General features: G+C 38.6%; 16 protein-coding genes, 1 long non-coding RNA gene and 1 other non-coding gene across 22 annotated transcripts; 11 read left to right on the top strand and 7 right to left on the bottom strand.

Annotated features, from left to right (window-relative positions):
• Positions 1–11,554: 11,554 nt before the first annotated feature.
• On the top strand, positions 11,555–13,884 carry LOC140943177 (uncharacterized). The gene is made up of 4 exons (XR_012166597.1): positions 11,555–11,644; positions 11,988–12,073; positions 12,733–12,833; positions 13,812–13,884. It is a non-coding gene; the product is annotated as an uncharacterized lncRNA (long non-coding RNA).
• Positions 13,885–35,095: 21,211 nt separating this feature from the next.
• LOC140944538 (uncharacterized) lies at positions 35,096–36,686 on the top strand. The gene is made up of 2 exons (XM_073393664.1): positions 35,096–35,127; positions 35,947–36,686. Exons 1-2 carry the CDS (start codon positions 35,096–35,098, stop codon positions 36,593–36,595), a joined length of 681 nt encoding a protein of 226 aa, XP_073249765.1. The 3' UTR covers positions 36,596–36,686.
• Positions 36,687–48,658: 11,972 nt separating this feature from the next.
• On the top strand, positions 48,659–50,560 carry LOC140944537 (uncharacterized). The gene is made up of 3 exons (XM_073393663.1): positions 48,659–48,922; positions 48,975–49,033; positions 49,853–50,560. Exons 1-3 carry the CDS (start codon positions 48,659–48,661, stop codon positions 50,499–50,501), a joined length of 972 nt encoding a protein of 323 aa, XP_073249764.1. The 3' UTR covers positions 50,502–50,560.
• A 14,576-nt stretch (positions 50,561–65,136) lies between these two features.
• Positions 65,137–66,390, top strand: LOC140944536 (uncharacterized). The gene is made up of 2 exons (XM_073393662.1): positions 65,137–65,184; positions 65,630–66,390. The coding sequence occupies exons 1-2, from the start codon at positions 65,137–65,139 to the stop codon at positions 66,284–66,286; spliced, it is 705 nt and encodes a 234-aa protein (XP_073249763.1). The 3' UTR covers positions 66,287–66,390.
• A 14,507-nt stretch (positions 66,391–80,897) lies between these two features.
• LOC140944535 (uncharacterized) lies at positions 80,898–82,990 on the top strand. Its single transcript, XM_073393661.1, has 2 exons — positions 80,898–80,948; positions 81,473–82,990. The coding sequence occupies exons 1-2, from the start codon at positions 80,898–80,900 to the stop codon at positions 82,127–82,129; spliced, it is 708 nt and encodes a 235-aa protein (XP_073249762.1). The 3' UTR covers positions 82,130–82,990.
• Positions 82,991–86,199: 3,209 nt separating this feature from the next.
• On the bottom strand, positions 86,200–131,387 carry LOC140944534 (uncharacterized). The gene is made up of 29 exons (XM_073393659.1): positions 131,303–131,387; positions 127,855–127,893; positions 126,345–126,545; positions 125,663–125,698; positions 123,499–125,577; positions 122,476–123,393; positions 121,663–121,719; positions 120,157–120,264; positions 116,999–117,112; positions 115,523–115,651; positions 114,874–115,028; positions 114,371–114,760; positions 113,328–113,428; positions 111,932–112,033; positions 110,012–110,538; positions 107,717–107,938; positions 106,242–106,574; positions 103,157–103,411; positions 101,976–102,169; positions 100,663–100,999; positions 100,211–100,336; positions 99,711–99,833; positions 98,620–98,739; positions 97,567–97,689; positions 95,962–96,090; positions 94,836–94,951; positions 91,232–91,338; positions 89,781–90,194; positions 86,200–87,658 (listed from the first exon to the last, which is right to left on the bottom strand). The coding sequence occupies exons 1-29, from the start codon at positions 131,385–131,387 to the stop codon at positions 87,505–87,507; spliced, it is 7,794 nt and encodes a 2,597-aa protein (XP_073249760.1). The 3' UTR covers positions 86,200–87,504.
• On the bottom strand, positions 127,541–127,613 carry Trnat-agu (transfer RNA threonine (anticodon AGU)). The gene has a single exon. It is a non-coding gene; the product is annotated as a tRNA-Thr (tRNA).
• A 7,527-nt stretch (positions 131,388–138,914) lies between the features above and the next one.
• LOC140942927 (uncharacterized) lies at positions 138,915–146,848 on the top strand. Its single transcript, XM_073391947.1, has 5 exons — positions 138,915–139,149; positions 140,469–140,622; positions 142,045–142,271; positions 144,692–144,760; positions 146,626–146,848. Exons 1-5 carry the CDS (start codon positions 138,972–138,974, stop codon positions 146,799–146,801), a joined length of 804 nt encoding a protein of 267 aa, XP_073248048.1. The 5' UTR covers positions 138,915–138,971; the 3' UTR covers positions 146,802–146,848.
• A 4,980-nt stretch (positions 146,849–151,828) lies between these two features.
• On the top strand, positions 151,829–161,703 carry LOC140943046 (uncharacterized). Its single transcript, XM_073392080.1, has 7 exons — positions 151,829–152,111; positions 155,229–155,642; positions 156,278–156,316; positions 156,946–157,219; positions 158,297–158,436; positions 159,291–159,854; positions 161,533–161,703. Exons 1-7 carry the CDS (start codon positions 152,024–152,026, stop codon positions 161,571–161,573), a joined length of 1,560 nt encoding a protein of 519 aa, XP_073248181.1. The 5' UTR covers positions 151,829–152,023; the 3' UTR covers positions 161,574–161,703.
• Positions 161,704–165,987: 4,284 nt separating this feature from the next.
• On the top strand, positions 165,988–169,921 carry LOC140943872 (doublesex- and mab-3-related transcription factor A2-like). Its single transcript, XM_073392988.1, has 2 exons — positions 165,988–166,648; positions 168,500–169,921. Exons 1-2 carry the CDS (start codon positions 166,282–166,284, stop codon positions 169,309–169,311), a joined length of 1,179 nt encoding a protein of 392 aa, XP_073249089.1. The 5' UTR covers positions 165,988–166,281; the 3' UTR covers positions 169,312–169,921.
• A 154-nt stretch (positions 169,922–170,075) lies between these two features.
• On the bottom strand, positions 170,076–180,326 carry LOC140944013 (protein AAR2 homolog). The gene is made up of 6 exons (XM_073393121.1): positions 179,868–180,326; positions 175,459–175,803; positions 174,034–174,093; positions 173,183–173,281; positions 172,228–172,316; positions 170,076–171,637 (listed from the first exon to the last, which is right to left on the bottom strand). Exons 1-6 carry the CDS (start codon positions 180,184–180,186, stop codon positions 171,488–171,490), a joined length of 1,062 nt encoding a protein of 353 aa, XP_073249222.1. The 5' UTR covers positions 180,187–180,326; the 3' UTR covers positions 170,076–171,487.
• A 213-nt stretch (positions 180,327–180,539) lies between these two features.
• On the bottom strand, positions 180,540–184,249 carry LOC140942998 (F-box/LRR-repeat protein 12-like). Its single transcript, XM_073392023.1, has one exon. It carries the CDS (start codon positions 183,802–183,804, stop codon positions 182,407–182,409), a length of 1,398 nt encoding a protein of 465 aa, XP_073248124.1. The 5' UTR covers positions 183,805–184,249; the 3' UTR covers positions 180,540–182,406.
• Positions 184,250–187,560: 3,311 nt separating this feature from the next.
• Positions 187,561–199,641, top strand: LOC140943017 (tetratricopeptide repeat protein 8-like). Of its 2 annotated transcripts, XM_073392046.1 has the most exons (15): positions 187,561–187,710; positions 187,903–188,023; positions 189,617–189,683; positions 190,713–190,829; positions 191,945–191,987; positions 192,703–192,792; positions 193,035–193,079; positions 193,641–193,726; positions 194,086–194,224; positions 194,615–194,674; positions 194,892–195,031; positions 196,332–196,503; positions 196,941–197,063; positions 198,303–198,386; positions 199,434–199,641. In XM_073392046.1, the coding sequence occupies exons 1-15, from the start codon at positions 187,585–187,587 to the stop codon at positions 199,548–199,550; spliced, it is 1,530 nt and encodes a 509-aa protein (XP_073248147.1). In that variant the 5' UTR covers positions 187,561–187,584; the 3' UTR covers positions 199,551–199,641. The 2 variants fall into 2 exon arrangements, with proteins under 2 accessions (XP_073248147.1, XP_073248148.1); XM_073392047.1 differs by lacking the exon at positions 194,615–194,674.
• A 3,278-nt stretch (positions 199,642–202,919) lies between these two features.
• Positions 202,920–213,627, bottom strand: LOC140944256 (uncharacterized). 2 transcript variants are annotated; one of them, XM_073393389.1, is made up of 11 exons: positions 213,345–213,627; positions 212,351–212,378; positions 210,838–210,957; positions 210,132–210,346; positions 209,200–209,304; positions 208,965–209,030; positions 208,595–208,687; positions 208,135–208,260; positions 207,425–207,838; positions 204,304–206,267; positions 202,921–203,262 (listed from the first exon to the last, which is right to left on the bottom strand). In XM_073393389.1, the coding sequence occupies exons 1-11, from the start codon at positions 213,396–213,398 to the stop codon at positions 203,178–203,180; spliced, it is 3,270 nt and encodes a 1,089-aa protein (XP_073249490.1). In that variant the 5' UTR covers positions 213,399–213,627; the 3' UTR covers positions 202,921–203,177. The 2 variants fall into 2 exon arrangements, with proteins under 2 accessions (XP_073249491.1, XP_073249490.1); XM_073393390.1 differs by lacking the exon at positions 208,135–208,260 and having other exon boundaries at positions 202,920–203,262.
• Positions 213,628–213,740: 113 nt separating this feature from the next.
• On the top strand, positions 213,741–240,020 carry LOC140944255 (ATP-binding cassette sub-family C member 10-like). The gene is made up of 29 exons (XM_073393388.1): positions 213,741–215,123; positions 216,495–216,584; positions 216,915–217,019; positions 217,488–217,604; positions 218,959–219,084; positions 220,327–220,412; positions 220,933–221,074; positions 222,357–222,537; positions 223,140–223,273; positions 227,309–227,401; positions 227,515–227,559; positions 227,976–228,080; positions 228,912–229,019; positions 229,693–230,140; positions 230,952–231,172; positions 231,826–231,948; positions 232,458–232,493; positions 232,585–232,757; positions 233,304–233,464; positions 233,657–233,770; positions 234,552–234,709; positions 235,182–235,243; positions 235,815–235,872; positions 236,004–236,137; positions 236,648–236,726; positions 237,043–237,109; positions 237,479–237,576; positions 238,187–238,299; positions 239,323–240,020. Exons 1-29 carry the CDS (start codon positions 213,858–213,860, stop codon positions 239,465–239,467), a joined length of 4,788 nt encoding a protein of 1,595 aa, XP_073249489.1. The 5' UTR covers positions 213,741–213,857; the 3' UTR covers positions 239,468–240,020.
• A 3,577-nt stretch (positions 240,021–243,597) lies between these two features.
• Positions 243,598–245,449, bottom strand: LOC140942839 (uncharacterized). The gene has a single exon (XM_073391854.1). The coding sequence runs from the start codon at positions 245,435–245,437 to the stop codon at positions 243,926–243,928; it is 1,512 nt and encodes a 503-aa protein (XP_073247955.1). The 5' UTR covers positions 245,438–245,449; the 3' UTR covers positions 243,598–243,925.
• Positions 245,450–248,887: 3,438 nt separating this feature from the next.
• Positions 248,888–264,265, top strand: LOC140943594 (uncharacterized). 3 transcript variants are annotated; one of them, XM_073392705.1, is made up of 7 exons: positions 248,888–249,527; positions 249,687–249,734; positions 251,620–251,994; positions 252,721–252,915; positions 260,147–261,013; positions 261,468–261,515; positions 263,079–263,180. In XM_073392705.1, exons 3-6 carry the CDS (start codon positions 251,769–251,771, stop codon positions 261,476–261,478), a joined length of 1,299 nt encoding a protein of 432 aa, XP_073248806.1. In that variant the 5' UTR covers positions 248,888–249,527; positions 249,687–249,734; positions 251,620–251,768; the 3' UTR covers positions 261,479–261,515; positions 263,079–263,180. The 3 variants fall into 3 exon arrangements, with proteins under 3 accessions (XP_073248806.1, XP_073248805.1, XP_073248804.1); XM_073392704.1 differs by lacking the exon at positions 261,468–261,515 and having other exon boundaries at positions 252,724–252,915; positions 263,079–264,265; XM_073392703.1 differs by lacking the exon at positions 261,468–261,515 and having other exon boundaries at positions 263,079–264,265.
• A 2,585-nt stretch (positions 264,266–266,850) lies between these two features.
• Positions 266,851–269,838, bottom strand: LOC140944533 (uncharacterized). The gene has a single exon (XM_073393658.1). It carries the CDS (start codon positions 269,836–269,838, stop codon positions 266,851–266,853), a length of 2,988 nt encoding a protein of 995 aa, XP_073249759.1.
• Positions 269,839–288,358: the final 18,520 nt, after the last annotated feature.

The raw sequence follows: 288,358 nt of genomic DNA, 5'->3' as shown, positions 1-288,358 counted from the left end.
AAGTAGAAGTCACTTGCCATTTCTATTAGGTTTTCATTGATAAAATATTCAGTCTGTATTAACAGTGTACAGAAAAGAACTACTTGTAAAGCTGGGTTGATGATGGATAATAAAAATATGTTAGTACCGTGAAACCTCTATTAAGCGGACACCCTTGGGACGCGGGTGTCCGCTTAATAGAGGTTTCACTGTTATATACAGGTACATTAAGAGACTTTGGTTCATGGGACACGGAAAAGTATCTGCTGCCAATGTTAATTTACTGGTGTCTGTATTAGACAGGTTATTTTTGGAGAAAATATGTATGACCTTTTGGTGGGGCAAGTCAAACTGGCTGTTATATTCAGCTGTCCATTGAGTATGGGTTCTACTGTACTGCGATTAACCTTATTAAATTATTACTCCTTTTATACTAAATACTACGTGAGAAATTTCTGCAATTTGATTGGCTTATATAACAGTGGTATTTCAGCTTAATTTGAAATTATTTCCTATACATGTGAAAATTTGTACCCTGATATTTGGCATAAAATACCACTCATGATATTTCAAAATTGTCTGAAATTTCACTTGCCTAACGGCTCTTGAAACTACATTTAACAATTCTGAAATATAACTTGTGGTATTTATACCGAAAATCACTACAAATCATGTTATTACCTATACTAATTTTGCACAAAATATCTACATATATGACTTATTATAGACAAGAACTAAGTTAGAACCACATTACCATGGACAGGTGGGTTTTAATTTTTTTTCCTGCCCTGGATAAGCAACTTACTTAAACTATACTGTATTGTTATTAGTGACAAATCAGTCATCTATAGTAATTCTCTAAAAGGGTTAAGTTTGATCGTTCAGGTGAACGTAGTCCTGAATAGGACTGTTGTTGTTGACAGTGACTGACGTTTCAACAACCTGTGTCGCGATGTTATTGGTCGTCTGTCAGTTAAGCTGTGAAGTTATTGGCTATGAAGACTCGTAATCAGTGATTGGTGCATTTCGATCCGTCTATTGTCACAGTTAAACGGTCGTCTATTGTTAGTCAAATTCACAGTTTTCTAGTTGTTCTCTAGATAAACAGAAAAATGCAATGCAGAAACCTGAGTTGCCTTAAAAAAATGTTTTTATTTAGTACTCTTAGTCATTGTAACCTAACACAGATAACCACAGTGTAAGTAGAAGTTATAGTCTGATAGTAATAAAACACATTTTTTAATTTTCCAGAAAAATACCTGTGCATGGCAAATTGAACATGAAGCACTCATTGTAATCCTCAGAGAACACCTGGGGGCATGAAACTTGAACCAAAAGCTTGCCTTAATCAATTGAAGAGGTAGGTAACATTGTAAGACACCCCCCCAAGGCTGCTACTAGATAATGCTATCTTGAAAACAAATTTGCTGTTGATGCCTTGATACATGTAGCAAGCAGAATGCATGATGCAAAAGTTAAACCATTCACTGTATGATAAAAACATTTATACCAGTTTATGTATATGTTGTACGTAATATTTTATCTCAGGTAATTTTTTTGGGGGGAGGAATTTAAATGTATTGCTAATGAAGTTAAAACTAAAGAAAAAATACAACTTACCTGAGATAAAAAATGAACTACAACATATAAATCCATAGGAACCTTGTGAGAGGCCATCAACCAAGGCACCACACTGGCCGCAGAGATGTCAACCCCTGGAAATCTAAGATCTGGAGACTCTCTCTTTTGCATCACTCCCCCCCCCCCTCCCCCCAATCCCCCGATAAGCTTAGGACATATGAATTCTTACATGAGGTACAGACTATGATCGCGAAGGTGAAATAATCTTTGTCAGTGATGAAATACGTGCAAAGAGGCCCCAGAAACCGAATGATGAATCAAAGAAAATTGGAATTTTGAGAAAAATGGGAAAAACCAAAACGCTGATAAGTCTATTTTATCCGGGAAAGTTGGCATGTATGCACTGAAGGAGTCACTAAAATACTGAACACATCTATTATTGTGTAGTTCCAGAAAATATCCATAAACCCCACAGAGGGAACTTTTAAGTTAGACCCCCCACCCCCCACCCTTGGAATTTCCAGTTTACACTGTAGGAGATACATGTCATAGCCCCACCCCCTGGAATTTGGTTGAGTACCCTCTGGAAAGTATATTATTATGCAATAATGTCTGTCTATCTATATTTGGCATTGAGTTGCTTGGACGAAAATTGTCTCTGCCCGTTCACTACATTACTGTCTCCAACCAAATGAATAGAGTCATCGTTCTTGTTTGCAATTGTGCGTAACCCATTGTGTACTTCAACAACATAAACCGAGTCATCGTGCTCGTTTTCTTTGTGCATAACCCATTGTGGTGGCAACCTGAATGAAAAGAGTCAGTGTGCTCGTCTGCCATTGTGCATGACTAATAATTGTGGTCTTCAACAAATTAAAACGAGTGATGGTACCCGTATTCCATCGAGCATGAGCTCTCTGAATGTACTCAATAGGCGCACTCGTCGATTATTTTGGCCAAATTTCTATAATTTTGTAACCGTGAAATTTTTCATTGTTCAGCAACCGTTCAGCCATGTGATTTGTGCATTTTAAACTGACATCCAAAAAGGCGTCCTTGGCGACACAAGCCTTTTTGAGGCCCTTATAAATAGATGCAGCAGAGAGGTTTCAAATGAAGATTATTATTCTGCACAAGAGATTATGCACCATTTGCTGCCTCTGAAGCTGACAAGCTGCTCATTCAATGTAGTGCCCATAAACTTGAATGGCCCTCGTAGGGTAAACGTTAACAGAGCAGATGCAGATATTACAACTCATGACTCTATTCTTGGCACTTATTCCAAACGCCAACAATATGTTAAAGAAGTCTCTGACATTATGGAAATGAATTTCATCAATTTTGCAGAAAAATTACAAAGTAGCAAATGACAAGCTAATAAATTAGACTAAGAAAATGATACCTAGAGTATTTCCATTTTTCTGGTCAAATGTGAATGGACCAAACTGTCCCCTTTGTAAATACCAGTTGCCGAAGAATAAACCATGGCGCACAAATCAGAACAATGCTTGAGGTGGTCAAGAAGGTAGTGGAAAAGTATTTGTAAGCAAATGTAAAGAGTTTCTTGAAAGCCCAGCTGCAAAGTTGCTGCAAAGCAACATGCAACCTCGTCCCCAGGGTTCTCTCCTACCCGCCCAACGGTAGGGCGGGTAGGAGAGAGCCCTGGGAACGAGGTTGAGCAACATGTACCTGACACCATTGTACCAGACTTAATTTTTAAATTAAATTTTAAATTTTTAAAAAATTACAAATGTACAAAGTAGCGAAGAACAGGATCCTCAGAAAGAGCAGTCAATGCAACCTATCGCCTGTCGCACTGACAACTCTCCTGGATACCACACAAATCTCCCGTTCTCCCGTACGGGTCACCAAATCTCCCAGAAAGAAACGAGTTGTGAGCTGTTCTGTGCTTTAATTTGAAATTTATTCCATTTCCACCCAAAATTCGAATTTTCCTTGATTCATAGTTCGTTCTCTTGGGCATATTTGCACATATTATATATTATATCACTGACAAAGATTATTTTGTCATTACGATCATTAAGGCAAATTGTGACGGTCTGCACGTAATGTAAGACTTCTGAACCGAATACTGAACACTATAAATTATTAATAAATTATTAATATTATAGTGTTCAGTATTCGACGGAAAGAAAGTCGACTAAACGGCGTTTAAACCGACCGTAGGACACAGAGTGGCTATGAACTAAAGGTAAGGGAGCTTTTTGAATCAATATTTCGCATGATCATGATTTTTTTTTCTTAACGTTGTAGATTCGAATACATGTGATAAAATTCGAACAATAAGGACCCGAATCACATGTAATAATGCAAGAAATATCGATTTTCGTTATCTTAAAGGCTACTAGTACAGATAGACAAACAAGAAGACTTCATCTCTTTAAGACTTTTTGCATTTATTTGACATCAGATAATACACTAATAATTCTAGTATATTCCGACCAAAAGACCTCTGAAGCCCGAACCCACAAATAGTGCGCTTGGGCTGCCTGTGCTTTAAAGTGACGCCATCATATTGACCTCTCTAATACGGACACTTCGCTCTGTCCCTTCGGTGCCCGTATTAAAGAGATTCGACTGTATTGTATTAAAGAAAACTATTGAAAAAGCATTTAGCCGACCCTAGAAGAAAGATAATCAGTGCAAACTATAATGCTTGCTTTACAACACCGGTGACAGTAAAATAACTGATGTAAGCTTTCTCAATAGAGAAGCTGTTATTTATTAATAAGTTATTTATTAATAACTCACCAATCTTACTCAGACCCCATAAAAAAAAGACCTCTGTAAGCAACCCCCGACTCCCTCGGGAATTCCCTCCTTTTCGACATCCCTGCCTTTCCTCGGAATTTTCGTTGCCCTTCGTGGGGGGTTACGGATATTTTCTTCAACTACACATTACACTTACCAAAGGGAGGCCGTAGAGTGAAAAAAGTTTTATAATTCTACAAGCAAAGCAACCTTGTTATAAAAAAGACAAACTCAAATCTCATATGGTGCTTCACTTCAGAGTTCTCATTGGCTACTGATTCTGTAAACAGTACTACTGATTTTTGTAACCATTATTTCTCCAGGATAACGTTCATGTTATACTGTCTTTTTTTGTAGGAGTAAAGTGCTGCGAAAGGGAAGTGATACATGTCCAGTTGAAAGTTATATCAGATTTCAACCGAGATGTCCATATGAGAAAGCTTGACAGGGATGGAAGGAACTAATAACTTTCCAACTTCTGGTAGGTTCAACCCATAAACCCCAATAAGCGTTACGCAAAGTAAATGGAATTTGGGGACCACATGAGGCAAAGTGTGGCAGATCGCGTAGAGGGTAGAATGTGTAATTAAGTGAACCTACGTACCTAATACTGATCTCAGTATTATCTGCCATGTACATTGTTAGTACTGTGTAGCAAATCATGCAACACTCAATTATCTCTGGAGTGAAAAATCATCGACTGCTACAAAAAATCCTTTAAACACCGATTAGCGTTTATTTTAATAAATAAACACTACTACATGTGCAGTGTGTATTTCAACTTTTCGTTATTATTTCAGAGTTCCTGTCGCTACCTAACTGCGGGAATTGATATAAAAGCTTCTATTCCTATGAGTTCTTAGCGGGAATTTACTCTCGGCATCAACAAGTGAGTGCTTTCAGTTTGCAAGTCTTCAGCTTCCTAGATTTCTGCCCTATTTAGCTCTAATCTCTTTCTATTATAGAGAAGATCAAGGTTACCGCAATCTAAATTACCGATATTACACAATTATTCAGGGAACAGAGAAACGTAACGATACTAAACTAAAATTATCAACGCGGACAATGGGAATCCTGGTTTGTTTGGGAACTGATTTTTTGTGGAAATTCGACGGGGTGTATAGGCGTTGAAACGTATTTTGCGTAAACCGCTGACACTCGAACCGATATTACACAATAAATCAGGGAACAGAGAAACGTAGGGATACCAATCTAAAATTATCAACGCGGACAATGGGAATCCTGGTTTGTTTGGGAACTGATTTTGTTGTGGAAATTCGACTGGGTGTATAGGCGTTGAAACGTATTTTTCGTAAACCGCTGACACTTAAACCGATATTTCACAATAAATCAAGGAACAAATCTAAAATTAATAATTTTAGATACCAATCTAAAATTATTAACATGGACAATGGGAATCCTTGTTTCTTTGGGAACTGATTTTTTTGTGGAAATTCGACGGGGTGTATAGGCGTTGAAACGTATTTTGCGTAAACCGCTGACACTCAAACCGATATTACACAATAAATCATGGAACAGAGAAACGTAGGGATACCACTCCAATTTGGGTACTTTTCAAATTGGAAACTCATACTGGAGATACAATAACCATAAGATACCTTTCTCTTTGAGATTCTTTCCAACGCAAAAACTTATTCTAACTTTCTAGTTTATTTTTATTTCTACAGGTAATGGTTGAGCACATTTTATCCCGAGGTTTCTAACCTTTTTATTTGGGCGTGGCCCAAATAGAGTAATGGCAACGGCTTGTTTTGACGCAAATGTGCAATAGGCACGCAATACGTGCTAACGTAAACAAGGCAAGTAAACAAGCGAAGCGAGGCGAATGTCTACCACGCGAACGTCTTGTACAAGGTAAGAGGCATGTGGGAAAGAAAGCTCTGCTTGCACACGGCACTTAATCGCACTTTTACGATCTCAAAAGTTAATCTGAATCTTCAGTATTTTTGCCTCATCGAAATTTGGAAGTCTGAAGTCCAGGGATGAAATGTATCAAAAAAAAATTGGAATATTAACGTCGGGTTTTGATCACAAGAAGATCACAAGCAACGAACCTTGAAACACAGAAACTCAAAAAAACGGATCGAAATCCACCAATCACAAATCATAAACAATGACCTTTTGAACCCGTTGAAGAAAACTTTCGTTTCCTAAGAGGTCCGCTAAGATGATTGACGTCTGACAGTTTTTTGACGAGAGGATCGAAATGCACCAATCATAGAAAGACAGTTTTAATTGCGTGTTTCCTAAGAGGTCATCTGAATTTGCCGTTTTCTTTATTTTATGTCCATTTTTTGTGATTGGTCGATTTTGTTAGCTCGAGTGGATAATCCAATGAGGGACGATTTAGATATCGTTTGATCCGAAATTTTTCGAAGCAGCAGTGAGAAGCAGGTTGGATAACATTTGGCCGCGGCTTTTCGAGGGACGTGTTAATATATTGTTATCCCGGGTTAAACTTACAAATGTACACACTGTTCGCGGTAGGCCCACACTAAAAGATAACACTGAGTGTTTTCGGAATGGGCTGGTCCGCGAACTCAAAAAAAGACAAAGGAAATTATCAAGACATTCAATGACATCAAAGACTCATGGACCCCATAGACGTAATAACAAATCGGAATATCAGGAGTGTACGTGTAAAATGGATAAGAATTTGAATAGAGGAATGTTGAACAAGTTTGAGAGTCGCAAGATTTGTGTAGCTGGTTATTAGTGTGACAATAGTGATTTTGATTTTTGCATTGCGGAACACAGCGAGTTGCCTGTGATATAAATCTGTTCCGATGAAGGAAGAGACGATTGTCAACAATTGAAACCAAAAGGGACTGAGGCTTCTTTTGGAACTACTGTGATAACTGCAACAATTATTTTTATTATTTCAATTTTGTTTAGCAGGGTGACGGTTAATGTACTTGTTTTTGTATTGCGTGTTGTGTTTTTTCATACGATGCTGTGCGTCGGGATTTTGCATTATCAGCAAGTTTTGTGTGGTAGGGAGGTGACGACAAGAGAAGGTAATGAGCTAGTTGTACAGAAGGAAAATTGTGTTGTGGAGGAAATAAAAGAAGTTGAATTGAGATCTCGTCGTGGGAAATTTATAACAGAACTTACAATTTCATCGGTTTAAATCATGTTAGTCCATTATATTTTTGGCATGACAAATTACCATAAAATCGAGATTGTAATTCGAAACTCGCGTTGTTTTCAAAATTTGCATAAATCGGGCGCTGCAAAGAAATATTTAGGTTACAAGCGCTTCGAAATACTGTACGTTCAGAACGGCATAGCTTTTACTTGTTGTGCTATATCTTTCAAAACTATCGATCGATTCTAGCTCAAAAACTCTCAAAGCAGCGGTTTAAATCTTAAAGCCCGTGACTGGTTGAAATCGTCTGTTGTTTTTTTCCACGGCAGCACTAAAACATGGAATCCGGAATCCGGAAACGGAAACGGAATCACGGAAACGGAAACGGAAACGGAATACGGAATCTGTGAAAGAAGGTTCCAAGCGATCGATTTGAAAAAAATAATATTAGCAATGACAATGAAATAAATAAACAGATAAAAAAAAGGCACAAATGAATAAATTAGCTGAGTACAGGAGAGGAGACTGCTGTGTCACTAGAGGAGTCGATTCCGGTGAAAAGACGCTTGATACCACTGTCGGCAACGAATGCAAATTCTCATGGGACAGCAAAGCGAGGAGAAAAACGTGACTGACAAAAACTAGTGCCTTAACAAAAAGGTAAGTTATATGGAGACAGACTTCGTTTGAATCGTCTGAGGCGTCGTTTACATAACTGAAAGGCGTCGCCGTCAAGTTTTTCTCAGTGTCTTTTCTGGGTTGTCTTCAACAGTGTTCAGTTTTATTTATCAAGACAACTTACTCAAGAGAACCATGGCATTGTGGAGTCCACAGAGAAGGGAGAATTGTGCATGCATTTGCTTGATTCCGCAACCGATTACATCAAAATAATGCGCCATGTTTAATAAGCCTCTTCAACAAAAATACGGACGTCCACGTAAACTTAATTACCGGTACACCAGTATTCCATCAGTATTCAGCTTGGCGAAAAAGTTGAACTTATTGCTAAAACACCGGAACTGTGGTCACGTCACCGGTCGGTCATGTGTGGAGTATTCAGTTTGGGGACAATCACGTGGTGTGGTCTGAGGCTAACTTCGACTATTCTTGACAATTAGCTACAAAAGTAATATTTAACTGTATTATTCAACCCATGAACTCGTGAATAAAAATTACGCGTAAAATTACTTTCATCGGCCTTGCAGTGCAGTAACCCACACTACGGCAAACCTTATCAAGACACAATAACAAGAATATATTTAAGGGAACTGCCAAGAAAACTAAGACAAATTCTCTTTGGATTGTACTAAATTGTGTATTGTGAAATTCTTTAATTTTCTATCATCGATATTTGATTCCGTATTCTGTTTCCGTTTCCGTTTCCGTTTCCGGATTCCGGATTCCGTGTTTTAGTGCTGCCCTTTTTTCCAAACGATTTAGGATAGATCGAATCGACTTTGGAACGATTATTATCTTATCAGCTTTTGGTATGAACGAAACGTTTTTCTTCTCGATGAAGTTCACTCAACAAATTTTGAAAGATTTACTTGACTTTTCATATGTGGAACGAACTGACTTTTTTGTGGAACGAACTGACTATTTTATGGAACGATCTGACTATTGATTGGAACAATCTGACTTGGAACGTTGTCAACGATCTGACCGGTTACCGTCATGCCCCTAGCAGACTACCAATGAACAAATTAAAATCTTTGTTTCAGAAAACACGGAAAGTGACACTTTTTGTAGGGAAGAGTATTCGGAAAAATACACCATTGTCGTCTGAAAGTCATTGTTACGTTAAAAGTAGAAAAGGTTTACACTTAAACAGGTACAGAAGTAACTGTAACAGTGTGAGGTTTTTACTTAAGCGGCAACTCCAAAACTAGTTCCTAAACGAGGGAAGGTGTATCTGTCGTCCAAGCATCAGAGCACAGGCGATTTAGGTGGAATGAGATATCCAAATAGACTTCTAAGTAAGAACTTACTCCTCTGCACATGTAAATATCCATTTTATAGTGCTTAAAATAGTTTGAATCACCGGGTTAATTTAAGCCAGTTTTAAGCTTTGTACTGATATAGGGAAGAATCCAGGACCTTCAGCTTATGTAGATGCTACAAAAACAATTAATGCTCCATACTGTCAAGGAAATGTTACAGAATTTGGGGAAAATGGTGGACAACGATGTGTCGCAATGAGTCTGTGCGCTTTAATTTACAGTAAGATAACAAAGATTACTTCAGTTGATGATATGACTCAAATAATGATTGTTGGTATTCAATTATATTCTTGTCTGTCACTGCTTGCAAGACAATCTATGTCAATGTTAACAGAATTACCAGGAATGGTTACAGTGAGCAATTTTTCCACCTTGAGTACAGTGACAGTTATACTTGTAACATCCATCACTACTGTGTATGCCACTCACAGGTTACAGCATTTGAAACACTCTTGGCACTGAAATCTACAGCACTGAGGCTGGGGGATATAATGTATTTGATTCTCATGCTAGAGATATGTATCATAATAGTCATAGTGAAGGGACATGTGTATTGTTGGAAATACCATCCATGCATAAATTAGTACAATATTTTCAGACTCTACATAGGAATGAGGATATATATGAACTTAAAGGTGTACATATTGCCACCTTTAAACCTCATCTTTTCTCAAGCAATGTTGAAAATTGTAGTATATCAAATGTTAATGGTTAACAATGTTCCTGTAAATAGTGCTGCCCTATAGCAGTTTATGCAATGTGTTACTCTCTTATTAACCCTTGTGGATGCTGGACTTAAGGAACTTTATTTGCCCTTGTTAGTAACCGGAATACACTGTACAAAGTGATGGGTGTAAAAACACATCTGTCAGTATCAGTGGAGCTGAGGTAAACCTTATCCTCCGGGCTGTAACCAATTATGTCCTATGTTGTAATTTGGCTCCAATCATGTCTGCATTGAAGATGTGCATATTTTCAAACATTGTCGTGAAATGACACTATTTTTGTTGTGGTTTGGGACATACTGTATAAGCTGTGTGGTTCAGCAAACAAGTGGAGTAAAGGATTTGTCTTCTCTGGTAAAATATGATGACAGTTCTTTAGCTACAATAAGGCATGTTCAAAGTATCATACATTTAGAACGACCACGCCCAAATATACGCTCACACAGCGTCTTGTTCCTTTATGGTCTCTAGTGGTATTGTTTTAGATCGGCCACAAAACTGGGCTTTGTAAGGTGACTTTTATTCAGTCTTTCCAGGTCAAAGCGAAGATGTGCATAATTGGAGCTAAAATTATTAGGTGGAAATTTGGAATCCTGAATCTTGACTGGCCACAGACGGCTGCTTTTGGTTGAACTGTTGTATCTTCGAGGTTTACAGTTTGCCTGGTATGAGTATATTACGTAATGAATTTCTTTTTTAGAAAGGTCTTTTATAATATATCCTATCACGATTTCCCTTAGCAACGGCTGGCCTTTTATAAGAGGCCATATCCATTAAGATGTTTTTTGGAATTCAAGCAAAGCAAAGCCATCGTTCTTTCGTGATCGTTGACTTTCAACAGATTCTTATCCATCATTTTATCTGAATAACTAGGCTCGAAATATTCTTTCATTACTCTTAAGTTGAAGCTTATGTCATTTCCGGTTCATGATGTATTGTGGTATCAATGTACCTTTAATCGAACTGTTATAAGCATTGAACATTTGACTTTATTAACGGTGCAGTTTTTTAAGTTTGCTTGCTAGTTTTTTTTGTTTAGAGAAAGGGTTAATTATATCAGATAAGTTGAAAACAATTGTATTTTATTAATAGATTTTCGACTCAAAAATAAACAAATCCTGTTGAAAATCTCAGTCTCAGATTTCAGCTACTCTTTTTTTAAAAAAAATATATTCTGGTAAAAAAGAAAGAGTGTAGTCGTAGCGCTTAAACCTTAATAAATTATTTTTAACTTTTAAAGAAATTGTAAAGAAATGTTTGATTTGGAAAATTTCCTTCGGTTCAGTGTTTTTTCGATGTGTACGCACATCAGGATTGTTTCTATTTTTATTATTTCTCCTTTGTTTATACAATTATTCAGAATAATTAGTTCTGTCCCTGTTTTCTAACAGGTACGAGTGTTGCCATTTTGAATTTATTGTTTGCCCTGCACATGAGGTCTACCCGATTATGCGGTACTACTAGACATGGATGAACTGGTAAGTTTTTGCTACCTTCAACTTGCTTTATCTGCAAGAAAAATCAACTTATTTGACTTAATTTTAATGTGTAATTTTAGGCCGTTTGAATGTTCTTGTTTGCTGGGCTGTAGTCGTGTTTATGCTTTATTAATAAGCCCTGAGTTTTTTTTGTAAACTTGTTTATAAGCGAATGAACGGCCTTGTGGATATGTGATATACGTCAGCAAACCCTATTTACACAGAAGCCAAGCTTAGGGTTATAAAGTTAAGTTAAATTAATCTGTTTTCAATTTAAACAGAGATGATTAATCAAACGGATTAATTTTTTTTCTCTCAATTTATTTTAAAACACTTTTTACAGCGGAAACAAGGCGAGAGCTCCAAACCAACAGACCCCAGTAAAAAGTGCCTCAAGGATCAGGTACTGCATTCTGCAGCTATGAGAAAGTATGTTTACACTTGTTTTCTTGGCCTTGTGTACAATGAATGTCAAGTTACTTTGCTTATCGTACAAATTTACCCTTCTATGAGTGTACCATAACAGCTACTGCAAAAGGCTGCTACCCTGAAAGTGTAAAATGTATCAAATAACATTGAAAAACTGTCATTAATTCTTACCTCAGAATTCTCCTTTTTTCAACTTAGCTCACTCATGATTCAGATGATTATATTACTGACAATACAGCTAATCAAATGAATGGTGTTGGTTAACGTTCAGTTGCTATCTTAGATATGAGAGTAAGCAGCCTACCGAGTTATAAGAGTCAACGTCAGTAAAATGGGCGATAATCCCAAAATCGCGGATACAGCTCAAAATTCGTTTTCGCTGATACTTTTTATCTTGATAGAGTTTTGTATCGTAGTTAACAAAAAAGGGTTAATTTGGTCTAATTTTTGATTTATAAGGAATGCACTCTCTCTTTTTTCTAAGAATTTTGTTTTTTGGCCCAGGGTGAATATTTTTATTTTTCTCCCAATTTTAGGCTCAAAATATTCTTGTATTGCTCTTAAATTGAAGCTTGTGTCATTTCCCGTTTAGGTATGTGACTAAGGGGCAGTCTGCTGAGTTTTAAAAGCTAATTTATAATTCTTCCTTGTTTTATGAGGGTCTGCCAAAGCAAAAGCACAAGAGTAAGAAAGTGGAAGAGGAAGATAGTAACACTGGACAAGAACATCATGGATAAAACATCGGCAACACTGAAGCGAAGTAAGTTTACGAGTCTTTTTGCTAAGAAAATCGAGCGGGAAAAGCTTAGTCAATAAAATGTACGTCAAAAGGAGAGGTCTTTTTACCCGCCACTGTTGAAGGAGAAAGACCATAGAGAAGAGAGGTTATTTGAGAGGAGTGCTTCATAAATTGAACAGATGGGGGTAAAAACATTACTAACACCAAAGTATCAATTTAGCGGCCCTGCAGACCAAAATTAATTCTGATGGAGCCATTTGAACTCAAAACAGCGAATGGTCGACTGTGAAATTTACTACTGTATGGTCTCGAAATATATAGTACTAACTTAGGTGCAAATGAGCAGGGAATGCGGACTCATTTAAGCCTTTTCAGTTGTAGTTACATGTGCTGATATTTATAAAGAGTGTAATTACGCTCGGCTCGCGATCACAACGCTGTGCCGGTTTGTGACAACGATCGAAGGTATGTATTGAATTTTATATGTATTGTTGTCTTGTCACAACCGGCACGCACAGCGCTGATCGTGGCCGAGCTTAGTTACACTCGTTGTAAATATCACCACACGTAATTACAACTAAAAAGCTAAAATGAGCCCCTACATTTACACCTAAATTTGCACTATACATTTCGAGACCTTTTCTTCGTGTAGATCACTGTGTAAATTCAGTAACAATAAATTTCACACTCACGCAAGGAGTGTTTATCGCTAGAATTTATCGCATTAATCATACAGAAACTTCAACGCACCAACATTAGTCACCAACGCTTCTCATAAAATCACGGCAAAATGCGGCATTCTATGCCCAAAGACACTTCTCTTTAACGGAGAAACAACTCCACGCCATACATTTCTTTGTAGCGACTCGCAATGTTTGCCCCCCTCTGACGATTCCATAATCCTGTGCGCAAAACATGCGTCTCCGATTACTGAAAAATCATTCATTTACATCTGATAAATTAATGGAGAATTTTAAATTTCTTTCTCATAATTAACAGCTTAACAGAGGAAGAGAACCTAGAGCCCCAATAAAGTGTCGTGCCTTACAGAGAAGCGGAAATCTTAATTGTTTTGTGAACACTGAATGTGGAACAGATTGAAATGCTGCTGGCATTTATCTCCTCTTTAAAACCATATCAGCAGATGTACGATCAAGATTAAGTCACTTTACAGAAAACATTTCGTGAAATAGAGGATCATAAAAGGTGAAGCGCTTATCATGGCTTGTTCCACTAGCCTTCAAAACCAACCTTCGTTTCAAGTGGTCCTTTCTCGTTTGCCATGTGAACGTCCCGTTGGAAGGACTTTGGAGCTTGAGCCCTGGTTTCTACCCAGATTTCCTGCCTACTTTTTCCCCCTCGCGGTTTTATGGGCAGTTTTTTTCTTGCCTCCGTCTGACCGCTTTTATTTAAGTTGTAAGCGGTACCTCAGCTCTGCCAGATTTCCCAGAGTCTTGCCTCATTTTTAAGCTAACCCAAGATTAGCTTTAGAATTGCAATGTTGTACACCTCCAGTCCGGGTTATGCCCTTTAATACTTGTAACCATTATTTGACGGTTAGAACTTTGCACATTACTTTAAGAAAATTGAAATAAAAGTGTTTTCCTTCTTGGGTGTTCATGTTTTGGTTCAATTTTATCCTTGGTTTAAATTCTATTTTCCTTTGTTGTTGGTCATGTATGATAATGAGTAAAACCAAGGATAACTTTGAACCACAACATACATTTGTTGTGTACTACACATACACACGTTCTCGAGCGAGAGTAATCTTCAGTGACATTCCGATCGGTCTCAAAGGTCAGGTTTAAGTTCAATGGATCTTACCAACAGTCAATTATGCATGTCAGACCTGTAATCTTACGAAACAACAAACCTTTCAACTCTGAACTTTGCAGAGAGTGCGTGAGAGAATCATGCTAAACATCACATGGCGAGATCATAAAACAGCCCAATACATCCGAGCCAAACAAACAAAGTACGAGATATCATGGAAATGATAATCAAACTCAAATGGTATTTGGCTGGTTATTTGGCGAGAATAACAGACAACCGTTGGACAACCTGCATTATGTTCGGGACGCCCCCACGGAACCTAGGAATTAAGACCAATAATGAGATGGAGGGACGACCTAGAAAATTTCTTTAAACACTGGCAATGTGTCGCGAAAAACGTGGTCGGCAGTGGAGAAGACCTAAAATACGACGAGGAATAGTGTTAAATGATGTTCTAAATATATATATAAAATTTAAGACTACGAAATCAACAATTTTTCAAAGTATAAAAGTTATATTTTTCCAAAGGGATTAACCCATGATTTTGATCCAAGAATTTAAATTTTTCTTTATTTGTTTTTGATGAAAATACGACGACGAATAGTGCTTGATGATGCTGTAGATAAAAAATGGCTTTTTAGACTATAAACAAGATAATTTTTTTAAGTCTAAAAAATCCCATTTTTCCAAAAGTGTAGACCCATAGTTCTTTTAAGAGAATTTGAATGTTTCTTTATTTTTTCCTCCTGCAAATACCACAACAAATAGTGTTTGATGATGATCTTCGTTGCAAAAAAACGTTTTTGATAATAGTTTGAATAAAAAAAGTAACCCTTTTGCGATAAAAGAATCAATATTTTAAAGTCCCCAAATTAGCATTTTCAAAAGGCGTTTACCCTTGCTTTGGTCAAAAAAGACAATTTTTTGGTCTATTTGTTCTCGGTCAAAATAAAACAAGAAATAATGTTCTAGATAGAACAGTAACCTTTTTTTTTTGCGAAAAAAATTCCATCGTTCAAAGTCGCAAAAGAAAAGAAATAATGATTAATAATGTTCTAGATAGAAAAGAAACCTTTTTTAGCGAAAACTAATTTCATCTTTCAAAGTCCCAAAAAGCTAAAAAATGAAATTTTTTTCTTTCTTTGCTTTCGCTCAAAATAAGACTAGAAATAATGTTTAATTATATTCTAGATAGAAAAGAAATCTTTTTCGGCCATAAAAATTTCATATCTTTAAAGTCCTAAAAATCACATTTTTTGCAAAGGGGTTAACCCATGGTTTTGTCCAAAAATGCTATTTTTTTTCTTTATTTGTTCTTGGTCAAAATAAGAGGCAGAATGAGTTTCCTGAAAGAAAAAGAAGGAAAATTTTCAATTCTTTTACCCAAACCATGGACTAACCCCTTTGGAAAAGTGCCAATTTTTCGACTTTTTTAAACTCCTTGATTTTATAGTCTAGAACAACTTTAATTTTTCTATCTTAAATATCGCGGAACACGTTTTTTCTTGTCAATTTTGCTTAAAATAAACAGATGGAAAATTGTCAATCTTATGACACAAGCTATAACTAACCCCTTCACAAAAATGTCAATTTTTCGCCATTTTAAACTCTTTGTTTTTATAGTCCAGCAAAGCATTTTTTCTAACTAGAAAATCACAAAACAATTTATTCTTGCCATTTTTTCCCTAAAATAAAAAGGTGGAAAATTTTCAGTTCTTTTACCAAAACCATGGACTAACCCCTTTGGAAAAATGCCAATTTTTCGACTTTTTTAAACTTCTTGAAAGGCCTTAAAGGGCCTTTTTTACTCTCAAGAATATCGAAAAATACTTTTTTCTTGCCAATTTTGATTAAAATAAGAAAATGCAAAATTTTCAATTTTTTTACCAAGACCATGGAGTAACCCCTTTAGAAAATATCAATTTTTTGACGTTTTTGAACTCCTTCTTTTTATAGTCCCGAAAGGCTTTTTTCTTTCTAGAATATCGTAAAATACTTTTATCTTGTCAATTTTGCCTAAAATAAAAGGATGGAAAATTTTCAATTTCTTGACTGAAACCATGGACTAACCAATTTGCACAAAATGCCAATTTTTCGACTCTTTTGAACTCGTTGTTTTTGTAGTGAGGAAAGGCCTCCTTTTTCTATCTTGAATATCGCAAAACACTTTTTCTTGCAAATTTTGCCTAAAATAAACCGATGAAATATTCTTAATTTTTTATTAAAACCATGGACCAACCCCTTTAAAAAATGCCAATTTTTCGACCTTTAACTCGTTGTTTTAAAGTCCAGAAAGGCTTTTTATTCTATCTTAAATATCGAAAAACACATTTCTTGTTGCCAACTTTAACTGAAATAAAAAGATTGAAAATTTTCTACTTTTTGACCAAAACCATGGACTAACACCTTAGAAAAATGCCAATTTTTCAACTTTCTTGAACTCCTTGATTTTATAGCTACAAAGGCTTTTTCCGATCTAGAGTATCGCAAAACAGATTTTCCTGGCCTATATTGCCTAAAATAAAAAGTTTGGAAAAATGGCCAATTTTTGACGAAAACCATAGACAAACCCCTTTGAACAAATCTCAATTATTTTACCTTTTTAGCCTTGAAAGGCTTTTTTTGTTCTAGAATACCGTAAATCGCATTTTCCTGGCCCATATGGCCTAAAATAAAAAAAATGTAATCTGGTTAACTTTTGACCAAAACCATAATTATAAACCAACCCCTTTGGAAAATTCTCACATTTATGGACTCTTTAAACTTCATCCTTTTATAGACTAGAAAGGTGTTTTTTCTATCAAGAATATCGTAAAACTCATTTTCCTGGCCTATATGACCTAAAATAAAAAGATGGAAAAAAAGCCAATTTTTGACCGAAACCTTAAGTTTTCGACTTATAAAACTGCTTTTTTTTTATAGCCTAGAAAAGCGTTTCTTTGTTCTAGAATATCGTAAAACAAATTTCCTTGGCCTTTATGGCCTATAATAAAAATATGCAAAAAAAAAAACAGTTTTTCACTAAACTCACAAAACCCAAAACCCTTTCAATTTTTTGGATGTTTTGAACGTCTTGTCTCTATAGCCTAGAAAGGCGTTTTTTCGTTCACAAATATCGTAAAACAAATTGCCTTGACCTATATGGCCAAATAAAAAAAAAAGGAAAAATGACCAATTTTAGACCAAAACCATGGACTAACCCCTTTGGAAAAATCTCAAATTTTCAAGTGTTTGAACTTTTTGTTTTTATAGCCTAGAAAGGTGTTTTTTGGTTCTAGAATATCGTAAACCACATTTTCCTGGCCTATACGGCATAAAATAAAAAAATGAAAAAAATGGCAAATTTTTGACCAGAACCAAGGACTAAACTATTTGGAAAAATCACAATTTTTCGACTCTTTAAACGCTTGGTTTTCATAGCATAGAAAGGCGTTTTCTGGTCCAGAAAAGAAAAATAGAAAAAATCTTAATTTTTTGACTTTTTGAACTTTTTGCTTTTATAGCCTTAGAAAGTTTTTTTTCGTTCTAAAATACCGTAAAGGAAATTTCCTGGCGTACAACTCCTAAAATAATAAAGTGGAAAAAAAGCCAATAATTAACCAAAACCATGGACTAACCCTTTGGGAAAATCTCCATTTTTCGACTTTTTGAACTTTTTTTTTTATAGCCTAGAAAAGCTTTTTATGGTTCTAGAATATTGTAAACACATTTTCCTGGCCTATAAAAGACATTTTCCTGGCCTGCAGGATCTAAAATAAAACAATAGAAAAAAGGCAAATTTCTGACAAAAACCATGGTCAAACCTTTTTGGAAAAATCTCAGTTTTTTGACTTTTCGACTTTTTGTTTTCTATAGCCTAAAAAAGGGTTTTTTTCGTTGTACAATATCGTAAAAGAAATTTTCCTGGCCTACAAGTCCTAAAATAATAAAATGGAAAAATGGCCAATTTTTGACCAAAACCATGGACTAACCCCTTTAAAAAAATCTCAATTTTTCGACTTTTTGAAGTGTTTGATTTCATAGCTTAGAAAAGCTTTTTGTGGTTCTAGAATATCGTAAACACATTTTCCTGGGCTATAAAGGACATTTTCCTGGACAACAAGTCCTGAAATAATATAATGGAAAAATGGCCAATTTTTAACCAAAACCATGGACTAACCCCTTTGGAAAAATCTCAATTTTTCGACTTTTTGACCTTTTTGTTTTCATAGCTTAGAAAAGCAGTTTTTTGGTTCTATAATATCGTAAACACATTTTCCCGGGGTATAAAAGCGATTTTCCTGGCCTACAAGACCTAAAATAAGAAAAAAGGAAAAATGGCCAATTTCTAGCAATAACCATGATCTAACCGTTAAGGAAAAATTTCAATTTTTCGAGTTTTTGAACTTTTTGTTTTTATAGGCTACAAAGGGGTTTTTTGGTTCTAGAATATCGTAAAAGACATTTTCCTCGCCTACAAGTAATTAAAATAATAAAATGGAAAAATGGCCAATTTTTGACCAAAACCATGGACTAACCCCTGTGGAAGAACCTCAATTTTTGGACTTTTTGAACTTTTTATTTTAAAGCCTAGAAAAAGTTTTTTTCTTTCTAGAATATCGTAAACACATTTTCCTGGGCTATAGAAGACATTTTCTAGGCCTACAAGTCCTAAAATAAAAAAAAGAAAAAATGGCCAATTTCTGACGAAAACCATGGTCTAACCCCTTAGAAAAAATCTCAACTTTTCCGAGTTTAAAACTTTTCGTTTTTAAAGCCAAAAAAGGTTTTTTTTCGTTTTAGAATATCGCAAAAGACATTTTCCTGGCCAACAAGTCCTGGAACAATGAAATGGAAAAATGGCCAATTTTTGGCCAAAACCTTGAACTAACCCCTTTGGAAAAATCTCAATTTTTCGACTTTTTGACTTTTTTGTTTTCATAGCTTAGAAAAGCCTTTTTTGGTTCTAGAATATCGTAAACACATTATCCAGGGGTATAAAAGCGAATTTCCTGGCCTACAAGTCCTAAAAAAAAAAAAAAGGAAAAATGGCCAATTTCTAGCAATAACCATGTTCTGACCTTTCAGGAAAAATTTCAATTTTTCGAGTTTTTGTACTTTTTGTTTTTATAGGCTACAAAGGGGTTTTTTGGTTCTAGAATATCGTAAAAGACATTTTCCTCGCCTAAAAGTAATTAAAATAATAAAGTAGAAAAATGGAAAATTTTTCACCAAACCCATGGACTAACCCCTGTGGAAGAACCTCAATTTCTAGACTTTTGGGACTTTTTGTTTTTAAAGCCTAGAAAAAGCTTTTTTCTTTCTAAAATATCGTAAACACATTTTCCTGGGCTATAAAAGACATTTTCCTGGCCTACAAGTGCTAAAACAAAAAATTGAAAAGTGGCCAATTTCTGACAAAAACCATGGTCTAACCCCTTAGGAAAAATCTCAATTTTTCCGACTTCTTAAACTTTTTGTTTTTATAGCCTGAAAATGATTTTTTTTTCGTTCTAGAATATGGTAAAAGACATTTTCCTGGCCTACAAGTCCTAAAATAATAAGATGAAAAAATGGATAATTTTTGACAAAAACCTTGATCTAACACCTTAGGAAAAATCTCAATTTTTCCGACTTTTTGAGCTGTTTGTTTTTATAGCCCCAAAAGGGATGTTTTCGTTCAAAAATATCGTAAAAGACATTTTCCTGGCCAACAAACCCTAAAATAATAAAATGGAAAAATTGCCAATTTTTGACCAAAACCGTGGACTAACCCCTTTGGAAAAATCTCAATTTTTCGACTTTTTGAAATGTTTGTCTTTATAGCTTTGAAAAGGTTTTTGTGGTTCTACAATATCGTAAACACATTTTCGTGGGCTATAAAAGACATTTTCCTGGCCTACAAGTCCTAAAATAAAAAAAAGAAAAAATGGCCAATTTCTGACGAAAACCATGGTCTAACCCCTTTGGAAAAATCTCAACTTTTCCCAGTTTAAAACTTTTCGTTTTTAAAGCCTAAAAAGGTTTTTTTTCGTTTTAGAATATCGTAAAAGACATTTTCCTGGCCAACAAGTCCTAGAATAATAAAATGGAAAAATAGCCAATTGTTGACCAAAACCTTACACTAACCCCTTTGGAAAAATCTCAATTTTTCGACTTTTTGAAATGTTTGTCTTTATAGCTTTGAAAAGCTTTTTGTGGTTCTAGAATATCGTAAACACATTTTCGTGGGCTATAAAAGACATTTTCCTGGCCTACAAGTCCTAAAATAAAAAAATGAAAAAATGGCCAATTCCGGACGTAAACCATGGTCTAACCCCTTAGGAAAAATCTCAACTTTCCCCAGTTTAAAACTGTTCGTTTTTAAAGCCTAAAAAGGTTTTTCTTCGTTTTAGAATATCGTAAAAGACATTTTCCTGGCCAACAAGTCCTAGAATAATAAAATGGAATAATAGCCAATTGTTGACCAAAACCGTGGACTAACCCCTTTGGAAAAATCTCAACTTTTCGACTTTTTAAAATGTTTGTCTTTATAGCTTTGAAAAGCTTTTTGTGGTTCTAGAATATCGTAAACACATTTTCGTGGGCTATAAAAGACATTTTTCTGACCTACAAAGTCCTAAAATAAAAAAATGAAAAAATGGCCAATTTCTGACGAAAACCATGGTCTAACCCCTTAGGAAAAATCTCAACTTTTCCCAGTTTAAAACGTTTCGTTTTTAAAGCCTAAAACGGTTTTTTTTTTGTTTTAGAATATCGTTAAAGGCATTTTCCTCGCTAAAAAGTCCTAGAATAATAAAATGGAAAAATGGCCAATTTTTTACCAAAACCGTGGACTCACCCCTTTGGAAAAATCTCAATTTTTCGACTTTTTAAAATGTTTGTCTTTATAGCTTTGAAAAGCTTTTTGTGGTTCTAGAATATCGTAAACACATTTTCGTGGGCTATAAAAGACATTTTCTTGGCCTAAAAGTCCTAAAATAAAAAATTCAAAAATGGCCAATTTTTGACAAAACCATGGTCTAACCCCTTAGGAAAAATCTCAACTTTTCCCAGTTTAAAACTTTTCGTTTTTAAAGCCTAAAAAGGTTTTTTTTCGTCTTAGAATATCGTAAAAGGCATTTTCCTGGCCAACAAGTCCTAGAATAATGAAATGGAAAAATAGCCAATTGTTAACCAAAACCTTACAGTAACCCCTTTGGAAAAATCTCAATTTTTTGATTTTTTGAAATGTTTGTCTTTATAGCTTTGAAAAGCTTTTTGTGGTTCTAGAATATCGTAAACACATTTTCGTGGGCTATAAAAGACATTTTCCTGGCCTACAAGTGCTAAAATAAAAAATTGAAAAATGGCCAATTTCTGACAAAAACCATGGTCTAACCCCTTAGGAAAATTCTCAATTTTCCGACTTCTTAAACTTTTTGTTTTTATAGCCTAAAAATGTTTTTTTCCGTTCTAGAATATGGTAAAAGACATTTTCCTGGCCTACAAGTCCTAAAATAATAAAGGAAAAAAATGGATAATTTTTGACAAAAACCTTGATCTAACACCTTAGAAAAAATGTCAATTTTTCCGAGTTTAAAACTTTTCGTTTTTAAGCCTAAAAAGGTTTTTCTTCATTTTAAAATATCGTAAAAGACATTTTCCTGGCCTACAAGCCCTAAAATAATAAAATGGAAAAATGACCAATTGTTGACCAAAACCGTGGACTAACCCCTTTGGAAAAATCTCAATTTTTCGACTTTTTGAAATGTTTGTCTTTATAGCTTTGAAAAGCTTTTTGTGGTTTCAGAATATCGTAAACACATTTTCGTGGGCTATAAAAGACATTTTCCCGGCCTACAAGTCCTAAAATAAAATAATGGAAAAAATGGCCAATTTCTGACGAAAACCATGGTCTAACCCCTTAGGAAAAAAAATCAATTTTTCCCAGTTTAAAACTTTTCGTTTTTAAAGCCTAAAAAGGTTTTTCTTCGTTTTAGAATATCGTAAAAGACATTTTCCTGGCCAACAAGTCCTAGAATAATAAAATGCAAAAAAAAGGGCCAATTTTCGACCAAAACCTTGGACTAACCCCTTTGTAAAAATGTCAATTTTACGACTTTTTGAACTTTTGTTTTTAAAGCCTAGAAAAGCTTTTTTTGTTTCTAGAATATCGTAAAGACATTTTCCTAGGGTATAAAAGACATTTTCCTGGCCTACAAGTCCTAAAATAAAAAAAATGGAAAAATGGCCTATTTCTGACGAAAACCATGGTCTAACCCCTTAGGAAAAATCTCAACTCTTCCGGGTTTAAAACGTTTCGTTTTTAAAGTCTAAAAAGGTTTTTTTTGTTTTAGAATATCGTAAAAGACATTTTCCTGGCCAACAACTCCTAGAATAATAAAATGGAAAAATGGCCAATTTTCGACCAAAACCATGGACTAACTTCTTTGGAAAAATCTTAATATTTGCACTTTTTGAACTTTCGTTTTTATAGCCTAGAAAAGCTTTTCTTGTTTCTAGAATATCGTAAACACATCTTCCTAGGGTATAAAAGAGATTTTCCTGGCCTACAAGTCCTAAAAAAAAAAAAAAAAGGAAAAATGGCCTATTTGTGACGAAAACCATGGTCTAACCCCTTAGGAAAAATCTCAACTTTTCCCAGCTTAAAACGTTTCGTTTTTAAAGCCTAAAAAGGTTTTTTTTCGTTTTAGAATATCGTAAAAGACATTTTCCTGGCCAACAACTCCTAGAATAATAAAAAGGAAAAATAGCCAATTGTTAACCAAAACCTTACAGTAACCCCTTTGGAAAAATCTCAATTTTTCGACTTTTTGAACTGTTTGTCTTTATAGGTTTGAAAAGCTTTTTGTGGTTCTAGAATATCGTAAACACATTTTCGTGGGCTATAAAAGACATTTTCTTGGCCTACAAGTCCTAAAATAAAAAAATGGAAAAATGGCCAATTTCAGACGAAAACCATGGTCTAACCCCTTTGGAAAAATCTCAACTTTTCCCAGTTTAAAACTTTTCGTTTTTAAAGCCTAAAAAGGCTTTTTTTCGTTTAAGGATATCGTAAAAGACATTTTCCTGGCCAACAAGTCCTAGAATAATAAAATGGAATAATAGCCAATTGTTGACCAAAACGGTGGACTAACCCCTTTGGAAAAATCTCACTTTTTCGACGTTCTGAAATGTTTGTCTTTGTAGCTTTGAAAAACTTTTTGTGGTTCTAGAATATCGTAAACACATTTTCGTGGGCTATAAAAGACATTTTCTTGGCCTACAAGTCCTAAAATAAAAAAATGGAAAAATGGCCAATTTCTCACGAAAACCATGGTCTAACCCCTTTGGAAAAATCTCAACTTTTCCCAGTTTAAAACTTTTCGTTTTTAAAGGCTAAAAAGGTTTTTTTTCGTTTAAGGATATCGTAAAAGACATTTTAATGGCCAACAAGTCCTAGAATAATAAATAACAATTATTCACCGAAGTGGAGGTGGCTAGTCCTGGATATTTACCGAACTGCGAAGCAGTGAGGTAAATATCCACGACTAGCCACCGACACAGAGGTGAATAATTGTTTTAGTATATACTAAAACAGTGAGATAATTGAGCACAAAAATGACGATTTTTAACTCAAATACTGTTGCCAACGATTACAATTTTGGCGCGTAATGACCGGGCGGCCGCGGCCGTCGCTTTTTCTTGCCGACAATTAAAACTTTTGAAGGCATTTGTTTAGCTCTTGCGGGAAAATTTCTTCAAAAGGAGTTGTGAATTCTTTTTGTATTTAAAATCATTCTATAAAAAAAGATTATTAAATTTAGTTTTAAGCTTATTTATGAACAACTCAACTAAATAAATTAACGCAAGACTTAAAGTTAATTTGCATTTGTAAACAAAAAACTTTTTCACCGGTTTTATCGATAAATTCGTGTCAAAAAGTCAAAGTTTTACCTATTAAAACTTCCAATCCGAACTTCGTCACCTTCTTCGTGTATTTCGGAAACAGCTTGCTTGATTAGTTGTGAAATTTCTTTGTTTGCTTACGGCAGCAAACCGGGAAGGCATTTTGCTCGCAACTTACGCGAGTTTGGCGTCGCTCGCTCGGAGGAACTGGAGGTGAATCAGTGAATAGTGCAGGATATTCACTGATTGAGTAGCCAATCAGAGCGCGCGAAAAACGCTATCCACTGTTTTAGTATATACTAAAATGGAATAATAGCCAATTGTTGACCAAAACCGTCGACTAACCCCTTTGGAAAAATCTCACTTTTTCGACGTTCTGAAATGTTTGTCTTTATAGCTTTGAAAAACTTTTTGTGGTTCTAGAATATCATAAACACATTTTCGTGGGCTATAAAAGACATTTCCTGGCCTACAAGTGCTAAAATAAAAAATTGAAAAATGGCCAATTTCTGACAAAAACCATGGTCTAACTCCTTAGGAAAATTCTCAATTTTCCGACTTCTTGAACTTTTTGTTTTTATAGCCTAAAAATGTTTTTTTTTTCCGTTCTAGAATATGGTAAAAGACATTTTCCTTGCCTACAAGTCCTAAAATAATAAAGTAAAAAAATGGATAATTTTTGACAAAAACCTTGATCTAACACCTTAGAAAAAATCTCAAATTTTCCGACTTTTTGAGCTTTTTGTTTTTATAGCCTAAAAAGGAATGTTTTCGTTCAAATATATCGTAAAAGACATTTTCCTGGCATACAAGCCCTAAAATAATAAAATAGAAAAATTGCCAATTTTTCACCAAAACCGTGGACTAACCCCTTTGAAAAAATCTCAATTTTTCGACTGTTTGAAATGTTTGTTTTTATAGCTTAAAAGAGCTATTTGTGGTTCTAGAATATCGTAAACACATTTTCGTGGGCTATAAAAGACATTTTCCTGGCCTACAAGTCCTAAAATAAAATAATGGAAAAAAGGCCAATTTCTGACGAAAACCATGGAAAAGCTTTTCTTGTTTCTAGAATATCATAAACACATTTTCCTAGGGTATAAAAGAGATTTTCCTGGCCTACAAGTCCTAAATAAAAAAAAATGGAAAAATGGCTAATTTCTGACGAAAACCATGGTCTAACCCCTTAGGAAAAATCTCAACTTTTTCGAGTTTAAAACTTTTCGTTTTTAAAGCCTATAAAGGTTTTTTTTGTTTTAGAATATCGTTCAAGACATTTTCCTGGCCAACAAGTCCTAAAATAATAAAATGGAAAGATGGCCAATTTTTGACCAAAACCATGGACTTACCCCTTTGGAAAAATCTCAATTTTTCGACTTTTTGACCTTTTTGTTTTTATAGCTTAAAAAAGCCTAGAAGTTCTAGAATATCGTAAACACATTTTCCCGGGGTATAAAAGCGATTTTCCTGGCCTACAAGTCCTAAAATAAAAAAAAGGAAAAATGGCCAATTTCTAGCAATAACCATGTTCTGACCTTTTACGGAAAATTTCAATTTTTCGAGTTTTTTAACTTTTTGTTTTTATAGGCTACAAAGGGGTTTTTTGGTTCTAGAATATCGTAAAATACATTTTCCTCGCACATTTTCCCGGGTTATAAAAGAGATTATCCTGGTCTACAAGTCCTAAAATAAAAAAAATGGAAAAATGGCCAATTTCTGACAAAAACCATGGTCTATAACCTTTTAGGAAAAATCTCAATTTCTTCGACTTTTTGAACTTTTTGTTTTTATAACCTGAAACGGGGTGTTTTCGTTTTAGAATATCCTAATAGACATTTTCCTGCCTTACAAGTATTAAAATATTAAAATGGAAAAATGGCCAATTTCTGACCAAAACCATGGTCTAACCCCTTAGGAAAAAACTCAATTTTTCGACTTTTTGAATTTTTTTTTAGCCTAAAAAGGGGTGTTTTTGTTCTAGAATATCGTAAAAGACATTTTTCTGGCCTACAAGTCCTAAAATAAAAAAATGGAAAAATTGCCATTTTTGACCAAAACCATGGTCTAACCCTTTAGGGAAAATCTCAACTTTTTTAACTTTTTGAACTTTTTTTTTATAGCCTGTAAAGGTGTTTTTTCGTTTTAGAATATCGTAAAAGACATTTTCCTGGCCTACAAGTCCTAAAATGGTAAAATAGAAAAATGGCCAATTTATGACAAAAACCAAGGACTGACCCCTTACTTCTACTCTTTAAACTGTTTGTTTTTATAGCTTAGAATGGCTTTTTTTGGTTTTAGAATATCGTAAACTTATTTTTCTGGGCTATAAAAAACATTTTATTGGCGTGCAGGTCCTAAAATAAAACAATGAAAAAATAACATTTCAAAAAAAAAAAAAACCGTGGTTTATCCCCTTAATAAAAATCTCAATTTTTGCGACTTTTTGAACTTTTTGTTTTTATAGCCTAAAAAGGAGTTTTTTTGTTCTAGAATATCGTAAAAGACATTTTCCTGGCCTACAAGTCCTAAAATAAAAAAAAGGAAAAATGGCCAATTTCTGACAAAAACCATACTCTTTCCCTCAGGAAAAACCATAGTTTTTCCCCCAGGAAAAATCTCAATTTTTCCGACTTTTTGAACGTTTTGTTTTTATAGCCTTTTTCCGTTCTAGAATATAGTAAAAGCATGTTCATGGCCTACAAGTCCTAAAATAATAAAATGGAAAAATCGCCAATTTTTGACCAAAACCGTGGACTAACCCCTTTGGAAAAATCTCAATTTTTTTACTCTTTGAACTGTTCTTTCTTATAGCTTAGAAAAGCTTTTTGTCGTTCTAGAATATTGTAAACACATTTTCCTGGGCTATAAAAAAACATTTTCCTGGCCTACAAGTCCCAAAATAAAAAAAATGGAAAAATGGCCATTTTGTGGGAAAAACCATGGTCTAACCCCTTAGAAAAAAACTCAATTTTTCCGACTTTTTGACCTTATTTTTTTTATAGCCTAAAAAGGGATGTTTTCGTTTTAAAATATCGTAACCTACAAGCCCTCATATAATAAAATGGAAAAATGGCCAATTGTTGACCAAAACCATGGACTAACCCCTTTGGAAAAAAGGTCAATTTTTCGACTTTTTAAACTTTTTGTTTTTATAGCCTAGAAAAGCTTTTTCTGTTTCTAGAATATCGTAAACACATTTTCGTGGGCTATAAAAGACATTTGCCTGGCCTTCAAGTCCTAAAATAAAACAATAGGAAAAAGGCCAATTTCTGACAGAAACCATGATCCAACCTTTTTGGAAAAATCTCAGTTATTTGACTTTTTGAACTTTTTTGTTTTTTACGACTGGTAGGCCGGGAAAAATTTCTTTTATAGGCTAGGAAAATGTGTTTATGATATCCTACAACCAAAAAAACCTTTTCTAGGCTATAAAAACAAAAAGTTCAAAAAGTCTAAAACTTGAGATTTCTCCAAAGGGGTTAGTGCATGGTTTTGGTCAAAATTTGACTAACTCCTTTGGAGAAATCTCAATTTTTCGACTGTTTGAAATGTTTGTTTTTATAGCTTAGAAAAGCTTTTTGTGGTTCTAGAATATCGTAAACACATTTTCCTGGGGTATAAAAGACATTTTCCTTGCCTGCAAGTCCTAAAAAAAAAATGGAAAAATGGCCAATTTCTGACGAAAACCATGGTCTAACCCCTTCGGAAAAATTTCAATTTTCCCCAATTTTTTTTTTTTTAATAGTCTAAAAAGGTTTTTTCTCGTTTTAGAATTCCGTAAAAGACATTTTTCCTGGCCAACAAGTCCTGAAAAAATGAAATGAAAAAATGACCAATTTTTTACCCAAAACCATGGACTAACCCCTTTGGAGAAATCTCAAGTTTTAGACTTTTTGAACTTTTTGTTTTTATAGCCTAGAAAAGGTTTTTTTGGTTGTAGAATATCATAAACACATTTTCCTAGGCTATAAAAGACATTTTCCCGGCCTACCAGTCGTAAAATAAAAAAAAATGGAAAAATAGCCATTTTCTGACAAAAACCATGGACTAACCCCTTTGGAAAAATCTCAATATTTTGACTTTTTGAACTATTTGTTTTTATAGTTTAGAATAGTTTTTTGTGGTTTTAGAATATCGTAAACTCATTTTCCTGGGCTATAAAAGACATTTTCTTGACGTGGAAGTCCAAAAATAAAACAATAAAAAAATGGCGAATTTCCGAAAAAAAAAAACCGTGGTCTATGCCCTTAGGAAAAAATCTCAATTTTTTCCGACGTTTAAACTTTTTGTTTTTATAGCCTAAAAGGAGTTTTTTCGTTTAAGAATATCGTAAAAGACATTTTCCTGGCCTACATGTCCTAAAATAATTAAATGGAAAAATGGCCAATTTTTGACCAAAACCATAGACTAACCCTCTTTGGAAAAATCTTAATTTTTCGATTTTTGAACGTTTTGTTTTTATAGCCTAGAAAGGCGTTTCTTCGTTCTAGTATATCGTAAAACGCATGGCCTTAGCCAATATGGCTGAAAAAAATAAATAGAAAAATGGCCAACTTTTAACCAAAACCATTTTTTTTGGTCTATAATATCGAAAAACGGATATTCCTGTCCTATGAGGCCTAAATGGAAATTTTTAAACTTTTTGCACTTCTTTTTTTTTTATAGCCTAGAAAGGCGTTTTTTTTCTAGAATATTGTAAAACAAATTTTCCTGGCCTATAAGGTCTAAAATATAAAAAATGGAAAAATGGCCAATTTTTGACCAAAACGATGGACCGACCCCTTTGGAAAAACCTCAATTTTTTGGACTTCTTAAGCTTCTTGTTTTTATAACCTAGAATGGCGTTTTTTGTTCTAGAATATCGCAAAAGACATTTTCCCGGCCTAGAAGGACTAAAATAAGAAAATGGGAAAATGGCCAATTTTTGACCAAAACCATGGACTAACCCCTTCGGAAAAATCTCAGTTTTTCGACATCTGGAACCTTTTCGTTTTTATAGCCTATAAAGGCGTTTTTTTATTCTAGAATATCGTAAAACACATTTTCTGGCCTATAAGTCCTAAAATAAAAAATGTTAAAATGGCCAATGTATGACCAAAACCATGGCCTAACCCCTTCAGAAAAATCGGAATTTTTCGGTTTTTTGAACTTTTTTTTTGTAGTCTAGAAAGACTTTTTTTTCCTTCATAAATATTGTAAAACACATTGCCTTGGCCTATATGGCCAAAAAGAGAATGAAAGGAAAACTGGCCAATTTTTGACCAAAACAATGGACTCAGAATTTTTGTAAAAATCTCAATTTTTTGACTGTTTGGACTTCTTGTTGTTATCGCCCAGAGAGGCCTTTTTTGAATCTAGGAAATCGTAAAACCCATTTTTCTAGCCTATATGGCCAATTTTTTACCAAAACCCTGGACTAATTCCTTTAAAGAAATCTCAATATTTCGACTTTTTGATCTTCTTGTCTTTATAGCCTAGAATAGCGTTTTTTTGAATCTAGGAAATCTTAAAACCCATTTTTGTTAGCCTATATGGGGTAAAATGAGAAAATGGAAAAATTTTTGACCAAAAGCACTGAGTAACTTATTCGGAAAAATCTCAATTGTTCGGCCTTTTGAACTTCTTGTTTTTCGTTCTCGAATATCTTAAAACTCTTTTTCTGGTCATATTGCCTGAAATAAAAAGATGGAAAAATGGCCAATTTTTGACGAAAACCATGGACTAACCCCTTTGGAAAAATCTCAATTTTTTGACTTTTTGAACTTCTTGTTTTTATATCCTAGAGAGGCGTATTTTTGTTCTAAAATAAAAAATGACAAGTTACTAGCATAGAACCCCAGACCTCGGACTCTTCAAGCATTGTTTGCGGTGCCCCACAGGGTTCTGTGCTAGGCCCGCTACTCTTTCTCTTGTACATTAATGGTCTTTGTTCCTGCTCTTCGAGACTCGGCTTCTATCTTCAAGTTTTTGCAGATGACACGAATTTAGCCTATTCACATAAAAACCTTAACTCTGGAAAAAATAGTAAGTGATGAGTTGGCAAATGTTTTCATTTGGCTTACCTCAAATAAACTTAGTTTTAACGTTAAAAAATCTTACCTTGTCTTCTTTCGCCCATACCAAAAGAAACTCCCCTTTACAACTTAATTGTATGTATACGATCCTAGTGCTAATAAACATAAACACTTAGAGTTTAGTGAGTTTGTTAAATATTTAAGGGTTCTGATAGACTACAAACGTTCTTGGAATAACCACATTGACACAATTCTTTTAAAAATCAGTGGAACTGTTGGGCTATTATCGAAACTGCGACATTTTGTTCCCTTTAGCACACTTATTTCCATTTATCACTCTCTGATTGCACCCTATCTTCCATACGGTCTAATTGCATGGGGTCAAGCAAGCCAAATTAAAACTTGTTTCCACTGGTCATTGATTCAGTTCTGGTAAAACTCTTTCCTAGTTTGAAACCGTCATATTATAACACAAAATAATCAATTTTAAGTGAAGTAAACAATTATACAATTATAGCTGTGAGCAGATATTGTACTTTAACTCTACAAAGCAGCACATTCAGTTTCAATACAACTGTACTGCCCCCAAAAAATCAATTCAGGTTGGCCCTGCATGCAGTATGCTTCTTGCCTTGCCAAAGTTTGACCAAACTATATGATTTTCCCTATCCTTTTTCAGGTCTGATCCAAAATTCTATCCCCAATTTCAAACCAGGCCTTGCACTCCATTTTCAAAACATGACGCCGGGAAGAGCAGCTACCCAAGAAAATGCTTTTGTGTTGTGTAATACTCAAAGTGTACTTCTTAAGGGGGTCTTCTAATGCATACAGTCTATGTAAAGTATATATCACTCTACATTTCACTGTTCCAGATAAGAAAGTACAGCTATATAGCTTATGATAACCTGTTCCAGGGCATACAGATAGTGACAAGTAAACAAAGAAAACAAGAAAAAATGCCCCTCCTGGTTATAAGCCCTCGCCTAAACTTCTACTATTACATTTTGAAGCTTAGTTAAAAACCAGTAAATGCAAAAAGTATTTTGTTTCGAATCGCTTTTTCTATTCCAGTTATATAGCCACTTAGATATAAGCCCCTCCTTTTTCGGAAAAAAAACCTTATAACCCCTTACCCTTTTGAGGTTTGCCCATGTGTCCTGAACTTTATGGTGATTGGTCAATACACAATCAACATTCCTGAAAATTCTCAGGCGTCCACGATTTTCTCAGTTTGACAGCAAAATTATTGACAACTCCGTCTCTCAGGTACCGATGATGGTATTTAGCTAGATGATAACTGAAATCTTTAGGAGGATAAACCTCTTATAGGTAAACGTCCCCTTTCGCAAAACACTGAATGGCCACCACAAACACCAAATGACCCTCAAGTGTTATGATTAGGGTTAGGAAACTGAGTGAAAAAAGTTTAAGTTAGGGTTGTTATGCAGAAAGAACTGAACTGGAATTTGATTTACTCAGTTTTCTAGTCCATGGAAGTGTAAGAGACTTTTTCAGATAACTATCATCTCCCTCCAGTAAGCTGTCACTTCTCCTGGAAAAAGTTTGTACCGTGTGTTTTACCCCGTTTGGGAAAGCAAAAATGATTAATATTGATTTGTTTTGACCTAAACCTTCGGTTGTGTTGACTCAAGTTGCACACAAAAGCTCATGGGCAAAATAAAAACCTACCATTCGACACCTCAAAAGGAAATAAACATAGCAAAAAACACAACTAAGCGGAGTGAAACGAATATATATATATATATATGTTTTATTTTCCTTTCCACTTTAATAACACAACTTATGAATTGTTTCGTTTCAAAAGACGTTTTCAAATTTTAAGTTTTATGTCCTGCATTTGCAGGACATAAAACAAGAAACCTTCGATCTCCGCGATCTTGCTTTCCCAGTGTTTGTTTTCGCCAAACGTGAACTCACATATTAAACTCAGACGATAATCTGCCGATTAATTGTCTCAGTTCTGCAACCCAACAGTGTGTTCAGCTGGTTTTTGTTAATTTCTTCTTCTTTTCAAAACAGCCCAAAGAAGCCACTCTCTGGTGGGACCTCAGGAAGTAAACTTTTTTCTCCCCAGTAGAGCGGTGAGGGACAAAACTCCGTTATGAGCATGAGCAGTGATATTTGTAACTTCTGCACATGCGTGACCGGATGTCCGAAATTTTCGGACATCCGGGCTGATTCCAGAGCCCCTCGTTTCAAGACCACGTGATGAAGAAACGATGGCCGATGGCCTCTGCCATCTCCACCCCCCTAACCTGTGGGATGGGGGGAGGGGGAAGAGAGTCGGGGGAGAGTCTCTCTGCTCCGCACCGTCCCCGCGTTAGCGGGGTGGAGATAGCTGTCACTTTATACGAACGCGCAAATATTGACGTTTATGCATTATTACTAAATAGTAAAAAACGCACTTTATTCGAATGTCAATGTGTTTAGCGCGAGAGTGCAACTTGAGGACATTATTTCTAATTCTGCTATTAAAGACGGGACCACCATTTTACTTGGTCATTCGAGTCCCCCGAAGGTGTAGCCGTTTGTAGGGCAAAGGCGATAGTGCACCTTTGTTTCTCAGTTGTTTTAAGACCATGAGATTGGTACGGCCCAAGGAAACGAAGCCACGACATCCCCCATTGCAGTCAAGCGCTCTATCGACTGATCTAATCCTGCCGCGGTTTTTAACAGCGCAGACTTGTTATTACAAGTTACCAAGACAAATTTCAACTTCCTTTGTGTAAATTAGGAGTCACTTTTACGCACGTGCAATTTTAATTGGGTGAGGCATACTAATGAAAAAAATAATATTTGAATAACCATCTGCCATCTCCGTTCCATAAGATACAGAAACCGTGACGAACATTTCTTTAGCTTTTGTCGGTGACAGAACTGTACTCTTTACCTTTTTCTCTATTCTTTTCTTTTCTTTATAGTTAGTTATGCAGAATATTTTTGATAACAGGTCATAACAGTCACGTTGTCATTTTTGTTTATTACGTTTTCGAGCAGGTGCTTTGAAACAGATTATACATGGGTGTTTCTTCACTATTCCTCTTCAAGAGTAAAAAGAATTGATGGCGCAAAGACATTTTCTGTCGAAAGTGACCTTTAAATTGCTAAAATTGGCTAGAAGGGACTATATATCGAGGCATGTTTTCGGTTAAAATGTGTTCAACTTATAAGGCCTGTTCAAACACAATTATGAGCTAATACCCAGAAGCAAGAATAATAGAAAGAGACAACTCTGCGGTATGCCGAAATAGGTTTACTGGCCACCCAGGTTGTGGCGTGTTTGATAATTGAGTGTCTAATAATTCAGTGCTGTTATTGGCTAGAAAAGACTTTGACTCACTGTCATCGTATCTGAAACAGGAAAATATTAAGTGGCTGGTGATTTTATGCTATGTTAATATTCCGGCTATAAGCGTGTTCAAGAAAACTTACTCTTCTGGACCAAATGACTTCTCAACACTGAAATGTTTTCTCCATTTTTTCGTCGGTTTCTTTTCTTTGTGTTGTCTTCAAAGATACTTGAAGCACTATATGCAAAAGGTTAGTTTGGAATTTCATCCTTACTCTTCTTTTCTGCCTTCTTCTTCCTCTTCTTCTTCTTCTTCTTCTTCTTCTTCGTCTTCTTCTTTCTTCTATTCTCACAAACTACGCCGTTTAAACCTAGCTCTTAGACCCTAAGTTAAAAACGGGGAAACACAACACTATTTTTCGAGAATTACAAGGCACAAAGAAAGACCTTTAATTGAAAAAAAGATTCGAATATTTTACCTAGGAGTATATTCAAGAATAAGTTGAATTGAATTAATTGATGAGTTATTCGTAAAAATTAAAAAAGGATTTGTTTCCCGATGTGCCATCTTTCAGAGCTACCTCATCCTCAATACTTCATATATTGACACCCCAATTGACCCTGAAGTTTGCCCAAAAGAACGAGTTTGAAGCTTATTTGCGCTTAGTATCTAGAAATTAAAAAAAAGAGTATCCGATACCATTTATCCGGCCACGTGTGGAAAACTACGCGGCTGGTTCAAGCTTTTAGCTCTCTGGATTATAGCAAGCGTGGATAAGTTAGTTGTCTAGGATTTACACAAAATCTTGAGGAGGTACAAATTTCAAATAAAAGGTACAAAGTTCAAACAAAAATATATTTGAAATATATTTTTATTTGAACTTTTCACTTGAATTTATCCGATTTTTGGAGTAATTTATGGTCTGTTTCATGGCATAACATTTTATTTTTTATTATAATAGAATCGCATTCAACGCACCACTCAACTCATCTTCAAGATGTTTTTGTAAAAGACAAATACCGCTTTTTAAACGTCCCTGGAATTGGAACGTTTACAGTGTACGACACCTTTGACTGCACCTTTGAATGCCTCAGCAATCCGTCATGTTTGTCTCTGAACCTGGCCGCCTCCAAAGGAGCCGATGGAAAACTTTGGTGCGAATTGTTGACTTCGAATAAAGACATCAACCCAGACGAGTTCAAAGAAAACATGACTTCACACCACTTTTCTTTGAAGGTGCAAAAATAGTTTGAATTAAATAAGCCCTAAATTATTAATTATCCTGTAGTGTCAAGACGAAGAACCTAAGCGGATCATGGATCTCAGAATTTTAAGAGACAACAGGAAGCCTCATTTAGTAATTAGTAAAAAAGTGAAAGGTAAATTTACAGTTAATTTCAGTGGAATAAAGTAAACAGTGACTTATTTTATTTTTCGCCAGGGGCAGATGATAGTAGACTATTTCCAGAAAGATAATCTCCGCAGCTTAAGGTGGCTGAACACAGTTTTGCGGGCAGTAAGTGGTAACTCACGTGACGGCGCGTGTTTTAAATTAGACAAACAAACATGGCGGCAAAAGAGCAGTGGTACACAGAGAACGACCTCAAAATCTTCTCATTAAAATTTGTGATTTTCGGCAGAATTTTTCCTTTTATCGTATCTTAAATAAAGAGAACTTTAAAATGGAAGTTGAACAGACGAATTTTGTGACACATTTGTGAATTATGTTATTGATTATGTAAAAAACCCGTCTGTCAAATAAGTTTTAAATGGTAATGATTAATTGTAGTAAGCTGTATGCAAGTTAATGAGCAAATTTGTTGTAAAGTGAGCAACAGTGAAATTTGAAGGTTGTATTCAATCGTTCATGTTGCCATGGAAACTACGAAAGCGTCAAATTTTACCTGTCAATCAAAATCTTTCATAAGTATATTTTTCATTTGACAAGTTTCATCTTGTTAGCTGCAACCTTTCTCTTGCCATGATTTAGCAAATAACATATACTCACAAACTGCCAAAACCGTGTTCAGCCACCTTAAGCGTTGCGCGACGAGACAAAAACGGCCGTGAACTGGTAGGACAAATAGAGCTGAGATTGAAGTTCCCACTAGTGGGAATTGGTGCAAACAAAATGCATACTTGCCTGTTTTGTCCCTTCCAGGGTAGATTCCGTCCGACATCCTGCGTCGAATATGGACAGCAAGGTGTCTCCAAAGATGGCATTTATAAGATCTATGATGACGAGGGAAACAGTTTCCCAGCCTACTGTGATCTAAAATCCGAGCCCGGTATTGCATGGACGTTGGTCATGTCGTGGAGTAAAAAGAATCGTTTTATTTCCGCTTTTCGCAGCACCCCACTTCAGTCCAATGCCTCGGAAAACGAGAACTCCCCGAACTGGGATCGTTACCGGTTAAGTCTGGAGCGAATGAGATCACTGCAGGTCCACTCCACCCACTGGCGAGCAACATGCAGCTACCCAACCCACGGCATCGATTTCAGAGATTACCTCCGTGGAAACTTCAAAGACTTCAACATCGTCGATTTCCTTGGTAGTGATCACTGTAAGAGGGTAGAATATGTGGATATCCGAGGGCACAATGGCACGAACCTTACAGCACCGTTTTGGGCGACCTTCTGGGTGGGTTTGCATACTGACAGCTCTATCGATTTCTGCGAGCTAAATGCGACTGTTGGAGCGGTATGGAGTGAAGACAACTTTGGCTCCTATAATTACATTAATCCCAAGTTCCGCTGCACACAGAAAGACAGCTCTACTACTCAGTGGTGGTTTGGAGCTCAATTTAAAAAATAGTTTCCGGAAAATGAAATTACACAGCTCCCATGTCAGAACGAAGGGGGCCTGCAAGTTGTACCACCTTTATAAACAGATGAAATGCATTCAGTATTAGTTAGTAGATTTAAATTGTTGAAGATGTACAGCCTTAAGATTATAAATTCTTCTTTTTCGTTGATAAGCAGTGATTTAATAGATAAGTGCAGCATTTTTCGTTGCTTGATTGACCTGTCCGTGTATAATTGTTAGAGAGTTCTTTTTAGTGTATATCACTTGAATCATCATGGAATATTAACGGTTAAAATGGGGTCAAAAAGGGATAAAGGGAATGAAGAACAACGGTTATATTACCGGCGGTCGTTTTGATACAAGTTAATACCTTTAAGGTGTAAATGGTTTCCCGTAATTGGCTTATAGATGGAAGAATATTCGCCCAAAACGTTTTTCTTTGAATTTTTTGAATTGCAAACTTTACTTGAAGTAATCGAAAGTTTTTTTGCAATTTCACTGCTTGAGTTCGTATCGAAACGACCGGTTTCCAGAACAACAGGTTTGTCTAATGGTTGAAAAACTCCTGAGATGGCTCTGAAAATGTTCGCCTAGTATGTGTGTTAAATAGGAATGGGTAATAAAACGGAAAATGGTCACCTTTTAAAACAGCTTATTGAGAAATATGACAGTTGACGGTGCTAGGCTACATTTTGGTCATGAAACAGGGACAACGGAGCGCAATTTCAACTGGGATGCGGGGACTAGGAAACTCGCGCCGGAGACGCGAGTTTGTTGTTGGGCGGCGGGGGGAGGTTCTGGGGGCATCCTCTCCCAGAAACGTTTAAAATCTAGAGGCTCGGAAATGGTATTTGCAACATTCTCAATGAGATACTTCTCAAAGAAAAACTTAACCTGGATAAGGTGTTACACAAAACCATTTTCCCTCTAAAAAAGTCGTGGGTAGTATTACCTGCTACCCTTCAGCCAAACCGTGCCAGGTTCGCTTTGTCCCGTTAATCGTTCATTTGCCAAACCTTAAAGCAACTGAGCATTAATATGTTAAATAGATTTCAATTACCTCGACTAATTACAAAATAAAGTTTAGACGATTACTATTTAAAAGATAAAAACCAACTGTAGGAGTAAAAACTGATAATTGTAGCCATTATGAAATTATGGAGATTAAGAGAACTGCGAGAAGAAAGGCAGATTACATGCAGAACTATTGGCCTGCATCACCGTGGCACAAGTGATTCCCACAAGTTTATTAGCTTTTAGCTATTTAGTGTTTTACTAAATAAGGTGTTTACTTGCTCACTTCACATACCTAGTTTAGCAATTTGAATCCCTTTTACCTACTGTTTGTGCACTATGTTTTAAATACTGTTCAAAAAACGAGCAGAGTGTATTATCCGGTTTAAATACTTCAAAAATTTTGGTCTAAAAATTGGACGTAAAGTTTAGCCTTGTCTTTATCGATATAAAAACATTCATTAAACATTAATTTCTGTTTTTTTTCTTTATGAACTGTTACTGAGTTTTAAAAATAATGAAGACAACCAAACCGCGAAATTTTCTCGACTTTTTCACAGCCGTAAAACCGTTTGTCGGCCTTTTTAGACCTTGTTTTTGCAGACCGAAATGACAGAAAGGACTCTGGAAAGAGTATCTGCCACCCCCATCTGCTTGCATGTTCTGCTTGAGGATTGAACCGAATAAGGCGCACTAGAAGCCTCTGGCATTTTAGTGGTGTTTTATCCAGATCTCTCTGGTTGATCAGTGGTACCAGGAGTTTGTGATCTGTCAAGAGCTGGAAACTTGGAAGCCCTACTAGATAACGTGATAGTCTTTCGCATGTCCACACTGCTGCCAGGCACTCTTTCTTAATTTGAGCTTATCTGACCTCAGTCTCTGTGAGTGTTCTACGGCGAAAACTCACTGGGCGCAGCTGGTCACTCGGACCTTGCATCAGAACCCCACCAATCCCGTAACTGCAAGCATCTGCACACACAACAGTGGGCTTCTTAGGATCATAGAATGCTAACATTAATACTGTATTACTTGAAATCATTTCTTTGACCTTGGTAAATGCAGTTTGCTGCGGAAGTCCCCAAGTCCAAGCTGCATCTGACTTTAATAGTTCGCTCGTTGGACGCATTCCTGAAGCATGGTTGGGAATGAACATTCCCAGGTAGTTAATAATGCCATCAGTCTGCGTAGTTCTGGCACATTGGTTGGCGCTTGAAGCCCTTTTCTGGGTCTGCGCTTACCCCAACGGCACTGAGAACATGTCCAAAGTATGTTAGCTTGTTTTTCTTGATGTAGCACTTATCCTTGTTTGGTTTCAGTCCTGGCTCCTTAACGACTTGAAACGTGTTCTGTAAGTTTTCATCATGTTTTTCGGTGGACTTTCATACACAATAATGTCGTCCATAATTGCTTCACAACCTTCCCTGTTCTTCAACAAATCACTAATTAGATACTGGAAAATTTCTGGGTCAGACGTGATTCCGAATGCAAGTCGTTTAAAACAGAACCTACCAACCGGAGTCATAAACGTGGCCAACTTGGCACTATCTGGGTGTAGGGGGATCTGCCAAAGTCCACTGGACGTATCAAGTTTGGACAAGTACCGGGCACCAGCAATTTTGGGCGCGATATCTTCCAAGGTGGGCAGTACGAGTCTTGAGTGCTTCACTGCACTGTTCAGCCTTCTTAGATCGACGCAGATCCTTAGCTTAGTATTACTTTTCTGTACTGACACCATGGGCGCACACCATTCCGTCGGCTCTGTGACTCTTTCGATTATACCAGTTTCTTCCATCCGCTTGAGCTCCTTTTCTATTTTTGGCATTAAAGGAAAAGCTGTTCTTCTAACTGTGTTGATGCAATATGGTTGGGCCTTTTCCTGCAGTTGGATCCTCACTGGCTCACACTTGAACAAGCCTATATCTCCAAACAACCCAGCATCCGGAAGTACGGAAATTGATCATGGCCTTACCTTCTAGCAAGGCGGCAGGTTATGACAAGGTGCCCGTCTCAATAACAAAAGATTATCTTGAGCACACTCTGCCGACAATAACTGGCTTATCAACCACTCATTTACCTATTCGATTTTTCGCGTGCCTGGAAAAAAGGTGAAGTGGTCCCTCATCTTAAATATGGGGATCATGAAGTATCAAACAATCTCTCTTCTGCCTCTACTTTGTAAAGTAGCCGAGAGAATCGCCCTAGGTCAATTCAGCAACTACTCAACCCAAACAAACCGTCTCACCTGTCACCGAAGTGGAAACTGAGAGCATCACTCGATAGAAACTTTGAGCTTGCTAGTAGGCGATCATACCTTCAGTGCCATGGATAAAAAACGAATTACGGCAATGGTGCTTATTGATTTAAGCAAAGCCTTCGACAGCCTATGCCATTCAACCCTACTTTGTAAATTACAAAATCTGGGTATCTCCAACAATGAAAGCTCTTCTTTGGATTGAAAGTTATCTTACAAACAGACAACAGTCCAAGAGTACATGGTAAAAAGACCAAATGCGCATCTCCCTAGTGTTACTTAACAACCACGAAATATTACAAGCAATATCAACACATTTTTTTTTATTTTTCATTGCCTTTTCCTCGTCAAATAATTTGTCCAGTAGAACGAAAACATACTTCTGATGGGGCCAACGTTTTAAATGAAAATAAATATACTCTTTCAGTCATTTAGATTATTCACACAAACCAAGCGTGTAAGTAGACACGTCCGATGTGTTGCGTACAAAAAAAAGACCAGAATCAAATAAACTATCAGCGGAAAGCTTTAAAAAAATACGTGACCTCAGTGGCTAGGAAAATTATAGTCAGCGGATGCTCTAGTTTGACAGCTGTCAATTGACTTTCATAAGGATGGCGAATATTCAAATAAAAGGACTAAGAATACGACAGCTAAGCGCAAGTAGGAAATTTCTCTTCGTCTTATAGTGGGGAACTGGGGCCGAAATGCCGGGGAAATGACAGGTCGTGTATCTGACATGAGCCCACGTTATTAGTTTTGTGATACTGGTCTGCAGATGTCCCATCTTGTCAGCTGTCAATTGACCTTGATTTGGTTTGCGCATGTAACTTTAAACTACTGACAACTGATTGACAGCCTTGCCTGAGTGAAATCGTAGTTTCATTTTTATATTGGTAAGCTTGTCATATTTCATCGGCCTACGTGTAAGGGAGAAAAGACCGGTCTTTCATCTGAGCTCGCAAATGTGTCATGTGATATTTGTCAGCGGATGCCTGACTTTGACAGTTGCCGATAACAACTCATCCTCATACGGATGGCTTATAAATCTGACAGGCCAGTGTCAATTTATGCAAGATCAAATGTGACAATTGACATCGGCTTACATGTGGTGGGTGTACGGGCGGGGGTGCGTGTACGGGCGGGGGTGCTCTACTTCATCACCAAATTTTCTTGCATCCATAGGTTTCCAATTTTTCGAAGCGCGCGCGGAGGCTCCACTAACAATAATGATGATGACAGTGATAACGGTAACAATGAAAATAATGAGAGAGACTTTTGTTCTTGAGCCGTCGTGGTTTGATCAGAAATAAAACACAAACAGCGGTGATAAACATTGTGAGCTTTCGCATTTTTATAAACGTGACGTTTCGTATTTGTTATTCAACATACATTTTCAAAAGTGATCTCAAGTGACCGTTGAGGATAATGACAAGACTGTAAATAGATATATGAACAAAAACTTAAAAGGGGTCGGTAAATGAGATTAAGGATTCAAAAGTCTGAACACTAATGAACACAAAAGGCAACAGCTTTTAAAGCATCAGCTTTTCACTGCTGATGTTGACATTATAAGCTGGCTTTAGGTCTTGTATAAACAATGTTTCATTTATCTTACAATGATAATCTGTTTTGCCAGATGCTAAGATTTCAAAGTGATTCAATTTAATGTTATGTTCGGTGGCAGTGACATGGTCAGCAATAGCTGAGGAGTGATCACTTTTTTGTTAGCGACATGCTTTTCCTTCAATTACCTTTTAGTGTCCATTTTGACTACCTGGCATAAAAATAAGAGTAGTTTCACGAAAGGCTCAACTTCAACGATGAGAATTGTTTTGCACAGGTTTAAACGTGCAAAGAAACATCAGAAGATGTCTTTGGCACCCACCCTAGATCAGTAAAGGGATCAAAACGGAAGTCTCTGTCTAAGAATAGGGAAGGCAGAAAATCTCCCGAACTTAGAGGTTGCATTGTGAAAAAGGGAAATTAGTGATTCGAAGTGGGGATGCTGAGGTAGCTCTGCTCCTAGTTAAAAGAAAAGGGAAAAAGTAGGGGGTGGGCAGCAGCCCCTTAGGCATCCCAGTTCCCTGAATAACTAATAAAAATTCTGAAATATCGCTGAGATCAATCTTCGTTTCAGGAACCAAAATGTAGTTACTGTTCAAGTCAGGAATGACATCATGTTTAGCTAGTACTAAAGAGTCGCAGGCCATTTTCCACGACTAACGTGTTATCTTTTTTACGGCAGGTCCATATAAAACGAAGACTGAGCACAAAAAAGTACCCAGGACGTTTTTTTTTCTGTGAGGAATTTCCACACTCTTCTATCATAATTACGTACATAGTACAATCATATTAATCATGCAAACCAAAAACAAAAAATATGAATCTATCTAAATATCAATCTATGGGATTGTAGGAAACCTTTACCCCCTTCCTTTCTTTTATTTATTTAATATTTATGTTTTGTTTTGGTGATCGCACCTGATTGAGGTAAAAAATAACAGATCAAAATTTCGAGTCCTCTTCTACAGTAGCTTGTGTACAGCCGCCCCCTCCTCTCCTCAAACAAAATCTTTAGAGATTTAAGGAAATTTGAGATTGTTTGCGGAGGGGAAAGGGGGCGCTGTACACAGGTTATAGAAGCTTAAAGATACAGCTATTTTCATACAGTTCGCACTGGACCAAGTGAGAATAATATTTCAATTGTTTCAATAGATCAGACAACATTCTTGAAGATAACGTGCAAAGAAAGTTCAGCTGAGGATATGTACGCCACTAATTTTATTTTTATTTTATTTTTTCATATATTGATGTATGTCTTAGGAAGGCAGTTATAAATTGACTAGTTTGCTGTACCTCAAGTTCACGGTGAGATCAACCATCGCACAATAATTGTGCATGCAGATCTAAATGGCCGCCTGAAATGACGTTTATGTATAATATTGCTTACCACTACAGTAAATTATCTTCGATGTTGGATGCTACACGTGTCAACCACTGAGCGTCTTCATTTAGACTGTCAGTTGTCAACTGTTTTCCGTGTTTATGGCCCCAAACCACTCCGTTTAACGTCAAAGGGAGTTTAAGGAGGCTCGCACCCATTTTCAAGGTCTTACCCCTTCCAGTTTGATGCTTCATAACTCTGCCTGTTGAGCATGCATGAAAAAGCCATCGGAATTTTGGGTCAAGTGCTCTTTTCTCCGGCCTTCATAACTGAATTATGCTCGTTCTGGAGTGGTTTGAATGGACTCTCCCCTCTGCGCAAGTTAGGTGACACAAAATTGTCCTTCGCCGTGAAAACTTATGACGGCACAAGCGATACAAGGGACATAGACTCACCCGGGCAGTTGAGGGTTGGTCAGAGGTGAATGGGTATAATAATAAACACTCAATGACTGGTCTCGCAGCAAACAGTTTCATTGTTAGATGTCATATGACCTCCTCGAAGTAACCAATGAGAGAGTGCGCTGTTGGGAAAAAATTCCAGCTATATAGCAATGGGTAACTATCTAATATTGTACTTAGTTTTAGAGTATTTTGTCGACGTCGCAGCTTTCATAGCAACAGAATAACGATGAAATGAAATTTACAAATTGGGAATTTCTCGAGATCTAGCAATACTCTTTTAAAATCCTTCCGGGTGAGTTTAGACGGTTGTCTTTACCTTGGAAAAATTTTTTTAAAATATAAGAGAGCGTTTTTTAAATATAATGTTCTAAAAATTTTCAATCCTTCCAAATATATCCTTTTCTTCTTTTGTTTTGTAATAATTAAAAATGATGATTTGCAGTACCGGTACAATCCAAATTTATATACTTGGCTTAAGGTGCGTAACAGCTTCTTTTCTCTTTGAATCTCTGAAACTTTCGTTTTAAGCCCAAAATCAGTTGAAACGTGACCTTCATTAACCCTTTCATTGCCAAATTTAGCCAAAAGCAAATTTCGACCAAATTTCCGAATTTCATTTTGTGAAATTTTGAAAAATAAATTGCACCATGTGTAAGTACAGGCAGAGAGCTTTCATTTGAGTGGTCACATCATAGGATTTCGTCCACAGACTCAAAAGTTAGAATCACCTTACAAAACTCCATCAAACACTCTGGCAGTGAAAGGGTTAAAGGAATTATGCGAAACTATTTTTCTATCTTTTTAAAAATTTTAATTGTGTTTTCGCATCAATTGAATCGCAGACATCATGAATTGTCTCCCCAGCGCTGGGCGCGTTTGTGTTGTAGTTTCTCCATTTTAAGGCATCAAAGCTATAATTTCCTGTCGTCTGTTGCTACGGATGGGAATGGACCTGACGAAAATCGCCAAAAACTAATTATGGTTAGTGATCTCTGATGAAATTTGTTTGGTGTCTTCTTCGTAACTCTACGGGCGCATTTTCTGAATGTGTAAAGGCACTAAGTAACGACTTCAGCATAAAATTGACCTAAAACAGCAATATCCTCGTGAGACGCTCCAAAAGGGAGGCTATGAACATGATACATATTCGAATCCCTCTTTACTTAATCCTTCCTAATACGGAGAGCTCTTGTAGTCTGATCCTAGCTGTCAAATTTCATACATTCCTTACATCTGTCACTTTTTCACCTCCATAATGGACACAGGAAATTGCCTCAGTGTTCTGCATGTAAGGGGGTGTTTACAAGACACCAGGGACGACTTTCGCGCCGGCGCAAGTTCACTCTGGTTCCCTCTCATGGCTCTATATTTGTTTACATGATACCACCACAAAATGTCATGCCGGCGTGAGTCACCCCGGCGTAAGTTCACCCTGGTTATTGTACCGGAGCTAGAAATTCACTCCGGTAAAAAATTTCGCAACAGTATCATGTAAACACGAAACGACCACCTGTTTCGGTGTGAAATCGGTTGGCAGGTGAACTGGATCAGCCGGTACCACATACGTAATGTTTGCGATTTTGAATCGCACGTGTACTTTATCGACATGAAGTGTACCTTCAAACAAATAACCGTGATATGAAATAACCCATCATCATGTAAACGCGATACGAAATAAAAAAGTCTCCCATAAAGGGAAGGGGGCACTCAAATAAGTTTTGTTGTTTTATTATCATTTTGCCATACAAACAAAACATACTTAATTATAAAATTCAAAAATAGTCGAGGCAAGGGAGCCCAAGGGAGCCAATAAGGCTTGTGAATAGGACCACCTTTAGAATTAAGTTATCTATTATTAATAAATATAACACTGACGTCGGCAAGACAATTTAACTCTAAGCACGTACAATTTCTTTAGAACATAGAAAATAATCATTAAGTAGGATAAAAATAGATATGGCTGAACGTGTAAGTGCAAAATTAAAACAAAAAAAAAAAGATGAGGTAAAATAATGCAAGAATAAACGAGAAAAAAAATAGCGAAAGAAGCGAAAAACTACACACGATCATTAAGAGAAATAAAATGTGCTTATACAAAGAAAAATGACTCAGTTTTGAATTGAACGAAGCAATAATAGAGGCATTCTCAATTTCAAAGCTAAGGGAATTAAATATTTTGGGCCCTTGAAAACGAAGTGAAAATTTCGTTACATTTGTCCCGCAGTAAGGTAAACGGAAGGAGTTCTACTTCTAGTTTTATGAATGTAAGTCACAGTTGAGCAAAAACATATCATTAAAACTATTAGGAAGAAGGAGGTCACCGTGTAAAGATACATAACTTTACCCATTTGGAGTTTGATAATATCTTCAAATTTTAGAATTCGGCATCTCACAAAAATGGGATTGGCATGCGCATGTGCATCAAAAGAACTAAATTTATAAACGACCTTTAATAGAAAAGGTACCCCTTTCGTATACCTTTCATAGACAAATAGTACTCCTTTCGCATACCTTGTTTAAAAAGCTGCATCCCAATCAACTGTTGTAAGTTAGCATTAATAAATCATTAAACCAGAAATTTTACTTCCACAGCTATTTAAATCATCTGTTAGCCGTTTTAAGTCCCTTTACAGACCTAAATGATAGATTCCCCTACTCTTTCATATACTTTAACTCAGAACTTCCCCGTTTACGCCATCATAGGGAGTACCCAGTGACTCAACCCCCCCCCCCCCCCACCATCACACGTCATTAGTCTGTGTATGTTGCACGGTTCAAGCTCCTTCTACTTGTCTCGAGTAATTTCCGTTTCTAAGGTCATTCAACGCGAAAAATGAAACCAAGCGCTATACAAGAGAAGGATTGAAGTTATTAGACGTCCAGTCAACATTTAACGTTACTTTGAATTGTAGGCAAATTTGTATTAAAGGAGAAGGAAAAACTTCATCTTTATAGAGGAAACCTTTCACTAGGCAACGCGATCCACTCGACTAAAAACAAATATTCCTAAACTTTTCTGTATATGAAGATTTACAAGTATAATTATATGTCTCTCGTCTAAATAATAAATGTTGTCTTCTGTGCAGTAAAAAATCATAGCTTGAATCAATTTTGTCATGCAGCTTTTTATTTTTGTTATTTTTTTAGCAGATTTTTCTCGCTAACCTTCCTCTAGTTTTCGGTTATAGTTTTGGTCTTTGGAGGCATTTTGACGCTATTTTCGACGGTGATACCTAAAACCGACCGTTCACAATTTTGTTTTCTTGCTGCTATCAATTATTGGATTAAATTTCCCTTTAATTCAAACTTATTTATTTCTCCTGTTTATTAATTAATGATGATGTTGTTTTACCATCAAGATACAAACCGACTCATGATCAATTCGCACATGAAAAACTTTCCTAGACCAAACGGGAAGAAACCCCAAGAAGAATTTTCGAGAAATGACGAAATTGGTTTTTGATTTTTTATCCGTTTAACGAACGGGAAAATAGTCTGAAATGTCAACCTTCTCCACTCCCGCCCCTAACCGCTGGGGGGCGCGGAGGAGAGAGTCTCTCTCCCGCGCCGCCCTCGGGCTAGGGGGTGGAGAGAGCTCACATTTTAAACCAACGCGCAAAAAACATCCTTAGCATTGACGTTTATACATTTTTATTAAAGTGGTAAAAAAAACAGTCTATTTGAGTGTCATTGTGTTTAGCACAAAAGTGCTACTCGAAGATACTATTTTTAATTGTGCTACTGGAGACGGGTCCGCCATTTTACGCGGTGATCCGAGCCACGCGAAGGTCTAGCCGTTTGCAGGGCAAAGGCAGTACTGCACCTTTGTTTCTCAGTTATTTTAAGACCACGATTTTGGTCCGACCCCAAAAAACGAACCCAAGACATCCCTCATTGCAGTAAAGGGCTCTACAGACTGATCTAATGCTGCCGCGGTTTTATTTTCTTCATGTATATGCCCCACCCAATTAAAACTGTAAGTGCATAAAAGTGACTCCTAACTTACATAAAGGAACTTCAAATTTGTCTTGGTAACTGTGTAATAACCAAAACAGCAAAGACTGGTTATTACACATCACTATCACTATCGGCCACCTGCGTTCCATAAGATATTTATTGATACGATTTACAGAAGCCCTGAAGAACATTTCTTTAGCTTTTGTCGGTGACAGAGAATTGTACTCTTTACGTTTTTCTCTATTCTTTTCTTTAATTTTATAGTTAGTTACTGACAATATTTGGATTTTTGAGAACAGATCAACACAGTCACGTTGTCATTTTTGTTTATTACTTTTTCGAGCAGGTGCTTTGAAACAGATTATACATAGGTGTTCCTTCACTGTCCCTTTTCAACAGTAAAAAAATAACAATTGCGCGAAGACATTTTCTGTCAAAATTGACCATTAGATTGTTAAAATTGGCTAGAATAGACTTTATATTGAGGCATGTTTTCTCTTAAAATGTGATCAATTTATAACGGCGAGCTTTGTTGAACCACAATTATGAACTAAATTACCTGAAGCAATAATTATAACAAACAACTTTGCGGTTGGCCGTAATAGGTTTACTGGCCACCAACATTAATATTGTGGCTAGTTTTAATTGAGTGTCTAATTCAGTGCTGTCATTGGCTAGAAAAGACTTTGACTCACTGTCATCTGAAACAGGAAAATGTTAAGTGTCTGGTGGTTTTATGATGTTACTATCACTTTACAAGTGTATAAATATTCAGGCTTACGAGCCCGTTCAAGAAAACTCACTCTTCTGGACTAAATGATCTCTCGACATTGAAATGTTTTCTCCATTTTTTCGTCGGTTTCTTTTCTTCATGTTGTCTTCAAAGATACTTGAAGCACTGTATGCACAAGGTTAGTTTGGAATTTCATTCTTGTTCTTGTTCTTGTCCTTTCTTATATTCTCACAAACAAAGCCGTTTAAACCTATATGTAGCTCTTAGACCGTAAGTAAAAAAAGGGAAACATAACACTATTTTTAGAGAATTACAAAGCACAGAGGAAGATCTTTAATTGAAAAAGGATTCGAATATTTTAGCTAGGAGTATATTCAAGAATAAGTTGAATTAAGTTAATTGATGAATTATTAACAAAAAAAGCGTTTGCTTCCTCATCCTCCATACTTCATGTCTTGACCCTGAAGTTTGCTAAAAAACGAGTTTGAAGCCTATTTGTGCTTACTATCTAGAAACTAAAAAAAGAGTATCCGATACCATTTATCTGGACACGTGTGGAAAACTAAGCGGCAGCGGCGGGTTCAAGATTTTAGTTTTCTGGTTTTTGGCAAGAGTAGATAAGTTAGTTTTCAAGTTTTTACACATATTTTTACAAATCAGTTAAATATATTGAATTTATCACTTGAAGTTACCCGATTTTTTTCGGGAATTTTTGGCCTGTTTCGTGGAATAACATTTTTTCACTATCATAACAGAATCGCATGCAATGCGTCACCCAAATCATCTCCAAGATGTTTTTGTAAAAGAAGAGTACCACTTTTTAAACGTCCCTGGAATTGGAACGATTGCAGTGTACGACACGTTTGACTGCACCTTTGAATGCCTCAGCAATCCGTCATGTTTGTCCCTTAACCTGGTCGCCTCCAAAGGAGCCGATGGAAAACTTTGGTGCGAATTGTTGACTTCGAATAAAGACATTAACCCAGACGAGTTCAAAGAAAACAAGACTTCACATCACTTTGCTTTGAAGGTGCGAACATAGTTTGAATTAAATAAGCCCTAAATTATTAATTATCCTGTAGTGTCAAGACGAAGAACCTAAGCGGATCATGGATCTCAGAATTTTAAGAGACAACAGGAAGCCTCATTTAGTAATTAGTTGAAAAGTGAAAGGTAAATTTACAGTTAATTTCAGTGGAATAAAGTAAACAGTGACTTATTTTATTTTTCGCCAGGGGCAGATGATAGTAGACTATTTCCAGAAAGATAATCTCCGCAGCTTAAGGTGGCTGAACACAGTTTTGCGGGCAGTAAGCGGTAACTCACGTGACGGCGCGTGTTTTAAATTAGACAAACAAACATGGCGGCAAAAAAGCAGTGGTACACAGAGAACGACCTCAAAATCTTCTCATTAAAATTTGTGATTTTCGGCAGAATTTTTCCTTTTATCGTATCTTAAATAAAGAGAACTTTAAAATGGAAGTTATACAGACGAATTTTGTGACACATTTGTGAATTATGTTATTGATTATGTAAAAAACCCGTCTGTCAAATAAGTTTTAAATGGTAATGATTAATTGTAGTAAGCTGTATGCAAGTTAATGAGCAAATTTGTTGTAAAGTGAGCAACAGTGAAATTTGAAGGTTGTATTCAATCGTTCATGTTGCCATGGAAACTACGAAAGCGTCAAATTTTACCTGTCAATCAAAATCTTTCATAAGTATATTTTTCATTTGACAAGTTTCATCTTGTTAGCTGCAACCTTTCTCTTGCCATGATTTAGCAAATAACATATACTCACAAACTGCCAAAACCGTGTTCAGCCACCTTAAGCGTTGCGCGACGAGACAAAAACGGCCGTGAACTGGTAGGACAAATAGAGCTGAGATTGAAGTTCCCACTAGTGGGAATTGGTGCAAACAAAATGCATACTTGCCTGTTTTGTCCCTTCCAGGGTAGATTCCGTCCGACATCCTGCGTCGAATATGGACAGCAAGGTGTCTCCAAAGATGGCATTTATAAGATCTATGATGACGAGGGAAACAGTTTCCCAGCCTACTGTGATCTAAAATCCGAGCCCGGTATTGCATGGACACTGGTCATGTCGTGGAGTAAAAAGAATCGTTTTATTTCCGCTTTTCGCAGCACCCCACTTCAGTCCAATGCCTCGGAAAACGAGAACTCCCCGAACTGGGATCGTTACCGGTTAAGTCTGGAGCGAATGAGATCACTGCAGGTCCACTCCACCCACTGGCGAGCAACATGCAGCTACCCAACCCACGGCATCGATTTCAGAGATTACCTCCGTGGAAACTTCAAAGACTTCAACATCGTCGATTTCCTTGGTAGTAATCACTGTAAGAGGGTAGAATATGTGGATATCCGAGGGCACAATGGCACGAACCTTACAGCACCGTTTTGGGCGACCCACTTGGTGGGTTTGCATACTGACAGCTCTATCGATTTCTGCGAGCTAAATGCGACTGTTGGAGCGGTATGGAGTGAAGACAACTTTGGCACCTATAAGGACATTAATCCCAAGTTCCGCTGCACACAGAAAGACAGCTCTACTACTCAGTGGTGGTTTGGAGCTCAATTTAAAAAATAGTTTCCGGAAAATGAAATTACACAGCTCCCATGTCAGAACGAAGGGGGCCTGCAAGTTGTACCACCTTTATAAACAGATGAAATGCATTCAGTATTAGTTAGTAGATTTAAATTGTTGAAGATGTACAGCCTTAAGATTATAAATTCTTCTTTTTCGTTGATAAGCAGTGATTTAATAGATAAGTGCAGCATTTTTCGTTGCTTGATTGACCTGTCCGTGTATAATTGTTAGTGAGTTCTTTTTAGTGTATATCACTTGAGTCATCATGGAATATTAACGGTTAAAATGGGTTCAAAAAGGGATAAAGGGAATGAAGAACAACGGTTATATTTACCGGCGGTCGTTTTGATACAAGTTAATACCTTTAAGGTGTAAATGGTTTCCCGTAATTGGCTTATAGATGGAAGAATATTCGCCCAAAACGTTTTTCTTTGAATTTTTTGAATTGCAAACTTTACTTGAAGTAATCGAAAGTTTTTTTGCAATTTCACTGCTTGAGTTCGTATCGAAACGACCGGTTTCCAGAACAACAGGTTTGTCTAATGGTTGAAAAACTCCTGAGATGGCTCTGAAAATGTTCACCTAGTATGTGTGTTAAATAGGAATGGGTAATAAAACGGAAAATGGTCACCTTTTAAAACAGCTTATTGAGAAATATGACAGTTGACGGTGCTAGGCTACATTTTGGTCATGAAACAGGGACAACGGAGCGCAATTTCAACTGGGATGCGGGGACTAGGAAACTCGCGCCGGAGACGCGAGTTTGTTGTTGGGCGGCGGGGGGAGGTTCTGGGGGCATCCTCTCCCAGAAACGTTTAAAATCTAGAGGCTCGGAAATGGTATTTGCAACATTCTCAATGAGATACTTCTCAAAGAAAAACTTAACCTGGATAAGGTGTTACACAAAACCATTTTCCCTCTAAAAAAGTCGTGGGTAGTATTACCTGCTACCCTTCAGCCAAACCGTGCCAGGTTCGCTTTGTCCCGTTAATCGTTCATTTGCCAAACCTTAAAACAACTGAGCATTAATATGTTAAATAGATTTCAATTACCTCGACTAATTACAAAATAAAGTTTAGACGATTACTATTTAAAAGATAAAAACCAACTGTAGGAGTAAAAACTGATAATTGTAGCCATTATGAAATTATGGAGATTAAGAGAACTGCGAGAAGAAAGGCAGATTACATGCAGAACTATTGGCCTGCATCACCGTGGCACAAGTGATTCCCACAAGTTTATTAGCTTTTAGCTATTTAGTGTTTTACTAAATAAGGTGTTTACTTGCTCACTTCACATACCTAGTTTAGCAATTTGAATCCCTTTTACCTACTGTTTGTGCACTATGTTTTAAATACTGTTCAAAAAACGAGCAGAGTGTATTATCCGGTTTAAATACTTCAAAAATTTTGGTCTAAAAATTGGACGTAAAGTTTAGCCTTGTCTTTATCGATATAAAAACATTCATTAAACATTAATTTCTGTTTTTTTTCTTTATGAACTGTTACTGAGTTTTAAAAATAATGAAGACAACCAAACCGCGAAATTTTCTCGACTTTTTCACAGCCGTAAAACCTTTTGTCGGCCTTTTTAGACCTTGTTTTTACAGACCGAAATGACAGAAAGGGCTCTGGAAAGAGTATCTGCCACCCCCATCTGCTTGCATGTTCTGCTTGAGGATTGAACCGAATAAGGCGCACTAGAAGCCTCTGGCATTTTAGTGGTGTTTTATCCAGATCTCTCTGGTTGATCAGTGGTACCAGGAGTTTGTGATCTGTCAAGAGCTGGAAACTTGGAAGCCCTACTAGATAACGTGATAGTCTTTCGCATGTCCACACTGCTGCCAGGCACTCTTTCTTAATTTGAGCTTATCTGACCTCAGTCTCTGTGAGTGTTCTACGGCGAAAACTCACTGGGCGCAGCTGGTCACTCGGACCTTGCATCAGAACCCCACCAATCCCGTAACTGCAAGCATCTGCACACACAACAGTGGGCTTCTTAGGATCATAGAATGCTAACATTAATACTGTATTACTTGAAATCATTTCTTTGACCTTGTTAAATGCAGTTTGCTGCGGAAGTCCCCAAGTCCAAGCTGCATCTGACTTTAATAGTTCGCTCGTTGGACGCATTCCTGAAGCATGGTTGGGAATGAACATTCCCAGGTAGTTAATAATGCCAATCAGTCTGCGTAGTTCTGGCACATTGGTTGGCGCTTGAAGCCCTTTTCTGGGTCTGCGCTTACCCCAACGGCACTGAGAACATGTCCAAAGTATGTTAGCTTGTTTTTCTTGATGTAGCACTTATCCTTGTTTGGTTTCAGTCCTGGCTCCTTAACGACTTGAAACGTGTTCTGTAAGTTTTCATCATGTTTTTCGGTGGACTTTCATACACAATAATGTCGTCCATAATTGCTTCACAACCTTCCCTGTTCTTCAACAAATCACTAATTAGATACTGGAAAATTTCTGGGTCAGACGTGATTCCGAATGCAAGTCGTTTAAAACAGAACCTACCAACCGGAGTCATAAACGTGGTCAACTTGGCACTATCTGGGTGTAGGGGGATCTGCCAAAGTCCACTGGACGTATCAAGTTTGGACAAGTACCGGGCACCAGCAATTTTGGGCGCGATATCTTCCAAGGTGGGCAGTACGAGTCTTGAGTGCTTCACTGCACTGTTCAGCCTTCTTAGATCGACGCAGATCCTTAGCTTAGTATTACTTTTCTGTACTGACACCATGGGCGCACACCATTCCGTCGGCTCTGTGACTCTTTCGATTATACCAGTTTCTTCCATCCGCTTGAGCTCCTTTTCTATTTTTGGCATTAAAGGAAAAGCTGTTCTTCTAACTGTGTTGATGCAATATGGTTGGGCCTTTTCCTGCAGTTGGATCCTCACTGGCTCACACTTGAACAAGCCTATATCTCCAAACAACCCAGCATCCGGAAGTACGGAAATTGATCATGGCCTTACCTTCTAGCAAGGCGGCAGGTTATGACAAGGTGCCCGTCTCAATAACAAAAGATTATCTTGAGCACACTCTGCCGACAATAACTGGCTTATCAACCACTCATTTACCTATTCGATTTTTCGCGTGCCTGGAAAAAAGGTGAAGTGGTCCCTCATCTTAAATATGGGGATCATGAAGTATCAAACAATCTCTCTTCTGCCTCTACTTTGTAAAGTAGCCGAGAGAATCGCCCTAGGTCAATTCAACAACTACTCAACCCAAACAAACCGTCTCACCTGTCACCGAAGTGGAAACTGAGAGCATCACTCGATAGAAACTTTGAGCTTGCTAGTAGGCGATCATACCTTCAGTGCCATGGATAAAAAACGAATTACGGCAATGGTGCTTATTGATTTAAGCAAAGCCTTCGACAGCCTATGCCATTCAACCCTACTTTGTAAATTACAAAATCTGGGTATCTCCAACAATGAAAGCTCTTCTTTGGATTGAAAGTTATCTTACAAACAGACAACAGTCCAAGAGTACATGGTAAAAAGACCAAATGCGCATCTCCCTAGTGTTACTTAACAACCACGAAATATTACAAGCAATATCAACACATTTTTTTTTATTTTTCATTGCCTTTTCCTCGTCAAATAATTTGTCCAGTAGAACGAAAACATACTTCTGATGGGGCCAACGTTTTAAATGAAAATAAATATACTCTTTCAGTCATTTAGATTATTCACACAAACCAAGCGTGTAAGTAGACACGTCCGATGTGTTGCGTACAAAAAAAAGACCAGAATCAAATAAACTATCAGCGGAAAGCTTTAAAAAAATACGTGACCTCAGTGGCTAGGAAAATTATAGTCAGCGGATGCTCTAGTTTGACAGCTGTCAATTGACTTTCATAAGGATGGCGAATATTCAAATAAAAGGACTAAGAATACGACAGCTAAGCGCAAGTAGGAAATTTCTCTTCGTCTTATAGTGGGGAACTGGGGCCGAAATGCCGGGGAAATGACAGGTCGTGTATCTGACATGAGCCCACATTATTAGTTTTGTGATACTGGTCTGCAGATGTCCCATCTTGTCAGCTGTCAATTGACCTTGATTTGGTTTGCGCATGTAACTTTAAACTACTGACAACTGATTGACAACCTTGCCTGAGTGAAATCGTAGTTTCATTTTTATATTGGTAAGCTTGTCATATTTCATCGGCCTACGTGTAAGGGAGAAAAGACCGGTCTTTCATCTGAGCTCGCAAATGTGTCATGTGATATTTGTCAGCGGATGCCTGACTTTGACAGTTGCCGATAACAACTCATCCTCATACGGATGGCTTATAAATCTGACAGGCCAGTGTCAATTTATGCAAGATCAAATGTGACAATTGACATCGGCTTACATGTGGTGGGTGTACGGGCGGGGGTGCGTGTACAGGCGGGGGTGCTCTACGTCATCACCAAATTTTCTTGCATCCATAGGTTTCCAATTTTTCGAAGCGCGCCCGGAGGCTCCACTAACAATAATGATGATGACAGTGATAACGGTAACAATGATAATAATGAGAGAGACGTTTGTTCTTGAGCCGTCGTGGTTTGATCAGAAATAAAACACAAACAGCGGTGATAAACATTGTGAGCTTTCGCATTTTTATAAACGTGACGTTTCGTATTTGTTATTCAACATACATTTTCAAAAGTGATCTCAAGTGACCGTTGAGGATAATGACAAGACTAGGCTGTAAATAGATATATGAACAAAAACTTAAAAGGGGTCGGTAAATGAGATTAAGGATTCAAAAGTCTGAACACTAATGAACACAAAAGGCAACAGCTTTTAAAGCATCAGCTTTTCACTGCTGATGTTGACATTATAAGCTGGCTTTAGGTCTTGTATAAACAATGTTTCATTTATCTTACAATGATAATCTGTTTTGCCAGATGCTAAGATTTCAAAGTGATTCAATTTAATGTTATGTTCGGTGGCAGTGACATGGTCAGCAATAGCTGAGGAGTGATCACTTTTTTGTTAGCGACATGCTTTTCCTTCAATTGCCTTTTAGTGTCCATTTTGACTACCTGGCATAAAAATAAGAGTAGTTTCACGAAAGGCTCAACTTCAACGATGAGAATTGTTTTGCACAGGTTTAAACGTGCAAAGAAACATCAGAAGATGTCTTTGGCACCCACCCTAGATCAGTAAAGGGATCAAAACGGAAGTCTCTGTCTAAGAATAGGGAAGGCAGAAAATCTCCCGAACTTAGAGGTTGCATTGTGAAAAAGGGAAATTAGTGATTCGAAGTGGGGATGCTGAGGTAGCTCTGCTCCTAGTTAAAAGAAAAGGGAAAAAGTAGGGGGTGGGCAGCAGCCCCTTAGGCATCCCAGTTCCCTGAATAACTAATAAAAATTCTGAAATATCGCTGAGATCAATCTTCGTTTCAGGAACCAAAATGTAGTTACTGTTCAAGTCAGGAATGACATCATGTTTAGCTAGTACTAAAGAGTCGCAGGCCATTTTCCACGACTAACGTGTTATCTTTTTTTACGGCAGGTCCATATAAAACGAAGACTGAGAAAGTACCCAGGACGAGAGAAAGTACCCAGGACGTTTTTTTTTCTGTGAGGAATTTCCACACTCTTCTATCATAATTACGTACATAGTACAATCATATTAATCATGCAAACCAAAAACAAAAAATATGAATCTATCTAAATATCAATCTATGGGATTGTAAGAAACCTTTACCCCCTTCCTTTCTTTTATTTATTTAATATTTATGTTTTGTTTTGGTGATCGCACCTGATTGAGGTAAAAAATAACAGATCAAAATTTCGAGTCCTCTTCTACAGTAGCTTGTGTACAGCCGCCCCCTCCTCTCCTCAAACAAAATCTTTAGAGATTTAAGGAGATTTGAGATTGTTTGCGGAGGGGAAAGGGGGCGCTGTACACAGGTTATAGAAGCTTAAAGATACAGCTATTTTCATACAGTTCGCACTGGACCAAGTGAGAATAATATTTCAATTGTTTCAATAGATCAGACAACATTCTTGAAGATAACGTGCAAAGAAAGTTCAGCTGAGGATATGTACGCCACTAATTTTATTTCTATTTTATTTTTTCATATATTGATGTATGTCTTAGGAAGGCAGTTATAAATTGACTAGTTTGCTGTACCTCAAGTTCACGGTGAGATCAACCATCGCACAATAATTGTGCATGCAGATCTAAATGGCCGCCTGAAATGACGTTTATGTATAATATTGCTTACCACTAGAGTAAATTATCTTCGATGTTGGATGCTACACGTGTCAACCACTGAGCGTCTTCATTTAGACTGTCAGTTGTCAACTGTTTTCCGTGTTTATGGCCCCAAACCACTCCGTTTAACGTCAAAGGGAGTTTAAGGAGGCTCGCACCCATTTTCAAGGTCTTACCCCTTCCTGTTTGATGCTTCATAACTCTGCCTGTAGAGCATGCATGAAAAAGCCATCGGAATTTTGGGTCAAGTGCTCTTTTCTCCGGCCTTCATAACTGAATTATGCTCGTTCTGGAGTGGTTTGAATGGACTCTCCCCTCTGCGCAAGTTAGGTGACACAAAATTGTCCTTCGCCGTGAAAACTGATGACGGCACAAGCGATACAAGGGACATAGACTCACCCGGGCAGTTGAGGGTTGGTCAGAGGTGAATGGGTATAATAATAAACACTCAATGACTGGTCTCTCAGCAAACAGTTTCATTGTTAGATGTCATATGACCTCCTCGAAGTAACCGATGAGAGAGTGCGCTGTTGGGAAAAAATTCCAGCTATATAACAATGGGTAACTATCTAATATTGAACTTACTTTTAGAGTATTTTGTCGACGTCGCAGCTTTCATAGCAACAGAATAACGATGAAATGAAATTTACAAATTGGGAATTTCTCGAGATCTAGCAATACTCTTTTAAAATCCTTCCGGGTGAGTTTAGACGGTTGTCCATGTGTAAGTACAGGCAGAGAGCTTTCATTTGAGTGGTCACATCATAGGATTTCGTCCACAGACTTCAAAAGTTAGAATCACCTTACAAAACTCCATCAAACACTCTGGCAGTGAAAGGGTTAAAGGAATTATGCGAAACTATTTTTCTATCTTTTTAAAAATTTCAATTGTGTTTTCGCATCAGTTGAATCGCAGACATCATGAATTGTCTCCCCAGCGCTGGGCGCGTTTGTGTTGTAGTTTCTCCATTTTAAGGCATCAAAGCTATAATTTCCTGTCGTCTGTTGCTACGGATGGCAATGGACCTGACGAAAATCGCCAAAAACTAATTATGGTTAGTGATCTCTGATGAAATTTGTTTGGTGTCTTCTTCGTAACTCTACAGGCGCATTTTCTGAATGTGTAAAGGCACTAAGTAACGACTTCAGCATAAAATTGACCTAAAACAGCAATATCCTCGTGAGACGCTCCAAAATGGAGGCTATGAACATGATACATATTCGAATCCCTCTTTACTTAATCCTTCCTAATACGGAGAGCTCTTGTAGTCTGATCCTAGCTGTCAAATTTCATACATTCCTTACATCTGTCATTTTTTCACCTCCATAATGGACACAGGAAATTGCCTTAGTGTTCTGCATGTAAGGGGGTGTTTACAAGACACCAGGGACGACTTTCGCGCCGGCGCAAGTTCACTCTGGTTCCCTCTCATGGCTCTATATTTGTTTACATGATACCACCACAAAATGTCATGCCGGCGCGAGTCACCCCGGCGTAAGTTCACCCTGGTTATTGTACCGGAGCTAGAAATTCACTCCGGCACAAAATTTCGCAACAGTATCATGTAAACACGAAACGACCACCTATTTCGGTGTGAAATCGGTTTGCAGGTGAACTGGATCGGTCGGTAGCGCATACGTAATGTTTGCGATTTTGAATCGCACTTGTACTTTATCGACATGAAGTGTACGTTCAAACAAATAACCGTGATATGAAATAACCCATCATCATGTAAACGCGACACGAAATAAAAAAGTCATCCCGGTATGAAACTCGCGTCTGTGCGTGTTTTCTGTGTAAGTCTCCCATAAAGGGAAGGGAGGCGCTTAACTTAATTTTGTTGTTTATTATCATTTTTTCCATACAAACAAAACATACTTAATTATTAAATTTAAAAATAGTCGAGGCAAAGGTGCCCACCTTTAGAATTAAGTTATCTATTATTAATAAATATAATACTGACATCGGCAAGACAATTTAACTCTAAGCACGCACAATTTCTTTAGAACATAGAAAATAATCATTAAGTAGGATAAAAATAGATATGGCTGAACGTGTAAGTGCAAAATTAAAACGAAAAAAAATAGCGAAAGAAGCGAAAAACTACACACGATCATTAAGAGAAGTAAAGTGTGCTTATACCAAGAAAAATGACTCAAGTTTAGAATTGAACGAAGCAATAGTAGAGGTATTCTGAATTTCAAAGCTAAGGGAATTAAATATTTTGGGCCCTTGAAAACGAAGTGAAAATTTCCTTACATTTGTCCCGCAGTAGGGTAAACGGGAGGAGTTCTTACTTCTAGTTTTTGAATGTAAGTCACAGTTGAGCAAAAACATGTCATTAAAACTATTCGGAAGAAGGCCGTCACCGTGTAAAGATACATAACTTTACCCATTTGGAGTTTGATAATATCTTCAAATTTTAGAATTCGGCATCTCAGAAAAATGGGATTGGCATGCGCATGTGCATCAAAAGAACTAAATTTACAAACGACCTTTAATAGAAAAGGTACCCCTTTCGTATACCTTTCATAGACAAATAGTACTCCTTTCGCATACCTTGTTTAAAAAGCTGCATCCCAATTAACTATTGTAAGTTAGCATTAACAAATCATTAAACCAGACATTTCACTTTCACAGCTATTTAAAGCATCTGTTAGCCCTTTTAAGTCCCATTACAGACCTAAATGATAGATTCCCCTACTCTTTCATATACTTCAACTCAGAACTTCCCCGTTTACGCCATCATAGGGAGTACCCAGTGCCCCAAGCCCCCTCCCACCCCCACCACAAGTCATTAGTCTGTATATGTTGCATGGTTCAAGCTCCTTCTACTTGTCTCGAGTAATTTCCGTTTCTAAGGTCATTCAACGCGAAAAATGAAACCAAGCGCTATACAAGAGAAGGATTAAATTTATGGTTTCGAAACACCACAAACGAGATGTCCAGTCAACATTTAACATTCCTTTGAATTGTAGAGCAAATTTGGATTAAAGGAGAAGGAAAAACTTCATCTTTGTAGAGGAAACCTTTCACTAGGCAACGCGATCCACTCGACTAAAAACAAATATTCCTAAACTTTTCTGTATATGGAGATTTACAAGTATAATTATATGTCTCTCGTCTAAACAAGAAATGTTGTCTTCTGTGCATTAAAAACTCATAGCTTGAATCAATTTTGTCATGCAGCTTTTTATTTTTATTATTTTTTAGCAGAATTTTCTCGCCAACCTTCCTCTAGTTTTTGGTTATAGTTTTGGTCTTTGAAGGCATTTTGATGCTATTTTCGCCGATACCTAAAACCGACCGTTCCTAATTTTGTTTTCTTGCTGCTATCAATTATTGGATTATATTTCCCTTTAATTCAAACTTATTTATTTCTCCTGTTTATCAATTAACAATGATGTTGTTTTACCATCAAGATACAAACCGACTCATGATCAATTCGCACATGAAAAACTTTCCTAGACCAAACGGGAAGAAATCCGAAGAAGAATTTCGAGAAATGACGAAATTGGTTTTTGATTTTTTGTCCGTTTAACGAACGGGAAAATAGTCTGAAATGTCAACCTTCTCCACTCCCGCCCCTAACCTCTGGGGGGCGCGGGAGAGAGAGCCTCTCCCCCGCGCCGCCCTCGCGCTAGGGGGTGGAGAGAGCTCACGTTTTAAACCAACGCGCAAAAAACATCCTTAGCATTGACGTTTATGCATTTTTATTAAACTGGTAAAAAAAAAAAACAGTTTATTTGAGTGTCATTGTGTTTAGCACGAAAGTGCTACTCGAAGACACTATTTTTAATTGTGCTACTGGAGACGGGTCCGCCATTTTACGTGGTCATCCGAGCCACGCGAAGGTCTAGCCGTTTGCAGGGCAAAGACAGTACTCACCTTTGTTTCTCAGTTATTTTAAGACCACGATTTTGGTCCGGCCCCAAAAAACGAACCCAAGACATCCCTCATTGCAGTAAAGGGCTCTACAGACTGATCTAATCCTGCCGCGGTTTTATTTTCTTCATGTATATGCCCCACCCAATTAAAACTGCAAGTGCATAAAAGTGACTCCTAACTTACATAAAGGAACTTCAAATTTGTCTTGGTAACTGTGTAATAACCAAAACAGCAAAGACTGGTTATTACACATCACTATCACTATCGGCCACCTGCGTTCCATATGATATTGATACGATTTACAGAAGCCCTGAAGAACATTTCTTTAGCTTTTGTCGGTGACAGAGAATTGTACTCTTTACGTTTGTCTCTATTCTTTTCTTTAATTTTATAGTTAGTTACTGACAATATTTGGATTTTTGAGAACAGATCAACACAGGCACGTTATCATTTTTGTTTATTACTTTTTCGAGCAGGTGCTTTGAAACAGATTATACATAGGTGTTCCTTCAATGTCCCTTTTCAACAGTAAAAAAATAACAATTGCGCGAAGACATTTTCTGTCAAAATTGACCATTAGATTGTTAAAATTGGCTAGAATAGACTTTATATTGAGGCATGTTTTCTCTTAAAATGTGATCAATTTATAACGGCGAGCTTTGTTGAACCACAATTATGAACTAAATTACCTGAAGCAATAATTATAACAAACAACTTTGCGGTTGGCCGTAATAGGTTTACTGGCCACCAACATTAATATTGTGGCTAGTTTTAATTGAGTGTCTAATTCAGTGCTGTCATTGGCTAGAAGAGACTTTGACTCACTGTCATCTGAAACAGGAAAATGTTAAGTGTCTGGTGGTTTTATGATGTTACTATCACTTTACAAGTGTATAAATATTCAGGCTTACGAGCCCGTTCAAGAAAACTCACTCTTCTGGACTAAATGATCTCTCGACATTGAAATGTTTTCTCCATTTTTTCGTCGGTTTCTTTTCTTCATGTTGTCTTCAAAGATACTTGAAGCACTGTATGCACAAGGTTAGTTTGGAATTTCATTCTTGTTCTTGTTCTTGTCCTTTCTTATATTCTCACAAACAAAGCCGTTTAAACCTATATGTAGCTCTTAGACCGTAAGTAAAAAAAGGGAAACATAACACTATTTTTAGAGAATTACAAAGCACAGAGGAAGATCTTTAATTGAAAAAGGATTCGAATATTTTAGCTAGGAGTATATTCAAGAATAAGTTGAATTAAGTTAATTGATGAATTATTAACAAAAAAAGCGTTTGCTTCCTCATCCTCCATACTTCATGTCTTGACCCTGAAGTTTGCTAAAAAACGAGTTTGAAGCCTATTTGTGCTTACTATCTAGAAACTAAAAAAAGAGTATGCGATACCATTTATCTGGACACGTGTGGAAAACTAAGCGGCAGCGGCGGGTTCAAGATTTTAGTTTTCTGGTTTTTGGCAAGAGTAGATAAGTTAGTTTTCAAGTTCTTACACATATTTTTACAAATCAGTTAAATATATTGAATGTATCACTTGAAGTTACCCGATTTTTTTCGGGAATTTTTGGCCTGTTTCGTGGAATAACATTTTTTCACTATCATAACAGAATCGCATGCAATGCGTCACCCAATTATCTTCAAGATGTTTTTGTAAAGGAAGAGTACCACTTTTTAAACGTCCCTGGAATTGGAACGATTACAGTGTACGACACGTTTGACTGCACCTTTGAATGCCTCAGCAATCCGTCATGTTTGTCCCTTAACCTGGTCGCCTCCAAAGGAGCCGATGGAAAACTTTGGTGCGAATTGTTGACTTCGAATAAAGACATTAACCCAGACGGGTTCAAAGAAAACAAGACTTCACACCACTTTTCCTTGAAGGTGCGAACATAGTTTTAATTAAACAAGCTCTAAATTATTAATTATCCTGCAGTGTCAAGACTGAAAAACCTAAGCTGATTATGGATCTCAGAATTTTAAGAGACAACTCTAAGCTTCATTTAGTAAAAAAGTGAAAATTTACAGGTAATTTCAGTGCAATTAGTATGTGTAATCAAATGGTGATGAGTGAAATTAGGGAATAATTTCAGGCGCGTTTTGTCCAAATCCTTATAATTTCCCGAGCCTTTAGGCGAGGAAAATTATTAGGATTTGGATAAAACGCAAGTGAAATTATTCCCTAATTTCACGAGTATACCATTTGATTACCTATTAATATCATGGGTGACGAATTACCTTAGCAATCGAGGGTTTTTGACTTGTGTATCCTGGATCGTATCGCTCGATCGTGAACTCCACTCTCTCAAACGTTTAGAGCTGAAATTTGGCTTAAGTTTTCGGAATTTTTCGACAACATACCTTTAAGAATCCTTCTTGATGTGCTCTTTCGTGTGTTCTGCAGGTTTTCTAAAGCGTCTTTTTATGCCCTGACATCTTCATTCATGACATTTTAAAACTTTGTCGCCATCTTGAAACGGAGACGTACGGCAGCTTGCCATGGCAATTTAGTAATTTCACACGTGAAATTACAAATTAACGCTAAAATTTCGCGCCAAAATTAAGGAGTAATTCGTCACCTATGATATTATAAATTGAAGTAAACAGTGACTTATTTTGCTACAAGGGCAGACGATAGTAGACTATTTTCAGAAAGGCAAACATCAATAAATCTCTCATCTCTTAAATGAGATGAGTCTTAATAAATATAAGGTGCTTTAAAAGTCAGAACTGGCCGGCCAGACCATGGATGGAACAGTCATTTTGACCATGAAATAGGCATTTCCCAAGAATTTTAACTGAAAAACCATCTCCTTCGGGCATGGTATTTAGGATTTGACTGATCTGGCCACAGGCGGCCCAAGATCGGTTCAAAAATTACCGCGAGTTTCGATACTGTTTTGCATATTACGAACGATTTAAAAACTATGAGAAATTCAATATTGTTGTTAAACTGTAGAAATATGGAAATAAATATAGAAACTAGTAATAGGTGACACTACAGCTGCCCCCGCTCTGTATAGACTATTCTTGCTCCTTGTGTAGCTCTTTGAAATATACCGATTCATAATGAAGATGTTCACACATATTCCATAAAATAGGTGAGATAAATACAGGAAATAAACGCAAGGTTCCATGCACAGTTTCGGTTCGATTTACACAGCTTTGATGAAAACATTCTCAGTTTCGAGAATAGTTTATTCTAAACCATAAGAAAAGATTTAATTAGAAGTTTAATTTTTCGCTATTTCTATTTCACTTTTTACATTTAGTTCATTTCATTTGCCGGAAAGTAAGCCTTAGAAATTAAAAGGACGTTTGATCAATTCTAGTCTTATTTTAAACTTTATAGCGGAAGGACATCTGTGAGCAGGGAATAAGTCAGCACAGAATTTGATGATCGACGAATTTATTTCTGTAATCGTCCATCGTTCTGCTAGTGATAAACTAGCCGTTGAATTATTCACTCATCTTGCTTGTTTTGGGCCAAGTCTTATTTCGGTCAAACAGAGAGAAAGAGTGTCTGGCAAGGTTCAGCTGAAGGTTTCCAATCAAGATTTGCGAACTCGTGTCTGGCAAACTCACTTAGTGTTAAAATATACACTGTTCTACGCACCTTATAACTTCATCTGCGCTTAACGAGTGTCTTTTGGTCCATAACTTTCATAACAACTGCTCGACAGAATGTCACAGATAACACGTAACGCAAAAGAGTATCGAAGTATGACTGCGCAATTAATGTCACAAAATCTGCCTATTGTAAGCTGTTCCTTCGGGATTTTTTGTGTTTTACGTCATCCTAACCATTTCGTACTCACGGGCGCAAACAATAGAAACGTCATCATTACCTACCGATTCCTCGCGGCCCCTGTTCAAGCATCTTCGGAGACCCAGGGGCGGTCAGTCGGGCCGGGAGAAAAGGTGCGAAAAAAGTTTTCAAGCACAGCTTGAAAACTTTCGTCGCGCCTTTTAACCCGGCCGACTGACTGCATGCCCCTGGGTCTCCGAGGACGCTGTTCAAACAAATCGAGATTTTTTCTATATTGACTGTATGACTGTATATTTCAGCTGTAAGTACTTTCCTTAATATACGCGCGAGTTAATAGGGTGCCTCCTCGGGATTTCGCCTTCTGGGGGAAATCCCTGCGGGGGCAATAAATTGTACTTACGTAAATTTGGGTCTGTTGTTGCTTTTTCTGTGTAACGTGGGCTCAATTCATGGCCATTTTATACGGTTTTGCTGCTCGTTGTTTTTTCGGTGTTGTTTTCTTACGTAAGGGGAAGCAAGGTAGGTGACTCTGTGCAGTCTCAACTCACAAATCTCTCCCGCATCATAGAACCGCGCACCGATTCACCATGAAAGCGCCAAATTCTTAAGGCCGGGTCAGTCTCTTATCTCTTCCCCTTGTCATATTGCGATGTGTTTTTGTGGGAAATTTTTTGGATAGTGTTTGGTTCTGGCAATCTGACATGCGTTCAGGAACCTCGATGACTACGTGTTGCGTGGTGAAGGCGAACATGGACTCAGGGGATCCAAATACAAAACATGGATCTTCCTACCCTGAGGTAGCTACTTATGGGCTCCTGGAATTATCCAATTGGATGAGCGTATATAAAATGTTCGCGTTCACGTAAGAACTATAGGTCCATTTATACGAGGAAAAATAAGACGCGTCTTACATAATATCGTAATATGCAAAACAGTATCGAAACTCGCGGTAATTTATGCACCGATCTTGGGCCGCCTGTGACCTGGCTGGATAGTTCTAATTAAAAGTGAAATTCTCGTTACGGCGGGAATGATCTGGCCAGTCAGTTCTGACAAATGGAAAGCGCCCTTAGATAAGTCTAGTCTTCTCCGCAGCTTAAGCGTTGCGTGACGAGACAAAACGGCTGTCATGGAGACTATAGATTGGTGAACTGGTAGTACAGAAAGGAGCTGAGATTGAAGTTCTCACTAGTGGAAATTGGTGCAAACAAAATGCATAGTCGCCTATTTTGTCTCTTTCAGGGTAGATTCCCTCCGACATCCTGCGTCGAATATGGACAGCAAGGTTTCTACAAAGATAGCATTTATAAGATCTATGATAACGACGGAAACAGTTTCCCAGCTTATTGTGATCTAAAATCAGAGCCTGGTATTGCATGGACCCTAGTCATGTCTTGGAGTAGAGAAAATCGCCTTATTTCTGCTTTTCAAAACGCCCCTGTTCAGGTCAATGCCCCAGAAAACGAGAACTCCCCCAGCTGGGATCGTTACCGGTTAAGTCTGGAGAGAATGAGATCTTTGCAGGTCCACTCCACCCACTGGCGAGCAACATGCAGCTATCCAACTTACGGCATCGATTTTAGAGACTACCTCCGTGGTAACTTCAAAGACTTCAACATCGTCGATTTCCTTGGTACTGGCGAGTGTAAGAGGGTAGAATATGTGGATATCCGAGGGCACAATGGCACAAACCTCAAGGTACCGTTTTGGCAGAAAAAGAACACTTGGATAGTCCATACTGTCAGCAGTTCACATCACTGCGAGTTCAAAGCATCAGTTGGAGCGGTAAACAAGGAGCACAACTTTGCCTCGTATCGTAATATTAATCAAAAGTTCCGCTGCACACAGGCAGACAACTCTACTACTCAGTGGTGGTTTGGAGCTCATCTTAAAAAATAGTTTCGGGGAAACGAGTTTACACAGCTCCTATGTCAGAACTAAGGGGGCCAGCAAATTGTACCGCTCTTATAAACAGACGAAATGCATTCAGTATTAGTTTAGAAGATTTAAATTGTTGAAGATGTACACTCTTAAGATTAGAAACTCTTCTTTTTCATTGATAAGCAGTGATTTTATAATGGGCAGCATTTTTTACAACTATGATCTAAATTATGACTTTTCCTGTAATTAATTATACAACAGAGCATTAATATGTTATTAACAATAAATTTCTATTGCCTGACTGATTAAAAAATAAAAGTGTAAACGATGACTCGTTATAAGGTAAAAACCAACTGTAAGAGTAAAAACTGATAATTGTAACCATTGTGAAATTATGGAGATTAAGAACTGACTGTGAGGAGAAAGGCAAATTACAAGATTACATGGACACTGCATGGAGAACTACAGCCCGCATCACCGTGGCACAAGTGAGGCCCACAAGTTTATTAGCTTTTAGCTATTTAGTGTTTTACTAAATAAAGTGTTTACTTGCTCACTTCACATATCACCTAGTTTAGCAATTTGAATCCCTTTTACCTACTGTTTGTGCACTATGTTTTAAATACTGTTCCAAAAACGAGCAGGAGTGTATTATCAGGTTTAAATGCTTTAATAATTTTGGTCTGAAACTGAGACCTAAAGTTTAGCCTTGTCTTTATCGATATAAAAACACTCATTAAACATTAATTTCGTTTGTTTTTTCTTTATGAACTATTTATGAGTTTTTTGAGATAATGAAGAAAAGAAAACCGGGAAACTTTCTCGACTTTCTCAGAGCCATTAATCCTCTTGTCAGCCTTTTTAGATCATTTTACGGACCGAAATGACAGATTTTCCTACCCTTTTATGTACGCAGTCAGCTAGTGAAATCCCTACCCTTTCATATACCTTTCATATAACCATCTCGGGCGGAGCCTCCCCGTATAGGCCATTATAGGGAGTACTACACTGGGTTTAGTGCCCTTTCTTGGGTCCTTTATACTTAACGGGCTTGGGAAACTTTAAAAAAGGCACACAACAGATCAGTAAGCAAGGTGACTCAAAGTTACGGATCCAAGCTATTATTGTTCTGAAATGACATTTCTAGAGTAAATTAAGTATACACTGAACTGTCTCCTTGCCTTACCTCTTTAATCCCTTGTGTTGTTCACATACAAATTCTCCATATATTTCGTGAACGTATTAGTATGAGAATTTGATAAAACAGTGCTTTCCCTTTTGTTATCATTTTATTCGTGAGAAAATCGGTTTGGTCAGTCTTGGGAAATTTTAAAAAAGGTTTTTTAAAAACAGCCTTACCAATAACTGTTTTAATCGTCTCACTCATACATCACATTGCGGCGGGATTATTTGTCACTCTAACTTTTAAATCTGTGGTTTAAATTCTTTTCTGCTTTCGTTTCCATGAACGAAAGTTCTTTGGCAGAACTTTTGAGTGGAACTATCATGATAGTTTTAACTATTTCACAAGACGAAATTGTATTTCTTTTGTGTGATTTCTATTTCTTTCATCTTTGAAAGGACTGAAAGGGGTAATATCCATTCACTTTAGCCAACGAGCAGGCTGTCGCTGAATTCGTTCCGTGTTACTCACGCGAGATTTTACAACCCTGCAGGGGTGGGTTGGGAGGATACACTCTAAGAACCCCCACGACCCAAACAAGCAATGAGTATTAGCAGGAAAGGATAAAGGAAGACCCTCGATTGTAAAGAGGATTTTACATTTTGAATTTGATTACTGCATGAATGGAGCTTAAAATGTTTATTCATCCCGAAACAGTCGACGATAGTAGGTGTTTGAGAAAACGGGAACTAAAATCGGAGCTAAAAACTCACTCATCTTGCATTAAATTTTAGGATGCCCACTAAACACTAACTTCTTTTGACATTATTTCTTTATGAATTATTTGAGACTTTTTTGAAACATCTTTTAAAGCTATAGGCATTTGCAAGAATAGACCAAAACATTTCGATATTTTAAATTAAAAATTTGTTAAAATTCATTCTTGGCTTCCAGCCTCGGATAACAAAAGAAATCACCTTGCAAAAACAGGAATGAATAATACATTCCTTTTGTTATCATTTCCCCGATATTCGAAGCCAGGAATGAATTTTAACATATCTAAATTGGTGTATTAGGTTTTGAACATTAAGATACAAACCTTAATTCTAGTTGAAGACCTTATACCAGCCAAATTAGCCGGCGATCGCTGAAAGAAACTTTATCTTTGCCTTTTATTAGTAACCATGAACTACCTTGAAAAAAAAATTAAAAATTTAACACTATGTCCAACATCGAGCGCAAGTAAGAAGTAGTTTCGTCCTATTTTTCCTCGCCAAGTCGCTTGGCCTAATTATTCCGCGCGGTCTATGCGTTTTGGGTCACACGATCTGAGCGAGTTTGCACCGTTAACCAAGAAGAACTGGGGACGAGGTTGAGTTGCTTTGGTGGTGAAAACAAAATATGACGGACATTTCACTGGTTTCAACAGTAAGAACTAGGCGAAATTATAGCTAAAAACATGGCAAGAACAGCCAGAACACAACTCGAAGGGCAACATCTGCTATTTGCAGAATATTTGCGGAGCTGAACAACCCTAAACGTGCACTATCGAAGGTGAACTTAACATCGATGGAGGTAAGCATGTTTTAGCTTTGTTTTTAAACTAGGAATTATTTTGAATGAATAATAAAACAGTTATTGAATTCGGCTTTCGTATCATATGAAGAATTGTTCAAATGAAGGCCGGAACAGTTGATTTTAGAAGTCGTTTTTCATTTGTGCACTTTGTTTACATTAAGTTTGCGTGGTTGCACACGCTTATCAGTGCCGTCTCAAGGCTTACTATGCTTCAGCTTCTTTTTTCCCCAGATTGAGAGAGTTGTACTCAATACAGGCGAAAATAAATTCACAGATTTTCGCAAAGCATATGAACCGGTCAAATGAAACTTTATTTAAATATTTCCGCAAAAAAAAGCCGGCAAAAAGCACATGACAAAATTCTAAACCCTCCGAAAACTGCCATGCAACAATCACTAAGCAATCATAGTTGTTCTAGAGACGTACATTTTAAAGGCTTATGCAGGTATCAATGTTTAGACGGAGAGAGAGAGAGAGAGAGAGAGAGAGAGAGAGAGAGAGAGAGAGAGAGAGAGAGAGAGAGAGAGAGAGAGAGAGAGAGAGATTGATTGATTGATTCACTTTTATTTGAATACGGTAATTTCATAAGTTACATAACTTCTTTACATGAAAGCCGTATAGAAACAGAAGTAAATACTGTACAACTACACTAAAAATATGTACAAATAATAAAATATAGTAAAATGTAGTCAACAGTTTGCCTGCCTACTAGCCAGTTTTCTTTTAAAGATAGCTTTAGATTCAGACGCTTTTATGTCATTTGGTAATGAATTCCACAGCATTCCTCCTCTGTATGAGAAAGACCCCTTATAATATTCTGTTTTTGGAACGTGGTCCAGTACAACATTATATTCCGCATTTCTTAGCATAGACTTATAAGGGTTGTTCTCACAGACATTCGAGAAAAGATCGCTTAAGTAACTAGGTACATTTCCATTCACTGTATCATACATTAATAGACTTAAGTGCCTTTGACGCCTTGAGGCAAGCTCTTCCCAGTTTAGTTGTTTTCGTATTTGTGCTGAACGAACGTCATAACCTTGAAAGGTTATTATGCGTGCAGCACGATTTTGTAATTTCTGGATCCTAGTGGCAAGTCCCTGGTCTAAATTGTCCCAAACAACGTCGCAGTAGTCGAACACAGGCTGGATAAGAGATTTGTAAATAGTATTTAGAACATCTAATGGTACATAATCACGAGCCTGTTTTAGACCACTGATGGATCGACTGACTTTTGAACAAAGTTTGTCAACATGCTCGTTCCATTTAAGATTTTCATCTAAGTGAATTCCTAAATATTTTGTTGTTTGGACTCGTTTAACATGATTGTTGCCAATCTTAATTGGAAAGTCTCTTCCTAAGTTAGATAATTTGAAGGTAGTTGTTAAGAACATATACTCCGTTTTAGTGACATTTAAGCTTAACTTATTTGCAAGAAGCCAGTCCCTAACGCGAGTTAGGTCATTATTTACCTTGGCATATAGTTCAGCAGTGGATACAGAGGACGCATATATCGTGGTATCATCGGCATACATGTGTGCTTTGGTATGGAGAAGACATCCAGGGAGATCATTGATATAAATTAAAAACAACAAAGGGCCTAAAATTGAACCCTGTGGAACTCCAGAACTTATCAACTGGGGCTTAGATACACAGCCCTCTACTACACACTGCTGTTGCCTATCTGATAGGTACGATGAAAACCAGTCGAGCGTTACACCCTTCAGACCATAGAGCTCAAGCTTTTTTAATAAAATATTATGTGAAACGGTATCAAAGGCTTTGGCAAGATCGAGAAGCACAATCAAATTGGTCATGCCTTTGTCAATGTTAAGATACCAATTATTTGTTAAATGTAACAGCGCTGTCACTGTAGAGTGAAGGGAACGAAATCCAGACTGGTTTTTTGTTAACAGGCCATTTGAATTTAAGTACCCGTATAGTTGATCGTAGACTACCCTTTCACAAATCTTAGAAATGGTTGGCAAGACAGATATTGGTCTATAGTTTTGTGTATCTGTGCGATCATCCTTTTTATACAAAGGAAATACTTTAGCCATTTTCCACTGTGAAGGAAAGAGGCCAGTATCTATGGTTTTGTTTATGATACAGGTTAAAGAAGTGGCAATAATTGGGCCAGCTTCTTTTAGAAGCCGACATGAGATGTTATCAAGGCCAGTGGCCTTGTTCGGAGATAATTTACCTAATAACTTTAAAACTTCAGTGGCAGAGGTATGTTGTAAATTAAAAGTCGTGGAAACAGGCTTTATGTAAGAGTCAAAACTTGTATTTCCACTAGGCAGTGTGGAGGCTAGGTTTGGACCGACAGATGTAAAATGGTCATTTAAAATCTCACACATTTCTGCGGGTTTTGTGAAGGAATTATCACCACTTTTTAGTTCACTTATTGAAGAGTTACTAGTGCACTTACGATATGTTAATTCATTGATTGTCCTCCATATTTCCTTCGGGTTACCCACATTTTGTTCCACTTCTGATTTATAATAATTCGCTTTTGCCATTTTAATCTCATTATTTATTCTATTTCTTTCTTTTCTATATTTATCCCAGATAGATGGCTGTTTTGTTAATATAGCCTGCCTTTTCAGTCTGTTTCGACCTGTTATCAGCTCCCTCAGATCAGTAGTAATCCAAGGGGATTTTTTATTTCTTACTCGCCGCGTTCTTATGGGCGCATGAGCGTCAGCTATTTTTAAAAACATATTTTCCCAGATTTCAACCATTTCATCGGGAGTAGTGCAATTTCTTAGGCTATCCCAGGGCGCTGACTTTAGGTCTTCTCTGAAAGCACTTGCATTAAAGTTTTTAAAAGAACGAGTGGTCACATGCTTATGAGTGTTTTTAGATGAAATGGCAAACTTACGTACTGCATAGACCATACTATGGTCACTTAATCCCATATGCACCACTCCGGATTTTAAAATCCTCGAGGGTTCATTTGATAATATTATATCAATAAGTGTACTAGAATTTGGCGTGATTCTAGTAGGTTCATTGATTAGTTGTTGAAACTGATAGGTCGAACTTAATTGCTTAAACTGAGACAGGTGCATAGAGAGAGAGATTGATTGATTGATTCACTTTTATTTGAATACGGTAATTTCATAAGTTACATAACTTCTTTACATGAAAGCCGTATAGAAACAGAAGTAAATACTGTACAACTACACTAAAAATATGTACAAATAATAAAATATAGTAAAATGTAGTCAACAGTTTGCCTGCCTACTAGCCAGTTTTCTTTTAAAGATAGCTTTAGATTCGGACGCTTTTATGTCATTTGGTAAAGAATTCCACAGCATTCCTCCTCTGTATGAGAAAGACCCCTTATAATATTCTGTTTTTGGAACGTGGTCCAGTACAACATTATATTCCGCATTTCTTAGCATAGACTTATAAGGGTTGTTCTCACAGAAATTCGAGAAAAGATCGCTTAAGTAACTAGGTATATTTCCATTCCCTGTATCATACATTAATAGACTTAAGTGCCTTTGACGCCTCGAGGCAAGCTCTTCCCAGTTTAGTTGTTTTCGTATTTGTGCTGAACGAACGTCATAACCTTGAAAGGTTATTATGCGTGCAGCACGATTTTGTAATTTCTGGAGAGAGAGAGAGAGATGGGGTTATACGGACATAGGTGGGTCATTTGAACATTCCTTTGGTCCTGCTCTTTGAGCCAAACTGCGATTTTCATGTTAAGTCCAGAGAGGGATATTTGATTACCTTTGCACTATTTTCACATCCCCAAGGGTCGGAAATTTGACAAAAAAATTTGCAAAAAAAAAATCAAATGCCGCATACTCGTACCCTCCTCTCCGTCCAAACATCGATACCTGCACTAGTTGTAGATTTAAGTTTCTCGGTAGCTTACCGGCAAACGAAAAACGCTACTTTTAACCCCAAAATTAAACTAAAGATAAATTTCCTACAGTATTTACTGAAAAGTGTAAGCTTATAAAAGCAAAACAAGCGTGTAAGTAAACACGTCAGGTGTGTCGCCTACAGCATCAAGCCTGTGATCAAATAAACTATCAGCGGAAATTGAAAAACTACGTGACTTCAATAGGTAGGAAAATGAGCCCGCTATACAGTTATTTGATAATGGTCAGTGGATACTTTAGTTTGACAGCTGCCAATTGACTTTCATAAGGATGGCGAATATTCGAACAAACGGACTACTAATACAATACGACAGCTTAGCGTGAGTGAAACATCTCCCTCCGTCTTGTAGTGGGGAACGGGGGGTGAAATGCCGGTAAAATGAGGGGTCGTTTATCTGAGCCAAGAGAAAATGTATACATGAGTGAATCATGAAAGACATATCACTGTTCTTTAACGAATTTAGAGTTGCTCCTTTGTGATTCATGTGCAATTACATATTTGATATAAAAGGTTATTAGCGGAGCTCTCGCGCGAAGCGCGCCACCGGAGCACCGTGGGTAAGAAAATGAAGTACTCTACCCATCCGAGAAAATTTGGTAATCACGTGACCGTACACCAACCGAGCGACCGTCCGTACGCACCACAGGCATACCAATGTAAAATAACTCGATCAACAGACGAAAACGGAAAGCGGAAATTGTTTCTGTATCCGTGTTGTCTAAAGTATTTAGCTTAGATTGATTTGTCATGTCCACAAATTTGGAATATAGTAGCAGGAGAAAGACAGAGAAAAGGAGAAAGTAGGCGCCAGGCTAGCGAAGCTCAACTAGAAAAAGGGCGACAGAGGTCTAGAGCGAGAGATAAAAAACAAAGGAGATATTTTGTTTGTTGAAAGAACAACATGAAATTTTGTAGCAGCGGTGAAAAAATGAGAAATACTCGCGACCACCAATGCAAAGTGAAAATGAGCGGCAGTGAAAAAAAGTGAAGGAGAACACGTACGACATTTCCTCCATAAAACGTGTAACTAAGAAGTTTCTGGAAGTTTCACGTTGTAGTCGTGCAAAACAACGGCAAAGAAATGTACAAAAAAAGTGTGATGCACGTGCAAAATTGCTTTTTTTGCTAATCAGACCTATTGTTGTTTTTCACCGTTCTCCGGCGTTGCCTTCGCCGCTTAGCATTACACGATTTTATATTTTGTTTAAACAAACTATAAATATTATCGAGAGCTTCGCTTTTAGCCCTGGCTAAATCTGTATATTAGGATAAATAGGATAGACATTTTATTTAACCACGGTAGTTTTATCAGCTACAGGACTTGGTGCTGTTTTACATAAAATCTTCTTCCTCTTCGCGGATTTGATCACGTATCTATATAAGGACCTTTCTACCCGATAAAACTCAGAAAAGTGAAAAGTCAGGGGAAGGCTTTGACAAAATTTTTCTCTATAAAAGGTTAAAAAACTATCATCCCTAACCGCAACAAACAGTTGACCGGTCAGAACTTTCTAAAACGAAATACGACGTTTTCTAACCAAGAAAGCACTTAACTGTTGTCCATGTTTTACTACTTCAGGAGGGAATGGGCCAAACGAGTCACAAGCAACAGAAATGAACTCTTACCAATTTGCAATTCCGTGAAAATAGTCAATGTCCATTACGTTGCGTTGCAGTTAGATATTGAGCAGTTTTCCCTCTTGTGCGGCCGTTTCACTGTGAAATTTCTTTCATTTGGATAGCCGTATTGCGAAGGCAAGCAGACGCTTAAACTGTGTACTTTAGTTGCATAATGCATTCATTAGCACAAATATTTCTACCCAACACCAATTGGTTTTGCTGCTTTTGTTAAACTTTAATTAATCAACACATTTTAAAAGAAAAATGCATTATTTAGCAATCCTGTTCAAATAAAATACTCCGGGGACGTTGTGACAAATCACTGCTATTCGTGTTTTAAACATTAAATAAAATCCTCAGAATTACTAGCGTCAGTTTCTTTACGTGAAATTTGTAAATAGAATTATGAGTGTAAATTTGGGAATAAAAAAAAAACGTTTAATTGAAAATTATAGTAAAGAACTAAAGAAGCCTGAAAGGAAGTGGTCCAATCAAGATGTAAACTAGAGGTAATCATTTACTACGGATCCGCGTTCGTCACTTACGAAAACGAAATCGAGTAGAAGGAAGTCCAGTTTCCCGGCCGAGATGCCCCTGATAAAATTAATAGGGGCGTCTAATTTGCAGTCGTCTGTGATGACTCGAACATTTCTGCCTTTGTACCACAGGAACACCAGATTAGGATGCGTTCCGACGAACACGATAAACTCATCGACTGATTAACCAAATTCTCGAGTAATTGCATGATTCCAAATAGATGCGCCCCTATAGCCAAGAGGTTTTTTGCCGTAAGTGATTTTGTGGAAAGGAAAATGGAACCTTAAAGAGGAACCTCCTGATATCGAAGGTGGTCCTCAATTTCAAACATTTTTGTCATAGATATTCAAGTGCCATATTGTTTTACACTTTGATCATTTCTATTACAAGGAGCTTAGTCTAATAGACCTCTTCCATAATGGCTGCCTGTTGATATATTATTTTATACGTATGTTAATTATCCTTTCTGACCTCGTTAACATATGCAAAATACAAAATAACACTTACTTTCAAACAACTGAGTTCAGAAAGGCAAAATACCATACAAAAAAGATTATATATTTATATGGGCCGCTATTATGGATGTCTATTGGATGCTTTGAAAGCCTGTCCCACCCTAGCTTTTGCAAAGGCGGGGCGGTGATAGAGTTATAACCTAAAAATATATGATTATAGCTGCGCGGTTTTTCAAGCTTTAGAGCCAGTTCTGACCCTGGCATCCGCCCCCCCCGCCACCCAAACAACGCTGCAATAATCAAAATAGAGCTGGGTCAAAGAGTTGTACTATGCTATTTTCAGCTGTTTTCAACCATCGACAATCGATCGCGAAAAAGGAGCAACAAAGTTGCGGTTTGACCGCCTCAGCCACTGATATGACATTTTTAAAGGTTCCTGTTTTCGTCACGTTTACGGCCAACGGCAAACGTCAATTTCTACTCCGTCTCCAAGCTTTTCCTTTAATTGCCGTTTAGTGTCCATTTTAGTGTCCATTTCTGACATAAAAATAAGAGTAGTTTCACGAAAGGTTCAACTTCAACGATGAGAATTGTTTTGCACAGGTTTAAACGTGCAAAGAAACATCAGAAGATGTCTTTGGTAACCACCCTAGATCAGTAAAGGAGTCAAAACGGAAGTCTCGATCTAAGAAGAGGGCTCAGGCGTCCCAGTTCCCTGAATAACTGATAAAAAGTCTAAAAAATCGTAGAGGTCCATCTTTGTTTGAGGAACCAAAATGTAGGTACCGTTCAAGTCAAGAATGACATCATGTTTAGCCACTACAAAAGAGCCGCAGGCGATTTCCGGCCTACGACTAACGCCACGTCGTTTTTACGGAAAGGTCCTTCTAAAACTGAGACTGAGCATAAAAAGTACCCAAGCGCGTTTTGTCTCTGTGAAGAATTTCCGCACCCTTTCATCATAATTACGTACATACAGCCATGTACATGTACGTAGTATAATCATATTAATCCTCGAAAATAAAATGCCAGCTTCAAATGACGTTTATGTATAATCTTGCTTACCATTTTAATAAATGTTCTTCAAAGTTGGATGCGCAGGTGTCAACCACTGAGCGTCTTCATTTGGACTGTTTTGTTAGCCGTTTTCCCTGTTTATGGCGCCCAAACCACTCCGTTTGACGTTAACAGGGAGTTTAAGGAGGCTCGCACCCATTTTTCAACGTTTCACCCCTTTGTGTTTGATGCTTCTAATCATAACTTTGGCTGTAGTGCATGTACGGAATAGCCATCGGAATTTGTCTCATTAGTCTCCTTGACTGAATTATTCTCATTCTGGTGTGGTTTGAAACGTATCTTCCACCTGCACTCGTTAGATGACTGGTCTTGAAATTGATCACGTCACAAGCGATACAAGGGACATGGATCCACTCGGGCGGTTACGGGTGGTTCAGGGCTGAATGGGTATAATAATGGGTGTGAAATTAATAAACACTCGATGACTGGTCCCTGAGGAAACAGCTAATTTTGTTTCCCGAGATCAGAGGGACTAGTCTTTAAGTGATTTGTTATATAGCCCACAAAGAAAAACTTTTTCGTGTACAAATTTATGAAAATAAATCTCGCGAGCGGTCAACATCCGCGGGTAACAGTACACTGTTACCCTCTGACGTCATACATTTTCCAATGGTGCTCTCTCAGAGATTTTGGCGGGAAACATTTTCATTGTTAGATGTCATATGACCTCGAAGTAACCAATGAGAGCGCGCGCTGTTGGAAAAAATTCAAGAATAAACAAGAAAAAAATGCGAAAGAAGCGAAAAACTACACAAGCATTAAGAGAAATAAAGTGTGCTTATAACGAGAAGAATGACTTAAGTTTAGAATTGATCAAAGCAATATTAGAGGCATTATGAATTTCAGAGCTAAGGGAATTAAACATTTTAGGCCCTTGAAAACGAAGTGAAAAGTTCCTTACATTTGTCTGCAGTAGGGTAAACGTAATGTACGTCGCAGTTGAGCAAAAACATGTCATTGAAACTATTAGGAATTAGGCCGTCACCGTGTAAAGATACATAACTTTACCTACTTGGAGTTTGATAATAGCATCAAATTTTAGAATTCGTAAGCTCAAAAAATAGGATTGGCATGTGCATCAAAAGAACTACATTTATATACCACCTCTGATAGAAAAGGTACCCCTTTCGTATAGCTTTCACAGATAAAAAGGACTCCTTTCGCACACCTTGTTTAAAAAGCTGCATCCCAATTAACTGTTGTAAGTTAGCATGAATAAATCATTAAACCAGAAATTTCACTTTCACAGCCACTGAAAGCATCTGTTAGCCCTTTTAAGTCCTTTGACAGACCGAAGTGATAGATTTGCCTACCCTTTCATATACTTCAACTCGTGAAATTTTTACCTTTAGTTAATTTTATATACCTGAAACCTGAAAAGGGTACCTTTCGGGGGGAGTCTCCCCGTTTACGCCGTCATAGGGAGTACCCAGTGCCCCCCCCCCCCCCCCCCAACCACGTAAGTAGTTTGTACATGTTGCACGGTTGAAGCTCCTTCTACTTGTCTCGAGCAATTTCCGTTTCTAAGGTCATCCAACGCGAAAAATGAAACCAAGCGCTATAAAAGAGAAGGATTGAATTGATGGTTTCCAAAACCCACAAAGGAGACGTCCAGTCAACATTTAACATTCCTTTGAATTGTAGGCAAATTTGTGTTAAAGGAGAAGGAAAAACTTCATCTTTGTAGAGGAAACCTTTCACTAGGCAACGCAATCCACTCCACTAAAAACAACTAATCCTAAACTTTTCTGGATATGGAGATTTACAGGTATAATTATATATCTCTCGTCTAAACAAGAAATTTTGTCTTTTGGGAAGTGAATAATCATAGCTTGAATCAATTTTGTCATGCAGCTTTTTATTTCCATTTCTTTTTTTAGCAGATTTTCCTCGCCAACCTTCCTGTAGTTTTTGGTTATAGTTTTGGTCTTTGGAGGCATTTTGATGCTATTTTCGCCGATACCTAAAACCGACCGTTCACAATTTTGTTTTCTTGCTGTTATCAATTATTGGATTATGTTTCCCTTTCAAACTTATTTATTTCTCTTGTTTATTAATTAATAATGATGTTGTTTGCCATCAAGGTACAAACCGACTCATGATCAACTCGCACATGAAAAACTTTCCTAGACCAAAAGGGAAGAAACCCAAAAAGAATTTCGAGAAATGACGAAATTTGTTTGGTTTTTTTTGTTTGTTTCTTTTTTTTTGTCCGCTTAACGAACGGGAAAATAGTCTGAAATGTCAACCTTCTCCAACCCCGTCCCTAACCTCTGGGGGCGCGGGGGATAGAGTTTCTCTCCCCCGCACCGCTATCGGGTTAGGGGGCGGAGACAGCTCACATTTCAAACCAACGCGCAAAAAACATCCTTAGCATTGACGTTTATGCATTATTATTGAATTGGTAAAAAAAACACTTTATTTGAGTGTCAATGTGTTTAGCAGGAAAGTGCTACTAGAAGACACTATTTTTAATTGTGCTACTGGAGACGGGTGGTACGTGGTCATCCGAGCCATCCGAAGGTCTAACCGTTTGCAGGGCAAAGGCAGTACTACACCTTTGTTTCTCAGTTATTTTAAGACCACGATTTTGGTCTGGCCCCAAGAAACGAACCCAAGACATCCCCCATTGCAGTAAAGGGCTCTACCGACTGATCTAATCTTAGCGCGGTTTTATTTTCTTCATGAATATGCCCCACCCAATTAAAACTGCGAGTGGATAAAAGTGACTCCTAACTTACACAAAGGAAGTTCAAATTTGTCTTGGTAACTGTGTAATAACCAAAACAGCACAGACTGGTTATTACACAGTTACCAAGTTGTGTAAGTAAGGAGTCACTTTTATGCACTTGCGGTTTTAATTGTATGGGGCATATTCCTGAAGAAAATATTATTGAATCACTATCGGCCACCTGCGTTCCATAAGATATTGATACGATTTACAGAACAAGCCCTGATGAACATTTCTTTAGCTTTTGTAGGTGACAGAGAATTGTACTCTTTACCTTTTTTCTCTTCTTTTCTTTAATTTTATAGTTAGTTACTGACAATATTTGGATTTTTGAGAACAGATCAAAACAGGCACATCATTTTTGTTTTTTACATTTTCGAGCAGGTGCTTTAAAACAGATTATACATGGGTGTTCCTTCACTGTTCCTTTATATCAATGGCGCGAAGACATGTTCTGTTAAAATTAACCATAAGATTGTTAAAATTGGCTAGAATAGACTTTATATCGAGGCATGTTTTCAGTTAAAATGTGATCAAATTATAATAGGGCGAGCTTTGTTGAAACACAATTATGAGCTAAATGCCCTGAAGCAATAATAACAAAAAACTTTGCGGTTGGCCGGAATAGGTTTACTGGCCACCAACATTGTGGCTAGTTTTAATTGAATGTCTAATGCAGTGCTGTCATTGGCTAGAAAAGACTTTGACACACTGTCATCTGAAATAGGAAAATGTTAAGTGTCTGGTGGTTTTATATGTTACTATCACTTTACAAGTGTATAAATATTCCGGCTTACGAGCCCGTTCAAGAAAACTCACTCTTCTGGACCAAATGACGTCTGAACATTAGAATGTTTTCTCCATTTTTTCGTCGGTTCCTTTTCTTTGTGTTGTCTTCAAAGATACTTGAAGCACTGTATGCAGAAGGTTAGTTTTGGAATTTCATTCTTGTTGTTGTTCTTTCTTATATTCTCACAAGCAAAGCCGTTTAAACCTAGACCGTAAGTAAAAAAAAAGGGAAACATAACACTATTTTTAGAGAATTACAAAGCACAAAGAAAGATCTTTAATTGAAAAAAGATTCGAATATTTTAGCTAAGAGTGTATTCAAGAATAGTAGTAAGAAAAAGCGTTTGCTTGCTCATCCTCCATACTTCATGTCTTGACACCCTAATCCACCCCTCAAGTTTGCTAAAAAAAAACGAGTTTGAAGCCTATTTGTGCTTACTAGTATCCAAAACCATTTATCTAGTCGCGTGTGGAAAATTAAGCGGAAGGTTCAAAATTTTAGTTTTCTGGTTTTTGGCAAGCGTAGATAAGTTAGTTTTCAAGGATTTACACATATTTTTACAAGTCAGTTAAATATTTTTGTAACTGAATTTATCACTTGAAGTTACCATATTTTTCGCGGGAATTTTTGGCCTGTTTCGTGGAATAACATTTTTTTACTATAATTATAACAGAATCGCATGCAATGCACCACCCAAATCATCTTCAAGATGTTTTTGTAAAAGAAGAGTACCACTTTTTAAACGTCCCTGGAATTGGAACGTTTACAGTGTACGACACCTTTGACTGCACCTTTGAATGCCTCAGTAATCCGTCATGTTTGTCTTTGAACCTGGCCGCCTCCAAAGGATCCGATGGAAAACTTTGGTGCGAATTGTTGACTTCGAATGAAGACATCAACCCAGACGAGTTCAAAGAAAACAAGACTTCACACCACTTTTCCTTGAAGGTGCGAACATAGTTTTAATTAAACAGGCTCTAAATTATTAATTATCCTGCAGTGTCAAGACTGAAAAACCTAAGCTGAGTATAGATCTCAGAATTTTAAGAAACACCCCTATAAAGCCTTATTTAGTAAAAAAGTGAAAATTTACAGGCAATTTCAGTGGAATAAATTAGAGTAAACAGTGACTTATTTGTTTCTACAGGGGCAGACAATAGTAGACTATTTCCAGAAAGGCAAACATCAATAAAGCGCTCATCTCCTAAAAGAGATGAGTCTTAGATTAGACTACTCTTCTCCGCATGCTTAAGCGTTGCGTGACGAGACAAAAACGGCTGTGAGGGAGACTATAGATTGTTGAACTTCTCAGACTTGAGCTGAGATTGAAGTTCCCACTGGTGGGAATGGTGCAAAGGCAATACATAGTCGCCTGTTTTGTCTCTTCTAGGGTAGATTTCGGCCGACATCCTGCGTAGAATATGGACAGCAAGGTGCCTCCAAAGATGGCATTTATAAGATCTATGACGACGGCGGAAACAGCTTCCCAGCCTACTGTGATCTAAAATCAGAGCCCGGTATTGCATGGACTCTGGTCATGTCTTGGAGTACAGAAAATCGCCTTCTTTCTGCTTTTGGAAACGCCGTTCTTCAGGTCAATGCCCAAGAAAACGACAACTCCCCGAATTGGGATCGTTACCGCTTAAGTCTGGAGCGAATGCGATCCTTGCAGGTTCACTCCACTCACTGGCGAGCAACATGCAGCTATCCGACCTATGGCATTGATTACAGAGACTATCTCCGTGGAAACTTCAAAGACTTCAACATCGTCGATTTCCTTGGTAATGGCGAGTGTAAGAGGGTAGAATATGTGGATATTCGAGGGCACAATGGCACGAACCTCACGGTACCGTTTTGGCAGCAAAAGAACTCTTGGATAATGCATACTATCAGCAGTTTACATCACTGCGAGTTCAGCGCATCCGTTGGAGCGGTAGACAATGAGGACAACTTTGGCTTTTATGGTGAAATTAATCAAAAGTTCCGCTGCACACAGGCAGACAACTCTACTACTCAGTGGTGGTTTGGAGCTCATCTTAAAAAATAGTTTCTGGAAAATGAGATTACACAGCTCCCATGTCAGAACTAAGGGGGCCTGCAAATTGGACCACCATTATAAACAGACGAAATGCATTCAGTATTAGTTTAGAAGATTTAAATTGTTGAAGATGTACACTCTTAAGATTAGAAACTCTTCTTTTTCGCTGATAAGCAGTGATTTTACAGTTAAATGCAGTATTTTTCATTGCTTGATTGACCTCTCTGTGTATAATTGTTAGAGAATTGTTTTTGGTTTTCATCACTTGACTCATCATCGAATATTAACGGTTAAACATTTCTCACTAAAATGGGGTCAAAATGACAGGTTTTTCTAATAATTTTTGAAAAACTCCTGGGGTGGCTCTGAAAAGGTTCGCCTTGTATGCGCGTGAAATAGGAATGGGTAATTAAGAGGAAAATGGTCACCTTTTAAAGCAGCTTATTGAGCTTTTTCTATGCCGGAGACGTAAACAAAAACATTTTTCCTCTACAAAAGTCGAGGGTCGTATTACCTGCCACCCTTTGGCCTAGCTGTGCCAGCTTCGCTTTGCCCCTACTTTGCCGTTAATCATTCATTTCCCAAACCTTAATGAAAAAGAGCATTAGAAAAAATAAAAGTGTAAACGATGACTAGTTATAAGGTAAAAACCAACTGTAAGAGTAAAAACTGATAATTGTAACCGTTGTGAAACTGTATGGAGATTAAGAACTGTGAAGAGAAAGGCAAATTACAAGATTACATGCAGAGCTACAGCCCGCATCACCGTGGCACAAGTGAGACCCACAAGTTTATTTGCTTTTAGCTATTTAGTGTTTTACTAAATAAAGTGTTTGCTTGCTCATTTCACATACCTAGTTTAGCAATTTGAATCCCTTTTACTGAACTACTGTTTGTGCACTATGTTTTAAATACTGTTCAAAAAACGAGCAGGAGTGTATTATCAGGTTTACTAAAAATAAATACTTTTATAACTTTGGTCTAAAACTTAGACGTAAAGTTTAGCCTTGTCTTTATCGATATAAAAACACTCATTAAATATTACTTTCGTTTGTTTCTTCTTTATGAACTATTAATGAGTTTTTTGAGATAATGAAGAAAAGAAAACCGGGAAATTTTCTCGACTTTTTCAGAGCCATTAAACCTCTTGTCAGCCTTTTTAGATCCTTCTACGGACCGAAATGACAGATTTTCCTACCCTTTTATGTACGCAGTCAGCTAGTGAAATCCCTACCCTTTCATATACCTTTCATATAACCATCTCGGGCGGAGCCTCCCCGTATAGGCCATTATAGGGAGTACTCCACTGGGTTTAGTGCCCTTTCTTGGGTCCTTTATACTTAACAGGAATGGGAAACTTTAAAAAAGGCACACAACAGAGCAGTAAGCAAGGTGGCTCAAAGTTACGGATCCAAGCTATTATTAATCTGGAATAACATTTCTAGGGTAAATTAAGTAGACACTTAACTGTCTCCTTGCCTTACCTCCATATATTTCGAACGTGAAAGCATTAGTAGAAAAAATTTGATAAAACATCAAAGCGCTTTCCCTGTTGTGATCATTTTATGAATTCTCATAAACTTTTCTCTTGATGGTGTATGAATGATTTCGGGAAAAAATCGATTTGGTCAGCCTTGGCATATACCAATAACTGTTTTAACCGTCTCACTCATACGTCACATTATGGCGGGATTATTAACGTTTTAATCAGTCCGGAATATCCCTAAATTTAAGGACAGGGCCAACTGGTCACGCGACACTTTTCAACCAATGAGAAGGCGCGCTTGTGTTTATCAACAAACAAATCAAAACATCGCCCCAGTGATCAAAATTTTTCAAAAAAACGGACGGAGTCAGACAGAATTAAAGATGAGCTTACAGTACTCGTCTAGGTTTCACATTTAATATTTCAAAGAAAACATTTCATGTAATAGAATAAGAGCATTAATCATTGCAAGGAATCATTGGGGCGTTCGAATTGATTCCGGATCGATCGCAGAGGTCGTGGTTTCACTGGCATGGCTTGCAAGATTTTTGATGGAAGCAAACTGGTCCCGTGTAAAAATAGCCTTAAAGAGAGTGTGAAAATTTGTTGAAATCGTACAAAACAGGATTGTACTACCCATTAACTTCTACAGGACAAGAATCAAAGAACCAGTCATCATAACAAGAATAGAAAGTACTTCAAATTTATTAACTTTTCTTGTTTGTTTTTTTTGTGTTGTTTCGCTTTTACTTCACGCATCTGGTGCTCCCTCTGGTGCTTTCTTTGCTTGCTGTAGTACCTGCAATGTTTTAATTTTATCCCAGATAATCAGTGCATGTTCAATGAGTTGCGAAATACATCATTTATAATTGAGATTTGCATTGTTTCTTTGATTGTTTTTTAACGGTGGATGAACATTTTTTGGAGAATCCAACAACATTAAATCTTCCCAGATTAGTGAATTTCAGAAACAAAGCGGTTAGTATCTACCCTTGCGCTTATGATCTTCAATTTCATCTCCGCAAATTCGGCAAAGTGAGGCGAGATGTTGGACGTGAATATCCATCAGATCCATAAGACTAATAAAGTTGTTTTGGCCTTGAAAAGAAAAAAGGCAAAGGCTCGTACTAATGCGAAAAAAAGTAATAACACGGCTCTGTGAGAAACCCGGGAGTGGAAAACGTACGTTTTTTGGACCTCGGAATTCAAAAATTGTCTTCCAAAATTCTAGGTTGTCTACCATCTCCACTTCAACATGACAAAAGTTAATCGACATGACAATCGAGAAAAAATATCTAGAACTTCGTAAAAATCTGTGAATCGAAAGAATAGTAGATACTTGTTCACCTACCTTGAAAACCGACTAAAATCTCGCCTATACATCGCGTTGTTTAAAAGATCAAAGAAGAAATAAGCCACAAAATGTGCTGAATATTTCACGAGACACTTCCAATACGGCTTCCGATACGCTGTCCACTTAAAAAATTGTGTATGCCTCATGAAAGTCATTAAAATATGCCTGAGAGCCCCGAAACGATGACTGATTCTGTCCGACTCCGTCCGTTGTTTTGAAAGTTTTTGATCACTGGGGCGATGTTTGATTTGTTTGTTGATAAACACAAGCGCGCCTTCTCATTGGTTGAAAAGTGTCGCATGACCAGTTGGCCCTGTCCTTAAATTTAGGGATATTCCGGACTGTTAATCTGTTGTTAAAATTCTTTTGTACTTTCATTTCAATGAATGAAAGTTCTTTGGCAGAACGTTTGAGAGGGATTATTTATTTTTAACTATTTTACAAGACGAAATTGTATTTCTTTGGTGTGATTTCTTTTACTTTCACCTGTAAAAAGAACTGAAAAAGGGGTAATATCTATTCAATTTAGCCAAGAAGCAGGCTGTCGAGTTGGGTTTTCGCGCTGCATTCGTTCCGTGTTACTCACGCGAGATTTTACAACCCTGCAGGGGTGGGTTGGAAAGGTACACTCTAAGAACCCCCACGACCTAAACAAGCGATGAGTATTGGCAGGAGAGGATAAAGGGAGACGCTCAATTGTAAAGAGGATCATGTTGAATTTGATTACTGACTGAAGCTTGTGTTTATTCATTCCGAAACAGTCGACGACAGTAAGTGTTTGAGAAAACCGAAACTAAGATCGGAGCTAAAAACTCACTCATCTTGCATTAATTTTTAGGAACCGCATTGAACACTTATTTCTTTTCACATTATTTTCTTTATGAATTATTTGAGACATTTTTGAAACATATTTTAGGGCTATAGGTATTCGCAAAAATAGACCAAAACATTTCGATAAATTAAAAATTTGTTAAAATTCATTCTTGGCTCCGAGCCTTGGATAACAAAAGAAATCACCTTATATAATCACCTTATATAATACATTTCTTTCGTTTTATTTCTCCAATCCTCGAAGCCAAGAATGAATTCTAACATATATATCTAAATTGGTGTATTAGGTTTTGAAGATTAAAAAGTACAAACCTTAATTCTAGTTGAAGACCTTAAAACCAGCTAAATTAGCCGGCGATCGCTCAAAGAAATTTTATCGTTGCCTTTTATTAGTAATTATGAACTACCTTGAAAAAAAAATATTTGTTTAATAATTTATACATTATGTGCAACATCAACCGCAAGTAAGAAGTAATTTAGTCCTATTTTTCCTTGCCAAGTCGCTAGGCCCAATTATTCCGCGCAGTCTTTGCGTTTCGGGTCACGTGATTTGAGCGAGTTTCACCTTGGATACGTCACCGAAATGCATTGACCGAGAAGGTCTGGGAAAATGCCGCATTGGGACTAGGCACTACTTTCCCTTCAGCACGGTAGCGAATGGAGAGACCGCGGGCTCATCACTTGAGGTGACGCCCAGCATATAACATTCTCCACTAAAGTACAAAAAGAACATTTTTATAACACACAGCGACACATTTAACCCGAGACAACCCTAAACACTTGTTTTCCATATCCGGGAGAAAATGCGTCAAAAAGTAAACTACACACAGTATTTATGTAACTGTTTTTTCGAAGTTCCAGATGCTCACCACACCCTTGTTATTTTCCTTTCTTTATATTCTGCATCTGCATTAATCCTTTGATCCGTCAGTAAGAAATACTGTCATGATGTAAGCTAGATGGAGGACTAATTTCGTTAACTTCGTTTATTTCTAAATACTAAGATCTTCAAGATCTCCTCTTGTATTGTTTGTGCCGGCATCTTTATACACTGTCTTTGTGCTCCCCTGTATAGCTACACTGCTCGATGAGGCCAGTTCAACGTTTTTTCTTTTATACTCTAAAATACGAGTATCCATTTCTTGCGTTCGGTACTGAATTGGACTTTGACGCTTGAAAGTAAAGCTTAACCTTGTTGTTTATATTCTTCTCAGTGGGTACAGACTCTGTCATTGGTCAAAGTAGCTCGTGTTTTTTTTTTGCATGTTTAAGCCACCCACTTGATACATAGGCGTCCTGCGCGTCAGGATAATTCGCCGCCACTGCTCAGAATAAAAAGGTATTTTCTTTACCATTTCGCTATGCGTGACGCGTTTCGAAGATAGGTACGTGGTGGACGGAATAATGTTGTTGGCGGCCTCTGTCCTGTCATCCTTCTAGACATCAGGTTCGTAGCTAAATCACACTTTTACCTCATACTCTTTTTGTACTGTCCGGCTTACATCCAATATTTTTTGTCTTTATTTACATCAAGAGGTCTATAAATTAACCATTGCAAACAAGTTCTGTAACCGGAATATCATGGTGTGCTTTTCGTAACTTGTGTACGGAAATCAACATTTGAGTGTCTAAAGTGTGGCATACAAGAAACTAACTGTTTTTCAAAATTTCTAGGGTGCTGTTTCATTTTTTGAATATGACGGAAAGATTTTTTCACGCCCAAGCCTCGCCGGGTAGCTGCCCATGATAGATCGTCATGTCATGTCTTTCGGGTCCTCGGTTTGCGTTTTCATCTCGAGGGCTGTTTTCATCATCACGACCAGTACCACTTACTGTAGCTACTTTACTCTGGTTCTTTTTCTTTACACTGAAACAGAAAAATCAAAACTCAACTTAAAGGGTGAGCATTAGGTAACTTAAGTCAGATTGTTTCTTTCAGTAAAATTACATGAAGTCCAACTTTACTGTGTAATATAAAAGTGAAATAGAAAAACTCCACTGTGATGCCTTGAACCTGGGTCACTTGCTTTATAGCCTACATCCATATCCACTACACCATCGAGGACTAGCTGCCAAATCCAGTACTTTTCAAAATATACATGTTCTTGTATATGCCGTACCCCATTACAATATTTGAAAGCTAACCTTTTTCAGTTCATTGCTTAACCCTAATCATTGCAGATCAGTGCTTAACTCTTTACTGTGTTCTTTCCATAACTGGCGCTCTGTAGTTTTGGTTTCTTCAGCTATTCTAACCTCATTCCACATTCCAGTCTCGTTCCATTATGAAAATAATGCATTGTATAAAATTCATAAGGTGTCCAATCTTGTTTCACTCGACGTTATCTAATGCTAACCAACTTAAAGAGGCTTTGCAGTCTTTTTTATATACGAATGTTGTTTCTTCCGGTCCAGGCTAAATATTCTTATTTTTCTGTCGATTTTAGGGTGAAAATATTCTTGAATTATTCTTAATCATGAATTATAGCTTATAGCATTTCCGCTTTATAATGTATTGGGGTTTTCTTACCAGTGTTCTTGCCGTTGAGTGAAAGGAATAATTTTCTATGATGGTTTAGTTATTAAAAGCATAAATTGTACTGTATTTACAGATTTTCAAACACAAAATTGAGTATTTTTCAAATTCTCAGCCTCGGGTTTATTCTTAAAATATTTTTAAAATTTGACTTGAAATTTTTGCTGTTTCTTTCATGAATTTCCATCATCTAACATTTTGGGAGACTTTTTACGTTTTCTGTTCTTTTTCCCTGTCTTAGAGTTTTAAACTCAGTACGAATGTTGCCGGCGTTTGACTCAAATACTTCATTTGACATACATTTTGTCTAATCTGTATCATGAATTTAAATAAAATAAACATTATGTTATGAATATTAATTAATAAAATTTTTAAAAAGTTGTCATCTTAGACAATAGGAAGCCAGTTCAAAGCCATTCGTCATGATGTCTGCGCGCGCATGCCGCATTTATTGTGCTACCCAATGTTTTGTCTATGGCATGGTATAAAACAGTTATGCAACGCTTTCACGTGGTATACTGTGGAATATCCCACTTGTCGCTTGTATACCACTCGAAAGCGACGCATGACTAGTATATAGAAAAACAAAGAGTGTATTAAAATTCTCATAAGCCCCTTCCTAGACTTCAAGGCCTACATTTTTTTATCATGGTTTTACAGATACTAAACAATTATTGGATGAGGTTTTTGTGAGATCCGGAAAAATCAAGGTCGAGGTAAGTGTTATCAGCCGAGCCGAAGGCCGAGGCTATGAGCACTTTCCGAGACTTTCAATATTTAGGATATCACAAGAACCGAATCTAATAATTGTTTTATTGTACATTGTTTTGAAGAAAATAACGACAAAAACACTGTCAGAAGTAATCTGAATTGATACGGTTATTGGAAATCATGCTATGCGCGCGCAACCTAGAGATTAGTCAGTTTTCTGATGGCAGATAACTAACTAATCTGTAGGTTGCACTGATTTCCAAATTAGCCGTAGCCTCTTAGCCAATGAGAAGACAGATTATGAGTCTAATAATGTACAATGTATAATAATGCGAATTCTAACAGCAAAGGGTGAAATATCAAACTCAAAATTCACCAAAACAGTGGATAACAATTTCCGCGCGTTTTGACTGTCTACCGTCACTTGGAATATCCTTTAATTTCCAGAATACTCCCCAGGACGGAATTCTTTTAGATAGCGCGCTTGTCTCCAGCAGGTGCTGCCAAGCGCCCGAGTGAGACTTCCTTAATTAGCAAACAGAATTATTGTCACTGCATTCCCCATTCCTTAAGTTTTCAACAATCAATTTAAATTTCTTGACTTGACTGATTGATTTTATCTCAAAATACACCCTCTCTTGTTTAAGCTGTACATATCAAGCCTATTTTTTGGCGAGAAAACGGCTTTCCTTTCAGACAAGAAACCTCCAAAGCAACTAACTTACAGTTCGGGTACACTTACACAAAGTAGATGACGATGGCAATGATAACGATGAAAAGCGCTCCAAGGATAACACCAATCACAATCCACTTCCAATCGTCATTGGATGCATCGGTTAGGGGTATTTTAGTTGTCTGCAGTTCCTGAGTGGTCAAGGGCGTGGTCAATGGCGTGGTCATATTTGTGGCATTGGGGGCGGGACTTGTAGCCACATAGTTTAGCTTTAATTCACTAATAGCGGAACCAAACACAGCCTCCAGCGCCGACTTGGAGGTATTTACTACCTGGAGAAGGATTGCGGCAGGAATGACGGCTCCCCCCTGGATGTTAGACGGTAGTAACACGTAGAATGCAATCCTCAGAGAACTGCTATCTTGGACTGGAAAGTCTGGTAACAAGTGGACGTTGTCTGCTGTGAAAATTCCCAAAGCTCGCCTGCGAGGAGAAAAACTCACGTTGTACTCCTCTCTGAGTAAATGAGAGCAGGCCTCAGTTGTTCAAGAGATGGATGAAACTTTCCACCGGATAAATCTCTATCCAGTTGATAACGCAAATACTTTCTTTAATACCTATATACTGGATAGAGATTTATCCATTGGAAAGCACTATCCAGTGTTTGAACAATCGGCACCAGCATGGTGCGTATGTTGGATATAGCTAGGAAAAAAAACGTTAAAACAAAAGACAAAATACACGATCTACGGTATGCTTCGCCGGGTTTATTCAAGGTTTTTTTTGACGTTTTTTCGATGATCTAGTCCTCCTTTTTTCTGCCCTTCCTTTAGCCAAGACACCTATGATCAGCTTTCAGTCATGTTCTCCAAGGCAGGACAGAAATTTTCGGACGGCTGCGCAAGGTATTATTAGTAAAACTGTCTACTTCTCCTGGGAGGAGGTGGAGAAGTCAAGGGATATTAATCCCGCAACCCATGAAATTCTTGTTGTTACAAGTAGAATTGTATCACTACCATATTTAAGAAGTAAATCTTGGGAAAAGCTACATACGCCTGTCGTTTTTAACCCGCTTTCAGTAGCACGAAGCACCCACGAGTCTTGTTATTTGCTTCTAAAATAAAAGCTACTCTGTTAGTGTACCACCTGACTAAGAAACGGCTGGCAGTTTTCTACTCGCCCACCTGGATCAGGCATGCCGACACATTTTTTGTTTCATACTGTGAAGTGACTATACGTGTAACGACTTCTGCGTGGATGAATTGCGGCTTCATCATTGTTAACTGATATATATATTCTGAAGTGACCAAGGCTACATTCTTCTCTTCTGGTCAGCAGAATTAACCCCAGCAGCATTTGCTGCAACTTGTTTATACTACAGGGAGAGGCAGGCCGAGGTCCATGGCGCTGACTACTTCTCAAACGCCCCTCGTCACTCGTGACATCCACATAATTATTACGGTCTTGATTCATTTATCTATTTAGAAACGGTACTATTAGTGAACCGTCGCCTCACATACCTCCTTCTTTTGCTGGCCAGACCACACGCAACTTTGTTCTCCGAACAACGTTCGTCCATTGTCTGAGATATTTGTCCTCGGAACTGCTGGTCTACTGTTGCGTTGTACTGCAAAATGAATCGATGACAGTTCATAACTACAGCAACGACAGCATCGATGTTCACCGGATATTTATCGCACTGTTCAGCAAGTAAAATTAGCATAAACACAAAAGATAAGGTGTACTTTTGGAGTTAAGAACCTGTGAAGTTTTTCTTTGTTTTCAACCTTGTCGGGCCCATTTTGTCGACCTCCCCTTCTTTGTTAAATAAGCAATATTTTATATTTATTTTTATTTATGCCATTTTAATTAATTAACGAATTAATTTTAACTAATTAACGAATCAAGAACTAGTTATAAATAGAACTGTCATAGTTATGCAAATAACGCTTGTTGTTGTTGTTGTTTTACGTTACTCGTAAAGGTTTTCTCGGAGCTGTCGTGCACGCGAAGCGGGCGCAGCAAAGCATCATGGGGAATAAAATTTAGTTATCTATGCATCCATGAAATATTTGTTGTGATAATCGTCCGTCCATTCGTCCACGCCTTCATGTTAGCGGAAGTCAAATACCACACTTACAAGCTTGGGGTCCAAGGCGCTGTGTTGCTGACTAGTTTTACAAGGCTTTATCGCGGGCTTTATAGGTATACAACTCAATGAAGTTACATGTTTTTTAAAGTTTCCCGCTCAGCAGTTGCTGCTTTTTAATTGACCGCAAGCCCAAGTCCATTTTTTTCGGGAAGAATTAAGTTTGCTTTTTGTTCAAAGCAATAATTAAATTCCAGTATAGAGATATTTCTTAAAAGATTCCACGAGAACTAGGCTTTTGGTGTTGGCTAAATCTATATATTAGGTTTTTACCTCGAGGATGAGCCAGAGGGTGAATGGTTTGCACTGCCTTCATAAGGTTGGCTCTCTCTTGGATACTATTCATCACTAGCTTATTTCATTAATTATAGCTATCGCTAAGTGCCAAAAAGCAAAGACTTTACCTACACGCACGCGTTCAGAAATGTCATGAATTACCGTAATTTACTAAAAATAGTTTTAACTTAATTCCATTGCATAAGCGAAAACTGTTCTACTGCATAAAGAATTTGAAATCCCAACTTTACATAGCATATTTTTCGAGATATTGTACAGATTTATATTTGGTCTTTTTAAAGCTTAGGAGTCTACTTTTCAGAAAGAAAAAGATTTATGGTGCGCCGATCAAGCCCTCCGAATTATTTTGCTTCAAAAACAACATAAATTTTGCGAGGTTATTGTTTTTCCTTAGCGGCAGCCAATGATATATAATGATATGATGCAAATGATGCACGGGACTCACATTTAACACGCAAACGGCTCATGGGATTCTCTGCCAGTTCTTTATTACGTGCTCGCTCGAAAACAAAGCATTCTCTGTTCCGCATTACGTCATAAAAGTTACCTTACACTACTATATGTTACATCGATTCGAGATTCACTCTGCCTTGGAACCTCGCGCATGGCTTTATTAGGCTGCACCTCGCAGCCTCGCGAGACTGCTCGTTGGCAATAAGTAGGTTAAGAATAGTCATCTGGGTGAACGTAGTCCTGAATAAGACTATTGTTGACAGTGACTAACGTTTCGACAAACTGTGCGATAGTCATCTTGAGAGTTCAAAGGGAGTTGTATTACGCCAGTTGATGACATTAAACTCTGGTTATTGACCTGATCGGTCAATAAAGTCGCGATGTTACTGGTTGTCTGTCAGGTAAACCGTGATTTAATTAGCTATGACGACTCAAAATGTCATTGGTGCGTTTCGATCCGTCTTTTTAACAGTCGTTTATTGTTAGTCAAATTGTCAGTTGTCAAGTCATACTCTCGTAGTTAGTTTTGCTTGAGATCGTCCACAGCACCGTTGCCGGATTTCATACAGTGCGTACCGGGGACCGATACGTGTCCGTATATTAAGAGGTTATCAGCTCAAGACCTTTAGTTTTAATTGGGACAGTAGTAAACAAGATAGAGCCAGTAAAAACTTAAAAGATTACTTAGAAATGTATGGAAACTTGTCCGGACGTCTATACAATTCTTAGTAAATCACTTGGAGTTTTTGGGTGACTTCAACTCATTCATTATTATTTAATTAGCACAAAAAACACAAGACTTAGGGGTTTTGTAAAGCTCTGTGTTGTTCCTGACTGTGTGGGTCTTGTATTAATAATCGCAAAATGCACCCTCTCACTCCCCCTCCTCTCCTCCCCCCCCCAAAAAAAAACTGAAGTGGATAAGAAAAGAATTGCTTAATATTTCTTTACTGCCCTATTTTCTTCGTCCACTGACCCATTCGCAGACTTCCCCGTAGACCGAGTTTTCTCAGTCAATTTTTCAAATTAAACTTTCAATAAACATTTCATCTTCACGTTTTGTTATTATGAACTGTTTTGTTGGAAAATTAACTTACTACTCGCGGAAAATAATGAAAATTCAATATGTGCCCAGCCTCGAACATTGGCGCCAACCTCGAATAAGCGCCCACTCGCAAGACCCAAAAATTTAATAGGCGCCCAAGGAGTCTAAACGAATAAATACGGTATACCATTACCTCAATTTATCAACATCGCCCCGCAACGCATCATTTTCCATAAGATCATTATAACATTGATTTTAAACTGAAACTGTTGGGCGTTACCTTTGAGCAAGTGCCAGTTAACTGGGACCTCATATTCATTATTAATTAAATAGTAAGGCTAGCAGTAGGTTGTATATTATAAAAATAATTATGTAAATACTATGGGTACACGTACTCTATTGAGAATCTGGACTTACTATTTTAAAGTTTGATCCTTTCAGTTTTCGCATTTACTAATTGAGGTCTGGGGGTGCGCTTTGTATAGTAAATATTTAAGTAGAATTGATAAGTTCTTTAGGTGACTGCTTAAAGCAGGACAGTATCCTGGATATTCGTCGTAATAGTGATATGAAGTTATGGCGAAGGATCACTTCAACAAACACTGCGTTGAGCGACGTTTTACCCCCAGAGAACACGGCAGATGAGGACTAGGTCGTATAATTTTATTCTACCTAACATTCAGCAAGTCGTTTTAAATCAGTTTTTATAAATAGACATATTTTTAATAGTAACTAATATTAATTTAGTCGTTTTCCTTATGTATTTTTTCTCTTTCCTTTATTCATTTTCTTGCCATGTAAATTGTTGCACGTTTGTTTGCGCAATGAATGATTAATAAAGACCTTTATTATTATCATCATCATCATCATCATCATCATCATCATCATCATCATCATCATCATCATCATCATCATTATTATCATCATCGTCATCATCATCATTATTATTATTATCATCATCATCATCATCATTATGATCACCTTTGAACACATCTTAAGGTATCTTGGGCAGATCTGGGCAAAAGAGTCGACCGGGACGATTATATGAAAACCGAGCGTTACTTGCCCATTCTGTTTCGAATCATAGTGAAACAGTGCTTCCGAATTTGACCTCTCGTTATGGATATGGTTGTTTATACCAGGCAGCCCATACAACACAGCATATACAACCTTTATTTACCTGTTCTTTCAACATGTTTACTACGCGCATTTCCACTGAGTTTTGAATTTCTTGCGGTGATGCTGACTTGGGGGATGCAACAGTTGGATCAGGTAGTTTCTCGCCAACTTTGAGCACTAAATAAGAGAATTAGAGACATGAATAAGCTCGGATTAGATATTTGTCATTGTTAAATAAGACGATTATTTTCTCCAAATCTAGGAAATGTGGTTCACGTTCCAGTAATGTTAAGTAATATTTTCTAGGTCGATTTGTCAATTTTAGAGGCCAGCACTGAAAGCGAGAGAGAAAAGAAAGTTGAGCACAGCATATTTATAACCCAGGGGTACTCAACAAAATTTTATACGGGAAGGCTTTATATATCGAGATTTAAAAAATAGGAACTGCCAAAAAATTTGAGTGAATCATAAAAATTACTGCTCAAAATCTCAGAAAAGGTGTTAATGATACAGCAAAACAATAAAGAAGGCACGGATGGACAAACTTGAAAACGATGCCAATATTGCAATTGCGGTTTTGAAAACTTTTGGCAGAAGTAACGGTTAGAATAATGCTTTGGAGACATATTTGTTTGACAAGGAATTGTGAATTTGTTCAGTTCCTTGGTAAATAGGGACGCGTTCCCGGCTTGGAGGGGAGGGGGGGGGGGGGGGTCTTATCCGGATTTCAAGTGACTGGGATGAACGAATGGGGGCAAAAATGAAAACCCAACAAAATCCCTTGGGCTTCCACCAAAACCCAAAAAACTCCCTGGACCAAAATTTAACCCCAAAAAAATCCCATGCCGAATTTCCGAGTCATAAAAATTTCCAGAGGAACTACGCGGCGGAGATACGCGGGAACTATCACGAATCTTCAGATTGTTTTGAATACCCCAAAAAATCCCCACTTACATCAAGCCACCCAAAAAATAACCTACCAAAATTTTTCTACCCAAAAAATTCCCGAAATCGAAACTTTCAAACCCAAAAAATCCTTCGATCATCCCTGTCACTTCAAATCCGGAGTACCCTTCCTCTGGGGACGCGTTCTTGGCTTAACTAGCACGATGAACTAAATAGCAGTGTCACAGTCCCTTTCAGCGTTGACCCTGAGTTTTGTCATGTATTTGGAATAGCGAACTCACCTTGGCAAGTGTTGTTAATATATAACAGACCCTGTTGACATTCACACATGTAGCTACCCGGTGTGTTTTTACAAACACGGAAGCGACCCGGGCAACTAAACAGCGTTGAATTCAGGCATTCATTAATATCTGAAAAAAAGAGGCAATAGAATAAATTTGTACGCGTAGGTGTGGATACATGCGCGCGCGCCACGATTTTTTATAGTGTATGTAAAGTACTCAGGGGTTTCAATAAAAATTGAAGTAGCCAGCGGTTTGGATAGAGTAACCGACTGTATCAACAAGGGGACTTTTCTAGTGGGGGGCGGCGGGGTCTAAGCGCGTTCCGCCCTAAAAAATTTTGAAATTTCAAAGCCCTAGAAATGCGATTTTCAGTGTTCTGTTCTGGGGACTAAATTTGAGGACAAAAGAGCGTGTTTTTCATTCAAGAAAATGTCGATTTCCATTTGTCAGTCACACAATCAATTCCTACGAGCAATGAACAACCATCATGAAAACTAAATTACGTACTTTTGCAAGTAAACAAATTCGGCGTAAACCTATAAGAAACTTTTGAAAAAATGACTGAAATATAGCGTTCACACGACTAAAGCATAACTTAAAACCAGTAGGCCTTTCGGAAATCATAATTACGTTTTCATTCAGATTACATGATATATTTTTTGTTTATAACGTTATTCAAACTAATTGCTTCTTCTTTCTGTAAAAAAGTAGCCGACGTGTTTCATCGGCCGTCGGTGCTTATTGAAACCCCTGAGTACTATTTAAAAATTGAAAAGAAAAGAAGAGAAAGCAAACAAACGAACGGACTAACGAAAGAACAAACCGCAAACTTGACGAAAAGCGCGTGGTGGGTGCTTTGAATAGCTTCCCTGCGAAAAAATTAGCCCTGCAAGCTGAGCCTTCTTTTGTCTTTTTGAGTGAAGAGAAGAAAAGGAGGCTTTGCTTGAATCGCGTTTGAAGTCGCTAACGCTCGAACTTCTGGACTACACATTAAGACGGAATCCATTAGGAAATTGAACAATTTCAATTTTCAGTGGACAAAAACCTTGTACCAGAATAATTTAAACTATTGCATTCTTTTTTACATTTTTCAAGGGCTATAGATATAATTAGTTATCTGTAATAACACCAAAGAATATTTCTCATGGGAGCCCGAGAAAATAAATGTCAAATTTCACAAGAATTGTGAAAACACAGGTAAAATTCTGAAAATGTCATGTGTAAGATGCCATTTTGTGAGATTTGACATTAACTTTCTCGACGCAGCCAAAGTAATATTAGTATCATCAGCATACATTCTAGAGGCAGCCTTTTCTAGAAAATTTGGGAGATCGTTAATAAATTATGTATATATATCAGAAAAAGTAATGGTCCTAAGATGGAACCTTGAGGAATTCCACAGGTGATTTGTTTTGCTTGTGATAAATGACTTTTCACCTTGCACTTTTGGCTTCGATTGCTTAAATACGTCTCAAACCACTTTAAAGAGTTCCCGATTCTAGATCCCTTTTCCTTAAACCCCGAAGCCTTCAACTAAAATCTCACATCCCTAAAAACCCATTGGCGTACCCTTTAAATCAATTTTCACGCTACTTCAATTACCTGTGCAAGTAAAGCCATTAGCTTCCAGCTTATATCCAGAGAAACACTTGCATTCGTAACTACCGTCCAAATTTTTACATTCTTGTGTGCATCTTACGCCAGAAATTTTGCATTCGTCAATATCTATGAAAAGCATCCGTATATACGTATTAATATTTACACACTGTAAATTGGTAATGGCACAAGTGAAGTTTGGTGGACGCGTATCAAATGTGAACTATCTTCATGGCCTCGCTCTCTATGAGTTCGTAGCTCAATGGATGGATAACCGACTCGGGAGGTCATAGGTTCGAATCCTGTCGAGGACTCGAGATTTTGTTTTCTTTTATGACTATACAGCATAAGAAATAAATTTCAATAACTTATACATTTGGTTTAATAGTATATTTAACAATTATTCCTCAAGACAATAGCCCATGAGGCGAGAGGAATAATTGCTTTAGTAAAATCTAAACTAGTTGGTCAAAAATATCGAGAATAAAATTTTTTTAGCTAGTTAAAGCTAGACTTTAATCCTTTTTTGCCGCCAAAAAGCCCACGCTTTTCGCTACTAGTGGGCTATAACATATAGCCTAGTAGTGGCTCAACCAATCAGAACGCAGCATTGATAATAGACCACTAGTTGGATTTTACTAATGTATAATAGTTTGTCTAATACTTATAAACGAATATGTAAAAGGAAAAGCATTAATGAAGCACGTTTTTAATTATGGTGGCTCTCAAATCCTTGATCGAGTTGGAATTAGGGGTTAAGTGTTTTGTAGAGTTAGGAACAACCACATAAAGTCCCTCGGAACGGTACGAAGAGACTCAACTCGAATGGTGCCTTTGTCATAGGGGTGGATGAAGTCTTCCATGTGGCTAGGAAGAAAGTTCGAGATATTCGGGACTTAACGAACTCGGTAAGTGGTGCCTTATTGTTATGCTTAACAAAGTATGCAATCAGAAAATCGTTTTACTTTTGAATGCATGTAAGTGTGACAACACAAACGCAAGCTTAATCCAAGACGGGGACCCCATCTGCTTTACGAGTGCTTCCCAAGGAGGACTGACCTTCACAAGTTTTTCCGTCACTGTTAAGTTGATACCCAGCGAAACAGTCGCAAGATTGAGTGTCGCCTTGCCCTCTGTAACAGACCTGATTACAGTCATTGTCTGAACAAGGATTGGACGCTGGAAGAAGAAAATACCGGGAAAAGTTAAAATAAGTTGCCATGTCGGTGAAGCGCATTCTCTTAAGGCAGAAGGTAGGCGTCGGGGACTGAAGCTAACAGGGACCTTAAGAAACTACGACGATGACGACAACGACAACGCAAAACAAAAAAAACAACAATTGATTTTATGAGCAAAACAACAGCTCTGCAGGTCCACTGACGTCCACTGCACGACTACGATGTGAAACGTCCCAAAGCGACGTTTTATGGAGGACGTGGACATACGACAACAAATTTTCCTTTCTCTATTTGAACATGGATAAAGCCCTAAAGAATTCACCTCCAAAACAAGTCGCCTACATTGGACGAATTGAGCGGTTCCAAAAAGACATGCTAACGTTTGAAAAAGACGCAAATTAATTTTTTTAGTGATATTTTCACTGCCGTGGTCGTCGTAGTTGCTTAAGGTCCCTATTACTATTAGTGGTTTCAAGAGATTGGAGAGGATTGGATTCCGTAACTGAGGCCCTATTTATGTGAAGAAAAGTTACCGCGAGAAAGAGGGTCACTCTACCAGCCGAGTCACCTTGGCAGGAGTTTATATGAGAATAACGTGACCCTTACCTAAGCCAACAGCGGTCACACATGCTCCGATTGTGACGCCTTGATCGAGTTAACTCGGCTAGGCGGGCAAAAGTGTTTAAATGGAGAAAAGTTGGCCCGGCAAAGAGAGTGACCTGCCTAAGCGGGTCACTCGAGCCAGTCGAGCCAATTTTTTGTTTCTCGGTTTATGAACGGTTTGCTAAGTTTTATGAGGTAATGTAGAAAACGTTAGCTCGCCCAGAGTTGCTTGGTTATGCGAGTGGCCCTTCTAACCGGGACAAGTTATCTCCATAGCAACGGGGCCTGAGTTGTGTTTTCCAACAAGTTATCTATATTTTCATGCATGTATAATGGCTCACATACAGAGAAAAATGAAAGATAACTTACGGACGCAGCTTTTGCTGTCGGATTGATTAACCTCAAAGAAATCATTACAGTAACAGGTGTAGTTTCCAATTGTGTTGTTACATTTGTGCATACAGTCATTGGTAGGTTCACATTCGTTGATGTCTGTGAGGATGGTAAAGATTCATAAGTTTAGTACATAGAAGGAGTGTCCCGCATTTATGCGTCCCACTTTAGGTTTATGTTTTAAATAATTTATGGAAATTTGCATGTAATGTTGTCTCTATATAGTTGTACTTTTATTTTTCTTTTCCATTTTTTGGTAGTATTTCGAAGGTGTCTACGAATTGTAATTTGTAATTTCAGTAGTGTAAACTGAGTAGTGTGCAATGACATTTGTTTGAATGTTTTGTGTTTTGTAGCTTCGTAGTGCATTATGGTCTTTGTGAACATGGTGAATGGACGTGTTTCCCTATCAGTGTATGTAGAGCTAAGGAGTTTCTTTATTTACACTGTAGTACAGATAACAAAGCTTTTCTCACCATCACAACTGTATTTATTGCTGTTTAACGTGAATCCGGCATTACAGCTACAAACGAATGAGCCAGGAGTGTTGGTGCACTGCTGCGCACAGTTGTGTATTGAGCCGTTTGCACATTCATTTATATCTGAAAGAAAAAGTAACCGAAAACTTAACCTCACGGTTCATTGTTAATTTAACAGTATGGATAAAATGCCGACCTCCTTCTTTATTCCAGCAATTTCAGGTTAACCCAGGTTAGGGCTGTAGTTGATGTACCGCCATGATTATAAAACAACAGCACTTGCCCAGATGTTCGCTTCTCAATTCACTTCCATATAAAAATATTCAGAGTTAAAGAACTTGTCGTGAAATTGGTCCAGACGATTTTGGAACATTCCCCAAAGAGGTTTTTAGACTTATTTACTTGATGATACGATGTCATCGTTTATACAGGACACATATGGGACTTACCAACACACTTAATACCATTGCCTGAATACCCGGATGGACATGGGCCACATTGAAAACCCGTAATATTGGCAGGAGCTTTCAAGTCTGTACAAGTGGACCCCTTGAAACAAGGCTGTCCGTTCAATTTGCATGCGTCAATGTCGCTCTCGCAGAACCGTCCTGTGTACCCAGCGGAGCATGCGCATCCCTGGTAAATAAACTTGCTGTCGTTGTTATATTTGTCGCCCACTTTTGGCGACACACACTGGCCACCATTTGTGCAGGCGCACATTTTGATACATGGTGTGGAACTCGAGGCAGCGCCGAATTCGTCGGTTACCACAAACGAGAACTTAACCTAACAATAAAAAGTAATTCCTGGTTTAGATATCAGATATTGACACATTAAGAAACTGGGTGGATAATTCGCATGTAATCTCGTAATGACGACGCAACACATTAGTGAAATCCGGTTGTCCTTATGGAAGGCTCATGGATGTGAGGCTAGCTTCTAGCAAAGTAAAAATTAACATTAATACAGTTTTTTATATAAACACCAATGAAATACCAGGTGAGCTTTCGCGCAAAAAAATGATATCTTCACACGTGAAAATAAATTTTCACATCTGAAAAGATTACCGTTGCTATGGCTACATAATAAATCGCGCCTTTCGCAGGAAAAAAAAACTGTTTAAGAGAAATGGTTTGGTAATTCATTATAATAAATAAAACATTACGAGCGAACGAGTGAAATATTTTCAACGCGAGAAGAGAAATTTCGTATCTCCAAGCGGCCATGTAATATCCTTTATATATTCTTTTTTTGGAAAACTAGAGAAGAAGCATTAAGGAATGATTATCCATTGAAAGTATCCTTCCATTTGACCCACTTGCTGAAACCTAAACTTTGGGTAAGTTGTATGCATAGGACGTTCATCCCCGTTTCAGGTCCCTTCCTCCGCCATGTTTTTTATTATCTCATTGTCACTCTCTCCTCCGCAGAGGCTCCCGCTGGGTATCCCTATAAAAATTCCAGTAATCGAAAAAAAAAAATAGGAAGCGCGCGGGGGACCATGGGAAAAGGGAAATGGCGGGAGCCTCTCTTCTCTCTTTCTCCTTCCCATTGTGCCCCGCTCTCTCTCTTTTTTTTCTCCCCAGCTTCCCCACATCACACAGAGTCGAGGCGTCTGCGGAGGAGAGAATCATTGTCAGATATTCTTGATGAAAAATCATTAGAGTAAAATTTGTCCCCTTCCATGCCCTCAGTCCCCATACACATACACATCCTTACTCAATTACACATTTATTTGGTTGATGAACTTTGAATAGCAAACCTTTTCAGCGGAAGTGACATTCCATGTAAAGTTCATAAAATTTCCGGAGGAGGAAATGTTGGCCCCGTTTGGTATGTTAAGAACACTGAAGGTGAAAGAGTCATTGTCTGAAGCTGTGACGTTCACGAACGCAACTTCTCCAAGGGTTACTTCGATACATTTGGGGACATATGTGAACTTTGGAGGAAAGTTATCTGCAAATAAATGGATTAAAACGATTTGACCTTCACCCCAAACTGGACAAAAGAAGTGGGAAGGTACGGGAAACCGGAACTAAAGGACAAAAGGTCTTGTTGCTTGGACACTAACCACTTTTAAAGTGCTTACAAAGTAAAGAAACGTGAATCTTGTTTGAAAGGCCCGTTAGCATAAAGAACAACGGTGTTGTTGGAATATCTTCACTCAATCCCGAGATTTCTAAGTTTTAATATTATGCATCTGAGGCACATCTAGGAGTTCAAAAGATAACGTTTTGGTCCCTATCCTTTATTCACAGAGATTCAAAGAATTGTGCACTGGATTGGTCGTGTCTTACTAATGGAGCTCCATTATAAGTAGAACTAAACTTAAATGGTAAATTTTGTCTTTACGGCTGCCATTGTGGAGAATTGGCTGAAAATGACAAATGTCAAGGGACAATTATTTCTCTTGGATATACAGTGGAACATCTCCTTTGGACACCTTTGTTCAAGGGAAGCCTCCATTCAGGGGACACAAAATTTGGTCCGGGAAACATCTGCAATTTGCATTTGTTACCTCTACTGAAGGGACACCTCTATTCAGGGTAAGGGACACTTTTCCTCAGGGTCCATAAGTTTAAGTGTTCAGTGGTCAAAATGGCGACCGCTTTCAAAACATGAATTAACTCACTTAAATTAATGTAGTGCATTTGTGGGAATTCAACACACAACATCGCAGAGATAAGTTTAAATATTTTTTATACATTATCAAGCGGCTTGAAATAATCACTGCAACAGATTCCGTAGCCTGCGAGAGCAGACGTCTTTTTCGGTTCTAATAAAAAATATATATATTTTTTGGTAAATTAGTTACAAATCCCAGCCCATCCTCCATTCAGGGGACACTTCTATTCAAGGGACACTTGCTTTGGTCCCGAGGGTGTCCCCTGAATAGAGGTTCCACTATAATTTTTTTAATTTTAAAAGTTCACAGTAACTTACTGAGTTGTTTATTCTCCTCCACAACTTTAACCTTCACTGCCTGGCTGTTCAGTCCGATAGAGACGTCATTAGTGGACGCGGCGTCGAACAAACATACAATATCACCACCACAGATTGCCTCTGCTTGTGCCTGAGTGTTGTTGTCAGCCCAAACAATGTCCTCCACAAACATGGGGACAAAGCTTTCATTTTGGAAGGTTGATACGTTCTCGCCTGGTCCATAAGTGAACAACGACTCTTCCGCGGTTATTTGCCCTGAAAGGATAAGCAGTAATTCTTTTCTAACCAAGTTTTTAATTATTTCATAATTCACATTGATAACTTTCAAAATGTTGGTGACTTAAATCATGGTTTACGAAAGAACTTTTAATTAAAAGCTGGGATGGAAACGCACAATTTGATTGGAACTTGAAATGATACGTTTGAGGAAATACGTTTAAGGGCATTTAAATGTAGTACACCTAATTGCACCTTCTCTTAGAAAAATGGTAAAGGCACAACTAAAAAAAAGAAAAAGCTAAATAGGAATTAACAAGGCCTGCTAATAAACCAAGAGAGAGGGTATAAAGTGTACCTGAATTTGCTGCATAGACGATTCGAGGGCGTAAAAGAAGAAATGCAAACGCAACGACTGTATGCGTATGAAAATATATTCACCTATGGTGGTTTATTGGTAAGTCCAGTTGATTCCTGTTTGCATTTTTACATTTTTCAGTTTAAATTCAAAGTAGACAGACTGCAAATTATAGTAGTTGCTAAAAAATATATCTATGTGTCCCAACTGTTCATCAGTAGGATGCCTAAAATGCGTGCAATTCCACAATTGGTTTCGGCTCCATTAAATCCTATACCAATTGCAGAACATTTTAGGAGGAGCCACCCACCGTGTGAGCACAGTCGCGGACAACACATATAAGTGAGGAAAATAACGCAAAGCAAAACTAAGACGTTATTAAACGAACTAAATGTACACGCAACTTAAATAAATAAATAATGCACGCGCCCAAAATTAAATTGCGCTCGCGCACGCTTACCTACATACAATTGAAATAAAAATCCAAGTAATAAATATTTAAGCCTGGATTGCTAATCTCATCTCCCAAAGGGCTGCACCATACTTCTCGACGATAAAACCATGGCGATTGACGAATTTAGTTTATTTTTAGCATATTTGCTCCTGTAGAGCTATGAAGAAGATTTCAAAGAAATTTCATCACTGAGCACTTTCAAAAACATTTTTTGGTTTTCACATGACGTCACCAAAATTAAAACTAAGAAACTATTGCTTCTTCTGAGTTTCTACTTTCATGTGATATTAGAACACCTTAAAACATTTACACAAACAAATTTTCGGTTCAAGAGGGTTCTTTGTTTTGCGATACAGGACGCTTGAATTTGGAGGGCTTTTGCGTGACGCGGCATTTAGCTGGCCGCCGGGAAAGCTCTTATGTGGGTTAAAAACATTACGGATTTTTGGAGATTTTTGCTATCTAAACATTCCTTGTCTTAGAATAAATATTACCTTAATCTTTATGAGTTCCTCAAGCGAAGAATTCACGCATAAGTAGGAAAACTCAAAACCAGATGTTTCTGTTGGTTTCCGGCGGCCATATTTGTGCCCCTGAAAGGGACACAAACATGGCGTCTCCATACAAAGCTTTATAAATTTGGGTAAAACGTTTTTCCGAATATCTCGCGAATGAACTATTGCATAGACCTGATTCTTGGCAAGGCTTTTGTATATTTATCTTCTTTCATTTCCTAGATTCTAGGAAAAAGGTTTCCATTTTTACTTCTGCTTTCCCACGTGAGTGAAAACCGAGAATAGCAATAAAACTTAAAAAGGCTGGCCGATAAGTAGTAGGTGGTCAGGCCATTTTTTGTGAAAATCCATTTTGTTAACTTGTTTCAACAACAAAACTAAAGCTTGTTGATAAAAACAATAACAATAAACAACAAACTATAGCAAGGAAAGACTGTTTGACTGTGACAATAGACGGATCGAAACGCACCAATGACATCACGAGTCTTCATAGCCAATAACATCACGGCTTAACTGCCAGACGACCAATAACATCGCGACTTAGTTGACCAGTCAGGTCAATAACCAGAGTTTAATACCATCAACTGACGTTATTCAACTCACTTTGACTCTGAAAATGACTACCGCACAGTCACTGTCAACAACTGAACAACAACATTCCTGTTCAGGACTACGTTCACCCGACGATCATACTCAACTTACTTATGAAATGACTACTGGGTTCAAACCTTTCACAAAATGAAGTAAAGTACTTAAAACAAAAAGCATAACAAAACAGACCATAGTTATTTGAATTCACTTGATGCGATTACACAGCTCTGGAGAAATCAGTACAATTTGAACTTTACATGTACATACTGTCGACTATCTTGACCTCTCGGTCAAAGTAAGACACAGGGAGGGTGGGTGGAGTTAAGCCTGAACTTGGTTTTAGTTTGATTAGCGTTTGCAATAGGCCACTTCCGAGTTCCAAAAACCCTCACTTTCAAAATGAGGCTAGGTGCACAACCTTTCTTGTGAAAATTAGTTTTATTTGCATGAGAATAAAAAATGATTTCCATATCAAAGGCTGAGCACCTACCCTCGTTTTGAAACAGAGGCCCGGGGAACTCGGAAATGGCCTATTGTACAAATACTGTAGCGCATGCGATCTTGTTTAAGCCTGGCCAGATTATCGTCGACGCGCTCGTAGGGAAAAACAATAGGCACGATTGCAATTGTCACCAATGATTTCTCTTGGACCACACAGCAGGGACGGATCCAGAAAATTCAGAAAGGGGTGGCCGGAACACTTAACAGCTCTATTCTATATACTTTTTTTCTGAGACGGAATTCTATAAAAATAATACAAAATTTCAGAGGAAGAGGGGTGGCTACGTAAGCCCACACCTAAATCCGCCCATGTCACAGGGCAATAATTTTTGGTGAATTTATCGCAATTATATTGCTTCGTACAAACGAACTAAACTGGAGTCAAGGTCCAACATAATTCCTCTGCCCACTGTGGGAAGGAAGTAAATCCGTGGAAAACCTCTAACTTACATTTTAACCCAAAATCGTAGTGAATTTGCTTGGCTGTTATGCTTGGTGAAAGAACAGTTCCGTTTGGCAATGTGAAGTCGTCATCTTTGTTCTCGTTAAATGTTCCTAGAAGACCTTTGGTTTTGTTATAGTACTGGGTATCCAATGCGACTACAAATGACATCATTCCTTTAGATACACAAAAGTCCACTCCACTGCCTGATGGAAAAATGACTTGTGTGCAGTTGTCCTCATTTTTCTTCGCCTGCAGGTTTCCCCCAACGTTTCTGCTAATGTTTGTAAGATTGTTAATTCCAGGGTAGAGTGTTCCGTTAATTAACATCTCCAAGCCACCTACAAAAGTGAAAGTTCATTTAGATAAAATCCCAGTTCATTGGAGCCTTTCTGCAAAATTCATCGTCGTGCTGTATGTAATTCAGGTTTTTATTTGTATTCGTTGACTATGAGATCTTCACTGTAAGTTAATGGTGCAGTTATTTTCTTTTTCACGGCTGCATGGCATTTTATAAATAAAACTTAAAGAAAACACGTTAAACCTTAGAAAAACCTTTCGCTAAAGAAAAGTTATCAAGCAATCAATGTTTCATTCTTTTCTCGGGTTGGGACAAGTTGACAATAATGCTTAAGGTGGATTGTTAAAAGCTCCTCCAATACCCATCAGAAAGAAAGACTTGACTTCTCTTATTGAGGGCACATGCATCAATTGTAACTTATGTGTTACTTAACCACGTTTGCAATGGAATTTTATCCCTTTTTTAACTAAATAATTATAAATTCGTGAATATACTAGATACCAGTTTTTCTTGGAACAAAGCGATATTAAATTTGTGAATAGTGCAAATTTTAGATTTTTATTATCAACCTTCCCTGTTTACAAAATTATTGGAATTTTTTAAATAGATTTTTAACACACGTGGCGTTTCTATTTTATCAATTCCTCATTTTGCAATTTTGTATTTAGAATGTTCTTTTAGTGTCCATAGATAAATACTTTGACACTTAAATGAAGTTAATAGACCTATTCGGCTAACTCATTGTTGTACCCAATTCAAACCCCATGGGAATAAAACGTTTTGTTTCAGGAATTTTCATATCATTTAAATGTGAATGCCACATTATAATGCAAATACAATACACAAAGAATCTTATCCCCGGGAGATTTGAATTGGGTACAACATTGAGTTAGCCGAATGGGTCTATTCATTCATTCATTCATTCATTCATTCATTCATTCATTCATTCATTCATTCATTCATTCATCCATTCATTCGTTGATTCATTCATTCGTTCGTTCGTTCGTTCGTTCGTTCGTTCGTTCGTTCGTTCGTTCGTTCGTTCGTTCGTTCGTTCGTTCGTTCGTTCGTTCGTTCGTTCGTTCGTTCGTTCGTTCGTTCGTTCGTTCGTTCGTTCGTTCGTTCGTTCGTTCGTTCGTTCGTTCGTTCGTTCGTTCGTTCGTTCGTTCGTTCGTTCGTTACCTCCATCCTTTAACCTGACTTCAACCTTGCTGGTGTTTGCTTCCTTAGCAGCACCGGCTGAGAAGATAGTAGCTGTGTTTAGTCCTCCCTGAGCTACTTTTGTCCTTGCTTGAAGTACTAATCCATCGTTCATGGTTCTGGTCATGGTATATTCTCCGAGACCATTGAAGGTATAGTTTTTGCCATCCAAGGTGTTTATGTGCGGGTCGCCAAAAAAGAAAACTGTCGCAAAAAGACAGTGCATCATCAGTGTGAACAGTAAAAACGTCCAAGTGGAGTTAAATCAAGGGGCGAATTTGACTTATAATACAGGTTTTGACGATTCGTCTTTCGTCGTTATAATATCTGTCACTTATTTGTTAGTGTTTTTTTTCAGCCAGTCTATCGCTGTTTTTTTCTTCAATAAGTCAGTTGTTTTGGGTCGGCGACTGCTCGCTGTTATTAATCCGTAGAATATGGATTACGTATTCAGCAGAGTCCTAGTCTATGCGCTAATGACTTAAAGATAACGATAACGACATCTATGGCGATAACATACAACTATAAAGATAGCAATAACCAAATTCATATAATGACAATGATAAGCACGGAAAGAAAATGATTTTTACATAACAATGATAACCAATCGATCTCAGTAGAGTGGTAATCGAAACCACACGGTCATATCAATTCTGAATCGAACTGACTACACATTAGACGGGATAGTACGCGCTTCCGCACGAGCGCGTCGAGAAAGTTGGGACGAGGGCAAAAAAGAGGAGAGAAGAACAAAGGACACTTTTGTCTGATTGGCTGTTTGATTTTGTAGTGTTCAGTCTCCTCACCGCGCGCAATGAGTAAACAAAGAAGGCTGCCAAAGCGAAAGTCTTCCTTCGATCGTTCGGTCAAGATGGCGTGTTAAGGTTTACGAAGTGTGATGTCTTTCTCTTAGCCCATAGAACTTATGGGGGCGTTGACAAGATTTTTAATATGCGTTTATTGCTGAGTGCGTTGCAAAAAGAGCTCATCTAAAGCGAAGAACATCGGTTGGGATGGGAAATTTTTAATTTACCAAATTCTACAATAAAGAGTGTTTTTGGAGGAGGAAACGTATTTTTCCACTTCACTGAAACGTCCTGCTGACCCGGAGAAAACGGAGAAAGGTAAGCTTATTGTTTATGTGGTATGTGTTATCACTCAAACTGTGTACAACGTCTTGACCTTTAATTATTTAGATGTTGTTGAGTTTTATATAATCTTAGGCTTAGTTTTTCTATTTCTTGCCAGGTTGTGAATTTCTGACTTTACTGTCTCTGAATAGGCTTAGCTACGTAATTCCCGAAATATGGCCTAAAATTCTTAAAAATGTCTAAAATTCTCCAAAACTCTCTAAAATTCTCCAAAACTTTCGTTTTTTGATGGCGACATAACAAAAAGGAATGAGTCGTAATCGTAAAACATCGTTTGTTACCAATGTTTAAAGGTTCCAAGAAACATCACTTAACATTTTTTTACATATGTAGTTTTCTTCCTTAACAAACGAATGTCCCATAGTGCTCTAGAAACTGCTGTAGCATGTGAGCGGACTGACCCCTCTCCTGGTCGGTAGGAATACAAAAAACGTTTTTTAAACATTTTTGCTCGTGAGATGTTGTCAAAATGTCGGGTGAATGTTCAAATTGCTCTAAAATTCTCCAGTTTGTCAATTTTTTTCTAAAATTCCCGATATTTTTTAAAATTCTTTTTTTATGTCTAAAATTCTCCCCAAAATTCCGGAATTATGTAGCTAAGCCTACCTCTGAATGACGGAGTGATGCATGTAGCGGCTCACAAACTTCCTTATTTTTTCATTTTTTGGCAAAACATTCCTCACCACGACCACTTCTATTAAAATAAGTTACCTGTTTACTACAAAACTAGAGAATAATTGGAGTCTGTAAACGTCTGGGTGCTTTCCTAACGGATGTGGTTCACTGTAATTAATGCTAAAGGCGGAACCCACCATATACATGCACTTGACTCAATCACTTTTTTGGTGGTTATTTAATACAAGTAAATGCAGTCCATAGTATTGCTGACACTATCTGCCGCTCAAAATTGCTTGTTCTGTGAAAAGTATGAAAACGCTCGAAAACCCGAGAAACCTGGGAATAATTCGCACCTGCGCAGACAAAAGTCACCTTTGCTGGAGAGAAAAGAGAGGGATTTCCTGTCTACCCTTCCCCTTCGTCCAGTTTTTTGCTTTCGCTCCAACTTTCGCGCAATAACTCGATCGGGAAAGCTTGCTACACAGGCTATTCGTACAGGAAAACTTACGCCTTAGAATTGGAAAGTAATCATCACAGAAATCCAGGGGACGCACTTCGTAGTACAGGTCACAGTTGTTAGATTCATCACAGCACAAACGTTCCGCAGTTTCGTCATCCAGTAACTCGTCAGGTCGATCAACAAAAGATAAGGTCAGGAAGCTGTTAAACACGTTTAGGAACGGGAAAGAGTAACAGCATTTTTGTCTGGCAAAAGCAAATACGGGGTCTCCACCAATGTCAGTGTTAATAAAAATTGTTGTCACCGACGTAAAACACCAGTCGCCCTTTGAAATTCCAAAAAATAAAAATCTGGTATCAAAAAAGGCCTGCCAAAACGAACACGGGCAACTGGTGAGAGATCCCACTGCGTTTTGGAGCTGACTTTGCATGTTACTTGTTTGGTAGTCATGCCAGATAAAGCACTGTGCGGTTGCATCATCCCCTTGTCTGTCTTCGATTCTGAAGAAATATTCCCCTCTCCTATCGGTGTTACCAAGGTGATCATCGAGTTCTTTCACTTCAGGTGTCCCTGAGCTACAGTAAAGAAAACTCGCTGTAAGGTAAGGTAAAGGAGGCAACAAAAACCGGCACTTTTTTTTAAGGTGATGATACACCGGACGATTCGCAACGACGATTTTTAGCGCAACATAGCGTTGCAATGTTGGAACAATGTTGTAACTATTCGAAACAAAGTCGCAACAATGTTGCAACGCTGTGTTGCGCTAAAAATCGTCGTTGCGAATTGTCTCGTGTAACATCACTTTTACAACATTGCGAGCTGAAATGTAATGTTGCGCGTTTAAGCACCCACGGATCAACAGTGTCTTGCAACAAATGATCGCCATAAATTGTTGCAGAAAGTAGTACTTTTCGCCCAGAATAAGTGTATAACAAAAAGCCTTTAAAGTTGATAACAATTAAACTATGAACACCTTTGCTCCGTGAAAAGTAACTCAATTTTTCATTTCTACGTTTCAGAATTAGTTATTGCAAGCTAAACGTAGTTGCAAATACTCTAGGTTAACTAGAAAGGATCATGTTGGTAGTCCCCGATTTCCTTTTAACAGGTTTTGGTTCTCCCGTGTTTTTGTTACCGTGGATTTGTACTACTACAAATCGTGTCATCTTGGGTCCAATAAGACCCAAACACTAATTATGCTTACCTGCTATATAGATTAGAGGCATGGCAAAGAAACGCATAGAGGTCTTTAAAAAACTAATTTATGAATTGTTACTCGCAATAGAGCATTTTCACATGCTGTTACAACCATGATGGTGTACCAAGACAATCCTGTCGGGGTTGAGGTCTGTTCTTTTGAAAACGTTTTTTTTTTCCGTTCCAGTGTTCGCGACGCAAGTGAAACGCTCTATATCTCTGACCACGTGTATCAGGGAGATATCGGAGCGTGTTTGATTCGTTTACGCCAGTTCACATGAAAACACTAAAACGAGAGAAATACGATAGCATCCCTTACAGCGCATGTGTAATACTAGTAGTATATGATGCATGACATGAAAAACCGCCTGTTTCGTCCGTCCACACGTAAACGAGAAGCCGGTGTTTTTAAATCTCCTTCCTGGGGGCCCGTTTTGAGAAACCTACGTTTCTGGTGCCCGACAACGCCGTTTACGTGTAAATGGAAGGCTAAAAGGGAGGAAGAAAAATCTGTTTCCAAAATTATCCAGATTTAAAGATATCCATACGTGTGCACGGGGCAATACGGATTTGTTAATAAGCCATTTCCGGGTTCCCCCGGGCCTTTGTTTCAAAACGAGGTTAAGTGCTCAGCCTTTGATATGGAAATGATTTTTCATTCTCATGCAAATAAAACTCATTTTCACAAGAAAGGTTATGCACTTGGCCTCATTTTGAAAGTGAGGGTTTTGGAACTCGGAAGTGGCCTATTGTTACGTGATAAGACCTCACCTGTCGAGACTGGGATACTTTATATCTGGCTCGGCGAAGTCGAAATCTCCAGCGTTGAAGCCTGCTACAGGATAGCCGTCATACAAGTCTGGGAAGAATTCACTATATTTGAATACAAAGGTTAAAAAGTTTATATAACAATTTTCCTATGCTTTCATGGGTCCTTATAAATTAATTCAACGATGACCACGATAATTTATCGTGATAGTTTACCGCTGCGTGGATACCTTAACTGATTATCTGCCTTTCTATATGGGTTTATCAATTTCATCTGCCCTTAAAAGGGTACCAAAAAGAGCTCGGCAAAGAAAAACACACGGAAGTTTTTAAGACATGTCAGGAGAGCTGGGTATGTAACAAAAAACATTTCACGCCAAACTTGTGTAGGATAAACGTCCTTTTTAGAATGATGAAAGGAGCTTTCCCATGATACACACAGAAGACCTCTTAGAATCCATACAAAGGAAAGCCTTGAGGATAACTTTTGGCACGACAGAGTACGCTGATGCTATGGCCATAGCCAGCCTAGACACAGTTAAAGGCAGGCGAGTTGCTGACTTTTAGAGGTTCATCATAAATGCGCGGCAACATCCTCATCCCCTCATGAAAGTTATCCCCTCCCCCACGTACCACGAGTGAGAATATCCTCTTCGTCACCGCAATCCGAGACCCGTACATGGTCGGACTAATGAACTAAATGATTTTGGTACTGTCAAATGTCTATATGTAATTGGGTATGCTTTTTTGCTGGCCTACCCAGCAATTCAGTCAATGCTACATATAGAGGATATTACATGGCCGTGTGGGGATACGAATTTTATCTTCGAGTGCTGAAAGTTTTATCTTCGAGATACTTTCAGCTCGAGAAGATAAAGTCGTATCCCCAAGCGGCCATGTAATGTTCTGTTTATTTCATAGATACTGATGAAATTCCTACATAAAACACAACTTTTTTTTTCGGCAAATCTTCCTGAACGTTCTTCAAGCTCGGAAAAAGTATCGATGTGAAAATTTAGCAGCTCATCGAGAAAGTCACCAGTAACTGTACCGTCTTCACACCTCGAAGCCATTTTGTGAACGAAATTTCAAATTGTAATTGGCTAATCATGTTAGTAACCATGGCGACACCAATATCCTCACACGTGAAAGATAAAAATAGTATCTTCACTGCGCGCGATGAAGATATGATTTTTTAGCAAAAGGAAAAATCCTGGTATTTCATCATTATCTATATAATAATAGGGTAAAATAAACAAGCATCTTTCTATCTAGAAGTATACACATTGTCTTTCTCAAGAGGTGAAAAATTTTGCTGTGACGCATAAGTATGGCGCCTTGCATTTAAACGTAGCGCAATTCGCAGTGGCGTGGCTAACGCTACATTGCTTCCCCTTACAAAATCGGCGGCGCAGACCAAGTGATAGCCCCGCAAGGGTAGTGGTACTTGACGAACGAATACGTTCCATTAGTGATGATGACAGCCTGGAATGTGTTTGTCTGAAAGAAATAAAAGTGTAAAAACATTGCAGAGTGCAAAATAATTTACTCGACTATAATATAATCGGATTATTTTGACGTTTCTGTGTAACTGCCCACCTATCCCTCCCCAAAGCCAACATTTTGCCCTATGTAAGAACTAAGTGTTAAAGTTGGTTAGGGGAGGAGTAGGTGAACAGTTTCCCAGAAACGTATATTGATCCATACAATCAACTACTGAAAATTGGTTCCGTGGTCAATACAGTAGAAATCAAACAAACAAACAGACAAAGACATGCTGATCGGGAAAGTTTTCAAGAACAGGCGAGAGAGAGAGAACGGCGTGTTACCCAGGGGTGGTCAGTCGGATCGCAAAAAAGAAGAAACGGTGGCGAAAGTTTTCACGAACAGGCGAGACGTAGAGAATGGGGTGTTACCCAGGGGTGGCCAGTCGGATCGGCAAAAATAGGAACGGTGGCTAAAGTTTTCAAGAACTGTGGAAGGAGAGAGAATGGGGCGTCATCCAGGGGCGGTTAGTCGGATCGAAAAAAAAAGGAACAGTGGCGACGGTTTTATACTTATCCATTATTTTTATCAAGCGGGACCTCTTGACTCATTGACTGATCCCTACGTTGACAGAGTGTACTACACTACGTATATTTTGCGAAAAACATGTAGTGAGAACACGAAACTACACATACCTCATACTTTAGAAATAGAACGCAATTAATTCTGTTCCAAAAAAGCAGATGAGTAGAGACCAATTCTCGCGATATACACCCCTGTGGACACATTCTCGTAAATGATCACCTCCCTAAAGCGACCACTAACCCTTTACATTTTTGTTGGACGTTTACGGTAGGTTCGGCTGTACTTATATTTCTCGTTCATTCTACAGCAGGACATGCCTTTCTTTGCCAGTAAACCACCCAAATCATTCTATGACCCTTAAATATCACTTACAAGTTCCTGTTCAATTCCATCTCCAAAGAAGTCCTCTGGTCGAAGACGAAGCCACGTGACCACAAGCACCCACGAGGCCGAGAAACCTTGAAATGCCTCCGACGGGCGCGTGTGATTTCTGACTTCTTCACTAGCATTACCGAGGATATAGGCCGCCATCTGAGTTTGAGAATCCTTAGTGTAGGTTTGGTAGTACACTACGGAACGATTGACATAATGTATGCTGCTGCAGTCTTCTGAACCGGCACAAAAAGATTCAAAATAATCGATTCTTGACCAATATGGGGTCAACATGGGAACATCGAAGGGAAAGTTGACTACATCGTAAGTTGGAATAGGGCGTTCCATTTCAAATTCTGCGTCGAAACGTATCATTCCATTAGCACAAATCTAGAAGGCAAGACAAAGTTATCCGGTTAGGGAGTTAGGTTTCAATTGAGACGAAAGTTCTCCAACCACCCCTACCAAACAACGAAAAAGCACAACTTGATCTGAGTACTTACAAAGAGCTCAAAATGCTGAATTCCGAAGAAGTAAAAGCCTAAAACAGGGTTAATAGGCACTGGTATACAGTATCCTGCTTGCACGTCTGTCACTAACATTTCACGATCTCCTTGCTCTTCTCCATAAGGGTACATTATATCCCAAAAGCATTGAACTGCACAAAACAGAAAAAAAAAACACAACTGAACAACGGAGAATTTTGTCATTTTAAAAAAGACATACAAAAATAAATAAAAAGAGACCGCTGCGAGGTTTTTTTAGGGAGGGATCCCACACTACTGAAAAATATACGTTCATGAAAAGGCTATTTCTTGACTGCAGAACTTTGGGATGGAATTAGGCTCTGGAAGGTAGAGGTAGGCGGAAAGCTAGGGAGCATAATGTCAATATATGGCACGTTTTGTTATATGGGTGAATTCCCGGGGGGTAAACCTTAACACGAGTCAGTACGCCCTTTTAAAAATAGTAATAATAATAATAAGAATTATGTTGTTGTTGTTGATGATGATGATGACAAGCCTAACCTAACAAGCCAGATTTGCCCGCAAGTCGACTGAAAATCGCGACTGATGACCCAATGAAAATGAACTAATTGAAAGTCTATAAACAAGGCAACTTTACCGTCACAGTTGGTGTGGCCCATTTTACCTGGTTCTCCACAGTCCTGTCCTTCGTAATTTTTCGGAATCGGACATACACAGAAGAATGTGTAGTTATTTGCAGCGTCGACGTAGCATGTTCCATTGTTCTTACATGGGTTATGCAGACAAGGATCGTCTAATTATGGACAGAAATAAACGAAAAAACAAATATTAGTCCGCTTTCCTTTGTATAAAGAGCGCCGTAAAAAAGTGAAAATAATTTCTGCATGGTATAATTTCTGTATGTATAATTTTTGTGTGCCCAACGCACTACAGATAGAGTAGTACAACGGTCAATGGAAAACAGAGTCCGGCTGAACACTGTTAAGTGTATAGAAATGCGAATGTTCTTTACAAAATCCCATTAAGAATTTGATCCCTTTCTCATTAACGGCGATGCTTTAGAAGTTGTAAACAGTGTAAAGTTATTGGGTCTCAATATTTCCAGTGAAATAAGAAGGCCTCTGAGAGATTATATTTTTTGGTACAATTTAAGAGAGCTAAGGTTACTCGCACTGATTTAAGGCTCTTCTATTCTAGTTGTATTAGATCAATTATGGACTATGCAGTACCGGCTTTTCACTTCAGTTTGCCTAAATATTTAATGCAAGCATTGGAACGTATACAGAAGAGAGCAATGTCCATCATCTGCCCCGGTGTTAGCTATTATGAGGCTCTTGTTATTATGAACTTTAAGGAATTAGCAACCCATCATGACGAAATAAGTGAGTCACTTTTTCACACAATTGTAAATGACAACAACCACCGCCTCTCCAAGTTAATAACCTGCACCGCACGAATCTACTTATTCATTAAGCTGCGCACTACCTTTTAACATGCCACGTTTTAAAACCGACCGTTATAAGAATAGCTTTATTATCCTTTGATGTCTTAAAGCAACTAACTTATAGGTTAGAGTTTTTGAATTTCGCAGCTTGTATTTCCAATCGATAACTTTTCTTAGCATCTCATCTCTTTTTAGCTTTTTTATTCCTTTTAATTAAGATAGATTAGTTAATTTTTAGACCTATAATTTAATTTTTGTAAAGTAAATAGGCAATTCAGTTTTCGAACTGCTATGTATTTACGAATTAATAAACTTCAAATAACAACTTCAAACAACAGCATCAGAGCACCTATCGACATTTAGCGCCTATAAAAGGAGGGAACTTTGACGCCAAACTCACACACAACTGTGGCTTTTGATTGAACGGATCATTTTCCTCACACGTGAAAAAAACATCGTTTGCAATTCTAATTGGACGTATCATTTTTCTTTTCACGTGTGAGAAACCTCGTTCGCTCCTCTAATTGGCTAAAACTCATTTGCGTAGGAAAATTTACGAAATGGCTTTTCAGTGAGTATACCTCAGTATGAATATAATAAATATGGCGGTTCCCGACTCCGCATAGTCTGAAATGTCAGACTAGCCCCTGCATCCTTTGGGGTAATAGAAGAAAGGAGAAATAGTTGAAATTTTACCGTAACTACAGAGATCGCCGACAAATCCAACTGGGCATCTGCAAGTAAAGCTATCTACTCCATCAAGACACGTCGCCCCGTTATGACAAGGACCACTTGCACAGTCATCTATATCTGTAATACAAAACAATTGATAGATCATTTTTGTTTCCCATACTGAGTAAAGTAACAATAAGTGGTTGGCAATAACTCGTTCTTCAAATCAGATGTCTTGAATCTGGTGTCTTGTTTTCTGGCGCTACATATCATTTTTTATCACTAACAACGTGCCTTTTTTGTTTAAGGGACTGTGTCACGGCTGGCCACTTCATTTTGTTAAGTAATGCAAATTACACGCCCTTATCCGCTATGAAGATTGAGAAATTACTTGTGAATTACTTGTGAATGACAATATATCTTCCGGGAATTACTTCAAACGTTATCCAGATTAAAAACATTTCTTTTTAGTTGATTAACCGTTTGTAAATATAACTTGTTTTTTGCTACTGTTTTTCTGTTTTGTACGTTTTCTTTTGCTCGCTTTTTACCCTAATTATATTTCAGTATCATTTTGCCGCTTATTTATTCATTATATTTAGTCTTAGGTTAGGGAGGAAGCTCATATAATAAGCTCCAAGGTTTCTATTTGAGCCTCCTAGCCAGAAAAATACTTTTAATTCTTTCACTTACAATTTACGTCTCTTTAATCTTTAAATAACATTTTTGTTATATATTGAATGTCTGTATGCATATGTATTTTTTTTTTCTGGCAAAAAAATAAACCGAAACTGAAACTGTTACAAACAACAAAAATAACTGACTTTGGAAAACTGTTGGTAAACAAGTTTTCAACAACAAATGCAATCCGTTTCAATTTTCTTCAAGTTTGTCCGTCCGCGATTCCTTTTGTATTTGTTATGTTATTTATACCTTCTTGAAACGTTCTGAGCGGTTATTTTTTATGTCTCACTTGAGCTGTGTCACGAATTTCAGCCAAAGTAGGAAATTACAAAATGCCCGTTAAATTAAGAGAAACGTGAAAATAACCGCCTAAAACATTAAAGGAAGGTTAAAATAACACAACAGATACAACAGATGCCACGGATGGGCAAAACTGAAGAAGATTGAAAAGGATTGAAATTAGGGTTTTTGAAAACTGTTCAGCCTAACAGTTTTTCAAAGTTGATCTCTGCTATTTGCAACTTCAAAAATAATGCTCAGGAGACATATTTGTTTGTCTCGATTCTCTGCTTGTGTCATTTACAAGTAATTTCTTTGCTTACTTTAAGTTCCATAGCGATTGAGGGCGAGTAACTTGCAAAATTAAACAAAATAAACTGGACTGGCGTGACACAGCCCCTTTAATTTTGTAGTAGTAGTTCACATCGTTTGCATTTTGGTAAATGCCATGACACGGCTTCTTTAACAACCATCATCCAAGCAACTTATTTTGCATACAAATCCTACCAACTGGGGTCAAAACAGACCCCATAACAAAAGTAGCTTTAAAGCTATACAGTAGTCTATAACCTTTAGAAAATAAATGTTCATTAAACTTCTATTTGTGAATGCAAATATGAACATAGCTCCTTGAAATCAAAGGAAAACGTTTACGTGCAAAGTAGACAAACAAGCTTAGGTTACTGTCAATGTCGTTGCTATTGTTTTTGTTGCTGGGGTCGATTTGGGCCCCAACAGGAAAATGAGCCCCACGTTTGTATATCCACATGTAATATAAAAGTAATATTTGCATTCAAGGTGGCTTATACATGACGACAAATTCCTTAAATTTCGAACACGTTGTCCAAGCATGTGAGCTACGGCAAATGTTGATTACCAGCAGGGGTATCATTAGACCCGCTTAGTAGGACGAGGGTTAAATCCTACCTCTCTTGAGTGGTAGTGGTGTAGCGATTAATCGAATTCTCGACTAATCGCGATTATGACTGTTCGGTTTGATTCACGATACAAACATACATACATACTTTATTTAAGGTATCATAAGAAGTAAACGACACAAATAATACCCTAAAAAGGAAGTTTAAGAGGTTAACCCTATGTAAATAAACTTCCAAAAATAAAAATTAAAAATATATGCTTATGAATAAAATCTAAGATGGATAAAAACCTAAGAAATACGCATGTACGATTTAACAGCTATTTTAAAACGTCTTATTTTCCTATCTCAACAACATTGGCGGGCCCGTCATTCCATTCACGAATAATTTTAACAAAGAAAGAGTATTTATAACAATCGCAGTTCGCCGATTTGGCTTACAGTTTGTAGTTGTGATTGGACCTGGTACGTTTTGAAGCGAACTCAAACAAATCGCAAAAACAAAGGCTATTCAATCCGAATACAAGTTTATAGCATTCAATCAAAGAAAAATAATAGCCTTCTATCAGTCAACTGCGACCAACGTAACATTTCGCAGCGATCTTCGTATGACATCTCTCCCCTTCGCTGACCTAAGGCCAATCGAGAAGCTCTTCTCTGAACTTTCTCTAAGAGAACAATATTCTTAACTAGGTAAGGGCACCATACAGGGGAAGCGTACTCGAGGATTGGTCTCACAAGAGCCTTGTACAATGTGGAAAAGATTTCCTTGTTTACAGAACCGATTGTTCGCTTGATTAGACAAAGAACTTTATTGGCCTTATTGACAACCTCAACAACGTGTTAAGTCCGCGAGAGGTCATGCGAGATTGTGATACAAAGTTTCGATTTTGGTTCGATTTTTACACACCTTTTCCAGGGTGCCCTCAGTGGGTTATTATATTGTAAAATCAGAATCCAGAACTGAGCTCTTTAAAATGTGCGTTTTTGATTGACGAGCAAAGAAGATAGCAGTTCGTGGGCCATTTTGTGTTGCCTGGTAAAAATTCTGTCCCACAACCACCCCTTGAGAATTACCAAACAAGGCAAACCATGTGCTACACGCTCTTTGTCAGGTTCTCAAACATGGCTACGAACCAAGCGACTGTGAATCTTCATGTCCCTGTTGCTCAAATTGAGGGTTTAGGGTTACATGTTGTTAACATTACGCGTTATGTTATGAGAATTAAGAAACATTTACATAACAGAATCGAAATAATCGAAATTGAATCGAATCGCAAGGAATATAAATCGTTACACCACTGTTGAGTGGACGTGCACGCAAAAGTAGTATGTCATCTACCTTGTTCGCAAACTGATCCATTGTATCCGGGTAAACAGGTACATGCTGCTGTTCCATTTTCGACAAAACATGTTCCACCATTTTGACAAAAAGGAATACCGCAGGGATCTACAATAAGAAATATTACACATTCATTAGTAAGACTCCAAGTTGCTTACCATTTCTCCAGGAACTCCATTACTGAAACAAAAATATTAATGCCTCAAATTTTATTAGTTTTTTAGGGAAATGTTCAATGATATTTTCAGTATACGGGAGAATTGAAGTTTCTATGCCCTCTTACTTTCCAGCAAGTAACGTTTTTTAAATTAACTTTTGAGTTAAATCGAATTTCGTTATATTATGTGGTTGTGTGCTAGAGGTTGCATTCCTTTTAGCCAATCTTTTTTCGGATTTAGACAATCCAAATTGTTTGGATTTTCGCGCTTGCTGGAAAAAAAATCTGATTAAAGATTGATCCATACAGTAGCTGCCGGTTGCTCTGATCTTCCTCTCAATTTAAACACATCGTTTGTTATTTCTTTCCGCTAAATCAAGCGTCTTCTCTTGGAGAAAGGGAAAGAAAAGTAGCTCTTTAACTAGTGGTGGTTCATACTGGGACTCGTCAACTTAAAATAATCTGGAATTTGATTCAAGAAAATTCAGAAGACAATTACGAATTCTCAAGTGCTGAGAAGTGCGTTCTAAACACACATGCGTTGGACATTATAGTTTTACGATGACAAAATGCAAGCGTTTTCTCTTCCTTATGAATTTAGATTTACTGGGGAACTTGAGTTTAATATACTACAATCCTTCACAGCATACAACAAAGGAGGAGTGTAAATAACTTTTGCCCAAACTAACCTTGAAACGCTGTGTTTATAGATGAACGAGCACGATCTTGCAATCGAAAAGCTTAATTCGTTAAATGGAATAAAAATCTAAAACCAGATTGAGATACCAATCTGAACGATCCAAGTGCGAAGATGGATCGTTCAGATTGCAATCTTAGATTGGTTTAGTCCTTAATGGAACGAAAAATCAAATTTTGGATCGCAAAACCCGGATTTCCATTGGTCAAAAGGAATGCAACCAAAGTTTGCTTGCAAGTTTCAAAAAAAATCATATTTAACTAAGTTGTGATGGTTAATGGCTCAGTTCAAAGCAACTACAGAATAGAGCTTTTTCACTCACGTCGCCACCAGCTATACGAATTCATTGCGACAACAGAAGACTTCAACTCCCACAGGATTGGTTTGGGACACAGACATGGCCGCCGTTTTATTGTTTTGGGACACTAATATGGCGGACATGACGTCATGTGAACTACTCGCCACTTTAGAAACGAGGAGAAAACTGGGCCGAGTAAGCTTTGGCAAGGACTTCTGGCTTCGTTACTAAGAACGCGCCGGTCAGCTATTGGCCAATTTTTCCATGGACCCAGCAAAAGTCCTAGAAGGTCTTTCTTTGCGAAAATTAACTTAGCCCAGTGCTAAAATTAGCGCAATTAACACAATTCCATACCTTGTGTAACCGATGATGGCACATACTCGGAACTCGAGCTGGTGGGCTGAATTGATTCTATTAATGCAATAAAGAGATAAACAACTAAAAAAAAACAAATGCCAATAAAATATCATGATCCTTTTCTTCTCGTTTATTACACTTCTGATCTGCATCGCTGGAAAATTAAAGTAAAGACGTTTTACTGCCTGTCTAAATTTACATGGATTCACGTTCAAAGGCTACTGATTTCAATGAAATCTAATCATTTTTGAGTAAATTGAAGGGGCTATGCCATACGCGATATTTCGCGACGCCACCATTAGTTTCCCCGCGAAATGACGCTTGAGGAACGAGTGCAGAAATCCATACTAGTGACATGTCAATGCACAGATCTGGGTAGTGCTTCTAATTGGTTGAAGGAAATTTTCCTTGCAGCACGACTAATCAGAAGTACTTCCCAGATTTGGGCAGTGACACGTCATCAGTCTGGAATTTCTGCGCTCGTTCTTCAGAGGTCACCTCGCGGGGAAACCAGTGGTGAAATGTCGGCTGTATTCTCAGGCTGAAGCTGATTTCAGCTTAGCTTCTACCAATAACTGTGGAACTTTGCATCACATAGCATCTTAAAATCGCAATCTACTGAACAGTTTTTTTTTTTTGACGCTGCTGTTTGTTTCGTAAAATATACTAAGGACAGAAAATATTAAAAGGAATGCTCCCTTTTATCAAAATGTCTAATGTTTAATAGATTGTGTGGTGTAAGATTTCGTGATGCAGCCTATAGAATTCGTAAAAGTATTAAACCTTATGTAAACAAAATATTCCATGTACCTGAAGTTTCCGAAACACTCAAAGACGAGGAGGAGAGTGTGCTCAATGTTGCTGTACCAATGGGCGAAGTTAAAGAAGCTGACAAAGTGCTGAACGACAATGACGATGAAGATATGCTTGCGGCTGAGAATGACATACTTGCCGACGATAGGATGCTGAGCGAGGTTGAAGATGACGTTGCACTCACAGATGACGTACTCAATGATGACATACTCATAGATAAAGCTGAAGTTGAAGTCGAATACATGCTTACAGAAGAACTAGAAATTGCTCCAGCCTCAGAGGAAGTTGAAAGTGAGGACGCGCTTGTCGACAACGAGTCACTTGAAGAAACTGAAGCTGACGATGAAGATGTGCTCCCAGATGAGGAACTGGACTCTGGAAATGAGTAAGTTGTAGACTCAGCGGATGAAGAACTTGGCAAAACTGAAAGTGAGGACAAGCTCGTGGACAATAAAATTTTTGATGAAACTGAAGCTGAGGACGAAGATGTGCTCACAGATGAGTAACTGGACTGTGAAGAAGAGAATGTTGTAGACCTAGGTGATGAGGAGCTTGGTGAAATTGAAAGTGAGGACGTGCTTGTCGACGATGAGTCACTTGAGAAAACTGAAGATGACGACAAATATGTGCTCACAGATGAGGAACTGGACTGTGACGATGAGAATGCTGTAGACACAGAGGCTAAATAACTTGGCGAAGTTGAAAGTGAGGACACGCTTGTAGACAATAACGTACTCGATGAAAGCGATAACGACGTTGATGATTTGCTGACTGGAGTCGAAAAGGAATACGAGGACGAAGATGCTGAAGCTGATGATTCTGACGATGATGCAGTCGGTGAATGTGAAAAGGAATCCGACGTTGACAATGAAGAAGAAGTGCTTTCAGACGAAGAAGAGGAACTTGTGGAAACTGCTAGGAAGAAAAATTATATATTAGCATCATAAATTACTACCATGCAATCGGTTTTTGGTTGGGTAAGAACCCTTAAAAGGTATATTTAAGTAATGTACGCATTACCTGAAGATATGCTTGAAGAGTAAGTTGAGGATAAAGATGTGCTCATCAATGATGGACTAACAGACGAAGAAATGGAATAACTATCAGAAGAAGATGTGCTGGTAGATTCAGTAAAACTCGCAGAAGAAGAAATACTTGAGCTCAAGCTTAGTGAGCTTGCTGACAAAGAAGCTGTACTAGACGTTTGGGAGGTAGATGGCCTAACAGACGAAGAAATGGAATAACTGACTGAGGGAGATGTGCTGATAGATTCCGTAAAACTCACAGGGGAAGAAAAACTTGCGCTCAAGTTAAGCGTGCTTGCTGACAAAGAAGCTGTACGAAACGCTTGTGAAGTAGATGGGCTAACAGACGAAGTAATGGAATAACTGACAGACGGAGACGTGCTGATAGATTCAGTAAAACTCACAGAAGAAGATATACTTGAGCTTAAGCTTACTGTACTTTCTGACGAAGAAGCTCTACTAAGAGTTAGTGATGTAGATGGGCTAACAGACCAAGAAATGGAATAACCGACAGAGGGAGAAATGCTGGTAGATTCAGTAAAGCTCGCAGGAAAAGAAATACTTGGGCTCAAGCTTAGTGTACTTGCTGACAAAGAAGCTGTACTGGACGCTTGTGAGGTAGATAAGCTAACAGACGAAGAAATGGAATAACTGATAAAGGACGACGTGCTGGTAGATTCAGTAAAACTCACAGAAGACAAACTTGAGCTCAAGCTTGGTGTACTTACTGACAAAAAAGCTGCACTAGACGTTTGTGAGGTAGATGGGCTAAAAGACCAAGAAATGGAATAACTGGCAGAGGACGATGTGCTGGTAGATTCAGTAAAACTCGCAGAAGAAGAAATACTTGAGCTCAAGCTTAGCGTGCTTGCTGACAAAGAAGCTGTACTAGACGCTTGTGTGGTAGATGGGCTAACAGACGAAGAAACAGAATCACTGACAGACTGAGATGTCCTGATAGATTTAGAAAAACTCACAGAAGAAGATATACGTGAGCTTAAGCTTACTGTACTTTCTGACGAAGAAGCTCTACTAAGAGTTAGTGATGTAGATGGGCTAACAGACCAAGAAATGGAATAACTGACAGAAGGAGATATGCTGGTAGATTCAGTAAAACTCGCAGAAGAAGAAATACTTGAGCTCAAGCTTAGTGTGCTCGTAAACAAAGAAGCTGTACTAGACGCTTGTGAGGTAGAAGGGCTAACAGACGAAGAAATAGAGTAACTAACAGACGGAGACGGGCTGACAGATTTAGTAAAACTCGCAGAAGATATACTTGAGCTTAAGCTTAGTGTACTTACTGACAAAGACGCTGCACTAGACGTTTGTGAGGTAGATGGGCTAAAAGACCAAGAAATGGAATAACTGACAGAGGACGATGTGCTGGTAGATTCAGTAAAACTCGCAGAAGAAGAAATACTTGAGCTCAAGCTTAGTGTGCTTGCTGACAAAGAAGCTGTACTAGACGCTTGAGAGGTAGGTGGGCTAACAGACGAAGAAATACAATCACTGACAGACGGAGATGTGCTGATAGATTTAGTAAAACTCGTAGAAGAAGATATACTTGAGCTTAAGCTTACTGTACTTTCTGACAAAGAAGCTCTACTAAGAGTTAGTGAGGTAGATGGGCTAACAGACCAAGAAATGGAATAACTGACAGAAGGAGATATGCTGGTAGATTCAGTAAAACTCGCAGAAGAAGAAATACTTGAGCTCAAGCTTAGTGTACTTGCTGACAAAGAAGCTGTGCTAGACGCCTGTGAGGTAGATGGGCTAACAGACGAAGAAATGGAATAACTGACTGAGGACGACGTGCTGGTAGATTCAGTAAAACTCACAGAAGACAAACTTAAGCCCAAGCTTACTGCGCTTGCTGACGAAGAAGCTGAGCTAGACGCCTTGGAGGTAGATGGGCTAACAGACGAAGAAATGGAATAACTGACAGAGGAAGATCTGCTGACAGATTCCACGGAACTCTTTATTTCTGCAGATGAGGATGTTGTGAAAGAATATGAACCAGAGCTTGTGCTTGATAGAGAAAATGTGCTCGCAGACGATGAAGATGTTGATGAGCCTAATTGGAGCAAATAACGATAAACTTTGAATAAGTAATAAAAGATATGTCAACAACGAAAGTCACTACCCTATGAACAGTTTACCTGATGTTGGATAGTAGCAAAAACAGGATGACAAACCTAAAAAAAAATTAAACGAAGGATTAGAAAATAATATATTACAGTGGAACCTCATCTTTGGTACACCTCTCTTTAAGGGACAACTCCACTGCGGGGACACAAAATTTGTCCCGGAAAAATGCCTGCAAAACGCTGTTACCTCTATTGAACGGACAGCTCTATTCAAGGGAAAGGGACACTTTTTATCGATCCAGAAACTTCCATTAGCACGTAAAAAGTGACTGACCACAAAAAGCGGTGATAATAACAGGTGTATTGACTAGTCACAATGACGACAACTTCCACAACATGAACTATCTCACTTTTTTTTTTTGGGGGGGGGGGGTTTACTTTGTTTCGATTTTTGTTTTTAACCTATTGCTAGGTTTTTTTTATATCTCACTGTCTTTTAAATAGCTGTACAACACTAGAGGGAATTCAACACACAATATCGCAGAGATAAGTTAATCATGATTTTTTTTTACATGATCTGTTTGAAATAATAACTGCAGATTCCGAGATAGAATATAAATAGAAAAATGTTGTATTTGTTGGTTAAGTATTACCAAACCCCAGCCCGACCTCCATTCAGGGGACACCTCTATTCCGGGGACACTTGCGTCGGTCCCGAGGGCGTACCCGGAAAAGAGGATCCACTGTGACTTACTTTGAGAAGAGGTGCTGGAAATAGACTGGGAAAAGGAAGACGACATTGATTGGGAAACACTTGAAGACGAATCTGTCAGGGATACACTGGGCGACGATGAGACTGTTAACGAAAGACTTTCTGAAGATGAGCTTGTTGAAGAAATACTAGTCGAAGGCGAGGTTGACTGGGAAGCACTTGAGGATGACCAAGTGCTGGAACCTAAAAATATAAAAAAAGAAGCGATTGAACAGGGTAGTGAGTAGTTATGGTTGAGGAAAACAGAACGTGTCCGGTTTACATTAAAGATGAACAGCAAGTTGGACGTCAGCACATAATGGCGCCACTTGCTGCCTCTAACGGTCCATTTATGAGCTGTGATAAGCGAAGTGATAACAAAGGTACATTGTAGAGGTAGACCACAACACTAAGGAAACTTCCCCTACTTTCCCTACTCTTTTCGTACAGTATTGTGGGTTCCCTTACGTCCCCTTCCAGTTTATATTAGGGAGTTTAAGCACCGACGACGGCGACGGCAACGAAAACGGCAAAAAGGGAATAGATAAGATTAGCAAAACAACAACTTTGCACTTGCATCTAAGCCATCGCTGCACGGCTACAATGTGAAAGTGCCTACTTTCACGTTTTGTCGAGGACGGGAACACAAGACAACTTTCTCTCTATTCCGAAACTTTGATACAGTCCTTCAAAATTCAACTCCAAAAAAATTTGCCCACGTTTGACGAATTAAACGAGATGGAATAAGCGCGATAAAGTTTCAGGCAGCGCGAATTCACTTTTTAAGTGACGTTTTCGTAGCCGTCGCCGTCGTCGCTCCCTATTGATAAAGAAAAAATGAAAGAGAGAAGGCCAACAACTTCGCCTCACCGTCCACTGACGCGATCATCTGAACTGATACATGATATTTTTAAATAATACCCTGAATAGTATTCAGGCTAGGGTTTGAACCCGGGCCTCTCGTTCAACAGATTCAACCGATCGGTGCTATCCCAATTGTGCTAACCGGCAGAATTTTACGCCAACGAACTTTATACTTGCTCTGACTCACGGTTGCAAGGAAATTTGTAAATCGTAATCGTAATTTTCTGGGGGCGTTTCCATACAATCGACAATGGATGCTTATGAAAATGAAGAAATGATCGTCGCAGTGAACGCAATTTATGCAATTGCGTAAAGAAGCCTGAAAAAAATATTCAGGACTTCAACGGGGTTTGAACCCGTGACCTCGCGATTACTGGTGCGATGCTCTACCAACTGAGCTATGAAGCCAGTCACGTTGGGAGCAGGTCAATTGTGGGTTCATGTGTTCCCGTGAAAGAAATGAGTGTTAATGATATATCATTTATAATAATATATGATTTATTTCATATATCATTAACAATGGATGCTTAGTTAATCAGAAGTTCAGAGGCATTTATCATTTACCAATTACTTCTCCAAAGTGACATGTAACATGTCCAGATATGATACTGCATGCATGTGTACAATTGTACGTAATATAGTCACTTACTTGATGACCATGGCGTCGAACAAACACAAATCAGCTCACCTGTTTGGAAGGATCAGAGAACATTAACCTTAATTTATTTTCTAGAAAAAGCTCAGAACGCAGTTTAAAGTAACTTGATTCTTACAAAACTCAAGACAGTAAAATTGGCCGCTAATCTAAACACAACTGTGAAACAAGCAAGATCTATTCCATGGAAACGTTTAAGTCATGTTAAAAAACGCACTTAATTAGGCGTCAATGTATTTAGCACGAAAGGACTACTTTAGGTCTCTTACTAGAGACGGCGACCCCATTTTACTTGGTCATCCTACCTATGAAAAGATCCAGCCATACTTTTATTTATCAATTATTTAAGGCCTGAGTATTGGTCCGGCCCTGGGAATTGAACGCGCCACCTTCCACTCTACAATCAAGCGCTCTAAATACTGCGCTTGTCTTGCCGCGGTTTGCAAATAAAATGAAACAAAAGGACCTCCAAGATTGCCAAAGCACGGGAAGCAGCAGATAAACCACTGAGGAGTTGCCTGAAGAAAAGGAACATAATTTCGCTGGAGCGTGCCAGAAAGATCACCACCCAGTAGATAGATTCTCAAGCCTAATACAATGTACCTATTCCACAATAATTTTCATTCACGACAAACAAGAACTTATAATTTGAGAAGAACTGGTGGAAATTGATTGGGACATACTAGAAGACGAACTGGACCGTGAAACACTGGATAAAAACCAGGTCTGGGACACACTTGACGTCTCAGAAGTGGAGCTTGAATGTCATTCAAAGAACCATTATCACGATTAAAAGCCTCAAATTTGCTCTTGATAGAAAAACTGGTAAACCTTGTAAACGTTGAAGCTGCGCATACTACATGTATACGTTATCACATAAATGGGATTTTACTGTACTAATTTATTATACTCTTCAACTTTGGGTCCACCAGTATCCAGCCTTGATCGGTACGGTATTTTATAAAATAAAAAATTTCTAAAACCAACATGTCAATGCATAGGAATTCTCCACGGCTCGTAATAAAGCTCTTGTTGTTTTAATTCCCGAAACTCGGGTTTACCACTCTGTTCCCGCTTTAATGCGTGTGGCACGAAATTTTTGCGAGAACTTTATAAAACAATGGTTTTTCATGCTGGGGATATATTTTCAAGATTTTCACACTTTTTGTTCAAATGCAATCGAAAGACTGCAAATCAAGCGAAACAACATGCAAAGCTACAAAACATGTTAATTGGTTTCGCTCTATTAAAATTAAGTCTTTGTGCCTAATGCTGTGACAGATTGTGCCGGCAACTGATTAACAATGGCTACGATAAAGTATTATCCCTTGAGTTATCAGTGGCATTTTCGTTTTTACACCGGCGCTCTTTTACAGTGGAAAAACATTATTGTCGAGAGTTTTTTTGCAGGAAACATTTCTTGCCTATTGTGAAAAAATGTAAAAAAAAATCGCATAATTAGAAGGAGAAAACATTTAAAACCGAACGATAGGTTTTCTTTCTTTCTTTCTTTCTTTTTTTCGTCACAAAAAATGAATTATTTCTACAATTACTTTCTAACAAAAGGATGAAATTGAGAGACAATAAGGAGACGTGATGACCCATCAAACACAAACTGGTTTATTTCTTCTCATACACTGTATTCAAACGATTTAATCACTGTTGGACGCTGTTTCGTATTTTGTATCAAAAAAGTAGGTCACTATATTAAACATGACGTTAAACCCTAAAACAGAAATTAGTCTGTGAATCCACCGTACTCAAATTACTCCTTCAAAAGGAGTGGAGCCATTTGCATGACTCATGCCCAAAACACCAAAATTGACTGAATTAATTAAATGGCCGAATCTCGAAACAAGGACATATATTTCCTTTTAATATTATGAAACATATATGTCACCTATCAACATTCCAGTTCTAGAATTTCGCGGGATGTTTGATTCATTAACCTGTTCTAATGGCTTAGGCTCCCACGCGTCTTCTGTAGCTTAGTGGTAAAGCATCTTGACTAGTAACAAGAAGGTCATATTATTGTGCAAGACTCCTATTGGGAAAAACTCTAATTTTTTTTCGAGTCGCCTGTGCCACTGACTAAATAAAAAATCTATTTTCTCTTTTTGTTTCTGTTGACAATTCTACGATATGAACGACATCCAAGTTACGTCAAAGCACAGATTATAGTTTAACAGAAAATCCCTTTGCCTTATCACTGATTGTAGTTTAGAAACTTCGACTAAACAAGCTAAAATTTCATCTTTCTTGCGGTTGTTTTGTAGTTTTGTTCCATTAGACGTCACAATAATCTTATTCTTCTTTAAAATCGATTCTCGTTTGCAAAAACAATCATTCTGATTGGCACCCGATTCGATAACTGCTTTTGTGTATAATCAGTGTCTTGGAAAGAACTTGTCCCGTCTTATCAACCATGCAGAAGAATAAAACTGTTACGTGATCAATAAAATTTTTTTCAAATTTTAGGTCCATTTTCGCTTCAGCATTTGCAGGAAAATAACACATTTAAGGGTGTATTATTTAATAACCCTTCACATGTAGCAATAATTTAACGACAGATGGTATCACTCCCCTCTGAGACATCGCCTCAATATTGACATTTATCCAAGCAACGATGAATATCACGCAGAGCCTTTTATTATTTCTTTTTTTCTTTTTTCAGCCTTAGCAGCTCATTTTAAATTTCTCAAAGAGTAATCGTAACGCAAACCTCGATCTCACTGTAGTTTTCACTTTGACATGAAAATCACTATTCTTCTCCTAAGGTGAACCGAATTCTGCTCGATGTTCCCGTCTTTTCTGGATTGCGGTTCACCTGCCGGTTCATATAAAATGTTCCTTGATTAACATAAACTTATTAAAAAGAGGTTAAGCACGCTTTGAATCGCTTCGACAAACAGATGTATAGAGGCAAAACGCGCGCTTCCTATTTCACGCAAAAATGGTTTAGACACTCCCTTGTTGGTTTGAACCTAAAAGCAAAGTTTCGATTCACAGATCATGACGCCAGATAGTTTCCAAAATTCTTCCTGGAGTGAAATACGATATCCCAGCATAATTACAAGCTCATGTTACAGTTTTCCTAACTTCAACACTAAGGATCGGAACAACTGAGAACTATAACGTGGCAAAGAAATCTCTTGAGCAGTTATTTGTGAGTTATTTTTTTGGTCGCTATTTTGAAAAATAACTTGTTCACTTATAAATAGCTGCCACTGGAAACAATATCTCTTGAATATTCTATCCAAACCTGAATGATCATTTTTCGACAAAATTTGTCCAACCACCGATAATATGATCACAAGAAAACTTACCGTCGAAAAAATTCATTTCACCTCAAAACGGGTTCACGTAATGTTTATATGATGGTAGTGATTCAAAACATTTCATAAAAACGTTGGGAAATACTATGTAATTAATGTAGTATTACCTTCTGAAAAGTTGGTTAGCGCAGATACCAAGTAAAGTAATGTGACAAGAACACGTCTTAATTCTCCAAACTTATTGCCCACCATTTTACATCACGTTGGATATTCTTGGATCGTACAATAAATATTTCCTCCACTTCCCCGAAAAATCGATTAGCGAGTTTTGCCTCAGGTCAGGTACGTCATGGAAGTGCAGATGTATTGGGCGCGCATTTTCGATTCATTTATCAGCTTAACACTCCTTACACAGGCAGGGCATACCTAATCGTTTTTAACAAAGATTGTTTGCTATGACAACCACGGTAAGTTACCAAGGAGCCAGTCATTCATGCTGTTAAAGACCGTTTTTAACATTCCATTCCCAGACTCACACACTCCAGGGATGTTTATATTTCTAGCAAACATTGGCTACCTCGGATCACTCTGACGACCAATCTCAAGTTTGAATCCAGGGGGAGGCATTACCTCAATACCGCCCTGAGGGTGTGTGTCGTTAAGGTCCCATGTTGCTTTCCAAGTCTGTGATGGGGTTCAATTTTGAGCAGTTTCGTCTTTGGTTGAATGAGGGGGAACAGCGCTACGCAAATCTTTTCAAAAGCTTCCCCCTTTGGTTTTTATGGAACGACCACACGAAATTAAGTGCCATGCGGGATCGGAAATGATTTATGATTGAAAATCGCCGCTAACAAAAGCTCAATAGGTGTATTTTGTTTCAAATTGTGCTTCCGCGCGCATAAATCAAATGCATGAGGTTTCCTAATCACGCCTACATGGTACTGGAGCAACTCAACGTCTGTTCAGTGTTCGCAGCTGCCAGAATCTCATCCTACCGTTTATGTTCTTCAATGCGCTATCTTCAAAGTTTAATTTACTTGCCAAATAACGAGAGTAACAAGTACGATCTGCGTAAAACATTCTCGTTTTTGCCTCCCATTAAATTCTAGACAATCTAGAACAAAAAAAATTAATTATTTTTTGTTTGTAAACTTTTTATGGATCTTAGGTCAACCTAAAAATAATATCAATTAGAAACAGCGACTAAAGAGATACTGAAGAGTCAGCCGAGGATTGCAGAGTGTGCTTATTAGAAATTTTCATTGGAAAGAATTATATGTAGTCAACTAATTGCTTAATCGATGTTTGGAAATTAATACGTACATTTAAAAAAAGAAGAGTAGACGTTGAAATTACGATGAGACACGTGATATTGCATGTTGCGAAATCAGTTATCGATAAGTTTATGCGTCTGCGTGGGTATGCCGAGGCATTGAGCACGCGGCAAGTTTGGAGAGCACGAAAGAGGTAAGAGTTGCTCGAAGAGCATCCGAGCGCAACTCCGGCCTCCTGAGTGCTCTCCAAACTTCCCAAGTTCTCAGTTTCTCGACATAAGCACAGCTGAAGAGTGAACTAATTGTTTTGTAACATTATCAAAAATATCAGTGCAGCAATTACCTTAAATGTTTATTATTATAACGCCCGCTAAAAGCAGAACGTGTCAAAATGGCTACGTGACTATATTTTTTTTACAACACAGTTATGTTTTACGTATTTGCGGTCGTCGAAGCGACGACCGCAAATATGTCTGCGGTTCGCAGGCTAGGAATAAGGTAGCCGCAATCTTGAATTATTGCACATTTAGATGGGTCATGAAAGTGGTACATTTACATGCATGGTTAGTTGTTGATTGGGTAATACAGATACCCGTCAATGCAGACAACGGACTCTGTTTTCAGGCCCAATCAACAGATTCACATAGAACGTTAACTTCCGTCGCCAAAACGCTCACTTTTTTGAAACCTGTGTGCTGTTAATAATCTTAACACTGATTTCCTGAAAGTGTAATGTATAAATGAGCGAATGAGGATTTCAAGGACAGAGTCCGCAGAATATCGGCTTTTTGTAACTAGGAGTGCTAATGTTGTGTTTTACTTTCTTTGTTTGTTTTGTTTTGTTTTATTTTGGCCCAGTAAAGGATGTGCAGTGTTATTATGACTAATGACCGACTTTGACGACACAAAGACGGCTGCGTAGACGTACTCCCCCTTAATAAGGACATTGTCTTTGGCCCCCTCAAAGTCTCTAACGCGATTTGACTACACAGCTTAGAGAAAGGAATAAACAAAGCGATACTGAAGACAAGACGCTCTCACGACTATAAGTCGCTTATGAAGACTAACAAGGTCACGGCTGAGAATTGTTATAATTGTTATTTGTAAAAAGAACAAAAAGGAAGAAAGAAACCGTCCGCGTTTGCAAGCTTCTTTCTCTCTTCTGTCGGTTAACCGTTCAACCTAGCTTAAACCCATTAAAACCCTTCGGCGCGGAGTCTCGGTCAAGTATAAAGATATGCTATAATTGATTTGAAATAAAACAGAAAACTTTCTAAAAATTTGTTTAAATTTTCTGCGTAACTGTTTGGCAGTCATGATCGATTCGAACGGTACTTTGAATGAAATTTCATCTGTAGTACGAGTCTTGTTTCAAACAATACATCCCGGCTTTTCTTGCATCGGTGGCTTTTTTAGTACAGGAGTGTTACGCTTATTCTTAGTTCCTTTATTTTCAGTTCGCTTTATTTTCAATTCGCTTTATTTTCAGTTCTTCATAGGTTAGTTTACTTGCCAAATAACGAGAGTAACAAGTACTATCTGCGTAGAACATTCTCGTTTTTGCCTCCCATAAAATTCTAGACAATCTAGAACAAAAAAAATTAATTACTTTTTGTTTGTAAACTTTTTATGGATCTTAGGTCAACCTAAAAATAATATCAATTAGAAACAGCGACTAGAGAGATACTGAAGAGTCAGCCGAGGATTGCTCAGTGTTCTTATTAGAAATTTTCACTGGAAAGAATCATATGTAGTCGACTAATTGCTTAAACGATGTTTGTAAATTAATACGTACATTTAAAAAAAGAAGAGTAGACGTTGAAATTACGATGAGACACGTGATATTGCATGTTGCGAAATCAATTATCAATTAGTTCATGCGTCTGCGTGGGTATGTCGAGGTATTGAGCACGCGGCAAGTTTGGAGAGCACGAAAGAGGTAAGAGTTGCTCAAAGAGCATCCGAGTGCAACAGGCTCCGGCCTCCTGAATGCTCTCCAAACTTCCCAAGTGCTCAGTATCTCGACATAAGCACAGCTGAAGCATGAACTAATTGTTTTACAACATTATCAAAAATATCAGCGCAGCAGTTACCTTAAATGTTTATTATTATAACACCCGCTCAAAGCAGAACGCGTCAAAATGGCTACGTGACTATATTTTTCTACAACACAGTTATGTTTTTGTCTCAAAAGTGAGAGAGAGTTTAACCAAGTTGCTTAAGATAGCAGTCAAAAAGATTGTCAAATCCACATTAAGGGTCCGGAAAACCAGTAATTCACCAAAAAATTCTTTTTGAAAGAAATAACTTTGCAAAGAATGATTTGCACACGCCATAGCACGAATTTGGCATCGTCAAGAAACGTTGAAGGTGAAAACGCCTCACTTCAGGTTGACATGCCTCACTCAAAAACGCCTTTACTAAAACTCCCTAATACGGAGCTAGGTAGCCTTGTTACTAGCCTGCGAACCGCGGACGTATTTGCGGTCGTCGAAGCGACGACCGCAAATATGTCTGCGGTTCGCAGGCTAGGAATAAGGTAGCCGCAATCTTGAATTACTGCACATTTAGATGGGTCATGAAAGTGGTACATTTACATGCATGGTTAGTTGTTGATTGGGTAATACGGATACCCGTCAATGCAGACAAGGGACTCTGTTCTCTGGCCCAATCAACAGATTCACATAGAACGTTAACTTCCGTCGCCAAACCGCTAACTTTTTTGAAACCTGTGTGCTGTTAATAATCTTAACACTGATTTCCTGAAAGTGTAATGTATAAATGAGCGAATGAGGATTTCAAGGACGGAGTCCGCAGAATATCCGCTTTTTGTAACTAGGAGTGATAATGTTGTGTTTTACTTTCTTTTTTTTTTGTTCTGTTTTATTTTGGCCCAGTAAAGGATGTGCAGTGTTATTATGACTAATGACCAACTTTGACGACACAAATACGGCTGCGTAAAAGTACTCCCCCTTAAGAAGGACATTGTCTTTGGCCCCCTCAAAGTCTCTAACGCGATTTGACTGCACGGCTTAGAGAGAGGAATAAACAAAGCGATACTGAAGACAAGACGCTCTCACGACTATAAGTCGCTTATGAAGACTAACAAGGTCACGGCTGAGAATTGTTATAATTGTTATTTGTAAAAAGAACAAAAAGGAAGAAAGAAACCGTCCGCGTTTGCATGCTTCTTTCTCTCTTCTGTCGGTTAACCGTTCAACCTAGCTAAAACCCATTAAAACCCTTCGGCGCGGAGTCTCGGTCAAGTATAAAGATATGCTATAATTGATTTGAAATAAGACAGAAAACTTTTTAAAAACGTCTGCGTAACTGTTTGGCAGTCATGATCGATTCGAACGGTACTTTGAATGAAATTTCATCTGTAGTACGAGTCTTATTTCAAACAATACATCCCGGCTTTTCTTGCATCTGTGGCTTTGTTAGTACAGGAGTGTTACGCTTATTTTAAGTTTCTTTATTTTCAGTTCGCTTTATTTTCAATTCGCTTTATTTTCAGTTCGCTTATTTTCAGTTCCTTGGAACTCCAAGCAGCTGTGTTTATCAAAAGACACCTGAAGGGACCTAGATTATTCTCGAAAACGCTATACTTTTCGCTTACAATACAGTACTAATTTTTATTCAACAAAAAAAAACGTTTGGGTTTGTAAATTTCCAAATTGCCAATATTGTTGCCTGTTTTAAAATTGTCAATAGACGTGAGAATTAAAGCAAAACTTCTTTGGTGTTTCTGTCTGTCAAATAGTTCAAACGGTTTTCTCTCCTTTGTGCAGCCGTTATAACTACTCGTCACTCACAATTTTATTCCCAATCAACATTTTAATTCAATTTTTTTACATGCAGAAGCAAGACAGCGTCTCACAGTTCACCAGGTAAAATGGACTTAACATCCGTATTTTTTGCCTTTCTTGTCTTGGAAATATTTGAAACTAACCACAATCTTGTCCAGGTAAGAGCCTTTTAAATATTTAATGTTTTAGTTTCTCTTTATGCAGAAATGCATCTCAAAAAAAAATTAGGGAAAGAATTAAAAATCTGGACGAATACTGAAACGGGGATTAAAAAAAGGTCCTAAAATTGGACTATGAGACGCCTTCACAGAAAAGGTGAAGGAGCCACGATACGGAAAAAGAAACTCAAGATCACCACAATCTTACTAGCCTCCAGTTATTGGACTGAAAGACGGAACTGAATTACAATGTGGACTGTTTGTTGGAGGGTTATTAAAAATAACGTCCGAACCAATAGGGATTTTATCAACGGAAAAAATAAATCGCGATAAACGGGATATTACCACTACTTGGTAATCGTTTGCGCCATTTCATATCATAGTATGTACTGGACCTAACCATAATTTTATTCACTGAGCACCGCATCAAAGTAAAGTACTGGCTGCATGGTAGCTTTCACTTGAATGATTTCATTTTAAGATTCATTCCGCAGCTAGCAAATTAACAGTTTTCGAGAATGAATAAAATCTTTGTTCACATCGAAAATATATATATAGTTTCGCAGCTTTTGTTTTTATGCAGCTGATCAAAAACAAGATTCCTTAAATTTCATATCTACACTCCCGACGGCACAGTGTGATGATCGAATGGAAGCATAACACGATAGCCTCCCACGCGTGACGAGGCTGTAAGAGCGTCTGCGTGCGAGGCCAGAAACTCGCCTGTTGCGGTATAACTACAGGTCGGAGTCAAAAATCAAATCAAAGTTGAACGAACTCATGCCTTTAACCACTTTCCAAGTGTCGTGTATTCTTTTCGTAAACCACACACTTCTCCTAGAACCATACCAGATCGATCGACCAAGCTTCTCTACCTGCAAAGACTCTTGAGAACGTCCTGCTGCCGGACGGCCACGATGCTCTTCTGAACCTCCATGATCAAAACATTTTTTTTGCGTCTTATTAACACGTAACCAGTCAAACAACACAACCACACGTTAATCACCAATACCGAAGTATAACAAGGGCAGCCAAAGCGACGGATGTCGGAATAAAACGAAGGATTTTCAATGATTTTACCGGTAATGGCGATTTCGAATTTAGTGTTGGCCCAACAAATTTATTCTGAAGAGACAAACGGCGCGCATGCGCAAAGCCGTGATCGCGTCCTTTTAAGCATCGAAGACGGCAACGGCAGCGAAAACGTCACCCAAAAAGTGAATTTGCACTGCTTCAAACTTCATCGCTCCTATTGCAACTCTTTTAATTTCTCAAATATTGGCGATTTTTTCAAGAGTTGAATTCTGAAGGACTGTATCTAAGTTCACAAAAGGAAAACAGGGAGCTAAAGCAACAACGACGGCGACGGATAAAAAACGTCACTTAAAAAGAGAATTCACGCTGCTACAAACTTTGTAGCGTTTATTCCATTTCGTTCAATTGGACACTGGATAGTGGCGATTTTTCAAGAGTTAAATTCTAAAGGACTGTATCTAAGTTCCCGTCCTCCATAAAACGTAAAATTTGGAAGTTTTACGTCGTAGTCGCGCAGTGACGGCAAAGAAATGTACAAAAAAGCATCGATGCACGTGCAAAGGTCTTGTTTCCAGTGTGTTTTGTCAATCTAAACCTACTGCTTTTTTGCCATTCTCGTTGCCGTCGCAGTCGTCGTTGCTTAATCTCCCTTTGTTTGTCATTAATGTTTTGAAGGTATCGATATGGTGAGGTACTAATGAATTCTAATAATTTAATAATCTGCTTACCTTTGAAATGTTACAGGCAAACTACAGGTTCTCTGATGTACAAGCTACCTACAGAATATACAAGAAACGATTGTTCGGAGATGTAAGTACGACAGTATCAGCATTACACATATTTAATAAAAACGCAACGGAGTACTGAGGAATGCTTAGTTTTGCAAAAGTCCAGAGGATACGCATCGTACCCATTCCTTTGGTCCGAAAAGAGAGGTGCGACCTTCTGGGATACTCTCGGTAACCTCGCGCCCTCCTCCCTCCCTCCCCCTACAGTAGTCTGCAATGCCGTCAGAAACAAGGTAAAAGATTAGAGGAAATCCTTACGTCGGTGTCTTTTGTTTGTCTGGTACCTTTTTCTAAGCCTTCATGCGAGTTTTGTTTTCCTTTCCACTCAAAGAGTCTGCATTCTGCCAACACTTAAGGTAATTCCTCTCGATCAAAGATGAACGTACATGGTTTTTTGGAGTGGTGTTGCCCCCCCCCCCCCCCCCCCCCACCCCAACTCTCAAATAAGAACCACTTAGTGGGGTAGTTATTAGGCTTCCCCTCTCTTTCAAGACCTCCGCCCCTCCCCCAACATTCTTTTAAACCAATTATGACAGACTGTAACACTTCATGTGGACTTCATGTTCTTGAGCTTTTCCATTTTAAAAATCAGTATAGCGCTCCGTTCGGCTAAATAAAATAACCCCTCCCCCCCTTGAAAAGTGTATGAAATAAATATACTCCCAGTCGGCTTGATAGAGGAATTACGGTACACTGTCCTATATTTCAGGGTACCTACTACGGAAATTACCCGGCAGGGAAGGGTCACTGCACCCTTGACCCTTTGTCGCCGATGGCTACCCAGGCGGGATGGATTCGTGTCGCTGCTGGACCAGCAGTATATCGGCGATCCCTGGGATGTGGAATGTGCCTGGAGATTACTGGTACAGGTACTGGAAGCGGAAATAATCCCATCGTAGGAAAACGAAAAGCTGTGATAGTCGATCAATGTGCAGCTGGCTGTGGAAACAGTAAGTTCTTTTATAACGTGTACTTCCTTCGTTATTCTCCACGATCCTCGTTCCATGATCATAATCTCCTTCTTAGGGGCCCTGCCCTTCAAAACAAGCAGGTGTGAAGGAAAGGTAATTAGTTCCCAATATTCAAAGCGTTCAGATTTTCATACATCAAGATTTAAAAGTTTCTTAGTCACGTCTTAGAAATATAATGATAATCATATCATATCATAATAATTATTCCTTAAACTCTTGAAATGATGAGCAACAGAGAGTAGCGTGGTGGGGGCGTGGAAAATTATTGATTGACCCACACGTAAGAAAGCTTACCTAGCATCCACGTCTCCTTTGTTCGGATCAGTAAAAGAAGGTTTTCTCCACCTGACTTGTTAAATGTATGTACCCTGGTTAAAAGCTGAAAAAAAAAAGAAAAAGACCTTTGCCAAGATTTCGTCTTTATTAAAAGACTTCATCAGGGCAAATTTGCAACATATTCAAAAACTCATTGATAATTAATAATAAAAAAAACAAAAGACATTAATGTTTAATAAGCGTCTTCTCAATGTGACAACGTCAAAGAGTATATATATTCCCCGCGTCTTCCAGGTCTGGGCGGTACCTAATCGAATAAGAAAAAGAATAATAAAAATGAGTAAATGATCACTGTGTTGCTTCCTTACCTTCCAAACATTGCTCTTGATTGTCCGGCTCAGCTCAGATGTATAAGTGGGTACATTGTCAATATGTTCACGTTTTCTTGGAAATTAAACTTTGCTCGGATTCCTCTAGGCCCAAAACCAACAAATGCCTGAAGCAGTGGCAGGAAAGGACACCTCAACACGGCCTTTGCATTGGTCTTACAGGGGCTCTAAGGCTCTGTAATACTGGTGAGCCCCAAATAAGGGCAAAACAGCTGTCCATGGCTGCCACTGCCCGGGTGAAATGGCTATGCGCAAGCGTAAGGTACTAGCCACGCCGCAAGTTGGTGTCTGGCTGTGTCATCTGCTGTTACTTTGCTCTGGGAAAACTCTGCAAGGACAGTCAGTAGTATCCTGTCAATCAGGATAGTACAGTCGATTCTCTCTTAACCGACACCTCTGTAAAACGGACACATAAAGTTGGTCCCTGCCTATCTTTACTTCCTTTTGTGACTCTCTATAAAACAGACATCTCTCTAAAACGGACAAAATGTGTCCGTCTTAGTAATAAAAAGAGTTGACTATGCTACCTTTAAAGGCTGCCGTCTGTCTTGGATTTGTAACTTGTTCAGGCTCATTTTAGTACTTTCTCCGATCATTTTCATGTCCGTTTACGCTCTATCGATTCGTTTTTAGATGGAATGGACTTCTTTATTCCCGGAGATGGAAGATGGAAAATCAGTTACGTTGCTATAGACTGTCCGACGATCCCAGGAAGAAAGGGGAACGTTCAGCTTCGATTCCAGGGAAGCAATCAATGGTACATCAAGCTACAAGCCAGAAATACCAAGTTAGTGTCATGGCATACACAAACTGTTATATGTAAGTCTACAATTGGCGACAAAATAAAGACGCTGTCATTTTTTTAAAAAGTATCATAATAATGATAATAATAATAACAACAATAATAATAATAACAACAATAATGATAAGGACTTTAATGGATAGCACAATTGCTGGAAATTCCAGTAGTTTTCATTGTGGTCTAGATACAAATTTAAAAATATTAAAAAGTACAAGAACACAAAAATAATAATAAAAAAACTCAACCATAAAAAACAGAGCACTTTCTTCCCACTCCTAGTCAATGTTGGGTAGTTGGTTTTTGCTGATGACAGGCCTCGTGTTGGTTTGTTTATTCCTGCTCACCATTTTTCATGAGCAGCGGCTACGACAACAATGAAAATGGGGAGAGGGAGGAGAGGTATCAATGATAATTGCCTTCGACTAATGGAGAATTTATAAATCGTCATACTCGTCGTTCTGGCTAGTGTCTAACTAATTTTGTCGCCGATTGTATTAAACTATAAGAGAAACAGGGGAAAGCAGAATTTCTATATTGGCATTGTTTAGTCAAGTCAAATTTTAGTCTTGATGTGAGCTACACTCGTATGCATGATATGATATGTACAGCTACGCTAAATAACGAACACTCATTCATGACCCAGTGATACTATCATAGTTATCACCATCATCATCATCACTATCATCATCACCAATGTCATCACCTTCGTCGTCGTCAACACGATAAAAACTCACAGCAAAATATTTGTGGATTCGTGTAGTGTGCATTAAGGATAAAATAAGATAAACTATAAAACTGCAGTGATTCTCCTAAGAATAACATTTGATAATAAATTAGAAAGGTAGAAAGTATATGTGACATTTCCAATGAATTACATATAGACGCGATGAATAAATGGACAATAGTCGTTCGAAACAAAGGAAGGTAATAGCTCTTAAAGTCATGGCAATGATAGGGAGCGTATGAGCTGACCTGGCGCTAAAATCGAGTCCTTGACGTATTTGCCCTTCTTTACACTACCAAAAAAGCCACATGGTAAACGGTTCAGCTGAGTTATGGTTACATGCGGCAGGTTGCTAAGGACAAATAAAAGAAGCGCAGGAGTTCCAAAAGGCGATAGCCGAATGCCATTCTAACTTCTTGAACGCGTAGCAATCCACCCAAGTGCAACCATAACTGGGTGATCAGCAGCGGATATACTTTCCTTGGAAACCACTTCTTTCTTCCCTTCCTTTTTCGTTTGTTTGTTTCATTGTCCGTTTTATGGGAAGTTGACGTTAAAGATGATTGCGAGTATTTTCAAGCGCGATTTCAATTGATTCAACCTTGATGATATGGCGAGTATATCACTATTCTTCTGGGTGGTCTATTAACAGCATCCAAATGAACGTCTCTTATCTTACATAGAGTTCCAGCTGCCGGAATCGAAGCCTTGGTGAACGGCAAGTACCGCTGCCTATCTCGTGTTACTGACAACTTCTTCGTCGGTATGGGGCTCGGGAAATTCTCTTTTCCACTGCGCGTTCGTCTAACCGCTATAACAGGTGAACAGATTGAGACGGTTATACCTGATATCAAAAATGACTTCAGCTTTCCAAGCAACGTGCAGTTCAAGGGAATTAACGACCAAGCAAGTAAGCTATAGACCATTGAGATATTTAAATAGACCTTACTCACAAAAAAGTCAAGGTCATTTCAGGGTATTCCAGGGGGGCAAACAAGTGATAAAATCTGCCCATACAAGAAATCGCTGCCGAGTTTGTGACATTGCTTCTATCCCATCAGTCATTAAGCGCGTGCAAAGATGGTGGGTACCGTGAATAAGGTCTATTGGCCGTGTCGATCACGATTGTTTTCCATAGTCTATTTACCAATTATTCCATGAGTGTGCGTTGGATATGAGTTGGCTATAATCATCTCACATTCAACAAGCGCGAGTGGAATAATTGTTTTCTTAAAAACGCCCACAAAATACATCGAAAATTCTTCCCGACCTTATTCGTAAAAACAACCGATTTTCAGCTTGTTTTTAATTTTGAGCAGACGCGTACAGTTACTTTATTTGGAGAGCATGGTATAATGGCTTAGATACCATGACGGCTAAGCCAATCAGAGCTTTAGAATTGCATTATCCAATGATTCAGTTTTTAATAAACTACTTTATACAATGATGTGAATGCTACGCGCGCTGTGAATGGTACGCGCGCTCTGAATGGTCGTTGCCCATGATCTATTAGAGTACACTGGAGATACATGGATGACGTCACGTGAAACTTTTTTTCTTTGTTTTGTTCAACATGGCGCGCGGTTTTGAAAATGTTTGTAACGTAATTTCGGATTAAACAAATGAAAGCCTCTTAAAAAGTTTAGCAAGAGCTATTTACAAAGAAGAAAAATGGAGAAAAGGAAACAAAAATAGTTCTTGACGACTTCACAACAGTTGCCATCTTGTGTCATCGCTACGAAAGACTCACTGTTTTGCAAAATGTTTTCGCCCTCATTCTGCTTTGAGCAAGTGAAGTCGTTGAAAAACTTTTCGAAGAAAATGTATAAAAGTAAGATCGAGAAGAAAAGAAGCCGAGACGTAAAATAGCACTGGGACTTAAAAATTCCTAAACTAGCATAAATCCTCGAACAGTCAAACGGTACGATGCAGGTATGTATATCGGTCTTAATACTTTTCTGATCATTGTTTAAAACAAATAGATTCCATGTTGCCGTAGGTCCCTTCAGTAATAGATCACAGGAGACGTCAAAATGTGGTAAAAACTTCAGTGACACACTCGCCTGCGGCCCCTGTGCCACTTCTTGTCTTCTTTGTTTTTACCACATTATGAAGTAATCGGTGATCTGTTACTGAACAGACGCGCCGCAACATGAAAGCCATTTGTTATTCAGATATGAGCATGGAATCGTTCGTCCAATAACTTTTTTCATGAACAGGAAAATAAATACAGTGTATTGTACGATTTTCTTTAATGAAGATTTTTTATTTCTTTCGCTTTTCTGTAGCTTGTTGGCTTTGCTATCTGTGACCATTGTATTAGTATAGGTAATAGCATGATTTGTAGTGATATTTGGCATAAATACCACGAGTGGTATTTCGAAATTGTTATACGGAATTTCACGAGCCGTTAGACAAGTAAAATTTGAGACAATTTTGAAATATCACGAGTGGTATTTATGCCAAATATCACGTACAAATGATTCTATTATTTGTTTATACTACTACCCACAAAAGGTTTGTAATTTCCACATGTAGGTATTTCAAATTAAGCGGAAATACCACTGCTCTAAGCCAATCAAATTGCCGAAATTTCTCATGTAGTGGTATAATAAGAGAAATGCATTTTTAAAAATTTCATCTTATGGTAATTTCGTTACGGCATTTGCGTACTTCATCTTGGCAAGAATTAGTTATTACAGTAGTCTCAGGACTGTATCTGTAAATGTTTTAACTTTGCCTGTGACGAACCAACCTTTGTGGTATAAAGCACTTATAGCACCTACATGTAACTTACATGAAACAAACCGTGTCAAAAAGTGCACGTGCCGATTAGAAGTCGTTGCACAACATGACTGCCTTAAAGAACCATTTTGTTTTGCAAGCACGCGGGTTTTGTAAAGACTGTCCATTGCCAGTAAGCTCATGTCCGAGGGGCCTGTGTTAAGGCAAGTATAAAGAAAAACACTCATAAAACATACGCCCGTTGAATTTAGCTCATTTCGAAGTGTGAACTATTTTTTTACCATGCGGTCGCTTACGAGAGTAACGACCCCTTTTTCGAATTTCCGAAGCCATCGCTTACAAGAGCTTTGACTGTATATCATCATTTAGACTTTTGTGGAAACGGATATTGTACACTTCGAAATGAGGTTGCTTCAAAGGGTGTACGTTTTATGAGTTTTCCTTTACACTTTCCTTAACACAGCTGTTAACACGAAATCCTCCATAAACAGGCTCCTCGGTTTGATGTTACACCTGTCACTTTTATACTGTTTCCTTCCTAATAATTTGTTACTTTCTCTCATCCCTCTTTACAACTTCTATCAGGTAGCTTCTCAAGCATCAAGTGTTTTGGTCAAGGCAATAAATACCCGTATCCTTCAGGCGGGATGTCTCGTAAGTATTCTTCAGTACAGACTATCACAATAGCGGATTCAGATCTGTAAGCACCGTAAATCCTCTATTAAGCCCCCCGGGGGGCTTATTTTTTTCAAGCACCTTTGAGGGGGGGCTTAATAGAGATGGGGGGCTTAAAAGAGAGGGGGGGCTTATTTAATTTAGCGAAACGCATCACCTGTAGCAAAAATACCGTGGTATGAGACAGAGTAGACTTACGCATTGTACAATTAAAGTCACCGTCAAAAGTATTCAATTCACTTGTGGGAGCCTAAAAGTAACAAAAACAAAATTCATATTCTTCAAAAATGTGCTTTCGACCTCATGTTCTTCGGTAATTTTTATGAATAAACCATAACTGATCAGTCCACGTTAATCGTTAATTTTTTTGTGAAGAATAAGGATTGGAGGAGGGGGAGGGGGGGGGGGGGCTTAATAGAGTGGGGGAGCTTATTAACTCTCCTCCTCTGAAAAGAGGGGGGTTATTAGAGAGGGGGGGCTTAGTAGAGGATTAGGTAGGGGGACCCGACCATCCGGTACCTGATCACCTTGCCACCCAACCATCTCGCCACCAAGAATAGAACTTATCTTTACTCAGTATTGTTTTGAACCTTAACATGAACTGAAATTCCTTAACCGTTACTTTATTTTCATAATTCAAATAAATGACTAACGTTTCTGCCAGTTTTTTAACCTCTCAAATGTCAAAGTTTACATTCACAGAACCTATACAAGTATTATTAGTATTTGCCCTTGGGGGGGGGGGGGGGTAATCGATATATCCTTGGGTGGGGAGGTGCGGCCCGGCCCCTCATACCCTGACCCTGTTTAAGACGATTTTCCTACCCTGTTTAAGACAGAATTCCGATTTTTGATACCTTCTTTAAGACATTTAACCCGAAACCATACCATGTGTAAGACAATAATAAATATCGAAACTCTTTCTTATTTAATCCAATGGCAATCACAAAACTATTTAAAAAGATACCCTGTTTAAGACAAAAATGGATAAAATCGATACCCTGATTAAGACAAAAAATGATAAAATCGATATCCTGTTTAAGACAAAAATCCCGAAAAACATACCCTGGTTGGCCGCACGTCCCCATTAAGCCCTACCCCCCCCCCCCCCCCTTCCCAGGGGTATTTGCATCAACAAGAGCAAGGATCGTCAATTAGGATCCACAGATTTGTATTTGTGCCGACTTTAAATTCGAATAAACTTGACGAAAAAGTAAAATCCTAGGTATTAAACTGTGTCAATTATTTAAGAGTTATTCGTTGGTGGGGAGATGACGTAAAACCGATCATCCAGTCCCTAAGGGAGGCCGTCCTCGAAAATACTTTAGGAACCTTAAGATCCCAGAACGACAACGGCGACGAAACCGTCGCTTAAAAGGTGACTTCCCGTTCTTTCGATCTTCATCGAGATTATTCCAACACACTTTCTTCAAATTTAGGCGAACTCCTCCGGAATTGAATTTTTAAAGAACCATATTCAAGTTATTTACTTACTCAGTGTAACGAAAAAACATTCCGTGGCGTCTTATAAGTTTTAGCGTTTCACATGTTCTGCTACTTTTGAAAGACTCATGAATATCCTTCCCCTTGTTTTGGTCTCTTTGCGTTTGTACTTATTTTTTACAAAAATGCCCGCTTTTTAGTAAACTTTACGAAGCCCTGTAGCAAACTGAATTTAAATTCACAGACTTTGTCAAGTAGTCAGTATCTGACTCTACCCTTACCTTAGAACATTTTCGTTTTTCCTGACCTCTCCGAAGCCATATTGGCAACTTCGAAACATCTTTTTGATGGCCTTTTATAGTTGTCACCGTTTTGATTTTGATTTGTGCCTTGATTTGCAGCAAGTGATCCAAGATGTAAAGCTGCCTGGCCTGGTCTTCCCTTTGCAGACGAGCGTGACTGTCACTCGTATATCATTTGTTCATCCAAGTCTTCGGCATCAAAGAAATTCAGTTGTGGCAAACTGGCTTTTAATCCTGTAACGGGTGGCTGTGATGATGTTCCTAATTGCAAGTAAAGAAAGTTGCCACGTGAAAGAAAATAAGCCCATCTTCAAGCCAAGTGCTTCCATGAAAATTTTATCAATAAAACCATGAAAATGCCTCGTTGCTCTCATTCATTTTATTTTGAGATTATCATAAAGATCCAAATTATACGGCAATCACCAAGGTTTTACCATTTCTTGAAAATCCAATAGAAGTGTTTGTACAATGGAAATTCACTGGTAGTATTTGTGAGTAGGAAGGAAGGGTCTGAAACGTGTCGCTGAGCCCCAATTTATTGATGAGAGTTTGCGCCCCTCCACCACCCCCCTTTCTTCCAACACTCTGCGGTGGGAGACTGAATTTTGGAATCCATCAGCACCACAGACCACAGACTTAACCAGGTGTAAAATAAAACGAAACTACACAATAACAGCAAAAGCAGATTCAATACGCTCTTCTCACATATGGTAATATGCCCGTCTAACCTCGTTTTTGAGTAAAAAGTCCTTTGAAATGCTAATCAGACGACGTTTTCGTATTTGAATTTCAAAAGAATTTTTACCCGTAAACGAGGTTAGACGGGCATATTACCATATGTGAGAAGACCCTTGGGAGAAAACTTTAGTATTGAAGCTACAAATTAATTGTTGTTGTTGCTGTTGCTGTTGTTGTAAAGCGCCATTGGACAGCGACGAAAATAGTGCTATAAAAGTGAATACTTTTATTATTATTATTATCATTATTATTATCATTATTATAAATTATTATTATTATCATTATTATCATTATAATTATTACTGTAAAAGGCTACAAGAGAGATGGAACACTTCTAATATTGCTTTAAGTGCCAACTTCTATTAAATTATAGAAACATAGGAAAATTAAAATACAGTGAGCCTGCCTTAAGACCACCCAATTAGGTGTTTCTTGGTTTGCTTTTGTTTGTGTATCATTGAGTGTCTGTTACAGCGCAACTACTGTAACCGCAGCCAAGCACCTATATAAATTTAACCAATCAGACAACATGAAAATAACAATACATACCAAGAAAGTTGGCTATCAATTACAATTACTACAAAGCAACATAAACAACAGGGATCAAAATCAACCAGTTAATAGACAACCTACAGATGTGACCTTTTGAACCTGTCAAGAAAACCTACATGATTCCTGAGAGGTCTGTTGGAGAGCTGACTGAGGGGTGACAAAGATAACATTGATTATATTTTTTACTTGAGGTAGCATGTTATTGCAAAGTGTGGCAATGTTAGCAAAGAAATTGTTTTATCATTCAATCAAAATATTTCCAACCTAAATACAAGGCTACCTTTATTTAAAGTTCCCGTCTACAAAACATTTGACTGCTTCTCAGTTTTTTAAGAAAATGAAGGGGTGCAATTTAATTAATATTCCTGCAGCTGATATTCTTTATAATTATAGCAGTTCTTGTCTGTCAACAAGTATTTTTTCTGTTCACGCTCTGTTTCTGCAGAGACAGGTATGCATCCTCCTTTCTGTCGATAGTAAGTTCAGCTATTTCATAAAACATTGAAGCTCTGGTAGGTGACCACCTCAGAAATTCAAAAAAGTGGTCATAACTAGAGATGGTTGCTTAGGAGCCTGATGAGCTCTTGGAAGCAACCGCATGGTAAAACAATAGAGGTTGGTCACTTACGAACACTTCAGAAGCTCATTAATAATTCAAAATGGAAAAACAAAGAAATTAATGTTCAAAGAGTGTCCTTATATCTGATATAGACAAAGCTACAGTGTCCATTTTTTAGACCATTAGCGCAGTGTGTAGTTTCATTTAAGTGTCAATTTATATGAATAAGACTCTGAGCGGTTGTTTACACAGGAAAAAATAACGGATTCCCATTTTTGGATATTTTTGGGTATTTAAAGAATACCCATAAAAATCCCAAATTTGGCATAGTGAGACAAGTCCCAACCAGGGAATTCCCAACCAAGTTCCCTGATTGGGACTTGTCTCACTCTTCCAAATTTGGGATTTTTGTGGGTATTCTTTAAATACCCAAAAATATCCAAAAATGGGAATCCGTTATCTTTTCCTGTGTTACAAGAGCTCAAAAACAAAGGAAAAGTCCAGTTAGGGGTTCAAAAGTGGTCACGGTCACTTACGGGAGTGGTTGCCTACAAGAGTTTAAGTCACAGTTCAAACCGGGTTTCACAAAGGTGGCTGTAACTAGAGCTGGTTGCTTACATGAGTGGACATTTGAAATCTTCCATTATTTTCTCTAGCCCTGTGTTTCTTTGTGTGACATGCGTGTGTCCCCCTTTCCATCGATATCAAGGAGCGTTTTCTGATGAATTGCATAGCTTATAGGGATCCTAGGAAAGAGCTGTTGAATATGCTAAAAAAGGAAACTAATCTTTTTCTTGACTCTATGACTCCAAGCTCTGCTTTTGCAACGTTGATAAGTATGAAGCAAGGAGAGAAAACGCAAAAAATTGTGGCTAAGTACGTATGCCATCGCTTGAACCGCAAAAGAGAAAGACGCGTTAAATATAACCTTGTCTAGTTGTATAAATTCTACAAATGTACACCTCTGTAATTGTTGCACTAAAATCTTTGTTATTGTTGTAAACACATGTGTCTGTAGCAGGGTGCAAAGAAAGTCAGTTTTACAGCTTGCCATTCGGGCAAGCTGTAGCTAGCATGTACTAGCCCAAAAGTCATTTCAATTAGCCCGAAGAAAATTTGATGAGCAGGATTGATTACTGGTACAGTTCTTCTGTTATTCAAATTTCTAAAAAAATATCACTTGCCCATCGGGCAAGTTAAAAACAGAATTCCCTAGCCCGATAGCAAAATCCACTAGCCCCGGGCTATCGGACACCACTTTCTTTGCACGCTGGTCTGTAGGCGCTCTGTTGATAATAAAGCAGCTATCCTATCCTATCCTATCCTATCCTATCAATACAACTGACATCAATCATATTGATTTCTCAATTCTGCAATTTTACAATTTTGTCAACTCTAGCTCATGGCCGGGGGTGACAGCCAATGAAACATGGAGTATATATTGAACGAATAATAATTAACTAAGTTTCTTTGATCCTAAAATATATTGATGCTGTAAGTGTAGGTTTAAATTTAATACAGGCCACTTACTTATCTTTCTTTTAAAAGAGATTATAAACTCTTACTTGACAGTCAGTGAATAATATTCATCTACTTAACTAATTAATTAATTACCGGTAATTTTTTTTTTTAATTTATAAACTTTATTAATAGTCCATATCTTTGTAAATCTTTGTATAACCCGAAAACTTTGTTCCTTTGGCCACTACACACTTTTCCAATGTAATTTTTATTGTAACATGTACACTAGCTCTGATTTCCTTCTTTTTTAGTTACTCTTATTATTGTATTTATGTACTTTTCTTTGGAATAAGCGTCAATAAACTGAACTTGAACTTGAACTTGATGTTAAAATATTGTCATACCTGTCATGACAGAATATTAACGCTGAACTTTCCTGACCAATGTTCCTCGCTCGCGAACGAAGGATATCGCCAAGTGCACACAAATTCTTGCTCCAGGACCTCCAGAAAAACAAGGAGAAGACAAAAGTTTGAAGAAACTTCTTGCAGATTCAGCATTCTTTGGATTGTACATTTGTAACATATCCCATGAACCTCTGCGCTCTTTGTTTTCCGAGTGGCGCCTGGACCCCAGGGGAGTGGGGCAAACCATTGCCCTTGCTTATTTTTCTATCACAAAATCCCAGCGGCCATGCAGGCTAAGTTGCTTGATTCCCATGTTTAATTTTTCTTGAACGTGAAAGCAGTCATTTTCACGTAGTAATAGCCAGCGAAAAGAAACGAGCGTAATGGCATGAAAAATATGATGGTCAGGCAATCATCAGCTTGCTGTAGTGAAACGTAATGCTTAAAAATCTCAATTTCGAAAATTTCACCTGAAATGGGTTCTGCTTTTCGAGAAAGTTCTTCTATTCAGATAAGTGGGGGCCCACACAATCTGTTTTTGTTACGGTCTGTAATTTTATAACAAATGTGCTGAATTTAATCAGGGGCCTGCAAAGAGTTTTCTAGTGTTGTGACAATTTTCCAAAACCACGCAGACCCCTAAGTTCTTCCAGATCCATCTTCCTTCATTTGGTGCTTGGTCACAAATACGGAATACAAGTTACACATGCGAGGGGGGAGGCAGGAGGGCCAAAACTCCCGCCTCCCGTGGAAGAACTGCCACCTGCCACCTTCCGCTCCTTCCCCGGCCTCCCGCCCTCTATTCCCCATCCCAAACCTAGTGCTTTCCACAAGTTGCTCGGCAAGCAACTTCTCGTATTTCGAGCAACTTTTTTCGTTTCGAGCAACTTTTTGCCGAGTTCTGAACAATTTCTCAAGTTATATTCTAATTCTGAGTAGACTACGAGTAGTCCCCCATTTTTCCTAGTAGAGCGAGCGAAACGCGAGCGCGCGTTAAAATCACCCCACGCGAGAACAGGCGACTCATTTTTCTCTCTCTCTGCCGCGTGTCGCCTTTTCTCCCGTGGGGTGATTTTCACGCCCGCTCGCGTTAACGCGTTTCGCTCGTTCTACTATCCCTGAGGAAAAATGGGGGACTACTCGTAGTCTAAATTCTGAGATATAGGAGCAGCTTTTGGGGCTTAAATTGACCTTTCTTCCATATTTATGTTTTAGTAGACAATTTATGAATTTCCTGTAAAAAAAAGGAGCCAAATCTTTCTCCCCGGCCTGTGGGGAAGGATTTGGCTTCGCCTGCGGCCCGCCGACCTCGAAGCATTTCCGCCGCACTCAATCCCCGCACGCAAAAAGAATCTCTATTATACCCAGGGTATACTTCCCAATCGTGCTTGCTGCAATCTACTCGCTGCTGCGGATAGAGCTTTCTCTCCTCTCTGCTCGTACCGTCGCCGGGAACGAGAAACGGCTACTAGGCTAGGCCAGAGTAATCCCCGAACAAAAGCTTTTTGAAGCCTCCCCCCCCCCCCACCCACCTCCCTCGCTCTCTCTCCGCCTAGGAGATCAAATGTCGAATGTAACTAAACTGGAGCTGGTACGTACATTGCTGCTTGTTACAGTACAGTATTGGTATTGGTGAAAGCTACAGACCCGATTGTCTGGTCGAGGTTGGGCACTTCCGTTAGAGTGTATCATTACAAACAGAAGATTTTTTTTCTGCGCATTTCCTGTATTGCCTGTAGCGCCTCCCTGTGGTAAAATATTTAAAGATTAAAAACTGAAGATGTCCGACGCAGGATTTACCTCACTAGTGATTATTTTATGTTTGTTTGATGTTTTTCCAGTCTCAGATCAAACCTCTCCTGGATATGGTATGTATTTGTTCATTCCGATTTTTCTGTTTTGTGATTTCTTTCCCCTAGTATAGTTATTATTTCTATGTTTTGTATACAATCTCCTTTGTTGGCCTCTGTTACGTCAGGGTTCTTCTAGAAACTTGAATAGAATAACATGCCTCGCTGTCGGGTCTGTCGTATCACTAGGAATTCCTCTCCAATCAGAAGAAATGAGTGGAACTCGCTTGACCAAAAGAGCAACAGCTTAACGCGTGCTGATGCGGTCAAAAATCGCTTTTTAAATACTCTAGCTGCTATTCATCGCCTGTATCTAACACGCTGTAAAATTTACGATTCCAAAACATTTTAATTGACGACTAGAATGCTGATGACTGACTCCCTTTTTAAGAGGAAAATTCAGAATGTGGCTACAACTAACAAAGCCACTTGGCAATTTCTTTTTTTTTTTGAGCGATTATGAACCATTATCCTCGTTGATTTCCCTGCTTACTTCTTGCCATTTTTGAGCAATTTTCTGTTTATCAGCGCTTGAATCAGGTTCTTAACCCCTATTGTCCCAGAAAGGTCAGCTTTGTCAACCCGTTTTTCTGTGATCTTGTCTCTGGCACGTAGACTATTACTCCCGGGTATGGGAGAGGTACCGATGAAAACGGGATGGTTTTCAGGGTCTTGAGTCTTTTAACAGGGTCAGGGTTTGAAGGCCTTAGCTGCCCACCTCTATCCAAATTTTCTGAGTGTCCCCCCTGTTCCCAGAATCTCAGACAGTGGGAACAAACAAACAGAGTGGAATTTCAACTTGTTTGATAGCAGCTGGCACGCAACTAAAGAGGTGAATTGTAAACTGACCCATTTACAAAGAAAAACAAAGGCTATTTAATAGGCGAACAGAGGGAGCCGGTCGTTCTTTCACGCCGAAATGATCTCATTAGGCAGGCATTCCTTTGCTTGTCACGCATTCCTGTCCTTCCACCAGCCCCACACCCCCGGGGCATGGAAATGTGGTGAGATGTGAGATGGAAGGTTACCGCCGAAACCGCAGCCGCACGAAACAACCGACACTGAGGGATGAGGGCCATAGCCCGGGGGGGGGGGGTACTCCCATACATTACCTATACGGGTATGTGCCGCCCAAAGGGGTCGTGATTTTGAAGCTCCTGGTTTAGAACGGGGTATCCATTTCAGACGCGGTTTCTAGAACGGGGTATAATATTTCGAACTCACGAAAACTCTCCACTTTTGTAAGCAGCCATTTGAAAGCATTCAAGGACAGATTGTTTTTAAAAATACGGTTCAGTGCGTTAACAAGCAAACTGTTGTACTCTTATTGCACCCTAGAACGGAGTATAAAAAATTGGCCCATTTCTAGAACGGGGTGTTAGTTTTAGGGCGAATTCTAGAACGGGGTATAAAAAATTGGCCTATTTCTCGAACGGGGTATCAATTTTGGGGGAAATTTTTTATAGAACGGGGTGCCAATTTGGAGTCCCGGGCGGCAATTACCCACCCAAAAAATACCCAAGTGCCCCCCCCCCCGGGGGCCATAGCAAGTGTCCGTATTAACGAAGTGTCCGTATTAAGCGAGTTGAATTTAGAGTAAATGTAAGGCTTGGACAAAGCAAACTGTCCGTAATAATGGCGGGTGTCCGTAAAGCGGGGCTTAGACGTGGCTAAAGAACCGGCAAGACAAGACAATAGGATTAAACGGAGAGATTTATCCTCTGCCGTGCCCCTATCGCAGGAGTAGGCTGATAAATTTCAAGGTTTATCGTCGTTTTTCTCGCCTTCCTCAAACTTTTTTTAAAGTTATATCTCATTAATTATGTTTTCACAACCCAATTCGAATAGCCTTTGCCACTTGTGTTTTTTTTACGTGTTTATTTTGCTATAAAGAATTGGAAATTAATTAAGTTGTTTTTAGTGGTGGTGTTGGTATAGCGACTCTAATTTCGCACGACTACTCTAATGTCCAAACGTGACAGCTGAGTTGGCTGATGGCATGCTGCCTTGGTGTGACATGAAGCACCTTTCAAAACTAAAATAGCCTGTTCCAGGCGTTCAGATAGTGGGGAGCGTTGCGAAGTAAAAAGGAGTGCGAAAAAAAAAAGCGAGGGAGTCCCCCTCTACTTTTCATCGCTTTCTTTACTTCGCACCGCTCTCCACTATCTGAACGCTTGGAACAGGCTAAAACTAAAATGATACATTTCCCTACCCTTTCATATAGTTAAACTTGTGAATTCCCTACCCTTGAAATATGCCTTAGCCTGAGAAAGGTACCTTATTTCATGAAATTTGTGCGACATATGTAAAATTTACAAAATTTTGCAAAACATTTCATATTTTGAATCACTTTAATTTCGCGTTTTTGAGTACCACGATTTACATTTCATTGGCAATGTTATTTAACATGTCCTTGAATTAAATAAAACGACCTTATCAAAGAAACAATAACGTCAAACTAAGAAAAACGCAACAGCCGGACTAAATGTCAACAGTAACAACAAAGCAGTTCTCACAATGTCCACAAGCAGTTCATGCTTGTACATGAATTATTGTTCTTGAGTAAATTGACCTCAATATCCATGCGAGTCACTAATAATTTTCGCGTCATGTTATTTTCGCGACACTTATTGTTCGCGTCACTTTAATTTCGCGATTTATTGTCCCCGCAGGGATTTCGCCCAGAACGCTACTATCCTGTAAAAAATGAGGGTCAATTTAAGAACTACCCGTAGTCTATGGTTGTCCATGGACAACATGACATTCACCTCTCATCGCCACCCCGCGATGCGAGAAAAGTGCACAAGGAACGCTTTAATTTCTTCCTCATAGCCTGTTCGGCAGGCGTTGAGACAGTGGGGAAAGCGCCGGCACAGAAGTGAGCTCTCAGCTCTTCATTTCCAACACTCTCCACTATTTGAACGCCTGTAACAGGCTACTTCCATCTCGGCAACGGTGATGACAGGAGGCTCTATTCGCAGGCTTATACCAGGAGATAATGTTTTGTTTAGGCATTGAGCAACCATTACCTTTTAGAATTCTTAAACTGAAACATGATTAGAGAAGGAAATCCAGAAAATATACAACTTGTTGCTAAAGACAATTAAAAATAAAAAGTTGCTTTTTTCTCAACAGTTTTCGAGCGTAATAATTACATCTACAAGTTCGTTTTTCCTGAGGACGATAGACGCACTTGGTATGAAGCAGAGACGCTTTGCCAAACAGCAGAAAATGGTCATTTGACAAGCCTTGTTTCACCCAGTGAAATCACATGGGTAGACAGCGTCATCAAAAACGTGGTGCCAAGTCAAGGTACAAAGGTCAAATTGTGGATCGGAGGAAGCGACCGGAACGTTAACGATGTATGGGATTTCGTCGATGGCCAACCCCTCCGGTATAACGTTGTTCCCTGGGCCCCGGGTCAACCCAGGAGACCCCAACAACACGTGAACTATGAATTCTGTGTAAGCTTGGAATTTCAGGGAGAACGTTCTGTATGGTTTGTGGATGACTGCTTTGAAGCAAATGGATACATTTGTAAGTCTGATGGTAAGTACAGTGTAAGTGGTGCTCAGTTTTCACAGTCTATTATTTGATCAAACTCATGTTTGATCGTCTCACCGGATACAATCCGGATAGCTTTTCGTGAGAACGTGAAAATCTACCCGGTTGAATGTTAACAGCACAGAACTGGAACAATTCTTTCCACACATCTCGTCGAACACCGCGCAGGAGCGATAACGACCCACTTTCAAGATAATCAAGATAGGCTGGTATGGTTTTCGAGTCGGCGCGAACAAGAGCTATCCTGTAAAGTGTGAACCTGACTCAATGTAGTGTGTAGTATGAACATAGCCTTACGGTACAATTAAGCGATAAAAAGTCCTCGAAGGCTTTCCCTACTAGGCGCCAATGTATGTAGTATACCATTGTTAAGTGTTGCCCCATGTAAAGGAATCCATACAGTCTTGGATTCAGGATTCCACGCTATAAATTCCGGATCCCAGGTACTGAATTCCATATTCTCTTTGTCAGTGTGGAACTTGAATTCCGGATTCCGATCGTCAGTGGGTTCCGGATTCCTTGAGCTGTATTCCAGATTCCAAAGCTCAGGATTTCGGGTTCCTCAGGAAAAGTTTCCGATAAATGATTTAGGTGATAACCATCAAGTTGTTTTTCCGCAGAACCAGCTGAAAGGTTAACAGAGAAAAGATTTGGATACAGTAAGTTTTATTACATTGGCTTGTTTTTCCCTTGGGTTTTACGAGATTCTTGCGATACGCGTATTTCTAGTAAATGGCCGACCAGCCTCACTGCCCTAAAGGGTACTCTGAAAATAACACAAAGCACAATATTATTTACAGGTTGAATTACAAATTTCAACTTAAAAACTAAATGCAGCACCTTGTGGTATCAGTACTCATATGAGTTTGAGCGTAATAGCCAACATGAAATACAACATGCTTCGCGGACAATGACAAGTTTCTCTGGATTACTCGGCTTACACGCTGAAACATCTTATTCAGCCTTTCAACCAACACTTGCAGCGCAGTTTCTAAGTACTTATATTTACGTCACGTGACCCAAATGGCAACGTCGTAAAAGGATAAGGCTGAAATGTGATTGGCTTAATATTGAAAGTTACGTCGCCCCATCACCCAGTGAAACAATCAGCCGGCAATGTTTTGCAGTAATGTATTGCAGGCCATGCGCAGCTGTATTGAAGTGGCATATCATTTCTTTAGTGGTGAAGCGATATTATCTTTAAAATTCCCTTCGAAAGAAACCAGCTGATGAGAGAATAAGTTTGTTATTCATTCTCACTGGCTTTCAATTGCAACTGTTATTTTAGGTTGGGAGTGGAAACAGCACATCTACAAGTTTATTCCCCTACCGTGGGCTGGCCTGAGTTGGACAGAGGCAGAGAAATACTGTGAACAAATAGAGGGCGGACACTTACTAAGCATTCGAACTCGAAAGGAAAGCCGATGGGTCACCGAAAGAATCCGTCAGATTCGTCAAATAATAGGATTCTCCAAGTTTTGGATTGGAGCTTCAGATTTTGGTCACGAGGGAACTTTTCAATGGAGTGATGACACCAATAATCGTCCTATAAACTTTACCAGGTATACGGGAAGAGAAGCATCAGGTTGTAACATCAATTGTAACATCAGGTTACATTCCCAGTCCATCGCACTGGTGCGGAAGGAAACGATAGAAAAGGGGCCACAACCTCCGGCCGGAGTTTTACCCGGTTTTTGTGGGGTGGGGTGATAGGGATATTAGGGTCAAAGGGGTCATAGACACCAAAAATGACAGGAGATTGACCGGTATTTTCTGAGAGTATTGCCTACTTTTCTCTGACCGGGAAAGGTAAATAGAAAGTGGTTACTAAGGTTGAGGGTCAAAGGGGGGAAAGATAGCCGAAGGTTACTGAACCCGCGAGATGATATGGGAGCATATACTTCCTTTCCCCCGACTCCCAGCTTCCACTGGGATAGAATTTATAACGGCTGGGAAGAAGCGAAAAGGATTTAACCTGATTAACCGTTCTCAACCAAATGGGGTGAGAGTGTCTTACAGCTAGGAAGCGACTTTGAGTTTCATTCACCGGATATCTTATCGAACTCCATCACCCTTATCTTCCGTACAAGATGCTATAAAACTGGTATCGTAACCCTCCCCACCCCCCGAAACCTTATCGAGCCTCTTATTGGACTTGCTCTACAACTTCTATTTTGACACCATTTTAGTAGGCTCGATTACCAGCCTCTGTTCCGGAAAATGAGCCCGCATTCATCCCCCTGAAAGAGTTTCTTCGGGGAGGATCAAAGACTGGACCTGGACCGGACTCAGGAGACTGCGGAGATCGAGCCTACCATTTTTGACGCTTCACACATTTTTCAGGGGCGTTTTCTCGGTCTGGAACAGGTATCTATTTCGAGCCTTGCTTTAAAGTTGTAGCCTTATTTAAACATTCCGTAATTACTCGATTAAACGCCGCCCTCAAAGAAATACCACAGATGGAAGCAAAAATTAGCAATAAACGCCTCATCGGAAACGCTAAAAATTTAGTAAACATCGCGGAATTTAATCGAATAAAGCCGGTTCGTGGAGTGAAATCGCTACCTGTTGGCGGACGCCTCATCTAATATTTAATCGCCTTTAATAATTGTCAGCTATCATTTCTGTTCATCTCACAGCTGGGCAAAAGGTGAGCCCTCGGTGCACAATACAAATAACCTCAGGGAGGATTGTGTGGCAATACAAGCTGATCCTGAATGGGGGAAATGGAGCGACGAAAGATGCGTCATTGCGACTCCTTTTATATGTAAAACAAGAGGTGAGTCATTCAGTGCCGTTCTTAGGCACCGTCCAAGCTAATTCGTTTTTGCTGTTATCAGAAACGCATCGATTGATTCGCGTTCACAGTGCCGTCTTGATGCGTTTTCGACTGTCCACGCTAAAACTTGCGAAAACAGTAGAATTGCACGTTGTGACGCACGTTGAGCTTTATGCGCATGCTACAATCACACGCGCCTGCGATATTTTCAGTCATGGTTTTCATTTTGATGCGTTTTCGACCGATAATACGATATGTATGCATTTTAGTTTTGATCATTTACTTTCAAGAGCGTTTTCAAACCGATGCGTTTTCGATGAAAACGCTCAGAGTATTAGGGCGAACGGAAGGCCTAAATGCATCAAAATGTACGCGATTTTAAAGAGAAACGTATTTGTGTGGAGGAGGTCTTCGACTACACCAGGGATCTTCGTTACAAAAACTAAGAAAGCAACGCTGACTTAACACTACTTAAAAATTTAGCTGCCCCAAACTATAGAGGCATTGAAGAGCTGGCCGGGACTAGGTGTTCCGCTCAGTTAAAAGCTTGCAAACGCAATCCAAGTTTTTTGACTTCTGTACACTGAATAAATTCTCTTATTTTAGTTAACTTAACTAGAAATAGTAGAGAAAAAAATCTAAGCGACAGAGCAACTAACGGACACAAATTTACTCCCAAGTAAACAGCCAAAGAAACTACGTACTGAGAAAAACAAAAACAACATAAAACTTATTTAAAACAAGTAGAATTTTTGAAAAAAACCCATTTTCTCCAGTTCCTTTGCCCTGTTTTTTTTTTTGTGGGTGCTCTTAAAAAGTTTATTTTTTCTAAGGAACAGTGTATTTCTGTTTAGTTTGCTCTGGGAAAGCAGACCTGGCCTTCATACTGGATTCTTCGTCAGTCAGCGAGAGTGAATTTCAAGAAGCTAAACGTTTTGTGTGGTCCGTGATCGAAAACTTCCACATCTCGGAAAATGGCACTCGGGTAGGATTTATACGGTCTTCTGCAATAGCCAGTGTCATATTTGACTTTCAGTTCAGCGCGGATAACAATATTTTACGCTTAAAAGAGATGGTCGACAACATCGTTTTTGCTGAAGGAGGCAGCACAAAACACGAACTCGCCTTGCAGTTGGCTCGTGTGAACCTCTTCTCGGCAAATGGCGGCTCACGACCCGATGTGCCGAAGGTCATCATCGTGTTAACCAAGGGAAAATCGGAGAACATTCTTGCTGTTGCGCGCTCATCCATGACATTGAAGAGAAACAACGTGACTATTGTGGTTGTAGGAATCGGCGAGGAGGTAAACATAGAGGAGTTGCTAACAATGGCGTCAACCGCTGGCGATATGACTAGGCTGAATACATTCAGAGAGCTCAAGACCCTAGTTAGTACAATGAAGAATAAAGTTTGTGACGGTGAGTAGTACTTGTAAAGTAGCCTGTTTTGGGCGGTCAAATTGCGGCGAGCACCTGAAAGTCAAAGAGAAAATTCAGCAAAACTGTGAAAAGTAGAAAGGAGGGAGGACTGTGGAGAGGGATTAATTTTTGCACCTCGATCCAGTCTCTTCACCCATAATCTCAACATTACCTCGATCCGTTTTACAGAAATTGAAGTTCTCACAGCGCATACCCCTTTCCCAAAATTTTGTCTTTCAGGCGGCCTATATTTGTGGTCGCTATCATGTTTAACAGGAAATTGGCGTGATTTATATACAATCATATGACATTCAGTTGAAAGCAAGCAATCTTCAGAATGAAGGATATGGAGATAGAAACTCATGTAACTTAATGTAATATTTTTACTGCACATTCAGCGAAGAAATTTCATTACCAGGGGTCGAGTCTCGCTTACCGTAAATGATCGATTAAACGGCGCTTAAATGTGCGGTGCTCATTCGAGAGCGGCGCTTATTTCAACTACGGGTAAAACACTGAGGGGAATTATTATAGAGAGAATTAAGTGAGGCGCGTACTAGGTATGCACAATATAATATACAGTTATTTCGAATGAAATAGAAGATGTATCGTGAAAGCAGTTTTGAAGGTATTGCTGCTACAAGAACCCGTTGGTTTCAAGAGTTTCCCTGCATCCAAACTTTAGAACTCACCAGCTGGTCGTGGTCCTATTTCTCAAGCGATATGGTTTCGATATCTCTTTGTATCAAGCGTCGTAACAAAGGTGTGGCGTTTATTTGTAAATACCCAAATTAGCGACGCGGCGCTTTTTAAATTCTTTCCGGTAAAGGTGCGGCGCTTAATCGATCATTTACGGTAGGCTATGTTAACACAATACCGGATAGCTTTTGGCACTGACACTAAAAGTTATCTGGTATAGCATGAACACCTTTCCGATATGTGACTCACCAGTTTAGAGATCAGTGCGGCGCAGCTTCGCACCGTCACAGAAATCGCGCCGCCACAACAGTTTTTATGCGTGTTCAGAGGCCCAATCCGATATGATTTTCTTGGCACCACGAAAAGCCGTCCGGTATAGCATGAACACCTATTCAATATATGACTCACCACTTAAGAGATGGGCGCGGCGTAGCTTCGCTCCGTCACAGAAATCGTGCCAAAATCACCGTTCTCATATGTAAACAGAATCCCTATTCGGTAAGGTTTTCGTGCCGGCGCAAAAGCTATCCGGTAAAGTGTAAACATAGCCTTGGTCTCTGATTGCTGAAGTGTGATCTAATCTCCCTTTCCTAGCCTGCGAACGCAAATTTTTTCTAGTGATCGCTACTCTGATCTCCACCTGGGTGGAGAGAAGCGACAGCCGGAACTACGTTGAAGGTCGCAGGCTACCATTCCTGGAGCTACAACCAGTTGCAAAAATGTTGAGTCACTCACACGAAAAAAACGACCTTCCTTGCTTCAAATCGCTGCCATCCCATTCAAAGTTGATAAGGGGTGGAGGGGGGATCACAAGCACAAGATCATGGACAGGCCATTTATTCGAAACTACGGTACAGTGTCTCAAGTACTTTTGCAACTGTTTGTAGATGAACACTGCCCTCAAAGCGCCGTAAAACTTGAATTCTATTTGATATGAATGTTTATTTTATTAACCACGGGATCTTTTCATTTTGTTCAGAGATGATTAAGAATATACAGAGCACGGCGCCACAAAACTGAAGAAAATCCGAAGTATTATATGACGGTAGATAACTGACACGGAGAGGAAGACGGCCGCATAACTGCTGACTGTGCAGCACAACAGAAAATTAGCAAACTTAACTTTGTTTATTTTCTAGATCAATATGAAATTTTTAAAGCTTAAACACAATACGCAAACAATCCGCTGGAAATTAAAATAAACCTCGATTTCCCGAGACATTGTCATCCATTCCAATTTTCCAGGTTTAGTCCTCTTTATTTTGGCATTGCGGTAATTGAGGGTCTGAATGGGGGTACCTCGATAACGCTGAACACTTCATTTTTTGGCTTTGTAGCATAAGACATTTAAGTTTTAGGCATTTTAACACTAACAGTAACAAATTCTTTGAAACAGTAAATGTTTTCCAGAAAGAAACAAAAACGGCTCCAAAAAGGCCACTACTATTTTGTTTGGTGTATATATCAAGCAGTTTTGGGCAATTTTAAGACAATTCCGAACTATTTCAGAAGATTTCCGAAGGCTTCCGAAGATTCCGGAAGACTATCGAAGATTTCCGAAGACTAACGAAGAGGTCCGACCATTGCCGAAGATGTCCGAAGAGCCCTCCAAACACTTAACAGTATTTTTTTCGGAAACAGTAAGCATTCAAAAACTGGCCAATTTAACAGCAAACACTAAAAATTCTGGGCAAATAACACCAAACATTAAACCCCATTCAGACCCTCATAATTGTATATTTAACAATTATTCCTCGAACCCAAATGGGCTCTGAGTCAAGAGTCATTGACTCAGAGGCCATGAGGGCGAGAGGAATAATTTTTTAGTAAAATCCAGCTAGTTGATAAAAAGTATCGAGACAAAACAACTTTAGCTAGCAAAACGCGATTCAGTCGCCATTGGCTTGTTTTCAAAGCTCGCGCTTTCTGCTACTAGTGGGCTATAACATAGAACCTAGTAATAGCTCAACCAATCAGAACGCAGCATTGATAATAGACCACTAGTTGGATTTTACTAATAACAAATACCTTGCCTAGTCCTAGCCTGTCCGCACTCCACTTTCTAAAGTCCCAGAACAGACTAGCCTCGACCCTGCACGGCGTCTCCCCAGGCCGTCACCGTCAACGCATTGCCATCTGAGTGGTTGGCGCGTTCGACTCCAAACCCCGCGATCCTGAGTTCGTGTCCCGCTCTAGATGACCACTACTAGCTGGATTAGTTTAACAGTGGTCCGATTTCAATTCCTGGATCATTCTTAACTGTGAACAGCCAACTGGCTGCTGGCTAGTTTGGGTTTTAAACCCAATTTAGGTTATTTGCTTTTGCCGGATTTTTTGTTTTTGTTTTTGTTTTGTTTTTTTTTTGCAGTGAGAGGACCTGTAAACTAGCTAAGCGTTAGCGCGGCTGAGCGTATCTTTTTCTACAAACAAAGATTTATTTTCACAAAACTAGAAAAATGTGCAGAGTTACGCTCAGCCGCCCTAGCGCGTAGCTAGTTTACCGGTAAACTTACTTGTTTATAGGCAAACTTACTTACTTTACAGGAAACTTGCTTGAAAAATGCAAAGTTTGGTTACTTTAAACGACTACAAAAATATATGTTTTGGTTTAATTTTATCCTGGGCTTAAATTTTATTTCCATTTGTTTTTGGTATGGTAATGTATGATAATGAGTTTAAAACAAAAGAGTAAAATTTAAACCAAGGATAAAATTGAACCACAACATATACCCCCAAGGTACTGGGCTGGTGACAAAGGGAGAGATCAATTCCATATGGATAAACGAAATCAACACTCGGGCAGAAATTGCACACCAAGGCGTCACCATCGAGCAATACTTAAAATTTCATTTTGGAAATGCTTCGGGAAACTAAATTGTGCAGCCTATTACTTTTAAAAACAGCGTCACAAAAAAATAGTACCCAGAGCATCCATGTGAATGGTCAACCTTTTCTGAATATTTATCTGTTAACCTTGAACACTCCACAGTGGAATTAAAAGTTACAGCAACCTTGTAGGGCATTATAAGAACAGTACCACAGGAGAGTACTCAAGACGCTCAGTTGCTTTCATTATTTCGAATGGTAAGACTGTAGGATTTCATCCACAGCTTCAACAGACCGGGGCTACCACTGGTACAGCACGAGCAGAGAAGTACAGCTCAGTAGCCTTTATTTGAATTGTCACACGACAGGATTTTATGCACAGACTAAAAAGTCAGAACCACCTTATTCAGGTTTAATAACTGAATAGCTCTATTAAGGAAATTACTGCTCAGTAGCTTTCATCAAACCCTAAAATTCTAGAACCACCTTGCATGTACAGAGTAATAAACAGTACCACAGGAAAGTACTGCTCAGTAGGCACTCGCATTTGAATGGTCACACTTAAGGATTTCTTCCACACCAAACTCTACTATTGGAACTGCCATTTTAGCGCAACATCATACACGGAACTACATCAAGAAAATGAAACCTTTCAGTTTGAATCAGTTACATAAGTAGAATTTCATCATCCGATTCAAAGGTAGCCGTTTAGTCTGCTCTATAAGCTCTTTTAGTTAAAAGATAAACCACGAAAATATAAAACTTAAGCAAATTATTTCGTTTGTCATTCCTTTGTGGTCCTCATAAAAAAACTAACGAAAATTATTTAGTTAAGTTCATACATGGAAACTTCAATAGCATTCGATTAAAATCGCCGATAACTATGCTTGTATGAGTGCTTTTATCTACTAATGCTTCAGCGAGAAAAATAGGCGTAACACCAGAATTTAAACAAGTCTTTCCTTCAAAAAAGCCCAAAGACAGCAATTTTTCATGATAGCACTTTTCTTTAGAAAACTGAGCCACATGCCAGTCAATAAATTGTATCCGAGTGTCTTCTTTCTAAAAAGCTTTTTCAATATTACGGATTATGAAAAAATACCTTCTAATTACACTCGGTAACGTGGTTTCAAAAGATACTCTTAAAAACAATAACACACCGGGCCATTAAATATTGTTAAAGCCCGCTTGTGCAATAAGAGATGTCTTACAGGAGCCAATTTTCGTATTTCACGTGCAAACCTGTCCCATTCCTGTCCGGCGGAGATTAAACCCCTTGTTCCGTGGATTAGTTGTTTAAAAATCGCTCTAAAAAGGAACAGTAAAATAGGTACAATAAAAGGGATTGTGAATGAGATCGTTTATTTTCACTCATTTAGCGAGGCAACCTGTTTTCATATTTGAGTGATGTTTTCCTTTTGTAAGTGCGGTTCCATTCTCACTCGAGCCTTTTCGGAAGTAATACTTGTCAAAAATGGTTTGGGTGATGAAAAACTTTCAGACCGAAGCTCATTTTGTTGCTCTATTTGTTCAATACTAGTGCATCGCTATAGGAAGAGTTTGTGCCTGAATGAAAAACTAAACAGAGGTTCAGAGATTTCTTTTCGTGAAAAACAGTGTTAAAATGTAGACAGGTTACATTTGGCAACCACCATCTCAGCATCCGTCAAGATAGCATTTACTTTCATTCCTATTCAAATATTGTCCAAGCTAATTTTCCTTGCAGCTTAATTAAAAGGAAATTAAACAATAGTACAATTATTTGTTTAAGTAGAGAAATGGATATTTCAAGGTTAACAACTTTTCGTAGCGCATAAAATTACGTCGCACAGTGCACCTGTGGTTGCACTGCTCAAATGCTGGGAAACGTCTGAATCGAATTTGATTAAAATCAGTTTTCAGTTTAGAAACTGCTTTAAAGCTTATTTTTTACTAGACACTCATCTATATTCAGATTCTTTGTTCTTTTATTTTCTATGAGAAAATATATTCGTTGGTAACTAGGGGTGTAAACGTCGAGCGAAAAGAACGACTCCATGCAGGCTCCTGAAGAAGCTTAGTTTTGAATCAGTTTCAAAACTTTCGCTACCTTGCTTTTCACTAAGTGTATTTCTTGTATCTAAGCGATTTATCTTCTTTGTTATGCATTTGTAGAAGCAAGCTGGCGTTTCGTGCAAGACGGACATTACTTACACTTCGTCCACAATGTATTTGGCTATAAATTCCACAGAGAAATGACAAATTCAATTCGGCCATTGTATCGGTAGACAATATGGAAACTGCGTATCCAGTTACTTAGCCTTTGTCCGCAGTTTTTGCATTATTCATTGTTTGGCAATTAGTGCCCGAGACAAAGGGCAAAGTATGTGGTATTATTATGCGTCTATTTGAGTTGGGCAATAACGTAAATGTAACACTGTAGCTATATGAATGGAAATTACTGAATAACTTAAAGTGGTCTGGCTTTCTGCGCTCGAAAGGCCACGGTAAAGTTGCTTAGAAACCTTAAAAGGGGGAGAATTTCACAAGGTGATTATTCACGGTCCTTTCGAGGCATTTACGTTAGCTTGGTCGATAAAGTGCATTGCTATTAATTCATAGTCAAATTCCTCTGAGAGTTCGAAAACTAATTTGGCTGTCTAGTTCACAGAAGAAGGACATTGTTGTTTACATGAACTGACAGTACACAGAAACTATTTGAATATCTAACCAATCAATGAGCTCGAACACAAAAGCTTTGAAAGTCTTGAATGGTAAAAAATCAAATTGAACAAAAGCGAGACGTCAGTCAACTCCTTGAGCGTCAAGTGAGACACTGCACTATTGCAGTCCAAGGACTGACACGACAACAGCTTCTTGAATTCAAGGGTCTCTCAAGTGCGAAAATTTCAGTGACCTGGGCATGGCGGAAACTTCCTTCGTAATTCAGCAAACCTTCTCGGACCGGAAGCCTCCTCGCATGCCGAAATGCGCGCGGTGTCGCAACCACGGCAAGGTATCGTGGTTAAAGGGCCACAAGCGATACTGTCCGTGGAGGGATTGCAATTGCGCTCAGTGCACCCTGATTGCGGAAAGACAGCGCGTCATGGCAGCGCAAGTCGCGCTCCGTAGGCAACAGACTCAGGAGGAGAGCATGCGAGTCCAACTGACGAAGAAAACACCCGCATTCATAGCACCCCATGTTCCCCCTGTCCCGCAGTTAAACGGTGTTGCAATACACTGCGCAGAGGATAAGGCTCCTGCAGTACTGTACAGGGCAGTTACGCAAGGTAACTTCAATGTTAAGTTAACTAACTAAACATTTTAGGAATTCGTGATTTAGTTGCGATTTTCCGCTCATTTACACATATACATGACTGGCAGGTACAATTTTATAACATGTAGCAAATTGGTATATGTTTGCAGTTTCTTAACCTGTCAATTACACGCCTCCAAGGCAAACACAACAGCGTTTCATCTCGGTATGTTTCTTTGCGTAGTTTGCACAAGCGTTATCGTGGGATGACAGGGTGATATTTTGCGGAGAAACCGTCTGACGTTCTAAGTACCCTTTCAACGTCGGAAGAAATCAATTCTCTTTAATATTGATGAGTAGAATATTCACACAAGTTGAGCAGACCATTTAATTAGCCCTTGCTCTTTTTCTATTGTTAGTCAAAGGCATTTTATAAAAAAATATATCTTTTCAATGAATGAGCAAACCCAAGATATCTATATTAAACTTTGTTTGAATGATTTAAATAAAGGCCCGGCTGTGTTCTTTCCTTGAAACTTGAAAGTTCCAAAAAGAAAACTTCCGACAGAAGGCCTTCGCATCAAAGTCATCCATTGTCCCAAAGAGGAACGAAAAGTTTTGTTTTACTGATAAAAGCTTGACAAAAGGTTCAGGTTGAGCGCTTTTAAAAACATGAAGTATCATTATGCATATTAAGGACAGTCGGCACTTAAATTTGATAATTTAATTCGTTTTGCCATGCCTTTTTATGAATTCTTTCTTTTTTTCCTTTTACCAGTTACCTGCCTGAAAAGTCTAAGTTTGCTTCGACAATTTTTCACGTGCATTAACTAAATATTCTTGTAGGTGCAAACGATAGAAATAGTGCATTAAAAGCTTTTCTTGAGATAATTTGTTTCAGATTCGATTTTTTATTTCAGAGGCCAATTTTGTCCGGAACTTCAGTTCTCAAATAAATGAGCTATTATGGATAATCTCGTAAAAGCTTTTCCATCGTACTTAAAATAGATATGTCATAGTGTTTACTTGAAAAAATACAACCTTGATCAAGCATACACACGCAAAAACCTGTATTAAGAAAAACCTGAATGGATCTTCCCCCGGAGTCTCGCGAAGAGGGTGTGGAAAATTGGTTTATAAAATACGTAACCGAAAGACTAGACTTCATTGAAATAAATGACATATAAAAAAACTAAGGAAACTTTTCGCGGTTACAAAAGATCACGTTCGCTTCTAAATAAAAAGGACGATTTTGAAAAGTTTCTTTCTAATGCTAGTAAAATTCTACAGTGAATATTTTCATTACCTAGAAACTGGGTCAATCCAGTTTGCTTTTCTGAAACGATGTTTTTGTCATGTTACCTAAGCTTCCCCAAATAAAGGATCTTTCCACTGACAAGTGATCGAGTTTGAAAGACGACTGCCCTTTTTAAAGCTCAAATTTCAAAAGTATCGCAAAAAATGTCGATTCTTCGAATAAGTTGGTTCTTTCGAACACCATTCGTGCGTGTGTTGATCCCGGAGAAACTAAAATTCCTACTTCTGTATGTCTTCCATATACTCTGAACTTGAACCATGTTTGACACCGTCATCAAAAGAGTCAGTTTCCTCCAAGAGCTAGGGAAGTTTGGAGATGCCTTTTGACATTACGTATAAAAAATTGATAAAAATTGATAAAAATTGAACCCTCACTAGGAAATGCATTTCGCGCCTTTCTTTTGTTGGTTATTTAACTTTGCGCCGTCCCGAAGAAACTGCCCCAACGTCGTTCCTAGGGTCCTCTCCTACTCGCTCTCCTGAGCAGGAGAAGACCCTGGAAACGAAGTTGCAACCCTCCCTGTTTTCCGAGCGAATCTGAATGTTTTCATCGCTATTTTTCCCTCAGAGGCAGAGAATGACGCAGTGAGAGACACAACACAGACAGCTCAGGGGAAACCCAACGAAACACAGGACCTCAAAATCAAAGAAGAGCCAGTTAGTCCTGTTAGCTTCGAGGAAAATAGATTCTCAGATTCCGAAGAACAAAATCGCAAAAGGTCCTCCAGCGACGGTGAAAAAGAACGAGAGCAGGAACCCGAGCGTCCAAAAGTACCTCGCCTGTCCCCCCACAGAAAGGAAACTGAGACATTTAGATCATCCCTAGAGCTGCTTCAGCGAATATTCCCTCACCAGAGCAGAGCTATCTTAGAGTTAATCCTCGGCGCCTGCGAAGAAGACATCGTCAAGGCCATCGAGTCGCTTCTCCCAGAAAACAGTCTGAGACCTTTTTCGTTTCCACTATCCGCCAGAGGCTTTGGATCAGGGACGCTAATTCCTTGCGACAGCAGTTCCAAGTCAGCGTTCTCGCCCATTGCAAAATCTCCATCGTATGCATATCCGGGAACTCTACCTTTGCAGTCGCCATCGCTGAAAAGCCCGAGTGAGAAAAGCCCGGGTACTCCCAGTGCATTTCAACCTGTCCACCCATGCAGCCCGGCTGAACTAAGCCCATCACTACCGGAGAGATTCCAGTTCCCAGTCATGGCGGGGTATTTCTTCAACCGGCCCGCGGCACCGTCAGCGCTTAATATCCTGCTGGATTCTCCGCACCAAAGGACTGGGTCAGCTCCACCCTCATCAAGGTTCTGTAGGCATTGTGGGTTTTCAAGCAAAGTGGGGGACAAGTTTTGTAGCGAATGCGGCAAGGCTTTGGAGTAATGAAAATGGACTGAACTTCACATTTGGGGGAATAACTGCTACTTCTTCCTTTCTACTAAAGCCGGACGCAAAGCGAATGAGAAAAAGATTCAAGAATTTCCACAAGGAAGATCGCCAGGTCGTGCCGTCACGGAACAAATGAACCCAAGAATGGAAGGAAAGAACTACTCAGTAGCCTTTACAATAAAAAATTCATCTCAAGACCTTAAAGTTCGAATTATCTTGTACAGCAAAGAAACCACAGTAAAGTTCAGTGGCCGTATAATTAAAATGCCGCACTTGAGTATTTCATCCAGTTTCAACAGTTAAGACCGCGGCTTTGCATAGTGAACGATAGTTTTGCTATTAGGGGTCACTTTAAGTGGCCTCACCTTTGAATCCCATCCACGAATGACATTTATACTTACCTACAAGGGAGAATAGGACTAGCAACAACACTAAAAATTGTTAAGTTTGATTGAATTGTCACTCATCGGACATGTCGGAAGCGTTTATCATTGTAAGCAACGCATATTGTGCCGGTTACAGCGGCTAAGCACTTTTAGTGTAGGTTGAGTGACAACACATATATGATTATAAAAGTGTCGCATCACAGTTATTATTATTATTACTATAATTAATTATTATTATTATTATTACAATAAAAACCCGCATTTAAGAACCTACAATTTAAGAACCTGTTAGCCTAAAATTTTCATTTTAAACCCTCTTTTCATAAGAACCTATAGCTATTTAGCCTAAAATTTTCAATATTTTTAACAGAAAAAAAATTACACTAGGTTTCAGTCAGTTAAGATAAAGATGAATTTACTGTATGCTTATCATCCAAACTGTATTTTAGTCTATAATTATTTAATACAGCAATATATTCCATATCACATATGCCCTTTAGTAGTTATTTGTGCTGATCGTTAGTGCCCCTATCAAATTAAGAACCTATTTAAGAACCTAAGTAGCTTAAAATCCCACTTAATACCACTTCTATAAGAACCTACTCAGGCTAAGTTGGAAAAATCTAGGTTCTTATACGCGGTTTTTTACTTTATAACTTTATTATTGTTTTTTGCACATCAGTATTGGGAAGAAAAGAAAAAAGTAAATTATTCTTAAACACTGCAGTAGTTGAGCCAAGAAGAGTGGATATTTTAGCCTACCCATAGAAAGGAAATTTAGAGTGTAAAATCTTAGAAAAAGTCACCAATTGTAAGAAAAAATGCAGTAATGCAGTCGCGATGTTAGCGCAGGGAACTGCAAAGTTATTTTTGGAATAGCGCCGGAGACAAATTGTGGCAATTTAGGATGGTGTAAATTACGATTAGAAGGGACAAAACGAGTTAATTTTATTTTCCTCTTTCTGTTTAAAACCAAGATAAGCCTGGGTACGAACGCACCCTCAGAACTGAAGGAAGGAATGAAATAAAGTTTGCAACAAATATCATGAAAGGGTTTCTGAAAATATACTTCGAAACATGGATGGTGTACCAGAATCACCGCTGTGATTTCTAAAAAATATAATCAAGGGCCACGAACATATCTGGTTGGTGGGTTAAAGATCCACGCATAACCTGTTTCCAACCAGCGTGGTGCTGCAATAAGATTCTCAGGAACTCCCCACCTACCCCTCCCCTTTCAACCCGACATTAATACTAAGTTTCCACTTAGGGAAAAATCTTCTGGATTTTTCCAGAATCTTATAATGAGCCAACGCTTGCATGCCTCTCTTGCAGTTTTAGAGATTTAACACGTCATAGATGGTTGTGACCGGCCACTCTCTCTCAACTGTGCACCCACGAGTTAAGTTCAAGAAAAAAAACACTGTAATTTCGGTTTTTGAAAAATATAACAATACAAAGAGTACCAATTGATACCAGTGCTCTAGAGGTTTCCTTTTAATAGTCACGCCATACGACTTTGTCAGAAGATCCGAGAGATAGAAACGCATTGTACAGCATAATAAACAGGACCAAGGGAAAGTACGGCTCTAGCGGCTCATTCTTATACCAAAACATTTTGTCCAAAGATGAAAGTAAGAACAGCGTACTTCCTGCCGTAAATGCTCGGCACTGAAAGCGGTACCTACAATAACACCACGAGATCACCAGGATCGCCGTTCACAACGTATCCACAAATGATGTTGTGTAATAAGCTCGCAATGACCATACGGTAGTACATGCTTTTAGGTTTCCACCACAACAGGCGCACAGTCTTCAGGTTCGCTTTCAAAATCCCAGGTAAATCGCTTTGTTATATGTTTTCGAAATCGGCGCGCCTTTTCAACAAGCCTTTTCTCAACTGTTGTTGAGTTTTCCAAGTTAGAGAAAAGCACCTAAAAGAATAAAGGAATGATGAGTTCATCAAAAACGTAAAAGACGGCAGTTTCAGAAAAAAACCCGACTGTTTTGCAGTCTTACAGTGGTTTGGAATTAAGTAAAGCATGTCCCTAATAAAAAACCACTCGCTCAGGCTTACAAATGAGGCTAGCGAAGACGATTATAGTGGTATTTTGAGAAAGAGTACTCGCGAAGAAACTAGATGTGTGCATTTTAGCTCCAGTTTCAGTCTTGCCAAAAAATCAACAACGTTAAAACTTTCTTTTCTAGACCAACTTATGGCGAGATGATGTGCCACTTTAACTTCTTAATCTGTGGACAAAGCCCGATGGCGTTGCCCCAGGAGTATTACCATTCATTATCAAACCTTTGGGGCGGGACTATACCCGTTTATTTTTTTCAGAATTTTTAGAAAAGCTTGTTTGTTTGTTTGATTGAGTTTTTTGGTTGAAATTTTTACTAAAATCTTTATAAGGAAAAAGGGGCCAAGGACTTTCGGAAGACAAAACAGATCTACTGGAGAACAATTTTTAAGCTGGTGCTACAGGGTGGCATCAACTTTTCAAAAAAATTTCGTTTTATGTACCTGTAAAGTTGTGGTGAGAAAATTATTTGTTGACACAATGTCCACAAAGAAATCTTTAGGAATTTCCATCAGTTGAAAATGTAAAACTCCTGGAAAAGCAAAGTAATGCTGGTTTAGTGATAGAGTAAGCCTACTGCCTACCGATAGGTAAGTACGGTGTCAACGTCTTGCGATTGAACAACCACGAAAACGACGACAACGACAACGTCAAAAAACAATACATTTCATGAGCAAAACAACAGCTCTGCACGTGCATCAAGCTTTTTAGTACATTTCTTTGACGTCCAATGATGGAGAACCTGAACATACGAGGACGAATTTTCTTTTTCTCTTTTTTTAAAGTCCTTAAGAATTGAATTCCAGAAACAATCGTCTACATTTGACAAATTGACCGAGTATAATAGCCGTGCGGTTGCCGCTGTTTGCCGCCATTTTTTATCTTGTGCTTCGCTTCAAGCAGATCTCGACGAAGGATATTCACCCAAAATGTTTTTCTTGTTCAATTGCAAACTTTACTTAAAGTGACCAAAGTTTTTGTATAATTTCACTGCTTGAGTTCAGACTAAACTCCCCCAATCCCCTTTCCTAGAGTAGCTTTTTTTAAACTTAAACTTGACAATTTGACTTGACGGTTTTCCTAGTCTAGACTAAAATCTTCAACCAATTGATCAGTTTCCTAGAAAATGATACCCTATTCTGGACCCAAACTCTCTGATTTGTATACCCAATCCCAGAGTACACTGCTTGAAAACCATACCCTAAGCCTTTACAGCGGCACACACCTATATACCCCATATATGGCAGAACTCTCCCCCGCGGGATCAAGTACGAAAGCTTTTTACAATACATTAAAGAGCACCCCATCTTCTCTTCTGTTCTTTCAAACAAGGTTTCTGATGGAACAAAAAAGTGGAGGCTGTCAATCAGTTCTTGTAATCTCACTATCAGCACTTACCTATGAGAGCATCAAATATGTCAGCATACATTGGCAATGCTTCATCACAACTGCACAGCATATTAAGAAGTTTCTTCCAGTGCTCAAATGCATCATACACTAGAGAAATGAGACATAAACTTTATATCTTTCTTTCTTGATTTGCCACGATTCAAGTAGTCTCCTTCATAACCAGTCTGACCAGAGTCATGCAATACTCCCTGCCCCCCCCCCCCCCCCGGCTCCCCGGCTCCAAATATAAAAGTGACGAGGATGCTCGGTGGAAAATTCAAATTAAACCCCTAAGGGAGACCAATGTGGGTGTGGCTCAAGCTTAAACTGACCCCTAAGGGAGATTTCCATGTAGTCAGTGTCAGGGCATTTTTTGTAAATTTCTTTATGCACAGTACTGTAAGCGATACCTGAATGGGCAAATATGGTGACTTTCCATCCCAAAACACCCTAAATGAGACAAAAATCTGCAATTTACACTACAAAGCAAGATGACGAGCATTCCCTGTCACTTTTATATAGGAGTAACCTCCCCCACCCTAGGAAATCTTCCTGCAGTTGGAAATGATAGCCAGACAAATCAAATAATCAAGACTATCAACTTACTTGTGGCTGGACATTATTATTAATTTTGCAAAGTGATATAAATTATATGTATGTCTAACAATTTTTTTCAAAACTGGAATGTTCAACAACAGTGATGACTTTCTCTACATTGTAGAAATACGTTCTTTCATAAAAAAACAAAAAACATTATTAATGGCAGTTTAATGGAATGCCTTTTGTGCTAAATAAAATAATATGTTTTCCTTTCAACTAAGTTGCCTAATGGATAGCAAACTAAAGATTGAGGCACTTACCTTGACCAACAAGGAAGCACACAAAGGCAAACTGGAGCTCACCCAGAATTTCCTTCCTGTCTTTAAGAAAAAAATGTTTGTCTTACTTTTAAAGCTGGTTTATTTTGTTGGCAACAAAGTAAGCAGTGGAGTTGTAAGAACATTAAGAGTTTAAAATTAAGCGAAAACAAGAAACTGGAGCTGCAAGCCAAGTCATAAGAATGATAGAAAGGATTGGAGTGACCAGAACAAGAATGTTCCCATATAATAATTATTTAATTTTTTTTCTGACTCTGCTGTCTCTGTCTCTTATGATGTGGTCAAAACTAGCTGGATTGTCAGGTTCACTCAGGCAGAAGCCAAAGAACTAAACCAATAATCTCCCACTTCTACGTCTTGCAACTCAGACTATATTGTTTTCACTTGATCATATTTAAGCTACATAGCATAAGCCACAGAGTATAACCTCTACAAAGTTTTACTAAATTTATGTTAAATACTTTTAGCTTACAAATGTGACTGAAACTTCCTGTAAAACTTACAGAAAGAAGGCAAAGTGTCCTTGCCAGTCTCACAAAGCCATAACTTTTCAAAGTAGAGATTAGATTGAAATCTTTTATTCTTCCCTCAAGCGCTTAATATTTGCAGTGGGGTGGGAGTGGACCATTTCTTCAAAAACAGGAATTCAAGGTCAAACTAGATATTTCATCATGACACATTCTTGGCATTCATTATCATGGCACAAGTCATATTGTCATTATTCTGTCCGCACTATAAGGCATATAATTTATAAAGGTTGCAATAATTAGTCCAACCTGCCCTGTTTTGTGACCCTGTTCTGGCCACTCCCATCACAGCTGAAAGCTACCAGTTACTCAAACTATCACAGTTAGATAATGACTTCTACACTCTGAGTTAAAGCAGCCCTTAACAATTCAGGACAATCGCCATTTCTAAAATCAGTTAAATACAACTGACATCAAAGGTGCAGACCACCCAACTAGTGCACTGAATTGGCCAAAACAAACGCTTCCCGGCACCTTTTTTGCAACAACTGAGTGATTTTTTGTGTGCTGATTGGTCAAGAGCTATGGTTGATAAGAACCAGCACAGACCTTGGAAATGGCATGACAATGGCTCAATTTGTTTTCACTTTCCTCTCATGCGTGGCTTTCTGATGAGAAATGTCAGCGGAAATTAACTTCAAGAACAATCAACATTATGTAAAAAAAATCAACAACGAAATTTTTCATTGTCTGTACTCTTATCGATCATAGGAATGACGTCAAAATGTTTGAAACTTTGCAGTGTGACCACTTGCCTATGGCTCTTGGCTCCAATTGAGTTTTGATTATTCTGATGTCATTTCTTAATGGCCGATATAAAGAGTGCAGACAATGGAAACTTGTTTTTGATTCGTTTTTGTGAAAATTTTTGAAAACTAACCTTTCATGCTCTTAAATAAGCAACCAAGAGCATGACTGCTGTCTATACTGTACTTGCTGATTTCCATGGGTGTTGCTCCCTCTGGGTAATTCTGTCTGGGAAATTCTGTGAATCTAATCACAGTTTCTGGGTCTCGCTGAAGTGACAAAATTGCATCTTTAGATGGAGAACCAGTGTTTCTTGTATGCTGAGGTTCTTGAGGTAGTTCAGTGACAGATGAAATCTTCTTGCATCTGGGCTGAATTCTCTCCAGCAACTCTTTAGTTATGTGATTGGTTAGTGACACCCACTTCTTTAAGTTCTCATGTGGGTAAGGACCAAGAAAACCGTCCATGTCTTGCAGACCTAAATAATAATTATTATTGTATGAGAAAGTAAATAATCTAAATTAACAGAACTTAGAACTTAGAATTGATACTCCCAAAGACAGAGTCCAAAATTGATAGAGGCGCCATCTGGCCATTTTTGGTCCCCTTAATTCATTTTTTATTTCAAAATTTTCTTTTCTTCCACAACAGCGATGGGAACACAAGTCAAATTCTGCCAAGCACAGCAGAGGGTAACATCAAGCTGCAATGTTACTTCCATGATTAATCTTTTCTCTTAGCAATTAAGATCATTTTCTTTTACCTTCAAAACCCACACTGTCTGTGTCCTTAGAAAATACAAACTCTTTGGTCTCTTCTTTGTCGTCCAGTAACTGACTTAACTAACTTTTGGCAGTTTAAAAAGCACTGGGAAAAGTGACGTTAATAAAATTAATATTCATGTAAAGAAGAAAGCACCCGTGTTTAAACACCTGTATGTGCCCAAGGTAATGCAAGTTAGAGATAACTGCTGTAAACAATATGGTAGCCACAAAAATGCAGCCACACATCAGTTCTGAACGTGACAACACAAATAACTGTTGTGTGAAGTTAGAGGGATAAAAGGTAAGTCAGGTTTGAACAAAAACAGAAGATTATCCAATTTTTGGTCACCTACTGACGACTAGCCTTGAAATTCTGGTCGCCAGCTTTCAATTTCTAGGTGCATTGAAAGAGATAGATTCCTATTGTACTGGGAGGAAACTGTCAGCTTTTATAGCCTATGCATGCAAGAAGATAAATGGGTACTCTTAAAAGTTTAATGACAGACAAGAAACAAGAATTGCTCTTGTGAGAAAAAACATTGTTTTTTGTAGTTTGTGATAATTGAGTTCAAGTTGTCTAGACGGCTAATGAGCAGCAGTCGAAAAAACACTGATGTTACAGTAGAACCCATGCTAAGTAGCCACACTCTATATGGCAGGCACTTTCATTCTCAGTAAATATTTTCTTGGTAAATCATTGATTTTTTTGGGTATTCACAACAATCTGAAAAGTGGTGTACATGACTTTAGTACTAATCCTGCATATGCCAGCCGTAGATGCTAAAAGTCTATAAATTCAATTTCCATTTATTTCCTATGTTATATGATCTTTCAGGAAAATTTTTTTTAGGATTGGAAATTCAGAATAGGAATTTTGGGTCCATGGATTTTTGGGGGGTTTCGTTAGAAGCCCTGCAGATATTTTTGGGTTTTGATTTTCCCCCCTTATGATCATCCCTGTTACTTTAACTGTGGAGAAACCATTTGGAGAATACACCCTTGAGTCAGTGTTTGACAATTGCAGGAGGCAGATTGTTGACTGTAAATTGAAAATTGAGTGACACCAAAAATACTGTAATGAAGGTGACATCATCAGCAATATCATCTCATTTCCAGGCATCTATGAAAATGTAAGAAAGTATAGCTTTAGAACGTGAATATTTCTTGGGCAAACTTCCACGGCATTGTCCACAAAATGCTGCTGGCTTATCTTCACCAACCTATACTAGAAATACGTTATAGCAAAATCCTTGTGAAGCTTTAAAGGATCAGCAGTGAGAATAAAGGGAAACAAGCGAAAGGGAAAAAATGATCAAAAAACAAAAAGAAAAAAAATGTACAAAGTTTAAAAATAATGACTTAGCCGGAATTTGAAATTGCAACCTCCAAATCTGCTAGAAGGGAGGATTGACCCTTGACCACTGTGCCACGTCCACGCAGCGACTGAACAACGAGGAGGTTAAAGTTATTACACTTAAAGCATTTTTCTCTGCCATGAACGCTGTTTGAAGTTGGTGGAGCTGTATTTAACATGAATTCGAAGATACATTCGAGGAAAATTAGCTTAAAAGCGTATTTCAAAGCCATTTAATTTGCATTATTTTGGTCTTAATTCACTCTGGGGTTCGACGGCGGATGGAACCAGTCTTTGATCACATCGATCAGCGGGGAAAGAACTAATTCATTGTTGGTTTGCCTCAGTGTAACATGAATTCAAAGGTGTACACAGATTTTGGGAAAAGCAAGGTTTTCACAGTAAAAAGCCGACGTAAACACATTTTTGAATAAAACATGATAGTGTTCCACAGCATTTGCATTTGCACTTGAAGTAGCATTGCCTGGCAACCCTAAAATGTACCCTGACGTCACAACTGGATGACGCCAACTGCGGACAGCCAAGAGATCTATAGAAATATTCACAACTCGAATTTCTGCCTCGCTGTGCAATCAACTCATGCGTGCGTACAACAAATTCATACACCTCACGAAGGCACCTCGCTGTGCTCAGAATCAACTCATACCAACACTTGTGATGGCTTCAGATATCCAAGGAGAATTGTTTGTTCTTTTTTCATAGGTTAGGTTATTGTTGTTAACAGATAATGACAAATTGCCAGCTAGTTTGATATTGTACATACACAGTGGACTGACCTATAATAAATTATTGTCTAGTTGGTTATCTTGTCTGTTGCAGGAAACAACTCTGACAGATCAAGGATACTCTTATGACACATTTCAAATAATGAAAATATTTCCTCAAACATCTTGGGAGTATTAAGGGAAGATAAATGTCAAAACACAATTACCTACAACAAGTAAACAAATCATACATTAATTAGCCTGCGTGGCAGGCGTTCGAAAGGGAAGGGGAAGGGAATTAGGGCGCCCTTTCCTTTCTCCCTTGCACGCCCCACCCGCTCTCATGCGCCCAAATTCCCCTTCCCCTTTTAATGCCTGCCACACAGGGTAATCATACATAGAATCTTATACTACTACTTAACAGTGAAAGATGAAACAGTCGAATCATTAGGAACAAGGCTCCTGTTAATGTTTCCTGTTGCTATGAATTCACAGGTGAACAACATATGTGTAGACTGTGCTACTCATCTCTCTCAATACAAGTCAATGAAGAACAGCCAAAAGCATTTTGGGAATGCAGCCAATGTAATTTGGGGTGGAAAATATCAATCTTGCTCCCAGACTACTTTCTCAGTTTCTTAGAAGCCTGGGAATGAGATGATACTATAGATGACATCACCTTTATAACGATATTTTGGCATCAGTCAATGTTCAGTCTTGACATTCAATTGGCCATTTGCACAATGTCATTTTACTACTACATCCAGAATCTGTCAGGGTTTTGCTTTCTTGAGCTTTTGTTATTCAACTTATTCAACCTAATTCAAATATGAATTCAAAGGAAAAACCAAAAGGATTCTGGTTGTAGTAGTTTTAATGAAGCCATCTTGCAAATGCCTTTTAACAGTCTGCAATCTATAGAGTGTTTTCACTCACGTGGCCAGCATCTATGCAAATTTATTGAAACAAAAGGTAGCGTTTGCATAAGAAGAGTTCAACTCCCACAGGACTGGTTTGGGACACCAACATGGCGGCCGTTTCATTGTTTTGGGACACCAACATGGCCGCCATCTGTGGCCTGTAGTCTCCAGTTTGTTTACGTCAAACACCACCATAATGACAGTCTAATGGGCATGTACCGGTATTTGTTCATCAGAGGCTAGGCTGAGTATTGTTTGGATTTGGCCTCCTCCATTTTATCAGGGGCACCCAACAAAAATTTATATAGTTCAAAACTACTTAAATATAACATTGTAAACATATTTCAGTATTTAAAATGGTAGATATAGGCATACTTTTATCCCCTAAATATTTTTTATCTGTTCGGATTTCCTAGTTGAAAGTCTAGTGAACCGAAAACTATAGGGATCAAAACTTACCTTTTCGAAAATTTCAGCCAGAAAAAAAGGCTCCCGAAAATTCTAGGTGACCTTTTTAGGGTAAAAATCCGTTAAAAGTGGGCAATTATACCATTTTTTAGATGTTCGAAAATCCTAGGAGGGGCAGGCTAGCAAGAAATTTTACAAAAAATGTTCCGAAAATTCTAGATCTCAAATCGTCTTCCAATCAGATATATTCCGAAAATTGACGTTGGGTGCCCCTGATTTTATGAAGGTTTTGGCAATTCTTGTCTCTTTTCCAAGAAACGAAAGAATTTCCAAAACCCTTTATGTATATCCAACACAAAAACGTAAGATACCTTGGCGATATCTGCCGATTTCTTCTTCATTAGTTGCTTTCTCCATTAAGTCCTCAGTAGCAGTGCTCCATTTTAGCACCATGATATCTCGTCGGCTAGTGTACAAAAACAGACCAGTCCTGGGAGCAGTTTGCCCTGTTCTGTTAACAGCACTGTAATAAATAAAATGGAGTCCAGGAGGTATCATCTTCACTCCTTTAAACCGTGGACCAACGTTCCACGAGAAATAATCAATGCCAAATTCTGTTCCTTCGGGAACATCCAAAACTATCAAAGTTGCTCCCTCTGCGTGCAGGCGTTTTGCAACTTCAGGGTCCATTTGTGAGTTCTTATTAATACAAAGACTTATGCACAAAATCAAACAAAAATATATTCTGTTAGGGCACGTTTTTCTTTGGCAAGTTCTTCATACTTATAACGTCAAGCGAACGAAGTCGACCGCCATATTGAACGAGCTGGTTTTAGTACCCAGTCTCTCACCAAAGTTGTATAAATTTCCTTCTGTTTGAAAATGTACATTACATCTGATTTCAATTACATTGTAAAAATGTCCGAAAGCGCTATACACGGGATAAATCTTCCTTCAACAGAGAAATCTTCTTACAAAGGCATGCAAAATGCAAAATCTAGATGGATCAATATCTTTACAAAAAAATGCAAAAAAGGTTCATATATTTGTGTATAACAATTTATTTCCTCTCAATCTTGATTTTTAAAATCTGAGCTACAAAACTCACGGAAATAATGCTAATACTGTGTTTTCGTTGCAAATGACATAAGTATCAATAGTGATAACTATAAATTATATAATATATATAAATACATTGAATAGTCATTGCCTTGAATGTTGTTTGTTTCTAACTAATACAAAGTTTCAAACTTTAAATTTTCTTCATTCTTCAGGATCCAGTCCTATAAAGGTGTTCATTTTTTCAAAACAGACACTGAGATTCTAAGCTATATACAATACTTCTCAGCTGAAAAGGATCTACTGTCACCGTATTAATGTAGAAAAACATAGTGCACATTTTTTACAACAGAGGATTAAATTATACTTAAGTTTGTTTTTGACATCCACGAACAAAAGTCTTGATTTATTACAAAACAGTTGATGGTAAACATGGATCATGTTGTTTTGTAGAATGTTTTGAAAGTAAACTGCAGCTGGTGTAGTCATGACCAAGAAACACAGATCCATTTACCATCCAAGGAAAAAAGGTGATTTAACATTATCATAATGCATGTATCAATAATATTATTAATCTTTAACTGGCAACAATTTATTACAAGTACAAAAACAATATCTGGATCACTGCATACTCTGTCACTGGTGACAACCATTTGTTGGCACTTAAATGCAAAATGCATTTATTTACAATGTGCATTATAATGCAAATGTTTCATTAATGGCATTCAAAATGTTCTTTAGTAGTATACTGATCTATAATATTACATCTATCTTTATCAGAGGGATTAGTTTAGAATGACAACACAGAGAAAGCCCAAAATAACCAGTTTATGAAAATATTTCTGGAGACTTCAGATCAACAACAGTGACAAGTACAATCAGCTGTTAATACAAGAAATAAAAATAGCAACATCGATACCTGCACAAATGGCAGACAATATTTGGCCTGCTGCCTGTCAGCTGTGAGCATAACTACATGTACCTGTCATCATTGATGCTGAGATTGACCTCACACATTAATCAATCATTGGTGAAAAAAAAAATGTTTTAAATTTTCTGTCACTGAAGTTGTATACAGCATATAAGCAGTAGCTAAAGTACAGGATATTCTGGCCTAAATGGATGAATTTTGTAATTTCTTTAAAACAAACAAAAACAAAAACAGCAAAACAAGAAAGATCTACAGATGTTCACACACTGTCTAATTCATTAAATGAGACAACAAAGGTAGTTATGCTCCCAGCCTTTCATACTAAACTTATGCAATTACCAACAGATCATAAAAGGCCTTATTTAGAGTTGCTGTTTTTTTATTGTTGAAAATAGTAACATTTTAAAATAAATATCATAAATTAAATGATTGGTTGGATTTAGTTTCCAGTACAGTTCAGGTCAAAATGAGTCAATGTACCTCCACATTTTTAAGGGATGTAGTATTTTACCCAGTGGAATTTGACATGCAAAGGATATGTTATGGTAGAGGTTAAAAAAACATCATTAATTTTGCTGAGTGGGTGTAGAAACAGAAACATAGACTTAATAAAGCAAAGAAAGATTTAAGCCTTTCAGCCCTAAGAGTGATCAGAATCAAATTTCTCCTTCCCATATCAATGCTTTGTAAAACAGATTGTTGATGAAAATTTAGGACAAGATCACATAATATGAATTAACTTCAACAAATTCTCCCAAATTCCTTCTATGGGAAACATATAGGAATAGTGCAACTTATTCTTTTCAGCTGAGCTTTTATGGTTGTCTGAAGGACAGATGATTTTTACAAAGAAAGTGTAAACATCTGGCTATTTCTATACAATGTTGACTTGGAACAATGAGAATTTATAATACTACTACCTATACATGCAATTTGTTGATAACCTTGCCAAGTGTATTTTCAGGACTGGGTAAAAGACTCTCCATTCTGATAAGCAAGCGTTCCACTGTAATGGTTTCTCCACTGTTTCCAATGGCCACATGCTCAATTCGGGGACTGCATAACTTTACCTCTCTGAGGTGTGTACATTTTTCTCTTAGCTCCTGAACCAAGTCCCCATCAGTGTCATCAATGAGCTTAAAATTGATCAGGGACACAGCCTCTATGAGGGGACACATTTTGATCAAATTAGGTACCAGGGGGCTCTCTGAAAGAGCCTCCTTTCGAAGAGGTCCAAACTCCAAAATCCTCAATTTGGAAACAAATTTAAACATTTCTGCAATGACTGACGGAGGTACCCTCGGGGAGTGACTCACCCCCAAGTACCTCAAGGAGGGGGACTGTTGCAGAACGCCCTCCAAACATTCCGCAGACAGGAGAAAGTTCCACCGGAGATCCAGAGTTTCTAGACATTTGTACGCCAATGTCGGCCTTACTTCTTGATAGATTCTCAAGTGAAGAATGTGCCGAAATCCGCATTGGTTCATTTTGAAGTAACGAATGTCCGGCAAGCGAGAAATCACGTTAGAAAGTCCGGTTGTGGTCACGAAATAACATCCTGTTAAATCGAGTTCCTTCACCGCCGTTTTTTCCCAGTTTACCGCCATCAATGCTTCATCTGTTATCTTAGTAAAGCGTATAAGAAGTGTAGAAACTAATCTACAGTTAATGAGGACCCGATGGAGGTACTTGCCTCGGTAGTTTTTACATTCGTTCAAGCAAATCGATTCCAAATGCGGGCAGTTCACGGAGATCTTGAGAAGTGCGTCATCGGTCAAAGTCTCGCAATCTGTGCAATCCAAAATCCTTAAGTTTCTCATTTTAGCGAAAACATCAGGCACAAGACTTTCTGATGAGTCCATTCCCAGCCCTACGTATCTCATTTGAGTAAAATGCCTCGGTAATCGCCTCATAAACTTGAAATTTCCCCACGAGTAGCGCAAGTCCATCAACTCCAAACCCGTTGGGAAGTCGCGTATTCCTTCGTGGCTCGTTTCGCTCTCAACTTCAGCTCCATAAAAGACCAAACTGCGCAGCTGATAGCACCTTTTTGCAAGCTCTTTTGCAACCTTTGCCGTGAGTGTACAGCCTCCCAGATTTAATGCTTTTGCCGAAGATAGGCGCGTCCGGATCAACATCAACAAAGTCTCCTCATCGATCGCAGGCCAGAAATCATTCATGTCAACAACGAACCAAAGCGAGCGATCGTAAGCTATGCGTCTCCAGCGCCAGCAAACTTGGGCCACAACACCAAGTTCTCTTTTAGTTAGGTAACTAAAAACCTCAAGAATAACGGAGTCAGGTATTTGTTTCTCCATTTTTGCAAAAGTACGCTACGGTCGATTGTGGTCTCGCAGCTGGCGTTGTAACTTTCACCACGCGCGGAAAAAAATTGCGTGCTACAAGCTTTCAACCAAACGTATTGAATTCGCGTTCCTGTATCGCGATCGAAGTTCCTGTTTCAAGCTTACGCCATATACAAACCACAAAAACATGGATGGTCGGAACTGAGAACATATTTTTCGCACGAAAGGCTATCCATGCTTCTACCACCGGATCGCACTATCACCAAACACTAAACTCATTATGAAAAGCTCTTTACATTATTGTTTCGCCGGATGAGCGACCAATGCCCACTTGTTTCTGAGCGCTGATTGGAGATGAGGTGTGACGTCACGTCTAATAAACAAAAGAAGCTATTTCGAGACAATAATCGCCTTTGAAACCCCACGTCACGCGCGCGATATGGAACGCGAAAAACGCTTCAAAGCTGCTTGGGAGCGTCGCGTCGCTCAAACCAAACCCTTTCCACTATTAAACAAAGTAAATTCAAATGATATTCGTGTGATTTTATTACACTCCTTTATCTTGCCTCATTCCAATGATTTGAATGTAATGAAATTTATTGTAAGAGGCTAATAAATGCAGATACAGGAAATAATTACTCAGTGGACAGCACTAGCCATTAAATGAAAGTGGCTTTGGCGAGTGGGCATATGCTTACCGAAGAAAACCACTTAAAGGAGTGTTTTTACCCTTTTTTTTAACAACATTTTTTACCTAGATTTATTCAAAACAAGACCCTCTCTTTAAGATCAAAGCAGAAGCTCTGAACATTTTTTTGTCATTTCCTTTCATGGTGATATTTTGCTAAGAGGCTCATATCGATTGTTAGTTTGACAGTAATAATGATTCGAAATATATTATTTATGTTCGGCTTTTTTCACACAAATATTTGACCATGTATGCATACGCCTCGACTCCATTTCTCCCACTCAAAGCAAAAGTTCAAAACTCGCGAAGAGTTTCCTCTTTCTATCTAAACGCATCATAGTCGATTTCGCTCCCGGGTATGTGGAAATTGACTTGTGACCCCGAGTCAGTGTTGTTTCATTTCACGAGTCAGCACGTGAGCTAGCTAACGTGAACGCTGAATTGCGCTAAATCAGTATTACTTTCGTAATTTGGAAATTCTAATCGTTTTGAACTACGAACAGGAAATTAACAGAAACTGAGCTTGCATGCCGCAAAACAGAAGCCAAGGAGATTGCGAGAAGTACCCCTGAATCCGTGAATCCGGCCATATGACCGAAAACAAGAGGCTCTCCGCACATTGAAGAATTTACATACACACTCAAACGCCAAAATCCTGCTCTTAGCGTAGTAACTGCTTTGAAATGAAATCTATAGAATCAATATGCATTTACCGCGCAATACAGATCAATTCTAGGCGGTTCAGACACCAGGTTTCGATTTGCCGACCCCTCATTGAGACACTTTGAAACTACGCTGTTATACAGTACACTGTGCATCTATCGGGGGGCACCCAAACCACGATCTCCTCCTCCTAATTGACGATTACATTGAAAACAATTTTAGGCTTTCCACAGTATTTTTTGATCTCTATGTATTCTAAGCAGCGCTATAAAACCATTTGTATGTGTTCGGTGATCCCAGCGGTACTTGAGTCTTTTCGAAATTACAAGGGTTTTCGTATTATTTTCCCGAAGATTTTAGATAGAATTTAACGTATTACAAAAGTGAGAATTTTACTGATTTCTTTCTCCATCACATTTTTAAATCCGAAAATATTTTTTAAGGAGTGAAACTTGAAAAATTAACTTAAGAAAACTGTAGGGGATTTATGAGACAAGCCTCGAAAATTGTACATGATCTTGGAACGCCACCTAGGACATCTAGAAATTTTCAGCCGTCCTCAAGTAATGGAAAAGTTTAAGCAACATCTGCTTCTCCGAACAGATATTTTACAGAACAAAGTCATCGGGTGCTCCTGATCTACAAGTTATCATTACGTAAGATAAAATAGTGTTTCTCGCAAAACCAAAACATGTGTGGACTCCTTTTAAATATTAGCCTGCGTAATTTCAGTCTCATGAAGTCGAATGAGGAATCGGGGTCTAATTCTTAATTTGATTATTTGGATGTTAGTTGAGTCATGTCAACCATATGGTTCGATAAAAATTCGTTTCAGTTTGCCGTGCTGAAAGAGCATAGCATTAGAAAGGCTCGCACTTAATTTTCTCCAAACATGGAGATAAAAACGTGATAATAAAAACATATTGCAAATGAAGTCTTAGGTGCACTGAGCGTGCATAGAACGACCTTCTGAAACAAAACTGCAGTGCGGAAGAGGTACTCGCTGGGTCACATTTTCTGTCAATGGGGACTCAATTCTGGATAATTGTCTTGGATTCTCGGCTATTCGGCCATATCACCATTTTCTGTTAATCATCATAACCATTTATTGACTAACAGACAAGCACATCAGCCCTATAATTTTATGCCCGCCACTAGGAAAGTCCTGCTCAGGTTAAGTTCACGGTCTGAAAGGGATATTCAGTCACCCTTCCATTTGAGATACGAGGTGTTTCAATCTGTCCCTTTCAATTTGATCATTGTCAGCGTAAAATCAGCCTTGCTTTTTTTGCGATGTTTTAAGTTTTCAAGACCGTTCAAGCAATTCACTGGATTCAGATGATCTCGTCCAAGTCAATTTACCCGGCGACAATGTCGCACACGAACCATTACTTATGTCGGCTTGTCTCTATCCAAAGACCCCTTTCGAATCTAAGCTTAGATAGACAATAGAGAAAATCGAAGTAACAAAAGTCCTCATAAACTGAGAAGGTCAACCGGCTATTAACCTTTTAAAGAATGTGTTAAAATTATTATAAGAATTCTGAATATACTGCGAGTGAAATTCTTGGCGGGCCTTCAATCGTGGGCGTTTCAGTTCTCCGGTAGTTTGTTTCTTACCCGTTGCAGTTTAACGAGCATTTTCGACTGCTGCTTCGAAGTTCGTTGACTTAGTGACGCACGTACGTCGGCTCTTATTGGCCCAGTCTTATTCCCGGCAACTGCATGGCAATATAGGATTCCGGTTTATTTATGAACGTGATTAAGCAAACGCATACGACATAATTAATATGGTCAGCCTACTCTTTTTTAAAAGCTGAACACGTGAAAGCCCATAAAAATATTACGAAATGGTTTTATCTAGAACCTCTAGTGGTTTAGTTTTCTGTGGGTTAACGTTAGCTCGAGCATCGAAAACACACTTAAAATCTTAAGTGCCGATCAAACAACTGTACTGAGCGAGTGATCCAAATACCACAGAATAGACGGCGAAACAAAAAAACAGACAATCGGCGCCAAGCGGGAAAAAGGCGCAGCCGTGGTTTTGCTCACGAATCACGAGAGATTGTTTCTCCCTGTAGAATTAAAAGAATGGATATCTGATAGTTAGGGTAGAAGGGGGGAAAACGCGGGAACGAAATCCCATGTTTTCTGTGGAGTTAATACGTTACTGAAGATATAACAGAAGAAAGAAAACGATATTGCAGACAGTAACGAAGGTAAATATCAAATATTGACTTCCTTGTTGCCACATAAACTTTTTTTTCCCTAAAAAGATAAAAACATAAAGGAACCATCAAGGTGGAAAATTTGTGCAAATTTGGTGATATTTAGAAAGTATGCGCTATGCAGGAGATGTTTAAAATTTCGCGGGAAATACACGCTGTCATGACAACTGAGCCAGCGATCAAAGTGCGGAACAGTGTGGGGAAAAAAACAAGATGGCGGGCACGGGAACGATGCAGATGGACCCATTGTTTTTAGCGATGAGCTTCTATCGGCGAAGAAAATTCGAAGAATGCGCAGAAGTTTGCACACAATTGCTAAAGAAGAATCCGTACGACCAGGTATTCTATTTTCAGGGAGATCAGACAAAAATGTGATGATTTCCCCCTGTCATTTCTTCAGTTGTTTGCCGTTACTCAATGGCAATGCAACTTTCGGTAGAGACGTTTGGTATTTTGGCATCTTATAAAGGATATTTTTTTCTCCTTTAGAAGATTAAAAATTCACTTTCTGTCTATTTTTTGCTTGATCAGGCGTCATGGTGTTTGAAAACACGAGCGCTCACAGAGCAAGTCTATGTCGATGAAGTTGATGTCGATGAAGAAGGAATTGCTGAAATGTTGATGGACGACAACGCTGTTGCCCAGTTACCGCGTCAGTAAAACAGTTTTGGCGCTTTATATTAGTTTTTCTTTTAACCCTAGAAGCGATAAACAAAATATTTTCCCTCCCCCGTGGGCAAGCAAAAATGTCCCAAAACGATTACCGTATTGAAGAAAAATTTGGAAAAACAGAGAGTGGTAAAAAAAGGTTAGATCATAGTATTTGTTTCCAACCATGCATTTCACCAGAGAGGTATGAGACACTAGAATTCAGTTTTCTAATATTCATGATCTGCCCACAAACATCTTAATAAATTATTTGCTAAACAATATTGTTGTTCTTAATACTGCTGAGAGGAGTGGGGAGCAATTTGATTTATTCCTAGTAATTAATTATAGCAGGTAATCTGACCTAGTACATTGGGAAACTGTGTGTTAGCTTGTCAAGTGTTAAGTGGGTCTATAAAATGCATGGATTGGAAAAACTCTTGAAAATCCTCATACCAGCAATTTGTAGGATATTTGCCATTTTTAGAAATGAGCAGGAAACTGGAGGCAGCGTGACTGAGTGGTCAGGGTGTGGGACTCGCAATCCGGTGGTCCCAGGTTTGACTCCCACTCTGGCCACTTGCTGGTTTTGTTCTAGGTTGTCCTGAGTTCAAATCATCAGCCACGCTTGTAAATAGGCAACTGGTGCAGCCTCCCGCTAGTTGAAGTTTTTAGTCCTGCTGTGATCTGTTTGCATCATTTGTCTCAGAAATATTTGAGTGGAGTGCCTATAAACTAGATGGATATACTAAGTGCACTTTCCACTTTAAACAAACCTTTAACCTTTAACCTTTTAACGCTTTAAGTCCCAATAGTGACCAAAAGCAGTTTTCTCCTAACGATATTCATACATTGTCGTGAGATGAGGTTATGAGAATTAATAAAATGTTCACCCAAGAGAAAATACTTTGATCTTTTATCAAATTCTCTTAAATAATTCTTAAAGGAAATGTATAGAGATCAGTTTGGAGAATTTGTATGTGCATATTGGGGCTTAAAGGGTTAACTGGGCTGAGATAACTGGAACTGTTAGTAGGAATAGGGAAAAAAATGGGCCATAAGCTGACCGGGGCATCCCCAGTAACGATCCCAGGAGCAATAATTGCAGGATGCATTTCAGCTCCAGTTCTCTTCTTATTTGTAATGTGGTAAATACCTTAAATACTCTTTAGCTAAAAATGTTAATACATGTAAGCATTCCCCTTTAACACTCCTCGTACTGAATGTACGGTACACAATATGTAGTAATAATATAGTCCTTCTATGTTAAAGCACAACAAGGACTAAAAGAGATATGCATTGTTAAACAGCAGTGATAAAAACTGCCATGGAAATTAAAGGAATGGGATATTTCTACAAATACACATGTTGAGATCGATCGATCGATCTTTGCGTCCTACGGGATGCATGTGCCATGAACTATTTTGCATCTTTGAGGATTTTTTATGCATCAGGGATGTACGATGCAGAGGTAACAAAATCACCAATATTACATGAAGTACCAGCTTTTTGCAAGGAGGCGTGCTAATAGAAAAGATTTATAAAGAATGCTCTCTAATTATAACTGTACTAATTATGGTGAATGATTGTCAAACAGGTCCTGGGACATCATTAAAGAAACCGGGGACAAGTACAGGACATGGAGCCCCAACTCCAGGAGTCAGGTAAATTACTAAAGTGTTTACACTCCTAAATGTTTTAGAATAAAGTAGACTCTTACAGTTATAAGTCTGCAGGGTTCGCGTTGTCTTGAAAAGTCCCTGAACTGTAGGGGAAGTCCTTGAAAAGTCCTTAAATTTCATTTTTCCTTGAAAAGTCCTTAAAGTTCAGTGCAAGTCCCTGAAAAATCCTTGAATTTTCCTCAACTTTAAATGTCCTCAAATTAGTAAGGGGTTGTTCCCAAGTGATACGGCTCCGACACATTAATAAAGTTTTCAATTCTATTCAATTCTATGTAGTGGCCTGGAAAGTGTTTTTTGATGCTTTCCAGTTGTCCAAGACAGAATATAAATCATAGCTCAAAGAATTTAAAGATTATTTACACAAAGAGTTTAAATTATCAACCATCAATTTAAGACAAGTGAACTGAAAAATGTAGAGAAGCTGGTGAAGCAAACAGTTCAAGCCTTAAAGCCTTATTTATAAAGTAGACTGGGAATGTGCAGTTATGTACTATCTGTGAAATTATATTTCTAGTAGGTGTTCCTTGAAAATCTAATGTGGCCCTTGAAAAGTCCTTGAAAAATAGTTGCAATTTTTTGTATGAACCCTGGTCTGGTCTATTCTGTGGTGGCATATCCTTACAAATCCTTGCTTGATAATCAGTATTTTCAAGAGATGCTATGTCATTCCAGGGCTTGAAATAATTTTCTGGCTGCTGCGGGTCAAGTTGTCCAGTCAAACCTAAGTGTCGAGTCATCCAAGGATTTGACTGGACAAGCTTAAAATATAATTTTGAACAGACATTGTCTGTTGATCTTCTGTTATTTCAAGCTGTGCCTGCTGATTCTAGTAGTATGCATTCTGTTGTAGTCTTAAAAACCTGGACAGTCTTTGGGGTAATTGAGCGGTTACAGTATTAAAACTGCCCGTGTGCTCTCTCTGGGGAGGCCCCAGATTCAAATCAGTGCTTGGGACACATGATGGGGTTGCCACCTACTTGCCATTTGATATTTCTTGGTGTTGTTTCCCAGACCAATGTCACAGGCGGGACGTCCAGTCAGCGGATTTGTCAGACCAGGAACACAAAGTGGAAGACCAGGAACTATGGAGCAGGCTATCAGGACTCCTCGCACTGCACAAACGGCCAGGTATGCACATACACCCAGACAATAATTCAGTTAACTCTTCCAGTCATCATTGTGACATCTTAGGATTAGGTGAAAGGAAAGGTAGGTGAGCAGTGGAACAAGATTTTCATGGAGATTTTCAGGTCAATGTCACGTGGTTTTTTTGCTTCTTTCTCTGGTGTCCTTGGCTGAATTGTGCTCATTCTGGTATGGTTTGAAAGATCTTTTCACTCTGCACAAGTTAGCGAAGAAAGTTGTCCTTGACCGTTAAAACTGATGACGTCACAAAGGGTAGAAAGGACCTGGATCCGCACTGGCGGTTACGGGTGGTTCAGGGGCGAATGGGTTAAAGTGGTCACCTATCGCAAAATGCCCATCACAAAAATGTTATGAAACTCGGATATAAAGTTATAAAGGAGAAATAAAGACAATAATACTTATATTTTCTGTTGCAAAAAGTCAAAATTCATGAAGAAGACAAACATTTTGGCTAATCATGTTGGTAACCATGGTGACACCAATATCCTCACACGTGAAAGATAAAAATAGTATCTTCCCTGCGCGCAATGAATATATGATTTTTTAGTAAAAGGAAAAATCCTGGTATTTCATCATTATCTACATAATAAAAGTGTCTTCATCTTGAATGTTAACTTTTGCTTCAACTGTGGGACTCACTGACATTATCACTGTGCTTTGTCAAGTTCTCTTGAGTTCATTCTCTGCACTTCCAATATTGGTGACAGATGTGACTTTGTCAGATTGTTCTATAGCTATGATACTACTTTATGTTTGGATGGTCTGACTGTCTAACCAGTGAGAAATTAACATCACAATAACTTACCAAAATACCAACAATAAGATTAAAGACTTTAAAAAATCTTGATTTGGGGCAAATTATTTGACTATGATGAAATTATTATAATTTAGTGAAATCCTGTGTCCTTAACCAAGTTACTAATTTTTTTCTCAATAGCATCCATTTTCTTTTTCTTTAATTGTTCATGCTTAAAAGTAAAATGCATGTAGTACCAGACATTTTAGTGTCGGAGAAAAACTGACCATGCAATCTAATTACGCATTAATTCTTGCTTTCTATTTGACCATCAATATTTGACCATGGCTTTATTTTTTAGACCAGTCACGAGTGCATCTGGCCGACATGTTCGTCTTGGCACTGTAAGTACACATTGTATAATGTTTGTTTTGTGCTACCATTGATGTCTTGAAATGACTTCCCGTAGTCAAAAGCCTACCATGTAATGATTCAATTTAGCGCCCTCCTTTTAATAAGCGCCCCCTCGCAAATAAGCGCCCTCCTTCAAAATTTTATATGTTTTTGTTAATAATCACCGCTATTCCATTAAACACCCCCATTCTGCTAAGCGCCCCTATTCTAATATTATAACATTAGAATAATATGGGTATGTATTAACTGAGGTTCATCCTCCTTTAATTGCTCACAAACGTACAGTAATGCCACATTTCAAAACAAGGATCCTTTTGAAGGGATCACTTTGAAGATACTGCACAAGAAGGCTTTTATTTAAGGTATTGATGTAAGTGACACTGTCAAAGCTATCGGCTTAGAGATAGATTCAAATTCCCTCAAGTTAAGTGAACATTCACTGTATATTTGTTACTGTTGCAGTTTCTGTTATTGTTCCTTTTAAAATAAATATTAAAGTTTTGTTTTGAACATTTGTTTGTTTCTCAAAAAAGAAATAAGCACCCTGTCCCAAATAAGTGCCCTGTCTTGAATAAGTGCCCCCCCCCCCCCCCCCCCCCCCGGCCCCCTTGAGTTACCAAAAGCAAAAAACCACCCTGGGTGCTAAACTGAATCATTACGGTAATCCCTTTAGTGAAACTGCAAAAATGTCTTTTTGTTTTTCAGGCATCCATGTTGTCACAGCCAGATGGACCATTTATAAATATTTCAAAACTGAACTTGTCAAAATACGCACAAAGACAAAATCTTGCAAAGGTACAATGTGACAACTCAAAATTATAACATACAACCACTATTTAAAATTATTGCTTTTGTTTATTATGTTTATTTGTTTTGGAAAGTCAACCACTACATATTTGGTAGTAGGTTTCATCTTTGCTTTAAAGCTGTTTGATTTAGCCTGAGGTGATTGTCAACTAAATACACATAATTTCTAATATATAAATTGTTTTTAAAACTTACTTATATTTTAAAGTTCTTTTTTCTGTCTTTTCCAGGCCTTGTTTGAGTACATTTTCCACCATGAAAATGATGTTCGAAATGTAAGTGTAGCTCTTTCATGAAAAGTGTGTCTTATTTTGGAGTGTTCTAGTCTCAAAATTTTTTATGTCATAACAAATAAACGTTTTTGTTGGTAAAATGTTCCTACATATCCAGATATTTCCAGTAACTGCAAGTGGATAAAGAAATTCTCATGAAAGTCATCACAAACCATCCTCAAAATAATTAGGTCACCAATACAAATGCTTCAATTGTTAAAATGTGAAATATTTTGAAAATAGAAAATATTTATTGATTAAGCAATGCTCCTGGAATTTTGGTCATAGTACAAACTTACTGAAACACCACAAAGTTTACGTGTTTGGTGAACAAAAGGAAGTTATGGTTAGAATTTGTTGTTTTTGAAGGAAACATCTTTTGTAACATCATTTGATCGAGTAAAGCGTTATAACTGTCTTTCTCAGTCATGTCCACTTTCCTTCCAAAAAACTCATCTTTAGTTCACCTTAAGTTTGGTTTTGTAAAAATCAAAAGTACATTTTTTTCGAATTTTTCCGAATAATTTGACTACATTTTTTATGTAAACTGATTATTTCTGTTAGGCATTAGAACTTGCAGCAACAGCAACTGAAGAATGTCAGTTTAAAGACTGGTGGTGGAAAGTTCAGCTGGCCAAAAGTTATTACAGGTGCATACAAATTTCGATATCACATGACCGTTTTCAATGTTCATCGGTTTGTGGGACATAAACTTTCCCTCACTCGCGTCTTTCGCTGGCTGTACTAACTCTCGATAAAAAAAGAGATTAAACTGTTTTCGTAGTATGTTTTTTTCCCTCTTATTTCATAGTCTCCCACGTTCGTCACACGGCTCTCGAGAGTCGGTCAAAGATAAAAAATGCCTGAACAAACGCAGGGACCCTCATGAAGCACTCCCTTATTTAGCCTAAACGGGTATGTGCCACACTGGACAGGTTGTGGTTTGTGGGGTCTTGATTTTTTAAACAGGCTGTACAATTTTCTTATAACACTTTCGTTTTGCATTCAGACTTGGTATGTATCGCGATGCAGAGAGACAGCTCAAGTCAGCACTTCGTGACCAAGAAGTTGTGGATATTTATTTGTATCTTTGTAAAGTGTACAGAAGACTCGATCAACCACTTACCGCCGTTGAAGTTTATAAAAAGGTTGGTCTTGTCAGTCCTTTGTCAATTCTGTCTCCTTTTTGTTTGTCTGATAAATAAATAACGTTTTTAAAAGGGAAATTTAAGCAGCGTTGGATTTTTTTCGGCTCATGTTGTTATTTTTCACAAGTGAATCTCCTTCCTCTTCCCTGGGTATTTCTTGCTTTATTCCCATGTCGATCCTTAAAACCTCAAAGGAAACACAACAAACCGAAAGAAAGGAGAAAAACTTGGCTGATATCTAACCATCTTGACCTAACAAGCTTGGTCAATAATGCATATTTCCAGTTTTCATTTCAATACGGTTAGGTTTAGAACTCTGCATCAGTAAAAGTAGTCAGTGATTCGTTTTTGTCGTTCAAGTTAAAGATACGGTTCTTCTCGTTGTTGCAGGCCTTGGAGAAATTTCCTGGCGAAACTACGCTTTTAACAGGAATAGCTCGCATTCACGAGGTAAAAAAGCTGTTGGTTTTTCAAGCTCATTCCCAGCTGGGGAAGGGACAGCTGCGAGTTTCTCTCTCTCAGTTGGATAGCATTTGTTTTAAAGTTCGTTATTTTAAAAACAGTCGATAAATTTTCTACTTCGACACGAAAATTTACATGACTTTCTTTGAGAAGGTCTTGAGCATGAGTGAAATGAATCTTTGTTCTCTTTATGTTGATGCTGTAGGAGTTAAATGACATGACGAATGCGGTCAAACTCTATAAAGAAGTGTTACATTATGACAACACTCACGTCGAGGCCATCGCTTGCATAGCCACGCACCACTTCTACACAGATCAGCCAGAGATAGCGCTCAGATTTTACCGGTGAGTCTACAGGTTTTTTATGCACTTCCACATTTCACTTTGGTGGCTATCAAAGACTATTGTTATTTTATCTACGAAAATCTTATTTAGCTGAGTGATAGAGACTGGTAAGGTGGCTCTAACTTTTGTATCTTTTGACGAAGTCCTATGGTGTGACCAAATAAAATCTCTTTGACAGTGCTTTAAAATGGTCCTATTTGTTTTTCGGCATTTTACAAAATTAAATTTGAATTTTTTGTGTGATTTTGACTATGGCCACTTCTTGGAATGGAAGGAGGGTTTCAATAAACTGCTCGATAGACTTCCATAAAGTCTGTTTTGTAAGGGTCATTGTTTGTCGCTCTAAAAAGTCCACTTGTGGCTAAGTCTAACTGCGCGCTTATACATGTTTATATACAGTGCAGCTAAATTTTAGGGTGTTAGTGATTTTAACGTGTTTTCCAACGATTGTACAGTTGTGGCGTCAAGTGATGAGGGCGCATGATAGTATTGATTTATAAAGGTGCTTTAAATGGTCAAAACTGACGATGTCTTGACGATGCTTTGCACGTGCCCCACGTGACACGCGTACTTTATCGAGTTGTCCTGTACGGCACTAGGTCTACTTAACCATTTCTTGAACTCTCCCCAAAGCACCAAACAATGTTTCAATGTTTTCTGAGGAGCATAATTATTACACTGCAACAGGAATATTGTGCCCACAAAAACTCAGTGCAAAAAGTACTACACTTTAAGAAACGGTCCTTATAAGAACGATAGCAACAACGGCAACGCACATGTTGGGATGCAAAAAAAGGTGCTAACTTTTCCATTGTCTGTACTTACTTCTCATTAGCTTAAACAGCAAAAGTTAACAAAACCTCATAAAGCGGTACATATATTCATCCTTACTTTCCAACCATCTTCCATATAACAAAATCTGGTCTCAGTTTGAATAACAAAGAAATCCTATGTGGGGAACATGTAAAATTGTAAACTTTTCTTGGCTATTGTTTTCAAATCTTGTGATTGGTCAAAATCTTTTAATACAAAAAAACACCCCTTCAAAGTGGAGTGTAAATGCATTTTATTGCGTAAACGGCCTTCATGTAGGTTTATGCATTCTCTGTGTAAAAATGAGAACATTCCTATGTGTGGAAAGCACCGTTGCCGCATAACAAAAGAAATTGCTATCCACCTTACCCGGATCATTACTTAAATGCTAGCGTTAAACATGACATTCAAACATACCGTAATCCTTTCTACTCAAATACATCTCATCAACTATTATTGTCGCTTTTTCGTCATCTTTTTCTTCCAGTCGCCTTCTTCAGATGGGCGTGTACAACGCGGAGCTGTTCACCAATCTTGGGCTCTGTTGTTTTTACGCTCAGCAGTATGACATGACGCTTAACTGCTTCGAAAGAGCGCTGAGTTTAGCTTCAGACGAGAACATGGCGGATGTCTGGTACAACATTGGACACGTCGCTGTGGTAAAGTAGTTTATATGTATATATATATTTTGTTTTTCCGTTAGAAATATCATTAAAGGCAGTTTAAATAGTGTTATGGTTAATATACTTGGTTAGTTCCTTCCACTGATTTAAAAAAAAAAAATGAGGCGGTGATCAGGAAAGTATTGACTTTGTAACGTTTTTCACCACTACGCTTGGTGATTTACTAAAAACAAAAGGGAAAGAGCTCACAATGAAAACGTAATGTTTCTGTTGTGGTTTCTGATTTAAGATACTGAAGGTTATCTCTTTTAGTTACCATAGCGCTTATCTTAATAAACTCATCTTTATGTATACCACTGAATAGTTAACTTCTATTGTACATAGACAGTCTATAGATCGTTTAATGATGTAGATTTAATTATGTAATTTATACGGTGATTTATACAGAACGTTGTTTAAAATGTTCTTTTTAGGGTATTGGCGATATCCAGCTTGCCTACCAATGTTTCAGATTAGCGCTTGCGTCAAATAACGACCACGCAGAGGCCTACAATAACCTTGGGGTCCTGGAAATGAGAAAGGGCCATACAGAGCAGGTACGTATATCCCGACCCTTCCCTAAGGACCTTGTTTGAAGGGTTTGTTTTCTCCCCATAAGAGGGACCCTGATTTGGAGACTGTAACACTTAACACTGCAAGCTCTTGAAACGCCACAAAATAGAAGACATGGAAGCTAGCAGAAATACCTTACTCAGAACCCTCAGGTGGGCCAAAAGTGAAGACGCTGTCATTCGCCTCTAGGGTGCAGCTCCACGGCAAATTTCTCACAAACCACACTTCGATCGATGGTAACTACATTTGTGAGGCTGGATGGCTTCACAAGGGTTTTGGGACCCAGGTATTTCCGTTTGTTTTTCCACGCATTATCTTTTTGGTGGGCTGTTCTAAAGGCCCATCCAACCTCCCCGGATCCGCCCCTGCATCTTCAAGTGATCATTCAGACACTATTGGTCACATTCATGTTGTTGCAGAGCCGGTCAAAATAACCTTTAAACCATAAGGCTTGGGACGGCGAACAAACATGACGAATGAGCGAGTTAAGATTAAATTGTAACCGCCGTAATGTTCATTTGTATTTGTTCTATTGAATGCAAAAGATCGATACATAGCGAACAACATGAGCTACAAGAAGAGAGGGTGATCTGACTGTGTTTACACTTTGTCATATAAAACGAAGACTAACACAGTTACCCTTTCTTGCAGAATGTCTTTTGACTAGATACTAATAACTTCTTCTTGTTTACGTGGCCTTCAGAATTATGATCTTACTTACTTACTAACGGACTTGCAAAACAAGGCGATCGCATAGTGATTGCAGTTTCTATGGCAACTATAATCACAAAAATACGAAAAAAAAATAGGGGTGTGTACAGAATTATGGGTGCTCACTGATGCAAGTAAAATTTCAGTTTTTCTTTTACAGGGTTTTTTAAAGGTTTTGACCGGAATTTTCCCAGCAAATTTGCAAGTAAAAGGAGGAACGCCAAACTGATTCAGCAAAATTAATGTGGTGTTGTGTGTTCCCTACAGCGGGACCACCGGAACCCGTTGTACTGAGAAACATACCCTTTTGTTCTTTTATCGCCAAAATGACGCGGAAAAATCAGTTTAATAACGTTTGCACCTGCGGCATCAGGCCTCATAGCCCCCAGTATTTTCTATGCTAATGGGATAAGGGTGCGCACAGGACGGAAATTACGTTTTACTTAGATCGCAAATACACAATTGTCTAATATTCAGTTTTACAATTCTTTATTGTTGCTTTGCTTTATTAGGCCCGTGCGTTCCTTCAAGCTGCCGCTTCTCTTGCACCCCACATGTACGAGCCGCACTATAATCATGGGCTGCTGTCACACAAGGTACGCGTTGTTTTTGTAGAGTGAAACTAGTCAAAACACAACATCCAAAAAGGTTCCTTCCTCTTAGGCCTTAGTTCTTTTCGGATATCTTGAACGAGACACAGTGAAGCAAGACTGTTTTTCTCAAGATCTCAGATGAAGCTTATAATTGCGGTGTCCCGTGGTACTGGGGAAAATATCGAGAATGGCAGCCGTTGTTTTTGTCACGCAAATGTACTTTGTCTTGCACGCCAGCCGCGCGAGGGAGCGTCTCCTCTCATGTGCCGCTCGCACGAGACTCCAGGTGGAGAGCTTGCTCGCACACTACATACTTGCCTTCGTGAAACCTTTCACGTTCTTCGTTGTCTCATAATCATGTGATATCACATACGCTCGTGGTTGCTTGTGAACCATGTGATATCTCACGCGTTCCCTATTGCCACAAAATCATGATATCACACACGAACTGAAATCTTGACCCCACTTGACTTAACCCATTCGCCCCTAGAGATTTTGCCAAAAAACGCGTTTTGAAGCTTTACCACAAAGCCGTTTACAGGTCGTACTCTTCGTGGCCTTCTGATCCAGATGCAAAATATTAAGCTTGCGAAGTTCAGGCATGCACAGAAAGCAAAATTTCGAGTTCTTGGGTTTAAAAGTGACACAGAAGTCTTGACTTTTACTTTTCGCTTTCTCTCCTCCCTTATTTTTTCGCTTTCCTTGCCTCATTTTTTTTTCTTTTGTTGGGCATTTAGTAGGCTTGCAGTAGTTTTGCAAATCCTTCTCGGATTTCCCAATAAAACGGTAAAGAAGGAAACCCATGAAATCCGGATTTGGATTTCTAAATTTAAATCCACCCTGAGTACGAATTTCGGGAAGATGATTTTGCGTTCTATTGCGAAACTTGTAATCTGGGTTTCGAAATCCAAACGCACCCTGGTATGTAAACAAGCCGTTTTTAGTGTCGTCACGCAACGCTTCTCCCTAGGAGCGTTGCGTGACGACACTAAAAACGGCTGTTTATTATACTAACCCTGGTAATGACCTCCTTATTTTTGGTGTTTGTAGATCGGCGACCTTCAGAGCAGCCACGGATCGATAAGTAAATCTCTGGAGGGTTACCCAGATCATTCTGACAGCAAAGATGTTCTCAAACAACTCAAGGAAGACTTTGCTGCTTTGTGAAGTCAACAGAATTTGCGCTATATGTACAGTGCTATTCCTTAAAAAGCAATTTCTTCTGTTATGTAAATAAACTCGCCGAAATTCTCGTATTCTTTAGGGCTTTTCCTTTGTTTCAAATTCATTATCATACACCACCATGTCCAAAAACAAAAGAAAAGAAAGTATAAACCAAGAACATATCATTTTTGAATCCACTGCCATTCTAACAAGGAGACTGAGACACAAGCAGCATCTGAATAGGCTTTCTGGTTGGAGATAGCCCATGCCCTCTCTATAGAGCGATTTTTGTATTACCTTGAAAAATGGTTTCCGCAGTAAGGGTTCGTTATTTGTTTTATCACGGGATAGATGAAAAGATAAAATCATGGACTCGTTGTTTTTCCGCCAAATAAATCCCTGAGACGGATACAAGCATTGTTCGATTATCTTATCCAGTCGGCAGCTTCAAGTGATGGAAAATAACTTGCGCTTGTGTGTGCCCGATAGACCAATCTGATTATTATAGCCTTGTTCGTTCACCGTTGTGATTTCGTTCGTGCGTAATCATTTTAAGGTCAAACTAAAATCTCTCTATCTTTAACTCTTTTGTAGTGGAAAATTTACTCTTTTCTTTCCCCGTACATTCTTTTCTCGCGGTTTTTCTTCGCTAGACAGCCTGTTTATATGCGATACTCTAAGGCGTAGTCTCTATCGAACTTGCTCACCTTCACTCACGTGTGTGCACAACTTGTTTCTAGAGACCTGCATTGTACAAAGTTCATATTATATTGTACATAGTTTACCTCTAAAAACAATAAATGGAAACCGTAACAATTTTCTTAAGGTGAATTTATTTAGCAAAATACAATTCGCAGGCACCTTTATCACAAAGACCTAGGATGCACTGGGTAAAAATTTTTCTCAATACTATATATACAGGAGTGTTCTTTAAATTACCTCTTAAAGCCGTAGCGCTATAAAAAATGATCTCATTTACAACGATCTCTAAAATACACAATGATCATCTTAATTAACCATAGTTGGATGATGGTTTGTCTGCAAAACGGTTCTTGTCCCACAGCCCTTTGCCCTCAAGTCTTTAAGTAATTTCTTTTGCAGTAAGTAGCTTGCGCAGCTGGCTGAATTGCTTAGGCGCGCGCGTGCGAGAGTTTTATCGCGAGAAAAGTTCAAAGCGTCTACTCCCCATTCGCAGCTGCTCTGCAAAAACGTTTCTCACGCTCACGATCCCGCTGGCTACGCAGGCTAGCAGTGGGTGGAACACGCAACCGAGTGTAAAACGATCTTTTAGCTTTCCAACAATTTTCTTACGATATCCATGTTAAAACTTAATAATGCTAATGCGGAAAACAACTACTACAGCGAGAAACGGCGGCAAAGAGTGTCACAACTTAAACGCGTATGAAAGCAAAAAGATATGCCGCCAGATGACTCAACTGTGTCAATTATTAGGAAATAAGACATTTTCAGATTTTACCTCACAAGATAGATTTTGAAATAAGATGGGAATATTGAAGCACGGGCTTGTTTCTGTATTTGTCGGTCAAATCAACAACACAAAAAAAGTTACACAATGTTCAGACACCACCTTTTTCCGATACAGCCTGATTTTAGAAAAAGTGTCTGCCTTTAGAGGCCAATTTTTAAATAGCCTTAGAAATAAATACCTATATAATTATATTACGAATTCAATTAAAAGCATAGCTGCATGATAAATGAATCAGTTAACTGTTACACTTTAAATTAATTTTAATAAACTTTAAATAATGACATTTCCTTTCGAATCATTACTGCCATTGTCCTCATCATATTTCTAAAATTGTTGGAAATTCTACAAACCAGACCAATGATCTAAGATTTAGTTTACGACACAAAGAAAAATACTTGCAGAGCAGTTAGAATATAAGCCCGTGGGAGGGGGGGGGGGGGGGTACTCCCTATAATGGCCTATACGGGGAGGCTCCGCCCGGAAGGGGTATATCAGGCTTCAGGTATTAAAGGGTGGGTACTTCACAAGTTGCAGTATATGAAAGAGTAGGAAAATCTGTAATTTCGGCGGGATACGGAATTTCTGTCGCTGAGGCGCAGACGTCACTCCTGGCGAAATGCCCCTAGAGGCGAGGAGCTAATAAAAGAGACGAATATTTTCGCAGACTATACAATTTGTCAATACAAGGTACTATACAAAAGGGATACCTTTTCTGTCAAAAATGGTATATAACAGGGTAAGGGGTTGGACCTCAGCGTGGAGCCTCCTTGGATAAAACATTGTTGAGTAACCCCCGCACCCCCCCCCCCCCCCCACTCCCTCCCTGGAAAATGGGCAACCACGACAACGACGACAGTGGGAACGTCAAGAAAAAAATTAACAATTATTGGACGAGGTTGACCAAACTGATGTGCGAGAGACTGACAAATTACAATATTTCGCTATAACCGAGTTCCATAATTATTTTATCATTCGATCGCCAAGTTTGTTTTTTAATGAATATCTTCGGGAAGCTAAGCGTTCAACCATTTCCACGAAAGAGAGATCGTAAGAAGGAGAAAAGCGTGGCAGAATATTACTTGTAGCCAAACAAAGTTGGACGACATTGCGCGTGAGCAGCAGACCATTATTTGTGCGCAGTTATTTTCAAGTCACGTGGTGGGCTCTCGGCCAATGAAAAGGAAGAAATATTTGCATCGAATGATAATTGGTTTTGTGAGCAAAATATTATAACGGCTCTCATTCCATTTGGTACATTACGTCGACGTAAACTACACGACTACGACGTGAAACTTCAGTAATGAGTCGTAGACCTGGACACAAGACAACAAATTTTCCTTTTTCTTTAGAACTTGAAAAGAGCGCTCGAGAACCCAACTCCAGGCAAATTCGCCTACAGTTGACAAACTGAGTGCAGCTAAATTCATGCGATAAAATTTCAAAGAACGCAAATTCAGTTTTTAGAGACGTTTTCACTGCCGTCGTCGTTGTGGTTACTTAAGCTCTCAAATGTCAACTTCAGCTACGCGAGAAGCAACAAATTCCGAAAGTGCTGCAATTTGACGAGTTATGGTAAGGGTTTACGACAAAAAGGGGACAGCTACAGTGGTGGATCCCGAGGGATCAGCCCCCCCCCCCCGCCCTTATTTTTACACCAAGCTGAGGCCCGAAGGTCGAAATTCTCAAATTTACATTTTTGTTCAGAGAAAAAAAACCATCGATCCTTCCAGAAAGAGTACATTTGTGTCATTTTGACCCAATGAACAAAATTCTCTAGAAATTAAAGGCAACCATAAATGTTAATGTTAGTTTGGTAAAATGAGAAAATAATAAACCCTTATTTATCAAAGACACCGGAAACGACAAACTTAGAAAATTTTGCTTTTTTCATCAGTTTATTGTGTTTTATTTTTTTTGCATTTGTTTATCGTTTTGTGCGAATACTGGGGTTCGCACTAGATAATGCTACCACCACAGCAAGCATCACCGCTTAAATTTTCCAGGTTTCGTAATTTTACCGTCCTTTTTCTAAGAAGAATCCATGGTGTTTCTTTTTAGTTTCGGAGGGAAAATAAAATTGAAGGGAAAAAAAATAAAGGGAAACCTAACAGGTACAATGCCCTTCCACTTACTCTCTGGCTTCAAATTACCACAGGCTTGTCGCTTATGGCAACCAAAGGACGAATGAAATCCAGGCGAGATTTGCTCGGCTTGTAACGGCGTAATCTACAGAAGACAAGACAAATATTCATTTAATTCATCCTGCAGGTTGTGTTTCAACAATTCACAAAACTCAAAGCCCTTACAATGACAGAAAACTATCGTCAGGGATACTAAGTCAGTAGGTGTAGTGATAAGAAAGACGAATAGGCCCCCAACGTAGCTTGAGAAAACAGCCAACATTTCGCGACGCCTACACTGGTTTCCGCGCGAAACCACGAGCGCAGAAATTCCATACTGATGTCGTTCACTTCCCAGATCTGGGTAGTGCGTCTGATTGGTGGAAGCAAATTTTCCGCCAATCAGAAGCATCATCCACATCTGGGTGCCGTCGCGTCATCAGTATGGAATTGCTGTACTCCTTTCTCCGACGTCACTTCGCGGGAAAACGAGTGGCGGCGTCGCGAAGTGTCGGATGTTTTCTCAATCTACCCACAACGCTGTTACTGCAGTCATGGATAACTTGCGTTGCTCAGAGTATAGACTGACTACCCTATTCATAGTCTGCTACAGAGCCGTTTTTAGTGTCGTAACGCAACGCTCCTCCCCACTTAGTAGGGAGGAGCGTTGCGTGACGACACTAAAAACGGCTGTGTAGCAGACTACCCTATTCAAGGTACCAACCAGTTTTGTCATGGCCGCATGTCTAAAAACATTTTCCATCATTTTCCCTCGGCTCTGTGTGAACGCCGTCTTATCTACCTCGTAGCCAGGCGCGTTCTAGCAGATTCGTAATCGAGAGCGACTGGGGCGATTTTGGTTCGAGCAAGGGATCATGGAAAGGGCTCATTTTCATTCGTCAACCCATCACAGCGTACTTTGCGCCAACACTTGACGTTTCCATGATCCATTGCGCGATGCTCCTTTCTCACTTGCAGTCGCGCTTTTTACCAAACACTTGAGACGCCTAAGGACAAGGCAGCCGTCTTATTCTGACTTAGACTCCTTGGTCCAAGTCAAAGTTAACCTTTTGCCGCAGCCCAGGAGTTGTTTAAGTGTATTTACTTAATAAGTTAACGCACTAGATCGAAACTTTTTACAGCCTACCTCGCTGAAATACATCCCCGTTCTGATCTGCCCGGCGGAGGTTTGGGTCTTAGAAGCGAGTCTCGATGATGAGATTCAGCCTCGACCTCATCCAGGTTACCAAACTCCTGATGATGCGCGGGTTCGTCGGGTTCAATCGCCCAGTAGTCATCATAAACGTCCTCAGCTGCATCTTGCTGAACATCGTCTTTGTCTCCTCCTCCTCCATAGAGCTCGTTTAGGCTCGGTATTCTGGGCTCTGCCGCCAGCAAATCCGGCACTGCACCTTTCACAGGACTCTCTTCTGCAAACTCGCTTTTAGTCGCACCTACGTTCTCTCCAGTTTCATTATGATTTTCGACTACATTTTCACGGTTTCCTTCCGAGTAGAAGTTATCGTCTTCTTTCTGTTCTCTATGACTTGATAGTTCGCTATTTTCAGAGTCGGCTTCACTCTGATTACCAATATAAAATATACTATTTCTACGCGTGTCCTCATTTACTTTATTTTTATCAGATTCGCTCTCTTTCTCTTCCAGCGATGATATCTTACTGACTCGTTCCTCCTCACAAACTACCTTATTCTCTTGATCACCATTTGTGGAAGGGCTGTTCAGTTTTGTCTCATCTAATCTTTCATCGCCTTTCGAAGGAAGGTCTTGATTGGTTTCGGCCGGATTATCATCGACAGAAAACTCGGTATAATTATTTTCATCCCTCGGGGAGTCGACGTCCTCACAAACAGAATCTTCAGACAAGGATGACACGTCTTCCGCGACATGTGCTCCTTCAGTGTCTCCTAACACAAACTCTGCTTCACTGTGATGAATATCCGGACACGTGGTGACACCCATCGCATGGGAGCCAGCAACGTGAAGGGCGTGGTGTGAGTGGGTTGACCTGGTCCCCTCCTGCTTGTCTGAAGCAAATTCAGCAGAATCGAGCTTGTATTCATCCACGTCAGGGGGGGTTAATGGGGGTTCGTCGTCTCTGGCGACAATAGGCTCTTCATCCATCATCTGTTCCAGTACTGAGGGTACCCGGAAGAGTGCCCCAGGTCTTGCCTTCCCAGCCTCCTCAGCAGGTGGTTCATCTACCATTTGTTCTAGTACTGAAGGTACACGGAACAGACTCGGAGGTTTCGCCTGGGGAGGGGGCTCGGGCGAGTTCCCTTGCGAATTGTGGTCCAGCTTATGACTGCTCACTTCGTCGTGGGTTTTCCTCTCATCGCTGCTGTGTCGCACGGGTTCAGAATCCAGCGGAAGGTCGCGCACGAGCTTCTTAATGTCGTCATGGTGATGATGATGTTCAAACATGGCGGACAAATGATGGCTACTACCCATAGGCAGTTGCCGCTCAGTTCTACCTACATTAGCGAGTTCCTCTAGCTCCTCATCGTTCTCCGTTTCTACGACCGGAGGGGGCATGTATACAACGGGCTGGTCATCAAAGACACCCGGCGACCAAGGAGACACAAATCCCTCCTCCGGCTCCTCCTTCGCAGCTTCTGGATTGGAATCCGCTAAAGCAGGCTCCCTTATGAGGGGAATAGGGGTAGCCGGGGCACCGGCACCCGGGGAGGGAGATTCCTTAGAAACGGGTATCGTAGAGGGAGTTCCTTCTTTCCTGAAGTCAGATCCACCATTACCTACTTGAAGTGGGGTCATTCGCTGTGGACTTTCAAGCCCACCATCGTCTTCATTTTCCAACTCCATCCCTAGCTCCACGGAAGGTTGGTTTGTTGCTGTTTCCTGGTAATGCATCCCACGAGGGTCAGGAACAATTTCGTGTGAACGATCTTCATTGTCATTTTTTTCACTGTTTATTTGAATCTGTGGAATTGGTATGATGTCGATCGCGTTGTAGTCGGCAGGTTTGTTCAGTTTTTCATTATTTTTATTGAGATGTGCTCTCTGAACATCCTGCACAATAGCCGAGATCATCGCCGACGTTTCCACATTTATTTCTCCGTTCATCGGCTTTTCCTGTCAAAAAAGAAAAACGCTCTTGGTTAAGGACTGATAAATTGGTCCAAAACGAAAATTTTTCTATAATTTGTCAACTTCTTCAATCCGTTGAGATAATTAGAAAGAGGAAGACGAACTACGCATGCTTGCGTGCATAGATTGAAAGCAGCCTTAAGGGCAGCCCCTTATTTGTCTTTCGAGTTTTAGTAGATCGCGAACACGCGTGAGGGTCGAGCAGGGACCCGCGTGGAACGAGGGCGGAAGCCCAAGTGAAAAAAGCAAAAACGAAAAAACAAGAAAATAACCCCTTTTCATCTCTCCGCCCCAATCTCTTCTGCTTTTTACCGTCAAATTACATTATCAGCTTTTTCGCTCGCAACGCGTGGCTGTGAAGAAAGAAAATAGACCTCGCACGGTCTATTGCGTGCAGTTTGACACTGATATGCTCTGATGACTCCTCACAAATCCTGCTAAATTTAACTTGGATCATGATGTCATCATTCAAGTTAAATTTAGACGGTTTTGTGTGCACGCATTTAAGAGCATAACAGTGTTAATATCTAACCGTCAATTTGCATTGACACGCTGATTTTAGACAAGGGGGCATTGTCGTCTTTTTCTCTTGGAAGATATATATCAACAAATCCTTTGATTTCAGAAGTGTTAATATATTCATAACGTCACACCTCACCCTAACACCATTAACTGACTGAAAAACGACAAGGACTAGCACAAGCTGTCTGTCTCAGAGAAATGGCCGTTAAGGGAGAGTTGGCAGTACTTTCAATTACATTATGCAGTTGATATAGGTATTTTACAAAAAGGAATTTACTAACACCAGCTGCCTGTCTCACAGAGATGTCTGTTTAGGGAGAGTCGAAAGTACTTTCAAAAGTATTATGCTGTTGTTTTCAGCGTGTTACAAAAAGAAATTTACGATTTTTGACTACAGAATTTTGACTTTGGCCCCTTTTTGGTGCAAAAAGGTTGATGTCTAGCAGAGATTGTAGCTGCTCTTCCATTCCATTTGGTAAGGTAAAACAAAGCTTAATAAACTAACACAATGTTCAACACTGCTGAATTCTTGCCAATCACAATGATAAGTATTACAATAACAATTATTCACTTTTTCTTCCAACAAACTAAAAAAGAAAATAATCTTCCGCTCCACATACCTGCTTGACGGCCCTCTGAAGCCCATAAACACTTTGTGGCTTCAAAAAATGACCATTCTCCTTCTCCACAGCGTCCAAAACCTCCCTGATCTTCTGAATTACTCCTCTGTCTGATGTGCCCAACTTGTTCTTAGCATTCCCATTCTTGACTCCATTCTCTTTCTTATTTGCTTCATTGCCATGCTCACTGGGATCAGCCTCCAGCATGTCAACAGTGGATATTCTCTCTGATCCGTGCAGGTTTGGAAGGCCAGCCTTGTTGTCTACCGGTGTGGTATAGATCTGTCCCATGGGTGGGGTACTTGTGGTTGTGGTTGCCTGTGAGGCATCGCCAGGAGTCTTTTCCCAGTCAAATGGATCACTCTCTTTAATTCCCTTTTTTGCAATGGCTTTTTCAATGATTGAAATCAACATCTACAAAGAGTGGAATAGGCCATAGTTTTGAGTTGCCCTAAGTCTTTGTTTCGAAGAAAGGCTAAGTACAAAGCCACTGATTTGAAAATGAAATTTTACTTCTTATGAAAATAAAACTCATTTTCACAAGAAAGGTTTTGCACTTAGCCTCATTTTGAAAGTGAGACTTTAGCAAACTCAGAAATGGCTTATAAACTTGGTGATAATCTAGTGCAACCTGACAATGAACAATGAAGAACAATATAACACAAAGGGTATTGTAAACAAGCTAAACTAAACACAAAATAAAACCCCACCTTATAATCTGGCTTATCTTCATATTTCAGCTTGCTAATGTGATCCAGGAACTGTTTGAAGCCTGTAGGCAGCGATTTCAAAAACAACCGATGGTCGTAGTTCTTCTTCATCTTGCCAACTTGTTCCTTATACAAAACACAGAAAGTTATGGTAATCAATTAATTTGGGCAATTTTATTTTGTACTCATTGTGGTTCAGTTTTATCCTTGGCTTAACTTATTTTCTTCTGTTTCAAATTCATCATAACACACTAAAGGATATGATCAAATCACAACACTTTCAACAACTAAAGTCGTTACATCAAACTTGACAATGGACACCTGGTTTGAGTAGGGTAACAAGCAGAATCAATAACGTTTGAAAGAATCCTTCCCTGTTTTACTTCTGTCAATTAAGGGAAAAACATAGCCAGCTTCTTAAGGTGAAGTAGCTGACAAGTTTTATTGAAAGCATGCATACCTTATCCTTGATTTTTCTCCATGGAAGATGCCCAATGGCAAACTCTGCCATCATGTAAAAGAATGACCACAGGTCATCTTGTCGTCCCATTTCCTGCCAAATAAACACACCAAACTGAAAACGAATTTATATGTGCTATTTTCGCAAACAAGTACAACACTTAGAGACTTCTCCAGCTATGCATATTTTTAGGGTTTAAACCTTTTGGAAGTATGAATTTACCATTCACTAAATTCTAGCAAAGATTACAGGTGTTGCATATTTTTCAGGATAGCTTGGGATGGGGTATGTCAATGAACAAAAAACAACACATTCATTAAAAGCCCTTTTTTCATTCTTCATTGATAACAGCAGTGAATGTGACACACACCTTATTCTCATGAGCATTTATTGAAGCATAGCGCACAGTGCCTCGGAAACCTGCTGAGTTCCTTGCCTTGAAGAAATGAAAAATTTTACTATGTCAGAAATAACAAGGGAGCTCAGGGAAGTAAAAGTAGTCGTACATGATCACTGGAAAGACACCACAGACAAAAAACAACATAGGCAACACTTTGATACTGGAGATTTGAACAGAATTAAAGAGATATTAACAGTTTACTCACTGCTCTAACTTCTCCACTACTCTTGACGTACTGTCTTGCCAAGCCAAAGTCCAACATAAAACATGAGTGGCACATTTCTGGAGTTGTACCCATAGCAAAATTGGACTGCAAACAAATAAACCAAGTAAATGCAAGTTAGTTCACTATAATAAATTATTATTCTATCGCCATTAGCACTAGGTAATTACTTCTCCTGTTCTAAGTACAGTGGAATGCCACATTACGGTCACCTCAGTAATTACAGCCACTTTTTTTGGCCTGGCAAAACAGCCATACATTTCTCTATAAAAAAAAAAAAAACGTTAATGTGGTCACCCATTAATAAGGCCAAGGCCACATTTTAAAATCCCAAACAGCAGAATCTCTTATAATTTCACCCCGTAAATACAGCCACTTGTTCGAAATATATCCTGTGGCATGTCAATTTTACCGACCTGCAGTACTCTGAGCCTGTTCTTGAACTGTTTTCAGACTGCAGTAAACAAAAAGTGCACTTGTTGCGATTTTGAAGGTGAAGTTTAAAAGTGTTTTATTTACTGAAGGAAAATTTTGAGCAGTTTTTTACTGTACTCGATATCTTTATTTGGTTGTTTATAAATGAGAACAGTTGTTCAAGAAATGTGAACACAATGTACGGTGTATTTTGTCATTATGGTCCTCAAGTCATAAAAATTAATTTGAGCCTGCCCGGATAGTACAGCCAATTTATTTTTACCCATTGGTTACTGTATTAACGGGGTTCCACTGTAAGTTAATGTAATTCTGTTTTTAGTTGCCAAGGTGTATTATTTTTTTTAAAAAAGTCCCATCCAGTAGTCCGGTACAAGCTCACTTGCCCAATGGGCAGGCAAACTGTGACAGCTGCTTTCCCAAAGGACGAGCTGGAATTCTAGTTTTTTTCAAGCCCTGATTTGCACAAACAATATCCTTACTGGTTTAATGTCTCTGTGTAGGAATCCAGCTTCATGTATGGATTTTATGGACTTAAGAATCTGAAAACTAAGTCGTAACATGGTGCTCTGGGAGAACACTCCCTTGGGCTGACTCCGTCGCAGATCAGCTAGGTTACCGCCTTGTAGAGACATCACCAAGTAGTTGAAATTCTCATTCCTGCCACAGCTTATAAACTTGCAGACATTATTACAACCTTTAAAAAACAATAACAATAATTGGATTAGACTAGCACTGTCTTGATGCTCATCGAAATTTTAAAAAAATTTAAATTCACAGAAAATGATGCAGTTTATACCAGCTAAAAATGGAACCTATCCTAATTTTTTTTTTAAAATAATGCACAGAAAAATAATACATATATTTTTCTATTATTATTCATTATTGACCAAGCATCAAATTGACGTCAGGTTGGCTAGATATTGGCCAAGGTCTTTAATGTATATTTAGAAAAAGTCAATATAATGTATTAAACCTGACAATGTTTCTGGTTTTTCCAACTAAAATGGTGACCTAGTGAGATATAAATAAACTGCTTTCAAAATGAATTATTAGCAGTCCAGCAGTGGGAATTAATGGTTCAGAAACTTGACCACAACTGCAGATAGGAAGTCTAATCTACCATTGATCCACTTCACCAAACAACTTCCACTGCCTTCCTTTAGTGAAGAAAGAAAAGAAAATTACCTTGCAGTTTCTTGAGCACAGCAACCTCCATTTTCAGGACCTGTTTGGATTGGTTGACAGACTCCACCTTCAGGGCAACAGAATCTTTGCTTACAAGATCAAGGGCTGCATAAATCTCCCCTAAATTCAACAACAAAACAACACCACTTAAAGTCTGCTGATGACGATTGCCATTTCTATGACATTGGTCCCTTGAGCATCAAAGGAGTTTGGAATCTTTCTCAGAAACATCCAGAATTAATATTACCACTCCATTAGTATTGTGTGTGCAGGAAAGACATCACAGAAGTTTACAATCACATGATTAAAATGTTTCTTTACTTGTTGTTTAACATTCATTATTTTTACCACTTCATGATCAGGTTCATGCCCAATGATTTTTTTGTTCAGTTTTAATTTACCTGCTCCTGAATTTTCGAATTTAAGAAATTGCAAACTTGAATCTGATTATTCAATGTATTTGACTACATGATTCGCTCACTATGCAAAACTAATAACTATTTAAACAGTAAGCTTGAGTAAGTCAACAAACATTTTATTTATTCACACACACCATAATCGAAAACAAAAATTTATTGATGATGAAAAAAGTCTCTCTTATAGCCAGATACACCTGATCTCTCTATCAGAAAAACCAACAACACAACAAATTGTGTGAAGTCTTATATTAATGCCTGTTAACACATCCTCCATGTTCAAAGTGCACATAAAACATTGCTTGCTGCCCTAAGATTTTGTATAGGCGCGATTCCTTATTAATGTCTCTTCAGGGACACGTGTTTTTGAAAAAAATAATTACAAAATAATCGAACAAAAACTCCAAGTTGAATTATTTCTTATTTGGTCCAGATTACAGGATTACTCTTTTTAGCAGTATGTGTTTATTGCTATACATTGGCAACTGCTTATGGGGTCGCATGTATTACAAACAAACAACTACTGCCAGAAGTCACATGCTTCTCATGTGCTACCAAACATGTTCAAGTAAAATTGCCGCAAGTATTTTACAGTCATTGTTAGCAGGAGTCACTGTGGCTACATGAAGATAATGGCTAGTATAATCTGGAAAATTGTGGTTTTAGATATTTTGACTACACTCAGAAGATTGTGGATTATAACCAACACAATAGGAACTATTAAATCTTAATTACAGTAACATACAGTAATAGAAGAACTGGAATGAACCATGTGCAATATCATTGTACTGTAGCTAAAATCGGTTATGATTTATTGACATTGGTGACTTTACTCAAATGCGTTGACTAAAGTTCATTTGTGAAGAAAAATGCTAATAATCAGCTCTAAGCAGGTGTAATAGAAAATTACTAGATACTTAAACATTATGACAAGTTTTCCAATAATTATTGCAATTAGTTGTCTTAAAGGAATTACAATAGCTAATATTATTATAGAAGTACTGCATTATTTTTAGTGACAATGAATATATGAAAGGACACGTACTGTACTCATTATTCATGCTATAAATTAAAATGATTTCACAACAAACACTCACCGAATCCCCCTCCACCAATCTTCTTGTCCTGTTTATGAAAAGAAAACATATATATAAGCTTACAAGGTCATGACCGCGCTCTCTATGCATATTGTAATATTGCAGCTTTAACCCAACAAAGCCAAACAGCAAAGTCCCTTGTGGACTATACGTTTTGTACTATTTGAAAATCATACACAGAGAATTAAAAATATGAAAGAAACTTGCACCCTCACATGAATAGTTAGGTCTGTTTTTGTTAGAAGTTGTACATTTCAGTCTATAGAGAAATGAGAATTGTCACGTCGTCTGTACAAGTGTTGACTCGATATCATTTAAAATTACACAACCCAGTTGTTATTAAGAACTGTCAAGCCATGCATTCACGACATTATTTACATTCGACAAGATGACTAGATAAAATAAATGCATATGAGCATACGATTTCTCAGAGCGGAAATAATCTGAAGGCTGTAATTTCCTTTCGCCTTCTGCTTCCGCGATTAAAACTGAGTCAACGTTCTCAGAATGGACCCAAAACGATTATAAACAACACAAAATGAGCGCAGCTAATGTTAACAATAGTTTAACCACTGTAGGAGATTTGACTCGATGACTCATACAACCGGCATTTTGCTTGAATATCGCTACGTTACGAAATCTTTTCGATCGACTTCCTGCGTGTGGTTTAAGACTCGACGAGTGAACAAAACGAAATCTTTTCCCCCGTAGAATATAGATTATAAATTTGCTATGGAAAGCCTGTATTTGATTTTAGTTTACATCCAAAGAAGATTCAGCTGTTTATAGCACAAATACGCGATTTCCCAAACAGGTTTTTAATTGCGAAACAAAACTGACTGAGCCACGCTGGCGAAACCAGGGGAAAATTGGACGCAAAAAATGATCATTAAATCAGCTTAAACTACCACCATTATCTATAAAGGATCGAGTTTCGTTCTTGAACTTATAAAACAAGGAAATCAGCTTTAAAATGTCAAGGAAGCGTACTTACGATCTTCCATCGCTGCCTGACTATATCGCCCGGCGAAAGAAGATCCGCCGCCATAGAGCTACCTGCCCTTTATAACACTAAAACCCAGGAGAAACATTGGTGATTGTGTTCAGGAGAGAAATGATCTCGCCTTCCAGTCTCTATTAAACTACTTAAAAACTCTAAACCACTATAGACGATTCATATCACTTCTTGTTGAACGTAAAAGTCGCTGAATATCAAATACGCGAATTCGGCTTTCGGCCGCGACAATACAAAGTTCGTTGCTGTTATGTAAGGCAATCAAGAAATTTTCAGTCCTGCGGTCTTCTTCATGAAAATTGAGACTTTGTTCAATGTTTTCAGCGGTTGCCAAAAAATAAGTAAATTCGTTATGTCCGATGATGCGGACTGTCAATCGCAAATGGCAAAATGGCGCCTTTCATAATGAAAGTTTCCACACGTGATGTTTTTGATGCCAATTATTTGACTTATCTTGTAGAGATTTAGTATCGCCGCCATCAATGAACGGTGATGACAAATTTACAAGACTTCTGTGGATCTAAGAATGCATCACAATTCGTGTTGTGGAACAACGGTGACTTTGGCGAATGTTTCAAACTTCTTTGTCTCGTTTGTCCTGCAAATTTTCTCTTGGTTTGTTCCAGTATATTCTTTGCTAGAAGAAAATGGCAGACATTCGAGTTTCTGCAGCATCACTTGTATCTACTTACGAAGCTTCAGGCCTTGATCTGCGCGTTAATTTTTCTGGAAGCACTGATCGAAGTTTCATGCTCATGGTCTTTGAGGACTTACCATCCCCCAGTCTATCTATTATCGTCCTTCTTAATTGCCTTAGCTTGGATTTCAAATGCATTTACAGTGTGGAGAAACAGACAGGTCTTTATTTTAAGACGGTGTTACCCTGCTTTTCACGTGGCATTCATACTATTGGCTTTCCTTATGAGCTCTCTTCAAGTGTACTCTGTTTTCCATAAAATCCATGGAAATGATTTTGATTCTTTACTCATTCACGATTATGGCACCTTGGTGAGAATTTGTCTTCAAGTTATGTTTTTAGTTTTGTTAATTATACCAACTGCTTCCAGCACCTGTAACAGGATTGGTTTGAATGTAGACTCATCAACAACTACATGTAGGATTCAAAGTACGAGTCACACTGAACGAGAAGCAATATTAAGATCAGGTTCAAGAGGTACATTCTACAGTAGTACACAGTGTGTTACAGATCATCTTGGTGTTGCTGAAGAAAAATCAAACTTATTTTCCAAATTAACATTTTGGTGGGTGCGACCCATGATGCAGAAAGGTTTCAAGGGAAGACTTCAAAGTGCAGCAGATCTATTTATGCTACCTCAAAGTCTTTCAACAAAGAGGGTCAGATATTTGTTTAGTGACAATTTTGAATGCATGGATAACCAGCCAAATCAGTCAAATGAAGTGCTAGATGATAGCATCTCCGATGATCATGGATATACTTCAATAATATTTTTTCCTGGAACACAAAAAAGTGTTTCTGATCCAAACTTTAGACTGCGATATGGAAGCAGGTCTGTCAGAAAAACTATAAGTACCAATAGTGCAGACTTTTCTGAAAATGAAGATCTTTCTATTACAGTTCCCAAAGTTGCTGCCCAGAGAACCCTTTTAAGAGCTCTGCACAATTCATTTGGTTTGCAGTATTACTGTGTTGGACTCCTGAAGTTAACAGGAGATGCTCTTAGCTTTGCTGGACCTCTCTTGTTACATGCATTGGTTTCTTTTATGGAAAACAAGCAGGCAAGTGAATGTTTACCACACATAGGTATCCCAACTTAAGGGGAAATGTTTCCTCTATCTAGGGATGCCTGTGGCTTTCATTGCCCTCTCCAGGTTCAAGTCCTACCATCCCAATGGAGGAGGTGCGGGATTGATTTAGTGTTTAAAAGAACAAGGCATACTACAATTTACTGTGCTATCCACTGGATAGAAATTTATCCAGTGAATAGTGTTATGTACCTTTTGAACAACTTGCCTGGCCCCAGTTGTTTAAAGGCTGGATAACGCTATCCACCGTATAAATCTCTATCTAGTGGATAAGACAATTGGTTTCCCTAATATTTATCTGCTGGATAGTGATTTATGTGGTGGATAGCACAATCCAATGTTTGAACGTACAGTGGAACCCCGATAATAAGGTCACCAATGGGCCAAAAAATTTGGCGGTATTAATCGGGTGGCCGTATTAATGAGGGTTTTTTTTACAAGAAAATGTATGGTGGTTTTTCCCAGGCAGCCATAAAAAAGTGGCTGTAATAACAAGGTGACCGTATTACTGAGGTGGCCGTAAGGCGGGGTTTCACTGTATAAATGGGTCCTGGTAACATACTGCTAAGGATAACCCTGTGATGGACTAGCATCCCATCTAGGGGGAAATAACAATGCTCCTGGGTGCTTCTTGCTACAGAAGCTGGAGGAAGCTTTGAGGGGGGTTGTGTCACAAAAAGTAGTTATTGACCTTTGATTTTGGCCACGTATTCAGGTGATCTCTGTACGGCTATAAACTCCCTAGGGAGGCCAGCTGTACATGTAGGTGGGTCTGAGTGTACTGAAGTGTGAAGTTACATCAAAAGACTCAAAAGTGAAGTTAAATCAATCCACCAGATGCTAGTTAAGATAGTTTGGCTAAATAAACGATCTTATTTCTTCAATTGATCTTCAATGTACGTGAACACAATCAAGGATTTTGACAGTTCACGTTTCATGGAGTGCACTTCAATCATTATTCATGGAACAGTTTTTCAGTTCGTCACGATTCATGGACACCAGTCCTTGTGGGCTCCATGGCTTGTGTGTACCTTAACCTTTTTTTTTTTGCCTCTCCTCATTAAAAACTGCCTGAACTTATTTCACTGATGTGCACTGATGGGAAGCCTTACTACATTGACTATTTTCCAATTCCCCATAATATACTCTGTTTGCCCCCCAAATTTTACATAACTTATTGTCTTAAAATGCTCTTGGGAAAATGCAATACTCCCAGGAGCATTTAAAAACAATGGTTTATGCAGAATTTGGGGGGCAAACAGAGTGTATTATGGGCAATTGGAAAATAGAGAATTGAACAATGTGCAACTTGTAATTTTCTCATTATATAACTCCATATTTCAGGAACCAATGTCTCACGGCTACCTCTATGCGTGTGGACTGTTTCTGACCACATTTTGCTCAGCATTCATTAATTCACAGTTCAACTATTGGGTGAGAAAGATTTTTTTTTCAATTTCAGTCAAGCTGTCTTTAGTAATGTTCAAAATAACATAAATCCAAAACATTTTTAAGGACTGATCTTTTTAAAAAAGCATATAATGTTTAATTTTTTGATAATTTAGAATAGGATTTATTGTGATATTTTTATAAATAAGACTGCTAATAGGTTTTTAATTTATTCATATTTTATTACCAGTGGGATCTTTTTAATTATTTTAATATTATGAATTGTAAAGCGCTTTGGTCAATTAGTGGAGTTAGCGCTATATAAATTATGTTATGTTATGTTATGTTATTTTATTATTATATATATTTTTTCAGGTGAATAAAATTGGTTTGAAGATTAGAGCTGCTGTGATAACTACAGTTTATGACAAATCTTTGTCTGTCAGCCTGACAACTTTGTCAAAGTTTTCTTCAGGAGAAGTATAAAGTTTGACTTAATTTTTAACACTCACCATTGATTGACACACCCATTTACTCTTGAGACAAATATTTTATCAGGCTTTAGAACCTGTGGGGAAATATCAAAACAGAACACTTGGAAAATTTATGCAACTGCAATGTAAAATTGTAAGCTAAAGGGTTATTAATTTGCAGTGGGAGCGCACTACTACACACTGCTATGCTGCCTCCCAATAAATAACTAAATTTACATTTGTTAGAAAAAAAGGCTTATTATTTATATGCCAAGGAACATAATTTTTTGCCATCTTTAATTCACCCTGAATTTTTTTCACAGGCATCAGTCCAAACTAAGGTTGGTTTGTTGTGGCTGAGGCAGTCACTCACTGAATGCCAAGAATAGGTGGATTCGAAGTAAATGATGGGCGCAGCTTTGCTTAAACTTTTATCCAGCTAGTGCTCACAAATTTCTATGCATGGTCTTTGCAGGTTGTAAATTTTATGAGTACAGACACTGACAGGGTGGTAAACTTTGCTCCTAGTTTTCATCAGTTTTGGAGTTTACCATTTCAGATTGCAGTGTCACTGTATCTTCTTCATCAACAGGTAAATAAATAATGCTGTTTGACCATAAAAGAACAAATTATGAATTATTGGGAGGCATTTTGTGACAGCTTGGTATAATTAACATTGTGATTTAAATTCTCCGTTTTTTGCTATTTAAAAGATCACAAAACTTTAATGTAATGCACCTATCAATGTAAATCCCTTGCGGGGGGGGGGGGGGGGGGGGGAGTGCGGGCAAGGGGCGGGGATTTGATGCCTGAGACTATCCCCCTGTCGGGCTTTTGATCGTGTGAAGCGACCCCAGGGTCAGGACATTTGACTTTGACCGACAGAAGCCTGGTATCAATTCAGAAGCGGCTACGAAGTCTGCCCCTTGAGGCTTTCTGAAAGTCACGCTGTTGGAGAAAGGTATGAAGTTAATAATGTCTATTTTGAGAAAGGTTTTATCTTCAAGTTTCCATCTGATTGTAAACCTCGATTGAAATCGAATTCCACCATGAAAGTCAGAGGATTTTTTACGGGTCACTGATCCGACCTGTTCCGACATGTTGAGCAGATGTTACAAAGCATTTTACGTTTCATTGATATTATAATAGCCCAGTCAATCTTCCTGGAGTGATTTTGTTGTTCAAAATAGGAGATGCTAGTGGAGAGAGAAAATTCTTACAGCGAGTAATTGAACGGAGCTTGCGTCAACCATAAATAAAAGTAGTAAGAACATACTTTTGAAATATTCTTTTAATTTGTTTTATATTGTGTTATAGTATTGTTTGTTAAAATTTTTCCCCTGGGGTGGGGGCTTTTTTGACACTCTTGATCAACCTTTCGTTTCCCACCCTGGGGAATTTGATAAAAAAATTTCAAAATTTGTCAAATCCCCACCCCTTGCCCACCCGCCCCCCCCCCCCCCACGGGGTTTACATTGATAGGTGCATAATGTGTGAAATAAGGTACAGTAGCTTTAACCTTAACTATATTAATATACTGTAAATCCTCTATTTAGCCCCTGTGGGGCTTTTTTATTTCACACACATTTAAGGGGGGGGGAAGCTTGATACAGATGGGGGGAGTTACTTGAGAGGGTGGGGATTATTTAATTTAGCCCAAAGGATGGTATCAGTTCTCCATAAAGAACTAGAATACAAAGTGGAAAAGCTCAAGTACAAGAAGTTGGAGGTCATGCAGCCGAGGATCATAAACAAATCCGAACTTCCAGTTGGTGAATAAACGTCCTGGATCAGTCCACACAAAGTTTTACAATCATAATTCATTAATAAAGTCTATCATTTATTAGTGAAGAATAATGAAGGGGAAGTAGAGTTATCATTAATAAAAAATTATAGCTTATTAATAAATATTACTGATATTTAATATTGATTATTTTATCTTTCAGGTTGGCATATCATTCCTTGCAGGTCTTGGCTTTGCTCTTCTTCTTATTCCAGTGAACAGATGGTTGGCTGAAAAGATACAGAAACTCAGCCAAGAAATGATGACCCAGAAGGACAAAAGAGTCAAGGTATCAGCTAAAATCCATTTTGTTACTGAACGAGTAGGGCAAATAACCTTTTATAATATATAGATTTAGCCAGGGCTAAAAGCGAAGCTCGTGTTAATAAAACTTTTAAACAAAAAAAAAATAAACCGTCTAATGCTAAACGGGGAGGCCAATGAAAATGGCATCAATAGATCTAATTAGCAAAAAAAACAAATTGCACGTGCAGCACACTTTTTTTTCTAATTAGCAAAACAACAAAATTTGCACGTGCAGCACGCTTTTCGTCCTTCTTTGCCGTTGTTTTGCACAACTACAACGCTGTTTTGTAGGACTAAAACGTCAAACTTCCTAGTAACACATTATTTTTATGGAGGAATTCTTACCCAATATTTTGTCTCCTGTGTTGATGTTCGCTTTTATTTTTCACTGCCGCTCATTTTTACCATGCTGGCCACTAGCATTTCTCATTGTCTCACAGCCGCTTTGAATTTTCATGTTTTTGTTCCTACAAAATTCTTCTCTTTTGTTCTCAGAAACTAGTTCTAGCTCAGTTTCTCTGTTATCCACGTGAGTGTAAACATCAAAAATAACGTTGAAAAAGACACGACTTTGTTGTTGTTTTTTCTTTCTAAAAGTCGGGGCGGCCATGCAATTTCTTTCCAAATAAAACCTTGAGTTGCATTTGGGTTGCCATACCTGTTAATTGAATTATTTTACATTGGTATGTCTGTGGTGCGGACGGACGGTCGGGCGGGCAGGTGGGCGGTCGGTGTACGGTCACGTGATTACCAAATTTTCTCGGATGGGTAGTTTACCACATTTTTTTGCCCATGGTGCTCCGCTGCGCGCTTCGCGCGCGAGAGCTCCGCTAAAAGGTTATTTGCCTTTCTTTAATTGCTAGATCAATGCAGACTATCACTCTGTATACTGTAGACAAGAGGTCACTATTTTCAATCACTGTATATCTATAGTAATCAGTATTAAAAGCTTTTCATGTTAACCACTTTTTCAGGGAAATTTTCGTCGCAAACACTATTTGAAGCTATAACTAGAGTTGTTTTATGGTAGCTCTCTGGCTTAACCAAATGTGTATACATGTATCATTTCAGCATGGGCATTCATGGGTGATTCAAGCATGAATGGCCTAAACAGAGTGGGCTTCGAGTCACAGCCCACTTGCAGAAAATTTGATCCTTATTAATTTTCCTCAACTTTTGTTGATTTTTGTTGTTGTTGTTGTTGTTTACTTTTTCACTAATTTAGGTGATGAATGAAATTTTACATGGTATCAGAGTAATTAAGTTTTATGCCTGGGAAAAAAACTTTGAAGAAAAAGTTACTGAGTTAAGGTAGGGAATGAAATATTCGAAAGTTAAGTAATAGTTAAAACTATTACTTAAGTATCATTTCCTCATGAGAGTTGATGTCTTGGCTAATGGGCCAATCTTCTAGGCAGACTTGTAAGCAAAAACTTATTGTCATGATGACAGCTACATACAAATACACTGTAAATGTGTACTTCCAGAAAAAAAATTGTTTATACCTCATCCATGGAAGAGATTTATACTCCCCTCCCCTCCCCTGTGGAAATTCCAAATTTGCTTCATACACTGCTTTTTAAAATTCCCTTTAAGACGCATTCCCTTCCTCCTGCAATTTCCAATCCCCTCAAGGGGAATATTGGTATTTTCTACAACTTTGCCTTTAAATTTTTGGCCTTTTAATACAGAAGAAGAGACTTCTCTTATGTAGATCACTTTTTTTATTCTGGTCCCAGGCAAGGGTGTTGACTTACTACAGGCTCAATTATTGTTTGAGGTTTGGCCTTCAAATTATTGATGTTGAGAACACAATACAATTTATTTTCAGAGCTGCAGAGTTGAAAAGCTTAAAAGGAAGGAAGTACTTGGATGCCTGGTGTGTTTATTTTTGGGCAACAACACCTGTTATCATATCCATACTGACATTCACAACTTATGCTTTGCTGGGAAACAAGCTGACAGCAGCTAAGGTGCAAATAGTTTTCCTCATAATGTTTAAACATGTACAGTGGAACCCTGGTTAATATGGATGCCAACGGGACATGCCATAGTGTCCTTGTTAAACAGGTGTCCATATTAAGCAGTTTAATGGTGGAGAATGTAATAATTATGAGCTTTTTTTTTGTAGGGACAGAGGAAACTGTCTGTTATATACGGGTGTCCATACTGAGCAGGTGTCAATAGAGCAGGGTTCCAGTGTACTCTTGTGCAAGAAAATAATATTATGTGTTAAGGAAAAATGCAAACTTGGAAAATAAATTTGAAAAATTATAAGTTGTTATTGTGGCATGATATACCTAGCATTAAAGTTTCCTATCAAAGTAACACATTAAAGAGATCAAAAGCGACCTTAAAGCTAGTGGAGTTGTAGCAACCTGCAGTTCTTGACACTTGTAACATTGAAAATTTCCAAATCGTTCTTGAATCTTGAACAATGGCCCATGTTCAATATGTTGAAATTCTAACATTACTCCAAGGCTTTCTGGTCATTTTTCTATATTTGGTCTGGTTTTCTTTGCGTTCTAGTCTCTTCTTTGGGAGACAATGGAGTCATGAAAACTTTGCTATTTTTTCTGTAGATCCTCAAAGTTATGTCAGAATATTAATTTATTATAGTGAACATGGGCTATTTAAACCACATTTATAGTCATTATTACCCTCTTACTTTTTTAACATGAATGTCAAGCAAAGTTTTTAGCCTGCGTAGCAAGCGTTTCCAATCAAGTTATTGCACGAACATTGTTGAGAACGGGAAAAAAACGGGAACAAGGCGAAAGAAGGGTGAGTAGGAGGGGAGAACAGGAAACGCTTCTCCCCTCTCCCTCCCCCTTCATTTCTCGTTTTTGCTCTCGTCCCAACTTTCTCGACCAACTGTACATATAACTATATTTTGTCCAAACAAGAAAATTTCTCATGTATGTCTTTGTGATTCTAAAATGCCTGCAGGTCAGCAAAATCATGGTCATTATTACTTCATTATCGTTATAATTTTTACTACTAGTATTAATTATGCTACGAACTATGATTCTTCAGTCTTCACTACGGGCCTGTTTACATGGAAGTGGGGGACCCCAGGTAGGTGAGGTAACCCGCTTAGGTGGGGTAACCCACCTGTCTATATAATCTCTCATTTTAATTTGATCACGTTTACATGGTAAGTGGGGTGACCCGCCTCATGTTATCTCACCTACCTGGGGTCTCCCACCTCCATGTAAACAGGCATTAAGTGTGATTCATTATTTGCCTTTGCAGGTCTTCACTAGTGTGGCGTTGTTTAACATGCTCATTTCTCCACTGAATGCCTTTCCTTGGGTGCTAAATGGACTGATGGAGGCCTGGGTCTCAGTTAAGAGAATTCAAGCTTTTTTGTCTTTGAATAACCAGGATTTAACAGGCTACTATGGAGAGCTGGAATGTTCTGATAAGGCAGACGGTAAGTCTAGCTAATAAGGTTTCGACCTAGAAAAATATTTCCCGAAGCATTCAAGGTGTTCTTGTATAGACCGTGCTTAAAAAAATGCTACACAGAGAAAGGTGGAATTTTAGAGTTACAAGGAACGCGTAAATCAGTGTGAAGTGCAATTATTAATATTTTGGGTAAATTTTGTCCTTGACAAAAGGCGACTTTTAAGTACGACGAACCGACCAAAACGGACTTTTCAGTAATACTAGCAATTTCATTACCTCCCAGTATATTTGTTATAGAATCGACAAGAATATCAATATAACAGCGTAAAGTTGCGGACGATCTTAAAAAAAGCAGAAAATGCCCAAAGGTATAGCGTTGGCTCGACATTTCTTTGGTTTACTATATTTCCTTGTATAGTGTAGTCCAGTTTCTTTTTCCCTATGTTATCGTGACTTCGTCTTTAATTAATTAATTCTAATTAACTACTTAAATAAGGAAAATAAAATTTCAATGAAATGATTTTAAAATACCTTGACGAAATTGATAACAACAGAATTGTGTGGTCTATGCCTCGTTCTTGTACATTTTGCTATTTTTAACATGTCTTTATATACTACACGTTTCAGTTGCCCGTGCCCCTGAAGTCTTTATAAGCAATGGTCATTTCAGCTGGAGAGAACTGGAGGAGTCTACGGGTGAAGACGGTGAAGTCTTCTCTACCTCAGGAGAACTGACAAATATAGACTTCTGTGCTGAGAAAGTAAGCAATCTTCCCTACCAGATTGTACCTAATTGGAATATATAACCATTTCACTACCAATATGTGAATATGTAAATAGTGATAGGTAATAATTTAACGCATTTTCATTCCTTTCTTAAGAAACTTTATAGGGTTGACCTCGTGTTTCCTTTTCATGATGTATTTAAATTATTCATTTTTATTTTCTTATCTTTAAACGTCATGAATAAACCAGTATTGTTTATCGCAAAAATTTAAATTTCCTGTTGTAAAATCGTAAGAATTGAATAGTTGCAAAAGTTCTTGCAGAGAGGTTTCATTTGAATGGTAACTATAAAGAATTTTGTGACAGATAATCTCACCGTAGTGTGGTCCAGGAGGGAAAGGATTAAGGAAGGTGTCCAATGTTTGCGCGTTGCACCATACATGGATTTACAGGAAATGCGGTTCGAAGCTTCCAAATACGTTTTCTTTTTAGAATTGACATTGACATTGTCTGGAAGGGTCACCGTTTTAGTCGGACAAACCGGGAAAATTGTTGGACATTATTTTGACTTTTTACAAATCTACATGGTCAAAAATTGAGAAAAGTTGTCTTAATTAGTAGGGTCACCCACCTACCCGCGCTACCCTGGGTGACTGAGCCTATTTTTCATACATTTCCTTGCAAAACTTGGCGAGCCGTTTACATGAGATACAAACAGTTCATTATCTCTTCCTCTGACAATATGGCCCTTGGACCCCTCTGTTGAGGCGATGACAACTGCTGCTAGGTTTTCAATACTGGCACCTTATACCAGAGGCGACACTATTCAATGGCGCATCATTATCATAGACTTTTGCCCCCGGGTTGACTCCCATATAAAAGTGACGGGGTGCTCGTCGTCTCGCTTTGTGGTGTAAATTGCAGATTTTGGTCTCACTTAGGGTGTTTGGGATGAAAAGTCACTGTATTTGCCCATTCACTGACCCCACATATATCTCCTTTAGGGGCCGGGGCCGGTTTGATTTGAATTTTCCGACAAGCATCCTCGTCACTCTTATATGGAAGTCCCCCCGGGCTTTTAGCAAGAACTACGGGAGCGTCTAGTACAGTGACCGGAAGTAATTCTTTTCCCGCCACCCGTCAATGACTCAAGTTTTACAAACCACGAGGGCGACAGCGGACAAAATGTCGCTTTTTTAAATTAAAAACCGAATTTCCATTTTTTCAAAGTGGTTCGCGATTATTACAAGTCGCTTGCTTTGTCAAATGTTGGCGAACTTAGGGCCTGTTTATATGGAGGTGGGGGACCCCAGGAAGGTGAGGTAACCCGCTAAGGTGAGGTAACCCTCCTGTCCATATAATCTCTAATTTTAATTTGCTCACGTTTACATGATAGGTGGCCTGCCAAGGCGGGTAGCCCCGTCTGCCAGACCGGGTAACTTCGATCTTCTTAGAAAACATCGATGTTTCTAGGAAGATCGTAGGAGACTCTGCTTGCACGGTAGATTGCATGTAAAGGAGGGTTATTTTTTTCACCCCCCTCCCCCAAAAGGGGGCTACCTCACCTATCTGGGGACCCCCACCTTCATGTAAACAGGCCCTTATAGAGGATAAACGTTCGTTTCCGTTTGTTTACGACCTCAATAAGGTTTGAAATTAGGCATTTTCACGTCGTGGTCGTGCAGTGATGGCAAAGAAATGTCGATAAAACAATACGGTGCGCGTGCAAAGTTGTGGACTTGTTAATTAAACTTAGTAGCTTGCTATGCTACTCTTCCCGAATACGCAGAAGATCATGGCGGCCCGTATTATCTAGCACGTTGAGTATTGCATTTTGTATGCTTAGAACGCCAGTGTATATTTGCCTTTTTGGGTCATCCACTCACCAATAATCGGGCTCACAAAGATACCCCTCACATGTATAAACGGGTGACGGGCCCATAAAGATACCCAGTCACTGTATAAACGGGCTCACAAGGCTACCCAGTCATTTTATAATGGGGCTCACGAAGATCCCAGTACCTTTCATTTGGCTCACAAAGATTCGTTGCCTTTTTTGGATAATAAACACACAAAGGCGTTAACTCTAATTAAATCAGACTAAACTCACTATCGATACATCATTTTGGACAAATTAAGGCAGGTTTGCCAATCTACTAAGCCCCCCGGCCAAAAAATCCCAAACGATTCTTGAGCGAGGTGGCAATATAAAGCAAAGGTAAAAACATAAAGCAAATATATACTGGAACTACCTCCCTGAAGCCATTGTATCGTTAAGTTCAATAGAGTCTTTTTAATTTAATTTATATCAGCTTTTGTTAAATAAAAGTAATATAGTTATCTTTATTTAATTTTAGATCAATATTTTATATTTATTTTACGGTTGGTGTGATGTCTTAGCAATTTTTACCGACCTAATACATGTAGATGCACATTTAGATGTACACCTTATCACAAAGGCAGTAAATAAATTCCCACGAGTCTGGCCTAAGTGTTGATTTCCAGTGTCGCGTAATTTTTACGTGCATACGTGAAATTTACGTTCGCAAATAAAATAGAGGCATTGCATGAAAGGTCGCTCGTAGGAGTAAAAGTTGAACCCCGCTTAAATTCTCGTTTAAGCTCAGCACTTTTTATCTTGCCTCTATTGTATTTACGTGATTAAAATTTACGTGCGTCAACGTGCGTAGCCAAAAACGCGTCAGTGGAAATCAACCTTAACAAACACAGGCGAAACTCCGACCCGACCCGGCGAAACGGAGAAATAAATAACAACTCACCATGTAGTAGGCAATACATGTGTCCCTCAAGGAAAAACAGAACCTTCCACAACTTGCGCAAAAAATGTACAGAGCAAAAGGAATTCGTCACGTCTCCTTGGCGTAGAATTGGAGTTCAAAGGCCTAGCACGTGGCTGAATAGCATTGTGTGTTCCAAGACAGTCACACTCGCCGACGCACCTGAATGAGCTTCATTTTCAGCATCTTGTACTGTTTGCGGTTGCAAAGGAAGCACTGCCTGCTGGAACGCAGCCGACGAAACGGCAACAGGCCGTGCGGAGCAGAGCCTTCCTGACCCGCGTTCAGTGACACTCTTTGCGAACTGACAACTTTGCATATATTATTCAGGTTTATGTAATGCCTAATACGTCATCGTGAGGGATAATGAATATTACATGACTGTGAATATCATCACATCATCTTCATTCCATGACTAGAAGGGCGATCCGCTATAGTGATGATAGGGTTTCCCTCTTAGCCAGGCAAACTTTTCTACATAATAAACACTTTGGACGGCTTGCCGGGTCAACTCGGTCAAGATGGGATCAGCAGAACCCGCGCCAGCGCTGTTGGCTTAGGTTTTGTGGAAAGGGGTCAATTTTGCTCAAGTTGACTCGACTGGGAGGGCGATCCGTCTACCGGAGACAAGTTTTTTTCCATATAAACGGGGCCTAAAAGATGTCAGTGGCGAGCAGGACATATATGTATAGCGATACTTCTTGTTTGTAAATGTTGTAGTTAATCAGTTTTATTTTTCCGTTGTTTTTGGGTATTGTATGTATGCTAATGAATTTAAAACAAAGGAAAACAAAACAATTATCTGAAACAAAAAATTAACTGTAACATAAACATTGTTTTTGTCATTCAAATGTGCCAACCACTAAAAAAAAAACATTGTTTCAAGAGCCAATAAGCCCGTGGTTGGCACATTAATAGTGAACTTACACAAGAGAGCGGGAGAGGAAAGTCGACGGCAAACCTCGTGTGCAAGTGTGACAATAATTTTGTTTGAACAAACCGTCCGCCAAACTTCACATTCCTTTAAACAGATCTTTTTGTAGAAGAGCAAAAACCTTGAATGTTAAGTGAATTCCCGACAAAACACGCAAGTAAGAGCCCCGCCACGTTTGCCACACTCAAGCGTTTTGCCGTCCTCTCCTTTCTGCCGTCCTGTTGCGTAAACTCACTATTACCGTAACGCAAAATATCGCTATACATGTATGCAGCAACAAACGGAGGGCCCGCCCCTTAGAACGTAAAAAGTTGAAAAGTTTCTTACTTCTCTTGCAGGGGCAGCTTATAGGTGTAATCGGAAAAGTTGGCTCTGGAAAGAGCTCGTTATTAGCCGCCATTACAGCAGAGATGGAAAAAAGGCTGGGAGAGGTACGTCTTAGCCTCCGTTTTAGCCAGCTATATGACTTTGAGATTGTTCCTGGTTCTATTATTAAAAAGAATGTTTGTGTGATGTATATACCGTTCTGCTGTGCTTAATGCAGGTTTTTGTCAAGAAACTGGAACGCGGATTTGGCTTAGTTACCCAGGTGAGGGCTTTACCGACTTGCGGCTATTCTGTCTCATCATTTTGTTGTTGTTGTTTTTATTTTCGAATTATTTATTTGCGTGCTTTACCAAATTTTGGTCCAATGTGATCAGTGCTAAGGGCAAACAAAAAAGGATTTGTCTACGAGACTTAACGAAAAGCAGCCTTACATAACTCAACCCTCATTTCCCATGCGTTGTACTGGTCTCAAGATTTCCCGCGCTTTATCCCGTTAAATATTTTTCGCCCGTACTTCAAGCTGGTTTTTACTTCTTTGCCCCTGCAGCACGTTTACCCCAGCAAGGCACCTTGCCGAAAGCACACTTTTTCCACAGTCACAGCGTTGTGATTGAAGTCTTTATTTTGTGGAGAACTTTTGCAAATTGAGAACTAACTCATCTTCTCTGGATACTTTAGGAACCGTGGATTCAACATGGTACGGTGAAGGAGAACATTTTGTTCGGCATGCCTTTTGATGTGGAGAAATACAGTGCAGTGATTGACGCATGCGCTCTGGTGGAGGTATGAAAAAAAGTGCGCTCTTGCTTACGTAGCAGCGAACCGCATCAGTGAAGGGATATGGGCTTATCGGATTATTGACTGCGGTGCAGCGAAAGATATTTACCAAGAAACTAAGGAGACTACTTCAAAGCTGAAGTTGTCAATTTCACTGTTTCACCTTAACTTCCAGTACACTGTCAATTTAATAAACGTTTCGAAGGTTTACTTAAAAAAAGTTGCGAGGTTTAAAAACTGGAACTGCCGCGAATTGTCGTTCAACATTTTACTTTGCCGCGAAGGGTTTTTAACGAAAAGACGCTTATTATTGATTATTTGTTTTTTAACCTGGTTAACCAAACGTTTTACTTCGACGTCTTTGCCCATGCTTGACCACAGTAAGGTCTGAAAGAACTTAGCATCGTTCCGGTCAATTTGTGTTAGACTACCTGATCACCGTAGACAACGTTCAACCATTCAATTAACCACCACGTAACATCCACCCATCAATATATGCCAGCTGTTGTGTAGGGTCTATAGAAAAGTATACTGTCACCTTCACAGTCTAGTTTTGTAGTGCTGGTGTGTCGTTAGAGATTCCGGCATATTGAGTGGATTAAGAATCAGCTTTATTTGTAGCATATAATCCTCTTATAAACTGAGCGTCTGAGAGCTGACATTCTGAAATGTGTGTCAGAATAAAAATTAGCCCCTTTTACTATCGCAGTTTATAAGAGGACCATTTCTTAACTTGAAGTTCGGTTGTTGGGTATATGATCGCTGCAGCCAGGTTCGTCCCCACAATCGCAGACTCTGGAACAGCACTGACAGATACTGTTATTTTCCTTTTTCAAGGACCTTCAAATTCTTCCATCTGGCGATGAAACTGAAATTGGCGAAAATGGCGTTACGCTGAGCGGTGGTCAAAAAGCGCGAGTGTCTCTCGCCAGGGCTGTCTACCAGGTTTGAATCATTTTAAGTGCTGTAAACACACTTTTTATAGTGCGTGTTTTTGTTTTTTGTGTGATTTTTTTTGTTCGTTTTTCAGAGTGCCAAAAGGAATTCTGCGATTACATTCGGTTTTGTATTACGTTTTTGTGACTGGCTTAAAAAAATCACCCCATTTTCTTAACCAATCACAACTGAAGCCAAAACCAATCATCACTTGCTTACATGCATGGCACACACTGATGTATGTACAGAAAGATCTGATTGGTTAAAAATTATTGCGCCATCTCCTCGACCAACCGGGACAAAGCCAAGAGCAATCGTGACTTGCTCATGCGTTTTTTTCCGCGCATGGCATCCTTTAAGTGTGTTTGAGAGCACAGTAATTGCTATCAAGAATTCTAAGAAACTGAAAGCTCAAGGTTCACGTTAGAAGACTTGCAAAGTGTTTGCGTCGTTTGCTTCTAATTTTGTTATTCGTTAGCCACTTTAAGCCCTATATTATCGGGCAAAAACTCATTAAATTTGGGAACTTTTGTTTGCATACCATTTTTCCGCTCTTGTTTAACCATTGCTGTTTAAGTGCAGGTCTCGTTTGTTCGTTGTATGTACTTCTTTGTATTTCGCTCGGTTCAGCTTGCATTGTTGTTACTTGTGTTGAGAATATTCTTGATGTTTTTGTACTCAGGATAAAGAGATTTATCTTCTTGATGACCCCCTCGCGGCTGTAGATGCCCACGTAGCTGCGCACCTCTTTCAACACTGCATCATGGGGCTTCTGAAGAATAAAACCAGAATACTTTGCACCCACCATACCCACTTCCTGTCTGCTGCAGATCTGTTGGTTGTCATGGACAACGGTTCGATAGTCCACAGTGGTCCTCCGGAGGAAATTCTGCGAGCGGAACAGATCATGAAAACTATCGCAGAGGTCCCAGAGGAAGCTGCAAGTGAAGGTGGGAGTAAAAAGGAAAGTATAGAGGACAAAGAAGATGAAGAAAACGTGGACGAAGGCTTGGTAAAAGAAGAAGAGAAGGAAGTAGGCGTGGTTAAACTGCACGTGTACAAGTCCTACTGGCTTGCGATTGGTCATTGCTTGGCAACGAGTATTTTACTGTCACTGCTTCTTATGCAGGGTAAGGAAATTCCGCCGGTCCATCTTATCTCTCGCAAAACAAATAGAAACCTGAAATCATTAACGGTTCTGTGGCTAACAAGCGAAGACAGATGGTTTCATTGACAGCGAGGTGACATGTCTTTTGTCGGCTCACACGTTTTACCACGCTTGTCACGAGTTTTACATTTTTCCGCCCTTAATAGAAATTGCCCACTTTTCCATGCTTGTCACTGGTGACAGGTTTTTCCTCGGCTGTGCTGCAGGTTGCATGTTTTCTCATAATTTGGAGCAAAGGCAAAGACGTTTCTGAACGACACACGGCTTCAACTAACTTTTTGCATTCTTAGGCAGTGGTTTGACCCAAATTTTTGGATAGATCGTCTCTTTAAGAGTGAAGACACCTATCAATCTGCGAAAGGTTTGAACCCAAGAGTCATTTCAAAAGTAGGTTGAGTTTGATCGTCCTGGTGAACGTAGTCCTTAATAGGACTGTTGTTGTTGACGGTGACTGACGTTTCGACAACCTGTGCGGTAGTCATCTTCAGAGTCAAAGTGAGTTGTATCACGTCGGTTGATGGTATTATACTCTGGTTATTGACCTATCAATAGCAAAAGAAATTTGGTAAGGTTTCAAGTTGACGTGTGTCGCGAAAAACGTCTTTGCTTAAGTTTCCTATTATGTATTGAATACATCATTTACCATAGCGATAAACCTATCCCTCTATTTGTCACCTTTTAGAACTGTATTTCCCTCTGCTTTTGTTTTGTGTCTTCATTTTTTAGATATATCAAATTCCTTCAAAGGAACGCCATTATTTTTTTTCCTTTAGCTTCACGCAATGTGAGTGACTGGTGGCTCGCGCATTGGATTTCTCACTCTCGCGTTACCAACAGTACAGCGGATCACTTGAACTCAACAACAAAGTATAACTTGAATCACGTGATTTTAAGCGCACTGAATCCTGTTCAGTCGGGATTAAGTGTCCACATTGTCAAGAACACTGTGACATTTTATCTTCTTGTCTATGGTGGACTTGCTGTTGCTAACACGGTTAGTTTAATTTTAAGCATTCAAAACATGACTGGTTCTCCTTTCCGCGTGTTAACTGTTTTTTTTATTTCAAGCATGTGTTTTGCCCATCTTGTTATCGCAAGGTTATTTCTCTTCTTGCGATTCGTCCTCAGAATAAAGTTCCTCCTTATATTTGCGTTCATGCGATAGTCGAGGATGAAGCTATATCAGTATATCGTGATCATTAACACTGATGTCATACTTTTACCTCAGTTATCAAAAGAATGGCTCAAGTCTTCCACCGTTTCAAAAAAGAGAGAAGTAAATAAAGCCTCTGAAAATGAACAGATAATGCAATCGGTCACAAAATTAGTTGAGACACTTTGCCCTGACGGACATATTTCATATTCAGTTTTTTCGACACAGTCTACTTCAATATGGGAAATAAAGCAATCCCTCCTAACCCCCTTGAAGAAGTCTACCTCAAAAAAGAAAATTGTACCTTTCTCTCCCCAACCCTCTTAAAAAGATCACATTAAAAGGTTTGGTTGCGTACAAACGGCTTTGTTTCGCAAAGTGGACATTTATACACGCATGCTTAACTCTCTGTCATCAGTCTTGCTAACACTTAGTGTTAATTTTACTCGATGTTTTTTCGTTTTTGTTATTTATTTTGATATTATTTTTTGTAGATTTTCACTCTGTTTCGAGCGTTTCTGTTCGCTCATGGAGGAATATGTGCTGCTAAAGTCCTTCACAAAAGATTGCTGAAGAGCATTCTGTCAGCTCCTGTGTCATTCTTTGACGTAACTCCGGTATGTCGCCATTACGTCATTACTTGTCCACTTGCAACTGCTAAGAATGCGCTGATCATAATTGCTGTCAAGACTCAACAGCCATTAAAAACGCTTTTTTCGTGGTAATATTCCAAATCTTTGTAATCAGAATTCCGATATATCACACAAACTGCCAGGACACACAGTGCAGTATTAACAGTTCTTGTATGAGCGGTAACGTGCAACATTTGCTGTACTTACAAAGTAGATTCGTAAGTTAGTATTGGCCAAAGATTCAGTCCTCTGATTCTCAAAAGGTGCAGATCACCCGGACTGGACCGTATGAAAATCAGGCCAAGGATTCGGTAAATATTCCGCGGCAATCATACCCAGCCTGTACTAATCATGCTATTGCCAAAAGTAATCTATATCTCTGATTCAGAATTTAATTTTAAATAAGCTGCTTTTGAATGTTTTGATATTGCGATATATTGACCGTCAACAAAACCGTCTTTTTTTAATTTTTTTTTTTTTAACTTGTTTTTTAGATTGGGCGAATTGTGAATCGGTTTTCATCCGACATTGTAAGTAACAGTAATGTACTTCTTGTATATTTGTAATAAGTGCGTTCGTCGTTTATCTAATCAACACTTTTTAAAATCGTTTTATTTTCAGTACGCGATAGATGACAGCCTCCCGTTCATTCTGAATATATTTCTAGCTCAGGCCTTTGGCGTGGCTGGTACAGTGGTGATCACGTGTTATGGTTTACCGTGGTTTCTTCTCGTCCTAGGCCCTCTCGTTCTTATGTATTACTATATCCAAAACTACTATCGGAGAACGTCGAGGTAAATGAACCTGATTATTACATAAAAAATTGGCCAACTATATATGAAAACTGTTATTAGTGTGTACTCTACGTCCCTCAGTCAACAAAAAGAATAGCTACCAATCTCCTTGTCCATAATCAGAGTAACGGTTAACGGATGCCTTTAGGGATGTCTCATGTGCTTGTGATGTAGTGCGTCCCGATTGAACAGCAGATTGAAGCTCATTGAACTAAGTATAAAAAAAATCAATGATTCTTTTAAAAAAAAAACTTGGAGTGTTGATTTTTTTAAAATTTTAAATGGTACTAACTAATTTTTCCTGTTTGTTGTTGGCTACGCCCCCTAAAAGAAATTCTCTTGGCTCTATAGCACACGTAAGACAATCCCTGCCTCTGAAATACCAACACCTCTGCAATTTAAGCTTTCATTCTGTTGCTTGATGTTCGTGTTTAAGAGAGTTGACTATATTTACCCTTAAGATATTTCTTTGAAACTTTTCATTTTCACCTCCGAACTTAAATTACACGGGTTAGCATTGTGAACAACCTTGTTTTCTATATTCAGAGAGTTAAAGCGGTTGATGAGTGTCACCTTGTCGCCGATTTACGCGCACTTTTCAGAGACCTTGACAGGCCTTGCTACCATCCGAGCGTTCAGAGATGAAGCAAGATTCAAGCAGGAAAATGAACACAGGCTGGAAATCAACCAACGAGCAAACTTTTGTGGTAAGAAAATTCGACTTCGGAAAGTTCTCGCAGCGACCAAAACAATTTCACGCTCAGAGTCCTCAGCTGTTTCAGCTGGTCATTAGTTGAGAGAGAATTTTGGGACACACCCAAAAAACCGAGAATGTTACTGTTAAAGTTGTTTGAAATAGTTTCATTGTAATTAAATCATTGAATCATTCTTCTCATCAGCTCTTGTGGCGTCACAGTGGTTAGGCTTATTCTTACAGTTTATTGGTGTTGCTATGGTAACTGCGGTGGCGTTTATTGCGGTGCTTGAGCATCACTTCAGTACCGTTGATCCAGGTGAGTGTTTTTTTTTGTGTGCATGTACAGGTAGACTTCCTCGCAGATCGTGAAGCCATAGCTTTCATTAGATTCCAGTAGAATCCTACAATGTCCTACAATGAGAACGTGGCGTTCTTCAGGGTATGTCGTCAGTCCTTCAATAGAGGATAACGCCTCTTCAAACTCCAAATGCTAGGTCTAAATTCAGTTTTCTTAATTTTACATGTCCATCCATTAACGTATTCTCATACAGTGTGTCGCCTATTGTCGTTCTGTGCTATTTTCCGGAAGCGGCGTGGCTGAGAGGCCAGAGCGTTGAACCTGGAGGCACCAAGCCCAATTCTCGCAACTGGATTTGTCCTCGGTAGTCCTGAGTTCAAATCCTCGCCCACGCCTGAAAGATAGCCAACTGGTTCGCCTCCTACCGGATGGAAATTTTAACCTTGTTTCAGTGGTATTGCTTGTTTCATAAAAGCCCCACAAGGGTGAAGATATATCCTTCTTGACTTTCTGTTACTTTGAGTCCCGGCGCTCTTCGTAGAGCACTGATGTCCTGAGCTCGTTAACGTCCCTTAAACTGCGCGACTATGTTGTGTATTTATGTTCTCCATCAACTGTGAGGGGTCCTTTGAATCTTGGCTACTCTTTTTAGAATGAGTGGTTATTAAGGGCTAGGCACACAGCCCAGAGGGGTACGCTACCCTCTTTCTTCCCACGACTCCGTGAAATTTAAGATGCCATGGTGGTAACATCCAAGTGGTATTTATTATTATATTGCTCCGTATGTGGTCCTCTAAAGGTCTGGTGGGTTTGGCAATTTCGTACGCGCTGTCAGTCACGGACCGCCTCTCAGGGATGGTGACGTCATTTACCGAAACTGAGAAACAGATGGTGAGCGTGGAGCGAGCGGTCCAGTACATTGAAGATGTTCAGCCTGAAATCAGTCCTAGTGGCACGGTTAGTATAAATAATAAGTGGCTCGTGTTTACTTCCAGCAACTTCTTACTCCCTTGACCCTGGCTCAGACAGGAGATGATAAGAGTTAAAACGCTCTTAACCGTCTTGCGGTCAGCTCGATTCTCTAGATTCGCGCATAATTGCTTTAGATATCTCATTTTCTTTGGTACAACAATTCAGCGAGGCTCTTGCACCTGATGCGAACAGAGCAATGTCTTGTGATTCTTGTGCGCCTCCAAAGCATTTAATGAACTCTTATATTTATATGACTTAAGGCGAATTTTGTACTCTTGGTTACTCTCAAAGACTTCTCCCTCTCATATGTTCTTTTTAATCTATAGACATTTGCGACGTCTTGTACATGATTGACTTAACTCTCACATAAACCCATGAGTACTGAAACTAACGGTGCGCACGACTTGTACAGACTTCGCTCGCCCGCCCGTCTTTTAAAATTAAATTTTACTTTCAGGTCATTTCCACTTGGCCATCTCGTGGTCAGCTTACCTTCCAGAAAGTCAGCCTTGTTTATCGGTAAGGGCACTCGAAATCGTCGTATAATTAACTCTTTAAAATTACCATGACTAATCTTATAACTAATACATAAATGATGAAACAAAACCGCCGTAACTGCTAAACGTTTTAACACAGTGGGTTATTTCCCCCAAATAGGTTTTGCTAGGCGCGAACGAAGAGCCCGCTTGAGACATTGTCACGCAGAGAACGTGAAGCTGAGGCCAAGCTCACGAAAAAGTGCGAGACACTCGATCCCAGCACCGTAATACATGTACATGAATCAGTTGCTTGCTACGTACGCTTAATAAATAGTGAAAAGCCTGAGATGCGCACACTAGTTGCAACATTTCGTATGAGCCAAAGTGCACTTGGCATTTAGTTTTCGGCATTTCTAAACGTTTGTGGCAAATTGACTGTTCTATCTATCGTTACCGACTTGGGTACCAGAGATTATGTCTTAACTATCTAAGTGTCATATTTACACATCGAAATGTGTGTTACCCATTCCTCTGGAATGCGCCCTCGTGGAAAAAGATTGCCTATTTAACTATGTGAAATTGTCTTTCTTTTGCTTTCTTTGTCCCGACAGAGTTGGTTTGCCTCGTGCTTTGCGCGGAGTTACATTTTCAACATATGCAGGAGAAAAGGTAACGGGCAACTATGTAGTACACTAATAAAGAAAACAATTAGTTCTCTTTATTGGAACGTTAGAGGCCGACTAGCAAATTCAATATCAGAATGAAGGACTCGTATCAATGGAGGTTTTTCCTTTCTGTAGCTTGGCATTGTTGGCCGAACGGGATCTGGAAAGTCTAGTCTCTTCCAAGTACTGTTTCGCATGGTCAACAGATTCGAAGGAGCTGTAGTTCTAGACGGTATCAGTTTGGCTTCTGTACCACTGAACATTCTGAGGTTGGTATTTCTGTGCCTGCCTAGTTTGATATGCTGCCTGTTTCTTCACTGTAACTACCTCCGACTGTAATGCAAGGTTAAATATCGACAAGGCGTTCCCCTTTATCCCGTATTAAACTTAATCCTGTACGCTGCAATCGTGTGGTACCCGACACCAACGAACTCTGTATGTATAGTTGGTTTCAATTCTGGTGTCCTTGCACAGAAAACGGATTTCAGCACTTTTATGATGGCCTTAGTAGCTGGCCGTTTTCTTGGATGGCGATGAAGATAAATTTACGGTAATTCCTCTCCCGGCTTCACCGCGAATTTCTCTTGGCAAACGAAACCACGCAACAGCTGCGCACGCTATGGTCCTGGTAGTGTTGCTCCGCAGAATTGCCGTTTATTTTATTGTACCAGGTCGATGATGATGATGTTTTTCATATGTCTTAATCTAAATGTTTTTCAATTAATTTCTCTGATCTTGACAGGCATACATAAGTTCTGTGTCGTCTTTTTTTTTCCTAGATCGCGGTTGGCTATTATTCCTCAGGATGCTTTTTTGTTTAGCGGTGGAGTGCGAAATAATCTTGACCCGTGGAGGAAGGTAAACTTTCACTGGAAAAAGAAAACACTGTAACACCATTACATAAGATATGGATTTGTGCATGCAAAATTTGCCTGGGAACCTCCTATCAAAAGAATCATGAATAGTTAAACGTTCTAATAGATTTGGGATCAAAGATTAACGCATGATGATTTCTTCGTATTTGCGCTCTGTCCACCAGCGCAGAAATCACCGAGAGTTCGGAAACTGTTGAAGCGCTTTAAAAGAAGTAGGGAGAGAAAAGGAAATGAACTGTAATACTATGACACTCAAGTAGGTTTGTGTTTAGTCTATTCTTTTGCTTTGCTTTTCACAGCATTCTGACTCGCAGTTATGGACAGTTTTAGATCGTTGTCACCTGGAACACGCTGTAAGACAACTCGGTATGTTTACAACATAGGGTTTTTGTTGACTTGTTTGTAATCACGCTGTCTTCTGTGTAGGAGCCTGACAGATTAGGTAATTTGTGAGGGAATCATTCATTAGCTAATAATGACAAAAGAGAGTGTTAAATGTTTTGCGAGTACTGTTTCTTTATATTTTTTTGAGACTACAATTTCTTTATATGGTTTTAAGCAATTGTTTCGTAAGCTGCTCGTTAATCGTCCATAATTTCAAGAAAAAAGAGCGTTTGAAACCTTATATGTACAAGACTTAGAGCGTGGTCTTTCGAATCGGCTCTAAAGCGTTATACGAAAACTGAGTGATCAGCTGAAATTATGTCAGTTCTTCACTACTCTATATCTCTCCAGGGGGCCTGGACGCTGATGTCGGCGAACGTGGCCGTAATTTTTCAGTTGGTCAGCGGCAGCTCGTCTGTTTAGCCAGAGCTCTTTTGACGCGATCGAAGGTAATTAATTACTTTGGGGAAAAAATGGTGAGGAAACTTGAAAACTCAATTTATGACAACCCCATTCTTAATAACAGGTTACCAACATAGCCTGCTTTTTTGCCAGGCGTTCGAAAGGGAGTGGGGAAGGGAAATTTTGAGGTCAAAAACACCCAATTTTGCTCCCTCCACCCTCTGTTACGGAGGCTTGCCTCGCGGCGCCAATACCAAGATGTACAGGTCAGTACTCATATTTCAAATTAAACAGACATACTGTAAGTATAGGAGCCAATCAAACCTTCTCTACATTATTTTTCATATTTCTTGGAAAAGCCTTTGGAATTTTAAATTTTGTTAGTGAGTTCAAAATATGGAATACAATATCCTATTACCTTCTACTTTTTTAGCAGCAGTGGAAAAGCAAGAATAATTGTCTCTCAGTAGAGCTGGCAGTATTTAGTCACAACCTTGGACGAAAGTCTAAGACAGTTCCATTTACTTTCTAATTAATTTCGCGCCTTTCCGCGCGAGCAGAAAACGCGGAGGGAGAGGGGAGGCCTACTTCACCCTTAAAAACCGGCGCCAGCTACGCAGGCTACGACCGGTTAGGAAACTCTCTTATTGTTCTCAGGTGCTGTGTATTGATGAAGCAACTGCAAGCGTTGACCTGGAAACAGACAAACTGATACAGCAGACGATCAAAAGTGAATTTAAGGAGAGCACTGTTTTGACCATTGTTCACAGGTTAGATACGTTGATACTAGCGACAAATTATGTAATATGGATTATCGAGACGGCTAACTTAAGTTTGACACGGAGTTGAAACCCATCAGTTGAATGGGCGGCTTTGTTCTACAGTACACTAAAAAATTGACTTTAGAGAAAAGACATGATCCATATTAAGCCAAATCCTTGGCCTTTCTTTCTTTTTCTGAATTAATAGAGAGAATTAGAGTCTGTTTTGCGGTTGACGGCAAACGTCAGTTGACAATTTTTACATAGGTTATGAGCTGATAAAAACAGTCTTTGCAAAATAACCCTTATGGGTGAACCTGAAACGAAAGTAGTCTACTAATTTTTCTGTAGATGTAATCAACAGAAGACGAAAGGGAAAAGTTGGTCACGTGATAAAAACTTTTGTTTTCCGCTTTTCTAAGTGATTTTAAGTCTCCAAATTCTGACCATCTGCAGTGAATACGCGGCACGTGTGCACGTCATATCGAAAACCAAGCCATGCGTTTGAGTCCCTTTTTCACGCGATTACAGGTGATAATCAGTTCTTGGTCAAGGTCTCCGGTTGCTAGACTTTGAAAGTAAGGACGTACCATCAATTTGGCCTTCTCGAATACTGGCTACATTCCAAGCTTTTCATGTCTACAAGATCACACCTAAAGCCTTGGACAGCTAACCCGTTAATAATATAATATTAGAAAGTGGCTTATGAAGACTAATACAATTCAGAAGAGTTCCTTTGTTACTTCTGATCAACGCTTCTCTCAGTTACTTAGCTTGTTGGCGAGTGGATAATATTAGGGAGCTCAAGCAAAGAGACGTTTTTGAGGTGCTGTTGACGCAAAACCACCGGAAGTAGACCTTTTTGCATTGTTGGGTTGTAGTTTTGCCCAGATTTTTGGGCAAATCGTCTCTATAAGAGGAAAGACACTTAGCAATACAAATTCCCTCACTTCCGGCGGTTGATATTCATTGCTCAAAAAAGCCTTTGTGTAAGCTCCTTTCAAATAATCAATGCAATCTCCCTTGTTTTAGGCTCATTACCATTATGGATAGTGACCGTGTTCTTGTCATGGATCGAGGGACTGTGATCGAGTTTGACACCCCACAAGCATTGCTGAGAAACAAACATTCTTTCTTCTATGGACTGGTGCACAGAAGCAAATCTGAACAGAGTTAAACTTTGCCGAAACGAAGATGGAATATATAAAAAGTTTAGTGAAGCTCACTAAACTATCAAGTGAAAATTATTTATTTTGGGAAGAAAGAGGTTGTTAGGTTACAAATTTAAATTTATTGGATAGCTTTCAACAAGCAAAATTGGAAAGTAGATTTAGATTGTAGTAGCCACTGAATCTAAAGTTTGGTCTGAGTTACATAACTCCATAGTGGTGTGAGTAAGAAGTTGCACTCCCAAGACTACTTCTTCTATCCACAAGTGTCTCAAAACTTAGCAAGGGATAAACTGACTGAGATTATCATGCTGTGCATGAGGACAAAAATGATCACTTTTGTTCCAAACTTAACTCACAGACAGATAGAAAAGTCTTGATGCAAAAAAAATAATGTAGAGTACAATACCTGGTAAGAAATTTAATGTTTGTTGAGTCCGGCATTTGGATCAACACTTGTTCTCTACTGTAATGACTAGTACCCCGTTTCTGTATGAAACATTTAACTTCAAAGGTATCCTTTGCTTAAAATGATACGCATACTCACTAGTTGGGTTCAAAGAACTTGAACCCAACTAGTGAGTATGCGTATTAATGTCAGGGCTGCACAGGCAACCCAAGGACATGTGGGTCATTATTACATAATCAATTGAACAGGAAGGTGGGGGTTGTATGGAAATGGTGTATTAATTTTGTGTTGTAAGGAACTTGAAATTTAAAAGAGTTTTCTAAATTAAAGTTGTTGTGAAATGGTTTGTTGTGTGGTCTCTTTGTCTGTCACTTGTGCAAGCGATGAGTTATTCAACCGGCCCCTGTTGTTTAAAAGGTGGATAACATTTTCCATTATTTTGATAAATCTCCATCCAGTGGATATCGCATTCCTTGAACCTTACCCGCTGGATAGTGTTTTATCCAGTGGATATGATATATTTATCCAGTGCTTGAACAAGAGTGGCCTGGGTTCATGTCAGTTGTTAGTACAGTAATCCACAAACAGTACAATATACAATTAACAACAATAGTGGACTAATTACGCTAATTACACTACAGTAAAAAATACAAAAATTAATACAGAAATAGAAAAAGGTAAAAAAGTGAAGGTGCAATAAATAATAACAGTAATAATAATATAAAATATTCTTTAAATCCTGAATTTAAATGACATCTTCTCAGCATGTTGAAACATCATTGCATTTAAACCCCACCATATACCAATAACTTGTTTTTAAAACTATGGTACTAATTTTTGGCATCATGAATGTAAGTCCAGTCCGTTGCATATTCTGCAACATTGTCAATACGACCGACCATAATCATGACCAACAACAATCATAACGATGTCCAGTGATGATGTTTTTCACAAATTATTTTACCTTACTAATACCACCAATAAAATGCCTAGTAGTGCTAGTTGATGAATTAGATGCAATCAATCTGACAATGACAACACAAATATCGCTTCTTCATTGAAAGTTGTTTAAAAGTATCCAGTTCAGTGTTACAGTGATAAGTGCATTATCTGCAAGATTGATAGTTGGAACTACATTAAACTGGTAATAACATTACATGAATAAAGAGCAATTTTTGTATGGCTTTGAAATAAAAACGCATGAAAAAAACAGAAACAACAACAAATAGAGCAATTTGATTGGTTTATCGAATGGATACAAACACACATGGCCTTTGGTTGGTAAAGCGAACGCTCAAGTGAAAAAACTTCATGCACGAGAACTTTCTACAAATCAATAGATACTTACTTTGACATCATACTGCAACATGATTGGCCAATCGAAAAATGCTTTCTCCACTTTAGGGTTTTCTTTGGCAGGAAAATGAAGGGTCCATGTTTTGATCTTTTCATCAATTGGCTGATACAACAAATAACAAACACTTACCGAAACCATTTTTCAAAGTCATACAAAAATCTCTCTATCTTAGATAGGTTTAGTATGATGCTTCCCTGCTCACTTTCATGACCCATTGGTGGCCTTGTTAACCCTTTAACCCCTAAAAATGATCAACATTTAATTTCTCCTGATGGAAGTAAATAATGTATAATCCATGTCCATCCTTTTCATCCATTGCAACAGATGATAGGAAACAGTTTCAATGTATCAATATAGTCTGGACCAATTGTTTTAGAATTCAACACCTGATGTGAAGATACGTTTTAGCTCTTTTAAAAAAGATAGCAAATAGTGTGACATAGTCATAGCCCCTTTAAGGAAAATCATTATTTTTTCTACTTTAACGGTGTTGTGAAACATAAAGTGGCAACTTTGATGGAAAACTTGTACGTCACACAATCAACTCTCAACTCTCTGGGTGAGAAACACTGGCATTTAAGTGTCCATTTAAGAGAACCATGGTAAAGAACTGCAGATCGGCAGAGACCAACTTAACATGTCAGTTGGAGGTGTCCATCACTAAGAGACACTTGACTGTGATGTCAACTATGAATCAATTTGAACCAACTTCTTGCTGAATTGCCAGCTCAACTGGTTAGAACACTGCACCGATATCACAGAGGCCGAGGTTCAAATTGCGGCAAGACTGATATTTTTCAGGCTTTCTTTTTGCAACTGCATTAGTTTTAAATATCTAGGCACCACACATGATGTACTTCAAGATATTTTGGGCATTTTAGGCAAAGGTGATTGACCCTTACACTGGCTAAAAGAACAAATATTATTATATGGCTGGAAATTTCCTCCCAACAACATGTGCTCTCATTGGTTACTTCGAGGTCACATAACATCTAATGATGAAATGGTTTTTTCACCAAAATCTCTGGGCGGGCAACATTGTAAAATCTATGATAATACTTATCATTTATATTGTGCAAATTAACATAAACATATGATCAAATGTGCCAGACATTATGACAGCAAATGTTGACCAAAGACCACCATTACAGTGAGGTTAAATGAATTTCCAGCTTTTTTTCTATATAACAATTTACCTATTTAATAATTGCGAAAAAACTTTTCTTAAAAACATTTAAGACATTTTAAAAAAGTTAAAAAATACACAATGTTTTGACATTATTGGGCTTCATTATCAAGTGAAACGAAATACAATATGAATGTTCTATAAATACAAGAAAAACAATAGTTCATTAAAAGGGAAGTAACATATAAAAATACGTTGCAAGTCAAACAAAGAGTTTAGCACTGATGGAGTCACTCTGAGTGTTACAGCTAGGACTCAGTTCTTTGATGAATAGCATTTCGTAAATGAGGCAGTCAAATTTCCCATGACATTTCTAGAGAATGCGAAATTGGCCCTCATTGAGAAGATTTTTGTCACTGTGCGCTTCTAAAAAATGTTTACCGATAGCTGAATACTTGTGTTCGGCAATGCGTTGATGAAGGTGTCGGCCTGTGTAGCCAATATAATCTGCATCACACAGATCTCATGCAAATTTATAACAAAACCATTGCTGATTTACAATACTCAGCTTAATTTCTTCAGGCTTAAGATCTTGCTCCAATTTTTTGCTCACAAAAATAGGCTGTAAAGTGATGGCAATCTTATTGCTGAGATCACGCAATTGCCTAGCAGCTATCTGATCTCTCAAGGGAAGAACTATTCTGATCATGTTGCCTTCATCGGTTTTCTTTTCTGGCTTAGTTGCAATATTCTGAATAAACATATTAATGGTAGAATTTGTGAGGCCAATTGGATAATAAAGTCGGCAGAAGATAGAGCATAACTTAGCACATTCCTCATTGAAGGCTTCTGTCATAGATGACAGGGCATGGGCGCGATGTAACATGGTCTTCAATAACTGGGTTTGTAACTTTGTAACTGGGTTTGACTTCATGGCTATGAAAATGCAAGAGTAGACCAGTGTTGGTTGGCTTTCTGTAAACACAGGTTTCAAGTTCTGTTCCATTCTTAATTATCTCAATTCCAAAGAAAGAGATCATATTATCAGCAGGAAGTTCCATTGTAAACTTCCGGAATGAAACGAATTTCATCAGCAAATTCAAACATCACTTTCAGTGCTAAACTGTTTGTTTGACTTGTAACATATTTTTACATGTTACTTTCCTTTAAATGAACTATTGTTTTTCTTGTATTTATACAACATTCATATTGTATTTCTTTTCACTTGATAATGACATCTGGTAACATCAAAAAGTCTTGTATTTTTTAACCTTTTTAAAATTTCTTAAATGTTTTAAAGAAAAGTTTTTTTGCAATTTTTCATAGCTAAATGTTTTAAAAAGTCGCTTCTTTTTAATCTATATAACAAATCACTGAAAGACAGGTCCCTCAGGAAACCGTTAGTTTTGTTTCCCTCCAATCTCAATGTTTGAGATTTATTGAGATTCTCACAAAACAAAATTAACTGTTTCCCTTGGGACCAGTCATTAAGTGTTTATTACATGTTGTTGTTCTCATGGTGTTGCAGAAACCTGCCAGTTTAACATACAATATCGCTAACAGGTTACCAGCTATTATACGGGTGCCTCTGATCTCCTAACAAGTTCTGCTTCTGTTGCAGCCACAAGTTCAGGTGCTCTGAGAAGACTGCCTTCCAGTGACTTCACCAGCTCCTCCAAAGCCAAGTCATTAAAGCTCGAAAAGTCAGTCAGAAGAATTTCCTTTGTTAACTTGAGAAACAGTGGCTCAGTCATAAGAGAAGCATTGGTAAATGCCCAGAGGAACCTTACGAGTTGCAAAGGTTCATAGACTGACAAATCCTGTGTAATAAGATGATTTTCAATGAGTTTGAAGAGATCCCGGATGTAATTTTTAGTCTTGGCAAAACTATTTGCAATCATGACTACCCCTACCGGTGCAAAGTCCAGATCACCACGCTCAATGATCTCGGCAGAAATTTCTTGGAACAGATCAGGAGATCGTATATTTTGCTGAGCATATGAACTGGCAATTTGTGCAAGTTGTTGATTAGTGAAGCATGCCAGCCCTCGCTGCAAAATCTCTTGCTTAATACACCTGAAAAGAGGTTTCACATTCAATCCAACTTCTGAAAATGACCAGAGGATGATAGTTAGTGACCTTTCTTCAAATTCTGTCAAATCACGTCTCAATATTTCTTCCCTCAAGACTGCAAAAAGCTTGGCACCTTTTTCCAGTGTCCGTGCATAAGACCACAAAAATTGGCAGATTTCCTTGACCTTAAAAGTCGACAAATCCCTCGCCATTATTTCATTCCTAATAATTTTGTATAGGTGCTTTGCACGGAACTGTGCTTTACCATAAGCCCAGAGAATCATTGCGAGGTCAGCATTTGTGAACAAAGTGGGATCACGACTCTTGATTTCTCTTTCAAAGTGAATAAAATATGAAATATCATTGACTCCAAGAGTTGCAATACCGTGGACAGTAGTTGCCAAATGAGTGGGCTCACACAGTTTACTCTTCCATCTGATAATATTGGCTAAGTGTCCTGTGGCAGCCACGACACGGTCATCACTGGTGAGCCTGTATCCGTCTTGGCGCGCTGCTAAATATGCGAACCGATTAAACAGCGCCACTTGAGCTGATAGAACAGCTAAGTTCTCATGATCGACGTTTGTCTCGTTCTTCAAGGCGTTGTATATCTCAAGCAACTCATCGGGGTCTGTTTCCATCTGTATTTGTCGCACAATGTTGAAAGAACTCGCGAGCTGATCTTGCTTGGATTTCACTTTCTTTTTCTTCTGTAGATCTTCCAACATCTCCAGCAAATGTCCATGTAACCACCTAGAGGCGTGAAGAGTTCGTGCTTGGATGAAAGGAATAAGCGAAGTAACGGTGTTTTTAAGCTTATATCCTCCACGCAAGCTTGAACTCGTAGCCGTTGAACTCAGTTTATGCTCATCAGTCAGTGAACGTATCCTCGTGACAAACAAGTTGTAATGTCGAACTTGGCATACTGACCTGCTTCCTCGTTGAAAATATTTCAGGTGAGGCAAATAAATCCGCAGCATCTGCGCTCTTTCTTTTACCACGTTCTTGTACATCACCCCGCCATGTTGTAAAAAAATAACAGATTGCATTATGGGATATATTCCCTGACCGCAGGTAGCCCAGGGCCCGGTTGTTCCAAAGTTTAAACGGGCTAATCATTATCCATTGGATAAATCTTTATCCAGCTGATTCAGTGGATAACCCAATTAGTTTCCCTAATATTTCCCTACATAGAGATTTATCCTGTGGATAATCCTATCCAGCGTTTGAACAACAGGGCGGGGCAAGAGTTATAAATGAATATTTTATATCACTGTCTATTCATTTGTCCTGGTTAACTTTCAACGGAATTTTTCTCTGTTCAACTCTCAGTCGAATATCGTCGACTTTAGCTCTGATCCTCCTTTGTCGCTCTAAAATGTATTTTTATTGACATACAGTAAGTCCGTGCTGCCTGTGACATTACCAGCACGAACGCTGGGTCTAGTAACACTCAGCCATTACTGGGAGGCGCATGTGTAATCAGTGTGTAACACCAGTTCATTTGGGAATTAAATGATTCAATATTTTGATTTTGGGGAGCGTTCATAGGTTGGGGCCTTGTAGGAGCCGGCACGGACCCTGGTGGTTTTATGAGGACTGGGACGGAGGATCTAGGACGGCCATTTTGTCTTTCTCTTGCCATTCAGCTGGTTCATAACAGTACGGGGCTACTGAAAATACTTTTGAAGCCAGGAGCTTGGAAGGGGAAGGAGAGGCCATTGATCAGATAAGAAACAGTCGTCTAAAATTCTACCTCGCTTTGGTTGTTATACGGGAACTACAAGCCCTGACTTGCATACAACTGAACATCCTTGCAGATTGTTCTATGGGAAAACCAAACGAGAACAAAACTGTTTTACTTTATAAAGTTTATTTGCTTTTGTATTTGCTTTATCAGGTCCTCCTTAGGGATTAGGGACCGGTCATTGTTTATCGCCTGGGGGGGGGGGAGGGGGGAGGGGGGAAAGGATTGGGGCTAAACAAGGTGAAATTTAGCCGATCCCACCATTGAATGTTACCTCACTGAAATGATCCCCCAATTTTTGATGACTTTCGCAACCGCCCCCCCCCCCCCCCCACGTCTTCATTTTCCAAGCAAGTTTTCAGTGATCCCCCTTTTAAGTTCTCAGTTACATCTGATCCCCCCTTTTGTTCTCCTAAAAAATCAAGTGATCCCCGCTAAAATCCCCACCCCAGGCGATAAATAATGGCCTGTCCCTTAATTAGGAGAAGGGAAATTTAAAAATGCAAGGAGGATATTGAGGAAGAAAAGCCAGATTCTCAGGCAATAAAACAATATAAAACAAAAGAAGCAAGGCTGATTTTACAGTCGGGAATATATGTATATTTTTACCGATATTTCGGAAGGCACGGCCTTCCTTCTTCAGGGTCTTTCACATAATGAAGAGGTTAACCTAAGACGTTTCAATTTGAAATAAAGAATAGCGTGCAATTTGATACTATAATAACACGTGAAAATTAAAATGAGAAAAAAGTGAACGTTGAAAACAAAAACCGTTAAAGTAGTGATTGGAAAGAAATTTGAAATGTAAAAATAGTATAAATAAATGATAACAAATAGAAGAAATGAAGACTGTATTCATACCTAATGGTTCAAGAGTTTTAACTCTCTCGATGAGGTGTGCTTCTCTAGCTTTTTGTACACTGTCTCTACTAGATTTAATGAGCTCTTGTGCAATAAGTGTGATGTCTTTAGCAGAGTGATCATTAGTAAGAAAGTGCTCTGAGACTGTGGTGGGTTTAGAGAGTGTAGATGGGTTGTCAACTGATCTGCGGTGTTCGTTGAAGTGGTCTTTGAGTCGTCATTGAGTTTCACCTCTGCATCAGTTTGGAGCAGTGGTTGCATTGTATCATGTAAATGACGTTTTTGGAGTTACAGTCAATGTGATTAGTGATAGGCCTGGTTTCGCCTGTAGCGTGGAATGTGAACGGAAGTTTGTCCGTCAGATATGTATTACATGGTGAGACAGTTTTTTCCGCATGGGTATGAGCCCCAGGGCTGGTTGTATTGTGAGACTACGAAGTTTCGGCCCTAACTAGAAAATCAGTGAGGTTACTACTACATCTATAAGCTACGATGGGTGCAGCTTTAAAGACGTTATAGCAACGGGGGTGGGGGGGGGATGAAATAAGGATGTGAAACTGTTTGCGAATAATGGATGAGATGGAACGAAGGGCCGGGTTGTAGATGATAACAAAGGGAACACGCTCTGGTTTGTCCAGTGTGGAAGTGTCATGGGGCGTAAGTGCTTCTGTCCGTGTAATATTGTTAACTCGCTGTATTTCCCGTTGGAGGAAATAGCGGTTATAGCCACGTTTATAAAATAACTAAGATAGTACGCGCGCTCTGATTGGCCGAGAGGAGTGTTTGCATGAGAGTATGTAAACATGGTTGTGGCGTCAAGTTGTTTGGCTTTTCGCGCGCTAATCACGCAAAAACAAATTTGAAAAAGTTTTCGAGTTCAAAACTCAAAAAGTTTACTTTATTTACCCATTCCTTCGTCGGCTGAAACTTGGAAAATCGCTACAAAGAAGGTGTATACATTTTTCTTCGCTTAAGCTGACCGTTTAAGCGAGAAAAATCCGTATTTTGCAAAGCATCTTTTTGCAAAACGAGAACTGATTAGGCGTGCAAGACTTCGTGGACAAGATTTTGCGACTGGTAAGAATTTCTCTTTTAATCAGTGCCTTACAAAAAGTTTTGCGTTTTTTTCTCGGGAAAGTTATTTTATAAAAGCAATAGAAAACTTTTTTCCTGTGTTTGCATAGCCTGATATAAACACTCGAGGCGTTGGGAGAATTCTCGACAGTTATGCAAACCCTCGACTTCGTCTCGGGTTTGCATAACTGTCTCGAATTCTCCCAACCCCTCTCGTGTTTATATCAGGCTATACAAACACGGAAAACGTTTTCTATTGCTTAATTGTAAAGATAGTCAATAAGTTCATTGGTGCGTAGTGTGAAGGTCTCGTTGGTTGAACAAATGCGGCGGAGTCTAAGAGCTAGACTGAAAGGAATAGCAAGTTTGGTGTGTATGGCCGTTTTGGAAAATTCTCAAGTTCGGTGTTAATAGGGACAATATTGGACTACATACAGCTATTCAAAGAGTTAAAGATTCACTAAGCAATGCATGTATGGATTCTCTGGACGCGTATATATTTCTTTAATAATACCAATGCAAGTAAATTTTGAAGTTTTGGAATAGCTGTATCTCGTTGAATACCGGGCCCGATAAACGCCAAACTTGATTATTTTGCAGAGCCCGATGCGCTCTATGAGGGTTTCATGTTGACAATCCCATAATAAAATAACTTATACCCAATCTCCCTCGGTTTGAAATTAGGCTAGGTGGCTTAAAATCCAGAAATAAAAATAAACTTCCGCAATCATATGCAGATTCATGTCCTCGTGACCACTAATTATATTCGCGTGACAAATCATCGCATCCATGTCTGAAATGTCCACCATGTCTGTTTTAAGAATACCTCTATATCCTCGATAAGGATGTGAGAACGACGGGAATGCTTAATAGAAAAGGTGTAGTCGTTGTTTTAAAATGTCTGAGTTCGAATATAACAATTTACTGTTCCAAATAAGCCAAAGACTCGACAACATAAATGCTGGCAAGCAATTACTTGTGATATGCAGAGGAAAGTTGGCGGCTCACCGTGGCGAAGAAAATATCCCTACCTTTTCGTTGTTTGAAGAATTAGAAGAGAAAGGATTTCTGAGTCCCGATCGTCTAACGGTATTGAAGGCAATTTTAAAAGGCGTCGAGGAATGGGGTCCTCTTCAAAAGGTTGAAAAGTTTTCGTGCAAAAGAAAGGAATACAACAACTTGCTTGAGCAGATTATACGAGTCCTCGACGAGCTTAATAAATATAACAGAAGATAGAAGAGGGAGCATCCACGATGTTAGGTCATTGTTTAAGGAGTTAGAAAGCAACGACTGTCTTGGAATCGACTGCCTCGAAATCGTGAAGGAGATTTTGACCCAGACAGAAAAAACCGATCTGCTTAAGGAAGTGGAAGAGTTTGAGCAACGACAAAGTCGTGAAAATAACTTTGAAAGGCGAAAAGGTATTTCTTCATGCCGGTTGTGTTGCAAATTTTGTTTCTTCCCATCATAACTAGTTGTCGTATAAGAATTTAAGGCATGATAGCTGTGTTCTCGTCTGCACAAACCTGAGCCCCGTTATGGTTTCAAGTTAAAGTCTGAATTCCTAAGTTTCATTTCAGCACAAGCAGCTGCCATAGCATCGTCAGCTATCGACAAACTGGCGGGAGGTAAGATATTTTAAACATTTAGTTTCGCTCTATATATACTTTTCCCCGTTAGGCGGTCTCTACCAGTTTGGGGCTAAGAGATCCTTTCTCTAGAGGCATGCTAAATCTACAACAAGGGTTCACTAGTACCGTATTTAGTCGATTAACCGCACTGGGCGCTTATTAAATTTTTGAACCTTGAGAGTGGGCGCTTATTCGAGGTGGGCGCTTATTTGAGGCTGGGCGCTTATTAAATTTTCACCATTTTCAGCAATTAGTGCTGTATTTTTATTTTGCAACAAAACAGTAAATGCCAGTGACAAAACGCGAAGAAGTAACAAAGAAAGGTTTCTGTAAAATACTAGGAAGAACACTCCGTCTTCGGCGAAGTCTGTCATTTGTACTTATTCAATTTCAATTTCAATCTCATTTTCACTCAAGTGGGTAGGGTGGGGGTGGGCGCGTATTTGAAATTGATTGTGAGGGGGAGGGGGGGGGTGGGCGCTTATTCCGGGCTGGGCGCTTATTGACTTTTTTTGCCTTTAGAATGGGCGCTTATTCGAGGTGGGCGCTAATTCGAGGTTGGGCGCTTATTCGATTAAATACGGCATATACGAGTGTAAGGCGGGCTGGTCGAATAGTAAAGGTATCTCAGATATTCCTGTGCCCTCTAAGTCTAGGTCTAAGTCGGAGATGCAAGGTATGTTCGTTCGACTGTACTCTGATCTATCGGCTGATCAATCAGTTGTAACAGGCAGTTACCTAAAAGAGAGAAGAAATATTTAAAATAGATTTAGAGGAGGAGTATTGTTTTAAATTATAACGCCCTCGACATTAGATTACCATTGAACTTGGGTAGTCATAACCATACCCAGGAGTTACCTGGCAATATCTCTCTCTCTCTCTCTCTCTCTCTCTCTCGCCGTTGGAGACTAAAACAAAAAGAAATGTATTTTTCGTTGGTGAGGCAAGTCTGAATTTAATGTATCGAAGTTGTTCTATTGGATACTACGGCTCCACTTACTGTATAACTGAAAGACACGAGAAGACATAACGTATCAATTGTGGAAGAGAACAACCTCATGTTACTTGATTCTGAGATAGGGAGCACCCGCTATCGAAGTGTTTTGTTTCTCATCACGCCAAGGGCCAAACGGCTTCCTAATTATGCCCGGAGCTCAGTCTCTTATAGAAGTACAATTCTACACGCACTTGCCTTAAAAGGGCCAGAGTACAGTTGAACCTCCATACAACGGCCACCTTGGGGACAGAAAAAAGTGGCTGTTGTAGAGAGGTGGCCGTTACAGAGAGGTTTTAAACAAGAGTAAATGTATAGATTTTTTGTCCGCCGGGACGAAAAAAAGTGGCCGTTAGTGGAGGTTCGACTGTACCACCTTTTTTGCGCTTTCTAAAAGATTAAGAAAATTAATGTGACAATAAAATAAACAAGCTAAATCCTTCCCTCCCATGCCCTATGTAGTGCAATCCTGTACAGCCTGCCACATGGCTTGTGAGCGGTAAACCGGTCAGGCCCCGTTTATATGGAGAACAGTTGTACCGGGTAGAAAGATCACTCGCTTACTCGAGCTATCAAAGGCGAGCCAACTTTTCATACTGATTTTCTACAAAACGTGGCGAACCATTTATATTAAAAACAAAATCTTGGCTCGGCTAGGAGGGTGACCCGCCTAACCTGGACAGATTTTCGCTCAACGGGGCCTAAAATGTCAGTCACAGAGGGGAACAATTTGTTATTTTTTGAATGAAAGTGTCTCGAAAAATTTTGTTTAGGTAATAACAATCTTACAACCTCATACATCAGAACATTCTCCCATCTTGTCTTCGCCAGAAGCCCACCGCTTGATATAAATCCTGTAAGAGTTTCAATTTGTTCCTTATATTTTAGTTCTGAACATAAAAACAGTTCTTAAAGTCGTCGCAGGAGGCTTCACGATTGCTTCTAGCTTTGACTTGTTGATTCGTAACTCTTCGTACGATCAACTTATCACCGCCGTTAATACCTGTGTGCTGCCTGCTGGTGCTAATCTGATTCAAATGACCGAGGGGTGTGTGTGTCTGAAAGTTCAAGTAGAAAGTCTTGCAGCTCTTGAAACTCTGTGGCGTTTATACAAGGATGGGACGCTGAAAGCAACTTTGCAAGCCTTGTTGGTCACAGAAGAAATAATAGACCTTGCTAGCGGAGAACATGTCGAAGTAGTGGTAACCGTTGACGAACAAGAGTACGAGAAAGTCCGCAACAAGTTGGCTAATGAACCACAAGGTAAATACGTGCTTACGACTGAGTTTTCTCCTAGACGATCAAACACCAGCAACTGGCGTTGTCAGTAGCTGTTCGTTTATCCCTCTCACACATTTTGAACCAAGCTTAGTGATGGTCAGTTTCTGTGGTTACGAGATATGACGTCATAAGTAGTAGGTAGTCAAGCATTTTGGAGTGAAAATGCATGTTTTCTCGACTTCTTTCAACAATAAAAGTAAACTACGATAAAAGTAAAGATTGGGGATAAAACGATGCAAAATGCTTATTCATGAGTTATTTTACATGTCAAGAACAAAAAATCACCATTTCTCGTGGTTTTAACCTGATTTCTAATTCTTGGTAAAATTTAAGATGGCGGCCGTGACGGTGACCATTGTTGGTGACGTCACAGGCCTCCAGCAGCGCCATCACCCATAAAATGTGCCCCATCCTGTTGAGGATATCAAAGGCTTTCCACTAAAGACACTCTACTTCATGCTACTTGCTAAAATCGAAGTTCACGCATTTGAACTGCAGCTAACCATAACTCTTAAGACGCAAGTCTGTACAGTTAAATAAACTCTTAGGCAAAATTTCCACGGATTGTGGATTCCACAAGCAAAAATTTCCCGTATCCCGGAATCTAGATTCCCTTACATGGGGTAAAAAAATATGACGGTTACTGTCACATATTATTCGATTAACGAATTAAGTATTGCTTACTTGCTGATCTTGTTGTCTTGTCAGAAGATCCTGATGGCAAGGAAAAGAGGCGCCTTAAATACTTGGATCAGGAAAAATTCGACTACATTCAGAATTATTTAGAACAATCCAGAGAACAGACAAAGGATGTCGACTCACAAAGCGTGACGACAGAAACAAGTGACAGTGGGATGCAAGGGTCACATAGTGCGTCATCTGAAGGTCCTGAAGACGCCAGCGGTAAGTTATCAGCAAAAGATACATAGTTATAGACTACGTTCAAAATCAACAAACCGGGCCGTATCCAAGTTTTTTGTTCATGAGGGTCCAACTTATGCACCCAGCTAATAGTTTCCATCCTTTCACACCGTTACACATTAATTTCCACTAGGTTGAACCTTGCCGCCATGATACGCGCAGTATATGTGACATAATCCTACTCATTTAGTATCAAAAAATCCAAACCTCAGAGCAAAATTACGAATAGACACGAATATTTAGTTCGAACCACTCGGACTTCATCAGCGTTGTGAAGTGACAGGTTGTTGCTTAACAGAAAAGTTACGAATCCCCAAAAGAGGATTATAAATTGCTGCACAGTAGGTCCAGTACATCGTTGCGTCCTCTCTTGGGGGTTCGTAACGTAAACCGTAACGTTTTTGTTACGCAAACCGTTTTGGAATTATCGATACTAATAGAGTAGGTGAAAAACCTTTCTGGTAACATAATGCTACTCGCTAAGGACCGGGCTTTGAAACAATAATCCGTGTGTGTTAAGAGGTAAAATAACTTCGTCGAGATTTAATCAAGTTGATCAAATCCTAGAGTGAAAAGGCAACATGAAAAGCAAATTATATTTTTAAAATACGAAATGAAAGTAATCATAAGCGACGCTTCTTTCAGGTGTTATTTAACCCCTTATGCGCACTCCCTCTCTCCCAAGTATGGTATTTTGCTACAGAAACAGCTTAATCTTACGCAGACCTAACCTTTTCCAGGGTTTAAGATGGTTAAGTGCAGTCGTTCAGTAAAAAGTGATGCGAGAAACGCACGATGATGCACTCTTACTTTCGCGTTCCTTTCACTTACGCGTCAGCCCTACTATCTGAGAGCTTGGAGCAAAAAATTCAGACTGGGCCTTCCTGCGACCGGGGGGCCTTGGAAGCTCTCCCCCTCCATAATTTCAAAACCGCTCAATGAACATTTATTCCAACTTCTAGGCATAACCTGACTGACACATCGACGTCTTTTTAAGGTTGTATAGGTGAAATTATTGGCAAAATCCAAATCTCCCTCGAAGTACACATAAAGCGAAAAATAAGTGAATAGTACAGTGTCTGATAAAATCAAGAAGTTGGCTAACACATAAAGAATCTTTAGCACTAGCAGTGATGTCATTGTGGCGTCATTATATTACTTAAAAAAAGAAATGGAACCTTCCGCCATTTGGAATTATTGCATGTATTCCATTTTACTTAAAACTCTTATAAATCGTGGTGTTTTTCAAAGAAAAATTGACCTGAGTATAAAAGGATGCTTAAGAAGCAAAAAAATCTGCAAAATATGAAATTCAAAAAGAAAGTAAGACGGAATCCACCAGGAAATTGAGTAATTTTAGTTTTTGGTGGACAAAAACCTTGTACCAGAATAATTTAAAGCGTACTGCACTTTTTTTTTACATTTTTCAAAGGTTAAAGATGTAATTAGTCTCCTGTAATAACACCAAAGAAAATTTCTTATGGGAGCCGGCCGAGAAAATGAATGTCAAAGTTCACAAAATTAGATCTTACACATGAAATTTTCAGAATTTTTCCTCTTTTTTCACAATTCTTGTGAAATTTGATAGATAGATAGATAGATAGATAGATAGATAGATAGATAGATAGATAGATAGATAGATAGATAGATAGATAGATAGATAGATAGATAGATAGATAGATAGTTTATTAATAACCGATCTGCAACTAAAAGTTGAATTATACGATTATTTACAAAAAATTGAATATTGATAATTACATTAAAAAGACTACAAGTGATTTAAAACAGCAAATAAGGACACTATATATATGTTCTAAAAAAATATATAGAAGAGGTTTAAAAAAACCTACTAAAACCGTTCAAGCCTTAAGGGCGTTAAAGGTAATAAAACTACTACGAAACCTGTTCGTCTTAAAAGCTGGCTTAAACTTCCGCATATTTCTTAGGTTAAAGGTACATGTGTTGCGCGCAGGAAGAAGTTCATGGAGGTTGTTCTGTTCGTTCTGTAAAACATTCTTAAACAGTTTATCGACTAGTTCTTGGCGGCGGTCTGAAAGTTTAGTTAGGCCTGATTCAACCAAGGCCTCATTATATGAGCAAAGAGGAAAAGTGATGCGCATAGCCCGCTTTTGTACTCCGTCAAGTTCGTTGGAGAGGTACACGGGGAGGCCGTCATGAAAGACAGGACACGCGTACTCTGTGATCGGACGAATACAAGTGCAGAAAAACTGGACTAACTCACGGGTACCAAGACCAGAGCGTTTAAGCTGAGATAAGCTATACAAGCGCTTTTTAGCTTTCTTAATAATGGAGTCAATGTGACAATTCCAGTTCAAATCATTGGAGATGTTAAGGCCTAGTATTTTGGCACTAGTAACTAAATCAATAGGCATGCCATTAACAACAACTGGATCGAAAGAAGTAGGGTTGTTAGTGTTAAAATTTATAAGCAGTTCTTTGCATTACGTCTCGTTTAGTTGAAACTTATCCTCGGTCGCACGGCTTGCTAGGGTGTCAACAGCAACTTCGGAATGTGACTGTCTTGGTTCTTGCTTATCGTCTCCGAAATAGTGGTATCATCGACATACTTCTAGAGATCAGTGCCAGGAACATCCAGCTCGTTGATCATGATGACATTCATTTTCTAGGACTCGCATGAGAAATGTTCTTTGGTGTTATTACAGATGACTATACTTACATCTTTAGCCCTTGAAAAAATGTGAAAAAGAATGCAATATTCTTAAGATTATTCTGGTTCAAGGTTTTTGTCCACTGAGAATTATAAAACTACTCAGTTTCTCTGATCTCGGGCTAGAGACGGAAAGGCATCATATTGCGAGCTCGGATGTGGGCGGTGACGAGTCTCTGGCCTCAAAAAGTAGCTTATAGGAGTCAAAACTATTCGGCGAGAGCAAAATTGATGCTGATTTTTGACCAGGCCAGAGACTTAGTAAAAATTTTTATTGAAGGCCGGCGTCCATGTGTCCCTTTCAAAACGGCTCGTGTACATCCAGGATCTTGAATAAATCGACTGTGTCAGCAAAGTTTAGATGTGATGATTTATGTGGGGAAAACGAGAGTTATTGAGAGAGAGTAATTCGATAATGTTTCGCCCATATTAAGTGTGGAAACATTGTGTCTGGTTGGTTGTGGATAGTTTTATCATTGCCGCGAACGTGGTTAATTGTGTGATTTCCTGAAGTTGTTGACAGACAGATTTCAGGTATGTCGTGGCGCTCGTGTTATAAGAATATTGTTTACAAGCATGAAAACGCTTTGTGAGTGTGTAGTTGAAGTCATTTTGTCTTAGACAACCGATTGTGGGGTCAAGAAAGGTGGATTCTAGGTCTGTTTTAGTCGGGCATGTCGCTATGAGCCTCATAGTTTAAGAGACTGAAAGGTCGTTTTTTCTGTGCTTTTAAATGTTGTTGATTTCGTTACAAATCTGTCGCTTTTCCCAAGAGAAACTTTTCGTGTGTTGCCAGCGATTAATTCGTCCGTTTTAATCCCTAACTAGTGACTTTTAACTGCTTTTTATTGACCTCAAGGGTCAAATTGGTAAAACGCACTTGAAATTTCTTGAGGTATCTTTTATCAAATCCATACCTTTAAGTTCTTCTTTTTATGGTCAGTTTTACATAACTTCCAATTTGGTATGCAGGTTTCATAGGTAGAACAAGACACTGTGGGAGCGTACATTTGGGCGTCGGTGTACTACGTGCGCGTGAAGTTTTTTGTTTGTGTCGTAGGGATGTATGAGTAGTGCAGTAGTGTTGTGTATTTTAGGGGTTGGTTGAGATGCGTGAAGTGGAAGGCGTAAAGTTATATTGGACGTGAATTGGTAGGATAATGTTGTTTCTCGTAGAGTTTAATATGAGGTAACAAAAATGAATATTTTGTAAGGTAAAAGTGATTTTAGGTGTTGGAATGAGGTAGTTGTGGAAGTGCTAATTTGTTTATGAAGGGATAGTGTAGTTACAGTGTGCTGAAATGAAGAGGTGGTTGTGAATAGTCTTATCAATAGTCGAAAACGTACTTGTACTTGCAGTGAAACCCCGCCTTACGGCCACCTCGTTAATACAGTCACCCGTTAATACTTCCCTAATTTTTTGGGCCATTGGTGTCTGTATTAACGGGATTCCACTGTATTTTAAACGTTGTTAGGCTTTCTGTTAAGCAGTGTTGTTTGGTTATTTTTGATAATATTTGTATGGAAAGAACATGGATAAGGCCAAAAGTTCATTTAATATTGAGAATTGGATATGAAGATGTTGAGGAGAGGGGGAAGGGAGCTGAAATTGTGTGTGTGCTTGGGGGCTTTGGAAAATCGGTGAGGTCAAGGGGAGGGTGTAAAATTAAACCTGGCTAAAGAACTAAGTGACTGATTACATGAGCAGGGCTGGCTCGCTTTGCAGAGGTCCTGGCACCTTAGGTAAACGCAACAAAAATCCAAATAATCAAGTAATCACGCTTGCCGGGCGGCCCGGCGAATGAGCCAAGCGAGAAACAGGACAGCAGGTAACACAATGTTCATGCGTATTGCTGCGCCGGCTCATGTAATCAGACCCTTACTCAATCTCGACCCCAGAGCTCTTTTGCTCATGCCGACCTGGGATGAAGAGCTCTGGGGAACCCTGGAGCAAGATTGTCTCTGATTGGTTTCAGCAAAAACAATAAAAGCGTTTCTAATTGGTCCATTCAAGTTCGCACGATCGGAGAGCGGTTGAACGCACGGCGTGTCTGGCATGTGAGCGAGTTTTTCCCTAGGAATGTTGAAGTAAACACACCCGGCCGATGGACTGCTTCGGCCGATTCTTGTTTTCAGCGATTCAAAACTACATTTGCACGACTAATTGGGCAGAATAACTGGATTCCCCAATTTTCAAATAAAATGCATTAGCTTTATATCGGAAATTGACCAAGAAAAAGATTTGAATGAGAGAAATAAAATATTAATACACCGACATCTTTGCCAGATATAATTTAAGAAGCATGACACATTACTGATTTTTCTTCGACTTCCACCTTATCATATTCACACGAAGAAGCTGAGTATGAAGTTGAAAGTTGCCCGAAAAATAGACTTGCAAGAGAAAAGTAAACAGAAAAGTGAATCGTTCCCTAAAGTGATGCATGTGCAATGTGACTAGATATTCAAAGTTGTATAGTATCTTCCTTTCCCCACTATATCGCATTTCAATGTTCATGAACAAATATAAACAATTAAAAGGACACGATAAATTCATATTTTCGAAAGTTTATTGGAATTGCCATGCGTTTTTTCTTAACAAGCCATTCGGGTTTCACTTACCGCCACGTGAAATAGTCCACGCAAGTCTAAAATTTGTAAACGTTAAACGGTATTTTTTTCACAAGAGCCTTGGATACCTCAAAATTTTTCAAGGGCTCCGTTAATTTCTTCTAAGCAGTTCTTATTCTGAAGCAGTACAAAGCTTTTGCGACGAAGTAGATATGGAAGAAGCAAAAAATTTGGTTGGATAAAAGAGCATGCGCTGTGGGGCCCAATTAGCCAGATTTTGGCTACGCTGGCGCAGAGTTTCCCAGAGCTTACGCTAACAATCAGCGTAAGCACTGGGGTCGAGATTGGCCCTTACTGTGAGTTGTTTTCTTCACCCAGTTTGCACGTGAAAACTTTGGAATTTGCTGCGTTCTTGTTTTGGGTATGAGAGTTAAAAATAGAACGCACGTTTTGCACGTGAAGATGTTGGACTCTTCCCCTTTTACGGTTCCACCGTGAAGGAATGCATCTTGGGTACGAGTTCATTTTGCTCAAAAAGATTTTAAGAAATCACTTCCTTTCCGAAAATATGCAATGAGATTATGCATCATTCAATGTTATCCTTAATTATCTTACACACGAGATCATGGAATTTTGCGTGACATCTTCCTTGGCGCGCAACAACTGAGAGCAAATACATTGTCAAAGTCTTGGCAATAAGCCAAACCATTTACACCGTGTGCTGCGAGGACGATTATTTTCCAAACGGAAAATTTAAACTATTTAATAGTTTGTTTCACTCAGTGTACCTTGTTTTTCCAAAAAGTTTGTTTTCTTTTGCCGATTTGTTTGGCGTGCGTTGTCTGTGGGTCGTATTTAACGAAGATAAATGCTGTGTTATGACACAGCGCGCGGCAGACATTCGCGTCGCTTGGCTTGTTTACGTTCGCACGCATTGCGTGCCTATTGCCACTTTGAATCAAAACTAGCGAACTCGACTACTCTTTTTGGGCGAAGCCCAAATAATAAGCTGCACCACTGAATACTCTTATTGTGTTTTTTTTCTTCAGGAAATAAGAACCTATTTAAGAACCTAAACAGCCTTAACTTGTGCTAACTATCAATTATATAAGAACCTGTTTAGGCTAACTTGGAAAAATCCAGTTGATTAGTCGCAAGGTTTAACTGTATAATAATTCAATAAGCAAAAATAGAAATACAACCTATTTGTTAGGAAAAATTCAAATTTTTTAAAACATAGCTGTCAAAACTCGGTTGCCATAGTAACGTTAATGTTGACGTACACTTCACGGTGACTTAAAAATGTTCCCAATTGAATTTTAGGAAAAGGTGGTCACAGCCTAAACGGTTTTGAAGTTATACAACTTTTTAGTGCGGGGAGGGGAAGACCTCAAAAGCCCCCCTTCGGATCTGAATAGCGTTGATGCTTAAGCTAATCGCCCAGAATTTCTATGAAAGGTCAGTAAACTCTCAAAAGATGATGAAGATGATCTGTTTTAGGGAAAAGAAACGACGAATTCGATTGATAAATTAGTACAGCACCCCCGAGACCAACACATCGTCCCCAGGCTAGGGCTCTCTTTTAGACTACTCGGTATCTGCTCTATAAAATTAACATTCCTTGTTTAATATATAAATACCAATGAAATACATGTACCAGGTTAAAATGATGTCTTCACACGTAAGACACGCAAATATCCCCTCGGGCAAAGATCACCGTTGCTATGGCTAAATAACTTTTCGCAGAAAAAAGAAATGCTTTTGTATCTCATTGGTGCTTATATAACAAATAGAACGTTACTTGGCCGCTTGGAGATGCAAAGTGTTGAAAAATGTTTAACTTGTTTCAACACTTGAAGAGAAATTTCTTATCGATTCGTATCCCCGCGTGATGTCATCTATTTACTGAATGATTTTAACCAAAGTTAACAGGGTGTTCGCTTTAATTTCAAGATTCCACTTTCAAACTATGCTTAAAAGATGTAAGTGACCAAGTGACGACAGAATTGACCTCCAGACTCCAAAGTGACCCAGTTGCTCTGGAGAGGTTCTACCGATCCTTTGGTCTTGATCCTGGGAAATTACGTACTAGAGGATTGTCCGACATTAAAGAGTTATTTCCTGACACTCCTGTCAAGATGTTGAAAGATGTTTGTGAGGCGTTGCAGCTGTATGACCTTGTTGAGTTGTTGGACAAAGTAACAAAACCAAGGGCACTTCGACCTGCTCTTCCCCTGAGGGAAATAGAAAAGTTGCCGAGAGCCAATAACCGTCCTATCAAGATTTTCACGAAAGCGGAGGTATTGATTATCAATTGCTCTGGAGAAGGCGGCGTAGATTGTGGTGCTGAAAACTTTGGTTCCTTTTTTAAAGTTTTGAACACGCAGAACCAAGTAACTACATTAACAGCAAAGTCCTCCGGGAATTTGAGCCAGCAACTGGATAAGTTAAGGGAAAGTAAAATGACTAAAGATAGCGACATTGTGGAAGCAAAAAGAAGGGGAGAAAGGTTACAACACAGTCTGGAAAAGAAAATCCCATTTAGTTGGTTTAACCCACAACGAGTGAGGATAGCTTCTGGAGAAAAATTTTACCCGGAGCCCGATGAAGAAGTCTTGAACATATTCTACAAAGAGGAGGCAGAAATGAAAAAAGAACTAGGAGAGATGATGGAAAAAACAAAGCGGTTGACAAAAGAAATAATTTCGATAAACGACGAGATAAAAGAGAAAAAGGGAGAACTGAAGAAAGAGAATGAGAAATTCAAAATGACTGTTTCAACCCAAATTGACAAATGGATAGAACAGGCACATGACAAGGGTAGGTTAACGCTAATAGTTGCCATGGCCCTCTTGACCAGTAAATCGGATAACAAAAAACCTTTCTTTTCTTTTTTTTTTTGCTGTACTTAAGGGTCAATACTATGGGTAGGAAAACTGTGGTATTCAAACTGAATGCTTAATCGGCTGTTGAGGCCGTTTGGAGCTCTGTCTTCTCTATGCCTCTTCTTGGCTGTGTCAGATATATTAAGAATTGACAGCAGATATCTAGACATAAATGAAATAACTAAAGGCGGGGAACACGTTATGAGTCAATTCAGCTGCTTTTTAAAATATTTTGCTAACGTCATAAGAATGAGGCCTGTAAACATGTGCGGCTCCAGGTTTACTAGTGGTCTAGTGCCCTAGCGTGCGCGAGGTTGTTGTCTGAACTATAGAACATAATTAACCTGTTGTTACAATACTTTTTCAACATTTTTTTTCCTTTCCGACAGTTTATTGGTGATATAGCCAGCGTCGACATTGCTACCAAAGTGATAATGGTGAAGGCCGCTGTAATGCCATTTTTATAAAGCCTGATGTTGTAGGTGGGGTTACACTAGCCATTTTATATATCGAAAAATGGCTGTTGCCCAAGGGAAAGCAACTTATCCGTGTGACCGATTTCACCAAGATGAAATTGCCTCGGTGGAATTTCCATGGATACGTCAAAAGGAAAAAAAAAGAATTATGCACCAGTTAATGTAATTCCCAGCGCACTTCCCCTCCCCAAAACCGGGAATAGATGGGGAGTTGTACTAGGCTGGACAAAGTGAGTAAATGTTCTCGCGCCCGGAACAATATTTCGTGCCAATGTCTTCGCTTGTCCCTGTCTACCACAGAAATGGGGGAACTGCAAGGGGTAACAGACTGCACACCTTCACTGCCGCAAAACCTTTGAATACCTTTTATATAAGACCTCCTTCAGAGAGTTCAAAATCATTTTCTATAATCACTGTGATCTAAGGTATCTTCTTTTAAAAGTCTCTACAGTTAACGGTTCACGCCATCTCCGAACACAATGTTTAGCTAAACAGAGCTTGAAGTCTGAATATATTCTTTTTTGGAGAGTTATTTTTTTTGTATTTTATCACGCTCTTTTTGTGTGGTTCCACTGGCACAGCTGGGCATTCTCTGGCAAAAACATGACGGAGAACTGTTAAGGGTAACAGGCTGCACATGTATAACGGTGTGAAACCGCGTCTTTATTAACCTTTTCTGTTTTGCCACTTGTTAGAGCTTTGAGCTGTGTATGTGTTTTTTTTAAGAGAGAGACTTACGAAACCGCAAAATCAAATCTCATCCAAGCCCCCGTGTAGCTGGGCACTGTTGATCGTCACACATTGGCCTTGTCCCCCCCTTAAGTCCCCTCATTGCCCGGGTTGGGGGGTGGAGATTTACATTGACTGGTAAATTGTCCATGACAGTCCCCGAGGTAAATTCTATGAGTTAGGAAGAGCCTAAAGAATTCAACTAAATCACGACAAACTGAAATGCACCATGGTGTAGAAATCAGGTGTTGTGTACATGCTTAGTCGGTGTTTTTATGTTCAATTAATTCAAAGTCTTCAAAGGCGCCTTGAAGAGGTTGGTGTTGCAAAGCTCGCAAGTGTTCCAGAATTCAGTCCTTATGAAGTCGTTGCAACCTTTTTTTAAAACCCGTACTTTTAGTCTCGAAATTAAGGAGTGAATCGCTCTCGCTAAAGGGTAAAATTAAAAATTGTCGAAACCGTTTACGATTTGTGTCGGCCTTCGATGTTTACAACGACGTTTCCGGTGAAACCGCCTTCAGGTTTTTTGTTCCCTTGGGCAACACTTTAGCGCTTACTATCTGCAAAAATGAAAGTGATAAAAACCCAGTGCAAACCCAACTCAAGCTATTTCCCTATGATGAGAAGCTTTAGGGAAAAGTGTAGTGTAACCGTACCTAATGCCATTTTAATTTTAGCGCAGCGTTTTAGAATCTCGCTTTGTCCCCAGGGCAGTAACTTCATAACTATCATTGGTGAAACTAGTCTTTGATCTTCGTAGTTTTTGAGAAGTGTGATTTTATTTTCTCTTTTCAGGTAAACAATCGGCTCTCTTTGTCATATTAGTTGTGAATAGATTCGATCTTCACCCTTATGTCGACTTTCCGGAATGCAAAACATCGATAGAGGAATGTTTGAAGGAGAAGTTGTCTCTCATTCCAAACACGAAGTTAGTGATAATCAGTGCGTTGTCAAAGATAATGAAAATGCAAGATATTCCTCCCGAAACTCTTCAGGTGCATTTGCAAAGGCGGAATGGACTTGGCGCGATGCTAGAGCATCTGAACAAGCGCTACCAGTCATTGGACCTAATTGCAGTAATGATGGAATTGAAAAGGACTGTTTTAGTACCTTACGACCGTCTTCATACTCTTTTTGACTATGAAGATGACGTTGACGACTGGTATTATCAAAGTCAAGAAATCGTTCAAATTCACGAAAACTTGTCTTGTCTTCCAAGACTTCAGAAAATGGAACAAATATTGGAGAAAAGTGATCCTTAAAGTACATTTGAAGTTAAATTTTATCAGCGGACACTATCAAATCCGCCGTGATTCTTCCTGTTGATACTGGATCTAAAAGGGCTTCCTTAATCATGTACACAATTGTGAAAGTGGTTCTCAACATCAGTTGCACCTCTGAGGTAAACGCACATGTTCACCCGCACTTCCTAACTATTGGTTTACTGCTAGTTATAGGACCTGTCCTATTAATTACGATTCTCTCTCCCGGCGGGCACACAAGTGCTGAGCATGCGTACTTAGGGAGCAATTTGACAGTGCTTTATTGTTGACTGTCATAGGCAATGTAAACAAACGACAATATCTTAAACATCTATACATAAAAATTGTACGGAAATGAGCATAAATCCTGTTCATATCGCAATTCGGTAAATTAAAGCCTAACATAGTTTGAACAAAGGTGTTTTGTGACATAATCGAGATACTTTTGAAAGCTATTTAATTTTTTAATTTCAAAAACTGTTTGTTACAATTCGGTTATGAAATTGTTTGTTCAATAATGAGGGTTACTAATTGTAAACAGTGTGCAAATTCAAACGGAAATCCAATGACTGGATTTTGCCTAAACCTAATAGTTTCAAAATTTTAAGCTTCTTTTCAATCATCCATGTTACCATGACAATGATTCAATTCTCTCTTTTTACGAAGAGAAAATCATTTTCTCTTGTTTTTAGCTAATAAATTTCATTTCTTATAAATTTATTTTGTAGGTGCCAAATTTGAGTATTATACCGACAGTGAGTCTCAAATAACAACCCCAACCCTAACCCTAACCTAACCCTAACCCTTAATTTGTGTACGAATCATTAATCTGTCATCGTCAGTTTGGCGGATGGAAATAAATGTTGACCTTATTAGCGTGGGTCCAAACGTAATTACTTTGTTTATTAGTATACTCCAACAAAAATCTTGCGAAAAAGCCTTTTAATATTCAACATTTGTAAACTTCCGTAATATTGATTAGTTTAATTTTCTACCTGATATTATTTTGTATCCGTCGCCGTAATTTTTATGCCATCTTCGAAAAACTGTAATTGAGGAGGCCTAATTAACATAAGCTCTATAGTTTCCTTTAGGCCTCCTCGCCATTTCTTCCTACACTTTTTTTTGGCATCTTTTTGTAATTATTGTAATCGTGTGGCAAATAAATAAATACAAATACAAAATACCGGAAATTGTCAAGTCGAGACGCTCTTTTCAAATTTATATCATAATCCTGCAAAACAACGTATTTTTACTGTTCTTGCTTAGCAAACACAACAACCAGTAACCAGTTTCGTGTGAAAACAGAATAACCCTTTGGCCTTGCCTCATGAAACCCAATGGCCGCAAAGTACAAAACAGTCATTAGCCGAAAACGCGAATAACTTATTAACGGATACTATCCTTTAATGTATATAATGATTATATAACATCTGTCAAAAAGCTCAACGGATAATTGCTACCGAAGCTTCTGATCAGCTCTCTGTTTACAAAACATTTCGAAGTTCATTCAAGACGCCTGGCGGTATATGATTTGCGAAAAAGTCGCGTGTCGAGCTTCAAAACTTCTTTGAATACCGGTAATTGTAACCGGTGCGCTTGCCTGTGAATGTCGGCGTTGCAGATGGCAAGAATCACCTCGAATCGCCGCTTAGTCTTTGGAAAAATCCAGTGTACAAAACCTTAAAAAAAGCTATTACAGTTGGTTCCAGTTCGGGTTTCAACGTGACGTTCCCATTTTGATCTTCCAAAGCTTATACCAATAGAAAACTTCTCCTTTGATGCTGCATCATGGTTGTTTCTTACCAATGCACGTCAATAAGTTACTCATTACGGCTCAGCCAATCAGGAATTTGCGGACGCCAGCGTCCGCAGAAATGAACAAAAGGGTGTTATTAGCAGGCGTCTCGTCTCCCTTTTTCCCTTTCTCCCAATTCCCTACCCCGTTCAATGCCTGCTACGCAGGCTAACCCCAATGAATGGTAACGATCCGCAACGTATGGAACTGTGTTCAGCCACCTTGAGGTGGCTCGATACAGTTTTTCAGGGTCAATACCTCCCAAGTATTAGTATAAACTACGTCGCTATAAACAAAGATTTGGAAAAATTGCCACCACAGTTGGATTAGATAAAGATGAAAATTTGTTATGATCAAGGTTGTAATGACATTGGAGTTGTCATAGCAACGAAATGACGCCATTACCTATTTTACTTGGAACCGTATTTCTCGGCACTGGGAACTGTTCTTCCAAAATCGTTCACGGGAACTTTTTCCTCCAATAGCCTCCTTTGATGCTCGTGAAGTTTGAGCGGATTCTGTAAGAGCGTTTTCGAGACATTTGGGATGAAGTTTAATCGGTGAGAAATACAGTAAGAAATGAACAATCTGTCTGTAAAAAACGAAGAGCTTTTGACATGCAATTTCACATCATAGTAGTTTCAATCTTTTCAAAAACGTTTGTGAAAGATCATAGAGATAGCTCCAGCCGCTCCCACACGTTTTTAAAAGGATTGAAACTACTATGAGGTGAAGTTGAATGTAAAAAGCGCTTCGTTTTCTATAGATAACGGCCGAACATCAAGATTGCTCATTTTTACCGTACTGACTTGCCATTACTGAAACTTCACCCCGAAATATCTCGATAACGCTCTTACAGATTTCGCTTAAACTTCACGAACATCCAGGCGGTTATTGGACGAAAAATCTCCCGTGAACGATTTTGGAAGAACAGTTCCTTAAGTGCCGAGAATTACTGCTGCAAGTAAAATAGGTAATGGCGCCGTTTCGTTGCTATGACAACTCGGACGTCATTGCAACCCTGATCCTAACAAGTTTTCATCTTTATCTACAATACACTAGTGGTGGCAATATTTCCAAATCTTTGTTTATGTGCGACGTAATTTTTGCTCAAACTTGGGAGTATTGATTGTACTGCTAGCTGCGAGTCGCCAAGGTTTCAAATACTGCACATGGTTTATTTCGTCCAAAATGTACAGAAATACAGAAGATATGAAGAATTCGAAATCTACGTAGAGATATTAACAGGAACTACAATCAGTCAAGAAATGTTAAAACAAACCGTAAATAAGAATAATATTCACGTACCCGTTGGTGTCTCTCAAGTTTCGCAACTAGTAGCAATGATCTTACTAATCAACGATTGTTACGTCATGTCATTAGTCGTGATTATATTACGCATGAATTTCGTGTTATACCGAAACACTCCCCCGCCACTCGAAAAGGAAAGTTACATTAAAAATACAAAATTTATTTCAAGTCCAGTTTCAGAAAAATTAGTAGTAGTTCAATTTTTTGTGTCTTTATCTTCTTCCTTTGGTATCAAAACAACCAATTTGTTTACTGCTCGTTCAACGGTAACGAAACCTCTGCCATGGTACTCGTTGACAGCTTCTCCTGGTTTTGGATTTTTGTACTGCACTTGAACTTTCCTTACTCTACCATCTCCTCCAGGAAAGGCTTTAAGCACAGTCCCAAGCTTCCATTGTCCCCTTATCTGGTTTGCGTCTTGGATAAGCACTACATCGCCTTCACGAAGATTTCGCTGTGAAGTGTGCCACTTTGGCTGAATAAGTAAACTTGGAAAATAATCTCTGGTCCACTTCTTCCAGAAATAGCTCACGATACTTTGAACGAATTCAAATCTACGGCGGAAATCTGAAGTCTCTCTAAAGGGTCCGCTTGGTACTCTTGATGTCGCTCTTCCTAGCAATAAATCATTGGGACAGAGGTACGTTCCATCATGAGGTGAGGTAGGGTGTCTTCCGATTGGTCTTTCATTTACAAGATTTGCCGCTTCAAAGCAAACAGTTTGCAGTTCGGAAAATGTCAAAACATGATCACTGATTGCTGCTGTTATTGCTCGTTTTATGGATTTGACCAAAGCTTCAGAAACTCCGTTTTGCCATGGTGCATCAGCTGGCGCAAAATCCCATTTGAATCCTTCCATCACGCCAAATGTTTTGAGTTCCTCTTGGTTCCAACCCTTAACTACATTTTTTAGTTCTTCGTTTGCGGCGACCAGTTGAGGGCCATTGTCTGAATAAAGTTTGGAGGGGAAACCTCTAATTGATACAAATCTTCTGAGGACCATGAGAAATTTTTCAGTGCTGTAATTCGCGGCTAGATCTACGTGAACGGCACGGGTAGCCAAGCAGTTAAATATCACACCATATGTCGTCCCAATAGTTCTTTTCTTCACCTCGTCTTTAATTTTGAACGGACCAAAGAGATCAATAGCTGTGCAGCTCCATGCAGGTGATGGCTTCAGTCTTTCCACCGGTAACTTTCCCATAATCTGTTCGCTTAATCTCTTGTCTAATTTCTTGCATATCACGCAGTTGTATCGGATGGATTTCACCATTTTCAATAGTTTAATTATCCAGAACTTCGTGCGTATTTTACTGGACGTGGAGAGTACACCGAGATGTCCTTGTCTGTGGATATGTTCAGCATAGAGACGGGAAAATCTATGATCATAGGGCAACAGGATTACTTCATTTTTATTGTGACTCATCTCAATCCATCTTTCACCTCGTCCTCCAACCATGTATATTCCTTGCTCATTTTTTCTAGGGCATAGACGTTTGTATTTCCCTTTTTTAATGTCTGCGTGCATATTTCTTTGTGCTTCCATAATCCAGAAATGTTCCGCCTTTGTTACATCAAGAGGGATGAGTGGTTTTACTGCGTTTTTGAATGAAGGTTTTGGTGTTCTTTGGTACAGTAATAATACACGGGCTGTCACTCTTAATAGTTTGTCAAAATTTGGGTATCTTTCTATGTTAAGTCTCGAGGCAAGTGTGTCTGTATTATTGATTTGGCAGGTCTGCGTTATATTGTACGCTACTTTGACTTGGTCAGGAAGTTGTTCTTTGGTCAAAGCTTTGTTAATTGGCCATTCACTTTCGGGTAATTCAAGAAAATCGGGTCCCCTTTGCCAAATACTTTCTGAGTTTAGGTCATTTGGTTTTTTGCCGCGAGTTAGCCAGTCTGCGATGTTGTTTTTGCTTTCTGTCCAATACCAATCATCAGGGTTGGTGTTCTGTTGTATCTCCCCTACTCGGGTTGCTGCAAAGGTATTAAATCCATATGATTCCTTTTGAATCATGTTGTGTACTATTTGAGAGTCCACGAGGTGATAACACTTCTGAAGCTTATATCTGCAATGTCGTTCTAGAAATGCTTTCAGTCTTGAGTTTAATACAGCCCCACAGAGTTCGATTCTGTCAATTGATAATCTTTTTATTGGCGCGAGTCGGTTTTTTGATAGTATAAGTCTGCATTTGAATTGTCCGTTGTTGAGCTTCCATCTGTAATATGCACATGCCCCATATGCATGGCTGGATCCGTCGCTAAAGATAATTAATATTGGATCATCTATCGCATTCTCTGGCATTAAACATCGTTTGAATTTAACGTCGTTCATCTCCAGTAGATCTTGGCAGAATTGTTTCCAGTCTCGAGTGTACTTGTCCGGAATAGGGTCGTCCCAGTTAAGCTTCTCGTCCATTCCCCATAACTGTCTCAGTAGAATCTTTGCCCTGACTGTGAAAGGTCCAGCTAATCCGAGAGGATCATAAATGCTGTTTACCTGGGATAAAATTATTCTTTTGGTAGGATTATCTGCATCGATTTCTCCCAGCTTATTTGCATTTGATTGGATACGGGACTTCTTTTTTCCTTTAGCAGTGGTTCTCAACTGAACTTTATACTCGAAGTCGTCTTTAATGGGGTTCCAAACAACTCCTAACACTTTTTCTGTTTGTGATGACACGTCAGTAGGTATTGTCAAGGTCTTGGAGGGTTCTTCACTATCATGGGTGAAGATCCACTCTTTCATTTTAAAACTTCCTTCGTTAAGTAAACTTTCAATATCTTGGGTGAGGTTCTTCGCTTGTTCTTTATCAGCCACACTCTCTATTACGTCGTCCATATAAGTGTTTTCTTCGATTACTTTCGCAGCTTTAGGATATTTGTGTTGTCCCATTTCAGCTGTTTTTCGTAATGCAACAGTGGCGATCGTACCTGATGGTTTATCGCCGAACGAAACTCGTTGTATAACGTACGTATCTGGTGGTCGTTTAATGTTCATGTCTCTCCATAAAAATCTAAGAGTGTGATGGTCAATTGTCTTTGTCTTTACTGTGTGGTACATTTTCTTTATGTCACCAATCAGTGCAATCTTATTTTCTCTGAATCTTATGAGTATTCCCAAGAGGTCGTTGAGAAGGTGCGGTCCTTTCGCCCAGTAGTCGTTTAGGGCATGTCCCATGTAGCGTGCACTACTATTGAATACAATTCTTACTGGCGTCGATTTGGAATCTGGTTTCAAGACTTCATGGTGCGAGATATAGTGAATTGGTCCTTTATATTCTTTTAACTCTTTAAGGGTTAGTTTTCTTGCGACCTCTCTATCAACCATATCTTCAATTTGTTTTTGATAGACTTCAGCGTGTATTCTAGTTTGTCCTCGATTAGTTTTAGTTCTTTTTCTTCCTTGATTGTGAAGTTTTTACTTCCCAGTGAGCACTTCCCGCATTTCCATCCACCACAGCGAGGTCTACATTCTATTCCAAGGTTTTCTATATTATAGAAATCTTCAATTCTGGCGATTGCGGTATTAACTTTTATTTGGTGGAGTTGGTGGCTTGTGGATTTCTCTCTTATAGTCGGGTGTGTGCCGCCAATGCATCTCCCAAAGCGATTTCTTAATAATACAAGATGTCCTGAGCTCTGTTCATTCTGGGGGTGATAGCTTGCATATTCGTAACCGATTAATACGTCGACTGTTCCTGATGGTCGTAATATGTCTTCTTTGGAGATGTTATTGAATAATGGGATTATTCCATCTATGTCCACACTTTGTATTTCAGAAGTAATTTTATCGATACCATATACATCGACTTGAACTTCTTGACCTTGTTTGTCAAATAGAGAAAGTTTGTATCTGTTAGATGCTATTGCTTTGAAGAAGTCATTCTTTTTCCCTGTAAATCTTGTTTTCGCGCTTCTGCGTATCTTTAGGGCGTCTTCTGCCATCTTCGTCCTAGGATTTCGAATGTACTGCTAGCTGCGAGTCGCCAAGGTTTCAAATACTGCACATGGTTTATTTCGTCCAAAATGTACAGAAATACGGATGATATGAAGAATTCGAAATCTACGTAGAGATATTAACAGGAACTACAATCAGTCAAGAAATGTTAAAACAAACCGTAAATGAGAATAAGCATAAATAAGAATAATATTCACGTACCCGTTGGTGTCTCTCAAGTTTCGCAACTAGTAGCAATGATCTTACTAATCAACGATTGTTACGTCATGTCATTAGTCGTGATTATATCACGCATGAATTTCGTGTTATACCGAAACATTGATCCTGAAAAACTGTATCGACCCACCCTAAATAGAGGTTCGGCGACTGCATCATGCATGCACGCGGTTGATCTCGTTAAAAAAAGTGACGGAATCCAGAAGTGAAAATTACAACAGACGACCACTTCCGCAAATAATCACTCTGCAGCTGATCATTCACGTGGTACAAAACCGCAAATGCTGGATACCAAGAGACGCACTGGGACAAGACAATAGAGTGAATTCGTATTCTTATATGCTAATGAGGCGCACAATACTGTTTATTTGTAATCATGGGCAATTCACGTTGAAATGTTTAACATTTTTACAAAACAAATATACTTGCTTTTTTGCTGATTTTTGTGGTCTTTGCAGTAACCACACCTGGAGGGGAAGTTTGCAGCATCAGTTGTTTGACAACTTTCAGTTTTTATAGTGAAAAAAAAAAAAAAAAAAAAAATTCAAGCGAATTACATGTGCTTTTCCCGGTTTTTCAGGTACTTGCACATTTGTACAGGAGAAACACAGGTGAATCTCCTGCTTCCTGTGTAAAAACCAACTCTCTTTCAAACAATTTGTAGCACTGGTTTCAGTTTGGTGCGTGCCTTCTCAATTGTTCTTCTCATTAGCATTTAGCGATTTTTATTAGGATATAAGAAACGGGTTATGCGAATTCACTCTAATCAAAGGAAATCACCATTTTAAAATAATGGTGTAAGCCTTGTTTTCTTTGTGCCAGTGCGTCCCTTTGTTCCTGTGGCCGTTCATTAATTAATAATGTCGCGTGCAAATGGAGTAAAACACACCATCTATCGCCGTCGCTGGAGAAGTTTTACACGAATACCTGGGAATTGTGACCAAGAGAATATAGTATTAAAATGTCTGAGTTCGAATATAACAATTTACTATTCCAAATAAGCCAAAGACTCAACGACATAAATGCTAGCAAGCAATTACTTGTGATATGCAGAGGAAAGGTGGCGGCTCGTAACGAAGAAAGCATCCCTACCTTTTCGTTGTTTGAAGAATTAGAGGACAAAGGATTTCTGAGTTCTGATCGTCTAACAGTATTGAAGGCCATTTTAAAAGGCGTCAAGGAATGGGCTTTTCTAGAAGAGGTTGAAAAGTTTTCAAGCAAAAGGAAGGAGTACAACAACTTGCTTGAGCAGATTATACGAGTACTCGACGATCTTAATGATCTGGAATGACTCATCTCGATTTGCAGAAGAAATATAACAGAAGGAAGACGAGCGAGCATCCACGATGTTAGATCATTGTTTAAGGAGTTAGAAAGTAAAAACTGTCTTGGAATCGACTGCCTCGAAATCGTGAAGGAGATTTTGACCCAGACGGAAAAAATCGATCTGCTTAAGGAAGTGGAAGAGTTTGAGCAACGACAAAGGCGTGAAATTATGTTTGAAAGGCGAAAAGGTATTTCTCCGTGCACGTTGTTGCAAATTTCATTTCTTCCCCTAAGCACCAGTTTGCATCGTAAATTGTAAATTAATGTAAGGAAACTGAGCCTTGTCTACACCCTAAATATAACTTGGTCTTTCAAGTATTTGAATTTTTACGTTTTATTTCAGCAGAAGCAGCTGCCATAGCATCGTCAGCTCTCGACAAACTGGCGGGAGGTAAGATAAACTTTCCCTCCGTATATACTTTTCTCCGTTCTTAGACGGTCTCTTAACCAATTTTGGGTTACTAGATATACTTTCTCTAAAAGCATTCTAAATACAATGTATCCCCCTTAACAACTAAACAATTACGAAATCCGAATCATTAAAGGGGCGGACTGTTCCAGTGGTGAAGCGTTTCCAGAGGTTGCTGTATCCCCATGCTTGATTGTCTAGAGCTGAGTTAGAGATTTAGAGTAGGTCCGCTCTACTGTACTCCGACAGACCTCCGATCAACCCTATTGCTAGCATAGCACTGTGCTTGTGACTGAAATAAGTAGAAAAAAATCAAAATCGTTTTTTCACAACGTGCCAGCATTTTTGCTCACCTATTAAAAACGACCGACTACTACTTAAAAAGCAACCTTTGAATCTCTTCCATCGGCTATTACAAGCAATTGCCTTGAAGAGAGAACAATCATTCTGAACCATCAATGAAAAATAGATTCAGAGAAGAAGTATTGTTTTGAATATTAACGCCCTCGAAATTAGATTATCATTAAAGTGAAGTGCTCAGAACTGACCTTAACCCGAAGTTACCTCGCGGTAATTTCTTTCTCCTCCTATATGGGTATTCTAATAAAAATAGATTGAACAAGAGAGGAATGATGAGCTCATTCTCTCTTGATTGAATTAATTGAAAAATAATCCACACGCGATGGACGCATACGTTTCTCCTCTCCCCAGCCTCCCTGTGACGCAAAAAAGCTTTTGCAGGCCTCTCTGGAGGGTATACCAACTATACTGTACTTGACAGACTTGTCAGTGTTGTATTTAATTTTTTAAGGACGGTGCCCACTATTGTTACTGCGCACATTTTCTGCGCATTCCAAGGTAGTCGCGCGCGACGCGAAAGAAATGCAAAACACGCAGGACACGCGGACTGGTTTTGTCTCCTGTAAGTCTGGAAGGTTCTAGTTATTTCTTGTGGAAGAGATCCGTCGGTTTTCAACAGATGAAAAATAATTTCTATTTACCTTGTCAGTTCTTTGAAAACCGAAGAAGTATGCGCATGTTGCTATTTCTGCCGTATAATCGATCTGGCCGAACATTCTATAGTCAAACAAAAGTCAATTCTAAAACATCAAAAGTTATTGCTTCGAGATGTTACGCTTGGAGCTTGAGTATTAAAAAATTCCTTAATAGGCAAGGATCAGTAAATCAGAAGGAAAATAGCTCTAAGTCCTCCGCTTAATCGCGAAACTGCAAGCTTACCTTTCACTCGCGTCCTTCGCGTTTTATTGGCTAATCGGCCATTATAACACTTACCGTAATATTTCTTTAATTTTGTAAGATTTTATGTAATTATTCACTAGAAGGTAGATTTAAAGCGTTCGAGTACATACAGATGTCCCTGTTGTTGAGAGTCCAAGGCTTTTATTTGTTGAACAAACAAGAAAAAAACTATCACAAGATTGCTTGGATTGCTGACATCGCAGCTATACAAATAGTTGCGGACCGCAAAGGAAACGCTCTCACCGAGGAAAAAATCGTAAAAAATTGTTATGCCTTTTACTATTATCATGGTTATTTGAGCATTTTGGCATTACTAAGCTTTGAAATTATTGACTCATTGGGTTGCTTCTCGTGTAGACAGTATTTCTTATGGTTCAATTTCACGCCACACATAATCTGGACATTTAGACATAGCTGTCATTTGGCTGTTTACAAAGTACAGATGGAACTGGTAAAATAAAGTATTTCCATTCTAAGACTTTCTTAGGTTTAACAGACACTGTTAAGTGTAAAATTAACGTTTAGGAACGAAAACTAGTGAATGATCATGAAACAGAATGCTACAGTAAAAAGAAATCAAAACGAAATATAGAAAATGATCATTATAGCCCAGTTTATATATGAGGGTACATAAACGCATTCGGTACAACTTTTTTAAAAGACAGTTCATGTATGGAACTTGAGTCTATGCAAATCATTTATGTCATATGACACTTGTGGCAAATCCCGACAGAGAAAGCGCAAAGCACAGACAGTCGAGGTACCCGGTAAAATGATAAAAAAGGATAGAAGGTTTGCAATCCATATTACATATAGAGTTCAAAAAATCTTGAGGACATGTACAGGTAAGCAAACGATTGAAGGTGTACCTGTCTAAGAGTCCCTGTCGACTATTTTCCACTACAGTGCAGTAGTTTGTTTACAGCACCAGCCTTGGATCTTGAGCTCGCCATACTACTCTATGCGCGCTGGAAGTAATCTTTAATACCTTGGAGATTGCTCTTCTCCAAAAATTTTTGTTAAATTTTTGAGACGGAGAAGCTCCAGTTGAGTGAAATAGTATAATTTGTTTTCCTTAGAGTCCATGAAATGTCCTGCTTCACTTTCTGTTGTTGCTTTCTTCCGTGGGTTGTTGTTCTCTCTGACTGTTAGCCATTGTAGATATCCTGGAGTACTCCGCGTTGAGTGAAGCAATAGTGAAACTGACCGGGAGGGGATGGGAAAAATTGTAAATAACCCCCAAAGCGATTAAGTTACGGTCGAAACCAATCAGCTTAACTTCTAAAAACGCGTGGTAACCCCTACTTTTTATCTTACCAAATGAAAGTAATAAGCCTACTCAGCAAACGATCAACTTTTGGTTCGGGGGAAATGTCGTTTACACTATTTTTGAGGCAAACGCGTGGAGAGGGGTAACTGCTGATAACTTCCCAGTTGTACTGATATTTCAAAAAAAGACGTATACAGAGCAGTTGTTATGTTATCATTTGTTGCTTATTTTGAAACCTTGTTACAATTATCATTGCATTTGTGCCAGTTCACGTGGACACGCTGAAATTTTTGGAATAATCACTTTTTAAAAAAATGCCTATTCAGCGTTTTTCTCCATATTGAAGCACAGTTATCTCTGAAAAATGCTTGGTCACCCCCAGTTTTCTTTTTGGATTTCAATAGCCCCTGATATGATCTACTTGTCTCACATAGTCATTATCTGGGAAAAAATACTTCCCATTAGTGGGCACCGTCCTTAACTCAGCTAATTTTTATTTTTCAGTACTTTTTGACCATGGTAATGAAAGTTTATGAATTTGAAACAAAGAAAATATAAAAATTAGCTGAAATAAAAAATCAACTTGCAACATATACGAAGCTTTGGAGACTAAATGTATTATTCGTTGGTAAGCCAAGCATGAATTTAATGTATCGAAATTGTTCCATTGGATAATACGCTTCCACTTACTTTCTGAGGAACCATAACGTGTAAATTGTGAAAGAAACCGAATTCCCTACCTGATTCTGAGAGCGAGACCACCTTCTATCGAAGTATTTCTCATCACGTCAGGGGCCAAACGGCTTCCTAGTTATGCCCGGATCTCATCCTCTTATGGAAGTACTATTCTTGACATACTTTTTTGCACTTTTTAAGGTTAAGAAATATGACAATCAAATAAACAAGCTAAATCCTTCCCTCCCATGCCCTATGTAGTGCAATCCTGTACCGCCTGCCACATGGCTTGTGAGCGGTAAACCGGTCAGGCCCCGTTTATATGGAGAACAGTTCAACCGGGTAGAGGGGTCACCCGCCTACCCGAGTTACCCTTGGTGAGCCAACTTTTACTGCATTTCCTACAAAACGCGGCGAGCCGTTTAGATCAGATACAAAAATAAAGTTGGCTCGGCTAGGAGGGTGACCCGCCTAGCCGGGGCAAATTTTCTACATTTAAACGGGGCCTAAAATGTCAATAAAGGAGGAGAACAATTTCTTATGTTTTGAATGAAAGGAGTCGAAAATTTTGTAGGTGATAAAAATCTTACAGCCTCACACATCCAAACTCTCTCCCATCTTATCTTCGCCAGAAGCCCACCGCTTACTATCCAAAACCCTCCAAGGGTTTTTTTGTCAATTTGTTCTTTATATTTTAGTTCTGAACATAAAAACAGTGTTTAAAGTCGTGGCAGGATACTTCACGATTGCTTCAAGCTTTGACTTGTTGATTCGTAACTCTTCGTATGATCAACTCATCACCGCCGTCAATACCTGTGTGTTGCCCGCTGGTGCTAATCTTATTCAAATGACCGAGGGGTGTGTGTGTCTAAAAGTCCAAGTAGAAAGTCTTACAGCTCTTGAAACACTGTGGTGTTTATACAAGGATGGGACACTAAAAGCAAGGTTACAAGCCTTGTTGGTCACAGATGAAATAAAAGAACTTGCTAGTGGAGAACATGTCGAAGCGGTGGTAACCATTGACGAACAAGAGTACGAGAAAGTCCGCAACGAGTTGGCTAATGAACCACAAGGTGAATACTCATGGTGTTTTCCCAATAAAGTCGCTCTGTATTTTAGCATACAATATGATTTTAATGGCTACTGAAATATTTTACATCTATATACCAAGAGATAATTTAATAATAATAATTAATAATGGCGAAATAGAGCACGGAAGTACAGAGATTTGAATATAAAGGCTGTCTGTTAAGCGTGGACTGGATATCAGACGGCAGATGAAAAAAATGCGGATAGTTAAAAAAACCGAAATTAAAAAGATGCAGATGAAAAACAAATATTGACAAATCAAAACAAAATGGAAAAAATGAATGAAAGAATGAAGGTTAAACATGAGAAATTGAAACTAAAAACAAAGAATAAAAAACTACAGTGGATATCGTGATGTAAAATCACGTAAACATGCGGTGGTGGATAGAAGACCCGAAAAAAATACATTTAATACATTTTAAGTACCGACAGAATTGAAGAAACCATACATGCAATATAAATGAATATAAGGAAAAGACCATAAAACCCCTGTTTCTTTTCCGATCATGCGCTGACTTATTAATTATCTTACCCTCGAATTTTTCTATTTAACACATACATGCACATGCCGTTAACGTAATTGTGTCTTGTCTCAGGGCTAATTTTTCTTTTTTTCTTTCTTTCTTTCTTTCTTTTCTTTTCTTCTCTTACTTCTTCGCTTTCTCGAATGGTCATAATTCTAACTTGTTGAGCAGCGGTTTTTTTTCTTAAAAAAACAAAACAAAAACAAAAACAAAACAAAACAATAAAGTAAGGGGAGGGGGCAACTTGGGCAGCTTCGTCTGCAATTAGTCCCTTATTTTGACAGTAATTATTTGATGTCTGACGTAAATAAAAGTACTGTAAAAGTACTGGTACGGTATTTTAGTAAAGTATTAACTGCTTAGCAAACGGAAAAGCTACATCCAAATATCGAAATATATGACGGTTATTATTGGATAATCTCCGCACGGCCATGTAATATCCTCTATTATTATTCATTCAAAATATTTCCCCCATTCTGATTGGCCAAAAGCACACGCATAATTCACCATAACTAGCTACTGATGACCAAATTTGGAAGAATTTTGTGTTTAATGAACCGATGACGTCAAAAGTGCAGACTTCTTGAACGTTAATGCACCGATAACCGAGAAGACCTGGGGACGAGGTTGAGTTGTTTTGGTTGTGAAAACAAACACTGCGGACGTTTCACTCGTTTCAAGAGTAAGAACTGGGCGAAATAATGGTTAAAAACATGGCAAGAACAGCAAGAACACAACTCGAAGGGCGACATCTGCTATTTGGAGAATATTTGGGGAGCTGAACAACCCTAAAAGTGCACTATCGAAGATGAACTTAGATGGATAGGGGGATGGATCGATGTAGGTAAGCATGTTTTAGCTATGTTTTTAAACTAAGAATTATTTTGAATGAATAATAAAACAATTATTGAATTGAAAAGATCTCGGAGGGTGTTATCCGCCTCGGCCTACCGCCTAGACGGATAACACCCTCCTCGATCTCCATAATTCTTCATGAGATACTCAGCCTCACTCATTAATTGTTAGTTTATTCGATTAACGAATTCTATATTGCTTACTTGCTGATCTTGTTAGTGCAGATCTTAATTGGATTTCAAGTTTTAACTTCATCTTCAGTTCTGACATGAATTTTTTGGATTTTTGCACCATATTTCAGAAAATCCTGATGACAAGGAAAAGAGGCGCTTTAAATATTTAGATCAGGAAAAATACGACTACATTCAGAATTATTTAGAACAATCCAGCGAACATACCAAGGATGTCGATTCACACAGCGCAATGACAGTCACAAGTGACAGTGGAATGCAGGGATCAAATTGTGCGTCATCTGAAGGACCTGAACTAGGAACGGAAGACGCCATCGGTAAGATATGAGCAAAAGGTACATTGTTATAATCAACAAACAGGGGCGGATCAAGGTTACTTGTTCAGAAGGGTCCAACTTGTGCACCCAGTCAAGTGAAGCTTTTGTATCCTTTCACGCTCGTTATACATTGGTTTCTTCTAGGTAGACCCTTGCCGTTACAATACGCGCAGTACATGCTTTGAAACAATCATCTCTGTGTTTTGAGAGAGAAAATATCTTTGTCGAGATTTAATTGATCACATCGAAGAGTTGACGTGAAAAGCAAATATCATTTGTAAAATACGAAATGAACGAGTTGTAAGCGACGCTTTTTTCAGATGTTAGTAAAACCCTTACACACACTCCCTCCTTCCCAGGTATGTGGATTTTGCTATGAAAACAGAACTTACATGTACATCCCTCTGGCATACAAGTTCAAGTTTGCTACATACAAGAGAGAATGAGCTCATTTTCTCTTACTACACATTAAACTCTTCCCGCGCCTCTTGTAAGACATTTCTCTTGCAGCGCGTATCTTCTTGCAAAACTCGTTTTCATTCGGCCTCTGGGGATATTTTAGGCCTTTTGTCTGAGCGGGAATCTCTTTAAAGGAACAGTAGGGCCATTTATATGAGGTAAAATAAGACGCGTCTTACATAAGACGCGAACTGTACCATTTATACGAGCATGCCTTATCTAATAAGACGCGTCTTAGCTAAGCTACGTCTTATTTTAGACGAAATGTGCCGTTTATACGGAAAGTTCGCGTCTTATTTAAGACGCTTCTTATGTAAGACGCGTCTTATTTTTCCTCGTATAAATGGCCCTAACATCCCGCTACTGCGCATGAACCAAACTTTGATTTTCTGACAGGATGTCGCGAATTCAAAAGATGCGAGGAAATTATTAAATGTCTCCTTTGAGCAGGCAAAGAGGTCTACAAAGGATAAGAGTGGCTTGGCTGCACTGGTCGACCGTGTAGTCGCCAATGCAACTCCATGGTAACAAGTTTACCTACTGAAGGATTTTAACCGTACTGTACTGTAATGTACTGTAAGAGAACCTTTAAAAATCCGTTTGCATCGCGCTTAGCCGAGTCCGATAATACACTAAAACTTCTCAGAATTACAGATCAGGGATATATTGTTCCCGTTAAGTTTCGATTTGGGCGAAATCGGGATTTTTTGGCGTTACTTTTATTGCCATTGGCCAGAGGACCAACAGTAGGGAAGCGATTTAATCCCAGTTGAAGGCTTATTTCTCCTGCCAGCTGACCATCCATGCTCAGATAATCTTGAAAGGAATACGCAGATATGGAACAGCAACAAAAAAAGACTATGTAAGAAAGAAACCATTGAGATGTGATGATGAGGCTGAGGAGATCTTGTGGAATTAAGCTTCTTGAAACACAATGTTTTGCAACGACGTTTCAGTAAACTTTTAAATAAACCTCTGTTTCCAACAAAATCAAACAAACTGGCACTACATGTTTAGAGAAACGTTTGACCAACCTTTGGGATGCTTCATCGCGTTGAGATTGCATTTTCATTCATATCTTTCGAACTACTGAGGCTAGAACGCGAGCAAATATTGCTGGACTTGGACTTGCCACAAATTGACCTCTGACACGAGTTTCACACCTAGAGTTTTAAAGCTGCTTTAAAAGCGAGCAGAACGAGCTTTTCGGATCGAGAGGCGGCCGAGCTAGCGACAAAATCGTGATAAGTTTTCGTGCCGCGAGCAAAATTTTAAATAGGACGAAAGTCGAAATATTACTTAAGAATGTAAACAAAAAAATCTCCGTCGGCGGTGCGGTCCGGAAGAAAATCATGTCGCGTCAATATGGCAGTTATATTGTCTTTTTTAAGAAGAAAAAAAAGACAGATGACGCTCGACCGTGCGCAAAATCGGGACACTGTCCCTTTAATTTGACGCGGGATACATTAACGCCGTTGACGTCATGGATCATAACCTTTTGTTTTTATCTCATGAATAAAAAGCCGAGGAATCTCACTAAGTTAAGGTCATGTACTATTTTTAAGAATAGATATTTCTGTAAAAGGTTTGGACCCAGGAGTCATTTCAAAAGTAGGTTTAGTATGATCGTCCGGGTGAACGTAGTCCTTAATAGGATTGCTGTTGTTGTCAGTGACTGACGTTTCGACGACCTGTGCGGTAGTCATCTTCAAAGTCAAAGTGAGTTGTATAACGTCATTTGATGGAATTAAACTCTGTTTATTGACCAGACCGCGATGTTATTGGTCGTATGTCAGTTAAGACGTGATGTTATTGGCCATGAAGAGTCCTAATGTCATTGGTGATTTTCGATCCGTCTATTATCCCAGTTAAACAGGCGTTTATTGTTAGTCAAGTTTTCAGTTGTCTAGTCGTTCTCTCATAGTTAGTTTTGCTTGATTCCGTCAATAAGTCGTTTGTACGGTGCGGTAACTGTTGACTACGATTCAGTGGCATTTGTTCAAAGTTAGAAAACCAGCTTTCTAAAGTAAGTCGTTGATACTAGTCCGTAGAATACAGAATAGATGTCGCAGAGTCCCAGACGATTTGATGTTTCAAAAGGCGTAAAAGGTGTAAAAGGCGCTTAGCAATCTGTTTGTTGACCTCACCATTTTTCGTCGCTTGTTTGTGTTCGGTCAGTCGCGTGCTAAGTACGTCGAAGTCAAAGAGAGGTTGAGTAGGTCCATAATGTCGTCTGTAGGTAGTGGTAATTCAACCGAGTAGAGTTCTTAATAGCGTTCTCAGTACAGTCTAGAGCCAGATGAAGTAGAATACTGGTGAACAGTGATTTTACTTCAAACGGCACTAGTTTGTGGTCGTCAGGTCAATTATGGCTCGTAAAGAAAGTTAATATTTAGCTTTTCGTCTTGAACTCCCTTAATGAGCCCCAAACCTGCGAAGTTCTACCCCTAAGCGTTGCGACAAACATCCCCGTCATTTTCAAATGGGGGTTCCACCGGGCAATCTGTCCTTCAATTTCTTTTGGAGCGTTAGCAATGCTTTTAGCACTCCTTGTGGTACCACGTAATTTGCAGCTTAAAACAAAATAACGGTCTTTCTTTTTCGACCTTTTTTTCAGCGTTAAACCAGATGTCACATGCCAAACCCAATGTAATATTTTCTCGTAGTGAATATTATGTTTATTTTGTTTAGTTTCTAAGTTATTATTCTCTTTGCATTTTTCAGCTTTTTTTTTCTTTTCTTAGATTCCATTTCCGGCCTTTACTTAAAAGATCTGAGTAAAGCAGTGACGGCAGAACTTTCGTGCAGACTTCGAGCGGATCCTACTGCTCTGCAGCGATTTCATCAGGCCTTTGGGCTTGATCCTGAGAAACTGCAACCCCATCTGCTGGACAAAATAGGCGAATTTTTTCCTGACACCCCAGTCAAGCTTTTAAGAGACGTTTTTGAAGAGTTGCAGTTACTAGACCTCGTGGAAATGTTGGAGAAAGTAAAACCACGCACCCTTCGTACTTCTCTTCCCCTGAAGATCGTTAACGTCAGCGGACGTCCTACAAAGCTTTACAGTAAAGCTGAGGTTTTGATTATCGGATACTCCGATGTGGAAGCTGCTGTAGACGCTTATCCGGATGTTGATAAAATTGGATCTTTTTTCCAAGCTCTAAATTCAACTAGATTAACGGTGAAGGTTACATGCGCAAGACAACTAGATGAGTTGAAATATAAAAAGATGAAAGAGGGGAGCAACATACACAAGGAAACAAAGTTGAAAGAGCTTCTGGAAAAAAAGTTACCACTGAGTATATATGGAGAAAACCGGCCATACGGGCCACCGGATATTTCTACCGATGATGAAAAGCAACTGTTTTACAAAGAGGAACCAACCATGAAAAATCTTCTTGAAAAGATGATAGAAGAAAACAGGCAGATAAAAGTGAAAATAGAGAAAATCGAGGAGGAAATACAACAGAAGGAGGAAAAAGTAGAGGGAGAGAAAGAGAAATTCAGAATGGCTGTTTCAACAGTCGTAGACAAATGGATTTGCAAAGAGAATGATGAAGGTTAGTTTATAATGGTTCATACATACTTACTTTATTATACTCCATCTCTTATCAGGGCTTTCAGACGTACATACAGAGATATGTCCAGGATCGATCTTGTTAGCAAAAATTTGCTAGCAAATGTTTTTCGCAATTCTCGCAAAATAAATAATTGAGAAAAAATTATGTAGGAAAATCACTAACAAATATCGCAAAAATCGCAAGAATAAAAAATCTAACAAAAATCAAGACTAAGAAAAAAAAGAAGCCAAGAAGGACCCCGAAATGTCCGCAAATATCGCAAAAATCGCAAATATAACAAGGATTTTTCTTGCTAGCTAAAAACACCCATGACAAATATCGCGAAAACCGCAAAAATAACAAATGTAACAAAATTCTAGACTTGGAAAAAGAAGAATTCAAGAAGGGCCCCGAAATGTCCGCAAATATTGCAAAAATCGCAAAAGTAACAAGGATTTTTCTAGCTAGCTTAAAACACCCATGACAAATATCGCGAAAACCGCAAAAATAACAAATGTAACAAAATTCTAGACTTGGAAAAAGAAGAAATCAAGAAGGGCCCCAAAATGTCCGCAAATATCGCAAAAGTCGCAAAAGTAACAAGGACTTTTCTTGCTAGCTTGAGACACCCATGACAAATATCGCAAAAATCGCAAAAATAACAAATATAACAAAATTCCAGACTTAGAAAGCAAATTAGCCAAGAAGGGCCCCAAAATGTCGGCAAATATCGCAAAAATCGCAAAAGTAACAAGGATTTTTCTAGCTAGCTTAAAACACCCGTGACAAGTATCGCAAAAATCGCAAAAATAACAAATGTAACAAACTTCTAGACTTAGAAAGAAAAGAAGGCAAGAAGAACCCCGAAATGTTCGCAAATATCGCAAAAATCGCAAAAGTAACAAGGTTTTTTCTTGCGTGCTGAAAAAACCCGTGACAAATATCGCAAAAATCGCAAAAATAACAAATTTAACAAAATTCCTGACTTAGAAAGAAAAGAAGCCAAGAAGGGCCCCAAAATGATCGCAATTATCGCAAAAATCGCAAAAGTAACAAGGTTTTTTCTAGCTAGCTCAAAGCGCCCGTAACAAATATCGCAAAAATCGCAAAAACAACAAATGTAACAAAATTGCTGACTTGGAAAGAAAAGAAACCAAGAAGGGCCCCAAAATGTCCGCAATTATCGCAAAAATCGCAAAAGTAACAAGGTTTTTTCTAGCTAGCTTAAAACGCCCGTAACAAAAATCGCAAAAATCGCAAAAATAACAAATTTAACAAAATTCTAGACTTAGAAAGAGAAGAAGGCATGAAGAACCCCGAAATGTTCGCAAATATCGAAAAAATCGCAAAAGTAACAAGGTTTTTTCTTGCGAGCTGAAAACACTCGTGACATATATAGCAAAAATAACAAATTTAACAAAATTCTAGACTTAGAAAGAAAAGAGGCCAAGAAGGGCCCCAAAATGTCTGCAATTATCGCAAAAATCGCAAAAGTAACAAGGTTTTTTCTTGCGTGCTGAAAAAACCCGTGACAATTATCGCAAAAATCGCAAAAATAACAAATTTAACAAAATTCCTGACTTAGAAAGAAAAGAAGCCAAGAAGGGCCCCAAAATGTCTGCAATTATCGCAAAAATCGCAAAAGTAACAAGGATTTTTCTAGCTAGCTTAAAACGCCCGTAACAAATATCGCAAAAATAACAAATGTAACAAAATTGCTGACTTGGAAAGAAAAGAAACCAAGAAGGGCCCCAAAATGTCCGCACTTATCGCAAAAATCGCAAAAGTAACAAGGTTTTTTTCTAGCTAGCTTAAAACGCCCGTGACAAATATCGCAAAAATCGCAAAAATAACAAATGTTACAAAATTCCTGACTTAGAAAGCAAAAGAAGCCAAGAAGGGCCCCGAAATGTCCGCATGCAAATTTCGCAAAAATCGCAAAAGTAACAAGGATTTTTCTAGCTAGCTTAAAACACCTGTGACAAATATCGCAAAAATCGCAAAAATAACAAATGTAACAAAATTCTAGACTTAGAAAGCAAAGAAGCCAAGAAGGGGTCCAAAATGTCCGCAAATATGGCAAAAATCGCAAAAGTAACAAAGATTTTTCTTGCGAGCCAGTTAAAACACCCAAGACAAATATCGCAATTCTCGAAATACATCTGTCATGGGCATTTAGTGCTGTTATGATCCTTTTCGATTGTTGGTCAAGTACTATGAATCTTCTTTGTTATCCTAAAACGAGCTTACTGTTAGTCAAAATAAGTAACTGTTGAAATTAGGTGATCTGGTCTCGGAAGGTCTGACCATGCGGTCGTCTATTGGAAAGTCACTTTCAATTATTTGTCGTGGCAAGGCAAATTTCTAGAAATTCATGTTACTGCATGTGTTGTTGCATTCCTTACCTTTCCTACGTTTTCGGGTAAGAGACTCCAATCCAAATCTGCCACCCAGCATTTTTGAAGTTGTTCTCTAACATTCAAAATTCCGTTGACATATGCATTGTTGGTCGCCATCGTCAGAGCCAATTCCTTCCACCACGGTACGCAGCCAAAAGGTTAAATGCGCTATCCCAATATGGTTGTATGATTATATGCTTGTTTATACGCAGGTATTGTTTGAAATGAAATAGAGCGAGTTACTGTTAAGGTGTGATTTAAATGATTTTTTCTTTGTTTTATGTAAGCTACTGATTTGTTAATAGGGCTGGCAGGCGTGGAGGAGAAGGGTTTATTGTCTCGGTCCCAAGGTTGTGTTTCGTGAATAGAGGAGGTTCCATTGTTATACAGATAATAAACTGAGTACTCAGAAAATGATGTTAAAAAAGAGTCATACAATATAATTAACCACCCCCTTTTATTGCTGAAAATTTGCCCCCTTCTGTGAGCGACACTCCTCTCTATGCATTGCAGCTGTATGTTGATGGAAGAACGAAGCATAAACAGATTGATATTATAGTATTTTGCTACTGTCAGTAATTATAAATAGTGTCACGTTTGTAACTGATGCTTTCATTTTCGCGAAAATGGAAAGCATTACAAAATTACTGGACAAGAACGTTGCGAAATTTGCGGACATCTCGAAGCCCTTCTTGACCTTTCCTCTTTCCAAGTGTAGAATATTGTGAAATTTGTTATTCTTGCAATTTTTGCCATATTTGTTGCTCAGTCTTTTCACATAGTAAGAAAAATTCCTCTTACTTTTGCGAGTTTTGCGAAATTTGCGGACATCTCGAAACCATTCTTGACCTTTTCTCTTTCTAAGTGAAGTATTCCGTTAAATTTGTTATTCTTGCTATTTTTGCCATATTTGTTGTTCAATCTTTTCACATAGCAAGAAAAATCCTTGTTACTTTTGCAATTTTTGCGATATTTGGGGACATTTCGGGGCCCTTCTTAGCTTCCTTTTTCTAAGTCTGGAATTTTGTTACATTTGTTATTTTTGCGATATTTGCGATATTTGTCATGGGTGTTTTCAGCTAGCATGAAAAATCCTTGTTACTTTTGCGATTTTTGCGATATTTGCGGACATTTCGGGGCCCTTCTTTGGCTTCTTTTCTTTGTAAGTCTGGAATTTTGTTACATTTGGTATTTTTGCGATATTTGCGATATTTGTCATGGGTGTTTTTAGGTAACATGAAAAATCCTTGTTACTTTTGCGATTTTTGCGATATTTGCGGACATTTCGGGGCCCTTCTTGGCTTCTTCTGTTTCCAAGTCTTGATTCTTGTTAGATTTGTTATTTTTGCGATTTTGCGATATTTGTCACGGGTGTTTTTAGCTAGCTAGAAAAATCCTTGTTACTTTTGCGATTTTTGCGATATTTGCGGGCATCTCGGGGCCCTTCTTGTCTTCTTCTGTTTCCAAGTCTTGATTCTTTTTAGATTTGTTATTTTTGCGATTTTTGCGATGTTTGTCACCGGTGTTTTCAGCTAGCAAGAAAAATCCTTGTTACTTTTGCGATTTTTGCGATATTTGCGGACATTTCGGGGCCCTTCTTGTCTTCTTCTGTTTCCAAGTCTTGATTCTTGTTAGATTTGTTACTTTTGCGATTTTTGCGATGTTTGTCACCGGTGTTTTCAGCTAGCAAGAAAAATCCTTGTTACTTTTGCGATATTTGCGGACATTTCGGGGTCCTTCTTGGTTTCTTTTTTTTCTTAGTCTTGATTTTTGTTAGATTTGTTATTTTTGCGATTTTTGCGATATTCGTAAGTGATTTTCCTACATAATTTTTTCTCAATTATTTCTTTTGCGACAATTGCGAAAGCAATTTGCTAGCAAATTTTGCTAACAAGATCGATCCTGGACATAAGTGTACATACAAACACGTAAAAACTAAATGGAAAAGGATATTAGAATAACAAATATTTATTAACTTATCTCTGATTATACAGATACAAAGTTCAGATTATATTAACATTCAAGTCCAAGATATATAATGCTACAGTGGAACCCCGCCTCGGTAATACGGTCACCTCGGTATTACGGCCACTTTTTTGGCCGCCCGTTTAAACGACCAAACATTTTCTTGTAAAAATATCCCTCGTTAATACCTTCACCAGTTTATATGCCCAATTTGTTTTGGCCCATTGGTGACCGTATCAACGGGGTTCCACTGAAATTGTTACGAACTTCTTCAAGCAGTTTTTTTTTTCTCTCAGTGCAAGCTTAAAAGTTTGAGAAAAGTTTGAGCCTAATGGTTAGAACATTTCAAAGCTTAACCCCTTGGGGAACTTTCACCGGTGGATATCCAGTAACTGAGAACTCTTGGTTTGACGGCGTGAAATGCTCAATAGTTTTATAGAACAATCCGCTAAGTACCCATGGACCATAACGTTTATGCATTTAAAAACTAGAATAGCTTTTGTAAGGTATAGCTGTTTTCTTCACGTTCAGTCTTTTTAACTTTACAATGCAGGATGGCTTGTTGTAGTCAAAGGAGAGCGGCTCTACTTTATCAATTATGTCTGGTCAACACAAACCATGTAGCCTACAAATAGTCAAGCTCGTTCGTGTTTTGAAACATGTCTATCAACATAATTCCTCCCCTTCCTCACTACCCCATCATATATGTCTTATATTGCAACATTTACATTAACCGGATGGGAGCGATTCATGGATATTGAAGACTTTAGAACGGATCGGACATTGGTCCGGGTTCCTACCGAAATCGGTAAACTACACGCCCAATAAACGACCGTTGCATTTGAATTTTTGAATAGTTCGCGTGAACATGATCATAGCGACGAGGTTCTGGATGTCATGTCATGTGGAAGTGACACCACTGATGAAACTTATGAGACAGTTTGACAAATTGGTTGTTGGTGCAACTGTGAATATGTAGCCTATAAACGTACAGCTTTTTGGAACCATGCAGTTTAATTTGCATGGATTTGTTTGAAATTAGCGACTAATTTTTTGCATCCAGTGGAACCTCTCCTTTAGGACACTTCTATTCAAGGGACACCTCCATTCAGGTGACACAAACTATGGTCCACAAAAAATGTTCACATATTAATCTTTGTATCTGTTATCTCTGTTTAAGAGACACCTCCATCTAACAGAAAGGGACACTCTTTCTGGGTCCCAA

This window comes from Porites lutea, chromosome 7, assembly GCF_958299795.1.
Source record: "Porites lutea chromosome 7, jaPorLute2.1, whole genome shotgun sequence".
Taxonomy (NCBI): Eukaryota; Metazoa; Cnidaria; class Anthozoa; order Scleractinia; family Poritidae; genus Porites; species Porites lutea.
This window is presented reverse-complemented; position numbering and strand designations above follow the sequence as displayed.

What these genes read in the sequence shown, in the direction of transcription:
- LOC140944013 (XM_073393121.1), bottom strand. Translation starts at nt 180,186, where the DNA reads ATGGACCCTGAAGTTGCAAAACGCCTGCACGCAGAGGGAGCAACTTTG. An exon ending in AATCGGCAGATATCGCCAAG is followed by an intron (nt 175,804 to 179,867) that starts GTATCTTACGTT and finishes ATTATTATTTAG; the next exon opens with GTCTGCAAGACATGGACGGT. An exon ending in CTTATTTAAGAGCATGAAAG is followed by an intron (nt 174,094 to 175,458) that starts GTTAGTTTTCAA and finishes TTTTTCTTAAAG; the next exon opens with ACAGGAAGGAAATTCTGGGT.
- LOC140944535 (XM_073393661.1), top strand. Translation starts at nt 80,898, where the DNA reads ATGTTTGTCTTTGAACCTGGCCGCCTCCAAAGGATCCGATGGAAAACT. An exon ending in GGATCCGATGGAAAACTTTG is followed by an intron (nt 80,949 to 81,472) that starts GTGCGAATTGTT and finishes TGTCTCTTCTAG; the next exon opens with GGTAGATTTCGGCCGACATC.
- LOC140944533 (XM_073393658.1), bottom strand. Translation starts at nt 269,838, where the DNA reads ATGGGACATGCCCTAAACGACTACTGGGCGAAAGGACCGCACCTTCTC.
- LOC140942998 (XM_073392023.1), bottom strand. Translation starts at nt 183,804, where the DNA reads ATGGAGAAACAAATACCTGACTCCGTTATTCTTGAGGTTTTTAGTTAC.
- LOC140943017 (XM_073392046.1), top strand. Translation starts at nt 187,585, where the DNA reads ATGGCGGGCACGGGAACGATGCAGATGGACCCATTGTTTTTAGCGATG. An exon ending in AAAGACAAAATCTTGCAAAG is followed by an intron (nt 192,793 to 193,034) that starts GTACAATGTGAC and finishes TGTCTTTTCCAG; the next exon opens with GCCTTGTTTGAGTACATTTT. An exon ending in ATGGGCTGCTGTCACACAAG is followed by an intron (nt 198,387 to 199,433) that starts GTACGCGTTGTT and finishes TGGTGTTTGTAG; the next exon opens with ATCGGCGACCTTCAGAGCAG.
- LOC140943872 (XM_073392988.1), top strand. Translation starts at nt 166,282, where the DNA reads ATGGCGGAAACTTCCTTCGTAATTCAGCAAACCTTCTCGGACCGGAAG. An exon ending in GTACAGGGCAGTTACGCAAG is followed by an intron (nt 166,649 to 168,499) that starts GTAACTTCAATG and finishes TTTTTCCCTCAG; the next exon opens with AGGCAGAGAATGACGCAGTG.
- LOC140944534 (XM_073393659.1), bottom strand. Translation starts at nt 131,387, where the DNA reads ATGGTGGGCAATAAGTTTGGAGAATTAAGACGTGTTCTTGTCACATTA. An exon ending in TGGATCAGTTTGCGAACAAG is followed by an intron (nt 117,113 to 120,156) that starts GTAGATGACATA and finishes TTTGTATTACAG; the next exon opens with ATATAGATGACTGTGCAAGT. An exon ending in ATGGAATTGAACAGGAACTT is followed by an intron (nt 113,429 to 114,370) that starts GTAAGTGATATT and finishes TATTTCTTTCAG; the next exon opens with ACAAACACATTCCAGGCTGT.
- LOC140943046 (XM_073392080.1), top strand. Translation starts at nt 152,024, where the DNA reads ATGTCCGACGCAGGATTTACCTCACTAGTGATTATTTTATGTTTGTTT. An exon ending in ATACATTTGTAAGTCTGATG is followed by an intron (nt 155,643 to 156,277) that starts GTAAGTACAGTG and finishes GTTTTTCCGCAG; the next exon opens with AACCAGCTGAAAGGTTAACA. An exon ending in GAAGAATAAAGTTTGTGACG is followed by an intron (nt 159,855 to 161,532) that starts GTGAGTAGTACT and finishes CATTTTGTTCAG; the next exon opens with AGATGATTAAGAATATACAG.
- LOC140944255 (XM_073393388.1), top strand. Translation starts at nt 213,858, where the DNA reads ATGACAAATTTACAAGACTTCTGTGGATCTAAGAATGCATCACAATTC. An exon ending in GAAAAAGTTACTGAGTTAAG is followed by an intron (nt 220,413 to 220,932) that starts GTAGGGAATGAA and finishes ATTTATTTTCAG; the next exon opens with AGCTGCAGAGTTGAAAAGCT. An exon ending in ACACGCTGTAAGACAACTCG is followed by an intron (nt 237,110 to 237,478) that starts GTATGTTTACAA and finishes ATATCTCTCCAG; the next exon opens with GGGGCCTGGACGCTGATGTC.
- LOC140944537 (XM_073393663.1), top strand. Translation starts at nt 48,659, where the DNA reads ATGCGTCACCCAAATCATCTCCAAGATGTTTTTGTAAAAGAAGAGTAC. An exon ending in CACATCACTTTGCTTTGAAG is followed by an intron (nt 48,923 to 48,974) that starts GTGCGAACATAG and finishes ATTATCCTGTAG; the next exon opens with TGTCAAGACGAAGAACCTAA. An exon ending in ATTTTAAGAGACAACAGGAA is followed by an intron (nt 49,034 to 49,852) that starts GCCTCATTTAGT and finishes CTTCCAGGGTAG; the next exon opens with ATTCCGTCCGACATCCTGCG.
- LOC140944536 (XM_073393662.1), top strand. Translation starts at nt 65,137, where the DNA reads ATGGACTCAGGGGATCCAAATACAAAACATGGATCTTCCTACCCTGAG. An exon ending in ATGGATCTTCCTACCCTGAG is followed by an intron (nt 65,185 to 65,629) that starts GTAGCTACTTAT and finishes TGTCTCTTTCAG; the next exon opens with GGTAGATTCCCTCCGACATC.
- LOC140942927 (XM_073391947.1), top strand. Translation starts at nt 138,972, where the DNA reads ATGGCTACCCAGGCGGGATGGATTCGTGTCGCTGCTGGACCAGCAGTA. An exon ending in CTACAAGCCAGAAATACCAA is followed by an intron (nt 140,623 to 142,044) that starts GTTAGTGTCATG and finishes TATCTTACATAG; the next exon opens with AGTTCCAGCTGCCGGAATCG. An exon ending in GGGAATTAACGACCAAGCAA is followed by an intron (nt 142,272 to 144,691) that starts GTAAGCTATAGA and finishes AACTTCTATCAG; the next exon opens with GTAGCTTCTCAAGCATCAAG.
- LOC140943594 (XM_073392703.1), top strand. Translation starts at nt 251,769, where the DNA reads ATGACCGAGGGGTGTGTGTGTCTGAAAGTTCAAGTAGAAAGTCTTGCA. An exon ending in AGGTCCTGAAGACGCCAGCG is followed by an intron (nt 252,916 to 260,146) that starts GTAAGTTATCAG and finishes TTTAATTTCAAG; the next exon opens with ATTCCACTTTCAAACTATGC. An exon ending in AGAACAGGCACATGACAAGG is followed by an intron (nt 261,014 to 263,078) that starts GTAGGTTAACGC and finishes TTCTCTTTTCAG; the next exon opens with GTAAACAATCGGCTCTCTTT.
- LOC140944256 (XM_073393389.1), bottom strand. Translation starts at nt 213,398, where the DNA reads ATGGCGGCGGATCTTCTTTCGCCGGGCGATATAGTCAGGCAGCGATGG. An exon ending in GTAGTGGAGAAGTTAGAGCA is followed by an intron (nt 209,031 to 209,199) that starts GTGAGTAAACTG and finishes CATTTCTTCAAG; the next exon opens with GCAAGGAACTCAGCAGGTTT. An exon ending in AAGATAAGCCAGATTATAAG is followed by an intron (nt 207,839 to 208,134) that starts GTGGGGTTTTAT and finishes CACTCTTTGTAG; the next exon opens with ATGTTGATTTCAATCATTGA.
- LOC140942839 (XM_073391854.1), bottom strand. Translation starts at nt 245,437, where the DNA reads ATGTACAAGAACGTGGTAAAAGAAAGAGCGCAGATGCTGCGGATTTAT.
- LOC140944538 (XM_073393664.1), top strand. Translation starts at nt 35,096, where the DNA reads ATGGATCTCAGAATTTTAAGAGACAACAGGAA. An exon ending in ATTTTAAGAGACAACAGGAA is followed by an intron (nt 35,128 to 35,946) that starts GCCTCATTTAGT and finishes CTTCCAGGGTAG; the next exon opens with ATTCCGTCCGACATCCTGCG.